The sequence below is a fragment of the Dysidea avara genome, chromosome 8 (assembly GCF_963678975.1).
Source record: "Dysidea avara chromosome 8, odDysAvar1.4, whole genome shotgun sequence".
NCBI lineage: Eukaryota > Metazoa > Porifera > Demospongiae > Dictyoceratida > Dysideidae > Dysidea > Dysidea avara.
Window position 1 is genome coordinate 10,581,208 of NC_089279.1, and position 288,358 is coordinate 10,869,565.

The 288,358-nt window shown below is 36.9% G+C and overlaps 13 protein-coding genes and 5 long non-coding RNA genes across 29 annotated transcripts; 10 read left to right on the forward strand and 8 right to left on the reverse strand.

Annotated features, from left to right (window-relative positions):
- Nucleotides 1-7,368: 7,368 nt before the first annotated feature.
- LOC136264640 (collagen alpha-1(X) chain-like) lies at nucleotides 7,369-10,185 on the forward strand. The gene is made up of 11 exons (XM_066059416.1): nucleotides 7,369-7,442; nucleotides 7,505-7,582; nucleotides 7,653-7,844; nucleotides 7,907-7,960; nucleotides 8,018-8,053; nucleotides 8,174-8,227; nucleotides 8,282-8,332; nucleotides 8,487-8,553; nucleotides 8,617-8,705; nucleotides 8,768-8,812; nucleotides 8,924-10,185. The coding sequence occupies exons 1-11, from the start codon at nucleotides 7,383-7,385 to the stop codon at nucleotides 10,046-10,048; spliced, it is 1,851 nt and encodes a 616-aa protein (XP_065915488.1). The 5' UTR covers nucleotides 7,369-7,382; the 3' UTR covers nucleotides 10,049-10,185.
- A 13,451-nt stretch (nucleotides 10,186-23,636) lies between these two features.
- Nucleotides 23,637-37,905, forward strand: LOC136264761 (collagen alpha-1(I) chain-like). Its single transcript, XM_066059532.1, has 22 exons — nucleotides 23,637-23,728; nucleotides 23,791-23,868; nucleotides 23,928-24,119; nucleotides 24,182-24,235; nucleotides 24,293-24,328; nucleotides 24,432-24,485; nucleotides 24,538-24,588; nucleotides 24,742-24,808; nucleotides 24,872-24,960; nucleotides 25,023-25,067; nucleotides 25,192-26,313; nucleotides 35,083-35,175; nucleotides 35,238-35,315; nucleotides 35,386-35,577; nucleotides 35,640-35,693; nucleotides 35,751-35,786; nucleotides 35,898-35,951; nucleotides 36,010-36,060; nucleotides 36,215-36,281; nucleotides 36,345-36,439; nucleotides 36,502-36,546; nucleotides 36,673-37,905. The coding sequence occupies exons 1-22, from the start codon at nucleotides 23,669-23,671 to the stop codon at nucleotides 37,795-37,797; spliced, it is 3,738 nt and encodes a 1,245-aa protein (XP_065915604.1). The 5' UTR covers nucleotides 23,637-23,668; the 3' UTR covers nucleotides 37,798-37,905.
- Nucleotides 37,906-47,941: 10,036 nt separating this feature from the next.
- On the forward strand, nucleotides 47,942-50,613 carry LOC136264763 (collagen alpha-1(III) chain-like). The gene is made up of 11 exons (XM_066059533.1): nucleotides 47,942-48,001; nucleotides 48,067-48,144; nucleotides 48,222-48,443; nucleotides 48,475-48,528; nucleotides 48,729-48,782; nucleotides 48,832-48,882; nucleotides 49,014-49,080; nucleotides 49,143-49,228; nucleotides 49,481-49,850; nucleotides 50,109-50,198; nucleotides 50,252-50,613. Exons 1-11 carry the CDS (start codon nucleotides 47,942-47,944, stop codon nucleotides 50,611-50,613), a joined length of 1,494 nt encoding a protein of 497 aa, XP_065915605.1.
- Nucleotides 50,614-53,191: 2,578 nt separating this feature from the next.
- Nucleotides 53,192-59,368, reverse strand: LOC136264642 (targeting protein for Xklp2-A-like). Its single transcript, XM_066059418.1, has 7 exons — nucleotides 59,088-59,368; nucleotides 57,925-58,056; nucleotides 57,183-57,396; nucleotides 56,930-57,021; nucleotides 56,229-56,432; nucleotides 55,852-55,993; nucleotides 53,192-53,775 (listed from the first exon to the last, which is right to left on the reverse strand). The coding sequence occupies exons 1-3, from the start codon at nucleotides 59,114-59,116 to the stop codon at nucleotides 57,234-57,236; spliced, it is 324 nt and encodes a 107-aa protein (XP_065915490.1). The 5' UTR covers nucleotides 59,117-59,368; the 3' UTR covers nucleotides 53,192-53,775; nucleotides 55,852-55,993; nucleotides 56,229-56,432; nucleotides 56,930-57,021; nucleotides 57,183-57,233.
- On the reverse strand, nucleotides 53,374-57,092 carry LOC136264764 (targeting protein for Xklp2 homolog). The gene is made up of 6 exons (XM_066059534.1): nucleotides 57,078-57,092; nucleotides 56,930-57,021; nucleotides 56,761-56,791; nucleotides 56,229-56,432; nucleotides 55,852-56,034; nucleotides 53,374-53,775 (listed from the first exon to the last, which is right to left on the reverse strand). The coding sequence occupies exons 1-6, from the start codon at nucleotides 57,090-57,092 to the stop codon at nucleotides 53,374-53,376; spliced, it is 927 nt and encodes a 308-aa protein (XP_065915606.1).
- A 7,208-nt stretch (nucleotides 59,369-66,576) lies between the features above and the next one.
- LOC136264641 (collagen alpha-1(XXIII) chain-like) lies at nucleotides 66,577-68,209 on the forward strand. Its single transcript, XM_066059417.1, has 10 exons — nucleotides 66,577-66,669; nucleotides 66,732-66,809; nucleotides 66,880-67,071; nucleotides 67,134-67,187; nucleotides 67,236-67,271; nucleotides 67,369-67,422; nucleotides 67,473-67,711; nucleotides 67,775-67,863; nucleotides 67,931-67,975; nucleotides 68,073-68,209. Exons 1-7 carry the CDS (start codon nucleotides 66,610-66,612, stop codon nucleotides 67,530-67,532), a joined length of 534 nt encoding a protein of 177 aa, XP_065915489.1. The 5' UTR covers nucleotides 66,577-66,609; the 3' UTR covers nucleotides 67,533-67,711; nucleotides 67,775-67,863; nucleotides 67,931-67,975; nucleotides 68,073-68,209.
- LOC136264765 (collagen alpha-1(I) chain-like) lies at nucleotides 67,732-79,371 on the forward strand. The gene is made up of 17 exons (XM_066059535.1): nucleotides 67,732-67,863; nucleotides 67,931-67,975; nucleotides 68,073-68,655; nucleotides 68,697-69,201; nucleotides 69,723-69,803; nucleotides 70,113-70,215; nucleotides 76,656-76,748; nucleotides 76,811-76,888; nucleotides 76,959-77,150; nucleotides 77,211-77,264; nucleotides 77,321-77,356; nucleotides 77,427-77,480; nucleotides 77,536-77,586; nucleotides 77,713-77,779; nucleotides 77,843-77,931; nucleotides 77,994-78,038; nucleotides 78,172-79,371. The coding sequence occupies exons 1-17, from the start codon at nucleotides 67,732-67,734 to the stop codon at nucleotides 79,294-79,296; spliced, it is 3,333 nt and encodes a 1,110-aa protein (XP_065915607.1). The 3' UTR covers nucleotides 79,297-79,371.
- A 1,585-nt stretch (nucleotides 79,372-80,956) lies between these two features.
- Nucleotides 80,957-83,853, reverse strand: LOC136264643 (uncharacterized). 2 transcript variants are annotated; one of them, XR_010705257.1, is made up of 4 exons: nucleotides 83,282-83,853; nucleotides 82,384-82,437; nucleotides 81,399-81,531; nucleotides 80,957-81,229 (listed from the first exon to the last, which is right to left on the reverse strand). It is a non-coding gene; the product is annotated as an uncharacterized lncRNA (long non-coding RNA). The 2 variants fall into 2 exon arrangements; XR_010705256.1 differs by having other exon boundaries at nucleotides 82,384-83,623.
- A 507-nt stretch (nucleotides 83,854-84,360) lies between these two features.
- Nucleotides 84,361-92,049, reverse strand: LOC136264639 (targeting protein for Xklp2 homolog). The gene is made up of 9 exons (XM_066059415.1): nucleotides 91,856-92,049; nucleotides 91,592-91,808; nucleotides 91,344-91,542; nucleotides 89,079-89,383; nucleotides 88,325-88,538; nucleotides 88,057-88,149; nucleotides 87,391-87,585; nucleotides 86,116-86,256; nucleotides 84,361-84,893 (listed from the first exon to the last, which is right to left on the reverse strand). Exons 1-9 carry the CDS (start codon nucleotides 91,971-91,973, stop codon nucleotides 84,492-84,494), a joined length of 1,884 nt encoding a protein of 627 aa, XP_065915487.1. The 5' UTR covers nucleotides 91,974-92,049; the 3' UTR covers nucleotides 84,361-84,491.
- A 26-nt stretch (nucleotides 92,050-92,075) lies between these two features.
- LOC136264645 (centrosomal protein of 72 kDa-like) lies at nucleotides 92,076-103,541 on the forward strand. The gene is made up of 16 exons (XM_066059419.1): nucleotides 92,076-92,204; nucleotides 92,293-92,420; nucleotides 92,477-92,514; nucleotides 92,573-92,636; nucleotides 92,735-92,825; nucleotides 92,877-92,938; nucleotides 93,159-93,232; nucleotides 93,348-93,403; nucleotides 93,459-93,545; nucleotides 94,107-94,416; nucleotides 97,295-97,335; nucleotides 98,022-98,163; nucleotides 98,288-98,426; nucleotides 98,745-98,853; nucleotides 102,944-103,070; nucleotides 103,280-103,541. Exons 1-16 carry the CDS (start codon nucleotides 92,135-92,137, stop codon nucleotides 103,413-103,415), a joined length of 1,674 nt encoding a protein of 557 aa, XP_065915491.1. The 5' UTR covers nucleotides 92,076-92,134; the 3' UTR covers nucleotides 103,416-103,541.
- Nucleotides 103,542-105,050: 1,509 nt separating this feature from the next.
- On the reverse strand, nucleotides 105,051-127,127 carry LOC136264606 (guanine nucleotide-binding protein G(olf) subunit alpha-like). The gene is made up of 13 exons (XM_066059378.1): nucleotides 126,829-127,127; nucleotides 125,321-125,390; nucleotides 124,294-124,348; nucleotides 121,848-121,967; nucleotides 121,524-121,621; nucleotides 121,281-121,341; nucleotides 120,511-120,584; nucleotides 113,883-113,944; nucleotides 112,046-112,116; nucleotides 111,931-111,980; nucleotides 110,496-110,626; nucleotides 109,258-109,325; nucleotides 105,051-105,373 (listed from the first exon to the last, which is right to left on the reverse strand). The coding sequence occupies exons 1-13, from the start codon at nucleotides 126,965-126,967 to the stop codon at nucleotides 105,227-105,229; spliced, it is 1,146 nt and encodes a 381-aa protein (XP_065915450.1). The 5' UTR covers nucleotides 126,968-127,127; the 3' UTR covers nucleotides 105,051-105,226.
- A 1,667-nt stretch (nucleotides 127,128-128,794) lies between these two features.
- LOC136264005 (uncharacterized) lies at nucleotides 128,795-138,515 on the reverse strand. The gene is made up of 3 exons (XR_010704919.1): nucleotides 138,029-138,515; nucleotides 129,536-129,735; nucleotides 128,795-129,026 (listed from the first exon to the last, which is right to left on the reverse strand). It is a non-coding gene; the product is annotated as an uncharacterized lncRNA (long non-coding RNA).
- A 1,601-nt stretch (nucleotides 138,516-140,116) lies between these two features.
- Nucleotides 140,117-141,026, forward strand: LOC136264415 (uncharacterized). 2 transcript variants are annotated; one of them, XR_010705104.1, is made up of 6 exons: nucleotides 140,117-140,314; nucleotides 140,367-140,426; nucleotides 140,483-140,545; nucleotides 140,603-140,687; nucleotides 140,745-140,800; nucleotides 140,855-141,026. It is a non-coding gene; the product is annotated as an uncharacterized lncRNA (long non-coding RNA). The 2 variants fall into 2 exon arrangements; XR_010705103.1 differs by having other exon boundaries at nucleotides 140,120-140,314; nucleotides 140,749-140,800.
- Nucleotides 141,027-148,919: 7,893 nt separating this feature from the next.
- LOC136263580 (uncharacterized) lies at nucleotides 148,920-180,382 on the forward strand. Its single transcript, XM_066058201.1, has 16 exons — nucleotides 148,920-149,014; nucleotides 149,080-149,169; nucleotides 154,821-154,910; nucleotides 158,306-158,404; nucleotides 159,730-159,828; nucleotides 160,701-160,799; nucleotides 163,491-163,589; nucleotides 165,858-165,956; nucleotides 167,733-167,831; nucleotides 170,575-170,676; nucleotides 171,604-171,681; nucleotides 173,908-176,055; nucleotides 176,116-176,185; nucleotides 176,865-177,206; nucleotides 179,096-179,443; nucleotides 180,089-180,382. Exons 3-16 carry the CDS (start codon nucleotides 154,860-154,862, stop codon nucleotides 180,130-180,132), a joined length of 3,777 nt encoding a protein of 1,258 aa, XP_065914273.1. The 5' UTR covers nucleotides 148,920-149,014; nucleotides 149,080-149,169; nucleotides 154,821-154,859; the 3' UTR covers nucleotides 180,133-180,382.
- Nucleotides 180,383-196,063: 15,681 nt separating this feature from the next.
- Nucleotides 196,064-277,572, reverse strand: LOC136262740 (guanine nucleotide-binding protein G(s) subunit alpha-like). The gene is made up of 13 exons (XM_066057125.1): nucleotides 277,347-277,572; nucleotides 273,089-273,161; nucleotides 270,875-270,929; nucleotides 269,985-270,104; nucleotides 268,729-268,826; nucleotides 255,065-255,125; nucleotides 253,695-253,768; nucleotides 243,821-243,879; nucleotides 238,937-239,007; nucleotides 212,160-212,209; nucleotides 210,482-210,612; nucleotides 209,834-209,901; nucleotides 196,064-196,350 (listed from the first exon to the last, which is right to left on the reverse strand). The coding sequence occupies exons 1-13, from the start codon at nucleotides 277,570-277,572 to the stop codon at nucleotides 196,204-196,206; spliced, it is 1,233 nt and encodes a 410-aa protein (XP_065913197.1). The 3' UTR covers nucleotides 196,064-196,203.
- On the forward strand, nucleotides 199,624-200,655 carry LOC136262743 (uncharacterized). Its single transcript, XR_010704300.1, has 2 exons — nucleotides 199,624-200,152; nucleotides 200,447-200,655. It is a non-coding gene; the product is annotated as an uncharacterized lncRNA (long non-coding RNA).
- On the forward strand, nucleotides 230,974-232,333 carry LOC136262741 (uncharacterized). 8 transcript variants are annotated; one of them, XM_066057131.1, is made up of 7 exons: nucleotides 230,997-231,029; nucleotides 231,080-231,163; nucleotides 231,283-231,338; nucleotides 231,399-231,427; nucleotides 231,478-231,610; nucleotides 232,057-232,121; nucleotides 232,181-232,333. In XM_066057131.1, exons 2-7 carry the CDS (start codon nucleotides 231,136-231,138, stop codon nucleotides 232,254-232,256), a joined length of 387 nt encoding a protein of 128 aa, XP_065913203.1. In that variant the 5' UTR covers nucleotides 230,997-231,029; nucleotides 231,080-231,135; the 3' UTR covers nucleotides 232,257-232,333. The 8 variants fall into 8 exon arrangements, with proteins under 8 accessions (XP_065913205.1, XP_065913206.1, XP_065913200.1 ...); XM_066057129.1 differs by having other exon boundaries at nucleotides 231,004-231,029; nucleotides 231,080-231,161; nucleotides 231,280-231,338; XM_066057133.1 differs by lacking the exon at nucleotides 231,080-231,163 and having other exon boundaries at nucleotides 230,974-231,029.
- Nucleotides 277,573-279,077: 1,505 nt separating the features above from the next.
- On the reverse strand, nucleotides 279,078-283,755 carry LOC136263710 (uncharacterized). Of its 3 annotated transcripts, none has more exons than XR_010704758.1 (7): nucleotides 283,576-283,755; nucleotides 283,270-283,526; nucleotides 281,649-281,933; nucleotides 281,533-281,602; nucleotides 280,769-281,414; nucleotides 280,412-280,718; nucleotides 279,078-279,258 (listed from the first exon to the last, which is right to left on the reverse strand). It is a non-coding gene; the product is annotated as an uncharacterized lncRNA (long non-coding RNA). The 3 variants fall into 3 exon arrangements; XR_010704757.1 differs by adding an exon at nucleotides 280,049-280,201 and having other exon boundaries at nucleotides 283,270-283,755; XR_010704756.1 differs by having other exon boundaries at nucleotides 283,270-283,755.
- Between the last annotated feature and the right edge of the window lie 4,603 nt (nucleotides 283,756-288,358).

Here is a 288,358-nt window from a genome sequence, read left to right on the forward strand (position 1 = left end):
ATACCTTCAATTACTAGGACTCGTAAGAATGTAGAAGTTATGGACTGACCTGCCACCTTATACTGTTTGTTCCTGATCATAAAGGTGTCTTGTACGTGTGACCTTATTCCAAACAGTCTTTTGGGACAATAGCAGGCATTAATTTCAAGTGTTCACGTGAACAGCAGTATAGCTATAAGTTACACTATAACAAATGTAAACATATGAGACTATTGGTGGCTACTCAAATAGACAATACTTTATATCTATGGATGATGTTTCTATAATTGAACAATGTACTGAGATTCCGATTTGGGTGTTAGTTTACAAATGATCTAAAATTTTCCTGTTATATCAATAATGCAATACGTAATGCATCAAAAATGATTGGAATTATCCATCGTACATTTTGTGTGCTCACTCCACACACTTTACGTTTGCTGTATACCTCTCTTGTAAGACCATATTTAGATTATGCACGTGTTGTTTAGCAACCATATGATATCAGAGCACTGGAAGCAGTTCAAAGAAGAGCTACTAGACTGTTACCTAGTCTTGCACACCTGACTTATTCTGATAGACTGTATTATAGAAAGATGATGATTATGACACGCAAAATGCTGCATGGCCTTGTGGATATACCAGTAGAAGAGTTTTTTAATACAACACCACCTGTACAAGATCAAATGGATTAAAGTTACTGGAACCCCATGTTAAAACCAATGTGAAGAAGTATAGCTTTGCAGCTAGAGTGATAAATGACTGGAATTGTTTACCTTCAGATATTTTTATGGCTGCTAACACTAATTCGTTTAAAACTTTGCTGGATTTTTATTGGTCTAATCATAGATTTACTATATTGTAATGTGTGGTATTACAAGCTTGTTTTTTCAGAACTAATAAATAATTGCATATACATTGCTATTATTTTATGGTGACATAATATTATATATTTGTGATCAAATTGTGATAGTTGAACTTGTTTTATTATGAAGTATATATTTGAACACTTAGAAACCTCTTTTTAGGTCTTGTGTATATCTACATTAATTTTATACGTATCCCAGTAAAGTCATACTTCAAACAGTTTATTAGAAACTTGGCTGTATGGTTGTTATTGCTCTGGAAGTAACTGCCATACAGTCCGGTAAGGTGAATAATTATCACCTTTGAAAAACAAAGTGTGTACAAATTACAGCAAATGTAGCAAAGAATTGCATAGGTAATGTGTACATACATCAGCAGTTTAAGCTTGTTATTAGTCCTATGTAGTTAAAGCCATATTTAAAGTGCCTGCAAGTCTTTCACAAGTATATAGAAGCCAATCATTTCACAGCAGTTGTAGATTGTTGCACATAGTTACTGACACTAATCCTTGGCTTTGCCTTGGATCGTGTTGATGTTTTACCCCCTCCCTGTGATACGTAGTGATTTTTTTTAGCATTAAAAATATCTTTCATTTAGCCAATCTTTGAAAACATTTTTCTTTCATTTACTTCCTCTCTCCCACTTATGGCACAATAGCAGTTGCAAAAATGAAACACAAATTGTACAGTGGCATATATATCAATTTTTGACCACTATAAGTCCCATATAGAATCTGGTGATGAGGAGGATGCACCTTACATAGGAAGTATATATATATATATAATATGTGAAACCATACATTAGATGGTGAAACAATTATTATAGTAACTTTCCTAACACTCTCATTAACTAAACACTTATAAGTAAGTACGTATGTACGTATAGCTATGTATGTTCCAGATGAGCTGTCCATGGTGTCCTATACTGGTGATACGACCAGTAATTAGTACAAAACTGGTGTCATAATATAATATTTTAGTAGGGATCCACACAGATTCAATGCACCTAGATCTTCATTGTCATTTTTGAAGAAGTTAACATAGCCATATGCAGTATATAAAGACACTACCATAATGCCAAGCATAATTTAGCTCTACCATATCACACTTAGTGTGCAGTACTGAATGAAGGTATTTCATCTATCTGTCAAAGCAGACAACTGAAGCACAAGCAGAATTGAAGAACTAGATATAATGAGGAAGATCCTGTTCATTGTTGTGGGGGGTGATGATGATTAAGTTAGACAAGTTTACACAATAAAAACCATGAAGTTCTTTAGATCATCAACTAATTATGTGCCAGTCCTGAATCATGATGATCATGTGGATAGAAGTATGTACGGAAAGCTGAAGCATTAGGTGAGCAGGTGTTAATTCCAAGTGTTAATGTGAACCAGGTGTATAGGTTACACTACACAAATACTATTTCTTTGTGATCAAATTGTGGGAATTGAACTTGTTTTCCACCTATGACACAGTAGCAGTACAGTGCATATCAACATGCATTTTGACCACTATGTCCTGTGGTGATGAGGAGGATGCTTGAAGTATCTTCTTGCAGCCTTATATGGAAGTATATAAAATATGCGAAAACATACATTAAATGGTGAAACAATATATCAACTTACCAAACATTTTCAAACATTTATAAACATTTATAGAATAGTTCTGGTATGTATGTACGTATATGTATGTGCCAGATGATGTGTCCATGGTGTCCTCTGGTGATAGCTATGACCAGTATTTAGTACAAAACTGGTGTCACATTGTAATATTTTTAGAGGGGATCCACACAATAAGACAATGTAGCTGATTTTCTTCACAACATACACAATATTTAATGCACAAATACATACCAAACTAACAGATACATTACATCATAATATACATGGTACCCTTGTCCACTGTTCACTGAAGCAGCTGCCTTGCTGAAATATATATAACTATTTGTGTAGCGGACTATGCATTGTGGTGTGCAAATGAGAACAAATAATTATGTCACTAATTTACACATTAAAAACAACCTGAATATAATATTGTGCTATGTACACTTGCAGAATTTATGACTGATATAAGTTGGCTCAACTAGACTGGAAACATATGAACTACGTAGCTATACACGTATATAAAAATGATTCAATGCACCTTGATCTTCATTGTCATTTTTGAGGAAGTAAATGTAGCTATGTGAAGTATATCTAGAGACACTACCATAATGCTAAGCATATAGTGTAGTACATATATTAGCTCTACCATATCACACTTAGTGTGTAGTACTGAATGAAGGTATTTCATCTATCCGTCAAAGCAGACAACTGAAGCACAAGCAGAGCTGGAGAACTAGCTATAATGTGGAAGGTTCTGTTTATTGTTGTCATGATGATGATGACAAGTTTACACAATAAAAACCATGAAGTTGTTTAAAGGAATAATTAAATCATTAACTATATTACGTGCCAGTCGTGCCTCATGATAGAAATGTATGGGAAGTTGATCCTAATAAAGAATTGTAGCTAAGCAACATACATTACAATACTTATTGGTGTAGCTAATAGTGATCATACTGCCTGCAGCTTAGGCCAATTGTCAGTAATGTTGCTAGTTTATACTAAGTATGTATTTTTACAATAATGCATATGTATGGGTTTATATGGATGCATTTAGAATGCTATTGACCATTGGTCCCAGTAAAAGCTTTATGATATCGCAAAAGTGATTGTACAATTTTAAGTATGCATGATACATTCAATCTGAGTAATGCAGGGCTTGATTGGCGACGAATAGTCATCATTAGGCACAACAAACATGGCTACATGTCATGGTGCTGCCTTGGAATGTGTTTTTTTTAGCTGTGAAAAACCCCAAAGGAATGATGTATGCAATAATCACACAGGTGATTGTTGCATGCACTAAAGAATTTGGAAATGCATGTCTTATTTAGACATTTCACTAGAATTTTGTTTGAATCCTCAAAGTAGCAATATGATTCATTGTTGAAGCTTGCAGCTTGGTGTTTCACAAGTAAAGAAAAACCTGCATAGTTCAAAAGATTTTAAAGTATCTTGTTTATTAGCTATATATTATCTTTACCATTGACAATTTAAGCCATGTGTCAGGTAGTATGTATAACTATATTCTCCAGATGCTTACAAAACATTTTATATGACAACATTATACCATGTCTTACGCTATGTGTCTGTAGCTGTACACAATAATTCCACTTCTCAAAATAGTTGATTGTCAAACATGAATGTTCACCTCAGACCTATATATAATCCATTTGTACATATGTGACCAGATTTGTGAAAAGGGGTCTTCCACACTCACATCCAATTCGCCAACTTTGATGACTCATAACTGATTGGAAATGGATTTATTGACTTGAAATTTGGTCAGTAGTGAGCACCAACATTGCTTAGGGGATGGAGAAGATTCCAGGATTATGTTTCTTTACCATACGTTATGGTCTTCCAAATCATAGAATTGGATGTGTGTGGAAGACCCCTTTTGCAAATTTGGTTACATAATAATATTATGGAATTCTGTTCTTGATAGCTAGCACACACATATATATACACATACTGTACATGGTTTGAGACAGATGCATGTGCACTTTTATCTGCTTAGATATAAAAGTTGTCTGGGGGATAAACATGATTACTTAATGGTAGTACTCCTGCCTGCCTTTATACAGTATATTAATAATTATCACTTATTGAGCACAGCTAAAACACCATCCAATTGGTGGCTTTTGTTATAAGAACACATCCTTAGTAGCTGGCAGCACTGGAGTTCATATCCTTTCTATTTTCATTCACAGACCACTGATATACAGGTATATAAAAATTGCAGGGATTCATAAATGGGAAAGGAAGGATGACTTATATACAGAGCTGCAGTATTATAGAATAAAGGACACGACTTGAACAAATGAAATCTACATAGATAACAAGCAGACATGATTCTTTTAATACCAGATATGTAACTTACATGAAGTGAACCATACACTAACTACTAGAATTATCTAGTGTTGCACAGATTTCAACAAACGTTACACACACCAACCTGCTGGAATAGTACCAGCTTTGAAGTTATAACATTAAGTCATTGATCAAAGAAGTTATACCATAGTGTTGAGAAGCAGTGGTTGATCTAAATTTATTCAACAACACGCATAGCTACAAACATAGCTATACATACAACTAGTAGTAGCTGACAGTATTATAGCTGATTTTCTTAAATGTTGTCTTATAGAAAGTTGGAATGGTAATGGTATACAATGGTGGTAATAGTTTCTTCACTTCTACTTATATTAATCTGATTTGCAATATTAGCCAGGGCATACTCTTGAGTGCATCTCAATGGATGATTCGTACATAGTATCCTCCCTAAGCCAAAAGGTAATGTTGTACAAATATTGCATTTCATGTTTTAGTACAAAATCTTTTATTTTAGTCATTAAACTTTAATCTAAGACTTTTATGACTGTGTATGCTGGTATGTAGACTTTGTGTATCAATGACAATAGAGGTGTTTCACCTTTTGTTGAAGCATGAAACTGAAACATTGACAACTTTCTCATGTTTGGAAAGATTGTGTTCATTGTTGTGGTGGTGATGATGATTAAACTAGACAAGATTACTATGGTAACCAGGAAGTTGTCTAGAAGAATAATAGGAATATGGACGGGAGTTGATCCTAAATGAATACTATTGATGTAATGGCAGCTACCACACTAGATCTTTTACTGAGTATTGCATGCTACCTTAAGTATATGTTGTAGCGTATTACACTAGAACTCTCAGTTCACACCAAATGGAGCCTCATAATGCTTAGCAAGAGGTCATGATATACATTATCAACTCTTGTTAGTATACAGTGATTTCATTAAAGAAGACCTGCAGTTGTTGATTGTACATGTGGAGTGTGTACACACATGTAGTAACCGCTAAAACTATATACTACACATGTTGTAACTAACTTAATTTAACTGAGAAGACATGCTAGAACATAGCAATCATGATTTTGTGCATGTGATCTCTTTGATTTTTGTGAACCGACACTGACTCAAAAAGGTTAACAGAATACAGAAAAGTTCCAGCATCTTTATATACAACTGATGGAAAATATCTAAGAGCAAAGTTAAAAAGTAGTACATGAATATAATATGCTGTATGCATGTGAATGAGAGGTGTTAAATGTATAAAATAACAGATGAATGGTTATATCACAGCAGATAAATATAGGCAGAATACATGTCATGCTATAAGAATAGGAGTGACTTTTTCTTCTAACAACATTCCAAAATTGGTCAAAACATATTTCTGCTCTATCAGTCTATCTTATTCTATTATATACATTTACCAGGTCTAGACTACCAGGTTTACATTTGACTTATGCAGTACCTTGTCATGTAAATCATGTACAACACTTTTTGGCAGTATCCCTTATCTACCATTACCAAGCTAATAGGTATATGCTGGCTGCACTTTCAGTACACACTTCAGTGATTTTATACATAATCTAATTATTGGATACCACTACAACACACACCAGTTGGTGGCTTTTGTTATTAAAACACATCCTTGTAATAATTATTAGGATTCCCATAAAAGTACAGGTTCAATGTTCATATACAGTTCTATGATTAGTGCACATTATACATATCATACAAGTACATATACATTTGAAGGATTCTTAAACTGAAAGGAAATCTTTATGATATCTCTACACAGCTGCAAGTAAATGGGACACAATTTGACTAACATGTACTAATAAACATTGTACAGCAAACACAGTCAAACACAGTAGAATAAAACTTAGCTTGTAATTGTAGTCTGCTTGACCATTTGTATACTCATGTGAAGGGTTTGGACCCACCAGACTAACTCAATGCAGGATATTATATAATTGGTGACCTGCTAATAAGTTTAATTATATGTAAATAAATGTATAATTTTCAGGTTTGGTAATGAAGTTTATGTGATCTTTACAATATCATGTAACTACATAGCAAATAAGTGAATATGGTACATACTAATGTTGTTATTGTCACACATTAATAGGCTGTTAATAATCATCTGTTCTAGATTAATGGAAATAACCCTAGTAACCTGTAAATTGTATTATACGTAGTAGCTATAGAATCTTTTTCTATCCCTTCTTAGTTACTTATAGGCTATAGATCATGTAGTCATAAGTATGCGGTTAGAAACTTACACTGTAGCACAGAATGTGAAATGATGTGATTCAACCAGACATTAGAACCTGCTGACATGAACTTCAGATACGGATTTATGTTAGCCACAAAACAGCAACTCCAGACCAAACAATTAACATGTATAAAATTATTGAAAGCCAATAAGAAGAAGATAGGAAATAGTAACACACTAGTAGAGCTTTCATTGGTCAACAGTGTTGTCTGGTGTAATTAAAATAGTGTGGGATGTTACCTTATATGGAACATGCTAAATGTGTATATAAGGAGCAGTGCTATGGACAAAGTTCATCATTAATCAGAGAATAAGCTACTCAACAATGAAACTGCTTCTTCTACTAACAAGTTTGGCTACTGCTCTACTGCTAGCTACAGCAATAGTAAGTCAATTGTTCTTACACTAGTCACCATAATGATCACATTGTTATGTTATTCTCTATAGGATAATTCTACTCACCCATCATGTGGTAATTGTACATACAGTACATTCAGAGGAACCCCTGGACTACCAGGACCACAGGTACACACTACACTAGCTATTACATGTTATGTGTAGTCATGTGTCTCCTTTGTCACCACCACCACTGTAGGGTCCTAAAGGTTATCCGGGTGATGATGGACCTCGTGGTAGGTCAGGTCAACCAGGCACTCCTGGAGCTTATGGACCAAAGGGAGATGAAGGTCCCCAAGGTTATCCTGGACCCCGTGGTCCTAAAGGAGAATGTAATCTTACTGATGGACAACCTGGCCCTCAAGGGAAAATGGGAGAACCAGGACATAAGGTATTGTACTGCAAACATCACTTTAGCAAAGTTTAATTAACATCTTATCATTGTAATCTTAGGGTGTTACTGGATACAAAGGAGTTCGTGGTCCTAAAGGTTATCAAGGAGAAAAGGTAACTACCACCCTAATATTGTTAGAGCTATTTAATGAGTGAGTTGATCTCTTGTAGGGACAATGTTGTCTGCATGCACCACCTGGATATCCTGTAAGTAATGCCTGTTACATGTGTGGTGTTTAACAATCATTATAGCTATAGCAACGAGTGACATTACATGGTCTACTATTATTTAGCTATTTGTTATACTATTTAATTTGTTGTCTACAGGGCGTCCCTGGTGATGAAGGTCTTTACGGTGAACCTGGAATGACAGGAGATCCGGTGAGTGAATTTAAATATAATACAAATTTATATTACTATATGATGATATTACAGGGTCCACGTGGTCCCAAGGGACAGAAAGGAAGCACCAGGGGACTCTGGAAGGTATGACAGTTTGTTAACAATGATCACTATCAGTTTTCACCATAATATTATTTTTCTTGTTTACATGTAATGTACAATACTTAGCTGTATGCAGTGTATAGATAATAGCCAAATGACTGTGTCAGTTGTGATGATGTTTGGTATCAATTTACAGGTCATAAAACAATTTGATAATATGGTCAAGTATCTTGGACTTCAGCTACAGTCATGTTGTAAGGCAGGTATGGATGATACAAAATGGTTGACAGAGAATCAGTTTTGATTACCTCTATCCTGTATAATAGCTGGACATCAAGTCACATCAACAAAGAGAGCAACACGTGATGTAAACACCCGTGCAACATCACAATACAGTTGTCCTAAACAAGGCACAGTGAGTTCTCCACTACTACAACAACCAAACAATTGTTCATCACATACTTTCAACATATTTAGTTTGTACAAGGAGAACATGGGTCTGAAGGACCACAAGGACCAAAGGTATGTGGTCAATAAACAATAAGCAGTGACTATGTATCCAACTATAATACCTAGGCCTCTTATTACTACACTAATATTCTAATAGTTGAAATCATACTATTACTACAATAGGGAGAGATGGGTGATAATGGTAGTAAGGGACCTAAAGGATACAATGGATTACCTGGAACACATGGATTTGCTGGTAAACCCGGAGATCAGGGACCACCTGGACCTTATGGACCTAAGGGATATCCTGGAGAGCTCCAACAATGTCAGAAATGTACAGAAATTCCTGCAGTGAAAGGAGAGAAAGGAGAACAAGGTGAACCTGGGGACCAGGGACATCCAGGTTACAGGGGACCTCAGGGACCTCTTGGAGATGATGCGCAATGCCTCATCGGTAGACCAGGTATCAAGGGAGTACGTGGTCCAGCTGGAAAAGATGGATTAAAGGGAGATATTGGTCCTGTTGGATATCCCGGCCTTCCAGGAGTTCAGGGTAACCTTGACAATGCCACACGTGTAGAAGAACTACTTGAATACATTGCCACGTTCCGCTCTTCTTTCTACCAATGTTGTTTTGGACAAGACTATGACTCAAATCTTAAAAGAGCAATTGATGCTATAAACTTTGAAGTGAGAGAACGACGTGATGTTGGAGCTACCAATGATGACAACACAACATGCAAATACTATGTAGATTATGAAGGTGGCAGTCCTTGTAACCATTTCTTCACATATTGTCCATTTACAAAAGGACCAATGGGATATGCTGGTCCACCAGGACCCAGAGGAGACCCCGGTAACCAAGGTTACCCCGGACCAGATGGACATGATGGACAAGATGGACTACCTGGTCCTAAAGGTCAGCAGGGTAAGAGGGGACCACCCGGACCACAAGGACCTCCTGGAGATGACACTTATCGAATATGTCCTACACAAGGACCTAAAGGACAGAAGGGAGTTCCTGGTGAAAAGGGAGACAAAGGTCCTCGTGGTGATGTTGGTTATCCTGGTGCTAAAGGAGAAGCTTGTCCACCTTCTGTTGGTCCCGATGGAGCACCAGGTATACCCGGTTATCCTGGAGTGAATGGAGAGAAGGGAATGAGAGGAGCACATGGACCACAAGGAGAAAGAGGAGAACCAGGTGATAACGACATCACTCAAGGACAATTGGATGAGTACAAGTTACGACTAGACCAACTGGCAAGTATTGTTGCCACAAGAAGTTGCTGCTACAATCCTACCCACTAAGACATGATTACTGAACTAACTACGTATGCATATTTATTTATGTCTTTGTATATAGATGTTATATTTTTACATACAGCATGTTCTTTTAACAATGAACATTTTATCTAAATATATGTTACTTTTGGGTACAATTGTAACTTCATTAACTTCTGAAAGCTTTTCATGCCCCTAAGGGCTTTAATTAATAATACAGCAAGTGTTTTAGGATATACTATTGGCTTTAAGTTGCATACACACTTGACTACTTCTCACTCCTACTCACATTGTCATTTTCCTTGCCAAATCAATGATGTTAGTTCCAGCAGTGGCTGAATACAGCCACACTAGCTAAGTTACTGTAGAAAGTTGTTCTGAAATGACTTACTTGAACCAAATGACCAAATGAAAGTTCAATATAGAATAGACGACTAACTATACAGAATATTCCAAACTGAGACTCTGCCACATTCAAGAAAGTTCTTGTATTTTTTTACACCAATGCATTAAATTTCAAACATGCAAACATCCTGTATAAAGTAATGAACATGTTTCTGATATTTCATATTTTAATGTATTTCAAAGTGCCCAATGCAAATAATGTTATAGATTATATAAGTGTACACTAAAACCAGCTAAATAACAAGAACACTAACATTATAGGATTTCCATATAGCCAAACTCTTTGTAGTACCTGTGGTACTGTGAACTCTTCATTTAGGAAATTTCCCCTTTTAAGCATGCACTCACATTTGTATGTATTATGACATGACATCATTTACACCAGCAACAGTGAAGTCTCCTACAACTGGTTAGTTCACAGGTGGACAAAGTATGAGAGCAGTTGTGATGTAATATGTCCCATGACCAAATAGTGTAAAAATGCTAAATTAATAGAATCACTATTAGTACGTGATTAATATACTGCACATACAAGGTCCTCTTGCAAGCCTATACAGGAAGTGAAAATGTGTAAGGTTTCAGTGAAATCATGTATATGTTATAAATTTTTCATAAAGTTTACATACATTCTCATTAAAGTTTTATTAAATATTTTCCAGTGCCTACGTACCAGTTGACCTCATAGTAGGGTCCTCTATACTGGTGATATAATGATTTATTGGAGCTGCTGTCTTGCTGAACTACAAACCACTGCTTGAAAGGAAACAAGCAGTTATCAACATAATTATTTAAAATAGTATACTGGATGTATAGGCTGTATTTTACATATTTATATACAGGTAATTGGCTATCAGTAATAATTACAAATTGATATTATGTAGATAGTATATATTAGCACAGTCTTTTATATTAGTGGGGGATATTATTACACAAATCAAAACTATACAAGTGATTCAATGTACCTCTTAATTCTATTGTTATAGCAATGAAGACGTATCGAGTACATGTATAGCTATTTATGTATATATAATGTCAAGCTGTGTATCAGCTCTGCCATACGATGGCTTAGTATACAACACATAATTGAGGTATTTCTTCTTTCTGTTAAAACAGAAATATGAAGCACAAGCAGAGCCGACAACATCCGCAGGACCTATAATAAGGAAGAATGTATGTTCATTGTTGTAGTGGCAATGATGATTAAGTTAGACAATTAGTTTATGTAACAAAATGGTAACCGAGAAGTTATTTAGAAAAATTGTGAGGTCATGCACTAATTATCCTCATGATGGTCATGTGATTAAGCTAAAGTGATTGGTTTATCCTACAAGCAATACTTATTATCTATTGGTGTAATGGTGATTGAATTGCAGCTTATATAGCCAAATCATTTAATATAGTTTTGCACATTAGCTCAAGTATGAAATGTATTGCTCACAATAGTGTGCATGAGTTAATATAGCTGACTAGTGTAAAACTAATTAAAAAATTAAAACGTAGGAATGGAGATTACTGAAAAAGTAAAGAAGCAAGAGTCAAACAAGCCAGCATGTAGAGATCTCTATTTGGATCCAAGCAAACATTGATACAGAAGTATTCTCAGTACTTACCTGCCCCTTATTTATGGAAACTACTATTTTTCCTTAGTCTCTATTCTATGCCATATTCCTTGAGTCCAAATAGAGACCTCTCTGTGTTTAACATGCTGGCCTGTTTGACTTTTGTTTTTTACTTTTTGTGAAAAGGAGTCTTTCACACACACATCCAATTTACCAACTTTGATGACTCATAACTGATTGGAAATGGATTTATTGACTAGCACTTTGGTCAGTAGTGAGTATCAACATGGCTTAGTGGATGGAGAAAATTTCATGATTATGTTTCTTTACCATAAATTATGGTTTTACAAATTATGGAATTGGTCCCTTTTTGCAAATCTGGTTACATAATATGGAATTCTGTCCTTGATAGCTAGTACATATACGTACTGTACATGGTTTGAGACAGACTCATATGCACTTTTATCTGATTCCTGTCAATTAAATAGATATAAAAGTTGTCTGTGATAAACAAGATTACTAATGGTAGTACCACTGCCTGCCTTTATATGTATATTAATAGTTGACACAGCTGCAACACAATCCATTTGGTGGCTTTTACACATCCTTAGTAGTTGACAGTAGTGGAGTTCATGTCCTTTCTATTTTTTCATTCACAGACCACTTACATACAGGTATATGAAGATTGCAGGGGTTCATGCACAAATTGGAAAGGAAGGATGTCTTATATACAGAGTTATAGTATTGTAGAATAAAGGACACAACTTGGACAAATTAAATATAGAAGAATACAAGCAAACACGAGACTTTCCTTATGCAGAAGTGCAACGTTAAGACAAATTCTACACCCAAACACAGCAGAGGTGTTAACGTGTTAGCCAAGTATGAAATTGGAGCAGATATGCTTACATGAAGTGAACCACTACTATGTAAACTTGTCTAGTTAGATATGTTGTTGTTTATTAACACATTGCAACAAACAAATGATGCACCCACAAACCTGCCAGAAAGCACCAGCTTTGAAGTTATGGACATTAAGTTGTTGATCTAAGAAGTTATAACATAAAGTTGAGAAGCAGTTGTTGATCTAAATTTATTCAACAACATGTATAGCTACTACAGAGCAACTTGTTTGTATAGCTGAACTCTTTACAGGGTGGTTTTTTGGTTGCTGAACTCTCTACACGGTGACTTGTTTGTAGAAGAATTCTCTACAGAGTGACTTGTTTGTAGCTGAACTCTCTACAGTGTGACTTGTAATGTTCTGAATCTTTACAGCGATATATAGATACATACCACTACGTAGCAGTAACTAACAGTTTTATCAATAGTAGTATTATAGAAAGCTGCAATAACAATGGTATACAATGGTGGTGATAGTTTGAACAGCAGTAGGTTATATATAAGTACATTGCTATTATGGTGACATAACGTTATTTCTTTTTGATCAAATTGTGGGAATTGAATTTGTTTTATTTTGCAATAAATAATTGAGCACTTAGAAACATCTTTTTAGGCCATGTGTGTATATATATTTACATTAATTTTATATCCCAGTGAAGTCAAACTTCAAGTGTTTATTAGAAACCCAATTGTATGATAGTTATTGCCCTGGCAGTAACTGCTATTATAATACAGTCTGGTAAGGTGTGTAATTATCACTTTTGTGTGTATAAATTACTGTACAGCAAATGTAGCATAGGTAACACAGCAACAGCAGTTTAAGCTTGCTATTAAAGCCATATTTAAAGTGCCTGCAAGTGTTTCATAGGGAAAGAAGTCATCAGTTATTCCACAGCAGGTGTAGATTATTGTAGCTTTTGACACTCATGTTTGGCTTTGCCTTGGACTTGTGTTGATATTCTATACCCCCTCCCTGTGATGCATCTTGTTTTTGCGGCAATGAAAACATATTTCATTTAATGAATTATTTCATAATTACCACCTCTCACCCACCCACAACACATTAGCAGTTGTTCTGATACAGTGCATATCAACACGCATTTTAACCACTAAGTCCTGTATACAATATGGTGATGAGGAGGATGCTTGAAGTATCTTCTTGCAGCCTTACATATGTACATAAAATATATGAAGCCATACATTAAATAGTGAAACAATATAGTAACTTTCCTAACATTCTCACAAACTAAAAATTTATAGAATAGTTCTAGTATGTATGTATATAGCTATGTATTCATGTGCTAGATGAGCTGTCCATGGTGTCCTATACTGGTGGTATATGACCAGTACTTAGTAAAAAACTGGTGTCACATTGTAATAGTTTAGCAGGGAATTTGCACAGTGAGACACTGATTTTCTGGTATACACACAACATACACAATATTTATAAATACACACACCAGAATAACAGATACATTACACATGGTGAATACCCTTGGTCACTATAGCAGCTGCCTTGCTGGAATATACATAGCCAGTAGTGGTCTATGTACTGTAGTGTACAGTAAATGAGAACAAACACGTCAGTACTCTACACATTTTAAAAACGTATAATTATTATGTGTTACTAGATGTGCTTCATTATGTACAAATATACTTGCAGAATTTGTGACTCATATAAGTGGCTCAACTAGACTGGAACATATGTTATATCTATAGCTACACAAATATAAAGATGATTCAATGCACCTAGATTTTCATTCTGTCATTTTTGAAGAAGTAAATGCTGTATATCAAGACACTATCATAATGCTAAGCATATAGTGTAGTATAATTAGCACTACCATATCACACTTAGTGTGCAGTACTGAATGAAGGTATTTCATCTATCCGTCAAAACAGACAACTGAAGCACAAGCAAAACTAAAGGACAAGCTATAACGTGGAAGATCCTGTTTATTGTTGTGGATGATTAGTTAGAAAAGTTTACACAATAAAAACCATGAAGTTGCTTAGAGTAATGAAATCATTAACTGATTATGTGCCAGTTGTGCCTCATGATTAACATGTGATAGAAATATGTGTGGGAAGTTGATCCTAATAAAAAATTATAGCTAAGCAACATACATTACAATACTTATTGGTGTAGCTAATAGTGATCATAGCCAATTGTCAGTAATGTTGCTAGTTTATACTATGTACGTATTTTTACAATAATGCATATGTATGGGTTTATATGGATGCATTTAGAATGCTATTGACCATTGGTCCCAGTAATAGCTTTATGATATCACAAAAGTGATTGTACAATTTTAAGTCTGCATGATACATTCAATCTGAGCAAAGTGGGACTTGATTGGCTACAAATAGTTGTCATTAGAAACTAACTTAAAACTATAAACATGTTTTAGTTTCAGCATTACATCATGTCTTATATAATACTATGTCTATAGCTGCACACACAATAATTATAACACTTCTCAAAATAGTTGATTGTCAAACACCAATACATAATGTATTTTTAGATATGTGACCAGATTTGTGAAAAGGGGTCTTTTACACACATCCAATTTACTAACTTAACTTCAGATTAGAAATATTAAGTGCTATCCCACTAGGGACCTGTGAGAAGGCTAGACCTGTAAATATAGGGAGTCAGAAACATGTATCTAAAACTGTGAAGAATGCTGAAAAAAATTCCAGACCCAGTGTTGACTTCATCCCCCACAACATTCAATAGCTATATTGGCTAGAATGGTCAGTAGTGAGTGCCAACATGGCTTAGGGGGATGAAGAAAATTTCAGGATTATGTTCTTTACCATAAGTTATGGTCTTCCAAATCATAGATAGATTATGTGAAAGACCCCTTTTGCAAATTTGGCTACATATAATAATTATGGAATTCTGTCCTTGATAGCTAGTACACATATGTACTGTACATGGTTTGAGACAGACTCATATGCACTTTTATATGATGCACTTTTATATGCTTCCTGTCAAGTAGATATAAAAGTTGTCTGGGATTAAACAAGATTACTTAATGGTAGTACCCCTGCCTGCCTTTATATGTATATTGATAATCATCACTTTTTTTGCACGCAGCTACAACACACTCCAATTGGTGGCTTTTGTTAGACGAACATATCCTTAGTAGTTAGCAGTACTGGAGTTCATATCCTTTTTATGTTCATTCACAGACCATTGATATACAGGTATATATATAGGTTGCAGGGATTCATATATTGGAAAGGAAGGATGTCTTACGCATATACAGAACTGCAGTAATATAGAATATATAGGACACAACTTGGACAAATGAAATATAGATAACAAGCAAACATGATTTCAACTAGACTTTCCTTATACAGAAGTACAACATTAAGATAAATTCTACACCCAAACACAGCAGAGGTGTTAAAGTGTTAAGTATGAAATTGGTTTAATACCAGATATGTGTTACATGAAGTAAACCTCTGACTACGTAAATACTAGAATTGTCTAGTTAGATGTGCTGTTGTTTATTAACACATTTCAATGAACAAACATTGCACCCACCAACCTGCTGGAATAGCGCTACTGAGCTTTGAAGTTATAACATCAAGATGTCGATCAAAGAGATTATAACATAAAGTTGAGAAACAGCTGTTGATCTAAATTTAATTCAACAACATGTATATGTAGCTACAAACATACATACAACTAGCAGTAACTGACAGTATTTTATTGTTAAATGTTGTCTTATAGAAAGTTGCAATAACAATGGTATACAATGGTGGTGATAGTTCTTCACTTCTCCATAAATTTATTTGCAATATCAGCTAAGGCATACTCTTGAGTGCATCTCAATGGGCTACACACATTACGTACATAATATCCTCCTAAGCCAAAAGGCAATGTTGCACAAATAATGCACTTCATGTTTTAGTACAAAATCTTTTATTTTAGTAATAAGACTTTAATCCCAGACTGTGGGTATGCTGGTATGCAGACTTTGTGTATCAATGACAATAGAAGTATTTCACCTTTTACTGAAACATGAAACTAAACATTGACAACTTTCTCATGTTGGAAAAGAAAGATTGTGATCATCATTGTGGTGGTGATGATGGTTAAGCTAGACAAGATTACTATGGTAACCAAGAAGTTGTTTAGAAGAATAATGAGATTGTCTATTATGGATAGGAACTGATCCTGAATGAACACTATTGGTATAATGCCAGCCACCACACTAGATCTTTTACTGTAGTATTGCATACTACCTTAAGTGTATAATTTATTGTAGCATATTTTATGCTAGAGCTCTCAGTTTACATCAAATGGAGGGAAAGAGGTCATGATATACATTATCAACTCTTGTTAGTATACAGTGATTTCATTAAAGAAGATCTGCAGTTGTTGACTGTACATGTGGCATGTATACATATTGTACATGCATGTAGTGGCTGCTAAAACTATATATGCTACACATGTTGTAACTAAGAGAAGACATGATTTTGTGTGTACTTGTTAGTCAAATTGTGTCCCATTTACTGTATAATATTGCAGCTGTGTAGAGATATCATAAAGATTTCCTTTCAGTTTAAGAATCCTTTAAATGTATATGTACTTGTATGATATGTATAATGTGCACTAATCATAGAACTGTATAATTATGAACATTGAACCTGCACTTTTATGGGAATCCTAATACAGTATACATATGTACGTACTGTACGTGGTTTGTGAAAGACTCATGAACTTTTATCTGCTTCCTGTCAAGTAGATGTAAAAGTTGTCTGGGATAAACATGATGACTTAATTGTAGTACCACTGTCTGCATTTATACTCGTATATTAATAATTATCACTTATTGGGAACAGCTACACACAATCCAACTGGTGGCTTTTACACATAATAGGAGTAGCTGGCAGTACTGGAGTTCATGTCTTTTCTATTTTAATTCACAGACCACTGATATGCAGGCATGTATATGAAGATTGCAGGATTCAGAAATTGGAAAGGAAGGATGTCTTATATACAGAGCTGTAGTATTATAGAATAAAGTACACAACTTTGGACAAATGAAAATAGATAACAGGAAAACATGATTTTGACTAGACTTTCCTTATGCAGAAGTGCAACATTAAGATAAATTCTACACCCAAACACAGCAGAGGTGTTGACGTGTTAAGTATGAAATTGGTTTAATGCTAGATTATATGTTACATGAAGTGAACCACTGACTACGTAAATACTAGAATTGTCTAGTTAGATGTGCTGCTGTTTATTCACAGATTTCAACAAACGTTACACACACCAACCTGCTGGAATAGTACCAGCTTTGAAGATATAACATCAAAGAAGTTATAACATAATATTGAGAAGTAGTTGTTGATCTAAATTTAATTCAACAGCATGCATATATAGCTACAAACATATTGACAGTATTATAGCTGATTTATTAATTGCTGTATTATAGAAAGTTGCAATAACAATGGTATATACAATGGTGGTGATAGTTTTATCAGTTGTAGGTTACACTATAATAGCATATACATTGCTATTATGGTGACATAACATTATTTCTTTCTGATCAAATTGTGGAAATTGAAGTTGTTTTATTATGCAATAAATATTTGAACACTTAGAAACATCTTTTTAGGCCATGCGTATTATTAACACATTAATATTATATCCAGTGAAATCATAAGTGTTTATTAGAACTTGAATGTATGATTGTTATTTCCCTGGCAGTAACTGCTATACAGTCTGGTAAGGTGTGTAATTATCACTTTTGTGTGTGCAAATGTAGCAAAGAATTGCATAGGTACTGCAGCATCAGCAATTTAAGCTTGTTATTAAAACCCTATACTAGCTAAAGCCATATTTAAAGTTCCTATAAGTCTTTCACAAGGATAGAAGCCAGTTATTCCACAGCAGTTGTAGATTATTGCAGCTATATTGACACTCATCCTTGGCTTTTTCTTGGACTCATGTTGATATTCTACCCTACTGTGATATGTACATCTTATTTTTGTGGCAATGAAAACATGTTTCATTTAGATATTATTCGTTAATTATCTTAGCTAACTTGTGGATTCTAAGCAATTTGGAAAATTCCAGTGACATGAGACATTGTGCTAAATTCTTCAGTGCATAGAAATAATGTAACAATCACCTTGTCTCCACCTCTATACATACATTGTACCTTTGGGATTGTTCACAACTAAAGAAAAAAAATCCTTTTATCCTCAATACAGCACCAAGATGTGTATAGTCATGTTTGTTGTGCCTAATGACAACTAATCAAATCTCATGTTACTCAGATTCAATGTGTCATAATTGTACAATCACTTGTGAAGCTATTACTGGGTGGGACCAATGGTTAATAGCATTCTAAAAACATCCATATAAATCCATAAACATTATCGTAAATATACATAATATAACTTGGTAATGTGTAACATTACTGACAATTGGCCTAAGCTGCAGTATGATCACTATTAGCTACACCAATAAATTGATGTACGTATATTACTTATAATTCTTTATTAGGATCAACCTCCCATACATATTTCTATCACATGAAGCATGACTCACATGTAATTAGCAGATGATCTTATATCAACCTCATGTATGGTTTTTGTTGTGTGTAAACTTGTCTAGCTTAATCATCATCACCACGACAACTGTTACAATAACAGGATTTTCCACATTATAGCTAGTTCTTCAGCTCTGCTTGTGCTTACAGATAAATGAAATATCTTCATGCAGTACTGCACACTAAGTATGATGTAGTAGAGCTAATATACTACACTATATGCTTGGCATTATGGTAGTGTTTTGATATACTCCATATAGCTGCATCTTCAAAAATGACAATGAAGATCGAGGTACATTGAATCATCTATATATATGTGTATAGCTACGTAGGTAGCTCATACATTCCCAGTCTAGTTATATGGGTCATAAATTCTGCAAATATTTGTAGATAATAAAGCACATCTATGTAACATAACAATTATTCTTTCATTCACGACAGGATTTTATTAAATAAATGTGTAGATTAGTGATGTGCTTGCTCTTGTTTACTGCCACAGTGCATAATCCACTACACAACTAGCTATGTACATTTCAGCAAGGCAGCTGCTTCAGTGAACAAGGGTATTTACCATGTATAAGTATGTAATGTATCTGTTAATTTGTGTGTGTATTTATAAATATTGTGTATGTTGTGTGCATACCAGAAAATCAGTGTCTCACTGTGTGGATCCCCTGCTAAAATACTACAATGTGAGACCAGTTTTGTACTAATTGCTGGTCACATCACCACCATGGACAGGTCTTTTGGTACATGCAAAACTACATACATACTAGAACTATTCTATATATGCTTAGTTAGTGAGGATGTTTGGAAAGTTATCATATCATTTCACCATTTAATGTATGGTTTCACATATTTTATATACTTCCCATGTAGGATACTTCAAACATCCTCCTCAACATACAGGACTTATATTAGTGGTCAAACTGCATGTTGATATGAACTGCACCAGTACAACTGCTGATGTGCCATAGGTGGGTGAGAGGAACAATTTATTTGTTGAAGTTTGCAGCTATATAGGTGTTTCACGGTAAAGAAAAAAACTGCATAATTCAAAGGATTTTAAAAGTGCGCCATTGTTCATTATGTATACTTATTATCTTTACTGTTGAAATTTTGAGCCATATGTATATAATATATATATATAATTTATTATTGTTATATATATATATATATATATAGGCTTGAGGTGAATATTCATGTTTGACAATCAACTATTTTGAGAAGTGTAATTATTTTGTGCAACTGCTGACATAGTGTAATGTCGTGATATAATGTTTTATGTATATGTTGTAAGCATTTGGAGAAATATAGTTATACATACATATGTGCATTTCTTTTCTGCAGTCAGCTTGTAAAGTACTGATACGTAGGGAATTCTGTTCTTGATAGCTAGTACTGAGACAAACTCATAGTTATGCACTTTTATCTGCTTCCTGTCAAGTAGATATAAAAGTTGTCTGGGATTACTTAATGGTAGTACCCCTGCCTGCCTTTATATGTATATTAATAATTGGGCACAGCTACAACACAATCCAATTGATGGCTTTTACACATCCTTAGTAGTTGGCAGTACTGGAGTTCATGTCCTTTCTACTTTCATTCACAGACCACTGATATACAGGTGTATTAAGATTGCAGGGATTCACAAATTGGAAAGGAAGGATATTTCATAGTTTCTGTATATAGAGCTACAGTATTATAGAATAAAGGACACAACTTGGACAAATTAAATATAGATAGCAAGCAAATGTCATTTCAATTATAGATTTTCCTTATGCAGAAACACGATGTTAAGATAAATTCTATACCCAAACACAGCAGAGGTGTTGAAGAGCTAAGTATGGTTTAATACCAGATGTGTTTACATGAAGTGAACCACTATATGTAGCTAAATACTAGAATTGTCTAGTTAGATGTGTTGCTGTTTATTCACACATTTCCACAGACAAATGTTGTACCCATCAATCTGCTGATATAACTACGTAGCAGTAACTGACAGTATTATAGCTGATTTATTAATTACTGTTTAATAGAGAGTTGCAATAACAATGGCATACGATGGTGGTGATAGTTTCTTCATTTTTACTTATATTGTCAATAAATCTATTTGCAATATTAGCAATGGGCTGCACACATTATGTACATTATCCCTCCTTAAACCAAAAGATAATGTAATGTTGTACGAATAATGCATTTCATGTTTTAGTACAAATTCTTTTATAGTCATGACACTTTAATTCCAGACTTTTATGACTGTGTATGCTGGTATGCAGACTTTGTGTATCAATGACAATAGAGGTAGTTCACCTTTTGCTGATTCAGAAATATGAAACTGAAGCACAAGCTAAGTTGACAACTTTCCATGTTGGGAAAAATTGCGTTCATTGTTGTGGTGGTGATGATGATGATTAAGTTAGACAAGAATGCATGATAGTCAGGAAGTTGTTTAGAAGAATAATGAGATCATCTAAGAATATGGGCAGGAGTTGATCCTGAATGAATACTATGGCAGCTACCACAATAGACCTTTTTTACTGTAGTATTGTACCCTAAAGTTTGTATTGTAGTATATAATACACTAGAGTTCTCAATTCACACATCAAATGGAGTTTCATATTGCTTAGCAAGAGGTCATGATATACATTATTAACTTTTGTTACATCCAGTGGTTTCATTTAATAAGATATGCAGTTGTTGATTGTAAATGTGGAGTGTGTACACATGCACTACGTAGTTGCTACTACACACGTTGTAACTACATAACTTACTGAGAAGACATGCTAGAACCTAAAAATGATGATTTTGTGTATGGTCCCTATAGTTATGATTCTTCTGACCAAGAGAAGGACATAACTGACAAAAAGGTGTAGAAAAGCTCTAGCATCTTTATACACAACTGATAGAAAATATCTAAGAGAAAAGTTAACAAGTAGTACATGAATATACCTGTATGTCATGCTATGAGATTTTGTCTCTTAACAACATTCCAAAATTGATCAAAACATATTTCTGCTCTATCTCATCCTGGCATAGTATATACAATTACCAGGCCTACACTACCAGGTTTACATTGTCATGTAAATTATGCACAACACTTTTTGGCAGTATCCCTTATCTACCTACACCTAGCCAATAGGTGTATGTTGGCTGTACCTTCATTACACACTACAGCTATTTTATACATAATCTAATTATTGGATACCACTACAACACACACCAGTTGGTGGCTTTTGTTATTAAAACACATCCTTGTAATGTTAGGATTCCCATAAAACTGCAGGTTCAGTGTCCATTTACAGTTCTATGATTACTATGACAGTTGAGAACATTTTATGTATTATACAAGTACATATATATTTAAAGGATTCTTAAACTGAAAGAAAAGATTTATGGTATCACTACACAGCTGCAATATTAGCTACAGTAAATAGGACACACTTTGACTAACAAATCAGTGAACATTTTGTACTGCAAACTCAGTCATAATCCGTGATCTAGGATAAAAGCTTAGCTTACAATTGTAGTCTGTTTGACCTTTTGTGTGCCGATGTGAAGGATCGAACCTACCAGACTAGCTCAATGCAGGATATTATATAATTGATGACCTACTAATAAATGTAATTTTACACAAATAAAGGTATAATTTTCAGGTTTGATAATGAAGTTTATGCAATCTTTACAATATCATGTCACTACATAGCAAATAAGTGAATATGGTACATAATAATGTTGTTATTGTCACACATTAATAGATTACTTAACAGAAGCTGTTATGGATGGATGGGAGTAACCCTAAATGGTATACAGTATAGAATCATTTTCTTTCCCTTGTAAGCTATTATAGGATATAGATCTTAGTCATGAGTATACAGCTAGAAACTTACATTGTAGCACAGAATGTGAAATGATGTGACATCAGAACATGCAAACATGAACTTCAGATACTCCATTTATGTTAGCCACAAACGGCAACTCCAGACCAAACAATTATCTTATTGAAAGTACGGTGGCAGCCAATAAGAAGAAGATAGGAAATAGTAACACACTAGTAGAGCTTTCATTGGTCAACAATGTTGTCTGGTGTAACTAAAATAGTGTGGGATGTTACCTTATATGGAACATACTAAATGTGTATATAAGGAACAGTGTTATACACACAGTTCATCATTAATGAGGGAATAAGCTACTCAACAATGAAACTGCTTCTTCTACTGACAAGTTTGGCTACTGCTCTACTGCTAGCTACAGCAATAGTAAGTCAATTGTTCTTACACTAGTCACCATAATGACCACATTGTTATGTTATTCTCTATAGGATAATTCTACTCATCCGTCATGTGGTAATTGTACATACAGTACATTCAGAGGAAACCCTGGACTACCAGGACCACAGGTACATACTACACTAGCTATTACATGTTATGTGTAGTCATGTGTCTCCTCTGTCTGTAGGGTCCCAAAGGTTATCCAGGTGATGATGGACCTCGTGGTAGGTCAGGTCAACCAGGTACTAATGGAGCTTATGGACCAAAGGGAGATGAAGGTCCCCAAGGTTATCCTGGACCCCGTGGTCCTAAAGGAGAATGTAATCTCACTGATGGACAGCCCGGCCCTAGAGGAGAAATGGGAGAACCAGGACATAAGGTGTTGTACTGCAAACATCACTTTAGCAAAGTTTAGTTAACATCTTATCATTGTCATCTTAGGGTGTTACTGGATACAAAGGAGTTCGTGGCCCTAAAGGTTACCAAGGAGAAAAGGTAACTACCATCCCAATATTTTTAGAGCTATTTAATGAATTAGTTGATCTCTTGTAGGGAAAATGTTGCCTTCATGCACCACCTGGATATCCTGTGAGTAGTACCAATTGCATAACAATCATTAACTATAGCTGCAAGTGACATTACATGGTCTGCTATTAGCTTTTGCTTATACAATTTAATTTGTTTTATACAGGGTATCCCTGGTGATGAGGGTCTTTGTGGTGAACCTGGAATGACAGGAGATCCAGTGAGTAAATTTAAACATAATACAGATTTATATTACTATATGGTGATTATAGGGCCCACGTGGTACCAAGGGACAGAAAGGAAGTACCAAAGGACTTTGGAAGGTATGATAGTTTGTTAGCAAACGTCACTATAAGTTTTCATCACAGTATTTTTTTCTTGTTTACATGTAATGTACAACACTTAGCTGTATGCAGTGTATAGATAATAGTCAAATGACTGTGTCAATTGTGATGATGTTTGGTATTAATTTACAGGTCATAAAACAATTTGATAATATGGTCAACTATCTTGGACTTCAGCTACAGTCATGTTGTAAGGCAGGTATGGATGATACAAAATGGTTGACAGAGAATCAGTTTTGACTACCTCTATCCTATATAATAGCTGGCCATCATGTCACATCAACAAAGAGAGCAACACGTGATGTAAACACTGGTACATCATCACAATACAGTTGTCCTAAACAAGGCACAGTGAGTTCTTCACTACTACAACAACCAAACAATTGTTCATCACATACTTTCAATATATTTAGTTTGTACAAGGAGAACATGGGTCTGAAGGACCACAAGGACCAAAGGTATGTTGACAACTAGGTCGATAAATAATTAATAAGCAGTGACTATATATCAAACTATAAGACCTAGGCCTCTTATTACTACACTAATATTCCAATAGTTGAAATCATACTATTAATACAATAGGGAGAGATGGGTGATGATGGTAGTAAGGGACCTAAAGGATACAATGGATTACCTGGAACACATGGATTTGCTGGTAAACCCGGAGATCAGGGACCACCTGGACCTTATGGACCTAAGGGATATCCTGGAGAGCTTCAACAATGTCAAAAATGTACAGAAATTCTCGCAATTAAAGGAGAGAAAGGAGACCAAGGTGAACCTGGAGACCAGGGACATCCAGGTTACAGGGGACCTCAGGGACCTCTTGGAGATGATGCGCAATGCCTCATTGGTAGACCAGGAACCAAGGGAGTACGTGGTCCAGCTGGAAAAGATGGATTAAAGGGAGATATTGGTCCTGTTGGATATCCTGGCCTTCCAGGAGTTCAGGGTAACCTTGACAATGCCACACGTGTAGAAGAACTACTTGAATACATTGCCACGTTCCGCTCTTCTTTCTACCAATGTTGTTTTGGACAAGACTATGACTCAAATCTTAAAAGAGCAATTGATGCTATAAACTTTGAAGTGAGAGAACGACGTGATGTTGGAGCTACCAATGATGACAACACTACATGTAAATACTATGTGGATTATGAAGGTGGCAGTCCTTGTAATCATTTCTTCACATATTGCCCATTCACGAAAGGACCAATGGGATATGCTGGTCCACCAGGACCCAGAGGATACCCTGGTAACCAAGGTTACCCCGGACTAGATGGACATGATGGACAAGATGGACTACCTGGTCCTAAAGGTCAGCAGGGTAAGAGGGGACCACCCGGACCACAAGGACCTCCTGGAGATGACACTTATCGAACATGTCCTACAGAAGGACCTAAAGGACAGAAGGGAGTTCCTGGTGAAAAGGGAGACAAAGGTCCTCGTGGTGATGTTGGTTATCCTGGTGCTAAAGGAGAAGCTTGTCCACCTTCTGTTGGTCCCGATGGAGCACCAGGTATACCCGGTTATCCTGGAGTGAATGGAGAGAAGGGAATGAGAGGAGCACCTGGACCACAAGGAGAAAGAGGAGAACCAGGTGATAACGACATCACTCAAGAACAATTGGATGAGTACAAGTTACGACTAGACCAACTTGCAAGTATTGTTGCCACAAGAAGTTGCTGCTACAATCCTACCCACTAAGACATGATTACTGAACTAACTACGTATGCATATTTATTTATGTCTTTGTATATAGATGTTATATTTTTACATACAGCATGTTCTTTTAACAATGAACATTTATCTAAATATATGTTACTGTTGGTTACAATTGTAGCTTCATTAACTACTGAAAGCTTTCCAGGCCCCTAAGGGCTTTAATTAATAATACAGCGAGTGTTTTAGAATACACTATTGGCTTTAAATCAATCACATACACACTTGACTACTTCTCACTCCTACTCACATTGTCATTTTCTTTACCAAATCAATAATGTTAGTGCCAGCAGTGGCTGAATACAGCCACATTACTGTAGCTAATTTACAATAGAAAGTTGTTCTGAAATGACTTAATTACTTGAACCAAATGACCAAATGAAAGTTCAATACAGAATAGATGACTAACTACACTACATCACTGAATATTTTAAACTGAGACTCTGCCACATTCAAGAAAGTTCTTGTATTTTTTTACACCAATGCATTAAATTTCAAACATGCAAACATCCTGTATAAAGTAATGAACATGTTTTGATATTTCATATCTTAATGTATTTCAAAATGATTAGTTAATGTAAATGATTTTATAGATTATATAAGTGTACACTAAAACCAGCTAAAATAACAAGAACACTAACAATATAGGATTTCCATATAGGCCAACTCTTTGTAGTACCTGTGGTACTGTGAACATTTCATTTAGGAAGTTTAACTTTTTAAGCATGTACTCACATGGGATTTTTTCCTTACTTTGGCCCCTTTTCTGTTACACCTTTTCAGTTAGTCAGTAAGTCAAGTCATTAGGTCTAAGTCCCTGAAATTAGGTTAGGTAATCCTAAGGCTGCAGCACATGTTGCTGTCAGACCTTCAGTGCTGGTCACTGTAAAGTGCTAATAATAATAATAATGTGTATGTATTATGACATGACAACATTTACACCAGCAACAGTGAAGTCTCCTACAACTAGTTAGTTCACAGGTGGACAAAGTATGAGAGCAGTTGTGATGTAATATGTCCCATGACCAAATAGTATAAAAATGCTAAATTAATAGAATCACTATTAGTACGTGATTAATATACTGCACACACAAGGTCCTCTTGCAATCCTATACAGGAAGTGAAAATGTGTAAGGTTTCAGTGAAACCATGTATATGTTATATGATGAAATATTTCATTGAGTTTACATACATTCTCATTAAAGTTTTATTAAATAGTTTCCAGTACCTATGTACCAGTTGACCTCTTAGTAGGGTCCTCCATATTGGTGATAAAATCATTTATTGGAGCTGCTGTCTTGCTGAACTACAAACCACTGCTTGAAAGGAAACAAGCAGTTATCAACATAATTATTTAAAATAGTATACTGGATGTATAGGCTGTATTTTACATATTTATATACAGGTAATTGGCTATCAGTAATAATCACAAATTGATATTATGTAGATAGTATATATTAGCACAGTCTTTTATATTAGTGAGGAATATTATTACACAAATCAAAACTATACAAGTGATTCAAAGTACCTCTTAATTCTATTGCTATAGCAATGAAGATGTATTGAGTACGTGTATAGCTATTTATGTATATATAATGTCAAGCTGTGTATCAGCTCTGCCATATGATGGCTTAGTATACAACACATAATTGTGGTATTTCTTCTTTCTGTTAAAACAGAAATATGAAGCACAAGCAGAGCCGACAACATCCTCAGGACCTATAATAAGGAAGAATGTATGTTCATTGTTGTAGTGGCAATGATGATTAAGTTAGACAATTAGTTTATGTAACAAAATGGTAACCGAGAAGTTATTTAGAAAAATTGTGAGGTCATGCACTAATTATCCTCATGATGGTCATGTGATTAAGCTAAAGTGATGAGTGTGGTTTATCCTACAAGCAATACTTATTATCTATTGGTGTAATGGTGATTGAATTGCAACTTATATAGCCAAATCATTTAATATAGTTTTGCACATTATGTAGCTCATTGACAAGTATGAAATGTATTGCTCATAATAATGTGCATGAGTTGATATAGCTGACTTGTGTAAAACTAATTTAAAAAAAATTAAAACGTAGGAATGGAGATTACTGAAAAAGTAAAGAAGCAAGAGTAAAAAAAGCCAGCATGTAGAGATCTCTATTTGGATCCAAGCAAACATTGATACAGAAGCATTTTCAGTACTTACCTGCCCCTTATTTATGGAAACTACTATTTTCCTTAGTTTCTATTCTATGCCATATTCTTTGAGTCCAAATAGAGATCTCTGTCTGTTTAACATACTGGCTTGTTTGACTTTTGTTTTTTTACCTTTTGTGAAAGGGGGTCTTTCACACACACATCCAATTTACCAACTTTGATAACTCATAACTGATTGGAAATGGATTTATTGACTAGTACTTTGGTCAGTAGTGAGTATCAACATGGCTTAGTGGATGGAGAAAATTTCATGATTATGTTTCTTTACCATAAATTATGGTTTTCCAAATTATGGAATTGGTCCCTTTTTGCAAATCTGGTTACATAATATGGAATTCTGTCCTTGATAGCTAGTACACATGTGTACTGTACATGGTTTGAGACAGACTCATATGCACTTTTATCTGATTCCTGTCAATTAAATAGATATAAAAGTTGTCTGTGATAAACAAGATTACTAATGGTAGTACCACTGCCTGCCTTTATACGTATATTAATAATTATCACTTATTGGACACAGCTGCAACACAATCCATTTGGTGGCTTTTACACATCCTTAGTAGTTGGCAGTACTGGAGTTCTTGTCCTTTCTATTTTTCATTCACAGACCACTTACATACAGGTATATGAAGATTGCAGGGGTTCATGCACAAATTGGAAAGGAAGGATGTCTTATATACAGAGTTATAGTATTATAGAATAAAGGACACAACTTGGACAAATGAAATATAGATAACAAGCAAACATGAGACTTTCCTTATGCAGAAGTGCAATGTTAAGACAAATTCTACACCCAAACACAGCAGAGGTGTTAAAGTGTTAGCCAAGTATGAGATTGGAGCAGATATGTTTACATGAAGTGAACCAATACTGTGTAGAATTGTCTAGTTAGGTATGTTGTTGTTTATTAGCACATTGCAACAAACAAACGATGCACCCACCAACCTGCCAGAATAGAACCAACTTTGAAGTTATGGACATTAAGTTGTTGATCTAAGAAGTTATAACATAAAGTTGAGAAGCAGTTGTTGATCTAAATTTATTCAACAACATGTATAGCTACAAACATACATACAACTATGTAGCAGTAACTAACAGTTTTATCAATAGTTGTATTATAGAAAGTTGCAATAACAATGGTATACAATGGTGGTGATAGTTTGAACAGCAGTAGGTTGCATATATGTACATTGATATTATGGAGACATAACATTATTTCTTTCTGATCAAATTGTGGGAATTGAACTTGCAATAAATATTTGAGCACTTGGAAACATCTTTTTAAGCCACATGTATATATATATATATATATATCTACATTACTTTTATGTCCCAGTGAAGTCAAACTTCAAGTGTTTATTAGAAACCCAATTGTATGATAGTTATTGCCCTGGCAGTAACTGCTATACAGTCTGGTAAGGTGTGTAATCATCACGTTTCTGTGCACAAATTACAGCAAATGTAGCATAGGTAACACGACAACAGCAGTTTAAGCTTGTTATTAAAGCCGTATATACATGGCTAAAGCCATATTTAAAGCGCCTACAAGTGCAAGGCAAAGCCAAACATGAGTGTCAAAAGCTGCAATAATCTACACCTGCTGTGGAATAACTGATGACTTCTATCCCTATGAAACACATGGACTTGTGTTGATATTCTCTACCCCCTATCTATGATGCATCAAATTTTTGTGGCAATGAAAAGAAGTTTCATTTAGTGAATTATTTGATAATTACCTCCTCTCACCCACCTATGACACATTAGCAGTTGTTCTGATACAGTGCATATCAACACGCATTTTAACCACCAAGTCCTGTATACAATATGGTGGTGAGGAGGATGCTTGAAGTATTCTCTTGCAGCCTTACATATGTATATAAAATATGTGAAACCATACATTAAATAGTGAAACAATATAGTAACTTTCCTCATTAACTAAAAATTTATAGAATAGTTCTAGTATGTATGTATGTAGCTATGTATTCATGTTCCAGATGAGCTGTCCATGGTGTCCTATACTGGTGGTATGACCAGTAATTAGTACAAAACTGGTGTCATATTGTAATATTTTAGCAGGGAATCCACACAGTGAGACACTGATTTTCTGGTATACACACAACATACACAATATTTATAAATACACACACCAAAATATCAGATACATTACACATGGTGAATACCCTTGTTCATTTCACCAGCTACCTTGCTGGAATATACATAGATAGTTGTGTAGTGGTCTATGTACTATGGTGTAGAGTAAATGAGAACAAACACGTCAGTACTCTACACATTTTAAAAACGTATAATTATTATGTGTTACTAGATGTGCTTCATTATGAACAAATATACTTGCAGAGTTTATGACTCATATAAGTGGCTCAACTAGACTGGAATGTATTATACCTATAGCTACACAAACATAAAGATGATTCAATGCACCTAGATCTTCATTCTGTCATTTTTGAAGAAGTAAATGTAGTATATCAAGACACTATCATAATGCTGAGCATATAGTGTAGTATACCATATCACACTTAGTGTGCACTACTGAATGAAGGTATTTCATCTATCTGTCAAAACAGACAACTGAAGCACAAGCAAAACTGAAGAACTAGCTATAATGAGGAAGATCCTGTTCATTGTTGTGGTGGTGAAGATGATTAAGTTAGACAAGTTTACACAATAAAAACCATGAAGTTGTTTAGAATAATTAAATCATTAACTATATTACGTGCCAGTCGTGCCTCATGATAGAAATATGTATGGGAAGTTGATCCTAATAAAGAATTGTAGCTAGGAACATACATTACTAGATTTATTGGTGTAGCTAATAGCCAATTGTCAGTAATGTTGCACATTATCAAGTCTAAACTATATGCAATTCATTGTTGAAGTTTGCAGCTTGGTGTTTCACAAGTAAAGAAAACACCTGCATAGTTCAAAGTATTATAAAAAGGTGCCATTGTTTATTAGCTATATATTATCTTTACCATTGACAATTTAATCAGTGTGTCAGTATTTTACAAGCTAAAAGAAATACACATATTTATGTATAACTACATTTCTCCAAATGTTTACTACAATATATATATATATACATAAAACATTATATCACAACATGATACCCTGTCTTATATTATATGTCTGTAGCTGTACACAATAATTACACTTCTCAAAATAGTTGATTTGTCAAACATGAATGTTCACCTCAAACCTATATATAATTTTTACATATGTGACCAGTTTTGCGAAAAGGGGTCTTCCACACACACACATCCAATTCACCAACTTTGATGACTCATAACTTCAGATTTGAACTTTGGTCAGCAGCGAGCACCAACATGGCTTAGCAGATGGAGAAAATTTCATAATTATGTTTCTTTACCATAAGTTATGGTCTTCCAAATCATAGAATTGGATGTGCGTGGAAGACCCCTTTTACAAATTTGGCTACTTATCAATTATGGAATTCTGTTCTTGATAGCTAGCACATATGTATATACATGTACGTATATATACACATATTGTACTATACATGGCTTGAGACAGACTCATATACACTTTTATCTGCTTCCAATCAAGGAGTTAAGTTGTCTGGGATTAAACAAGATTACTTAATGGTAGTCCTCCTGCCTGCCTTTTAATAATTATCACTTATTGCACACAGCTGCAACACAACCCGATTAGTCGCTTTTGTTGTAAGAATACATCCTTAGTAGTTAGCAGTACTGGAGTTCATATCCTTTCTATTTTCATTCACAGACAACTAACATACAGGTATATGAAGATTGCAAGGATTCATAAATTGGAAAGGAAGGGTGTCTTATATACAGAGCTGTAGTTTTATAGAATAAAGGACACAACTTGAACAAATGAAATATACGTAGATAACAAGCAAACATGAGATCTTCCTTATGCAGAAGTGCAATGTTAAGATAAATTCTACACCCAAACACAGCAGAGGTGTTGAAGTATTAAGCATGAAATTGGTTTAATATCAGATAATATTATGTTACGTGAATTGAACCACTAACTACTTAAAAAACTAGAATTGTCTAATTAGATGTATTGCTGTTTATTCACACATTTCAACAAACAAACATTACACCCACCAACCTACTGGAGTAGTACCAGCTTTGAAGTTTATAATATTAAGTCATTAATCTAACAAGTTATAACATATAGTTGAGAAGCAGCTGTTGGTCTAAATTTATTCAACAACATGCATAGCTACAACTAGCAGTAACTGACAGTATTATAGCTGATTTATTAATAATTGTTATATTATAGAAAGTTGCAATAACAATGGTATACAATAGTGGTGGTAGTTTCTTCACTTTTACTTATATTGTCCATTAATCTATATTAGCCAGGGCATACTCTTGAGTACATCTCAATGGATGATTCGTACATAGTATCCTCCCTAAGCCAAAAGGTAATGTTGTACAAATAATACATTTCGTGTTTTAGTACAAAATCTTTTATTTTAGTCATAAAACTTTAATCCTGGACTTTTATGACTGTGTATGCTGGTATAGACTTTGTGTATCAATGACAATAGAGGTGTTTCACCTTTTGCTGAAACATGAAACTGAACAAAGCTGACAACTTTCTCATGTTGGTAAAGATTGTGTTCATTGTTGTGATGGTGATGATAATTAAGCTAGACAAGATTACTATGGTAACCAGGAAGTTGTCTAGAAGAATAATAAGAATGTGGACACAAGTTGATCCTGAATGAAGTGAAATGGCAGCTACCACACTAGATCTTTTACTGTAGTATTGTATGCTACCTTAAGTGTATATTGTAGCATATACGTATTACACTAGAGCTCTCAGTTCACACCAAATGGAGCGTCATAATGTTTAGCAAGAGGTCATGATATACATTATCAACTCTTGTTAGTATACAGTGATTTCATTAAAGAAGACCTGCAGTTGTTGATTGTACATGTGGAGTGTGTACACACATGTAGTAGCTGCTAAAACTATATACTACACATGTTGTAACTAACTTAATTTAACTGAGAAGACATGCTAGAACATAGCAATCATGATTTTGTGTATGTGATGCCTTTGATTTTTGTGAACCAAGAGAAGGGCAAAACTGACACTTACTCAAAAAGGTGGATTAAATGCAGAAAAGTTCCAGTATCTTTATATACAACTGATAGAAAATATCTAAGAGCATAGCTAGCAAGTAGTACATGAATATAATATGCTGTATGCATGTGAATGAGAGATGTTAAATGCATAAAATAACAGATGAATGGTTATATCATAGCAGATAAAAATACATGTCATGCTATAAGAATAGGAGTGATATTTTTCTTCTAACAACACTCCAAAATTGGTCAAAACATATTTCTGCTCTATCTCATTCTGGTATGGTACATACATTACCAGGTCTAGACTACCAGGTTTACAATTGACTTATACCTTGTCATGTAAATTATGCACAACACTTTTTGGCAGTATCCCTTATCCACCTATATACTTACCTAGTTAACAGGTATTTGCTGGCTGTGCTTTCATTACACACTACAGCTATTTTATACATAATCTAATTATTGGATACCACTACGACACACGCCAGTTGGTGGCTTTTGTTACATCCTTGCAATATTAGGATTCCCAATAAAAGTGCAGGTTCAATGTCTATTTACAGTTCTATGATTAGTGCACATTATACGTATCATACAAGTACATATACATTTAAAGGATTCTTAAACTGAAAGGAAATCTTCATGATATCACTACACAGCTGCAATATTATACAGTAAATGGGACACAGTTTGACTAAAAAGTACTAGCAAACATTGTACAGCAAACACAACATTGGCATAATCTGTGATCTACATTCTAAATATGGTAGGATAAAACTTAGCTTGTAATTGTAGTCTGTTTGACCATTTGTGTGCTCACATGAAGGGTTTGGACCCACCAGACTAGGATATTATATAATTGGTGACCTGCTAATAAGTTTAATTATACGCAGATAAATATAATTTTCAGGTTTGATAATGAAGTTTATGCAATCTTTACAATATCATGTAACTACATAGCAAATAAGTGAATATGATACATAATGTTAATATTGTCACACATCAATAGACTGTTAATAATCATCTGTTATGGATAAATGGAAGTACAGTAACCCTACTAACCTGTAAATCATATTATACGTAGTAGCTATAGAATCTTTTTCTTTCTCTTTTTAAGTTACTTATAGGCTATAGATCATACAGTTAGAAGCTTACATTGCAGCATAGAATGTGAAATGATGTGATTCAACCAGACGTTAGAACATGCAAACATGAACTTCAGGTATGGAAAATTTAGCCACAAAACAGCAACTCCAGACCAAACAATTAACATGTATAAAATTATTGAAAGTACAGTGGCAGCCAATAAGAAGAAGATAAGATACTATAGTAGAGCTTCCATTGGTCAACAGTGTTGTCTGATGTAACTAAAATAGTGTGGGATGTTACCTTATATGGAATATGCTAAATGTGTATATAAGGAGCAGTGCTATGCACAAAGTTCATCATTAATCAGAGAATAAGCTACTCAACAATGAAACTGCTTCTTCTACTAACAAGTTTGGCTACTGCTCTACTGCTAGCTTCAGCAATAGTAAGTCGATTGTTCTTACACTAGTCACCATAATGATCACATTGTTATGTTATTCTCTATAGGATAATTCTACTCACCCATCATGTGGTAATTGTACATACAGTACATTCAGAGGAAACCCTGGACTACCAGGACCACAGGTACAGACTACACTAGCTATTACATGTTATGTGTAGTCATGTGTCTCCTCTGTCACCACCACTACTGTAGGGTCCTAAAGGTTATCCGGGTGATGATGGACCTCGTGGTAGGTCAGGTCAACCAGGTACTCCTGGAGCTTATGGACCAAAGGGAGATGAAGGTCCCCAAGGTTATCCTGGACCCCGTGGTCCTAAAGGAGAATGTAATCTCACTGATGGACAACCTGGCCCTCAAGGGGAAATGGGAGAACCAGGACAAAAGGTGTTGTACTACAAACATCACTTTAACAAAGTTTAGTTAACATCTTATCATTGTCATCTTAGGGTGTTACTGGATACAAAGGAGTTCGTGGCCCTAAAGGCTATCAAGGAGAAAAGGTAACTACTACCCTAATAATGTCAAAGCTATTTAATGAATTAGTTAATCTCTTGTAGGGAAAATGTTGCCTGCATGCACCACCTGGATATCCCGTAAGTAGTACTTAGTACATGTGAGGTCTTTAACAAATAGCAGCAAGTGACATTACATGGTTTGCTATTATCTAGATCTTTTTGCTATGCTAATTAATTTGTTGTCTACAGGGTATCCCTGGTGATGAGGGTCTTTGTGGTGATCCTGGAATGACAGGAGATCCCGTGAGTGAATATAGCGTAAAGTTATATCCACATTTATTACTATATGGTGATATTACAGGGTCCACGTGGTCCCAAGGGACAGAAAGGAAGCACCAAGGGACTCTGGAAGGTATGACAATTTGTTAATAATGATCACTATCAGTTTTCACCACAACATTATTTTTCTTGTTTACATGTAATGTACAACACTTAGCTGTATGCAGTGTATAGATAATAGTCAAATGACTGTGTCAGTTGTGATGATGTTTGGTATCAATTTACAGGTCATAAAACAATTTGATAATATGGTCAACTATCTTGGACTTCAGCTACAGTCATGTTGTAAGGCAGGTATGGATGATACAAAATGGTTGACAGAGAATCAGTTTTGACTACCTCTATCCTATATAATAGCTGGACATCATGTCACATCAACAAAGAGAGCAACACGTGATGTAAACACTGGTACATCATCACAGTACAAGCACAATTGTCCTAAACAAGGCACAGTGAGTTTTCCACTACTACAACAACCAAACAATTGTTCATTACATACTTTCAACATATATAGTTTGTACAAGGAGAACATGGGCCTGAAGGACCACAAGGACTAAAGGTATGTGGACAACTATAGGCCAATAAACAATAAGCAGTGACTACTTATATCCAACTATATAAGACCTAGGCCTCTTATTACTACACTAATATTCTAATAGTTGAAATCATACTATTACTACAATAGGGAGAGATGGGTGATAATGGTAGTAAGGGACCTAAAGGATACAATGGATTACCTGGAACACATGGATTTGCTGGTAAACCCGGAGATCAGGGACCACCTGGACCTTATGGACCTAAGGGATATCCTGGAGAGCTCCAACAATGTCAGAAATGTACAGAAATTCCTGCAGTTAAAGGAGAGAAAGGAGAACAAGGTGAAACTGGTGACAAGGGACATCCCGGTTACAGGGGACCTCAGGGACCTCTTGGAGATGATGCTCAATGTCTCATCGGTAGACCAGGGATCAAAGGAGTACGTGGTCCAGCTGGAAAAGATGGATTAAAGGGAGATATTGGTCCTGTTGGATATCCTGGTCTTCCAGGAGTTCAGGGTAACATCGACAATGCCACACGTGTAGAAGAACTACTTGAATACATTGCCACATTTCGCTCTTCTTTCTACCAATGTTGCTTTGGACAAGACTATGATTCAAATCTTAAAAGAGCAATTGATGCTATAAACTTTGAAGTGAGAGAACGACGTGATGTTGGAACTACCAATGATGACAACACAACATGCAAATACTATGTAGATTATGAAGGTGGTAGTCCTTGTAATCATTTCTTCACATATTGTCCATTCACAAAAGGACCAATGGGATATGCTGGTCCACCAGGACCCAGAGGATACCCTGGTAACCAAGGTTACCCTGGACTGGATGGACATGATGGACAAGATGGACTACCTGGTCCTAAAGGTCAGCAGGGTAAGAGGGGACCACCCGGACCACAAGGACCTCCTGGAGATGACACTTATCGAACATGTCCTACAGAAGGACCTAAAGGACAGAAGGGAGTTCCTGGTGAAAAGGGAGACAAAGGTCCTCGTGGTGATGTTGGTTATCCTGGTGCTAAAGGAGAAGCTTGTCCACCTTCTGTTGGTCCCGATGGAGCACCAGGTATACCTGGTTATCCTGGAGTGAACGGAGAAAAAGGAATGAGAGGAGCACCTGGATCACAAGGAGAAAGAGGAGAACCAGGTGATAACGACATCACTCAAGAACAGTTAGATGAGTACAAGTTACGACTAGACCAACTGGCAAGTATTGTTGCCACAAGAAGTTGCTGCTACAATCCTACCCACTAAGACATGATTACTGAACTAACTACGTATACATATTTATTTATGTCTTTGTATATAGATGTTATATTTTTACATACAGCATGTTCTTTTAATAATAAACATTTATCTAAATATATGTTACTTTTGGGTACAATTGTAGCTTCATTAACTACTGAAAGCTTTCCAGGCCCCTAAGGGCTTTAATTAATAATACAGCGAGTGTTTTAGAATATACTATTGGCTTTAAATCAATCACATACACACTTGACTACTTCTCACTCCTACTCACATTGTCATTTTCTTTACCAAATCAATAATGTTAGTGCCAGCAGTGGCTAAATACAGCCACATTACTGTAGCTAATTTACAATAGAAAGTTGTTCTGAAATGACTTAATTACTTGAACCAAATGACCAAATGAAAGTTCAATACAGAATAGATGACTAACTACACTACATTACTGAATATTTCAAACTGAGACTGCCACATTCAAGAAAGTTCTTCTATTTTTTTTACACCAATGCATTAAATTTCAAACATGCAAACATCCTGTATAAAGTAATGAATATGTTTTTGATATTTCATATTTTAATGTATTTCAAAATGATTAGTTAATGCAAATGATGTTATAGATTATATAAGTGCACACTAAAACCAGCTAAACCAACCAGTTGTATTTTTAAATACAGAGTGTTCTTTTAACAATGAACATTTATCTAACCATATGTTATTGTTGGGCATAATTGTAGCTCCATTAAGCTTTCAGGCCCTTAAGGGATAATTATTAATTAAATTTTAATTAATAATAAAGCAAGTTTTTTAGATTAATTGGAGGGGCCAGCGACAAAAGGGGACAATTGCCATTTTAAAGATTAGTTGACCATGTAATGGGCGCTGGAAAAAAAACATATTTGTGTCTGCAGTGCATATTACGCAAATATCACATTCACTTATGTGCTCATCATATTTGATCTAGAGTAAATGTGCTGTTTGCTTCACATTTGCTGTTGAGTGTAGGAGAAGATAAACAAAATTTGCAGCACATGTGGACTGTATTTGTGCAACTTCACACACATGGACAGATGTAGGATAGATGCTATGAATCTGAAGTGCATGTATAAGACACATGTAGCATACACATGACTAATTTCACTTATAAGCTACGTAGTTTGATTTGACAATTAATTTGATTTGAAAATAAAACATGAAAATAATTATACAACTCCATTAACAGTTTATTTACTTTTAGTTCAAATGAGTTTGATACTGAAAAGTTCACAAGGCTTTGGTCTTCTGATTCTCCAACATAGCTCTACTTCTTGTGCTATGGCATCTATTTTGTTGTTAAGAGACTTTCCACATCCTGTAATTTTCTACAATGCCACTACAGTGCGGTGTGTATTTAATCAATTTCTTTTTTCTGGTGAACGATTAGATGTCTCATCACTAACTGCCACCAGAATCTTGCCCGATTAATTCATCGGTTGCTCTTAGTACTCCTTCATACTTTCATTTTGATTCTGTGCCAATGGTTGAAGAATAGTGTAGTGCTTGACGCACTTTCTTTCTACAAAAAGAATATCTGTAACATATTGTAATACAAGCCACAGTAATTCTTACAATGTGCCTTCTCTGTTTTCTCCTAGAATGGCAGCACAAGCTGACTGTTGTCATGTTTCTCTCCTAGCATTGGGTGACCTCTCTGAAGTCACTGCTCCTATCAGAAAATGGGTAACTCTACACACAGAACACACATTTTTGGAGTATACGTTTAATAGTGATAGCTTCAGTACTACTTCATTTGTCATTTTATCAATAACTGCTTGCACGTTTTCTTGATTACCATCCAATGAAGTCCTTTCACCAAATCTGGAAATATTATGGGAGTAAATTAAGTTTTTCAAGTAACATGTACTCATACTTGAGACTGAAATGCTTGTGTAGTTCTTCTACAATCTTATCATCATCATCATTCAATACGATATGTCACGGACAAACTTCCTATAATCACTGAATGATCACTTTTTAGCAGAAAATGCAACTTACACTATTAAGGTATGTGAGCAGTCCTTTACCAGAGTTAGAACAAGCCTTTGGTCTATAGTCTGGATAATTTTTTTTTTTTTTTGGATCGAGTAAGTCACCAATGTTTGGACGCGATTTTTCTTTAAACCCGCAAGAAAATTTCTGCCTTTGCTATGCTTTTGGAGAGGTCTAGGCTATAAACTCTTGCATGCAAAATTTCAGACCTACAGCGTTCTTAGTCTGGCTGCAGGAGCTGCAAAAGTGACTTGTCCGAATGTTCTCAATTCTCGGACAAAAATATGTATTATCATTTGAGTGGCACTGCTCGTAATGCTTGAAGCTGATCAAGTCTTTCTATGCTTGATATGAAAGAACATCTCTTATACTCTCAAAATATATGCAGATATTTGGCTTAGTCCTTATTGGCTGTGAATTACAAAGTTCCAAAGTCACCTCTGTCGTGCAATCTTAAATTCGGCCACACGTGAAGCTCGTGCAAATCAAATAGTTACCTATATCGACCATTTTTAAGAACATTGAGAGCATCAGCTAACGTTCAGTTGTAAATAGATACATGCATCATGACCGTACCTTGATTTTTGCCCGAATAGCTACATTGCATTAAGGCTTCTCTGACAGTAGCAGCCTAGCTACTGCACCCAGCACACATATACACAATCTTAATCCACTTAAATGGGGTTTTGACTATCTCCTATCTTAAAAATGTCAAAAGTTTCTCTTCAAAATGTCCAGGACATTAGCCAGATCGAAATAATCTAATAGAGCAGTCAATTACTCTAATATAACGATCAGCCAACATGTAATCAGGTTTTAAGCATTGTAATCAACGAAATTCACATATAATAGTCTTATTGAAGTGAATATTCCTGGACGTGGTCCTCAGATTTTCTGACTGCTTTAATTGCAAAATAGGTGACTGTTCTATTAGAGTGTTTTGATCTGGCCAATTCCCTGGACATTTTGAAGAAAAACTTTTGATATTTTTAAGACAGGGGTTAGTAAAAATCCCATTTAAGTGGATTTGGATTGTGTATAAGTTACAACTAGACCAACTGGCAAATATTGTAGCCACAAGAAGTTGCTGTTACAACCCTAATCATTAGGACATCATTACTTGACTAACTATATTATTTATGACTATGTATGTATTTTCACATATAAAAATGTTGATTAACAACATTGGTACAATAACATACACATGTATCCTTGTTTATAATACTAATATTAGATATTAAGATTATAGCTTCATTAACCACTAAAGGCTTTCAGGCTCATGTTTTAACTAAAGGTTTATGCAGCAAATTTTTAAAATTAATTGTGGATATACATACTTAATGGCTATAAGTACAAATTGCAACTTACATATAAAGTGCAGAAAGACCAGCAAGTAAGTGTATTTGTAATCCTGGTGAATTACTGTATTTCACAGGTCATAGTATGTGTTTCCTGAATAAACCATTAATGAAAATGTAGGGATAAGGGGAGCTCCACCCCCACGAAAGTGTCGGAAATTAAAATGAAGGCCACCACACACCCTGAATTTACACCTCTTGTAGCACCTTTATATTCTGGTGTTATATTTCTTGTAGTACCATAGCACTCTTCTTTCACACCCTCCAAGTGTCGCTACAGTACCTTTTCTAACACCTGAAGAGAATTGTTTTTAAACATGCAACTGGACACCCCTAAAGGTGCTTTGGTCGCACTTGAATTTTAACAATGCACCTGACTATTTCTCGCTCCTATATACTCACATTGCCATTTACCTTATTCCGAAATGACTGACTTAAACCACATATAAGCAGAAGAAGGTTTTTCAGTTGAACCCGCCTGTAATATGATCTATAGTTTATTTCATAGAAAGTTTCTCCATATAGCAGGCTATAGACCACCATAGTTTAATGCAGTGCTGGGTGTGCCATGTACATAATATCCAGACAAATACTTTTATGTTAACTTTTTGCTTATAGTTATAGGGTTACAAGTACAGTTAAGAATCAAATTAAAGTTGATAAAGGAACAGATAATGCATTACTGAATACTTAAAATGTACAAGCACTCTGCTGAAATTAATGAACACATTGCTGATGTTTTAATGCACTGATTAATACAAAATTAATGATGTTAAATAGTTCTTAGTTTATTGCCTCTTTGTAAGAAGATTTTAAGCGCACATCACACTACAACTACGTAGCTAGAATGACAATTCCAACAAGAACACTAAGTTCCATCATACCCATTGGCAAGTACCTGTGATCTACGTATCATGAATATTTCATTTAGAAGTTATGCTTTTTAAGCGCTCACTTGTGTATTATGATATGACATCATTTATGTAAATAGTGAAGTCTCTTACAACTGGTCTGTTTATAGGTGGACAAGGTACACTGGTAGTTGTGATGTCAATTCCATCATGATTATTGCTCTATATGTGTTTCCAGCCAACAACTGACGTGCAATCCTTCAAAGAGACTGGATAAAGTGGCTATGTAAATAATTAATGTCTGAGTACTAAGGGCCATTACACCATTGATTTGAGCCAAAGAAAAGCAGTTAATGTCACATGGAAAAAAGTGGAAAGTTTGTATTTATATAACTACTTCAAGAGATGAAAAGGTTTAGTACCTATGTATACATTTTCTCACACACAGTGAAAAAAAAAATGTTGATAAAAGGTGCTTGGAACCAGATTATTAGGCCCACATTTGCTACATAGATTTTTGATTTTACTATTTACATACTATACAGTTAGAACTGTTGGGACCAAGGTTGGAACTAATATTTTGCTAAGTGATGAACTGAAGCCCTTTCATGTTCTGTAATAATTTTTCATAAATTAATCCATATGTGGAAATTTATTGATCATCATTTCATAATGATACGTATGTCTTGACCATGATACGTATGTCTTGACCTTGATCCATGGCCTTGTTTCAGCATGTCTTGATCCATACCTCGTATTTCAAAGACATTACAATGGCAGATGAAGTATCTGTATTGCAAGTTCTCAACCAACTTTGGTCCCTCCATCCACTCTTAGACTAGCTACACCGTGTATAGAAATTATACAATCGGTTGTTCATATTGAAATGGTGAAGTTGTAACATCACATTACATCAAATGTTAGACAAATAATATATATTTTGCAAATTCAAAAGTGATGCATTAATAATAGTTACACTGCCTAGTATAAAGTGGTAAATTAATGGAATCACTATTAGCATGTGATTAATGTACTGTATATATAAGGTCCTCTTGTAGGAAGTAAAAATCTGTAAGTTTTAGTATATATGATGACATATTTCTGAATTAATTTTGCATACGTTTTCACAAAATTTTTATAAAATAGTTTCCAGCACTGCCACCACCGCTAGTTGACCTCTCAATCTGATCATAATGGTGATATGATCAGTATTTAGTACAATTATGTAATAGTAAATTTTCTTGTTCATTAAAGCTGTTGTCTCACCAAAATGTGTAGTTGTAGACGACCACTGCCTGAAATGATAACAAACATTATGGGTCACTTATCAACATTTAAAGTAGCATACTACGGTATAGCTATGTATATGCTGGGTCACTAAAATTTTAATAAGAATACCTCCTTATTTTGGCTATATATGTATGTAATAGTTATACCATGGGCAAGAGTGCTTTGCCTGATACATACACACAAGCCCGAGGGTGAGTGCATATATACAGGCAAAGCATGAGTGCCCGTAGTATAACTAATATGTTCTACTTTAGTACGTAGACCCACCTAATTGGCAAATTCTTTAGTTGCTATACCCTTCTCTTATATAGGGAACCAAGTAAGCTGTGATTGTGGGATTGAATTTTGCCAAACAAACTGTGATTGTGGGATTCAATTTTAATACATCAAACAGTAGTTTGATTTTATTTTTGCTAATATAGCAATTTTAAGAGACTATTGTTAATTATGTTACTTTAATGGCTACATTTATATAAGTGATACCCATTAGCTGGTATAGTCACAATGAAGAAGGTATTAGCAAGATCCTTTATACTAGTGGGGGATATTATAATGTAAATCACTTAATTCTACTGTTAAAATGTATCGAGTACATATAACATGGTATAGCTATGCCAAACAGATTTATATACGTATAGTACAACTTTATGCAGGCTGAAGGACCAGGTGTCCTACAGATCTTCAGCACTTGTGCTGTAAAGCCTTAATAAATAAAATAAAATAGTGCAGTATATCGGCTCTACCTTATTACACTTGGTGTAACACATAATTAAGGTATTTCATTTTCCATTAAAACACATAACTGAAGCACAAGCAGAGCTGACAACATTCTCAAGAACTATTATGTGGAAGAAGACATATATGTTCAGTGTTGTGGGAAGCTAGACTAGTTTACACAATGAAATGGCAACATAGATAACTATGATGGCAACCAGAAGTAATTTCGAAGAATATGAAGTCATCAATTTTGTTAATTAACCTCATGATAACCAAGCACATGATTAGATATTTATAGTTATAGAAATTAAATAATTGATCTTCTAGCTTAAAATAAATTGAAAGCAAAAATTACAATCAATATTTAGTTACATATTGGTGAAATGGCAATTAAATTGCAGTTTAACTCAATCAATTACACATTAGCTACAATATGGAACTATTGTTCATAATACATGTATTGTGCATGAATTAATATGCAATGTTGATACACACAGACAGACACAGTATTGCATAAGCGATTGTACATCTATAAATTTGATCTAGTCAGCGAACCTGCAACATCATGGTACCATCCCTATTTGCATGGTAGTTTATATGTGCCATTATACTATTTTCTGACCTTGTCCACTATTGTCCTGATATCAGGTGCCCACATTAACATGTTCCACTGTATTACTGCATACAATGAGTCCTATTCTGGAATATTACAAAGTGGTGCTAGGATGTCCCTGACTAACAGGATTGCATATATAATTAGCAAATTATTGCATGCACTTAGTTACATAAAATCAAAATCATATAACTTGTTATCAAGTACAACAAATATAGGTAGCTACATGTCATGGCACAATTGTGAGGATAAATGGACTAAAATTATTTTCTTCTCATGTGTTAATACAATACATATTAGCTACCTTTGCAGTTGAAAATTCAAGCCATGTATATGTCTGGCTGAAATTAAGGAAAAGAAATCTGTAATTAAAACATTACATTTTATATTACAACTTTCACACTATAGAATGTATGAACACAATAATTACACTTCTCAATTAAATAGCCAAACATTACAATGATGAACTCAACCCTATAGCATATGTAAGTATAAAATTCTATTCTTGATAGTAAAAGACGGTTTATATGTATAGTTAACCTGCAGTGCTTCCTGTCAAGTGTATATATATAAAGGTCAATAGGGACAATATTATTGCTTTATGGCAGTACCCCTGATCTTATCTGTACCTGTTTACCTGTTTACTGTCAGTTGTACACATTAATAATTATCACTTATTGGACACAGCTACAACATGCACATACCAGTTTGTGGCTTTTGTTATAAGAACTCATCCTTATGATGTAAGTATATATGTGACAACAGTGTAGTGCATGGTCACTCACTAAGACCTCTACTCTGAATATGGGATATGTTTACAGGAAAGTAAACATTCACTCATTACTAAGAACTATACGGTTGGATGTGTTGCTGTTTACTAACAGCGAACCATGTACCCACATGCACTGCAAGACCTCAGTTTAAAAGTTAAATACATACTGAGGATCTGCCTGTTATTGATCTAAATAATTCATGGCCATATTGTCTGTCTGACATACAATTTGGACATGCAGTATAGTTACATCAGTATCTGACAATATTACAGCTGGCACTTGCAAAGTTATTTTTTACTGCATGCCAAAAACATTTTAGACTGTTGCATTAAGGGTAGTATACAATTGTTGGGTAGTGATAGTCTGATAGATATTCTTACCTTCCACCACTATATTTTTCCGTAATTAATGATTTATTGCAACAGGCTAGGTAAACCCTTCAGTTATGATAAACCCTTGGGTAGTACAGGTTGTACAGGTTGTACAGGTTGTACAGGTTGTACAGATAATTCCCATAACAATGTGGCAACAATTGTGCAAGCAATGCTGCAACTATGAGAACACTTTTAGTACAAAGCCTTTTTATGTTAATTAGTCATAAGATTATAATCTCAGACCAACCAATCACCGTGTATAATTGTGCAGGATAAACATACAGTTACATATCAATGGAGGTATCTCACCTTTCTGTTAAAGTGCACAAGCAAATTTGACAACTTTCTCATGTTGGGAGAAGATCATATTCACTGTTGTGGTGGTGATGGTAGACAAGAATGATAACCAGGAAGTTGTTTAGAAGAATAATGAGCTCATCTACTAATTAACCTCATCATCATGATGCATGTGATAAAAGATACATACGGGTGTTTTGTGTTTATTGTGGACATGTTTACAATGCTATGCAATACCCACTACAGGTACCAGTGCATGTGCATGGATGGGATCATCCAAATTAAATGTGTTTTAATTTTCCACTGCATAATCAGTTATATGTCCCAATGATGCTGCTTTGTGGTTCTAATTTGTCCACTATACTGTCCTGCATATTAAGTGTCCACATCAATAAACACCACTGTACAAATACTGTGAGTCCCAGTCTGGAATATTATGAACTAATGATACTGCAGATTGTCCCTGACTAACAGTAATGCAAATTATATGAGCGTGTGAAGTTATGCAGGTACAGTAATAAATATTAGCAACTCATTGACTGCAAATTGTCCAAGTGTAGCAAATACAGGTGGTGCAAGTTTAAGGATAAATGTTTTACTTCTTCCTACACTGTTAAAGTACACAAATACAGTTGATAATTCAAGCCATATGTTTGTTATTGTACGAGCTGGTTGAGGAAAGAAATAAAGCTTTCCAAATGCTTATATGATCAAAACATATAACATTTTTATCACTATATACAATGCTTGTATACTGTGACAATTTTAGTTTTTTAGTTGCCAAACACTAAAGTTCACCTTGAGCCTAGCATTGGTAGAATTTTATTCTGCTTCCAGTCAAGTAAATAAGTAGGTGCTGTAGTAGATTCATAGGTCATTTATGTTAAAGAAAATTACTTAATGATATAACACTAAGATCTGCAGCTGATCACCGCACCTTCCCACGTTTCCTGTATCTAATAGTACTGTTGTACACATCAATAATTATCATTTATTGGACACAACTACAACACGCACCAGTTGGTGGCTTTTGTTATATGAACACATCGTTATGATGTCAGCTGTAAGAGTTTTCTTCTCTATTTCCACTTACAATTTAAAATACAAAATATACATGCATTAAAATGATTTATAAAAAAATAGATATGTATGCATGCAGCTGTAGCATCAGCATTACAGTAAGTGGGAGACAGTTTACTAATGATATTAATAATATTACCAAACATCATGGTTTTCCCTGGTAGCAACATAAACACACGCAACATTAGAATAATCCTTAAATCTCACCTGGCTCATACACATAGCTCAGTAACCATCAAAATAATTATTGCTGTTATATTATTTTTATCAACAATGTACAAAACCTTTACAATGTCATGTAATTAGCTACATACTAAAAAAAATTTAAAACTATTAACAGAATAGCTAGCTACTATAGTAGTTAGTGTATAGTAAACCTGACTGCTCAATACTGTGAAATATACTACATGAGATGTGTAATAATGTAGTTAATGTCACAATTTTATATATTGTGTAAAGAGCACAACAAATACAATGCACTTCAGGTATGGAATACTATTATAATAATACATATGTCCATTTAGTCAAATGTATAACTTTATAAAAATAATTGAAAGTAAAGTGGCATACGACATACATATAAAATGTTTCACAGTAAAGTGGCAGCCAATAAGAGGAAAATAGTAACACACTAGTAGAGTTTCCATTGGTCAACAGTGTTGGTGAAACTAGAATAGTGTGGGATGTTACCTTATATGGAACATGCTAAATGTGTATATAAGGAGCAGTGCTATGGACAAAGTTCATCATTAATCAGAGAATAAGCTACTCAACAATGAAACTGCTTCTTCTACTAACAAGTTTGGCTACTGCTCTACTGCTAGCTATAGCAATAGTAAGTCAATAATTGTTCTCACACTAGTCACCATATTGATCACATTGTTATGTTATTCTCTATAGGATACTCCTACTCACCCATCATGTGGTAATTGTACATACAGTACATTTAGAGGAAACCCTGGACTACCAGGATCACAGGTACACACTACACTAGCTACTAAATGTTATGTGTAGTCATGTGTCTCCTCTGTCACCACCATGCACCACCACTGTAGGGTCCTAAAGGATATCCGGGTGATGATGGTCCTCGTGGTAGGTCAGGTCAACCAGGTACTAATGGAGCTTATGGACCAAAGGGAGATGATGGTGACCAAGGTTATCCTGGACCCCGTGGTCCTAAAGGAGAATGTCTTCTCACTGGTGGGCAGCCTGGCCCTCAAGGGGAAATGGGAGAACCAGGACATAAGATGTTGTACTGCAAACATCGCTTTAGCAAAGTTTAATAGCATCATATCATTGTCATTTTAGGGTGTTACTGGATACAAGGGAGTTCATGGTCCTAAAGGATACCAAGGAGAAAAGGTAACTACCACCCTAATAATGTTAAATCGGTTTAATGAACTAGTGATCTCTTGTAGGGAAAATTTTGCCTGCATGCACCACCTGGATATCCTGTAAGTAATAACAATTGCATAACAATCATTAACTATAGCTGCAACTGATATTACATGGTCTGCTATTGTCTAGCTTTTTGCTTATACAATTTAATTTGTTTTGTACAGGGTATCCCTGGTGATGAGGGTCCTTGTGGTGAACCTGGAATGACAGGAGATCCAGTGAGTGAATCTAAATATAAAAAAATATCCATATGTGGTCATAATGTAGGGTCCACGTGGTCCCAAAGGACAGAAAGGAAGTACCAAGGGACTTTGGAAGGTATGCTAGTGTAATGATCACTGACAATGTTCCCATCTTAATTCATGAAGTTGTAAGCAATGCATAGCTACAATGGCAACTGTCAATTTGAAGTCTTTGTATGTTGTGATATCTTTATTGATCATATGCAGATCAGAAAACAATTTGATAATATGGTCAACTATCTTGGACTTCAGCTACAGTCATGTTGTAAGGCAGGTATGGATGATGCAAAATGGTTGACAGTGAATCAGTTTTGACTACCTCTACCTGTATAATAGCTGGACATCATGTCACAACAAAGAGAGCAACACGTGATGTAGACACTGGTACATCATCACAATACAATTGTCCTAAACAAGGCACGGTGAGTTCTTCACTACAACAACAACCACACAATTTTTCATTATCTTCATCATAACATTTTAGTTTGTACAAGGAGAACATGGGCCCGAAGGACCACAAGGACCAAAAGGTATGTGAACAAGTAGCATGTATATCAGACATAATACAATCAATACACAATAACTAGTGACTATATGCAACCTCTTATTAGCATGGCACACCACTAACACCAATAGTACGTAGACATCATACCATCATACTATTACTACAATAGGGAGAGATGGGTGATGATGGTAGTCAGGGACCTAAAGGATACAATGGAGTACCTGGAAAACATGGAGCTGCTGGTAAACCTAGAGATCAGGGACCACCTGGACCTTATGGACCTAAGGGATATCCTGGAGAACTCCAACAATGTCAACAATGTACAGAAATTCCTGCAGTTAAAGGAGAGAAAGGAGACCAAGGTGAAACTGGTGACAAGGGACCTCCAGGTTACAGGGGACCTCAAGGACCTCCTGGAGATGACGCTCAATGCCTTGTTGGGAGACCAGGAACTAAGGGAATACGTGGTCCATCTGGAAAAGATGGATTAAAGGGAGATATTGGTCCTGTTGGATATCCTGGTCTTCCAGGAGTTCAGGGTAACCTTGACAATGCCAAACGTGTAGAAGAACTACTTGAATACATTGCCACCTTTCGCTCATCATTCTACCAGTGTTGTTTTGGGCAAGACTATGACTCACATCTCAAAAGAGCAATTGATGCTATAAACTTTGAAGTGAGGGAACGACGTGATGTTGGAACTACCAATGATGACAACACAACATGCAAATACTATGTGGATTATGAAAGTGGTAGTCCTTGTAATCATTACTTCACATATTGTCCATTCAAGAAAGGACCAATGGGATATGCCGGTCCACCAGGACCCAGAGGAGACCCCGGTAACCAAGGTTATCCTGGACCAGATGGACACGATGGACAAGATGGTAAACCTGGTTCTAAAGGTCAAAAGGTCAAAAGGGTAATAGGGGACCACCAGGACCAGAAGGACCACCTGGAGTTGACACCTATAAAAAATGTCCTACACAAGGACCTAAAGGACAGAAGGGAGTACCTGGTGAAAAGGGAGACAAGGGTCCTCGTGGTGATGTTGGTTATCCTGGTGCTAAAGGAGAAGCTTGTCCACCTTCTGTTGGTCCTGATGGAGTACCAGGTGTACCTGGTTATCCTGGAGTGAATGGAGAGAAGGGAATAAGAGGAGCACATGGACCACAAGGACAAAGAGGAGAACCAGGTGATGATGACATCACTCAAGAACAGTTGGATGAGTACAAGTTACGACTAGACCAACTGGCAAATATTGTAGCCACAAGAAGTTGCTGCTACAATCCTACCCACTAGAACTTTATCACTGACTTGTATATTTTACTCATTTAAAGTTGTGTATATAACAATAAAAATTAACAATATACTAAACACAAATGTATTTAATAGTGCATTGGTAGCTATTATGAAGTACCCTATAAGCTGTAAATAAACAAAACTGCAGCAATAAACATATTTGAAATGTTCATACTCCAACAACTAATCTATCTTACTAGTTGTTTAGCATGATTGTGTAAATTTTGTTGAGTTAGTGAAGTGGTCATGAGTGATGCAATCTCAGAAGTGTCAGAACTATACAACATGATAGGTTTTTGCAAGTTGATGGGAGCCTTGTAAATGTTTAGTTTGGGAAAATATGTCACAACAGTCAGTAATTCTAATAGAGCAGTCAAACTGCTAATGGACACAGTTAGTTTATTAGAACAGACGATTATACTGGCAACAGTATTTACAAAGCTGTATTCCTTGATCCTCCCTAATAGAACAATCAATGAACGACACAAAGACAATCTCTCTAACACAGTGAATATCAAATAAATTTGAAGAACTAAAATTAATGTTGAATGGAAATTCTGATGATACTTGGGTATTGTTTATGTTCAGAGTGTGGTCATACAACTCTACTATTGCTTGAAACATGAGTCAGTGTTCTGGTTGGCATCATCATGTTAGTTCTAGGACATAATTTAGAGAATGTGCATTTTCAATTTTCATCCTTTTGTTGGTCATTATAATTATGCATCCTGGTTTGGTTCTATCTAGGCCTCAGTTAAACATGCTCAAAATGTTGCCCAAAATGCTTTCAGGGTGGATAGAAAAATAAGTGATAGAAAAATATAAGTGATAGGCACAGGGCCTTTGTCTGTATCCATATCCAGTGACAAGCCACAAGTCGTCTAACTTCTTTTTGAAAACTGATATGGTGGGTGCTGAAACCACTTCAGCTGGTAAACAGTTCCATTGATTTATAACCCTCTGGGTGAAAAGGTTGGCTCTCAGTTACAGTCTACTTTGCTGTTTATAGAGTTTCAGATGGTGCTCTTCAGTGTTCCCATTAGGTTAGCAACATTTCTTATGATTATCATGGAACATTTAAATGTAATCAGTGAATGCTCTATTAGAATATTTCGCTACAACTTGACTGTTCTATAAGAGAGTATCAGTTGCAGTTTCCACTGACTGCTCTATTAGGGTGCATCAATGGGTTTTTATGGAATTAAGCTCCAAAAAGTTTGAAATATTCACTTAATATGTTAGCTAGTATAATGCTGGTATAGCACTCCAGCCTATTATCATGCTAGCATATTTGACACAGGCCTAGTTCTATCTGAAATGTCCACTGTGATCAAGGGTGTGGAACCATTGATCATTCAACATTAAAATTAATGAACATTCAACATTAATTTTAGTTCTTCAAAAGAAATGGAACCAGTATATATGACAAAGGTCCTTAAGAGCACCAACAATTTTTATAATACATGTCATGGGAAATAGACCAAGAATGGGTCCTAGCAACTACCACCAGCCCACTGTGCAGCACATCTTTAACAGCCTTCGACAAGTTCACATCTTTCAAAGTTACATGCCAATGTTGTTACCATATTATGTACATGTATTGTATAAAGCAGAAAATTGCTGTTATTGTACTTTATTGTGTTGTACACTCTTACATGGAAGAACGACTCTGTCAAATGTGTTGAGCTTAAATTAAAATCAACCAATTAAGTTTGTGGAGCCCAAACCACACAAACATATTCCCATCAGTGGCCTAACAATAGCTTTGTATGCTCTATCTACATGTTGACTTCTGAAACATATCCCAATATATTCAAAACCCTGGTGCTTTTGAAGCAAAAATCTGATACTGGGAAGACCACAGTAACTTTCCATTTGTATGGATTCCCAGGTGTTTCACAAGATTGGTCCACTGGACTGGCTAATAGTCAATTAGAGTAATTAGGCACCTATTGTTGGTAATCAATAAGGCATTGTTCTAAATGGTGGTCCAGTCATGCTCTACACTTTGGCACGCTTGGACACTTGTGTGTGCCATGGTTTGAGCATTAGACCATTGTTATTATATTGCTTGTGTCCTGTCACCTAAAACCTGATGTAGGCGGGAGGTGATTGTTAACACATTTACCTTTGTTATTTGAGTATGCGACTGCTCTATTAGAGTATCTTGAAAGGTGCAGACTGTGCTCTCATACTTCCTGTTGAACAACAGTGGAAGGACGTGCAACTGCTGTGTTTATATCTGCAGCCAATACATTTATCTTAACACTTGGTCATTCTGTGCCTCTCTGTCATGAAATACATGATCTATAATCAAATAATAAAATTTGGCAAGGTTACCTTAAAATTGATACAGGCAGTGGCAGGAAACAGGAGCACATCAAATCTTGCCCATAGGATTTGATGAGCTCCTGCAGGAAACAAGGAGTGTGATAGCCTTATATGCTATTCACTATAATACTTTCATTTTCAACTTGTACATTTTACAGGGTCCAATTAATTACAAACTAAGCAAACACAAGAAATATACAACAGCACAGAATTATTGCACTGAACAAACACAGACATAGCGTTTACTGTTAGTATGTACAGTCAAAAAGCTACCAACATTTGTTAAAGGTCAATATAATTATACATAAATACATTTCATTGCATTTTGCATTACAGGATAACAAATACAACACAAAGACACTTATGTAGTAAATAAATACGTATGTACATACCAAAAAACAACTAGTAACTTTACAATAAAAACATGTTCTATATTTGATTTCTGCAGCATTGGCTGGTGATTAGTGGTGGTGTATGAGGAGTAGTTGATTGCTTATCAGCTGGTAGTATATCCACTGACTTGTAGTGTCGAATTGGTCCTGCACAGTGTTGTAATGACTGTCGGTATTCAACCAACCATTTTCTTTCTTCTTCCTCCTTTTCGGCTTTCTTTAAAGCTAGCTCCCTAGCCTGCTGCTCTTCACGCTCTCTCTTGTCCATCTCGTACAGTTTTCGCTGCTGGCTACGCTGCTCCGTGTTTAATACAAAATTCTGAACTTGCAGAAGAGGTCTGTTTGATTTCTCCGGGACAAATGGTTTACTGTAGATAGTTTCATTTTTAGAAGCCTTAAATTCAGCAACCACTTTTGCTTGTTCTTGCATTTCCTTGACCTATATGCATTAGGAACAAACTAACTCATTCACACACACACAACACACACACGACATGTTGATAGCTATCAACTTTTCTTTATTATACACTATAACTTTAGTATTCATTACTGTCCATTGTGTTACTTAGTATATCATAGGGTCTCATCTTTTCACAAATAAATATTTATACAAGTCCTCAAAGGTATTCTGTAGCAGAGTTATCTGGCACCATCCAATGAAGTAAAATTAAACCCCCCTGGGAACCACCTAGTGTTTAGACAACTGAAGGGAGAAAAGGAGAGAGAATAGACGTCTTAATGATTAAGACAAAATATACATTACAAGCATACAGGGGCCTAGACACAGGGGTACCATGTGCTGATGGATCAGTACAGGAGCCCTGGCAAGACTTACATTAACTAAAGGTAAATTAAATTACAATACACAAAAAAAAGAAACATACTTAAAGTTTACCTAAGGTGGTCTAAAAGATCCCAGCCCGGGGAGGCTCTAGAATTAAAAATTCTGTAAGAACAGGACACAGCAATGCGAGCTGCCTGCTCAAACAAGGATCTTATGGTTTTCTTTGGCACTTCACAAGCAGTAGCCATTTGAACAATTGTTTCTGGCAAAAAGTGGCCTAAACAACCAATTTCAATTGGAACAAGATTGACAGTTAACCCAGAAAGCTGGAGGTCATATAGCAAGGAAGACCAATAAATCTGAATCAGTACAGTAAAAGAAACAACCAAGTGATGGTACTCCAATAGAACAACCAACTACTTTAATAGAACAATCTTTATATTGTTGGTAAAGGAATTCCAGATATACCCGTATGTATGTACGGAAAGAAACATATGTGACCGGAACCCGACACAATAGCGCATTTTTCGAATTCCTGTTTATTAAATATTTATGATCTACTTAGCCAAGTACATTCTCTAGCAAAGTTTCAGCCTCATATCTATATGCCAATAACTTTTAGAGTCACAGACCTACAAAGTAGCAACAACAGAAAAATCGATTTGTACACCAAGTATACTCTATTGGGAAAATAAATTACAAACACTTACTAAAATGGTTTAACTTATGAAAGAATGGACGTACTGGGCTGAAAGTTTCACCATCGTGTTTGCCATGAATAGGGGAATCATTTACTGGGTAAGTTTGTCCTTTTATTGCCTTTCTCCACTGGATACAAAGGCGAAATTCGTGAAGAAAGATCGATCACATACAATCGCTTTGACGTCACATAAACAAACACTCATAACTTGCATATCCTTGGGTATAGCTACTGCAACGGAACAAAGATTTTCTAACTACTTTTGAGTAGGCGAATAAGATGATATCCAGGATTTTATTGGTAGTCCCTGCCTTCACTAAGAAAGAGGCTTTCAAAAAATTTACAATTTTTTCAACAATATGCAAAAACTTCACCAATTGTTTTCAATGCATTATACTGGAAATTTAGGCTTGTGCTATTGTGTTGGGTTTTCGCAGATCCGGTCACATAAGTAGGGAAAATTGGCAAATCAAGTAAAATATCACAGTTGGCAAAATAAAATTGCTATTAAAAATTAGCTTAGATCCAAGACTTGTGCTAAAATCCATGCTTGATTCTTAACAAAATAGTTGTATATTTAGTAAAATTATGATCGGTTATTTTGTAATTGTAAAAGTATCAGTTACGGTATAAACTTCACAAACGAAGCTTGTCTTTTAACCTACTGCAAATTTCTTGTTTGATTTTTGTGATGAAGATCAGAGTACAGGACATATTGGAGTGCCACTTCCTTGTTCAAGGTTCAAGGATAGCACATGTACTAGCCCAACTAGCTTGATGACTTGGTAGCCCTTGGCCAGTCACATAGAGTTACTCGAGGGACTGCTTGGTTCCATCAGCAACAGGTTTACATGCTTAAAACTACATAACTACAAGAGTGGCTGTTTTCCTCACGAGCAAAATATTTGGATGGAGAAAATTTGATGAATTTATGGTCACTAACCAAATTTTACCAGTGGCAAAGTTCCCTCCATACAGTATGTGACTGAGGTTCCATTGTACTTACCAATAATTCACACACAGTAGCTTACCTTTTCTTGGAATTGCTTCTGGTGTTTCTCCCCTCTTAAGTCAGATCGGAATTGGAAAAGTTCTGGTTCTATCTTCTGCCCTGGTCGTACCACCTTCTGTTTCTGAAAGGTTTGGTATTGGATTTGCCTTGAACTGTGACCCCTGACAATTTTTAGAACAGCAAATACAATAACAACACCACCCTATAGAATACCTCACTAAACTAGGACAAGAAACTGGGTACGAAATAAAGGTTAGGGGGGAACTTTTGAAAATACAGCAGAATAACTGTACTATATACATAGAACTAATGTAACTGGTGGCTTGTCAGCACATACGACAAGAAAAAAAGAACTTGGCACTAAATTAAGCACATAGGAGTAAACTTTCTAATCACCTTTATTAGTTCCTCTTCTTGTCGCTTCAGTTCACCATCAACTATGTCTCGTCTAGTGGGCTTGCCTTCATATCGGCTCTCAAACTGGAATGGATGCACATCCATCTTCTTGTGGCTCAGTTCTGGATGAAACACAGGCTTATCAGCTGGTGGAGCAGGTTGTGGTTGAAATACTGGCTCTGGACTGGCCTCCTTCTGCTCAAACTTTTACAGATGATATTACTAATGTACATACACATGACCCCTGAAATACTACTGTGAAGCACCCCTATACCCTCCTGTCTAATCAAAAATCAAATCTCCTGTCATTCATATGGAGATATTCAGGCACATGCATACTACCCAATTCACCTAATGTATGGTACAGTGTAGATACAGTACAATATCATGGGGCACAATTGATGCAACAAGCCTTAAAATAATTGCCTATGCATGCATGCGCGCGCACTACACTCACATATGCACATATGAATTCACATTTCATATACCCATAAAGCCACCTGATGCTACCCCATAAAAATTACCTAGCCACCTTCTCAATAGTAGCCACACTGTTTTCAATGCTGAAAGTTATAGTAGCAACAGCTATAAACTGGTAAAATATGGTGAAAGTAGTGAAGTGCATGCAAAGCTAGGGAATTCCCTCCTATGACCAATGTAAGGGACACTACAAATTACATACAGTACCGTATTACACATACCTTTTAGAGTCCCACTCCAACTTCCTTTTTTTCAAACAAAACGCCAGTGACTCAGGGTCTGTACATTCAACAGGCCTTTTTCCTGGCACCCCCTGTAACAACAGAACAATAATTAAGGTACATGTATACAGGGAATTTTCTGCCAAACTGTCAGTACAACCATGAGCTTATAAAGCAAGAAATTACAATGCGCATGAAAATATGAAAAGGGTTACATCTGTATAGAAACAGCTATACGCGTACCCCAACTAACCTTTACTCCTTCTAAGATGCCCTTGGGGACAGGACGAGCTCGAAATTCTTCCTATAACATTGAGTGGTCTTCTTCTGTCTTCTTAGGTTTAGTATCTGCAGCCAGTGCAGGGGACATCGCTCTTGTTAGGGACCTCATCTCAACCTTTGGCACACCAAGAAGACCTCCCATCACTATGATATTACGGTTGAAAGGCTTTGCCTTAAACTGATAGCTAGATTAAAAAATTATGCATGTTTTAATTAACAATTCATCTCAATTATGGAACCAAACTCTTACACAATATTGCCTGTTACAAACTTGTTAAGAGTTAAAATATTGCAATCAGGATGTGAAAACATGGGGAGGGGGCATAAATCACTGCAGTTGTCTGCTTAGTACAATAACTTTGCTCTACATCATAATAACCACCTCTTTACATTCTATTGGTGTAATCTCAGTACGATGATCAAGACACACTAATAGAACAGTCAGTTTATTTTTTCCCCCATAGGGCCTAGACATCTCACAAAGGGCTTGTTGCATGCTATGTAAATACTAATAAGTGTGGCTTAATTAGTTCCATCTGACAAAGCGTACCTATGAACTAAATTATCTATCTTTGAATATTAAAGACCTCCAAATAAAAAACATGTACAAGTGGGAAAAAAAAACAGTTTCTGAGGTCCACACAGACAACTACCAATACACCAACCTTGTATGTGCTAAATTATGGATACACCTACATACATGTTTTGATTACCTTTCAACTTCTTCTGCTTCTTTTTCTTCCTTCTCCATAACACTTTCAACATGAACTGGACGGCTTCTAGTCTTGGCCACGAGTTTCGGTGTCTTCGGTTTAGTCAATTCCTGAGGCATAACAGTCTCCTTGCTTGCAGTTATTGTGTTCAGCAAAAATTATAAACAATATTTAGTTATGTATTAGTGTAATGGTAGCTAAATTGCAGCTTAGCCTAAAATCATTAGTAATTTTACACAATTTAGCTACAGTATGGAAGTATTGTTCACAATACTGTACATGAGTTGTGATATCGGCTACTTTTCCCATTGATATAATACAAACAGGTCAACACAGTATTGCATAAATGATTGTAGCTACATCTGTAAATTTGATCTAGTCAGCAATCCTGCAACATCATGGTACCATTCCTATTTCCAAGGTGGTTTATATGTGCTATTATACTATTTTGTGACCTTGTACACTATTGTCCTGATATCAAGTGCCCACATTAAAATGTCCCACTGTATTACTGCATACAATGAGTCCCATTTTGGAATATTACAAAGTAATGCTAGGATGTCCCTGACTAACAGGATTGCATATATAATTAGCAAATTATTGCATGCACTTAGTTTCATATATAAATCAAAATTGTATAATTTATTATCAAGTACAACAAATATAGGTAGCTACATGTCATGGTGCAACTGCGAGGATAAAAGGACTGAAATTATTTCTCACTATATATACCTTTACAGTTGAAAATTCAAGCCATTATGTCTGGCTAAAATTAAGGAAAAGAAATATATGTTTACCCTACCACCTACGTATAATATGCATGTGCTTAAAACATGACATTTTATATTACAAATTTCCACACTATAGAATGCCTGAACACAATAACTACACTTCTCAATGAAATAGCTAAACATTACAATATTGAACTCAACCCTAGAGTAGTATTAAGGGAACATACAATTGTCAGGTAGTAGATTTTATTTTATTTATTTTTTACTTCCATCACTTTATTTTTTCATAATTAATTGGGGCGAGCCTGAGCGAGCCCCACACTATCGAGTCAACGGTGTAATGGACCCGTTTACAAAAAATTACGATAAGAAACGGAGTCAATGTGTAATGGACCCGTAATACGACAATAAATTACGATATAAAGCGGATACCTTACACTTGCTCCAGCGTAATGATTCATATCACGATAAATCAACGGCGTAGATTACTGCCTTCCCATATTTGGCGATGTGTAATGGACCACATCACGAGAATTACCGGCCTAGATTACTGCTTTCCCATATTTGGCGATGTGTAATGGACCATATAACGGGATTTACCGGCGTAGATTACTGCTTTCCCATATTTGGCAATGTGTAATGGACCATATCACGGGATTTACCGGCCTAGATTACTGCTTTCCCATATTTGGCGATGTGTAATGGACCATATCAAGGGATTTACCGGCCTAGATTACTGCTTTCCCATATTTGGCGATGTGTAATGGACCATATCACGGCATTTACCGGCGTAGATTACTGCCCAGCCACGTGCAATGGATGCAGATGAACGCCTTCGACGCAGGAGAGAGCAGTACAGGCGTAGAAGAGATAGAGAAACCCCTGAAGATGCGGAAAGAAGAAGGTGTAGAGACAGGGAGTATATGAGACGGCGAAGAGCAGGGATGACAGCGGAGCAGAGGAGAATTGAAAGAACTAGAAATGCACTGCCTTCCCCACAAATCCCTACGCAATTTAATGTTATAATTGTAATTATCATATTTATTTCACCTTTATAGCTAATTAACACATTGATTTCTAGCAAGTTATTTCATTCTTATTTGTACCGAGTACCAAAAAATCTACATGCAACTAGCTATACTATAACAAACTAAGTGTAATAGCTAAAGAATGTCCAACTTCCTGAATTCCCAAATAGCTTATTATGGTTTCTTTTAGATCTCCTTAGATCCTACAGTTGACTTATCAATAAAAGCATCAAGCTTGTACTGATACAGGTAAAATCCATCAGCAATATGAACTATTCATACAACTCGTAAGGTCTATAGTAGTTTGCACTGCCATCAATACTTCAAAGTCATCAGGCTCGCCCCACGATGCTGTTTGCATCTGTGTAGTAATTTATTTGCAATAGGCCACAAAACCTTTGGGTTATAAGCCCCTGGGTAGGACAAGTTGTATACAGTTTACATAATTCCCATAACAATGTGGTAACAATTGCACAAGCAATGCACTTCAACTGTAGAATACTTTTAGTACAAAGCCTTTTATGTTAATTCTATAATCTCAATCAGCATGTATGAATGTGCGGACTAAATGTACAGTTTCACATCAATGGAAGTACTTCACCTTTCTGTTAAATTGAACAAGCAAAGTCGACAACTTTCTCATGTTGGGAGATCATATTTACTGTTGTGGTGGTGGTGATGATTAAGCTAGACAAGAATGGTAACCAAGGAATTGTTTAGAAGAATAATGAGGTCATCTACTAATTAACCTCATGATCACCATGTGATAAAAACATGTATGGAATCTTGCTGTTTATTGTGAACATGTTTACAATGCTACCTAATACCCACTTCAGGTCCCAGTAAAATAGTGATTTGTAACATGGGATTATGTCTTAATGTTCACATCAATAGACACCATTGTAGTGACTGTACAAATATGGTGAGTCCCAGTTATGAACTATTGATAGATTGTCCCTGACTAACCAACAGCATTGCAAATTATATGAGTGAGTGAAGCTATGCATGCAGGTACAGTTATAATATTAGCAAATCTGGCATTGGCTACAAATTGTCCAAGTCACCATTGGGTGCAGCAAATAGACATCATGGTGCAATTTTAAGGATACAAAGGGAAAGAAATATAGCACTCCAAATACTTATGTGATTAAAACATAACATTTTAACACGTTTGTACACTGTAACAATTTTGCTTTCCAAATATTTAGATACTAAACATTACAGTTCATCTCAACCCTACCATTGGTGTATAACTGTATGAGTTGAGACAGGTATTATACTGCTTCCTCTCAGGTAAGCTAGTAGGTAGGTTCATAGGTCAATTGTGGTAAAGAAAATTACTTAATGGTACAGCACTACGATCTACCTGTATATCCAGTATCTACTAGTACCATTGTACACATTAATAATTATCACTTATTGGGAATAGCTACAACACATACTAATTGGTGGCTTCTGTTATAAGAACAAATCCTTATGATGGCAGCACTAAAAGTGTGTCTGTGTTCTTTCTATTTCCATTAAGGATTAAAATACAAAATGTACATGATTTATCAACTAAAATTAAGGAAGAAAAAATTATTACGTAGTTGCAGCAGTATTACAATAAGTGGGACACAATTTACTGATGATATTAATATTAAAAAAACATCATGGTTTCCCTTGTGCTACAACAGCAACATAAATACGTAGTCACACACAACATTAGAATCTAACCTTGCTCATACATACACTTAGCTCAGTAATCCTCAAAACAATTACCAGGGGCGGATCCAGGGGGGGGGGGGGCTTTGGGGGCTGAAGCCCCCCCCTTCATATTTAGGCTTTACTTGATCAATATGCTGAGTATTATAATGGAATTTTGTCTTAGCATAATTATATGATCACTAATAATACAAATACTCATAAAACCACCTTATAAACATCTTTCCAAGGTATTATCAGTGGATTTATGCTAAAGTTTATTCAACAAGGACCCGGATCAGCATTGGAGGTGTACAAGATCGAGATGCTCTAATAGAGCAGTCAGCTAACTACTCTAATAGAACATTCACTGGAAACATGTAGTTGGTTCTGTTATGGAATTTTTCCAAATCTGCCTGCACCTATACATACAATGAAGTGCACTGGTCTGTTTAAAGGGCTTCATTCATCAACTTGTGTAGTTAATATGTATGGCAATACTTAATTCAGGTACACAATTTCCATTGAAAGTGCTCTCAGATTCAATCTTGTATTGTTCAAATTTCAAAATTTTCCACTTTCAACATTATTATTCTAACATGCACCTATTCAGTGTTGTGCAATTGTGAGAGGGGTGCATCATGTATTTGGTTGTCTGTATCTACCCAAACTTTTCCATTAGCAAAATGCTTCAGAGCTAGTGTAGTGTTGTTTTAGTATGGAGTTTTAGTTATAGTTGTAGCTAGTTTCATCAATAATTTTAGTTTTAGTTATAGTAATCTTTCTTAATTCTTTTTAGTTATTGATTTAGTTATGGTTACTCACCCTTTGATGTTTTAGTTTTAGTTATAGTTACAGTTAAAAACATGAAAACCTTTTAGTTTTAGTTACAGTTTTAGTTATGTACGTCGAAATCTTTTAGTTCTAGTTATAGTTAGAAACATGAAAACCTTTTAGTTTTAGTTATAGTTAAAAACATGAAAACCTTTTAGTTTTAGTTACAGTTTTAGTTATGTACATGAAAATGTTTTAGTTCTAGTTCTAGTTAAAAACTTGAAAACCTTTTAGTTTTAGACACAGTTTTAGTTATGTATCTGAAAACCTTTTAGTTATAGTTTTAGTTGTGCATAAGAAAACCTTGTTTAGCTTTAATAGTAAGCTATATTTTATGTGAATGAAACTCTTGTTATAATTTCAGTACCATTTTTCCAGCTTAGTAATACAAAATCTTTGTATTACAAGACCTGTCAATTTTTTTATAATATAGATTAGTACAACACTTAATACAGTGCATTTGACGCAATCTCTGTCACAGGTATTCCTTATTCTTTCTTAGCAGAACTTCCCTTTCCAAGTTACTATTAGTAAGTCTGTTGCGTTTGCCAGATGTCGATTCCCCACTTGTAGACAAATACTCTTTCAATAGGGGCTGTTGAAGCATGCAGGTATGCATAAATGTAGCCATTAGCTAAAAGCATTAAATTACAGTGACCATTAACAAAAATGGTTAGCATACTATAGGCCATCACTACTACCTAGTACCTACATTACTGAGTTCGTGAATTTTGGTCAAACAGTTTTTATTAGTTATAGATTTAATATAGTAGTATGTACGTAACTATATGATATAGATATTTTAGTTGCATATAGTTTTAGAAGTAGTATCAAATACATTTAACAAGCAGTTACAGTTTCAGTAATAAGATCAACTTGCTATATTGTAAGCAGTTTTAGTTTTAGTAGATTTGATTTTAGTTATAGTTTCAGTGATTATATACGTTTGTTTTAGTTATAGTAATAATATAGATTTGATTTTAGTTGTAGTTATAGTTTCAGTGATTATATACGTTTGTTTTAGTTTTAGTGATTACATACATTTATTTTTAGTTATAGTTTTAGTGATAATATACATTTGTTTTTAGTTATAATTTTAGTTTTAGTTAACTTAAACATATTCACCATACTAAAAGTACTTTTAGTTTTAGTTAGTTAACTGAAACAACACTATTCAGAGCCATACCTATAATCTAAAGGCAGTATATAAAATATCTACGGGCAGAAAATATTATGAATTTTATGTAGAAATGTCTCCAAATTGCAGTATTTTAGCATCTATTTTTCAAAATTTTCCTGGGGGGGGCATGCCCCCAGACCCCCCTAGTTCTAGCATGCTTTGCATGCTGGGAAGTGTACTTCACACACCTCTACCCAAGAAATTAGTACCTTGAGTTAGCCCCCCCCTTTTATAAATCCTAGATCCGCCCGTTAAATTAACTTTGTCAACAATGTACCAACCTTTACAATAAAATGCAGCTACTGTAACACATAGCCAAAAAAAAACTATCAACAGAATAGCTAGCTGCATACTTGCTACTGTATATTAAACCAGACTTGATGCTGTGAAATATCATACACAAGATGTGATTGATATGATAATCATATGGTACGATAGTACTGTATCAGGGGCGTAGCCAGGATTATTTTGAAGGGGGTTCGGATTTGAAGTGGCCGAAATGTCTTAAGGGAAGGCCTGGGTGCTTCCCCTAGACCATGTCTGAACGAAAATGATGCTTACACAAAATGTGCCCTTAGGCAGTAACATTAAAAGGTGTTTGTGCATCTAACTAGCTAAAACCTACACACTGCTGTTTATGCATCTTATAGAAACCATGAACTTATTGTAAAACTAACTAATCTTCACTCCCAGACAGCATACTGACAGCCAACTTCAATTTCCTAGCACACGGAAGCCCTTCACACTCGAGTCCCTTAGTTGGCAATACTTCTTTCCAGCTATATACATTATTCTCGGCCGGTCCTCCTGTTGATGGTCTTTAGACTTGGCTTGTACTCCAATATGTTCGAGACATCACGTGACCACAACATGTAATAAATAAATCAGGTAAATATACATCAACAATTCACAGTTCGTGCTAACCTGACACATGTATAACACGACCACTCAAGTTTAGCAGCTGCTGCCTTAAGCTTGTAATATGTCTCAACCAACCATTGAACAGTCCTTCGCCATTTCACCCGCGCCATTCATCACGTGCCGATTGATCACGTGATGCAATAGATATGATTTGCAGGGTTCAGCATTAATGTGATGTGACCCTCAAGAGTAGTACAGAGGAGCGCCAGTTGGAAAGTAGCTACCGGAGAGCGCCAGTTGGAAAGTAGCTACCGGAGAGCTCCAGGGCTGTAAGATTTGGTATGATTTTTAATTAAAAAAAAATTCTGCTTCTGAAAGGGGGGTTCGTCCGAACCATCCGAACCCCCCCCCTGCCTACGCCCTTGCTGTATAGTGGGGACCACAAAGGAGTAGGTGTGGCCCACGAAATAACATCACCCAAACACCAGCCTCCATTTTCCCTGATGACGATGAAACAGTATTGGCAGTGTTGGGCAAGTTACTTTGTAAAAGTAATTAGTTACATATTACTTGCAACTGAACTATTTAGTTACAGTTACATATTACCCATAAAATAAAGTAACTATAATAATATTACATATTATATTACTTTGTGTCCACAGCCTTAAACTTCCACGTGTGAAACTACCACTTTATCATGTGACATGATTGCGTTGTTGGACAATGCGCAAATCTTGGTTATAAGTAAGAAGCTGGTGAATAAGCTTCATTCAGTAGGCTTCATTACTTCGTTGTGGCTAGGCATTACTCAGAGGCTAACTAACGAGATTAGTAACTTCGTTACTTGTAGTAGTAATATTAGACTCATTACAGTAACTATATTACTTAGGTAACGCGTTACATTTGTAAGTGAAGTAACTTGAGTTATATTACCTGTTTTTATAGCGTATTTCGTTATATTACTTTATTACCACAAAAGTAATAATATTACGTAGCGCGTTACTTATGTAACGCGTTACTCCCAACACTGAGTATTGGTTAGGTACGTAAAACTACGCCCAAACCAGCCTTCAGTTCAACACGAAATGCTTTCAACAAGTTGCTACAAAATTTAAAAATATATATTTAATGGAATTTTCTACCAACTAAGTAACTGACTGATGCCTTCAGACAAGCGTAACTCGATAACGGCTGAGGCTACAGGCTTTATTTTTTCACTGTTCGATTTTGCTTCAGCCTGAGATGTGCCTTTTGGCATACTGCAGTACGTACAATGCATTCTTCAAGGACTTACCAGTGTCCTCCTTTGTGTCCCATTCATCTTGCTGACAACAAAAAGTGTCGGTAGAACATGATGGCTTCCCTTTGTAACAGAAATTGTCCATATTTTTCATAGTGGCTATTTTGATTGCAGAGGTGCTTTTAAAACAGTTCTTGATTTGTACTGCTGTGTAATGGGTTGAACATGGCTGACAATGAAGGATATTTTTTTTTTAAACTTCACAACCAATAAAATACCAAGAACAACAAATTAAAATGGATACTTCACTTTTCAGATAATAATTGATATAACCGGGATGCACAGCACCATTTCTTTCGGTGTGCATGAATTGCAGAGGTGCTTTTTGAACAGTTCTTGATCCGAAATGCTATGAAACAGGTTGAACATAGCTGACAATGAAGCATAATGGATACTTCACTTTTCAGATGATAATTGATATACGGGGCACACGGTGTCATTTCCAGATGCAGTACGTATGCGTGGGTTCACCAGTCATAATAATTATTTACAAAAAGAGTTAACAAACAAGTACACAGAAAAATTTGGAATTTTCAACTAGAGTAGGAACCATACGTAGCACATCGATTCGAGTACAGTTGGGATATAACACTTCTTATTGCTTTATTGTGATTTAATATTGTGCACTACCCAGCTTGTTTCGGTACTTTTTATCGATGTGCTATGGTCCCTACTCTAGTTGAAAATTCCAATTTTTTCTGTGTACATGTGTTGTTATTGTCACACTTTCATATGCATGTTGTCTAAAGAGAACAACTAATACAATGCACATCAGATATGGAATACTTATCCATTATTTTGTGCAGCGTTCATCACAAGAAATCAACACCATGCAGATAACCCAATCAAATGTATAACTTTTGTAGCATTATTGAAAGTTAAGTGAAAGCCAGTAAGTTGAAATAGGAAACAGTAAGACACTAGTAGAGCTTTCATTGGTCAACAGTATTGCCTGGTGTAGCTACAATAGTGTAGGATGTTACCTTATATGGAACATACTAAATGTGTATATAAGGAGGAGTGCTATGCACACAGTTCATCATTAATCAGAGAATAAGCTACTCGACAATGAAACTGCTTCTTCTACTAACAAGTTTGGCTACTGCTCTACTGCTAGCTACAGCAATAGTAAGTCAATTGTTCTTATACTAGTCACCATAATAATCACATTGTTATGTTATTCTCTATAGGATAATCCTACTCATCTATCATGTGGTAATTGTACATACAGTACATTCAGAGGAAACCCTGGACTACCAGGACCACAGGTACACACTACACTAGCTATTACATGTTATGTGTAGTGATGTGCCTCCTCTGTCACCACCACTACTGTAGGGTCCTAAAGGTTATCCGGGTGATGATGGTCCTCGTGGTAGGTCAGGTCAACCAGGTACTAATGGAGCTTATGGACCAAAGGGAGATGATGGTGACCAAGGTTATCCTGGACCCTGCGGTCCTAAAGGAGAATGTCTTCTCACTGGTGGACAGCCTGGCCCTCGAGGGGAAATGGGAGAACCAGGACATAAGGTGTTGTAATGGAAACATCACTTTAGCAAAATTTAGTCAACATCTTATCATTGTCATCTTAGGGTGTTACTGGATACAAAGGAGTTCATGGTCCCAAAGGTTACCAAGGAGAAAAGGTAACTACCACCTTAATATTATTTAATGAATTGGTTGATCTCTTGTAGGGAAAATGTTGCCTGCATGCACCACCTGGATATCCCGTAAGTAGTACCAATTGCATAACAATCATTAACTATAGCTGCAAGTGACATTACATAGGCTGCTATTATCTAGCTTTTTCTATACTATTTAATACAGGGTATCCCTGGTGATGAGGGTCCTTGTGGTGAACCTGGAATGACAGGAGATCCAGTGAGTGAATTTAAATATAGAAAAAATATCCATAAGTGGTCATAATACAGGGTCCACGTGGTCCCAAAGGACAGAAAGGAAGTACCAAGGGACTTTGGAAGGTATTCTAGTGTAATGATCATTGTCGGTGTTCCCATCTTAAAGTTGTAAGCAACGCATAGCTACAATGGCAACTGTCAATTTGAAGTCTTTGTTTGCTGTGATGATCTTTATTTATCATATGCATATCAGAAAACAATTTGATAATCTGGTAAACTATCTTGGACTTCAGCTACAGTCATGTTGTAAGGTAGGTATGGATGATACAAAATGGTTGACAGAGACATAGTGATGAATACATTTACTCTAATAGCTGGACATCATGTCACATCAACAAAGAGAGCAACACGTGATGTAGATAGTGGTACATCATCACAATACAATTGTCCTAAACAAGGCACAGTGAGTTCTTCAATATTACAACAATCACACAATTGTTCATTATCTTAATCATGCATAATATATTTAGTTTGTTCATGGAGAACATGGACCTGAAGGACCACATGGACTAAAGGTATGTAGCACATATATGGTCATCGGGACTATACATGAAACCATAAGACCTCTTATTAATAGATTAATAATGATTTTATACTATTACTATACAATAGGGAGAGATGGGTGATGATGGTAGTCAGGGACCTAAAGGATACAATGGAGTACATGGAAAACATGGAGCTGCTGGTAAACCTGGAGATCAGGGACCACCTGGACCTTATGGGCCTAAGGGATATCCTGGAGAGCTCCAACAATGTCAACAATGTACAGATATTCCTGCAGTTAAAGGAGAGAAAGGATACCAAGGTGAAACTGGTGACAAGGGACATCCAGGTTACAGGGGACCTCAGGGACCTCCTGGAGATGATGCTCAATGTCTCGTTGGTAGACCAGGGATAAAGGGAATACATGGTCCAGCTGGAAAAAATGGATTAAAGGGAGATATTGGTCCTGTTGGATATCCTGGCCTTCCAGGAGTTCAGGGTAACCTTGACAATGCCAAACGTGTAGAAGAACTACTTGAATACATTGCCATCTTTCGCTCATCATTCTATCAGTGTTGTTTTGGACAAGACTATGACTCACATCTTAAAAGAGCAATTGATACTGTAAATTTTGAAGTGAGAGAACAACGTGATGTTGGAACTGCCAATGATGACAACACAACATGCAAATACTATGTGGATTATGAAAGTGGTAGTCCTTGTAATCATTACTTCTCCTCACATATTGTCCATTCAAGAAAGGACCAACGAGATATGCAGGTCCACCAGGACCCAGAGGAGACCCCGGTAACCAAGGTTATCCTGGACCTGATGGACATGATGGACAAGATGGCAAACCTGGTCTTAAAGGTCAAAAGGGTAAGAGGGGACCACCAGGACCACCAGGACCTCCTGGAGTTGACACCTATAAAAAATGTCCTACACAAGGACCTAAAGGACAGAAGGGAGTACCTGGTGAAAAGGGAGACAAGGGTCCTCGTGGTGATGTTGGTTATCCTGGTGCTAAAGGAAAAGCTTGTCCACCTTCTGTTGGCCCTGATGGAGTACCAGGTGTACCCGGTTATCCTGGAGTGAATGGAGAGAAGGGAGTGAGAGGAGCACATGGACCACAAGGAGGAAGAGGAGAACCAGGTGATGATGACATCACTCAAGAGGAGTTGGATGAGTACAAGTTACGACTAGACCAACTGGCAAATATTGTAGCCACGAGGAGCTGCTGCTACAATCCTAACCACTAGCTAGGGCATCATTACTGAACTAACTATATTATTTATGACTATGTATGTATTTTCACATATAAAAATGTTGATTAACAACATTGGTACAATGACATACACACTTATTACGTGTATGACGTATGCTTGCATCCTTGTTTATATTACTAATATTACTATTAAGATTATAGCTTCATTAACCGCCAAAGGCTTTCAGGCTCATGTTTTAACTAAAGGTTTATGCAGCAAGTTTTTAAAATTAATTGTGGATATACTAATGGCTTCAAGTCACATACACTTGACTGCTTCTCACTCCTATATACTCACATTGCCATTTACCTTATTCTGAAATGACTGACTTAAACCACATATAAGCAGAAGAGGGTTTTTCAGTTGAACCTTGTAATATGATCTATAGTTTATTTCATAGAAAGTTTCTCCATATAGCAGGCTATAGATCACCATAGTTTAATGCAGTGCTGGGTGTGCCATGTACATAATAGCTATCCAGACAAACACTTTTATGTTAACTTTTTGCTTATAGTTATAGGGTTACAAGTACAGTTAAGAATCAAATTAAAGTTGATAAAGGAACAGATAATGCATTACTGAATACTTATAAAATGTACAAGCACTCTGCTGAAATTAATGAACACATTTCTAATATTTTAATGCACTGATTAATACAAATGATGTTACGTAGTTCTTAGTTTATTGTTTCTTTGTAAGAAGATTTTAAGCGCACATCACACTACAATTACGTAGCTAGAATGATAATTCCAACAAGAACACTAAGTTTCATCATACCCAAGTACCAGTGATCTATCATGAATATTTCATTTAGAAGCTATGCTTTTTAAGTGCTCACTTGCGTATTATGATATTACATCATTTATGTAAATAGTGAAGTCTCTTACAACTGGTCTGTTCACAGGTGGACAATGTATGCTGGTAGTTGTGATGTCAATTCCATCGTGATTGTTCAATATTCCTATATGTATGTCCAGCTAACAAATAAACGTGCAATCCTTCAAAGAGTAGGCCGGGACCCGCCGATTATGCTGGCATAATTATGAGCATAATAGGTGCCTGAAAGCATTGAGCATAATGCTAGCATAATAGGTAGAATATTTGTGTAATAGTATGAATTTTTACTTACAAAATAGGTGTCACAGAGAGATCGATATACTCTAATAGAACAGTCAGTAACTCTAATAGAACAATCATATAGCTGACTGTTCTATTAGAAAATATCGATCTTTTCTGTGATATGCATTTTGACTTATTATTTATCCATAAACTGGCAGAGCATGAGAACTGAGGCATAAATAATTGAGCATAATTTGAGCATAATGGGTAAGTATTGAGCATAAATTTAAGCATAATAGGTAAATTTTTGAGCAGTGCAGCATAGCATAATAGGTAAAATTATGAGCATAATCGGCGGGTCCCTATCAAAGAGACCAGATAAAGTGACTATGTAAATACTTAATGTCTGAGTACTGAGGGCCATACACCATTGATTTGAGCCAAAGAAAAGCAGTTAATGTCATGTGGAAAAAAGTGGAAAGTTTGTATGTATATAACTACTTCTTATGAAGAGATGAAAAGGTTTAGTACCTGTACGTTTTCTCACACACAGTGAAAAAAAAATCTTGATAAAAGGTACTTGAAACCAGATTATTAGGCCCATATTTTCTACATAGGTTTTAAATTTCACTAATTACGTGCTATAGAGTTAGAACTGTTGGGACCAAGGTTGGGACTAATATTTTACTAAGTGATGATGAATTGAAGCTCTTTCATGTTCTGTAAATTTTTCATAAATTAATCCATCTGTGGAAAATTAGTAATTATCATTTCATAATGATACGTATGTCTTGATCTTGGCCATGACCTTGTTTCAGTATGTCTTGCTCCATACCTCGTATTTCAAAAACATTGCAATGGCAGATGGAGTATCTGTGTTGCAATTTCTTAACCAACTTCAGTCCCTCTATCCACTCTTAGACTAGCTACACTATGTATAGAATTTACAATTTACATAATGAGTTGTTCATATTGAAATGGTGAAGTTAAAGCTTGTAACATCACATTACATAAAATATTAGTGATGTAGCTATTACTAATAGTTACTCTGCCTATTATAAAAGTGCTGAATTAATGGAATCACTATTAGCATGTGATTAATGTATTGTATATATAAGGTCCTCTTGCAGGAAGTAAAAATCTGCAGGTTTTGGTGTATATGATGACATATTTCAGAATTAATTTTGCACTAAATTTTTATAAAACAGTTTCCAGCACTGCCACTGCTGCCAGTTTACCTCTCAATCCAATCATAATGGTGATATGATCAGTATTTAGTACAAAAATAATGTCATATATAGTAAATTTTCTTGTTCATTGAAGCTGTTGTCTTAACAAAATGTGTAGTTGTAGACCACTAGCTGCCTGAAATGATAACAAACATTATGGGTCACTTATCAGCATATTTAAAGTAGCATACTACAGTAGCTACGTATATGTTTGGTCACTAAAATTTTAATAAGAATACCTCCTTAATTTGGCTATATATATATAAGTGATACCCATTAGCTAGTATAGCCACAATGCATGCAGAAAGTATTAGCAAGATCCTTTATATTAGTGGGGGATATTATAACATAAATCACTTAATTCTATTGTTAAGATGCACCGAGTACATATAACAAGGTATAGTTATATACATATATATACTAACATATTATAATGCCAAGCTGGTTTATAGTACAACTTTATGCAGGCTGAAGGGCCAGGTGTCCTACAGACCTTCAGCACTTGTGCTGTAAAGCCTTAATAAATAAAAATAAAATAGTGCAGTATATCGGCTCTACCTTATTACACTTGGTGTAACACATAATTAAGGTATTTCATTTTCTGTTAAAGTACATAACTGAAGCACAAGCAGAGCTGACAACATTCTCAAGAACTATATAATGTGGAATAAGCCATATATGTCCAATGTTGTGGTGGTGAGACAAGTTTACACAATAAAATGACAACCAGAAGTTGTTTTGAAGAATTTGAAGTCATTTGTTAATTAATCGAACCTCGTGATAATCATGCACGAGATTATAGATGCATGTGTGTATAGCTACAGAGATTAAATTGATCTACTAAGTATTAACTTAAAATAAATTGAAAGCAAAAATTACAATCAATATTTAGTTACGTATTAGTGAAATGGCAGTTATGCACATTAGCTACAATATGGAACTAGCTATTGTTCGTAATACATGTATTGTGCATGAGTTAATATGCAATGTTGATACACACAGACAGACACAGTATTGCATAAGCGATTGTACATCTATAAATTTGATCTATAGTCAGCGAACCTGCAACATCATGGTACCATCCCTATTTCCATGGTAGTTTATATGTGCCATTATACTATTTTCTGACCTTGTCAACTATTGTCCTGATATCAGGTGCCCACATTAACACACTCCACTGTATTATGAGTCCTATTCTGGAATATTACAAAGTGGTGCTAGGATGTCCCTGACTAACAGGATTGCATATATAATTAGCAAATTATTGCATGCACTTAGTTACATAAAATCAAAATCATATAACTTGTTATCAGGTGCAACAAATATAGGTAGCTACATGTCATGGCACAATTGTGAGGATAAATGGACTGAAATTACTTTCTTCTCATGTGTTAATACAATACATATTAGCTACCTTTGTAGTTGAAAATTCAAGCCATGTATATGTCTGGCTGAAATTAAGGAAAAGAAATATGTAATTAAAACATTACATTTTATATTACAACTTTCACACTATAGAATGCATGAACACAATAATTACACTTCTCAATTAAATAGCCAAACATTATGATGTTGAACTCAACCCTATAGCATATGTAAGTATAAAATTCTATTCTTGATAGTAAAGACGGTTTATATGTATAGTTAACCTGCAGTGCTTCCTGTCAAGTGTATATAAAGGTCAATAGGGACAACATGATTGCTTTATGGCAGTACCCCTGATCTTATCTGTACCTGTTTACTGTCAGTTGTAAACATTAATAATTATCACTTATTGGACACAGCTACAACACATCAGTTGTGGCTTTTGTTATAAGAAAACATCCTTATGATTTAAGTATGTGACAACACTAGTAGTGCATGGTCACTCACTAAGACCTCAACTCTGAATACGGGATATATTTACAGGAAAGTAAACATTACGAAGAACTATACAGTTAGATGTGTTGCTGTTTACTAACAACAAACCATGTACCCACATGCACAAAACCATATAACATCAGTTTAAAAGTTAAATACTAAGGATCTGCTTGTTATTGATCTAAATAATTCATGGGCACACCGACATACAATTTGGACACGCAGTATAATTACATCAATATCTGACAATATTACAGCTGGCACAAAGTTATCTTTGACTGCATGCCAAAAAAGAATTTAGATTAAAGGTAGTACACAATTGTTGGGTAGTGATACATATTCTTACCTTCTACCGCTATAATTTTCAGTAATTAATGATTTATTTGCAATAGGCCAGGTAAACCCTTCAGTTATGATAAACCCCTGGGTAAACCCCTGGGTACTGAGTACAGGTTGTACAGATTACATACTTAATGTGGCAACAATTGCACAAGCAATCCTGCAACTATGGAGAATACTTTTAGTACAAAGCCTTTTTATGTTAATTAGTCATAAGACTATAATCTCAGACCAACCAATCAGCATGTATGAATGTGCAGACTAAATGAACAGTTTCATATCAATGGAGGTGTTTCACCTTTCTGTTAAAGTGGACAGGCAAATTTGACAAGTTTCTCATGTTGTAAGAAGATCATATTCATTGTTGTGGCAGTGATGATAGACAAGAATGGTAACCAGGAAGTTGTTTAGAAAAATAACGAGCTCATCTGCTAATTAATTTCATCATCACCATGTGATAAAAGATATGTACTATGGGTGTTTGGTGTGTTATTGTGGACATGTTTACGATGCTATGTAATACCCACTACAGGTCCCAATAATATAGTGATGTGCATGGGATCACCCAAATTAAATGTGTCTTAATTTTCCATTGCATAATCAGTTATATGTCCCAATGATGCTGCTTTGTGGTTCAAATTTGTCCACTATGTTGTCTTGCATTTTAAGTGTCCACATCAATAAACACCACTGTACAAATACAGTGAGTCCCAGTCTGGACAGGGGCGGATCTAGGATTTATGAAAAGGGGGCTAACTCAAGGTACTAATCTCTTGGGTGGAGGTGTGCAAAGCACACTTCCCTTTGCATGCTGCAACTAGGGGGGTCTGGGGGCATGCCCCCCAGGAAAATATTGAAAAATAGATGCTAAAATACTGCGATTTGGAGACATTTCCACATAAAATTCATAATATTTGCCTGTAGATATTTTATATACTGCATGCCTTTAGATTATAGGTATGGCTCTCTGAAGCATTTTGCTAATGGAAAAGTTTGGGTAGGTACAGACAACCAAGTACATGATGCACCCTCTCACAAATGCACAACACTGAATAGGTGCATGTTAGAATAATAATGTTGAAAGTGGAAAATTTTGAAATTTGAACAATACAAGATTGAATCTGAGAGCATTTTCAATGGATATTGTGTACCTGAATTAAGTATTGCTATACATATTAACTACACAAGTAGATGAATGAAGCCTTTAAACAGACCAATGCACTTCATTGTATGTATAGGTGCAGGCAGATTTTGAAAAATTCCATAACAGAACCAACTACATGTTTCCAGTGAATGTTCTATTAGAGTAGTTAGCTGACTGCTCTATTAGAGTATCTCGATCTTGTACACCTCCAATGCTGATCCGGGTCCTTGTTGCATAAAGTTTAGCATAAATCCACTGATAATACCTTGGAAAGATGTTTATAAGGTGGTTTTATGAGTATTTGTAGTATTAGTGATCATATAATTATGCTAAGACAAAATTTCATTATAATCCCCAGCATATACCAAGTAAAGCCTAAATATGAAGAGCGGGGGGCCTCCAGCCCCCAAAGCCTCCCCCCTGGATCCGCCCCTGCTGGAATATTATGAACTAATGATAGATTGTCCCTGACTAACAGCAATGCAAATTATATGAGTGTGTGTAATTATGCAGGTACAGAAATATATATTTGCAACTCATTGGCTGCAAATTGTCCAAGTCACCATAGAGTATAGCAACAGTTGGTGCGAGTTGAAGAATAAAAATCTATATTGTTTAAGTACACTAATTCAAGCCATACGTTTGTTATTGTACAAGCTGATTGAGGAAAAAAATAAGGCTTTCCAAGTGCTTATGTGATCAAAACATAACATTATTTAACACTATATACAATGTTTATACACTGTGATAATTTTGTTTTTTAGTTGCCAAACATTAAAGTTCACCTTTGAATGCTATCCCACTAGAGATCTGTGAGAAGGCTTAAAGCCTGTGAATACAGGGAGTCAGAAACATGTAACTGAAATGTGAAGAATGCAGAACTTGAGCCTCGCATTGGTAGAATTCTGTTATAAGTACATAGGCCAAGTAAGTAAGTAAATAGGTACTGTAGTAGGTTCATAGGTCATTTGTGTTAAAGAAGATTACTTAATGATATTTTATGATCTGCAGCTAGATTACAGCACCTGCATGAATATCCAGTATCTAATAGTACTGTTGTACACATTAATAATTATCACTTACTGATTGGACACAACTACAACACACCAGTTGGTGGCTTTTGTTATAAGAACACATCCTTATGATGTCAGCTGTAAGAGTGTTCTTCTCTATTTTCATTTACAATTTAAAATACAAAATATACTTTAATTAAAATGATTTATAAAAATAGATATGTATGCATGGCAGTAACAACATAAACACACAAACAGCATTGGAATAATTCTTAAATCTAACCTGGCTCATACACGTAGCTCAGTAACCATCAAAATAATTATTGATGTTAAATTATTTTTATCAACAATGTATATACACAACCTTTACAAATTTCATGAAACTTGAACAGAATAGCTAGCTACTATACAGTAGCTAGTGTATAGTAAACCAGATTACTTGTTGATTTGAAATATACTACATAAGATGTGTAATAATGTTGTTATCATCACAATTTCATATGTTGTGTAAAGAGAACAACAAATACAATGTACTTCAGATATGGAATACTATATGTACGTATATCAATTAGTCAAATGTATAACTTTTATAAAAATAATTGAAAGTAAAGTAGCATACGACATATGTATAAAAATTTCACAGTATAAAGTGGTAACCAATAAGAGGAAAATAGGAACTAGTAACACACTAGTAGAGTTTCCATTGGTCAACAGAGTTATCTGGTGTAACTAAAATAGTGTGGGATGTTACCTTATATGGAACATGCTAAATGTGTATATAAGGAGTAGTGCTATGCACAAAGTTCATCATTAATCAGAGAATAAGCTACTCAACAATGAAACTGCTTCTTCTACTGACAAGTTTGGCTACTACTCTACTACTAGCTACAGCAATAGTAAGTCAATTGTTCTTACACTAGTCACCATAATGATCACATTGTTATGTTATTCTCTATAGGATAATCCTACTCACCCATCATGTGGTAATTGTACATACAGTACATTCAGAGGAAACCCTGGACTACCAGGACCACAGGTACACACTACACTAGCTATTACATGTTATGTGTAGTCATGTGTCTCCTCTGTCACCACCACTACTGTAGGGTCCTAAAGGTTATTCGGGTGATGATGGACCTCGTGGTAGGTCAGGTCAACCAGGTACTAATGGAGCTTATGGACCAAAGGGAGATGATGGTCCACAAGGTTATCTTGGGCCCCGTGGTCCTAAAGGAGAATGTTTTCTCAATGATGTACAACCTGGCCCTCGAGGGGAAATGGGAGAACCAGGGAATAAGGTATTGCACTGCAAACAGCACTTTAGCGAAATTAATGGCATCCTATCATTGTTATCTTAGGGTGTTACTGGATACAAGGGAGTTCATGGTCCTAAAGGATACCAAGGAGAGAAGGTAACTACCACCCTAATAATGTTAAACCTGCTTAATGAACTAGTGATCTCTTGTAGGGAAAATGTTGCCTACATGCACCACCTGGATATCCTGTAAGTAGTACCAATTGCATAACAATCATTAACTATAACAGCAAGTGACATTACATGGTCTGCTATACAGGGTATCCCTGGTGATGAGGGTCCTTGTGGTGAGCCTGGAATGACAGGAGATCCAGTGAGTGAATCTACCATAAGTATACTAAAAATATCCATATGTGGTCATAATACAGGGTCCACATGGTCCCAAGGGACAGAAAGGAAGTACTAAGGGACTTTGGAAGGTATGCTAGTGTAGTGATCATTGTCACTGTTAAATTCCTGAAGTTGTAAGCAATGCATTTATTGGCAACTGCCAATTTGAAGTCTTTGTCTGTTGTGATGATCTTTATTGATTATAAATTATGCAGATCAGAAAACAATTTGATAATCTGGTAAACTATCTTGGACTTCAGCTACAGTCATGTTGTAAGGCAGGTATGGATGATACAAAATGGTTGACAGAGAATCAGTTTTGACTACCTCTATCCTGTATAATAGCTGGACATCATGTTGCATCAACAAAGAGAGCAACACGTGATACAGACACTGGTACATCATCACAATACAATTGTCCTAAACAAGGCACAGTGAGTTCTTCGCTATAACAACAACCGCACAATTGTTCATCATCTTCATCATAACATTTTAGTTTGTACAAGGAGAACATGGGCCCGAAGGACCACAAGGACCAAAGGTATGTGAACAGGTAGCACGTGTATATATATATATACAGACATAATACAATCAATACACAATAACCAGTGACTATATGCAACCTCTTATTAGTACACCAATAGTATGTAGACATCATACTATTACTACAATAGGGAGAGATGGGTGATGATGGTAGTCAGGGACCTAAAGGATACAATGGAGTACCTGGAAAACATGGAGCTGCTGGTAAACCTAGAGATCAGGGACCACCAGGACCTTATGGACCTAAGGGATATCCTGGAGAGCTCCAACAATGTCAAAAATGTACAGAAATTCCTGCAGTTAAAGGAGAGAAAGGATACCAAGGTGAAACTGGTGACAAGGGACATCCAGGTTACAGGGGACCTCAGGGACCTCCTGGAGATGATGCTCAATGCCTTGTTGGTAGACCAGGAACCAAAGGAATACGTGGTCCAGCCGGAAAAGATGGATTAAAGGGAGATATTGGTCCTGTTGGATATCCCGGCCTTCCAGGAGTTCAGGGTAACCTCGACAATGCCAAACGTGTAGAAGAACTACTTGAATACATTGCCACCTTTCGCTCATCATTCTATCAGTGTTGTTTTGGACAAGACTACGACTCACATCTTAAAAGAGCAATTGATGCCATTAACTTTGAAGTGAGGGAACAACGTGATGTTGGAACTACCAATGATGACAACACAACATGCAAATACTATGTGGATTATGAAGGTGGCAGTCCTTGCAGTCATTACTTTACATATTGTCCATTCAAGAAAGGAAAAATGGGATATGCTGGTCCACCAGGACCCAGAGGAGACCCTGGTAACCAAGGTTATCCTGGACCAGATGGGCACAATGGACAAGATGGTGAACCTGGTCCTAAGGGTCAAAAGGGTAAGAGGGGACCACCAGGACCACAAGGACCTCCTGGAGATGACACCTATAAAAAATGTCCTACACAAGGACCTAAAGGACAGAAGGGAGTGCCTGGTGAAAAGGGAGACAAGGGTCCTCGTGGTGATGTTGGTTATCCTGGTGCTAAAGGAGAAGCTTGTCCACTTTCTGTTGGTCCTGATGGAGTACCAGGCATACCTGGTTATCCAGGAGTGAATGGAGAGAAGGGAATGAGAGGAGCACATGGACCACAAGGAGAAAGAGGAGAACCAGGTGATGATGACATCACTCAAGAACAGTTGGATGAGTACAAGTTACGACTAGACCAACTGGCAAGTATTGTAGCCACAAGGAGCTGCTGCTACAATCCTACCCACTAGAACTTTATCACTGACTTGTATATTTTACTCATTTAAAGTTGTGTAACAATGTACAAAAATGAACAATATACTAAACACAAGTGTATTTAATAGTGCATTGGTAGGCTAATGGTAGCTATTATGAAGTAGCCTATAACCAGTACGTAAATAAACAATACTGCAGCAATAAAATTATTTGAAGTGTTCATACTCCAACTACTAATCTTTAACATGATTGTGTAAATTTTGTTGAGTTAGTGAAGTGGTCATGAGTGATGCAATCTCAGAAGTATCAAAACTATGCAACATGATGGGTTTTTACAAATTGATGGAGTCCTGTGAATGTTTAGTTTTGGGAAAATATGTCACAACAGTCAGTAGTATTGCAACATATTATTACACTGGCAACAGCATTTACAAAGCTGTATTCCTCAAACCTCCCTAATAGAGCAATCAATGAACAACACAAAGATAATCTCTCTAGTATCAAAATTATAAATTTGAAGAACTAAAATTAATGTTGAATGGAAATTCTGACAATAGTTGGGTATTGTTTATGTGTCAGAGTCTGGTCATACAACTCTACTATTGCTTGAGACATGAGTCAGTGTTCTGGTTGGCATCACCATGCTATATAGTTCTACTTCTAGCACATAATTTAGTGAATGTGCATTTTTAATTTTCGTCCTTTTATTGGTCATTATAATCATGCATCCTGGTCAGTTGGTTCTATCTAGGCCTCAGTTAAATATGCTCAAAATGCTTTCAGGAATTTTACATAATTATGCTCTTCAGTGTTCCCATTATGCTCCTAGGTTAGCAACATTTCTTATGATTATCTTGGAACATTTTAATCAGTGAATGCTCTATTAGAATATTTCATTACAAAGTGACTGTTCTATAAGAGAGTATTAGTTGCAGTTTCCACTGACTGCTCTTTTAGGGCGTATCAATGTGTTTTTATGGAATTAAGCTCCAAAAAGTTTGCACTTAATATGTTAGCTAGCATCATGCTGGCATAGCACTCTAGCCTATCATTATGCTAGTATATTTGACACAGGCCAAGTTCTATCTGAAATGTCACATTGTGATCAAGGGTGTGCATAAAGGAGCTTAGTATATATAGTGCATAAATATTAAAAATGTTGTGTATGACCATGCATGATTATAGTCTCGCGTTGCCAGACCTTATTTCTCCGCATGGCGCTTATCGATTGGAAATTATAAGCGCCGTGCGAAGAAGTAGGCTCTGGCAACGCGAGACTAGCATGATTACAGTCGAAACGCAACCGTCAAAAAATACGCTTTATTACGCGTATTTAGTTGCACAGCTTGTTTTCCCGCGAAGAAACAAGCGCTTCTTCCGGTAGAACACCGTCTGACTACAAGCGCTTGTAGCTGCCAGATGCAATGCTCTTTCCTGTTTGCACTGGGGGTCACGCAACAACAGGTCCTAGTCTCTCCCACAGCAACCAAATTCGACAGGTGCAGAAAGTTAGCAACGAGCTACAAAGCACTGAACTAAGTTGGTGAGTAATGGCAAGGTGGTTTTGAGGTGTGGGTACAATTTGTTTCAAGCCATATTAGTGTTGCTAATTAATTTGCACAACTAGACAAAAGCCCAAACTTGATAATTATGTTGTAAAAAGTTGTGCACTTTGGCTGCTGTTTACACATACAGTAAGATGACAAATAGCATTTTTGCACACTTTAAATCAACAATTTCTAAAACAATTATCTGGTGGAGACTTCCTGTGCCAGAATACTGCTGCCACTACTCCGAGTTGACCAGAGATGAAAGTTTGTACCATCAAATTCAGCAATAACTTGAAACTGCTTGGGGTACAGCCATCTTCAAGGACTCCATTCTTACTGTGTCCAGGGTAAATCCCGCATAATACTGCTCCTGTCGTGGAAATACACAGAGGCCTGGTCATCCATTACAGTCCTAATCCTGTAATAGTTTCAAAGTACATCAAAGATACAACTGGATGTACTAGCCGTTAGAATGTAGTATTATTAAATGTGAGGTAAATTGATCAAAAGAAAAAAAAATCACACTAAAATCTATTGAGGAATGGATAGCTAGCCACAAAGAGAGCTCACAATACCGACCAACTTACCAAGGCCACTTTCATCTATCCAAGTCATTGTTATTTCAGAAGGGCCTTCTAATTCCAAAACGGAGTTATCATGGTACGACACTGCATCTGGTACAATCAGTTTGTTCTGGCAGCTTTTACAAACCAAGGTTAGCTGTACAGTACAAACGCCACAAGTACACATGGGTACAATACAGTTTCTTACAGCAGTAATGAAAAAAACTTTCGTGACATTTCCCACATACATACATACATGCTACAAAAGTACATTTCACACCATCAAAATCCAGCAAATATAATTCTCAGCGAATTCAGAGTTTAGAAGACAACAACGCCCATCATACTAAATCAGGGGGTGCTAACAGGAACAAAAGTTTGTAAAGCAGAGACTCATAAAAGAGATACCACACGACAAGAAAAATTGATGAATCTACATTTCAGTAGCTTTGGTAAATTAAATGTCCTCAAAAATCAAGAAATTGTAGATCTAAACATACTTTTAAAGGTATTTATAATTTAAAATTTCCTGCCTTATGGTAATCATCCATTTCGAGTAACTATCAGTGATTACAAATTCAAAACTTCAAGGAGTTATTTGTATTATTATATTATATATATACAGTGGAACCTCTCTTAACAAACGCCCCGAATTAAGGACACATAATAGAAAAACCTCCCTAATAAGGACAAAAACTTGGTCCCAACAGGTCTGTTTAATACATTTTTTTACCTCTGAAGAGGAAAACCTCTATATTACAGCAAAAAAGTGGCCAAAAATCCTAGGTCCCAAAATGTCCGTAATAGGGAGGTTACACTGTAGTAGCTCCGTGCAATTATGTACAGTGGTAAAGCACCATTGTAAAACACATTAAAAATGCAACTACAGCTGGTCTAAATAAAGACTGTAAAACAATTCAGGTTACCGTGGGACAATATTTAAGTCCACATAACATACAGCAATGTTCTAACTTGCCAATATTTGCTGTAAGCAATGGGAAGCCCTTACCATTGGATGTGAAATCACAAGTTGCTGAATCCAGTTGCACTGCAAGAGTCTGACCTAGTAGAAGAGGTTGTAACTGATGATTTATTTTTAATATGTACACCACTGTGTGAAACTAAGATAGCAGTAATGGTTATTATTTTGAAACTACTGTAACACGAAATTTTGTGGGATAAAGAGATTGTATGGATTTTGCAGGCATCTTATCTACAAAATTTTATCATAGATAATGTAGGGAGATGTCTTTCCCATAGTTTTATGTACAGGCAATCCTTGTTACGAGTCCAGACTATCTCACAAACTCAACTTTGTTTCTTCATGAATTATCTTGTTAGTTTCCTTATCACTTTTACATTGGGTGAGTGTTATCACATCATGGTGGTATACAGCCAGTTTGTTTCAAACTTCATCGTTATGCATGGTTCCGCAGGTATAGCACCAATATTTTTTTTGTGGCACTATTTCTAAGCACCAAGACAAGATATGAGAATTTTTTCAGTATCAACTACATGATTAAAGATTTATATGAAGATTATATTTGTGTAAACTGAGGCTGATACCGTTGACTACTGAACCCGTAACGGAGATTGTCCATAATGATGTCACTGTTGCGAATCTTTACTTGTACTTGATTTTAGTCCACGTACAAAAGGTGTGGAACAACTGAGACATTTTCACAATTGAGAGATCTATATCTGAACTACAAAAATTTCTTTCAAAAAAGTTACTTTTACATTTTGGCAATCCACAAAAGTTGTTTAACACCTTATGGCACTGTGGTGTATGGTTTATTGTGTATAACAAGATACTGAATAACAACCTCTTCTATATTAACGGAGTACAAATTCGTTTCACAAATGTATACAGTTTCATACAGCTACTACACGTGCTCCATACAAACTTTATCACTTTCGTTGACTCAGATTTTGTGCACTCTTTTTCGTTTATCCACAGCAAAGTGAAATCGGGAGTAGTAAAATTCTTGTTCAGTTCTAACACTGAAATACTCCCAGCCCACACGTTTCAAGATTAAATAATCGGCATAATTATCTTCATAAATCATCTCTTCAACTGCTTTTATTCGAAAATCTGCCAGAAATTTACTGGTTGAACGCCATTTCTCTCGTCCGCGTGGCCTGTCGAAAACGCCATTTTGAACTTCTTGTAAATTGCGCGTGCAACTAAAATCGCCCGTTTTTTGACGGTTGCGTTTCGACTGAGTAGGTCCAGAATTGTTTTTTTGATTAACAAAACACACAATACAAAAGACAAGCTTGCACAAGATACTGTCCAAATACAAAAAACATAACTACATGACAAAATATAACACACAATACTAAACAAGTTAACCACAAAAACATCAGTACTGATACAATTAAAAATTACAAGAATGTTTTAAGCAGCAGGGTGAAATGAAGGATGGCTTGCAATTCCCAAGATATTTGTTCCAAACAAAACAAACATGCACAAAATAATATTGTGTAATGTTGATTGTAAAAGGTGACAGGATGAGAGTAAAGATATTGGCTACATGTAGATTGAACTGGTATGACATAAGGTCACAAACAATTCTTATAATACACATCATGGGAAATAGACCAAGAATGGATGATTGGGTCCTAGCAACTACCACCAGCCCACTGACAAGTTCACATCTTTCAAAGTCATATACCAGATATTGTTACTATATAACATGAACTGTACAAAGTAGGAATTGTTGTTATTGTAGTTTATTGAGTTGTACACTCTCACATGGAAGAACGGCTCTGCCAAATGTGTTGAGCCTAAATTAAAAACCAACCAATCAACTATTCACTATATTCTCATTTTTCTGTACATTTTACAGGGTCCAATTAATTACAAACTAAGCCAATACAGGAAATATACAACAAGATAGAAGTATTGTGCCGAGCAAACACAGACATAGTGTTAGCATGTACATAGCCAAAAAGTTACCAACATTTGTTATAGGCCAATATGATTGTACATAAATACATTTCATTGCAATACAGGATAACAAATACAACACAAAGACACTTATGTACTTATTATGTACTATTATGTATGTACATACCTAAAAACAACTAGTAACTTTACAATAAAAACATGTTCTATATTTGATTTCTGCAGCGCTGACTGGTGATTAGTGGTGGTGTATGAGGGGTAGTTAATTGCTTATCAGCTGGTAGTATATCCACTGACTTGTAGTGTCGAATTGGCCCTGCATGGTGCTGTAATGACTGTCGATATTCCACCAACCGTTTTCTTTCTTCCTCCTCCTCTTCGGCCTTCTTTAAAGCTAGCCCCCTAGCCTGTTGCTCTTCACGCTCTCTCTTGTCCATCTCATACAGTTTTCGCTGCTGGCTACGCTGCTCTGTGTTTAATACAAAATTCTGAACTTGCAGAAGAGGTTTGTTTGATTTCTCCGGGACAAATGGTTTACTGTAGATAGTTTCATTTCTAGAAGCCTTAAATGCAGCAGCCACTTTTGCTTGTTCTTGCATTTCCTTGACCTATATGCATTAGGAACAAACTGACTCATTCACACACACACACACGCACGACATATTGGTAGCTATTAACTTTCTTTGCAGCTATTTATTATACACTATAACTCCAGTATTCAGTACTGTAACCTGGGTCCATTGTGCTACTTAGTATATCATAGGGTCTCATCTTTTCACAAATAAATTTTTATACAAGTCCTCAAAGGTATTCTGTAGCAGACCCATCTGGCACCATCCAATGAAGTAAAATTAAACCCCCTGGGAACCACCTAGAGTTTAGACAACTGAAAAGACCGACCAATAAATCTGAATCAGTACATGGATATAGTAACAAGTGATGGTACTCCAATAGAACGACCAACTGCTCTAATAGAACTATCTTTATATTATTGGTAAAGGAATTCCAGATATACCCGTATGTATGTATGGAAAGAAACATATAGGGAAAATTGGCAAATCAAGCAAAATATCACAGTTGGTAAAAGTGGCTAATTGTTAGCTAAGCTCACGTTCTTGTTTAATTAATTACCAATTGCTACATTTGGCACCTAACTAATTCAAGACCATGCAGCAATCAACTACAAGGTCAGACTATAGTCCACCCTTTGGAATAGTGGATATGCACGGTAGCATTTGTGGCGTGTTTGGATTCCAACAAGGGGGGGTGGCACTCCGATACAGTATATCCTGTACTCCGATCTTTATTCTCGACCAAAGTGGTTAAAGTTGCAAAAATTAGCTTAGATCCAAGACTTGTGCTAAAATCCATGCCTGACTCTTAATAAAATTGCTGTATATTTAGGAAAATTATGATCGGTAATTGTAAAAGTATCAGTTGTGGTATACAGTTTAGTGACTTCACAAACGAAGCTTGTCTTTTAACCTACTGTAAATTTCTCGCTTGACTTTTGTGATGAAGATCAGATTACAGGATATATTGGAGTGCTACTTCCTTGTTCAAGGATAGCACATGTACTAGCCCAATGACTTGGTAGCCCTTGGCCAGTAACACAGAGTTACTCGAGGGACTGCTTGATTCCATCAACAGCAGGTTTACATGCTTAAAATTACATAACTACAAGAGTGGCTGTTTTTCTCACGAGCAAAATATTTGGATACGAAAAATTTGATGAATTTATGGTCATTAACCAAATTTTGCCGGTGCCAAAGTTCCCTCCATATAGTATGTGACTGTGCACTCACCAATAATTCACACACAGTAGCTTACCTTTTCTTGGAATTGCTTTTGGTGTTTCTCCCCTCTTAAGTCAGATTGGAGCTTGAATGGTTCTGGTTCTATCTTCCGACCTGGTCGTACCACCTTTTGTTCTGATAGGTTTGGTATTGGATTTGCCTTGAACTGCGACCCCTGACAATTTTTAGAACAGCAAATACAATAACAACACCACCCTATAGAATACCTCACCAACTAAACCAGGACAAGAACTGGGTCCAAAATAAAGGTTAGGGGGTACTCTTAAAAACACAGCAGAATAACTGTACTATACAAGTACACATTTTTTTTTGGAATTTTCAACTAGAGTAGGGACCATAGCACATCGATAAAAAGTACTGAAACAAGTTGGAGTAGTCCATGATGTAAAACAATAAGGAGTGTTATATCCCTACTATGCTCAAGATACCATAACGGAAATGCACAGTAGGGATATAACACTTCTTATTGTTTTACAGTGATTTAATATCATGGACTACTCCAACTTGTTTCAGTACTTTTTATCGATGTGCTATGGTCCCTACTCTAGTTGAAAATTCCAAATTTTTTCGTGTACTTGTTTGTTAACTTTTTTTGTAAATAATTTTATTATGACTGGTGAACCCATGCATACCGCACTTGAAAAGGCACCACGCGCCCCAGCTATATCAATTATCATCTGAAAAGTGAAGTATCCATTACGCTTCGTTGTCAGCTATGTTCAACCCGTTACACAGCATTTCGAATCAAGAACTGTTCGAAAAGCACCTCTACAATCTACGCATACTAAAAGAAATCGTGCCGCGCGCTCCAATCATATTAATTATCGGAAGTATCCTTTACGCTTCGCTGTAGGCTATGTTCAACCAGTTACACAGCAGTACGAATCAAGAACTGTTTGCCCGTAGCCTTAGCCGTTATCGAGTTACGCCTGTCTGAAGGCATCAGTCAGTCAGTCACTTACTCAGTTAGTAGAAAATTCTGTTGAATAAATTTTTTTTGAAATTCCGCAGCAACTTGTTGAAAGCATTTGGGGTCGATTTGAAAGCTTGTTTGGGCTTAGTTTTACCTCACCAATACTGCTTCATCGTCGTAAGGGAAAATCGAGGCTGGTTTTTGCGTGATATTATTCCGTGGGCCATGCCTACTCCTTTGTGGCCTCTACTATACAGTTACTATCGTACTGTATGATACATAGAATTAATGTAATTGGTGGCTTGTCAATACATACAAAAACAAGAAAAGAACTTAGCACTAAATTAAGCACATAGGAGTAAACTTTCTAATCACCTTTATTAGGTCCTCTTCTTGTCGCTTCAGTTCACCATCAACTATGTCTCGTCTGGTGGGCTTACCTTCATATCGGCTCTCAAACCGGAATGGCTGCACATCTGTCTTCTTGTGGGGCAGCTCAGGATGAAACACAGGCTTATCAACTGGTGGAGCAGGTTGTGGTTGAAATACTGGCTCTGGACTGGCCTCCTTCTGCTCAAAAATGTAACAAATAATGTACAGATGATACTGCTAATGTACATACACATGACCCCTGAAATACTACTGCAAAGCACCTGTCTAATCAAAAATCAAATCTCCTGTCATTCAATGGAGATATTCAGGCACATGCATATTACCATGGTATAGTGTAGATACAGTACAATATTATGGGACACAATTGATGCAACAAGCCTTATGCATGCATGCGCACTACACGCAACATGTGCATTCACACTTCACACACCCATAAAGCCACCTGATGCTACCCCATAAAAATTACCTAGCCACCTTCGCAATAGTAGCCACACAGTTTTCATTGCTGAAAGTTATAGTAGCAGCAGTTATAAACTGGCAAAATATGGTGAAAGTAGTGAAGTGCATGAAAAGCTAGGGCATTCCCTCCCATGACCAATGTAAGGGACACTACAAATTACATACTGTACAGTACCGTATTACACATACCTTTTTAGAGTCCCACTCCAACTTCCTCTTTTTCAAACAAAATGCCGGTGACTCAGGGTCTGTACATTCAACAGGCCTTTTTCCTGGCACCCCCTGTGACAACAGAACAATAATTAAGGTACATGTATACAGGGAATTTTCTGGTTAGTTGTACTGATGGTTGTACCGTCAGTACAACCATGAGCTTATAAAGCAAGAAATTACAATGCGCACGAAAATATGAAAAGGGTTACATCTGTATAGAAACAATACACGTACTCCAACTAACCTTTACTCCTTCCAAGATGCCCTTGGGGACAGGACGAGCTCGAAATTCTTCCTTTAACATTGAGTGGTCTTCTTCTGTCTTCTTAGGTTTAGTATCTGCAGCCAGTGTAGGGGACATCGCTCTTGTTAGGGGCCTCTTCTCAACTTTTGGCACACCAAGAAGACCTCCCATCACTATGATATTACGGTTGAAAGGCTTTGCCTTGAACTGATAGCTAGATAAAAGAAGTAATCTTTATTTAAGCCAGTTATGTATGTTTTAATTCACAATTCGCCTCAATTATGGAACCAAACTCTTATGGCAATATTACCTGTTACAAACTTACTAATAGATAAAAATATTGCAGTCAGGGACTGAAAACATGGGGAGGGGACATAAATCACTGCAGCTGGCTGTTTAGTACAATAACTTTTTCTGCATCATAATAACCACCTCTTTACATTCTATTGCAGTACAATGATCCAGGCACTCTAATAGAACAGTCAGTTTATTTTTTTCCCGTGGGGACTAGACTTCTCACAAAGGGCTTGTTGCATGCTATGCAAATACTAATAAGTGTGGCTTAATTAGTTCCATCTGACAAAGCGTACCTATGAACTAAATTATCTATCTTTAAATATTAAAGGCCTCCAAATAAAGAATATGTACAAGTGGAAAAACAACAACAGTTTCTAAGGTCCACACAGACAACTACCAATACACCAACCTTGTATGTGCTAAATTATGGATACACCTACATACATGTTTTGATTACCTTTCAACTTCTTCCACTTCTTTTTCTTCCTTCTCCATAGCACTTTCAACATGAACTGGACGGCTTCTAGTCTTGGCCACGAGTTTCGGTGTCTTTGGTTTAGTCAATTCCTGAGGCATAACAGGCTCCTTGATCATAGTTGGGACGGCATTACGTCTCATTGTTCGAAAACGAGGCGGTGTTTCTTTGTGAAAGTTGACGAGTTGTTCAGCCATTGGTACATAGCTTCTCCTAGGTCTTTTTGGCTTGCTGAGCTTATTAATCCTGGCATTGTCTGCTTGAAATTTGAAAGGCTTTGACGACCTCTACATGAAGAGAGAAACAATTGCCTTTAACAAAGGGCAAACACTTGAAAAATGCTTGAACCATAATAATTTTGGGGAGCCTGTATTCCGTGGAATACAGAATAGCGGAATAGCAGAATTACGGAATAAGCGAAAATAACATTCTAAATATTTTGTTATTGTTTATAGCCTCTATAACGTTTTAATATACATTCCCCACCTCGTAGAGAACACAATCGCAATGGCACCGATCCTTGGGGCGGTCTTTAAATAGGATATGTACAAAGATATTCACTCTAGAACAATCTAACTAAGCTAAACTACCATCAAATACACTTCACTACACAATCGCTAGAAAACTAGAAGTTCTTTGTGCTATACTTACTCATACCAGCTGTCACACACGAGTAACCGCCCGGATTTATTAGAGTTATATACGAAGTGTTAGAGCCGAGGTTGGAGCTCTGATGTTGGGAGCTGAAAGCAGTATTATTCTCCAAATTTATTTGAAACACTTTAGGAAATGGTAACAGAGCTATAAGAAAGGTCAGATTATTCCATGCATGCAGGGTAGCTACCTAGGGGGTGGATTGTTTGGTCCTAAACTATTCGGCCAGTTAGCTAGCTAGCTAGCTGCTCGTGTGTGACAGCTGGTATGAGCAAGTATAGCACAAAGAACTTCTAGCTTTCTAGCGATTATGTAGTGAAGTGTATTTAACAGTAGTTTAGCTTAGTTAGATTGTTCTAGAGTGAATATCTTTGTACATATCCTATTTAAAGATCGCCCCAAGGATCGGTGCCATCGTGATTGTGTTCTCTACAAGGTGAGGAACGTATATTAAAATGTTATAGAGGCTATAAACAATAACAAAATATTTAGAATGTGATTTTTGCTTATTCCGTAATTCTGCTATTCCGTATTCCGCAGAATACAGGCTCCCATAATTTTGTACGTTTATAAGTTTTACAAACAATCCATAAAACATTATAACCATTTGCCTATTCACTCATGTACTGACAAATTGTAACGTATTCACAAGTACTAGCTTGATCAAAAGGCTGCAGTACCAGCACAAGTACAAGTGCTTCAAAAATGCAGACAGGCACCACAAAAATTGCACCACTAGTGCACTTGAGTAGTCAGGTTTGTCAGCAGCAACCCCAAAGTATGTTAATTTTACATGGACGATACAGATGTGCAGCAGGAGGGGAAGGGGATAGGACAAGACCACACGCATGCACTACAAAGTGTCAACAAAAGTATTTATTAAACCTAGTCATACTACCTGTTGAAAGTAACGGATTGTACAAAATTGCAATAAGATTATTGTTGATCACTGTTACTGTTGACATGAAAATTGTGACTGCTAGGCATTGTCAGTCTAACCACTCCATAATGGCAGTATTTTTTTCTTCCTGATAGTGAATCACACCATTACAACACTTCATCAATGCATTAAAAACAATAATACAAGAACACTACACAGAGGTCAAGCTATCTTTACCAGTTAAGACTATTTATTTCAGCACTGCATTGTGCTCTTGTATATTCATAACTTGAATGTATTCATGAAGCTTTTAAAACAGGCCTTAGAACTATAGGAGGGCTTCGTCAATCAGCAGCAATCAACAACCACCCTGACTATGTGGTGTGTTGAACAGAATTCTTAATCAGACCCTACCTCTTCGCACCCACACACACACACACACACACACAAAAGAATAGCGGTCTGTCTACAGGAGACTACACTTTAATTTGGAGAGGTTAATTACAATGACAACACTGAGATGAATTTGAAGGAATGTCAAATGAAATATGCAGAAATTGGGAAACATCACATCAGTAATTTTCCAGGCACTCATGAGCTCCTGGTAGGCAAATATCTGTTTACTACACCACACTGTACACATGTACAACACACACACTGTTTACTACACCACACTGTACACATGTACAACACACACACACACACACACTGACTCTACGTTTGGGCTGTTTTTGCTTGGCTGTGTCGGTTTCTTCTTGCGAATGCTCTGACTCCTGGTGGGCCATCAATTTCTTATAAGACTTCTTTGATTCTTTAAGGTGCTCTTCTTTTTCCTTCTGTAGCTCCTTAATTTTCTCCAATTCTAGATCTTCTGAAGTCTTTGCAGAAACTAATCTTTGTTGTTTATGCCGCCTTCATTTGAAATTTAATACACGAAAGCTTCATATTGAATTAAACTCACTTTAAAACGTCTGGGGTTGTAGGTTGGGTTAACTTGAACATTTGAGGTTTCTTGGCCAGTATTGCATGAATTGAAGAATCAGCTTTGATTGCTGCTTCCCGTTTGGCTCTTGTTTGAGGTGTTTTGCACTCTGGGTTTGGTGGCGCATTATCGACGGTCCTTACATTAACATCCATTAATTCGTTCTTAACAACTCCAGGCTCATCGTTGTGACGTTCTACGCGTTAAAATATGAGTACATAAACATGTTTACAACAAACTTACCAAACCAACTGTCAGCGCCATCATCTTCAAGGCCACCATTCTGTTTTAGCTGCTCAAAGTCGACATATAACGGTGCGTCACACTCATACTTGGGATCAATGTCAGATTCTGTTGCCATAAAGACGCTCCTGAAATCAATCAAAAGTCAAAAAATCGTACGGTTCTTCAAAATTCAAACATACGCATGCGTAGAAGTTAAGTAATTCGGATTTTGAAATATTTATAATTACATTTTTCAAATGTGCGCGGTTGCTGCATTAGTCTCTTACGAAAATAGGAATGGCTGGGAATCTGGTTATTACGGAAAAATGGATCAGAGACCGACTTAACCTTACAATAGATACTTTAGGTGAGTTAGTGCGTTCACAATGATGAGGCGTCGTGTTAAATGTGGTGTATTCTTATATATTAGTGCACGTATGCTTGTTTATTTAAAGAGGATGTACGTTCATTGGCTCTTCCTGGTTCCTATCATGAGAAAATTACTCATCTTGGGAGATCACTGGCAAGCTTTACGAGATTAAAGCATCTAGATCTAGCAAGAAATGCCATCTCTTCTTTGGAGGTTATGATCCATTCACATTCTGTGCCATGTAATGTTAGGGCTTATGTATTTTGCAGGGATTGGAGCATCTGCAGTTGCTTGAAACATTGAACTTGTATCCTTTTTGGATTGGAATAGTATTATTAATTTTCTTGACAATAGTTACTCAATAGGTATTACAATAATATTCCAGACTTGAAGGAACTTTATAAACTACGCCACAATTTAAACTTAAAGGTAAGACTTAGGATTTTATTTATGAGAATGTTTATAAGTGAATTTTAAATTGTGCTTTAAGGTAATTTTCTAGTTATGAAATGTTCCTACTTCTCTAGGAGCTCGATCTCAGACTTAACCCAGTTACTAAGAATGAGCCTGATTACCGACTATTCTTAATTCACATGCTGGTCAAATTGAGAGTGTTAGGTAAACAGATGCCTATGTTTTTGTCAATACATTATTATGCACTGCATGTAGATGATAGACCTGTCAGAGATGGTGAGCGGAAAGCAGCACTGATGCATTTTGACTCCAGTCAGGTGTGTTGGCTAAAAAAAGTTGATGGAGGAAATTTGTACATAGTTTTAAATTCACTACCAAAGATTTAATTTCAATCTACGTAATTGCTTTACAGTAGTATGTTGCACTATTTATTACTCCTAATGTTTTCTTACTCCACCAAGAAATTTTCCCTCCCAAGTTTGTCTTGTCAGTACTGTAGTTCCCTCCACACAATATATACTATACTTTTCTATTTAGGCAGCTGAACTGAACAAAGCTCAGGAGACTAATAGTGAAATGTTTAATGCAGAAAGAGAACATATTGCTAAACAGTAAGATTTATCTTTACTAGTTTGTTATTCAGCTGTGTACGTAACTATGTTTATGTGTAGTAAACATTATATTGCAAGGTTGCTAACTTGCTATGTATATGGATATTGTTTGTAGCATTCAGTCACGGAAAGACCTTGTCAATTCACTAGCCAGGCCACCTGTGCATATAGGTATAGTGGATCATGTGTGCATTATTTGTAGGTGGTGTGTGGTGTTCTGTTTCAGGTAGTGATGAGACTGATCAGTTATTGGACCTGATTGCTGAGAATGAAGAGAAACTAGTACCTGGTAGAGTGCATGATAGTAGTAGTGGTAAGTGTGTGTATGTGTGTTGCGTGCTCCAACTGTGTTAATGAGGACCTGGTGTAAAATGGTGCTTACTGTCCATTTCACATATTGGGTGAGGTTTAAGTGGGACTTCAGGTGCCCACACTCAAGACATGGTACGCACAGCCCTCCTGCCCTGTTTTCCAGGAAGATTTGTCTGTATTGACTCATATGACACCAGAGTAATTCACAGGTGGTGCAGACATGACTGTTTATATGGCAGCATTGCTGTTTGCTTACGTGTGTGTGTGTGTGTGTGTGTGTGTGTGTGTGTGTGTGTGTGTGTGTGTGTGTGTGTGTGTGTGTGTGTGTGTGTGTGTGTGTGTGTGTGTGTGTGTGTGTGTGTGTGTGTGTGTGTGTGTGTGTGTGTGTGTGTGTGTGTGTGTGTGTGTGTGTAGTGCCAGTATCGCCTCACTATTCAACTGAGTAGTACACAAATGTCCAGGTGTTACATCATATGTTACGTACATTTGTTTCTTCATGTCATGTACAATGTTTAAGAGCCATCAGTTGTTTATATATATACCTGTGTATTGTATTGTGTAGAGAAAAAGAGGAAGAGGGAGCTAAAGCAGCATCAACATTCCACTCCAAGGGCTGTCATTGCTGCTCCCAGCAGGTCTCCTGCCAACCGGTTCCCAACAAAATCTCCTACCATAACTGCTACCCCTCATAAGCAACAGTCATCTACACTTGAGACAGCAGTACATTTCTCTAAGAGTGCACCGACAGTAGTAGCCACTCATTCTGGTCTCCATAATCTGGCACACCATGGTGGTAGAAGTTTGTCACCACCTGTTCAATTTGGCAATGATGATGAAGTACGGCTGAAAGAGCTGTTTAATATACTTAAAAGGTAATTACAATAGCATGTATATTATGTATATACTTTACTAGATGTGTGTGTTGCATAATCAAACGGTATGGTAGTACCGTTTATGTAGGAATCGTGGTGAAAATTTTACATATTGCCCAAAATTCCGTCTTTAAAAACCATCCTAGGGACATTTTACACCACGAAAATCACCTTTACGAAATAGTACTAGTCCATATAATAATAGCATCCAATACGACAATAACACAAGTGGCCAGTTATAATCTTTTTAAAAAATCGCCAAAACTTAAATTTTAGTCTCACTGCCTCACTCACTGCATCACTGACCACAGTCACAAGGCTAGAGGCCAAACGAAGCAGTGCACAGCCACCATTTTATGCCACAATAACAAACTCACCAGTGGGATGTACCTTTGGGGTTCTGACAAGTGTAGGCCCTCTGCGCTTTGTCTTTTCTTTCATTGTCAATCAGGCTGCTTGTCTTCTTCATCCAACGAAACCATATCGAGGCATTAATTTTCCGTATCAACGCTTTCTTTAATATAGACGCCACAGAATTATTTCAGAGCTGGATTTCAGAAGTGCTTCTGTCCCGGTGCTACTATAAGAGATATACTAGCTAGATATCTACAAGTTTGCGATGGGGATCCCGTTCGCGATAGGTTCGTGACCACGTCTTTCAATTAAAGATCTAGGTGGACTAGTAGCGATAGAGTACGGAGATCATACCTCTTAACCAATCTAGCTGTTTACTTAACAGTAAACAAGTACTTAACAGTAAACAAGATGACCTCACCCCTAATTGGTCTAGCTAGCCGCACACCTCTTGGCTGACTTGAGATATAGTCTAATACAACAGTCACAAGTTACATTGTAGCTAGCTGCGCACAACAAAAAAAACTAGTATTTAAAAAAAAAAAGTTAATTTAAAAATTAAGTAGGGATCTATGCAACAAAAAGTAGTGAGACAAGAGAAGAATGATGGTATTACGGTACAGCATAGCTCAGTTGGAAAGTCCCTACTTTGGCACATTATAGCTATACCAATTATTTTGCTCAGTGCCACAGTGGGACTTTCCCACTGAGCTATGCTGTAATACCATCATTCATTTCTTGTTTCACTATTTGTTGCATAGATCCCTACTTAACTTTTAAATTAACAAATTTTTTAAAATACTATGTATACTAGCTGGACAAAAATTTTAATGATTATGCATTAAGTTTGTAATAAAGATGTGGTAGATGAACTTGTATTGTTACATTCCATGATACAAAGCCTCCATATTCACTGAAACCATGATGCCAAAATATTGTAAAGCAGTTGTTATTAGTACAACAAAAAGAATTGGGATGTTGTACGTGGCATCAAAATATACTGTGTGTTTACAGTAGTGGTAGCTGGCTGGCTGGCTGGCAAAGTTTTTGTTTTTTGTCTTGCTACTTTCTAAAACCAGCCTCAATATCCCTTCATGACTGCTTGGTTAGGCACAGCCAAGCCCAAAAATATCTTAGACTATAATAAATAAAATGAATATCTTAAATATCTTCCAAAAAGTTTATATGGAATTTTAAAATTTTTCTATTTAACAGAATTTTATACTGACTGACTGACGACTTAACAAACTGATACCTCCAGCCAAGCACAACTTGACAATGTAGATAGGGCTTCACTGTTCGACGTTGCTTCGTCCCAAGATGTACCTTTTCACCTACCGCAGTTCATAAAATACATGAATCATGGACTTGCCTTTGTCCTCCTGTGTTCTAGTTCTTTTAGCTGATAACACAAGGTGTTGATTTGATGTGGCTTCCTTGTGGCTGTGTTGGCTAATCACCCATATTTTCCGTAGCAACTGGATTGATTGCAGAGATGCTTCTCATACTGTTCTTTGTTTGTAACCCCGAGTAATAGGTGAAGCATAGCTGAAAGCAAAGTGTCAATGCCACCTCCCTTTCCATTACGCAATTGATTGTTGGGGCACGCATTCTGACGAAAAATTACTTTTATGGTATTCCTAGTGCCATTCTTTCTTTTAATGTGGTATGTGCTGTCATAATTATGTTGTGAAAGAGTAAATAAACAAGTGGAAAGTTGGATTAGGGTTCAAAGAAAAAAAAAGTAGTGAAACAAGGGAATAGAAGGAAGGTTTGCTATACCTGCAGATATACTAGTGGACATTTAATCCCTAATTCAGTCATGGTTATAGACTGAAATTTAGGGATTTAATGTCCACTAGTATATCTGCAGTATAGGCAACCTTCCTTGTTTCACCACATTTTAGCTATTCCCTTTTGTTTTCTTTGATCTCTAAAAGTCCTGCTACTTGTAGAACAATTTGTCATATTGTAAATTCTGATGATATGTACATAAAGAGTTGGGGTAGTTACTAAAAAGTAACTCGTTACTTTTATCCCAACTTAGTTACAGTGGCAGTTACTTTTGTAAAAGTAACTTGTGGTACGTTAATAGTTACTATTTAGTTACTATTTGATTATTCTACTAAGAACACACATATACACTTCCCTAAATATTAGTTACTTATGAGCAAAGTGGCCATTTATCTAAAATTCTGTCTGTTACATGGCCTGGATCACGGAATACAATACACAGAATGTGCCTACTTAATTTGGGTCTACAGTGTAGCATGTATGGTACACATTTCAGAGCCTTTTGGGTTTTTAAAAGTATGGTTACTAGCAACCATGTAACTATTGTAACCAAATACTAACCATGTAACTATTGTACTTTTTTAGACCTGTGTGATCAGTTACAAGTGCTTAGTTACTTTAAACAGTAATATACATATTATGTAACTTAGTTACAGAAGTGACTAGTTAACCCAACTCCTGTATACTATGCATGATTACTCTGAGGTGACCAATGCCTGTACATCTATAGCAAAGACATTGAACACTGGGAATCTGATGCTGCTCTACAATGTAAGTAGTTATGCTATGTTGTGTTGTTGTAGTAACAGGATTGAGTCACTTTTCTTTTTCAGAAAGGTGTGTTTTTCTTAAGGTCCAGAAAATAGTGCAAATGGTTGCCCAGAAAATAGAACCATTGTTCTAAAAAGAGAGACAGCCTAGGGATCATTACTGGGGTTAAGTTATGGTTAGGTATTGCAAAGAACGTGGAACCCATTAAGTTATGATCAAACATCTCCACTACTAATGTTAGATGTGAATTACGTCCACTTCACATTCAGCAAAGATGTATGGACTTGAACCAAGAATTCATAATACAAGTAAAGGAGTAACTGGAATACATCCAGGAAAATTATTGAGTCAAGTAACACATTAAGCCTGTTCACAGAATAAAGCCTTGATCTTATCAACATCAATAAGCACCAATCAACAGTTCTCTATCACCAGAAGAAGTGTTAATTTAATCAAAGGTAAACTTGACTGAGCTTAACACAGTGATTTTGTACAGGCTATATTGGAAGTTGGATACTCTCTCCCTTACTTATATTATGAACTCTTGTTTGAACTATGCAATTATCCAATTAGTCCCTGTGCATTCTAAATCTTTATTAACAAAGAACTTATATATCTTATATATTGTTATTTCATGTGTGTTTGTATTTGGAAATTGCCTTTATCCCTCCATCATGTTCTTATAGCCATGTTGGTGCAGTGGATGAGACGGCATCAGTCTGGGAGGAGGGCAGTGGCAATGGAGGAGGAGCATGTTGTTGGAGAAATGGCTGCAATGAGGAGCAAACTGCAGCAGAAAGATATAGAGCTTCGTGAGGTAGCTGAAAGGTGAGATGTGTGTAAATGTTCATGTGTGAGCATGCAAGCACGCACGCACACTTACACACTACACACGCACACTATACCTACTTACCTAGCATACAAATTTACAATTTACAACATTTCTGTATAGACTGAAGGAAAGAGAAATGGAAGCCATTGTACTGGGGCAGAAATTACACCTACAAACAGAAGAGCTGACACAACTACAGCAAAAAAGTCAGATGGAGATTACTAGTGCTGAAATGCTGCAACGGGCACATGCTGATTTGGTGTGTGTGTGTGTGTGTGTGTGTGTGTGTGTGTGTGTGTGTGTGTGTGTGTGTGTGTGTGTGTGTGTGTGTGTGTGTGTGTGTGGTGTGTGCATGCGTACACGTGTATCGTGTGTTGTGTATACATATTTGTGAGGTGGTTTCATGTGTGTCTTGTACACATGTACGTATGTACGTACCATAAGCCTTTCCTATTTGCTTACTTTTTTGTAAACCAGCCATACAATACAGTATTTGTGTAGTGGATGTTTATTATGTACATACATATATTGGTGACGTAGTCTTTTGATTCAGTATGTTGTATTTATTAAATTTCAGAGCACTCTGAATGAACATGTGCGAAACCTTGAGAAAGAGAACTCGTTGCTAAGGACTCAACTGAGTCAACAACGCAAATCTGTGTCACCTGTGGACCCTCACTTGATAGGTAACACCTTGTTGCATGCTAATGAATGTGTAACGTGTGTGTGTATCATGTGATTCAGCATAGCCAAGTGGCTAGAATATCAACCTGGTAATTGAAAGGTTCCAGGTTTGATGCCAAATTGGTGTTGTTGTTTCCTTGAGCAGAAACTTTACTCACATTGTTCCAGTTTACCCAGCTGTTTAAATGGCCTGGTCTAAATTGGGGGAAGCAAATGCCAACTGTCCATGTCTTGCATGAAGGTCCAGGTGGAACTTCATGTGCCGATTTGCCTGCACTAACTCATAGCATCTGAGTAGCGTACAGGTGCCCCAGTGCTGGTTCACTGGGTAGGTGTGATCATGCTACTGTAGCATGGCAGCTGAAGGCTTTGCTGTATTTACTTTGTGCATGTACCACAAGTGTGCGTAGCGTTTGTGTATGTGTGTGCATGGGCTGCTCCAGGAATTTTTGGTGACTGGTTCCAAACTTTGTGTTGCATGCGCACTTAAATCTAAGGTGGGGAAGGGGGTCTGGGGAGTATTCTCCCCAGTGAAAATTATGTAGTGTGAAATAATCTGGTAGCAATTACTCATAGGCTGACATTTTAAACGCATGATAGGAATTTATTGCTATAGGTTGCTTGTGCTAACACAGTATCAGGAGCAGGGCAAAGAGTAAAGGGGCGAACATACAGTACAACAGAGCCATTCTAGGGACACACCCCCAGGAAAATTTTCAGATTGTAAAAACACTGAGATAAGATTTTACTGTGGTGTCCAGCATGCTAAGGGATAATTTGGGACCATCACCAAGTGTCCAGATTACACAGGTGTTCTCATTTTCAAGTGTCCCGATTAACAGGTTCCTCTGTAGGGTTTGGGTGTGGCCCATATTACCCCCCCCCCCAAAAGCCTTCATTGATTTCTCCTCACAATGACATGACAGTGTTGGTTGGGTAAAGTCGAGCTCAATAGTGCCTTCAGATCGACTCGAAGTGAAGTTGCTACAATTTAAAATAAGAAATCAAGTACTGTCTGCCTGCCTAACTGATGCATTCAGTCATACTAGCAGAAAATTGGCCACAGCTACAGCCCTGATTCTTTCACAGAAACATTTCAAATTCACTTAAGTAACCCTTCGAGGACCAAAGTCCAATATATTGGATGCAAGTACATGGGCTAGTATAAGCCGTTATAACTACTTATCAGTACACAGTAGAAAGAATCCGCTAACACCACGATACTCACCATGAAATTCCTGACAAAATCACACCAAATATTGCTTTGTTTGAAAAGAATCTCCGCTGCTAGGCCGCCAAGAAAAAGTAGCTCTTCCATTATCATCTGCCGTTACTCTACACCTGCTACTTTCATCGGCCATATCTCGATGGTACTTCATCATAGTGCATCAGCACGTGATGGCGATTCGATTTGTATACAAAAGATCATGTGACTACCTCATGAATACGCAATAAAGAAATAACGAAGCGGAGAGATGACATTGCTCGTCCTTCGCTTCATATCACAAGTACTGTTTTGTGTAGGACAAAACTGTTATGATATTATTGTTGTGTATGAAATTACCATTAAGTCAATGCCAAACAATAATCCGTCTTCGTTTTACAGAAGGCCACTGCCTTCCTTATAACACAAAGTTATGCATTTCTCCATACTTGAAAATTAATTTGGTGCTCAAAGGGTTAGGAAACCTTTGGCATAGTTGATAAACATACAATACATGCGGTATTGTCTTACCTTATATTGTTGTTGTTGTTTGCTGTAGCCATCAGTCAAGGACAGTACAGCTTCCATCTACTGGCGTACATGTCACAATATATTATCGCACTGACATAAATAAAATTTATTGGAATACACGTGTTGTCATCGTAGACAACATGTTACCTGCCACCAAGAAATGGACTTCTTACTCCTTTGTAGAATGGTACAAGTACACAGAAAATTTTGGAATTTTCAACTAGAGTAGGGACCATAGCACATTGATAAAAAGTACTGACTTGAGCACAGTAGGGATATAACACTTCTTATTAGTGATGTGCAATAATATTGGTAGTGTGATATTTGGATTGCAGTGGCTCATTATCGTGATATGATAATAGCTTGTGATTATCGTGAGCACCTATATTAGACACTCTTACCTTGCTAGAATTACTCGAACAATTAAAGCATTCATTTGTTTATTCAATTATGTATTCTAATTGTTTTCTGAGATTGAACTTTGCTGTATTTTAGCATGACATATGTGCATTTGGGTATACAGGATGTGCCTTTACCTGTATTCATAGAAAATAAGTAAAATTAGTGCTACATTATGCATCTTATCATTTGGATTTACTATCGTGATAACTATTGTATCGTGATACAATTATCATGATTAATCGATATAGTTGCAAACTTACTATCGCACATCACTACTTCTTATTGTTTTACTGTGATTTAATATCGTGCACTACTCCAGCTTGTTTCAGTACTTTTTATCGATGTGCTATGGTCCCTACTCTAGTTGAAAATTCCAAATTTTTCTGTGTACTTGTTTGCAAACTTTTTTTGTAAATATTATTACTATGACTGGTGAATCCATGTATACCACATCTGAAATGGCGCTGCGCTCCCCAGCTATATCAATTATCGTCTGAAAAGTGAAGTATCCATTACGTTTTGTTGTCAGCTATATTCAACCCGTTATACAGCATTTCAGATCAAGAACTGTTTGAAAAGCACCTCTGCAATCCATGCATACCGAAAGAAATGGTGCCGCGTGCCCCAATTATATCAATTATCGTCTGAAAAGTGAAGCATCCATTACGCTTTGTTGTCGGCTATGTTCAACCCATTCGTTACACAGCAGTACGAATCGAGAGCTGTTCAAAATGCACCTATGCAATCAAAACAGCCACTATGAATAATACGGACGATTTCCGTTATGAAGGGAAGCCATCACGTGCTATCGCCAAATTGACACTTTTCGCTGTCAGCAAAGATGAATGGGACATAAAGGAGGACCATGAAGAATGCATTATTTGTACTGCGGTATGCCAAAAGGCACCTCTCCGAAGCGACATCGAACAGTGAAAAAATCAAGCCCATAGCCTTAGCCATTATCGAGTTACACTTGTCTGAAGGCATCAGTCAGTCAGGCAGTCAGTCAGTAGAAAATCCATTAATAAAATTATTTTAAAATTCCGTAGCAACTTGTTGAAAGTGTTTCGGGTCGATCTGAAAGCTTGTTTGGGCTTAGTTTTACCTAACCAATACTGCCTCATTGTCATCAGGGGAAAGTGAGGCTGATTTTTGGGTGATGTTTTTACATGGGCCACACCTACTCCTTTGTGGTCCCTACTATACGGTACTATCGTACTGTATGATGCACAAAGTTCATATTAGGATGTGGCAGCCTCACAGTATTGGGGCAAAGACACATGTGCATGAAATATAATTTAGCTAGCTATGTGCTGTTACATGCTTAATTTTTAGCTAACCACAAACTTTTGCTGATTTCTTGCATTTTCTAGATACATTTTTCACACTGACCAACACTAAATCATTTACACAACTGTGAGTGGTCATGAATTTACAAGAAAAAGTTCACAAACAAGTATAAGAAACCACAAGGAATTTTAAACTAGAATAGGGACAATGTACGTAGTACCCCAAAAGTACTGGTTTGGAGTAGTACCATTTACTGTAAAACAGTATAAAGCAAATATCCCTACTGTACATTTAAATTATAGAATCTCCACAGCACAGTAGGGATATTCACCTCTCATTGTAGTACAGTGATTGGACATTACATACTACTCTGATCCAGCTTATTTTATTGGGGTGCTACATTGTACATACTCCAGTTTAAAATTCCTAATTTTGTCATACACTTGTAACTACTTACAGTTTTTAAGGCATACAAACTGTGACTGTTCTATTAGGGTGTTTGACTGCTCTATTGGAGTATTTCAATCCAAACCTTTTGAATATTAGTAAAATTGCAGTTTGACCAGTTTCTTGAAATCTCAGAAACCCCCCTGGAGCTGCCCTAGTGTGTGTGTATGCATGTGAGTATTTTGCGCATACATTAAGCATGGTAATGTTGTGTATAGACAGACTACAGTCTGAGAACAGTCTATTGAAGGGAGAGATTGACTCACTAACTCAGCAGAACAAACAACAACTACAAGGGCTAAATCAGGTACAAGAACTGGCTACCATGCTACAGGAAAGTCACAGGTAACTGACGTTTTCTTGTTTAACTTATAGTTTAACAGCAGTAGTTATAGTGTATGTTGTAAGGTTACTAGCCAATTTGAAAGCTGTATTTATATACATACACATGTACAAATTGCATGTCTATTATCTTCATTTGGATCGTAAATTTTGACACAAAATAACCAATTTTTTTATGCTCACCTTTCTGTGTTGGTCTCCATTTTGTGTAGGTCACTAGTAGCAACCAATGACCACTTGTTGAGAGAGTTAGATGAGACAAAGAGAAGACACAAACTAGATATACAACAAGCTCATTCAAACTACGAACAACTAAGACAGACTGTAGACTTGATACAAGACACTTAAGCTGCAGTCATCATTTTTATCCCACCATACGCACACACTACACTTACGCATTTGAGGTTGTTTGTCTTACCAAGTATACAATGAGTGTAAGTAATAATAAAATTGTCAAATTATCATGTTTGAATATACCAGCCAGAGTTCACTTTGATGTCTGGAACCTCTTTCTTGTTGAGGTCATACTAACAGCTTATGGCTAACCACTAATTATAGCGCAATCAACAATCTGAAGTTGCGAAGTATAAACTGCATCAAACTGACTTAGTGCTAAAATGACGGATAGAAACCTTGGCTCTGCATCGGTTTCTGTTAGATCAGATAACACCTTGATCAGCAGAGACATTTACTTTGAAGTTGCTAGTTTCCAGTGACTTAGTATAACGTAATCTGTGGGATATACAAGCTTCCAGTCAATGCAGTTGAGAGACCCAAAAAGGTCATGCAGAAACTCTTTAAAAGTGCTCTATGAAGAATCCCAGAACAATGCAGCCATTTAACTAGGATATATGCTGCTATTGCCACTGGCACACAAATCCAGTCACAATGAAACCAGAACAATGCCTCTCAAAGGTAATAGGAATTTATAGGATCATTAATGAATGCTACAGGTGTATTTCATTGCCTTCATGCAGTTAGCAAATATATTCACTTTTGTGCATATATAGCTTGTATATATCCTTATATGGCTTGTATATCTCCTTGATTTCATTGGCATACATGCCTTTCATTGAGTATTAACATAATACATATCTGTTCAATATAAGGAAAGTTAATGATGATAACAGATTCCACAGCTTTACTGATGAAAGGTTTATTATAGCTATGTGGATGTCTAATTGCATGGCAAGTGGTTATTATTTCCACCTACTGTGATGCATAGTATAGTGTACAAGAACAAAAAAATAAACAAGGATATGTGATCATACTAAGAAATGGGATCAAGTTGGCCTTGTTTTAACACAGCTGAACAAATCTTGATCCATTCCTATCACTCAGTAAATGAGATGAACGGAAAAGTGATCTAAGTTTAATGTGTTTAGGCCTGTGTCAAATATTCCAGATCTACACTCTCTAATAGAACAGTAACTTTGTAGTGAAATATTCATTTACCAGTATTACTTTATATTTGCTGTGTGTATATCATCATCTTATACATAACTACATGATCACTTTTGTTGTGTCTGCATGGAGGACTCTACCTAGCTAAAGATTATGGTCTTCACAAGACTAATTATGTGTTATCCAGATGAAGATGATACTCTGAAGCAGGTCCCCTAAAACTATCTTTCCATATGATGGACCCATTTTCTTGACTCCACGAAACACTAGCTACCTGTCTTGGAAAGTTGGTATAATCTTCCTTTTAAAAATTTATGCGGATATCACAATTGAAAAATATGCACATAATGCTGACAAGGTTAATCGGATAACCTGCCATACGTAGCTAATATCTAGGGCTGCAACCACTAACTCACTACCATAATGTCTCTTTTAACAAAGGATGTAATCTTATCTGTATAGCATCGAAATGTATGCATGTACTTATAAACAATTGCATTCCAGAATGCACAAAGTATAATATTATAGATAATATAATTAGCACGAGAAATAGGAATAAATGCTCAAAACTGGCCATATAGTATGTCATTTCTGTTAAAAGGGCGGTCTTTAAAAATTAGTGGTGTGGAAACATGTTATGTAAATATAACATAATACAGGCTAGTTATTCAATGGCATAATTATGCAGGTAGCTATATAACATGCAAATGTTTTTTTGTTGTGAAAATAGTTCTATAATTGTTGCATTGGATGCTTTACAATAGATAATACTTTAGTAGGTGATCCCTTTGAATTATGTCTGTAGAACTTCTCCACACTTTGTAGATATTCTCTGAATCAACAGCAATTGTGAAATAAGTGTATAATCCATGTCGTTTGTCAGGACATGCTTCAGAAATATTCTGCAGAAAAATGCAAAACATAATGAATATTAAGCATGCTTAAAACTTAAAACACACTAAACATAAAGGCTAAGTAAAGGTGTATGTTATAACTGCATAGCATGAAAAGCACACAAATATATTTAAAGCAGAAACTAATAACATGGCCTAGTAGCATCATTATATTCCTTGCTCCCAGAAACCTTAGGAATGATCGAATTGCTTGGTCAAACACTTGTATACCGGTGAATTGATTCCACAAAGTCATCACTTAAAAACTTATGGAATTCCAGAATCCAGTATGAGAGGTATCCTTGCATACTGAAAGATGGACTGTATAAAGCGATTGCCCATTTATATTGCTTGTTTCCCATCACCAAATGGAACAAAAACTGATGCGGATTATTGAATATTAATTATATACTTTACTCTTGTTATTTCAGTCTCTGACTGTTCTATTAGAGTATCTTGATCCTGAAGTTTTCCAGGATTCTCCCTGTTGAACAAGAGTAGAGGGTCTTCCACCCTTCTTCTATGCTTATATGCACAGCTAATCAGTGGCTATAATACTCAGTTACTCTGACTCCTATTAGCATGAAATACTGTATTCACGTGATATATAATCAAATAATAAAAAGTTGGTGTGGGTACCTAAAAATTGATTTGGGCAGTGATGGGAAACAAGGAATTTAACAATGATGGCCTTACTTCAAACACTGCAATTTACGTGATCAATAAATCTATCAATGGATAGATAAAAATACACAACCGGGATGATTAAAATTGAAATTTTCAAAAGGGGAATAGGGATTGTTGAAAAAACCACAAAGCAAGAAGGGATTGCTAGGGTAGTAATGTAAACCACAGAACCACATTTTGACTCACCCTAAATATGGAGCATTATGTATTTCACTTCCCTTGACAGAATGAGAATCCACCACCCCAGCAATCTCTTTACTTTTTTCCCACGATTCCTTTTTTTTTGAAATTTCAAATTTCATTAGATACTGTATATCCTTTTTATTTCACAACTTTCAAATTCTGGTTTTTCAAAGACCACACCTTTTCTCATAACTTGGATAGATGTCACTTCTTTTTTATTCCCCAAACCTGGACATAGACCAGTTTTCAGTCTTGTTGTTACCTTCTCTACTGGCACAACACAGGGACTTAATATCACTTGAATGACTTGACAAGTTTTTCTTACATTAAAATCAGCTTAATAGTTAAAGAAATATTTAAAACATTACTGCAATCCGCTACTCCCAGCCCTTCACATGTGATAATTGCCTCTAAATTATCATTTGGTGTTTTGATACTACAGCTATATACTGTAAATGATTCAGTTGCCTTCATTTTAAAGGCCTAAATGGTAAGATGTAAACATTGCTGGGAGTGAATATATGTATTTGCTTTAAAATATTACAACAGTGTAGCTAGACTGGAGCTACTATAGCCATGCTTCAGAATAAAACCCACTGTTTATAAAATTCTTGATCTGCCCCTGCTTGAACAATGATTGGAGAATAGAAAAGTAACAGCTGTAATGTACTGCATATTTCATTAAATTTTGTTAATATTTATGTCAAGTTTCTGAATCCCTACTTCAGGCTTTCTATAGCCTCCTTGCAGGTCTCTACACTGTTACAGTGGTTGAAGTAAGTAGCTAACAGACAAAATTTCAAGTTATCATACAGTGTGGTAGCACTGTTTCAGTATCATAGATGCACATGTCCAGATCTGATATTGGAGGCTTGCATTTTCTCTCAAAATATTGATACCTTCATGGTGCCTTAGCAGTATTGGTTAGGTATAACCAAGCCCAAAAGTGCCTTCAGTATGATCCCATTAGGTTACTAAGAAATTTTAATTATGTTTAGTGGAATTATCTGCTGACTGATTGACTGACTGACTGACTGACTGACTGACTGACTGACTGACTGACTGACTGACTGACTGACTGACTGACTGACTGACTGACTGACTGACTGACTGACTGACTGACTGACTGACTGACTGATGCTTTCAGACACGCATATGGCTAAGACTATTTATGAGCTTGATTATTGTTTTGCTACTTAAGAGCCTTTTGGCATACCATAGCACGTACAATGCACGCATCATGTACTTACCTTTGTCCTCCTTTGTGTCCATATCTTTTTGCTGACAGCCCAAGGTGTCGTTTGGTGATAGCACAATGGCTTCCCTATGTTTGTAACCAGGAATTGTCTCTATTTTCCGTGGTGACTGGATTGATTGCAGAGGTGCTTCTCCTACTGTTTTTCATTTGTAATGCTGTGAAATGTGCTGAACGTAGGTGAAAATGAAACATAATGGTTACTTCACGTAAATGATAGTTGGGGCACACATTCAGGTGAGAAAATAAGTCTTACGCCGAGTCCTTTCGATTGATGCGGGTTCACCAGCCATAATTACGTCACAAAAAAGTAAACAAACAAGTATATTTTAAGTTTGATTATATAGGGATCATAGGCAGATATATGTGACTGGATTTTGGAAAAATGATGCAAATCGCACATAGAAGTTTCAAGATACATAGTTTTAAAGAAATCAAGTCAGCATAACTTGCCAAGAATAGCCAGTACACATATGATATTTACACAAGAAATGCATCATTGTATTACCTGTCAGACCACTTCTAGTACTTGTAGCTGCTTGTAGAGTTTCCTGCCAAAAATCTGAACAGTTGGAGGCGGACAACGATTGAAGTCCAGACACAAGATGACAGGGCTGTGTTGGCTTCTTAGTGGCTGATATGCAAAAAAAACATTTGGCTAACCATAACAGGCCATCCAGCAGTAAACCACTGATTCTTGCTAAGTCAAGCCCTTCACAAGGCCAGAAACTGCTCTCCACACGACCCAGAAAAGACATACATTAAAACCAGCCTTGAGTAGTACTGAGGGTCAAAATGAGTAGTACGGTAGTGTAGCTATCCACTGGTGGTGTTTGTTGATTTGGATTGGTTTTGTAAATCTGGTCACAAATAAAGTAGTGAATGTGAAAAAAGGGAGGCTACACCTGCAGATATACTAGTGGCAATTTAAATCACTGATTCAGTTATGTATGGGTATAGACTGAAGTTGGGTGTCCACTAGTATATCTGCAGGTGTAGATGACCTTCTATTTAAAGACATGATTCACCTCACATTGATGCCAAATGTTACACTCGTCTGTATGAATTGTAATCAATGCTAGTGCCAATTTCTAAGCTAAATGAACCTTAACACTGAGCATTCCAGTTATCACGTGAGTCCTATGAAGTGTCAGCAAACTTTACAGCTGCATAAGAGCATAAAGCCACAAGTCACAAACCACAACCACTTACTAAATAAAGTGGCTGAGCTTTTATAAAGCCAGATGCCTAACTGAAATTTTAAAATTCACCTGGATTTCATTAGCATAATTCTTGTAAATTACATATTAAAAACAGTTTGTTTTACATACAGTGAAGCCACTTCATAACAGACAAATTGAGATCCAAGCCTATAATATTATTATAGAATTTTTATCATTCAGAAAAATAATGGACTGAGCTAGACTTGTTGGAATCACTTTACTATGATAGTTTTGCAGCTGTGTCCTAAATTCAGACAGTTTGCTGTAGAGAGAGTCTGCATGTTGTAGTTGTACAACTTATAGATGGTGATGGTGTTTCATTATTACAAAGAATCTTGTTACACATGTATATGTACGAATGTAATATTACACATATTGAAAATGTGTACTTGTAGTGCTGTGGTAAATGAGAATTTCTCATCGATAATTGTTTAATCACAATGAAACACAAAAAGAACAATGAATTTAATGCTATAAAAATCTGAAGACTACAATCTGTAGACATACACACTACTGATTCTTGGACATGGGTGCATGGTACTCACTGTAAAAAGACTTCTGAAGAATAGTTTAGCCTTTCTTATTTCTTCTACCTCTTCTGCTTCAGAGTGAACTACAAAATATATAGAATATTTATGGCACATTGTTGTAGTTTTATTTGATCTTTTTCCATTTGTGTGTGTGTGTGTACAAAACAGGGTGTGTTAATCCTTCCACAGAAATCCTGTGAGACAGGTTATACAGGTTTTGTATAGTGTTGATTTGTAAAAAGTTGCCTGAGCACAAGGATTTTAGTGTATTTTTGCAACTGGTCAATTGTCAGGTGTATATGCATATACAGTACTCCCTTGATTATCCAAGCCTCTATTATCTGAACACTCAACAGTGGATATGACTGTTCTATTAGAGTACTATGTCTCATATGTATGTTCTATTATAGAGTAGTTCAACAGGGCTCTGTATATAAACGAATGGGCTTTGATTATCCGAACTTTTTGATTATCTGAACACATCTTTGTCCTGAGTGAGTCGGATAATCAAGAGAACATTGTATATTACATTTAATTTTATGTGCATGTGGATTGTAATGAGCCTCACATATGTATAAATGTGACCAGATTTTACAAAACCGATCCAGATCGCACATCAGGAAAAATCAAACTAACACCACCAGTGGATAGCTACACTATCATACTACTAGTTTTGACCCTCAGTACTACTCAAACTACTCGAGGCTGGTTTTAACAGATGTCTTTTCTGGGTGGTGTGGAGTGCTCAAATGGCAGTTTCAGACCTTGTGAAGGACCTGATTTGGCAAGAATCAGTGGTTTACTGGTGTACAGCCTTATAATGTTGGCCATACGTTTTCTCTGTTGATTTTGCTACATATCAGCCACTAGGGAGCCAGCACAGCCCTGCAATCTCGTGTCTGGACTCCAATTGTGGTCTGCCTCCATTATGAGGTCTATCTCTTGCCCTACCTGCCACCCCCCACCCTCCACCCTTTTGTGAGCACTTGAGCTACTACTTCACTCATCCAACTGCTCAGATTTTCTATCTTATTTGGCAGGAAACTCTACAAGCAGCTACAAGTACTGGACGTGGCCTGAAAGGTAACAGATTGATGCATCTTTTGTGTAAATTTCATACACGTGCTTGCTATCCTTGGAGAGTTACACTGGCTTAAATTCTTTAAAACCGTTTATCTCGAAACTTCTAATGTGCGATTTGGATCGTTTTTCCAAAATCCAGTCACAAATTATGATGAAAGATAGCTGCTCACTTTCTGAGGTAATGTTGTAGCTGGCATATTCAGGGAAGTAGGACTCAATCTTGAAACGTCCTTCTAATATCTTCTGGCGCAATAAGTCCTGCTTGTTTAGGAACACAATTATGGAGACATTTTTCAACCACCTGTAATGGGATATCATCTAGAGTTATACTGAGATAATACATAAAAGAAAGTGATATCTAAATTAAAACAGCCAAGCTGTAAAAAGGCGCTGCCTATCAAATTTCATAATATAACTGCGGATTTTTAAATTCAAAATACTTACAGGTTAGGTAAGACACAATAAATTTTTAACTTTAATCTTCATGGAACCACTTTGGAAAAACATGCAAAAGGCTAATTTTGAAGTATTCATCGCAACAACAAAAAAATTACAGATGGCTCCTATGTTATACTTGAATATAGCAAAACCATGGTTGATGTGAGGAAACTTAAGATTTGGTAATTCTAATTACAAGTATGTAATAGCAAATAATCATTCTTCAGCAATTTTTCATTGTTAAATCTTACTGTTTATACTATTAGGAATTAACTGAAAGCTTTAATAGTATCAACACAGTAATGATAATGTGGCCAGATTTGACAAAACCAGGCTTCCACACAATCCAGATTTGCACCTTTAAAGACACATAACGCAATGCAGGAGTAAGCTATCACATTCCAATTTTGATCTGTTATTGCATAATGCAATGAAAGCATTTTGTGAAAATTGTAGGTCAATAGCGTACTAGGTTGTTAAGTTACAAGCGGTTACAAAGAATTGGATATGTGTGGAAGCCTGGTTTTGTCAAATCCAGTGATTCCAGTCACATATTTAGGGGCATTTAAGGTATATGAAGGTGTCGAAATAGCAGATTCAAGTGATTTGTATATGGAACGCATTAAGTAAAAATCAGGCCTTCACGCGCAAACCATTATAGAGAAATAAAATGTGTTATACCGAGACATATTCACTGGATGCATGCTATATAGCGGTATAATTGAAAATGAACAGTGGTACAAATTTACTTGATACATGGACATGGTACATTCAATTTGAATAAAATTTTACAGTAAATAGACCATGAATATGTAAGTTAATTACAATTAAAAAAGCATTTTTAGTTGAGCGATCTGAAGGCCTGGTTTTTACTTGATGCATTCACATATGGAGAAAATGCTATCCATCAACAAAAGAGAGAAAACAAAGAAAGTTTTATCACTTGCGAGTTACGTATGCAGCAATCATTTCTATGTGTGATACACTTATAGTTTTATTGATTTTATAAATACTTATGATCACAGCTCAGAAAGTAATTAAGACTCTTCAAAATATAAGTGCTTCATGGAACCCTTACGGATTCTCCACTGTTACAAAATTTCTAACATCACAACTTAAAGAGTATAACTGCCATATATCATCCTAGCTCTGCTTTAAAATACAAACCTGTTGTTCCATATACTCTCAAACAGTTCCACAGATTCCTCCAAAAGTGTCTGTGAGAATAAAATCATGTAACAATTTAATACTGTGGTAGCTAGAATGGCCTGAGACTTTATACCTTATTGGGGTTTTTTCGTGAGTACACATGATAACTGCTACAGTCTACAATAAACAGGATGGCTGTCATATCTAAAGAATGTGAAAGCACAAGCATTGAACATGAAATAAATCAGTGACAATGGTATTGTTTTAGTTACATTAGTTATACCTATGCGTACAGACATATTTTACAGCCAATCTAAGTATCCAGGCATGCACCCATAACCAGCTTGCAGCTGGCTGTTGAACTGAAATAGCATTACACTCTGTTTTCAGCTATATTCAGCTTGTTACAGTGTTACTAAATGAAGAATACGAAGTACATTGCAATCAATGCAGCCACAACGAAAAACTCGGACAATTCCCGCCATTACAAATGTAGGGAAGCCATCATGTGGTGCAACCACTTGTACCGTCAGCAATAAAAGAGGACACAGGTATGTCCATGAAGCGTGCATTGTACATACTGTGGTATGCCAAAAGGCACCTGTCAGGTTGAAGCGATTTTGAACAGTGAAAACATCAAGGCCATAGCCTTAGTCATTAGAGTTATGTTTGTCTGAAAGCATCAGTCAGGCAGTTAGTAGAAAATTTCAATAAAATCTTTTTTTCTTTTTTTAAATGTAGCAATCTATTCAAAGTCATACTAAAGGTACTTTTGGGCTTGGTCATACTTAACCGATACTGACAATGAAGGTATTGTGAGGCTGCATGGTTTCTGGCAATGTTTTTAGGTTAAATCTCCATGATCCCTAATATACAGTGCTACTGTACTATATAATTATTGTCAACAACATCTGGGTGGTGCCTAATAATACCAGAACTTAGTAAACAGCAGCTAAATTGACAGAAAATTTCCTTGAACATGTAGTTAGAGTTACCAGTACAACCTGTAGCTGAGTAAGGTGCCGTGTAAGTACATTTTCTGTACTAGGCTTCAATTCAGTAGGAAAGCTCCATAAACAATTATAAGTTTAATGAATTACGGGATAATTGTGACTTTATTTTGATTGATCACCCGGCTCAAGCTACCTGTTATTTAGTTTGCTTATACACCTTATCAGTCATTAAGTCAAGTCACTAAGTCAAGTCATTAAGTTTAAGTCCTTGAAATAATCCTAAGGCTGCAGCACATGTTGCTGTCAGACCTTCAGTGCTGGTCACTGTAAAGTGTTAATAATAAATACTTTAAGTTTAAGGAAGAAAATCCATCCCTCCTGGAGGAAGATGAGTGTGGCCCCAACTAGACATTGGGTGACCTGCAGTTTGAATCCTGGGGTTGGAGGGATTTTTTTCCCTTACTTTGGCCCCTTTTCTGTTACACCTTATCAGTCATTAAGTCAAGTCACCAAGTCAAGTCATTAAGTCTAAGTCCTTGAAATTAGGTTAGGTAATCCTAAGGCTGCAGCACATGTTGCTGTTAGACCTTCAGTGCTGGTCACTGTAAAGTTTTAATAATAATTATCTTTGTTTTCTTATCTATAGGAGAAGCTTCATAGTTGCTCTGCATTTAAATGTACCTACGTGGGTCATACCCATTACAGGGATTTGTGAGGCAAGCAGTGTAGTGTTTCAGTCATTATATTCCCATAGAGCCAATGGCAGGTTTTCATATACTGCATTGTGTTGTTGCACCTTTCAGCAAAACTTTAGTTCAGTGCTATGTCAACACAACTTTCATTTCTCAAACTTTAGATGATTTTCACACTATTAATGTGGTGTGAACAGGCGGCACACAGTTATAAAAACATACATGCATTTTATATTTTCAAGGCAATTCCATGAAATAAGACATGTAACATTGCAGGCTTGCATGATGACATATGTCTTGGTATATGAAAAATGCACATGCTTACCATTAAAGCATTGGATCCACTTTCTAAACTTTGTGTCCTGCTGCCCGCAAACATCAATCATACTGCATAGCAATAACAGACATAGATGTCTACATACTGTATAGTTTATAGAACACATAATGCATGTACTAGTTTAATTAGCAGACATTTAAAAAAAGTAAATTCCTGCATGAAACTGAGGCCAAGTCATTATAGTTATACCACCATGATAACTATGATACGTGCAGTACATGTAATCAAAAACTAGTGGATACTAAAATGTTGTTTACTGTAATTTTGCATGCAAGCGATCATCTTTTAAGAAATTCCTGTCTGGTGGAGATGAAAAGATCTCCATTTCCAATGAATTTCTATCCTTGCATGCTAATTGGTATACTAATTCATTGTAGAATATCAATTATGAACAAAATATTGTGTCCAGCTTTAATTGTTTGTACCATAAATGTGACTGGATCTGCGAAAACTGATCTTATCACCCAAGACGGGAAGTTTGATTTTTTCACAAAAACACAAAGCTTTATGAATGCACTATCAAATTTCACTGTCACAGTCGACCAGGGTAAATTTTTGCTAGCTGCTTTTTTAAAGCACAGTGGTGAGCTGTGTGAGTTGTCTGGGACCTTGATGGAACCCTGGCCAATGAGGAGATGGCTGTGTGTGGCTGTACAGCTCCGTGGAATTGGATAATGACCTGTGCTGTAAATTTCCTTTCATTCTAGCTAGTTTTGAGCCCTGAATGGCCCATAACTTGGCCTAATTCATCCCAAAATGTTCCTCTTTAATTTTTTAAACAGTCTCATGCCTGCCTTCCAGGCCCCCGCCTCCCACCCCTTTTAGAACTCGCCTGATAAGTCAACCTCAGTTTTAAAAGTATCTAAAATGGTGGGAAACTTAGCTGTTGACTACTTCTTCAGTGAATGATCTGGAAGGTAATAAATTGTTGTAAAACATGTGAAAATTTGGTATGCGTAGCTATTGCCTTGGTAAGCTACAGCACTCTGAATATTTAAAACCAGTATTAATTTTCTCGATACATTTAAATGGACGATAAGACCGATTTTGAGACAATCATATGTATACATCAATAAAGTAAAGATTGTGGCATCAATCCATTAGCTATCATTGTATTAGCTATCATTGTTCAGAAAAGTTTTGCACTGCTAGTTAATGTTAAAGCAGCTTCATGAAAAGTTTTGAATTCCTTTTAGTATAGTGTTAATCTTACAACTAGACGCTGTACAATAAGGGTTAGGGTGTAGGGTGTTTAGGAGTGAAGGTCACTGGTTTGTATCCAAGCCAACCTTACATATAGTTACGTGTGCTCAGTTTAGGCAATGACAGTATATAACTCTATATTTTGTCTTAAATTATCCAATCGCACTCCTGTGACCAATTCTTACTAATTATCATAAAAAACAGGACCAGATTTTACAAAACTGGTCTAAATCGCACATCAGACATAATTCAACTAACAACACCAGTGGCAATAGCTACTCACCACTACAATACTAATAATATTGTTTTAATCCTCAGCATTACTCAAACTATTTAAGGCTGAGCCATCTTTTATGGTAGCATAGCTACCTTAAATGGTAACTTCTGGCCTTGGTAGTTTGGCGAGAATAAGTCATGCAGTAGTCTGGTGGATGGTCTGTTACAGTGGGCCAAATGTTTTTTTGCATTGATTTTGCTGCATATAAGCCACTATATAGCTAGCACAGCCTTGTAATCTCATATCTGGATTTCAGTTGTGGTTTACCCTCCATTCTGAAATCTGTCCCACATACCATGACCGCTACCCTCCTCTACTATGTGAGCACTTGTGATACTACTACATCTGTTAAACAGATCAGTTTTAACCTTATTTGGCAAGAAACTGTAGCTAAAAGTAGTTACCAGTACTAGGAATGTGGGGATAAATTGATGCATTTCTGCTGCATATTTCATGCATATTCTTGGCAAGCTATAACAGCTTGAATTCTTAATCTCAAATTGAAGTTAGGTGTGTGATTTGAATTGGATTTCCAAAATCCAGTCATAAAAGCTAGGTTTTATATACTACGTACCCGGGTAGGTATAAAAGCTACTTCTAAAATCCAGGCACCCATGCCATGGCTAAATAAGGAATTAATCAACTAATTATAATAACTGTCTGCCAATTTGCTATTCAGTTATTTTAACTAAGGCCACTCCAAGTCATACCTTAGTTTCTGGTCACTCCCAAGCCTACAAATGGATGCGGGCGGGCGGATGATCAGGACTTCAGGACTATAGACTCTACTGTGACAATATACTGTATGGTATTATTATTTGCTCAATTTAGCAAATTCATGTTGATTTTATTTTTAGTCAGATTTAACCAACAACATAAGTAGTTGTGCTTCGGCAAAAAATGCACTAGGAAAGTTGTTGATGGATCATGGCTAGCTATACACTGATGTATAGCATTTAAGTATATTTATTTATTTATTTATTTAGAATATACTATAGGAAATGTTTTGCTCATGTAGCTACTTATGCTTTCCAAGTGAAATAAATGTCTCATTAGCTATGTCAGGAAAGTATTACTATGACTTATAGCTAAGTTGTTCAAATGATCATGATCCAAAATGAAATTTAACTTATATTTTCACATCAGAAATTCTTCATTCAAATGTGAAGTCTTAGCCCACTACCTATGTGTTTCCAGCCTTCTATTCAGTAACCTTGAGAAAAGTAACTGTCAAAGTTTTGAGTCATTGAGTGCTCCAGACTAGTGTTTTTTAGTGATCATCTGGGAATGTTTAAACTATAAGGGTTTCTACACTTGCCAATCTAATTTTAGTTATGGAAAAGTTTAAGTTTAAGCTCACCAAATGTTGCCAGCTTTCCATACCCCTTCAGTGTTCAGTGATAAGGAATTTGAAGTTACTAGACTAAGCTTAGCATTAGAGGACTACATTTGAATTATAAAGTTAAAGCTATGGCTCATCTGCATGGGCTAGTAGTTAATGCTACTGAAATTACTTTGGTTACAAAAGTATTAGTAACAGTTATAATCTGAACAGCTATATAATCAAGGACAAAACTAGCTATAGTTAGAAACATTTTATTAGTGTCGCATATACTAATATTAGAGTTAAGAATAGTGTGACTGCTCTATTGGAATCCCTGACTGCTCTATTAGAGTATCTCGATCTTTTGCAGTAAAAAATAAGTGTCTTGCTGGGTCACATGCACTTAAGCACCTGTAATATTAATAATAGTCCTCATAAACGAGGGTTCCAGGTTTACCATGCGGGCGGGTGACCAGAAACTAAGGTTTGACTTGGTGTGGCCTAAATAATTACATTTATAATTGCAAAAATTCGATACAACTTCATTTAGCTTTCAATTCTTACATGCTGGCTGGTTTTACCATATTTTCTTCCGTGGGTGCATAAGATAGGTAGGAGGGTACCCATACACACACACTTTTTACGAAAACAGTTTCAGTAAACCAGTGTGTATCCACAGCTGGTGGACACACGCCTGGCTGATTTTTATAATGTATCTGTTCTATACCATATGCGTATTTTGTACCGTACGCCTATGGTACATACCATACGCGTACGGTACGATTTTCCGTACCATACGCGTACGGTATAGGCATACGCGTATGGTACAGTCGATTGCAGAATTGTTGAAATTCCTCTTCCCGTGCCGTAAACATTCCGTGGGCTGGAAAACTATTTGTAGTGACGCCGGATCACCCGGATTGAGGAAAAAGATTAGTGTGGTTCAGTTGCTGCGGTTGAATCCGTGGCAAGAACAATAAAATTTACTCACAGGGAGCCTTACGGAAGCACTCACGGTACGGCATACTTTTTTCAAGAATTCTGCAATTGACTGTACGTACCATATGCGTATTATGCCTTTTATCAGTGTCTTCTAGCCTTGCCATCACCTAGCTACAATGGGCTATCTTTACAAGCATTTCTAGCTGAGTAAACTTAGAACACAACATAATAATCTGCTTAGCTGTAATTATAAAATTATTCATCAGCACACACCCATGCATGCATTTTCGGCCTTGCCGGCATGCCCATACATTTCCCACTATAGTCCTACTGATGTACCTAAATCTTATGTACATGATCTCACGTTGTGTGCAGAAATTCACATGAATGGTACTGTGTATGCTACTTTAGGCCACTCCAAATAAATTCTCTGTTTCCCGTCCACCGCCCGCATCTAGTTACTCACAGCTCTAAATATTCCATTATTCCGTATTCTTCCATTATTTTCTGGTTATTCTTGCATACTGAGAGGCTTAGTAAAAGCCATCTTGAAACAGTGTCAGCTCACGTGTCAGTAGTGCTATCGAGTTGGCACAAACTTCACGTTTGCACTATTTTTGCAACTTGAAAAGCTTAAGCATGCTTTTATGCAGCTTTTATGGTTGTGCCAGGAAAATATAATGGCTTAAAAAGCTGCCAATCTTATAATGAAATAATGGAAATGAACCGCCCGCCCGCATGCAAATATGCTTGAGTCCCGGACGGGAAACAGAGAATTCATTTGGAGTGGCCTTATAGCTATATCAGATGGTCTTATATATATACTCAAATTATATAAGTGTGGATAACTGACAATTTAGAACATAATTGGGTAAATAAGTAAGGAGAGCAATTACAATGTCACCGTGCATGGTATAGGACCTACAGCACAAATTAATGTGGATGTTGTTAACCTTAAAGAGTATATATACATTCAGATAAGAGTAGCTAAACACATTGTCCCATCCACAGTAAGTAGTGAGTGGCTACAACACACTTAACAATTAAACAACGCTATAGATAATATACATTCGTTACTGAAATATTCATTAGAACTCATAAACTCACCATAAAATCTCTACCATGTTATGTTTTCCTACTTCATCTCAGTAGGCAATGTGCATGCCTCATTCAACAGTAAAGATTCAGTTTAAAAAGAATTTATTGCACATGCAATTAATTATGCTATATAATAATAATGCTACACTACAGCCAGATTTATATTAATTTGCAAACTGTAATATTGCTTTCTCTACAGTTAAATCTCTTTGCTACCTGAAGAAGAAACAAAAATTGAAAATTTACAATACGGTTTCAGTGTATGTGGTTGCTATGCAAAAGCTAGATAATTAACTCGACTACTCTAAAGAACATACAGTACTAGCTGGTATACCAGCTTATGTACTTTCAAAGTAATGGCATTTCCACTGTGGAGAAAAAAAGCACTTGTGCATTCAGGAGTGGAAGGGTAGAATGTGACAGCTTTATTATCAAAGTCGACCACTCATCATAGTATTATTGTAAAATATTACATCATCTGCAGTTTCACAATTGATGTAACATTCCTGTAATTTCAACAATCTACAAACAGTACACAACATGCACTATTAGTCAGTCAGCAACTTACTGCTTTGAAATCTATACTTCAACATTGTTTCAAAATGTATATAAAACCTATATCACCAAGCCTGGAATTTGATTGTGGGTTTAATTTCACTTGACTGAGGCTACCTTAAGATATATATGGGCCCCCATTGATCATCTTTTTCATCTCTCTACTGTTGACTAGATTAATCTAATGGAAATTCTATGAGTTAATGTTAATCAAGAGTAAATTTACTCTTGGTTAATGCAAATTGGTTACTTTATTGATACAAACATACCGGCTTTGTTCACCGACTTGAACTGTCACTACAATAAAATGTGTTTTTGTGCATATCACACACACACACATCACATACTTTGGCGGAGTATGTGATGTGTAGGAGATGATGGTTCACATTTGCTAACTAATGGACAAATGTGAACAATCATCTCCTACATATCACATACACCATAGGAGTGCATGCTATGTACAACACATTTAGAGCATACCACATAATTATGCACAAATACACATTTTACTGTAGTGTGTCTGTGTGATGGCTTAGCACAAAATAAGTTAATTTATAGCACATAAATTCAATAAAATTGATGCTTTTCTATACATCCTACTACCTCTAAATGATATAGGATGCCATCTACACCAATATACGGTCACACTGCTTGTCTTGTGTGCTTCACACACTATATCCTGAAAGTGTGCCTGCACCCCAAGGGTGTGCTGCTGGTTAAGTGTGCTATGACCACCTCAGTTTTAATAGCTAGTGTAGGTTTGCATCTAATTACAGTAAAGCAAAATACATCTCAGCTCTAGAGAATAGAATAGCTAATCAGACCAAAATATGATTGCTCTATAGAGGTATATATACCTAGCTAGCTTGATCTTCACTGAATCAGTACAGAAACCGCTAAGCGAGACTATAGCCCCTTCCCCGAAAAGAAATGAAAGCAGAGTGCCATCCGGCATAGTCAATAGGTATACGGCAGTGCAAAAACCTTCTGCTTGATATTATATGCAAAGTAGGTTAGCTATAGCCTATACTCAGATGGTACGATTTTCCGAACCATACGCGTATGGTTGTACCGTACGCGTATACGCATATGGTATGTACCATACGCGTATGGTACAAAATACGCATATGGTATAGAACATATCCACTGTAGTTTATACCACTATGTAATTCCTTTGATCAGAAATGTACAGTTGCATCATGTGTAAATGTACTTACTGAAATTTCTTGCTTAGCACAGTAAACTTGGTCTCTTGTATTCCTCTGGTCATTATTCGACAATGAAGGATGTCCTGTGGTGGGTTCAGTAGTCAATAAACACACATGCAACCATGTAACCTCCTAACCAGGTATACCATACATGTATGACACAGAAATAGGGATGGGGTTATCGTGATGATTGTGATTATTTTGTTGACAATAATTGACATCATCTAATTTTCATCAACTAGTGATAATCAAAATTGGCAATTATCATGTAATAATTGTGATAACCAACAAAAAGAATATAATCATTTATCTCAAATTTGTATCATCTAGTTGAATACTTTGTTACAGTGCTTAAGTGGACAATAATCGTGATAATTGTGATAATGGTTTTTATGACAATAATTGTATAGCAGAAATGTCAATATCGCCCATTCTTACATACAAACACATCATTAAACTAACTATCCAAACTTTTCATAATACTGTTACTTGTACTGACTCCATGAGAAAGCTATTACACTGTTAATATACTTGGGGAGTTGACCCTTCACATAACCCTCTTCTTAATGCAAAATATCCAACATAGAATTCTGGCAGCATGCAATAGAAGCATTATTATCAAAAGAGCTACAACAACAGGGATTTGAAGTTCAACAAAGTAACTTTAACAAATCATTGAAAAGTTGTTAACAAAGTGTTTTATTATGGTTACTAATACATTGACATTGAGAGTAGGGAAAATCCCATATCAGCTGTGACTTGACCCTCATGTAACATACCTCATTGCTTGGTATAAACATTGGCATAGAAACAGATTTGAATTTCTTTGGCTCCATAAAGCTGCAAATAATCATACAATGATGATTCTATATAATGTGTGGTCTAGGAATGTGATATCTGGACATGTGGGTATAAACTATACATATACTTGATCACACAACAAGTTATATCTATGTATACACGTATATACTTGTTATGCATGTGTATATATGCATTCACAATGTGTTTAAAAATTGACTTACTAGTATGCAGAATTGATCAGTTGGTATTCATTAGAGCAATAGTAACACTGAACCATTCCTGGATCATTCCATAACTTGAAACAGTGATCAAAGAACTCCTTTAAAATAACCCAGACACATAGATACATGATTATTTTTAGCTTTAAATGTGACCAGCCAATTAAAGTGACTTATTAGTCAAAAAAAAGTTTGCTATGATCCTATGAGAGGTATATGTAGGACTTTTGTGTAATATAGAAGATCTGTTAAATTGCAGATGTCTTCTTGCTGGAGATATAGATTCAACCGTTCAACATTACAAGCAATAATATAATGTTAACTCACTGGTGGAAAATCAAAATCAGGTTCATTTGCTATATCCAGTATATATCTTGCATGCTCCTCACTTTCAGGATTTTGTAACTGAAGTGGTGGATCAAATTTTGCCATTGCATTTAAAACCATCTAGAAAACATGGCAAACATTGTATAATACACAGTAGCAATGTCTATGCTTATCTACTACAATTAACATCCTAACTACATCTGCTCAGCACTTCTACTGCACAGCATGCATGAAGCTAATCATAGTTTGGGGTTAGATGGGGCAGCCCAGGACATTGCCAGACACTAGGTGCTAAATGCACCCACATCTACTCTAGTTAGGAAGTTAACTGCTGTAAACCTATTGCTGTAGCCAGTACTTAGTCACATCAAGCAGCTGAACTGCACCCAATTTCCCCCAAACTGTTCCAGCATTGCATAGGCACAAAAGGAAATATATGATAGCAACACACAACAAGTGAAACACCAAGTGATACATCCTAGGGCAACTAATGAACAGGCAATGAGCAAGTGCATGATTAGCAACAAAATGAGTAAATGCGTAAGTAACAAACACTATAATGAACAATGCATAATAAGCTAATGAGCGAGTGATGCATGATAAGCAATTAAATTAGTAGAGAATGCTGAGTTCAGCTACATCACCCAGTATAATAGAATTCAGCTACTGTGTGTTTCAAGTCACCCATGGCCAGTAAAGAGTTCAACTACCTGTAGAGGGTTCAGGTACATAAGCTAGAGAGCTCAGTTACACGAGCAAACGATAAGCAATAGCAAAATCATGATAAGCAGCTATCAGCAGCTAGTAATGAGTGATATATGCTAAGCAGCTACTAATGTGATGACATCATTACAGGTGATGGGTGTTGGGGAGGAATCATGTGAGGTGCTAATGAGCAATGCATGAAAAAAAAGCTAATGAGCAATGTATGACAAGCTAATAAACAATGTATGACAAGCTAATGAGCAATGTATGACAAGCTAATGAACAATGTATGACAAGCTAATGAGCAATGTATGACAAGCTAATGAGCAATGTATGACAAGCTAATGAGCAATGTATGACAAGCTAATGAACAATGTATGACAAGCTAATGAGCAATGTATGACAAGCTAATGAGCAATGTATGACAAGCTAATGAGCAATGTAAGACAAGCTAATGAGCAATGTATAACAAGCTAATGAGCAATGTACGACAAGCTAACGAACAATGTATGACAAGCTAATGAGCAATGTACGACAACCTAACGAACAATGCATGATGAGCAACTACCACTAATGAGCCAAGCATGATAAACAACCAAGAAATCAACAATACAATGCACCATCCCAACAATAAGCAATGCACCATAAGCAACAACGAGCAATGCATGATAAGCCAGCGAGCAACGCACAAATAATGAGCAAGCATAAACAACAAATAGTAAGAAACACACGATAAGCTATAAACAACAAGCAATGTATGATCATGACAAGCCCAAATACTAATCATATAAAGCAACTGACTGACGCAAGATAAGCAGCTACTAATGAGCAAGGCATGATACGCAATAAACAAATTGGGTGATGAGCCACAAACAAAAAGCAAAGTATGTAACCCAAAATAATGAGCAATGCATGAAAAGTGACAAACACAATTGACAATTAATACCTGACAAGTAGTGGACACAATTAGTAATGTATAATAATCAGAAAACAACTAGCAGTGTATGACAAGCAATAAATAAGAAGGAGTCCATAGCAGCGATTTATATCGTGGCAGACAAAAGGCCAAACAGGGTGGCGAGCCAAGCAAGGCAGTATAGGCCAAGCTGGGTAGCAGGCCAAGAAAGGCAGTAAGCCAAGTAATGCAGCAAGGTAGCAGGTCAAGCAGGAAGCCAAGCTGGCAGCAGGCAAAGCAGGGCATGTTTGTGGCTGAAGCAATCTTTTTGACAGGATTCACCTTTCTACCATGAGTAGAGATCACGTGACTACTGTGAGCGTGTGCAATGGTGTCGAGTATTATCGATTGTGGGTTCCACTTTTTATAACTGGGTTTGTTCCAGGCATCCTTGTCTGTTAAGGTTATAGGTAAATTGTGTTCATAAGGCGTACATAGGAAAAAATTTTAGATCCAAGACCAATTGACAAGCTACACCTGTACCATCTTACTAATGAGAGCATTCTGTGATTAATGGGGTAGCTTTTGGTACATATATATATAATTAGTGTTTACCTTTGGGCATAACATTCCTTATTAATATACAGATAAGGTTAGCTGCTCTTGCATCAGGGATTCCTCTAAATCATTTTAATGTTGTTACTAATTCCATACAGGAATGACAAATGCTTCAAATTTGATAACATGTTTTTATGAGCACACAGATGTGTTCTTTTGAATAGGAAGCAATAAAACGTATTGGAATTACAAAAGAATAGAGAGCTAAACTCATGATTACATGCATACCGTGACAATTTCTCTGATGTTAGAGTGTATATCAATCACTCTTTGTTTCCTTGCCCTAAATGGAAGACAAAGCAACAATAAAGCAAACACATTTCTTGTTGTGCATGTTGTACAGTGATAATTCCCATGGTTGTGGGCAAATTGAATGAAGTGATATTACATAAGATAGCCTGCATGTAGATTATTAGTTACCAGTGTAACTTTGCAAACCACCAAACCTTGTAAATCACAGATTTTGCAGTTTCTGCATGGTGTTTCACTAGCAGAATAACATCCCTATAAATTTCCTCCAACATGGATAACATAATTGTCCGCCAATTTAGATAGGTTTGATTTTCATAGCCATTTTATTGTAATGGTGTTATAGCACAGTTAGTTGTACAGTGCATGGAATCTGTTAATCAGGACAGTTGAAAACTAGAATGTTAAGAAACTTTATATTCAGAAGAATTTTCTACTGCCTGACTAACCAACTAACTGACTGACTGACTGACTGACTGACTGACTGACTGACTGACTGACTGACTGACTGACTGACTGACTGACTGACTGACTGACTGACTGACTGACTGACTGACTGACTGACTGACTGACTGACTGACTGACTGACTACTGACTGACTGACTGACTGACTGACTGACTGACTGACTGACTGACTGACTGACCACTGACTGACTGACTTACTTACACTACTTATAATGCCTTCAGACAAGTGTAACTTGATAATGGCTAAGACTACATATTAATTTGAGGACATATATAATAATTATGCTTTAAACCTATCAAGTTAAAAATTACACCAAGCAATATTGTTAGGGGTATAATGTGACCAAATTTCAAGCTGATTATAGAGTCAGTGGCTTATTCACAAGTAATTTACGGGATGCCAGATATGTGCAAAAGGAAGAGCTGTATATAAGACCCCTTTTTACAGATCCATCACATATATTGTTATTTATGTGTTTAACTTAACAGATCATTACAGATGTAGCAGAAACTAGCTCTTTTTAACGGTGTGGCTACTTACTTTTCACTAGGATTATTGGCTAGTAGTGACATCTGCTTCATCACAGTGCTTTTTCCTGACTCACTAGTACCTAAATATAAACAAGAGAATTAGTATATTTAGGATGATGTTAAAAATAATATAATTGAAATATGTAACTTAGTTACTTAGCTAAATGTATACACATGTTAATGTATTCAAAAGTTACAAACTAATGCCTTGAATTCATATGCACGGCTGTTCTGGAGTTACTGAATGCAACAGAACTCTAGAATGGCATCTCAGGTGTAGCTATCTTGTGTCACAGAGAGACTCATGATAACCCACTGTGCTATCTCATGATAATATGCTGAAAGACTATAACCATTTATAGGACATTACAAACAATACTAAGGCAAGAGAGAATATTTGAAAATGATGTGAACTATATGCTGGCAGGCTACTTACTAAAGATGATCACAATTTTAGCATTGCTTGTAAATATAAACTTCAGATACATGCGAGCACATAGACGATATAGCTAATACTGCATGGCTTCAAATTTCATAGCGAGCAATTTTTGGGTTCACCAAATTTTTTTTATAAAAATCAAGTTAAATTTGAAAACTTATGAAGAAACATGGAATGCATTGGATTTATGGCTTCATCTTCTGGCCATGAGTTGCAAAACATGTGGAAGCACGACACAAGAAACCTACTTCAGCAATCAAACTATATACCAATGAAGGTTTACAGGGCACTCACAGAGGAAGGTTGAACTCCAGTTAATGTGATAAAGGATCAAAGTAGCAGAGAGTACGTAAGTGCACCTATCAATGTCAAGCCTCACCCCAACCCACATGCACAAGCAGTGTAATACTGATTATTGTCTTCCTTGGTTGAATCACTCCACCTCTTTATAAGTGGAGCTACGTACCCAAAAGTGCTCCTTGATTAGTCCTATTGGCCCAGAAAAGCTGTAAAGTGCTTCGTTTCATATTTGACATGCGATACAGCATGCAGTGATTTAGCGGCATGTACACATTCTAATTTTTATCCTTCTGCATTGATTGGCACAATTAGGTAGTGTATCATTAGTGACCACATCCAAATCCAGTCACGTGAGGCTGATTGGATTAATTATATGTACGTTTACACTCGCTTGTCGAGTTCTGTACATTACATATAATTAATTAGCAAATTTTGAAGATGTCGATTTTTTACGTTGGTAACCATAATGGCAGCTTTTCAAGCCATTAGCTATTTGCCTGGCACAACCATAAAAAGCTGCATAAAAGCGGCTTTTTAAGTTGCAATAATAACACAAACGTGAATGTGTGCCGACTTGATAGCACGGCTGACAAGTGAGTTGACACTATTACAAAATGGCTTTTACTGAGCCGGAATAACCGGAAATAATGGGAGAATGAGCTAACAAGTGCGGGAGGTGGACGGGAAACAGAGAATTTATTTGGAGTGTCGTTTAGACCATGTTTTAGACTATAATTATAGAGTTTACACAGTTATTCAGTACACACTGTAGCTATTACCTAGCAGTAACAAACGATGAGTAGTTCGAAAGACACCCTTATCTCGCCGAATTTCGTCGCGAATACGTTTGTTACATTTCTTCTGTTGTCTTTTTTCTTCTTTCTTCCTTCTATCATCGGCAGATTCAAAGCAAGACATTACTAGCTATAGATTCATTAACGGATCCTGAGACGGTATATACAAAGTAAATTCGGAAGTGTGAAATTCACACCATAAAGTATGATTATCACACTAAATGCCTTTCATACCGTAGGTATGAAAGCCATTTTCGTACCAAACCCCTAAGTATGATCTGGAGGAAGTATGAACCTCACACGAGCATCTGTATACTTCTGTATTTATCCGTGATATTTGCGCAGTTTGTTAGCACGTGATGTTTATAGTGAGTCCTATCCGAGTTACTGCCGTGTACACGTCGCCGTTCAGTGCCATGGACTTTATGGCGTTAACTCTTCGTACTAGTACGACAGTGAGTTTATAGCATGCTTATATACCGTTGAACTGCAGAAAGAAAATCGTCTTTTTGCTGTAGCCACTTATTTGTTTGCGCAAGACGTTTTCAAGGTCCTAAAATCGCAGCACCCACCATGCCCATGCGTGTATAATGCTGCTAGCTAGCTTTCTTAAGACAACATTACAGTATCTACCGTTAGAAATGCACCTATGCATGTACCCGTACTGGTAAACATGCATGTGATGATTAATGGATAATGATAAACACACAGAAATCAATTATTTTAACAGTTATAACATTCTTGTTGACATGGTTGAGAGGCACAGGCTCCATGTAGTTCATTGTTGACAAACCGATAATTCTGGCACTACAAAAAAATGAATACATAACATTCTAGTACACTTATTATTAGGGCCGCCCAGAGAAATTAAGGGGCCCAGGGTAAAGAGTTAAAGTGGGGCCCTTGACCCAAGTTGTAAGGTGAAGGCCAAAAAAAAAAAAAAAAAAAAGGTCACAACCTGCTGGCAATGACAATAACTACCCATCACCAACCATATCTCCTTATCTATAAGCTTGCTACACTGCTCCTCTGAAGAATACTGTGACTGCTCTATTAGAGTATTTAGATCTGACTGCTCTATTAGAGTATATCGATCTTTTAAACAGGTATTCAGGGGGCCATTCATGGGGCCTCCTGGGGCCCCTTTCAGGCTGGGGCCCGGGGCAAAATGCCCCAGTTGCTCCCCCCCTGTGGGCGGCCCTGCTTATTATTGGCACGCAACATGTACATAAAAATGTACCAGTGTACACAGATAGAGACTGTACGCACAAAATCACACACAAAAGTCTTTGGCTATAGCACAGTTGTGCCTACCCAGAGAGACACCTGTGCACTCCTCAGGTGCTGGCAATTCCTTTTGTGGCAAATAACCCATACTATGTCTTGCAGGTGAAGACGTGGGGACCCTAAGCTCCACTTCAACCAAAAGTGAGATGTGGGTAATTAGTATGCGCTACACACTCAACTCAATAACACATACTACAGTACATTTTCCTCATAATACTTATTAAACACCAACTAATACAAAGCTACAGTGTACAAGCTCTAAATACAAAGCTACAAGCTCTAATTGTTAGGATACTTTCACATGCCAACAGTCACACACACACAAGTGACTTGCACACACATCATTTAGTGGCCAAAATTTTGAGTGCTCGTTAAAATAAGATGTATGCACTCCACCCAAGCATTTCTCTCTCTTGAACATAGTCATTTAGCACTAAACACTGAATATAAATATATGAGCAGTCTTCCATCCCTTTGTACAACATGACTTATAATTAATTTAAGCAGTATAACATCACACTGTAAAGCATGATTTTAGTGCACACTCACACGCGCGCACACACACCTTTCCATTCCAGTCATTCTCCACATTACAAAGGACAGCCAAACCTAAAAACATGATGAAAAAATACACAATACCATTTCTATCAACTGTCTTACCTGATCAGAATCGAGACTTCTTATCTGATCAGGATCAGGATCGAGAATTCTTCACACAGTAATCTTGGCAACAGGGTAGTATGCAAGTAGAATACTCAAACACACAACAGCCTGGCCCTCTGTATAACAGTCTTCCTCTTTTAGCCACCTTGTTCAAGAAACCTCAACAACGTAGCTCCCACAACTTACACAGAATTGTCATCTTTTACATTACAGCGTAGGGTATCATCCAAGTCCTGTAGAGAACAATAGTACATGTACACCCCTGTATATTAACATACACTCATGAGCAAGGGCCAATGAGTTTGGATAATAGAGGAATCACTGTATTAGGATGTGAACAAAACCATCCACTGTAACAAGCACACATCACTATACAAAACCATAATATACTTGCACTACACTGTACTACACAGTAGTTTGGTTTTCCTCATAGGTCACAATTTAATCCTCTGATGTGGAATTTGGAAGCAATTCTGACTGTAAGATTGGTAACTGAAACCTATAACTGACTACTCTATTAGAGTTATTGTATTGACTGCTCTATTATAGTTATTGCATTGACTGCTCTATTAGAGTAACTCAATCCCCTGCAAAATTCAGAGTGGCTGAAAGGTAATCCAGCCAAAACCGGAGCAGTGGACCCCTTGCTATGGCCCTGTTAATCAGGACTTAATTAAATATACATGTAATTATGTAGATGCTTATCACACATACTGTACATACAGACAGTAAGAATCCTTACACTTTGTCCAGTAATGTTTCTCACTCACTGACTGACTGCACACTCACTCACACTGCACACTGAGAGACTTACCATCAAGTTTTACGTGGTCTAATGGTTTCCCCATAAGCAGCCGGCCCACTACCAGGTATAGACTTCTTATGGGAACCAATTAATTGTCCTTCACTCTTCAGCAAGCAACATCTTGGCTTCCAGTTCACCTGAAAGGAAATGAAGCACATTTCAAATAATTAATGAAACTGACAAATGTCGTAGTAATAATACTAAGGTTGAACAGCTTGTGAATTCATGAGCTGCTAACCAGAAGAACAAGCATGTGTCCACCCTTGAAGCTCATGACATGGATCCAAATGTGCCTTGCTTCATGAATTATTTCATGATAAGTATATCTAATCCAAAACAGCCAAGCTGTAAAAAAAGTGTGCGGCCCTCAGAAAGGCTATGGTGAAAAAAGATGTGAAATCCAAGGTGGCGGCCAAGAAATGGCTGTGATGGTAGGTTAATGGTAAAAATTTTAATAATGACAATTCAGGTAAATTTTGTGAAGCGGCACAAAAATTCACCTGAATTGTCGTTATTAAAATTTTTACCATTAACCTACCATCACAGCCATTTCTTGGCCGCCACCTTGGATTTCACATCTTTTTTCACCATAGCCTTTCTGAGGGCCGCACACTTTTTTTACAGCTTGGCTGTTTTGGATTAGATTTCATTTCTTTTTGCATTTGTATACCCCAAGGCCGGCCTATGGCCAGCTTTGGGACTTTTTTAACCTATGTTTTTTTTCTTTACTACAGGAAGAAGTAAAGATGAAGTAGATATACTTTAAATATTTTATCAGTAAATGTACAAATTATATATATAATACATATGTGACCGGATTTGCAAAAAGGGGCCTTCCACACACATCCAATTTGCCAACTTTGACAATTGATAACTTCAGATTGGAAAGAGCTATTGCCTTGAAATTTGGGCAGTGGTGATTTCTTTGCAGCTGAACTCTCCACATGATGGTTTCTTTGTAGCTGAACTCTCTACAAGGCAATTTCTTCTAGCTGATCTCTCTACAGGGAGATTTGTTTGTAGCTGAACTATCTACAAGGTAACTTCTTCTAGCTGATCTCTCTACAGGGTGATTTGTTCGTAGCTGAATTCTGTACAGGCGATGTGTTTGCAGCTGAGCTCTTTACAAAATGGTTTCTTTGTAGCTGAACTCTCTACAAAGTAACTTCTTCTAACTGATCTTTCTACAGCGTGATTTGTTTGTAGCTGAACTATCTACAAGGTAATTTCTTCTAGCTGATCTCTCTACAGGGTGATTTGTTTGTAGCTGAATTCTGTGCAGGTGATTTGTTTGCAGCTGAGCTCTTTACAAAATGGTTTCTTTGTAGCTGAACTCTCTAAAAGGTAACTTCTTCTAACTGATCTTTCTACAGGGTGATTTGTTTGTAGCTGAACTATCTACAAGGTAATATCTTCTAGCTGATCTCTCTACAGGGTGATTTGTTTGTAGCTGAATTCTGTACAGGTGATTTGTTTTGCAGCTGAGCTCTTTACAGAATGGTTTCTTTGTAGCTGAACTCTCTACAAGGTAATTTCTTCTAGCTGATCTCTCTATAGGGAGATTTGTTTGTAGCTGAACTATCTACAAGGTAATTTCTTCTAGCTGATCTCTCTACAGGGTGATTTGTTTGTAGCTGAATTCTGTACAGGTGATTTGTTTGCAGCTGAGCTCTTTACAGAATGGTTTCTTTGTAGCTGAACTCTCTACAAGGTAACTTTTCTAGCTGATGTCTCTACAAGGTGGTTAGTTTGTAGCTGAACTCTCTACATGGTGGTTTCTTTGTAACTGAACTTTCTACAAGTTGACTTCTTCTAGCTGATCTTTCAATAGGGTGATTTGTTTGTAGCTTCACTCTCTACAAGGTAACTTCTTCTAGCTGATCTCTCTACAGGGTGATTTGTTTGTAGCTGAACGATCTACAAGGTAACTTCTTCTAGCTGATCTCTCTACAGGGAGATTTGTTTGTAGCTGAACTCTCTACAGGTGATTTGTTTGAAGCTGAACTCTCTAAATGATGGTTTCTTTGTAGCTGAACTCTCTACAAAGTAACTTCTTCTAGCTGATCTCTCTACAGGGTGATTTGTTTGTAGATGAATTCTGTACAGGTGATTTGTTTGCAGCTGAGCTCTTTACAGAATGGTTTCTTTGTAGCTGAACTCTCTACAAGGTAACTTTTCTAGCTGATGTCTCTACAAGGTGGTTAGTTTGTAGCTGAACTCTCTACATGGTGGTTTCTTTGTAACTGAACTTTCTACAAGTTGACTTCTTCTAGCTGATCTTTCAATAGGGTGATTTGTTTGTAGCTTCACTCTCTACAAGGTAACTTCTTCTAGCTGATCTCTCTACAGGGTGATTTGTTTGTAGCTGAACGATCTACAAGGTAACTTCTTCTAGCTGATCTCTCTACAGGGAGATTTGTTTGTAGCTGAACTCTCTACAGGTGATTTGTTTGAAGCTGAACTCTCTAAATGATGGTTTCTTTGTAGCTGAACTCTCTACAAAGTAACTTCTTCTAGCTGATCTCTCTACAGGGTGATTTGTTTGTAGATGAATTCTGTACAGGTGATTTGTTTGCAGCTGAGCTCTTTACAGAATGGTTTCTTTGTAGCTGAACTCTCTAAAAGGTAACTTCTTCTAACTGATCTTTCTACAGGGCAATTTGTTTTTGGCAGAATTTTCTACAGGGTGATTTCTTTGCAGCTGAACTCTCTACATGGTGGTTTCTTTGTAGCTGAACTCTCTACAAGGTAACTTCTTCTAGCTGATCTCTCTACAGGGTGATTTGTTTGTAGCTGAACGATCTACAAGGTAACTTCTTCTAGCTGATCTCTCTACAGGGTGGTTTCTTTGTAGCTGAACTCTCTAAAAGGTAACTTCTTCTAACTGATCTTTCTACAGGGCAATTTGTTTGTGGCTGTATTTCTACAGGGTGATTTGTTTGCAGCTGAACTCTCTACACGGTGGTTTCTTTGTAGCTGAACTCTCTACAAAGTAATTTCTTCTAGCTGATCTCTCTACAGGGTGATTTGTTTGTAGCTGAATTCTGTACAGGTGATTTGTTTGCAGCTGAGCTCTTTACAGAATGGTTTCTTTATAGCTGAACTCTCTACAAGGTAACTTCTTCTAACTGATCTTTCTACAGGGCAATTTGTTCGTGGCAGAATTTTATTCAGGGTGATTTCTTCTAGCTGATCTTTCAATAGGGTGATTTGTTTGTAGCTTCACTCTCTACAAGGTAACTTCTTCTAGCTGATCTCTCTACAGGGTGATTTGTTTGTAGCTGAACGATCTACAAAGTAACTTCTTCTAGCTGATCTCTCTACAGGGAGATTTGTTTGTAGCTGAACTCTCTACAGGTGATTTGTTTGAAGCTGAACTCTCTAAATGATGGTTTCTTTGTAGCTGAACTCTCTACAAGTTAATTTCTTCTAGCTGATCTCTCTACATGGTGATTTGTTTGTAGCTGAATTCTGTATAGGTGATTTGTTTGCAGCTGAGCTCTTTAAATAATGGTTTCTTTGTAGCTGAACTCTGTCAAGGTAACTTCTTCTAGCTGATGTCTTTACAGGGTCACTAGTTTGTAGCTGAATTCTCTACATGGTGGTTTCTTTGTAACTGAACTCTCTACAAGGTAACTTTTTGTAGCTCATCTTTCTACAGGGTGATTTATTTGTAGCTGAATTCTTTACAGGTGATTTGTTTGCAGCTGAGCTCTTTAAAGAATGGTTTCTTTGTAGCTGAACTCTCTACAAGGTACCTTCTTCTAGCTGATGTCTCTACAAGGTCACTAGTTTGTAGCTGAGCTCTCTACATGGTGGTTTTTTTGTAACTGAACTCTCTACAAGGTGACCTCTTCTAGCTGATCTTTCTACAGTGTGATTTGTTTGAAACCGAACTCTCTACAAGGTAACTTCTTCTAGCTGATCTCTCTACAGGGAGATTTGTTTGTAGCTGAACTCTCTACATGATGGTTTCTTTGTAGCTGAACTCTCTACAAGGTAACTTCTTCTAGCTAATCTCTCTACAGGGAGATTTGTTTGTATCTGAACTCTCTACATGATGGTTTCTTTGTAGCTGAACTCTTTGCAAGGTAACTTCTTCTATTGATCTCTCCACAGGGCGATTTGTTTGTAGCTGAACTCTCTACATGGTGGTTTCTTTGTAGCTGAACTCTACAAGGTGATTTTTTCTAGCTGAACTATCTCTTTCCATAGTTGCATGAACTCCCTACAAGGTAACTTCTTCTAGCTGATCTCTCTACAGGGTGACTTGTGTGTAGCTGATGTCTATACAGGTTTCTTATTTCTAGCTGATCTCTTGAATTCTCTTCAGGGTGACTGCTCTATTAGGATGACTGCTCTATTAGAGTATCTCGATCTCGCACTTGCCGCACCAAGTTGGATTTCGTGTTATAACTCCGTGGCTTTAAGTCTGATTCTTCTACACCATTGATGAGCCTTTCTAAGATGATTACTCCATCTGTACAACGATTTTCAAAGCATTACCCTAAGCGGTTTATCTGGTAGGCGTGGCAAGCAGTCGTTTTTTTATTAGCTGATCTCGATTGCGTAATTGTTACACACTGTTGGTTTTTTCGTTGTATCTTCCTGGTTTTTAGCTCGATTTCTTTCAAACCACAAAAGGTTTGCGGTTCAATAGTTAACCTATTCACCCACCGATTTTCAGCTTCTTCCCATACGCGGTTTACCCTGTAGGCGTGACAACATATTGGTGTTATTTTTCGTTAATAATCGCTCATAACTCTTTGCCTGTTTATCGTATTCCAGCCAAAGTTGGTACCGAGATGCGCCTTTATATTCCCCTTCTGTGTGCCAAATTTCAAGGCAATCGGATAACGCGTTCGCGTTTTATAGCAGTTTTTGTAAGTGTGCGACAAGAAAAAGAAAAATAAGAAGAAGAAGAAGAAAAAAACGAAGAAACTGAGCCAATTTTTGAAGTCGCATATCTCGGGAACGCGCTAAGCGATTTCGCTCAAATTTGGAATGTGGAGTGCTGCAGTTGGAGGGAATGTCCACAGCAAAAATCGTCTTGTTTCATCAAGGAAGCACAGAGCTACGGAGGTGCGAAAATTGCGTTTTCTTTCTTCGTGTCAATATACTCACGGGTGTTACGCGCCGGCTTCTTGGGCCGCACGACACACTACCGTGTGTCTTGATATCACAGTGAATCTCACTTAACATAAGCTTCAGCTTGATATGGAAATACCATAATATTATTTAGATAACAGATAATGTTTATAATTTTTCAATACTGTCCAGCACTAGCAACTGTGTATATAAATGAATAGGCTTCATTTATCCAATTTTTCCATTATCTATACTTACAGTAGGGTCTGATGAGTTCGGATACCTGTAATTAGAGGGACCACTGTATTTCAAATGCACTAGAAATCCTTAAGAAAAAAATATGCATACTTTAAATTTATTTTAACCTTTGAGGTGCATTAATTAGAGTTATCCAGTTTCCCCATGACACCCACTGAAGTTTTCCCACAAATGATCAGACAAGACAGATGGAATTTCTCAGTGAATAGTAAGAAGATACATTTCCAATGCAAATAAATTAAGGGCATAGACATGTGAGTGAAGCTTAAGCTTCGTTCTTGGTCAACAATAGCAACTGAGCATAAGCAGGCATCAAAGCTGGAACCATTTAATACCAGACCGATGCTCCAGCCAACTGACTTTTATATGCTACCTCACACAGACATACACGCACCTGCTACTGTACATAAACAAAGCAAAGCCTCTGATAATATCTGACTTGTACTGTAAACAACGAAAGTTTGGCGTGACCTTTAAGTTGGCGAATCAACTTGCAAAGGAGGTTGGCAGATGAAACTTTGGCAAATTTACTACACAGCCAATAGTGAGCAATATACGTAGCTAATTGATGGGTAAAAGTTATGGCAAATTTTTTCAACTCACCAAATTCGCCAAACTTAAGACACGCCAAACTTTTATCGTTTATGCCATAATGGTCTGCCATGATGTCACTATCCACCTTTAGATGGTCAGAATGGGTATTACTGCAACTGAGATAACATTCCGTACAGGTAAAAAACAACACTCCTTAATTGCTTAATGTGCAACTTTTGCAGGGATGAAACATTCCATAAGACACTATGAAGATGAGTTCCCTGTTTTCAGAAAAATCAAAGACATTTTTAAGCTAAATAAAGATAACTCTTTACTCATTTTAATGTCACATTATATGTACGGGGTTCATTAGGTTCTTATGAAGTACTGTACGTAGCTGCAATTGATGAAATATTTGCTTATTGTCAGGAAGAACTGTTAGATTACCAGCCATTGTATCTGTCAAGGTCATTTACAGATTTACTGTATCATCACCTTTGTTTATAAGAATTCATTATATGGATACAAATTAACAAGTTAGCATGTGGTTTCAACAGAATTGTATAAATTATGTAATCATATTAGCGGTTGATTGCCCATCCCACACACGCACGCACGCACGCACGCACGCACGCACGCACGCACGCACGCACGCACGCACGCACGCACGCACGCACGCACGCACGCACGCACGCACGCACGCACGCACAGTTGGGAATTCTTTGGTGGAGAGCAAGTCTACTGACCTTTTGCCTAGAAGCTGATCATTAGAGATCCAGGAAATGTTTATCTTATTACAGAATACTAATGGAACACTATCCAATTCTCTCTGAGTGATAGGGTTTTGCAGATGATTAAGTTCATCTGTGACATACAGTAGTCACATCTATTTTGGACCAAGATATCTGCCCCATTGTCACATTTAGTTACCAGGGTTTAGTCCTGGAAAAGTCTCTGAGCAAGGCATGCTCGCATCTTGTGAGATTAGATTGAAAGTATTCCCTCCAATGTTGCAGTATAGTTGCAAGCTTACTTACAGTAGTGCTTATCACTGCATTATTATTTACTCTCAGTGTCAGTTCTATTAGATGGTGCTTTTTGAAGATTTCTTATTGTATGACAGAAAATATAATGTAAGAGCCTCGCTGTTGGCACGAAGCTTAATATGCCTTGATATGATATGCCTTCAGCTTGATATGATCATACTGCGATATATTTTAGATACCTGTACTAGTATCGTTTATAACTTTTCAATCACTACTTTGTACAAAAATAAATGGGCTTTAGTTTTTCCATTATCCAAACTTCAGTATTTAGGGCCCAATGAGTTTGGATAATAGAGTGACCACTGTACTTCAAATGTAGTAGCTATAGAACTACTGTATCTTAAGGAAGAAAATATGTATATACACTTAGCATTTAGTCCATTCATTTTGGTGTGCATTAATTAGAATTACCCAGTTTCCCCCATGGCACTGTGCTTAAATACACTAAAGTTCTCACGTAAATGATCAAACAAGACAAACAGATGAATAATAAGGAGACACATTTTCAACAATAAAATAAATTACAGACATAGATGTGTGAGTGAAGCTTAAGCTTCTTGGTCAACAATAGCAACTGAGCATAAAGCAGGTTGAACCATTACCGATACTCAAGCCAATTAACTTATATATGCTGCCTCACATAGATATATACACAACTGCTACATAAGCAAAACAAAGCCTCTGATAATAATAGATGACTTAACAGTAAATGACGAAGTTTGGCGCGACTTAAGTTTGGCAAATCAGCTTGTGAAGCAGGTTGGCAGATGAAAGTATGATGAATTCACCACACAGCCAATAGCGAGCAATATATAATAGTTAATTGCCAAATAAAAGTTTAACGAACTTTGCCAAACTTAAGTCATGTCAAACTTTCATCGTTTATGGTATAATGTTCTGCCATGATGTCACTATAACCAATGAATTATTTCCCCTTTAGATGGTCCATAGCAACTAAATATTAGAGAATGGCCATTACTGCAACTGAGATAGCATTCTGTACAGGTAAAAACAAACTATTTAGTTATGCAACTTTTGCAGGGTTAGAAAGGGATAAAACATGCCATAGGACACTATGAAGTGTTTTCAGAAAAATCAAAAGCATTTTTAAAGCCAAATGAAGATAATTTTTTTACTCATTTTAACACCACATACATGTATAAGTTTCAATAGGTTCTTATGAAGTACTGTATGTACATATAGCTGCAATTGATGAAACATTTGTTTATCGTCAGGAAAACTGTTAAAATAACCGCCCATTTTATCTGTCAAGGTCATTAATTTTACTGTAGCATCACCTTTGTTTATAAGAACAAGGTAGTATATTTCATTACATGTATGTGGTGCTGCATATAGCACAGCTCTAGTAAATTTAAGCAGTCTCCAGTCACACGAGATAGGTGTTGTTGATGGTGTAGATAAGTGCATTGCATGCACGCACGCACACATACATGCACACCAGCACAGACTATGCACACATATACCCTACACAAACTTATCTCACATTTATCAGCCCATTCTGTTTCTTGTGAACAACTCTCGTAAGTAAAACACACATCAATTTAGTATCTAGCAATCACCTAAAATGTATTGGTATAATGACTGGTAATAAGTGATATCAATACATCACTAGCACAACACAATACACACATACGCACAATGCAAAAGCAAAGCCTTTGACTATGGTAACGCGGTCACACCTATCCAGTGTAAACACCTGGAATGGGTCATGTTATAACAAATGAAGGTGTACATGTATTTGCAGTAAACTTTTTATCTAGTGCTACCGCTGTCGCAGGTTATTGAGGCCAGATACTCGGACTCAAGCAACAATGCAGGCAGCTTGGGGCATCAGTGGAATGGAATGGTGGACTGAAATGATATGTTAGAAAATTTCACCTAGTGGTCATCATTTTATTAACAGCACCTCCAAACAAAGACCACCTCTTTATAATGACCGCTGTAATATTAATGTTAAATTGCATGTAAGGACAACACACCCCACCTCGAAATGTGTGCATAGACAATTCAGTTACTTGTCATTATTCTAGGCTCAGCACTGAAAGGTCTGACAACAACTTGTGCTGCATCCCCAGCCTAATAATACTAGCTATTTAAAAATTTAAAAGGAAGTAGGGGTTGGTATACACGCTACAATAAGTAAAGAAACAAGCTCAAAAATGTTACAGCTGAAATGAGAAATGGTCCAGCAGTAAAAAGTAAGGAACACGCGTGGCACTAAATGGACTTTAAAAGATTTCTTCTTAAAACTACTTCCGTAGGGAACTTACGGTTCTACACGGTTTTACAACTTGTTTATCAGACATTAGGGCTTGTGTACACTTCGTGTCTTTAAAAGTTATTGTAAGGATTAGAGGTTTGATCGAAGAAAATACGCGTATGAACAAACCAGGATTAGATAATGTCAGTGTTAGATGGACTGTACAAACAAGGGTAAGTTGACTGGTATAAGGTAACGCTAGATGTAACACAAGGTTGAGAAATATGTCTAAATACACGTTAATAACGGTCGCAAGAAAACTACTACTATTACTACGAAAAAAGATTTTTTTATTATGTAACGCAATACAAATCTATTGAGAGATGTTGCATAATCCAGGGCTAATATTGCAAAACCATCCCTACACGTAAATAACTCACAGTAGTGGCCACGCATCTTTTAATTGGGCGAGTGCTTTGTAGTTTCTTGGCCACGTGCCTCACTACCGTGAGTCTTGATTAATGCGCACTTCCTGGACCAAGAAGTTGGACTAATGACCTTTGCATGATCAAGTGCATGGGCAGCTGGGGACGAGACTATAGGTTTCTAGAAATAGAGTGCACTAATAAATTCATGCAGTTACTCATGTGTGACAGCTGATATAAGCAAGGATAGTAAAAGAACTTATAGTGTTATAGCGAATGTGTAGTGAAGTGTAGTGTATTTGAAGGTAGTTCAGAGTAGTTAGATTGTTACACAGTGATTACTTTGCATGCATCTTATTTAAAGACTACTGTGAGGATTGGTCTATTGTTGCTCTCCACTGTTTTGCAACTGCATTCTCAGTGGAGTTACTACAAGGTGAGGAGTGTATTAGCGCTGTAGAGGGTACAAATACTACTATAAGCTATAGAATTTAATTCCATTATTCCACTGATCTGTTATTCCATATTTGTTTCCCCAAAGGATGAAACATATACAAATGTACATTATAACATCAAACAAGGTTGTAAACATTAAAACATATGTTGCTCATGAGCTCATCTGCTGGCATGGCTCACTGTGCTAGCCAGCCGTTATTTCTCAGTTTCCGCGACCTAATTGCAAAGAATGCGGTGTGGCTGTACGAGACTAGCAGTGAGCTTAATGGCTACAGTGTATGCAAATTTTATTTACAGTGGAACCTCAGTTATTAGGATTTTCGGTTAACCGAACTATGGAAATGACTGTTCTATTAGAGTAGTGACTGTTCTATTAGGGTACTTGAAAGTACTGATATTTAAAAATGCTATTTTAAGGTTATTTATACACATGCAGTTTCAGAGTTATGGACTTTTTAGAGTTATGGACTACCCCTGGCCCCAAGGGGTTCGGATAACTGAGGTTCCACTGTGTGTTTATGACATTTTCTTTAGGTATGTCACCAAACCTGTATGACAAATGGTCAGTGGAATTGGATCCAATGTTGGCTATAATGTACGTTCAATTTTATTTATACTCTGTTATCACTATAGAGATGTCACTGAACCTGACAACCAATACTGACCATCTAGAGTGTTGGTGATGGCTGTACGTTTATAAATTTCGTTAGTTTGTGTTCATTATACTATTGTTTTCCTAGAGGCATCACCAAAGCAAACAACCAATGCAGCCTGTCTAGAGTCCCAATGATGACTACAATGTACGTTTAAAAATTTCATCAGTTTGTGTTTATTATACTCTGCTTTTCCTATATAGAGATGTCACCAAACCAGACAACCAATGATGATGACTGCGTAGAGTCCCACTGACGGCTACAATGTACATTAATAAATTTCATTAGTTTGTGTGTTCATTGCTATGTTTTTCCTATTATAGAGATGTATAATCAATGCTGACCATCTAAAGTCCCACTGCATCCCAGTGCTTACCATCTAGAGTTCCATGCACTGATGGCTACAATGTGCGTTTATAAGTTTCATTACTGAGTTTGTGTATTCATTATGTTTTTCCTATGTAGAAAGATGTCGCCACAGCGGACCACAACCGATGCAAGTCCTGCACTGATGGTTGAATGTACGTTTTATAAATTTCATTAGTTTTTGTGTTCATTGTATTTTTTTCTTATAGAAATGTCACCATCCTGATAGGGATGTCATGCCAGAACTTGACAACCAAAACTGCATGGGCATCTGCTGTCAAATGGCACTGATATCCTATAAGAAGAAACAATGATTTTAACTGTGTTAACAATGTTGCATTAAATGCATTTGAAATGTATTTGAAATACAATTAAAATACAAACGATATTATAAATATGTTGGAGTGTGAAGGTCATACCATGGAAGTGTGAAGGTCACACCTTCAGTGTGAGTATCACACTTGGATTTGGTATGTCCCCTGTGGCAGAGATTTCACACCGGTTTCAGTGTGATATTCACACTTCCAAATTTACTGTGTAGAAAAAAAGGTTTCAGCGCCCCGCCCTCATAGCATCATAACGCGTATGAGCTAATTGGCGCTATAGCTATACAGCTACACCGAGCGGACTACGCCTGACGAATTAGTGACAGCTGTACATTGCACAAATTGATCGTTTTATACAGACTGTAGTAGTAGTATAGCTATAAAAGCGTTATAGTGCAATGTTAAAAATACATAATGATACAAACAGTTTAGTTATAGCTGCATGAGCAAGTTGCACTAAAGGAATCTGGTAACAAGTACCAGACCCTGAAGTTATGTACTTAATTACTTAGACTGAAGCATCGGTGGTACCATTAGCTAACTACGTTGATCGCCGCGGCGTTGCTAGCTAGCTATATAGTGTGTCAAAAAAATAATAATAATAAATATAGTGTGTCTCAGTTCGACGCGCACCATGCAGTTCATTTTTTCCGACGTACGAGTGACTTTCGTTCGTAAAAATGAGATTGTAACTCTATATAGCCACGGATTTAGGTGTCTTTTGCGTCGTCGTACGGAATGGCATCTGGATACAAGAGTGTAAGCAGTACTTTACGGTATTTTGTAGTCAATATACCATATAATGTATGCCCGAGTGTAGTTATCCGGCGACACTCTTCAGCGCCCTGTAGCTAATCATTCACTTAATAGCTATAATGGATCTCATAGCTATACGGGCGAATTTAGATTATAAATAGCTCAGCGTTTTCAACTATCAAGCACGTGGCATCCTTTGTACTAGCTCCGGGTGCAGCTCACTGATGTAGCTATCCCGGCAGTGAAGGAACTACAATAATAACTACTAACTAAAAGGTGTTGGCCTACCACAGCCCCAAGTTCAAATGGAGACTATAGCTATACACCACAATGTTAGCGATCAGTAACTGTATAGCCACGAAGGTTGCACAAACAATCAATAGTCCAATGTCTTTCATTATACCCATGCTCTAACTAGCTAAGTTTTACTGCTGTACTATGTTCAGTGCCAGCTAGTGCACAAACTATGATAACTACAATAGATTCATAATATTGTATAGGTAACATGTGGTAGTTAGATTCATGCAGATAGCTGTAGTCTACACATGTGTATACGTGGTAGCTGTTTTAGTGTAATCCAAGGTATAATCTGTGAATACTTACAGTATATCTGCCACTCAATGATAAATTTAATTGGCCAGCACATAATTTTATATGTGCTATGTACGTACATGGTTTTATATACTGTATCATGGGTAATTCCCATATAGAGGCTTGTCTGACGGACATGTTTGTTTGCTCATCCTTTTTATAAGAGTCCCGTAATAGTTTGATGGTTTTCTGAACTAGCTACATTCACATGAAACAGATTCAAGGATTCAGGTAATTGAATTGTACATGAAGGAGTTCAGCAAACCATATTAGTGGTCTCTTTTGTTGATAGAGCTGCTTTTGTATTGCTTTAGTGCACTTCTTTGTATTACACATTTTGATTTCAAGAGAAATTACAAAGAGAGGGTATATATATGTAAAAATAGCTGATAGTTTACTGTAGCCAATTATTATATAGCCACTATAGATTACTATATCTGAATGGCTTGTCGTTTTTGCATTCTTATAAGGGCATGCATGCATGTGTGATAGTGTGCCCATTCATGGTTACAAGTATTAAAAGAGTTTATTATAATTGCATTATTATATGTCATCAACCATTATATAGATTTAGTTGATGACTTCTAAGGCTTTTTTAGTCTAAACAAATCTATTTCTAGTGGGTTTCTAGATTTCCATAAGTCATCTCTGTTTGTTCTCTGATATAGATGAAAAGTTTGATGGGCATTTGTAGTAAAGAAGCTTGAGGTACAAATAATATGAGCCAGTTGCCAAAATACACTTTATAGTAATCCCCACCCCCAAGGAGCAAAGAGTTGTGGTCTGAATGTTCTATTAGAATACATAGATCATAGATTATACTTCATTATGCAGCACAGAAATGATCATCTGTTGCTGCTCAACAAAGACAGTTAAATGTGGCTTTACATCTAGGCTGTATATTGTAACAGAGTCCAGTGGTAAATATCACAATATAGTAAGTATTGCTCCATTTGTCAGACAATTCAATCTTTAAAGTATGTGAATACATTATACGGGTAGCTGACTGGTATATTAGAATGATTGACTTGCTATCACTTCATCTCAACCTTTTCAATTTTCAATACATAGTCTGCAACTTCACTGTGCTGTGATGGCATCACATAATGTGATCATTATTAGACTAGAACAATACCACTAATGCTCTAGGGCCAGAAAAGCAGCCATTGTGTTAATCAGGACTAGCTTGTACAATGACATGTCAATGTCATTCACCAAACTTGGAATTGTTTATTAATGTGCACGTGGTAATAACAATATACATGCAGTTACTGCCTAGCCCTAATTAACAGGCATCCTGCTGTTGCCACGATATGTAGTATTTTTATCAATATTGAATGCTAAAAATAAATCCGCCTCCTGCCTACATTAAAATCCTGGATGAGAAAGTTTACCTGAGTCATAGCTAATTATATGATTAAATGTCTTGTGATGTCAGTAACTATGTTTAGCAGTGATTTCTTGTTACAATATAATAGCAAAATAATGGCTGCTTGTACATGTATATAGCATATTAGACACTTGTCCATATGTAACACAGCCTTTTAAAGTGCCACTTTTCTGGAAACTTGGTATTGTACTAAATTATACATTCATACTTTTCATGAACTGGATAAAATTATGAAAGCTTTATTCGTTGTGCTTGTGGAGATAAAGTGGGCAATAAACAAACATTTGTGAGTATTTAACTGTTTCAAACTATATGCTAAAGTTTGTTCACATAAATATGAGATTACAACATTGCTACAATAATGTAGTCATACTCAACACAAGTGATGATGCTTACCAGTGCTGGACTCACGCTTTGTTTGTTTTGTATTTTCATGTATAATTGCAATGACAAAATATGTCCTGTATTAATATAGCATCACATGTGTAGTGTCACTATTGCTTCAGTAGTTCTTTGTCTTTTCATTTTAGGCAGCAGATAATCCATTACATATAGCAGCAAGGGAGGGTCATACTCAAATAGTAGAACAGTTGATATCAATAGGAGCTGATGTAAATAGTATAGGAGAGGTAAGTGTTTACAATAATAGTAATGTTATTTATGTGAGGTTCATGCAGTATGGTAGTAACTATATATAATTGTGACTGGATTTTGGAAAAACCAGCGATCCAAATTGCACATTAGAAGTTTCAAGATAAACCTTGAAAATGGTTTTAAAGAATTCAGGTCAGTATAACTTGCCAAGGATAGCAATCACGCATATGAAATTCACACCAAGATGCATCAATCTATTACTTTTTAGACCACTTCCAGTACTTGTAGCTGCTTGTAGAGTTTCCCGCTAAATAAGATAGAAAATCTGAGCAGTTGGATGAGCAAAATAGTATCACGAGTGCTCACAAACGGTGGGGGGGTAAGGGGTGGGCAAGAGATTATTGACTTCAAAATGGAGGCGGATCACGATTGGAGTTCCAGACATGAGATTACAGGGATGTGCTGGCTTCTGATATGTAGCAAAATCAACAGAAAAAATGTCTGGCCAACATTATGAGGCCATCCACCTGTAACACACTGTTTCTTGTCAAGCCAGCTCCTTCACAAGGCCATAAACCACTATTTGAGCTCTCCACACCACCCAGAAAAGATGTCTGTTAAGACCAGCCTCATAGTAATTATGGGCAAAATGATAGTGTAACTATCCACTGGTGATGATACTTTGATTTTGCCTCATGTGTGATTTGAATCAGTTATGTAAATAATTATGTTTCTCTTTCTAAAAAATATATTGGCCAGAAGCCAGCCTCACAGGCGTCACAGCACCTTCATGGTGCCTTGGCAGTATACCTAAGCTCAAAAGTGCCTTCAGTACAACCCGAAATACTTCTAATGGGTGACTTCAAAGTTTTAAAAGAATGAATTTTGTAGTGACTTACTTATGTACTTACTTATTAATGCCTTGGACAAGTGTAACCCAATAACAGCTGGGGCTATAGGTTTGAACTTTTCACTGTTTAACATCCATTCAGTCTGAGAGGTGCCTTTTGGCATACTACAGTACGTACAATGCACACATCACAGACATTCTTTTGTCCCTTTTGTGTCCCATTTGTCTATGCTGAGGTGTCAAGTTGTGGTAGCGTGTGAAGAATTCCCATGTTTGTAATGGGAATCGTCCATATTTCCCATGGTGGCTAGATTAATTGCAGAGGTGTAACACTATTTAACAGGCTGAACATAGCTGAAAACAAAGTGCAATGGCCACTTCACGTAATTGATAGTTGGAGATCGCATTCAGATGAAAACATCAAGTCTTTCTTTTGATGCATAATTATGTAATAGAAAAAGTAGTGAAACAAGGGTCGCCTACACCTGAAGATTGTTCTATTAGAGTATTTTGGTCTGACTAACAGGACCGCCCAGAGAAATTAGGGGGCCCAGGGCAAAGAGTTAAAGAGGGGCCCAGGGGCAAGGAAGGGTTCTATTATGAATCACAACTTCAGCCTAACTGTAAGTCAAAGACCAAAAAAAAAAAGGTCATTACATGCTAACAATGCAGATCCTGACTATTAATCTTTTAAACAGGTATTCAAGGGGCCCTTGATAGTGCTCCTGGGGCCCCTTTCAGGCTAGAGCCTGGGGCAAAATTCCCCAGTTCCCCCCTGTGGGCGGCCCTGCTTACTAATCCACTGGACAGGGATCCATAAAAAGAGAGGATAGTCAAAATAGCATTTAAATGGATTTGATGTTGATGCATGCTAGGTGCAGTAGCCGGTCTGCTATGGTCAGGCAAGCATAAATACAGTAATAGCTATTTACGCATGAAATAAAGGCACAGTTATCATGTATATCAGTAGTAGTTAATGCTCTCAATACTCATATGGAACTCAGGGTCACAATAGCAAAAGAATGTGATGTGTATGAGATTCACTTGCATCCAAATTTAAAATTGCACAACAGAGGTGACTTTAGAGATTCGCATATTCACAACCAATTAGGACAAGGCTAAATGTCTGCAAATAATTTCAGAGTTGCTGTTTTCATATTGAACACAGAAAGGCATTAGCTTGAGGCATTATGAGCAGCGCCACTTGATTGACAATAAATATGTTTGTCTGATAATCGATAACATCTGGACAAGTCACTGTGTAGTTTATGCACCCAAATAAAGAAAGCTGTATATCTGAAATTTTCCATTCAAGCGTCTATGACCAAGACCTCCCTAAATCTATTGCATCAAATCTAATGGTAGTTGTAAATCAGTGGCTTGCTCTGTCAGACAGAGTGTTTGTGCCCATAATATTATACAGCACTGTATATTAGGAGTTATGAAGGTTTGCACCTTTTCACAAAGAAACAGTGACCAGATACCAGTCTCACTATACCTTTATGGTGCCATGGCAGTATTGGTTAGGTATAATCAAGCCCAAAAGTGTCTTCAGTACAACCCAAAATACGTCCAATAGGTTGTTACAAAATTTATTATTTTAAGTGATTTTCTGCTAACTTACCGACTGACTTACTTCTTACCATTTCCTTCAGACAGCAATGGTTAAGGCTGTAGGCTTGATTTTTTTACTGTTAGAAGTTACTTCAGCCCAACAAGTGTCTTTTGGCATATCGTACGTAGTATGTATACATTGTACGCAATGAACTTACCTTTGTTCCCCATTTCTTCTTGCTGACAGTGCAAGGTATTGATTCACGGTAGCACCATAGCTTTCTTGTATATGCTGACCATCATGTTTACAGCGGATTTGACTGTATTTGAATTTTCTTCATTCCGCATTGTGCATGTTCCTTCACTTTCAAAGCTTTCATAGTCACGTAATCAGCTCATTAACAATCTTCCTACGTAGGTCTACCTTACTACAAAGCTGATTGCATGATTACATTAGCATTGGAATTTAAAGTGAAGGAAAGTGCACAATATGGAACATGGAAAATTTAAACACTATCAAAATCCGTTGTATTATTGATTGTAATATCACTTTTTTGTGCAGTTCTTTGTTTGTAGCATTGTATAATGGTGCTGAAAATAGCTGAAAATGAAGCATGATGGCCACTTCACTTTTGAGTAATCGATTGTTTGAGCATGCATTCAGATGTAAAATTAATTTTATTATTATGTATGGTGCCATTCATTATTTTAATGTGGTATTGTGGGTTTGACACTCCCTTGTTTCACTACAATTTCTATGATTCCTAATCAAACTTGAAATTTCTACTTTTCCTTGTACTTGTTTGTTTACTTTCATAATTGTGATTGAGGTCACCTATACATGCAGATGTACCAGTGATTAATTATTAATCCCTAATTTAGTCATGGCTATATATAGACTGAAGTAGAAATTTATTAATTGTACACTAGTACGTGTATCTGCAGGTATAGGCTACCTTCCATACTTTCAATTTCTACAAGTGTAAGGAATTTTAAATTTGATCAAAGAAAAAAAAGTAGTGACACAAAGGAACCCTCAGGCTTGGACATATCAGACAGATCATGGTATAACTGTTGTATACTTTACTCGTACTGTACATACACAGATGTAGAAACACCATAAATTTTGCCAAAGCAAATTTTTTGAGATGGTCTAATAATAGTTAGAGATTGAAACACATGGTTCTACGGATTTTAGTAACCCGAAAGGCCGGTGCACAAACAAAGCGTGCTACTACGGGGCCTAAGGGTTTCTAAATTCCGTGGAACCCTGTGTTTTGATGTCTAAGTAATTAAGGAGGACCACAGCTCATTGTTGTATCTTCACTGCTGCTTGTTGTACTTCACTGCTGCTTGTGACACAAGAAATATAATGTTCATTTGTAGAAACAAGCCCAATACACCTCTCTGTAACTTGTAACAGCACTTGCTATTCAGTTAAATGCCCATGCATTGCCAATGTTACAGGCATGGTTGCCGTGTTTTGTATTGCCCCAGATACAGGGATCTATTGAGACATAAACAAGGGATCTACAGGATTTAGATTCCTGTAAGTAGCCAATGAAATTTGAGTATTTCATCATGCTGTGGTCTAACTGCAGATAACATAAACTTTATTTTGTATCCTTTTGATGAGATAATACTTGAAAATAATCCTATAAACAAATTTTAGTAAACTTTGAGGCAAATGGCTACAGCTGCTGCAGCTCCTAGCAGGGCTGCCCACAGGGGGAGCAACTGGGGCATTTTTTCCCGGGTCCCAGCCTGAAAGGGGCCCCAGGAGGCCCCACAAAGGGCCTCTTGAATACTTGTTTTTAAGATCGATATACTCTAATAGAGCAGACACAGTATTCTTCAGAGGAACAGTGTAGCAAGCTTATAAATAAGGAGATATGGTTAGTGAGGGGTATAGCTATTGTCATTGTCAGCATGTAATGACCTTTTTTTGGGTCTTCAACTTGGGTGAAGTTGTGATTCAGAATGGAAACCTTCTTGCCCCTGGGGCCCACTTTAACTCTTTGCCCTGGGCCCCTTAATTTCTCTGGGCGGCCCTGGCTCCTAGACCCTTACTCTCAAAGAGATTCCATACCTTTCTTATAACCCCCACATCAACAGTTTCCTTCACCACTGTACAGGCATGCATATGCAAATATGTAGGCATTTGTTTGTTTAATTAATAAGTATGTAATCTTAAATTGATTTGTGGCAGATAAATGACACTCCATTACATCTAGCAGCTAGGCAAGGTCACTTGCAAGTAGCAAAACTGTTAATATCAAATGAAGCTAATGTGAATAGTGAAAATGCTGTGAGTTCTTATATGACATTTTTTTGATTCACTAGTTAACCTTATTGTTGTGTTTTATTGTACAGCATCATGCCACACCCTTGCTTCTAGCACTACGCAAGGGTCGTATAAAAGTAGCTGAACTATTGCTGTCAAATGGAGCTGATTTTAGTAAAGTGAGTATTTGCAGCATTAAACTTGTTATTGTGAGCTGAAAGCTATCATAATTGTAATAGTATGCTGGATCACCATGTAAAGCACTTTATTTGTTGTACAGTATGTAATACAAACCCATTAAGTTTCATTTAATTTGAACCTAGGACAAACTGTTTACAAATCAGATGAATAAAAACCAAATGGGCAGGTTGTAGTTGACATGTGGTGTAGTATTTTTGCTGGTCAAAGGTGCCATTTGTAGCATAGAAGGAGCTTAAGTATATGCTAGTAGTTTTCAAGCCTATCAACCTATTGATGTTGACGTGTTAGTGTGATTAATACAGTAACTGTATTCCATTAGAATAGCTGACAGAGTAATTCAATCTGTTTATGATATTCAAACATTTGTTTGGCCATAGTTGGGCTTCAAGTGCATGTGCGCTTTCTGCAGAAAGGTATATGGATGTTCTTGAGTAGGGATAATCTTTGTGTTAACTGAATTTATTAAAGAAAATGTTGTCTAATTCTAACTTAGTGGTCAAACTGTGCTACAAAAAGCAGTGAAACTTTGTGTTGCAATTAATGGATCAAAGGTTACTTCCAGTACATTTTACAATGTTGTTTCAGAAAATTTTGTACTTTATATGCATCCAGCATCTCATGCACATACTGTCCTGGGTTAAAACTTTCAACTTTGGTCCACTCAGGTTATTAAACTTGAGTCAGTTTTGTTCACAGTACTGCTCAACATGTGAGCTGTGGATTGTGTGTAAATAACTAGCACACGATCCATATCAAGCTTTCTTTTGGCTTAGGCTCTTAGTAAAAGTCTAGTAATGAAGTAAAGAGTAAACTGTATGATGTATTGGGTGCTTCTTTCACCAAGAATATCTATCTAATCCAAAACAGCCAAGCTGTAAAAAAGGAGTGCGGCCCTCAAAAAGGCTATGGTGAAAAAAGATGTGAAATCCAAGGTGGCGGCCAAGAAATGGCTGTGATGGTAGGTTAATGGTAAAAATTTTAATAACAACAATTCAGGTGAATTTTGTGCCAAGACCAAGCGGCACAAAAATTCACCTGAATTGTCGTTATTAAAATTTTTACCATTAACCTACCATCACAGCCATTTCTTGGCCGCCACCTTGGATTTCACATCTTTTTTCACCATAGCCTTTTTGAGGGCCACACTTCTTTTTTACAGCTTGACTGTTTTGGATTAGATTTCATTTCTTTTTGTATTTGTATACCCCAAAGCCGGCCTATGGCCGGCTTTGGGACTTTTTAAACCTATCTTTTTTTCTTTGCCACAGGAAGAAGAAAAGATGAAGCAGATGTACTTTAAATATTTCTGATTTTATCAGTAAATGTACAAATTTCATAATTATATAATACATATATTTATTGCAGAACTCTCCATGGTGGTTTCTTTGTAACTGAATACTCTACAAGGTGATTTCTTCTAGCTGCTCTCTCTACAGGGTGAATTGTTTGTAGCTGAATGATCTACAAGGTAACTTCTTCTAGCTGATCTTTCTACAGGGTGATTTGTTTGTAGCTGAACTCTCTGCAAGGTAACATCTTCTAGCTGATCTTTCTACAGGGTGATTTGTTTGTAGCTGAATTCTGTACAGGTGATTTGTTTGCAGTTGAACTCTTTACTGAATGGTTTCTTTGTAGCTGAACTCTCTACAAGGTAACTTCTTCTAGCTGAACTCTCTACATGGTGGTTTGTTTTTAGCTGAACTCTCTACAAGGAAACTTCTTCTAGCTGATCTCTCTACAGGGCGATTTGTTTTTAGCTGAACTCTCTACATGATGGTTTCTTTGCAGCTGAACTCTACAAGGTGATTTCTTCTATCTCTTTCCGTAGTTGAACTCCCTACAAGGTAACTTCTTCTAGCTGATCTTTCTACAGGGTGGATTGTTTGTAGCTGATCTCTCTACAGGGTGACTTGTTTGTAGCTGATCTCTATACAGGTTACTTGTTTCTAGCTGATCTCTTGAATTCTCTTCAGGGTGACTGCTCTATTAGGATGACTGCTCTATTAGAGTATCTCGATCTTGCACTTGCTACACCAAGTTGGATTTCGTGTTATAACTCCGTGGCTTTAAGTCTGATTCTTCTACACCATTGAAGAGCCTTTCTAAGATGATTACTCCATCTGTACAGCGATTTTCAAAGCATTACCCCTAGCGGTTTATCTGGTAGGCGTGACAAGTAGTCATTTTTTATTAGCTAATCTCGATTGCGTAATTGTTTCATACTGTTGGTTTTTTCGTTGTATCTTCCTGGTTTTTAGCTCAATTTCTTTCAAACCACAAAAGGTTTGAGGTTCAATAGTTAATCTATTCACCCACCGATTTTCAGCTTCTTCCCATACGCGGTTTACCCTGTAGGCGTGACAACATATTGGTGTTATTTGTCGTGAATAATCGCTCATAACTCTTTGCCTGTTTATGGTATCCACGCAAAAACAGCCAAGCTGTGAAAAAATGGTGTGGCCTTAAACAGCCTGGGTGAAAAAAGTTGTGAAATCAAAGGTGGCGGCCAAGAAATGGCTGCAATGATGTTAATGCTAATAAATTTTAACAATGCACACAGCCATTATTAAAATTTTTAGCATTAACGTCATTGCAGCCATTTCTTGGCCGCCACCTTTGATTTCACAACTTTTTTCACCCAGGCGTTTTAAGGCCACACCATTTTTTCACAGCTTGGCTGTTTTTGTGTGGATTTCACTCCTTTTTGTACTTTACAAGGCCCCAAAACCAGCCTATGGCTGACTTTGAGGTTTGTCTTTACTCACATTTCTTCTTTTCTATGTAGATACAATGATGATTATTGAAGACAGACTTATAAATGTATTTCATTGCATGATTTAATTCAATATTTGATAATATTATTGTAATACTCTAATAGAGTGCACATTTTTTTTGAGGACTTCTAATAGAACATACATAGAATGTTCTAGAACAGTCTAGAACTTCTATTGGTAGATCTATGAAATTACAAACGTTTGACTATAAGCAGATTTCAACTAGAAATTTCATTTATAAAGCAGAAATTAAGTAAGGTGATCAGTCAAGGTAGCAGTGGTTCAGTGGTTAAGGATGGAGGTGTTAGGTATGGAAGTCCCTGGTTTGAACTCTGGTAAGTTGTTTTTTTCGACATTTTTTGCACACCTTTTTACCCCGTGGTGACTGCTCTATTAGAGTATCTCGATCCAGCGATTTTACACTTGCTTAGTTTTTGCTTTATAACTTTGTCGCTGTAACTCTATTGCTATTCAAACTATCAAAAGGCACTGCTACGATGATCAGCCTATCTACACACCAATTTTCAAGTTATTTCTATGCTTGGTTTACCCTGTAGCCGTGACAGAAGTTTGATCTGTTTTTACGTGAATAAACGTCCATAACTCCTTGAATACTACTCAGACTTACAACAAACTTGGTACGTGAATCCACCATTACACATTCTTAATTTGTGCCAAAGATTGAGGCAATCGAGTTACACGTTTGCATTTTATAGCAATTTTTGCAAAGTGTGCGAAAAGAAATCGAAGCCCCCGTAGCCCCCCGTACGGCATAAGAAGAAAAAAACGAAGAAATTAAAACGAAATTTTGGACGCCCATATCTCGCAAATGGCTGTTGCGAATTTAATTTAATTTGCTGTGTGGCGTACCCTACCTGGGGGACAGCTATAATGCAAAAATAGTGTGCTTTGGAGAAGAGGCCATGGAGCTATGCATGCGTGAAAAAGCTGTTTTTTTTCTTCCTGTAAATATACTCATGGTGAGGTCGCCGGCTTTCTTGGCCGCACGACACACTACCGTGTGTCTTGATTCCAGCCAAAGTTGGTACCGAGATGCGCCTTTATACCCCCCTTCTGTGTGCCAAATTTCAAGGCAATCGGATATTGCGTTTGCGTTTTATAGCAGTTTTTGTAAGTGTGCGAAAAGAGGAAGAAAAATAAGAAAAAACCCGAAGAAATTAAGCCAATTTTTGAAGTTGCATATCTCGGGAACGCCTGAAGCGATTTCGCTCAAATTTGGAATGTGGAGTGCTGATGTTGGAGGGCGTGTCCACAGCAAAAATTGTCTTGTTTCATCAAGGCAGAACAGAGCTACGGAGGTGTGAAAATTGCGTTTTCTTTCTTCCTGTCAATATACTCACGGGTGTTGCGTGCCAGCTTCTTGGGCCGCACGACACACTACCGTGTGTCTTGATATCAATAGGAAAAATTGTTAGGAGTCTACTGGAAGTATGACAAATCTTATTGTACATCATAGCCATGCTGTAATATTATAGTTTTAGTTTACAGAGAATGCTTTCTGTATGACTAACAAAAACCAAATGAATATTGTTAACCAGTCTGGAATGCTTTACATTGTATCCTAGCCCAGGACAATCCTTTTTAACCCTCCTCAATTTATCATGCTGAGTTAAGCCCAATTTGGCATAGCTGGATCATCAAGTCACATAACAGTTTTTTTTAGCTGTACCCAAGTTAGATGAGTAGTGCATGTGAATGGGATATATGTAGTGTGTAAAAAGCTACTTGCATAATATTTGCTCTATTTTATTTTCAGTTCTGCTGAAGCACAGGCACCCCTTTGTTTGATGGTTGGCATTATACAATGTGCTAAATGGGAGGGAAACTGGGCAATGTGCTGTTAGGTGCAACCAGCTCCTCCTTAGAAGTTCCTGACTATATATGCTTTACATACAGCACATCCAAATCTAACTATGTCACAAATGGCATTTACTCAGCCATGCCATTTTGAATACTTAAAACCTTATTGAGTTTTAAAATGGTGCATATAATGGCAGACTAAAGCACTATAAGTTGATAGGTAAGGGTTTGCTAAAACTTCACTGAAAATATATATTAATGCATATAGTACTAGATGTATACAGTACTACTCAAATGTAATGTTGTCTTGCGATAGTGTGAGTGATTAAAAGACTTGCTAATTAAAGGGTGTGGCACCCATTTCGCTTGAAAGTATCTATCCCATTTGTTTGGGATGAATACTCGCAAGAAAATGGATGCTACACCCTTCAATTAGTGAGTTTTTAATTGCTCTCACTTTCACGAGACAACTTTACATTTGAGCTTACCATAAATGAAAGCTAGAATTGAGAATTTGAATAAGAACTGCAAATAATCTGATGTTTCTATTAATTAAAACCCACAATTAAAGTTTTATCTGAAAGAATAAGAATGAGAATTCTTCATACGTACTTACTTGTAGAAATACAATAGTAATGTGAGTGTAAACAATAGTGAAGTACAATGTTCAGTGTTTTTGCTGTAAACCTGGTTTGTGATACACTTCTGACTTCATGTGACCTGCGAGTGTAAACAAAAGTGAATTACAGGTTTCATCCCTGCAAACAAGTTGATACATGGTGTGTCATGTCAGAGATAATAAAAATACGTGGTAGTTTTGCCTCTCTGTTATCCCTGGTTGTGTCCTGTAGTACTTCCAGCAGCATGTGTACCTAATTATGGACATTGGACACCTACCGAGTAGATTCAACCATCTTTTTTTACAAATGAACCTTCGAATTTCAGTACATTTGTTTGTGCACTAGTATTTATACATATGCACTCCCAGTGTTTACGTGATGATTTGTATACATCAATGCTTTGTCTTTTTATAGTCTCTATTAGTTGCTGCAGTGGAGGATAATCTCATACAGATGGCAGAAATATTGTTATCAAGAGGAGCTGATGTGAATATTGCAGATAATGTAAGCCCAATATTATTATTATGTCATATCAAGACACACAGTTAAATGTTGTGTATCCCAAGAAGCTGTAGCATGCCACACTTAACAGGAAGAACAATACAATGGTTTCTGCATATACATAGCTCTGTGTTACCTCTATGATATGAGATAATCTATGTTGTGAAAATGCATGCTACTTTCATCAGTCCACATGCCAATTTGAGCATAATGGCTCAAGGAATTCCCAACATATGAGCCTTCACAATTTGGCTTAATTTCTTCAGTTTTTTCCTTCAGATGTTTCATTTTCATCTTTTTTATTGCACATGCACTTACAAAAAACAATTAAAAATTACAATGTGAATAGTCTATTCATCAAATTAAAAGCAAGTGCTATGCAGTTATAATGCAAAAGCCTAATAGTTGTAATAATGTTGTGATCTATGTACTCTAATAGAACAGTCACTCTGAATAGAACAGCCATCCTAATAGAACGTTCATTCAACTAATACACATATAGTACATAATAAGAGTAGAGATGGGTGATATACCAGTTTTGTTTTATTAATCCATACCCAGTGTTCTAAAGGGTGACTTGTAAATCATAGCAGGGAGAAGTGTTTGTAGCTGAGTTCTCTATAGAGTGACTTTCCATATAGCTGAAGTGTCTATACAGGGTAACTTGTTTGTAACTGAGTTACTATGCTAACCTCTTAGGATGGATTGTTTGTGGCTGAACTCTCTACTAGTTGTTACATACGTAACTTCATTCTTTACAGGGTGACCTTTTACATAGCTGAATGCTCTTTTCTACCCAGTGGGCAACTCCACCATAAAATTTATTCTATTTGGTTATGAGCTGCATTTGCATGAAAATTGCATTTTTTCCCTCTATCAACATACCCACTGTGTGGCATACCAGCTTTCTTGGGCCGCATGACACACTATTGTGTGGCTTGATATCAACTAGTCAGATAATCAGCGAAGTCTCTTATTGGTGCATTATTACCAAGAGTTTATAATGGTGTAGGGAGAGTGTCAAACTATACTATACCCTGTGAAAATTGAACCTGTAAAGTCCTATGGCATTGTTCAAATGATTTAGTGATTTGTGTTGATTGGTGACTAATTATGAGTACAGTGGGTGCATGCATATATGTCGAGAGACTGAAGCTACAGAGTGAAAGAACAGTGTATTTGAGAAAAGTATGGCACAACGCATTGAGGAACTCAGTACAAAGAGAAAGACACAGCCAACTAACCTGGAAAGCCATAGATGTAAACTTCGCATGTGACATCTTAATTCAAGATTTCGTCATGGTCATCATTCCATACCTTGACAGTTCTGATAGTGAAAGTGACATGTCTAGATGGAGTTTTAATCATAGAGATTCAATGCGGACCACTCAACCAAACTAAGAAGGTGTTAAATCTGGGCAATCAACACGGTCAGATTTACGAGAGGACACAAAGATATGCGGGCTACTTTATGGACTCATTTTTCATTGGGTATAGCAAAGTTTGATACTCTCCCTAACACATTTTACCTGTAGCTTTTGAAAACAGATTAAGCACATTTGCTTCCACCTTACACATCTATAAAGCATTATAAGCACATATTAAACCAATTATTGTGTTCCTGTGGCCTGTCAAATCCTTGGGGAAGAGGATCACTGGAATAATTTTAGTGCTATAAATATACAGCTGCAGGTGTTTACTTACAGTTACCACAGTGTTTGATGTAGATATCATTACAGTTAACACAGTGTTTGATGTAGCTATCATTACAGTTAACACAGTGTTTGATGTAGCTATCATAGCAAGAAACCGTATTGCTTTACTGAGACTAGTGATGCCATGATAATTACAATACATGATATACAATGACATAAATTGTGGTAATACGATACAATAGCACAATGCTTATAATCATGATGCTATGGAATTTAATTAACAATTATCATTGGTACATGTAGTCAAAAACTGTACAAAAAATGTTTATTGCTATTTAGCATGCTGTAAAAGAAATCAAGTTTGTTTTTGGTTTTGTTATATGCTAATTAATCACATATGGACAAAATACATAATTTAATATTGTCTCTAGCTTTTGTTTTGTAGCTATTTGAAAATATTTATTAATAATGCAATGATAAGCATAAAAGTATTTTGTGATTATTGTGATATTTCAAAAATTCTATATTGTGGCATCACTATCGTACACTACAATAGTTACTGTATAGTAGGGACCACAAAGGAGTAGGCATGGCCCATGGAATAATATCACCAAAAAATCAACCTCAATTTTCCCTGACGACGATGAGGCAGTATTGGTTAGGTAAAACTAAGCCCAAACAAGCTTTCAGATCAACCCAAAACACTTTCAACAAGTTGCTATGGAATTTTAAAAATAATTTATTTAATGGAATTTTCTACCGATTGACTGACTGACTGGCTGACTGCTTGATGTCTTCAGACAAGCATAACTCAATAACGGCTAAGGCTACGGGCTTGATTTTTTCACTGTTCGATGTTGCTTTGGCCCGACAGGTACCTTTGACATACTGCAGTATGTACAATGCATTCTTCATGGACTTACCAGTGTCATCCTTTGTGACCCATTCATCTTTGCTGACAGCGAGAAGTGTTGATTTGGTGGTAGCATGTGATGGCTTTCCTTCAAAACAAAAATCGTCTGTATTTTTTGCAGTGGTTATTTTGATTGCAGAGGTGCGTTTTGAACAGTTCTTGATTCGTACTGCTCTGTAATGGGTTGAATATAGCTGACAAAGAAGCATAATGGATACTTCACTTTTCAGACAATAATTGATATAGCTGGGGTGCAGCGCCATTTCAGATGCGATATGCATGAGTTCATCAGTCTTTTTATGTACAAAAAAAAGTTAACAAACAAGTACACAGAAAAATTTGGAATTTTCGACTAGAGTAGGGACCATAGCACATCGGTAAAAAGTGCTGAAACAAGTTGGAGTATTGCATGATATTAAATTGCAGTAAAACAATAAGAAGTGTTATATCCCTACTGTGCATTTCCATTATGGCATCTTGAGCACAGTAGGAATATAACACTTCTTATTGTTTTGCTGCGATTTAACATCATGCACTACTACAACTTGTTTCAGTACTTTTTATCGATGTGCTATGGTCCCTACTCTAGTTGAAAATTCGAATTTTTTCTGTGTACTTGTATAACTGAGATAAAGTCTTAATTACATGGCATGTTCCTGTAATTACATGGCATGCCCCTGATTTGGGAGATGTGAAGTTCAAATTTATCAATCTTCACAGTACAATACATGTCAACAGTTTTCTGATGCCTTAGTGCATACACCCTGTGTTACATGTAAGGTTGTGTAGTGTTGAATTGCTGTAAATCTCTTACGTTATTATCACTACAGGTAGGCGAAACTCCTTTAATGAAAGCAAGTGAAAAAGGCTATACACAATTAGTGGAAAAACTGTTGTCAAGAGGTGCCAATGTGAACTATAAAGACATTGTGAGTTATTGCAAAAACACTGTGTATCATAGTATTACATATGTGACCTTAATTGGAAAAGCCAACAGTTGGCACATAATTAATTAGGATAATACTGGCAAAAGACAACTACACTATCTGCCTATTGATTCCCCATAGCTTCCAACTCTATAGGCCTTCTTTCTGGAGCTGTAGTTCATAAGAGTGTAAAGGCCCACACAGTGCTATGCAAAAGTGAAATCTGTAACTTTTGTGCTATTACAGTGCATTTGATGCTACCAGATGCATGGATTAAGCCTACAGCTTTTTGATTTTTGCCCTAGTCAAGTTTGACTATCTGGTGCCCAACTCACCAATCCAACCCCTATCCATGATATAACAACATGTGTGAAAAAAATCATGGAAATTGTAGAAGTTGCTCCTTATACTCTAGGAGCTCTGGAGAGGAGTACAGGGCTTTGTCTTCAGTAATGATTTCATTTGTGTAGTTGTCATGGTTGATACATGATTACATTTTAAAATGTGAAATATTGTTTATTATAATTTTATGAATGTACATTGGTGCATATGTTTTAAGTCATACACACTCACACACACACACACACACACACACACACACACACACACACACACACACACACACACACACACACACACACACACACACACACACACACACACACACTTGTGTATACATGCACATATGCATGCATGAATGCATGCACACACACAAGCTGGTACTTAAGCATGTATTAATATGATTATTACTACATCTACATTAATACAGTAAGCTACAATGAACAGTTTACATACTCATAGGCGGCAGAAGAGGGGGTGCTGGGGGTGCTCCAGCGCCCCCAACTATTTTACTGGGGGTGCTGAGCACCCCCAACTTAAAGCTGTATTGCACAATAGTCATAACGTGAACTTCCAGAAACTTGTCAATCACGATCGAAATACTCTAATAGAGCAGTCATCCCAATAGAGCAGTCACCCTAATACAACAGTCAAGCATGTATTTAAAAGTACTAGTATTTGATTAACAGCTAAAACCACCAAAAATGCCTCCAAATTCAATCTCCTGACACCTAATTTTTAAACATTTCCTGGGGGGCATGCCCCAGACCCCCTACAATTAGCATGGGATACTATATGCATATAGACAGTGTAGTACTATCTAGCCACGTGTGTTTCAGACCTATCTGTATGAGTGTTGCTACTAATACAATCCACAAGGATATCCATAGTAAATATTGTATTCATTTAATTAAATAGTCTTTCTCACATACATATGCAATGTTAATGATCAAAAATTATAGCTATGTCTATTGATATCATTTCTGTAGAAACGTGAAACCCCTTTACTAAAAGCTGCAAAGGAAGGTTATACACAGATAATAGAACTGTTAGTGTCAAATGGAGCCAATTTAAATAGTTCAAATAAGGTACTAAGTATTTGTGCACAATCTACATTCTTTGCTATGTTACAACCAGGCACTCACCATAGCTTGTCATGTGTAAGTAGTTAATGTATTTAACAAGTATATCTTAAATCTAATTCAGTGGTGTTAATGTTTAGGCAGCCACAAAATATTCTTTGTTGTTGCTTAGCCATATAGTGTTGTGCCATGCCCACCAGCTCAATGTTGAATAGTACCCATCCGCAGGCTTTAAAATGTGGCTAATCCATGTAGAGATAGCCTTGTACCAGCCTACAAAGCTATAACTCAACTAATGTTATATAATGTTTTAATAGTTTACGGCATGCGTGACCTATGAGGAAAAGAAGTACCAGCAGTTGTTGCTCCACAATGGTGTCTTCAGCATTACAAGCATTACAACTAAAATTAATAATGTCTGATTTATTGTTAAGAGGCTGTTTCCAGCTCAGTCGATGGGTCCAGTCTGTGAGTCCACTGAGTCCATTAAGTACATTATTATGTTGTAAAATTCACCCCATTTTGAGAAGGGAATATGGAGATACGTATTATATATTTAAGTTTTTGTTCTTCATGTTAATAGATGTAGCTATTAGTATAGCAAGCCAGCTATTTTGTTCACACAACACACTACTGTGCATCTTGATTTTTGCCTACTGAAGGTCTATTCCAAATGCTTAACAAATCTTCCCATGGCTTTCTTTGTTGATAAATTCATGAATATATGAAACCAAATATATCTCACGAATTGCTGCGAGGAGTGCCTACATTTAAATACCTTGCTTTAGTAATAATTGTGCTTGTTTGAGTCGTGTGCTTTTTACTTACTTGTCCATACAACTCAGTGTCATGAGTCTGATGCTATCATCTCTGTATAGACTAGTGAAACTCCATTACTGAAAGCTTTGAAATTTAGTCAGACAGAGACAGCTGAACTGTTAATATCAAGAGGAGCTAATATAAAAATTACAGACAAGGTGAGCTACTGTGCACATGTAGTGTATTGTATGCTTACACTGTTGCATTGTACATGATAACTGAAAATAATATGAAAGTACAGAAATCTACACAATGCTATTGTAGTTATTGTATGGTATATGGTACTCTACCTCAAGTTGTTACTCAAGTTATTGTATCCAAGTTATTATATCAATTGCAAGTAGCTAGTGGATGCATATAGGAGTTCCATTCTAAGATCACTTATGAGTCACAATATAACATTACCAAGCAGTACAGTAGGGTTTCCCCAAAAGTGATGGTTGCTGCGAAAATACCATGTCTAAAAACCATCATAGAAATATCTTGCACAATGAAAATCACCTTCATAGAAGTACATAGTGTTACTCCATAAACAAGAAAACACTTAGCACAAGGCTAGAGGCCAAATCAAGTGGTGCATGACCACTACATATTTTATGCCTCAACAACAGACTCTTGGGTGGGATGTGCCTTTTTTGATTCGGACAAATATTTGCCTGCCATTCCTTTTATCTGGTTGTATTGTTATCAAGAATTCATAATATTTGTATGGTGTGTGGCCCCCATACAAATATTATGAACTCTTGTTGTTATTCATGCCAAGAACCATACCAAGGAATTAATTTTCTGTATTGACACTTTCCTTGAAGGAGCATAAAATAGACATCTCAAAAGGTAAAATTATCTGTAGGTGTAGATCCCTTAAAACCAGTATCCCTCCACCTCTGGCTAAGAAAATCTGTGATATACCAAAACTTCAGTGCCATTTATAGCTCATTGAACTATGTATAAGTACGTAGCTATACATTTACCATTTACAGTAGTCACATGGCTTTTAGCTAGAAGGTATTTGACATGACTGCATGCAGTGCAGTAGTAAACAAACCAAAAAAGCACAAAATTTGTCATTTTCGATTGGAGTTAGGTGGAGCTCCTGGCGAGCTGCTGGAGTACTACATCATAATGAAATCACAGAAACACCATCTGCTACTACTACCAAATGTTCTAGATCATCATTTATCATCATTCTAAACAAAATTAGGTAACCAGTGTGGCATCAGAAGTATGGGAAAGGAGTTTGGTACTACTGAGAGAATACCGTATGAAACTTTTGATGCTCTTCACCCTGATGGTGGGAAGTCTCAAATCCTTTCCAGACTAACAGCATAGATAGACTATGCATCTAACCTTATCATATTTTTGTGAAGAAGACTTAAGCTTTCCTTGTCTTGGCTGGTAGGGCAGCTTGAATTCAAAATTTTGTGTTTCATTTTCTGATTTTTAAAAGAAAGCAACCCTGTGCTGGGAACCAAGTGAATAATTTGCTTATTACTGTGCGTACTTTTTAATTACAATAGCTCTAGATAATATCTAGCTAAGTAGCAAGTTTTATTCGCTCCTTTGTGTGGAGCACAAAATTTAAAAAATAAATTTTGCATCTCGTGAGATATTAAAATCAATATTTCTGTGAAAACAACAACCAAAAAATCAACTTTACAAATTGATCCCCCCTACCATTGTTGGATGATCATGGTAGTATCCCATTGCTAGATCCACCATGAAACCAGAGGCACAATGGATTGTGGGCCACCCTAACAGTAAGGTAGCATAGCCTAAGCTAAGCTTAGAAATGATTGCAATGGGCCACACCCCTTGAAACGATCAGAATATGCCACCATACCTCTTATCATTAGTACTGAGACCACCACATTCCCCAATAATCTAACTCTGTAGAAAACAAGGTATTGGGTGCCCCTACTGTGTAGTACTGTAGTGAGAATGAGATGCTTTAACACAGCAGTCACAACCACATGTGCATTTTATACTGTAGCTTAAAATGTTAATAAACTAGTGTAATAAAAATTATTAATCTAGTATATAGGGTTCCAGCAATAAAAAAAGTACTGTAATTTGCTTTTTTTTTCATTGTAAAATGATTTTCATATGCAAAACTTGTACGAAAATTTCTTGCATGAAATTTTTACTAAAGATCGAACTACTCTAATAGTGCAGTCATTCATGTAAATCATACGAAAATTTTTTACATGAAAACTTTTATCACGAACATTTTTGCACAAAAATAAAATGAATTGCAATAGTGAAACAAGAGGTGATGTCAGAAAATCCCTACTTGGAATTGTTGCAATATGGGGGAAATCTCTATTTTGGCATTGAATAATGGTGAAAACATGTCCACATTGCTACAATTATTTTTTCCATTGTTTGCAAATGCAAAAGATTTGAATACACCGCATTAAAATGTGCCACTTGCAACTTTAGCGTGTCTGTATAAGGCTAATTGTTACAGTAATAAAACTGTTATTTTATTAAAATGAAGTGGGGTTTCATGATAAAAAAGTAGTGAAGCAAGAGATGATGATGGTACAATGAAATATCAAATGCATATAGTTGTAAAAGAATCAAACAACAGTTGGAAGAATGCAAAATATTTGAAACGGAATTTCTACTGGGCTGGATAAAATTAATACTTTTACAACTGGGAAGTTCTATTAGAGTAGTCTATAATACAACTAATACCTTTGATTTAACAGCTTTGTAAGTACTACATGTATATATAATGGCAGGAGCTTATAAGCTCCTGAGCTCCTGATAATGGTCATGTCACACGCATGCATTTGCAATTGGATTGTTTAGATCTAGATATCAATTATAATATGTTATTACTGTAGCTAGGCAGAACTCCATTACTAAAAGCAGCACAGAAGGGGTACACATGGATAGTTGAACTTTTATTATCCAGAGGAGCCAATTTACATGGTGCTGACAGCGTGAGTTATTTCATAATGTTATATATCATGTGCTTACACTTACATATATGATGTACACTGCTACCCCAATTGATGTACTCACTATGAAAGATATACTTATGATGACAAAAATTAAATTATGGTGGAAAATTTGGCAAAATGAAGGAAGTTTGCCAAATTTTATTTCCCAATTAGCTACTTATACTGTTTGTATGGTAAATTTACTAAACTTTTATCCACCAACCTGCTTTGCATGCTGAGCTTAAGTCATGCCAAACTTTTGTTCTTTATGGTATGTACATTTTAATAGTGTCGCAGTTCTAAATGAAATAAAGATCTGGGTGTTAGGTCACTTAGGTCATGTGTTTTGCTTATTTTGCAGTGACTGTTCTTTTTTTAAGAGTATCTCAGCCTAGCAATTTTACACTTGTTTTTGCTTTGTAACTCCATAGCTGTTACGCTGATTTCTTTTACACCATTACCACTACTACAATGGATTACCCTATGTACACACCAATTGTCATGTTATTACCATGTGCAATTTAATATGCTTTTATCTGTGTCAAATTTCAAGAGATTATTTACTTAAATTTTGACAAAGCATACAAGAAAGAGGAAATATCTTGGTGTAAGCACATCAAATAATATTGACATTTACGCATATAGGAAAGTATCGATATGGTTCCTTAATATGATTTCCTTGCATTAAGAAGATTGCAATTATTAAGACTTAAGATGAAAGGTAGGGGCAAGGTGCAGATGGTAGATGCTTATTGGAACTCCTAAAGGTACACAAGGTTGTTATATTGCAGTGTAAAATGATGGTTGTATGATGTGCATTTACCTTTAAACTGTGGTCAGGAGGGCAGGTAGGCAGGTGGGTGGGTGAACGGGTGGGTGGGCAGGCAAGCACAGGAAGGCAGGCAGGCAGATCATAAATCAGTTTGGAAATTAAAAGCAACAACTCAATATTGTGACTTCTGTGCAATTTTTCAAAGTCTTAACACCAGACTTGATGTCAGATACATGAAGTTTCTTCCATGAAGGTATATTAAGTCACATAGAATATTTCTATGATTTTAAATGGCACATAGGCGGTGGAGACGGGGGGGCCAGGGGGACCATGCCCCCCCCCCCCCCCCCCCCCCACTTTTATGGGACACTGTTTGCAAGAAAAGATCGAGATACTCTAATAGAACAGTCAGGATCTGGATACTCTAATAAAGCAGTCACAGTATTAAGAGAAACAGTGTAGCAAGCTACTTAGTACATATGTGTAGTTATAAATAAGGAGATATAATTGGTGGAGAGCAGCTATTGTCAGCAGGCTATGACTTTTTTTTGGTCTTCAGCTTACAGCTGGCCTGGCCCCCTCACTCTTTGGCCTGCTCCACCGCCCCTGAAATGGCAGCATTTTGGAAATCTTATTTTCTTTGAGGATCCCTACTCTACAGTACTGAATGATTAAGTTGGTTGTACATGTAAGGAGACCAAATCAAAATATTGATGTTTGCTAAAACAGGTCTCAAGACATGTTCAGTTACCGTATAGTAAAAAACTTTGGCGGTAAAAAAGTGTGACGAAACCCGGCCCTCTGTTGAAAAAATTGGCTGAAAAAACTTTAGCGATTGAAATAATATTCACCAAAGTTTTTACTGTACGGTACTGTACATAAAGATAACAAGAAGGTGCATGTCAACTCATCAGTTAAGTAGTGTATTAAGTGTATAGATAGCTATCGTTGTTGTAGCAGTACTTTTGTAGCTACTGATCTAACGACGTGGTAGCAAAGGCGTGCTTCGTTATCTCTTGCGATGCAGGAAGCAACCGTATTTACTTTTCCCGCAGTGACCTCCAGTAGCAGAGGTTATCACGTATATCAAAGTATTTGGCCAAATCCATCGCGAGACGATGAACTAGCTGACGTGCCGGAAGCCGGTCAGAAATTCTATCCCAAGGAGTGCTTACAACAGTGGGACAAATTCCTAGGAAGATCTTCAAAGTCAGCTCAATCTTTATTGTGTGGTGGTACGAGCTGACCTTCATCTCAAGTTCTAGTTACTCAATGTGCTCATGTGATAATCTAAAATAATTGGTGAAAAAAACTTTGGCGAATTGAACGCTATTCGCCAAATTCGTCAAAGTTTTTTACTGCTAAAGTTTTTTACTATACGGTATATTTAAACAGCCAGAGAAACCCACTTCTATTTTTGTGATAGTTCATATGAAAATATTATAGATGATTATATCTTGGGATTTAACAAATAATGTAACTTGTTATCACTACAGTTTGGCGACACTCCCTTAATAAAAGCAGCACAGAGTGGTTGTACACAAGTAGCAGAACTGTTACTATCAAAAGGAGCTGAATTAAATAGTGTTAACAAAGTAAGCCTTACAAAAATATGCTGTATTGTGTTTGCATTTATGTGGTAATTTTACAAGCATTGCTATAGTGAAGAGAACATAGTTTGATGGGTACACTGTATATCAAATACAATGTACTAGACTTATTTTAAATACCTATGTGTGAATGTATGTACTTGTGATGTAACAATAAACTTAGCTTGGATTAATGATATTATCATACAGTATGATAGTACTGTATTAGGGATCATGAAGGTTTTGGCTTTTTTGGCCAAACATATCACCCTAAAACCAGCCTCACAATACCTTCATGGAATCTTGGTAGTATTGGTTAGGTATAACCAAACCCAAAAGTGCCTTCAGTACAACCTGAAACACTTCCCAAAAAGTTGCTACGAACTTTTAAATTTTTTATATTTAGTGGAATTTTCTACTGGCTGACTTCCTGGCTGACTGATTGACTGATACCTTCAGACAAACATAACTCGATAAAGGCTAAGGCTATAGACTTGATTTTTTCACTGTTTGATGTCACTTCAGCTCGACTGGTGCCTTTTGGCATACTGCACAGTGTGTACAATGCATGCTTCATGGACTTACCCGTGTCCTCAATTGTGCCTCATTTATCTTTGCTGACAGAGCAAGGTGTTGATTCTTGGTAGTGCCACATGATGGTAGTCCTGGACGATACTGAAAATAATGCTATTCGATATATTGCCAAGCTTATATTCACGATATGATTAAATGTTGAGTATAATTAGATTTGTCAAGCAGTGAGACTAGTGACACATTGTTGCATCATATTGTATCATAGAATGTAAAATGATGGCAGACAACAGCTGGAATTTGTCCATAATCGAATTGCCTTTCCTTGTAGGTATATAGCAAGTGCAAAAAACACAACCACTAGTCAGATTTAATTAGGTGATATAGGCAATATTGGTGATTATATATATATTATTGTCTAGAAGATATTCTTGTGGCTCTATAAGTTACCTCAATACGATATATTGTGTAGTTCAATATCGCGATATTGCCAATGTATTGAATTATTGCCTAGCTCTACATGATGGCTTCCCTACGTTTCACAGGAATTGTCCAAATTTTTCGTTGTGGCTGATTGACTGCAGAGGTACTTCTCTTAGTGTTTCTTTGTTTGTAATGCTGCATGACAGGCTAAACATAGCTGAAAATGAAGCATAATGGCCACTTCGCTATTTCAGTAATTTATATTTGGGATGCACGTTCAGGTGAAAGCAATAAGCTTGGCACCATTGTTTCCATTCTATTGTATATTCATGGGTACACCAGTCATCAAAAAAGTAAACAAACAAGTATAAAAAAATTTAAAAAATTTAAGTCCGATTGTGATCATGGAAATAAAAAGTAGTGAAACAAGTAGAGGTTGCCTACACCTGAAGATATACTAGTGGATATTTTAAGTATATCTTCAAGTGTAGGTGAACTCCCTTGCTTCACTACTTTTTTATTTCCATGAGCCATAAACAAACTTAAAATTCCTTATGCTGGTACATATATATGCACTAAATATTATCAGTTTAAAAGATGAATTAGCTACGGATCCAGGAGTGAAACAAGAAATATGCATGATAGTATTACAACATTTCCCTGTGGAAAAATCCCTACATTGGTATGTCATAACAATTATTTTGCTCAATGCCAAAGTGGGATTTTCCCACAGGGCTATGTTGTAATACCATCATTCAGATATCTAGTTATTATCACTTTGGTGGTTGACACTTGTATGTATAAAATGATGACTATTATACTCTTTAGGTAGGTAAAAATCCATTACTAAATGCAGTGGAAAGTGGGAACACAGAGATGGTAGAACTATTGCTGTCAAGAGGAGCTGATTTAAACACTGTGAATGATGTAAGCTCATACACCCATATACAGTGGATAATAATTTGCATATCCCTCAAAAATGCATACACATGATCATGAAGGTAGAGTTAATGAATGTTAAACCCACACCTAGTGCAGGCCAGCTGTGAATATACGACTGTTTTTGCAAGATTGTTTTTGTGTAGCTATATATGTGCTATGTTTTTCTGTACACATCCACATAACTGAAACCATTTAATGGTAAGTAGCCATTATGTGCAATAAAGGATAAATGGACTATTAAATTTGCACACAGGTATGCTTTGCTCTGAGGTGCATGGCCTTACAGACTTACTGAACAACCTTCCCAATGGACTCTATTATAGTAATTTAATCACTGAAAGCACTTTGTTAGCCTCCTAGGTTGATCAAGTGTACTCATGACTCAAGAAAATAGTGCAAGCAAGTGCGACATTGAATTTGAGCATTACTGTAGGTATTGTTTTATGTCACAAGACCACCTCTTTAAAGACCATTATTTTCATGTCTAAATTGCAATCTTGTTTACAATGTATATTTTACTGCTTATTGATGAGGTTCATTTGTGTACCTGACATGCCTGGAGTGATATGTGACTGTATTTTGGAAAAATGTTCCAAAGCGCACATTAGAAGTTTCGAGATAAACGGTTTTAAAGAATTCAAGCCAGCATAACTCGCCAAGGATAGCAAGCACGTATATGAAATTTACACAAGAGTTATAATATCAGTCTATTACCTTTCAAACCACTTCCAGTACTTGTAGCTGCTTGTAGAGTTTCCCACCAAGTAAGATGGAAAATCTGAGCAGTTGAACGCGTGAAGTAGTATTACGAATGTTCAGGAGGGTGGGGGGCAAGAGATAAACTTCAAAATGGAGGCAGACCACGATTGAAGTGCAGACACGAGATCACAGGACTGTGTTGGCTTCTTAGTGGCTGATATGCAGCAAAATCAACAGAAAAATCGTTTGACCAACATTATCAGGCCATCCACGAGTAAACCACTGATTCTTGCCAAGCCAGGCCCTTCACAAGGCACAAAACCACCATTCGAGCTCTCCACACCACCCAGAAAAGATGTCTGTTAGAACCAGCCTCGAGTAGTTTGAGTGGTCAAAACCAGTAGTACAATAGTGTAGCTATCCACTGGTTGTGTTAGTTTGATTTTTCCTGATGTGCAATTTGGAATGGATTTGTACATAACATTATCTATACGGCTGCCAGAACAATAGCAACTATGTTATCCATAATTAACACATACAGCATGCATTAATATAGTTAGATAATTGTAATTGCAAAAGTTTAAAGTTGGCAGTTTGCAGTACAGTTACTCTTAAGTGTTGAGGTACAGTATTTGACATTCTCCATACCAATAAGACCTTCCTACAGGGTCAACCACACAATTTAGGCATTAAATTAGCATGGCTTAATGGTGATCTTTGTTCGGAGGCAGTCTTTACAAAGAGATAAACACTAGTTGAAATCATAGTTCATCATTCCATTCCACAATTCCATTCCAGTTCACCAGTCCAATCCATTCCACCACCATTCCATTCCATTGAAACCAAATGTCCCCAGGAACCAGGGTACAGTATATGCCATATGCATGTTTACTATGCCCACAGAAGGTTGCGAATATGACCTTTAATTATTGAAAATGTGAGTATGTGTATATGTGTGTATACCTCTGAGTTGACAGTATCTTTCAGCACTTATGCAAAGCTTTTATGCTTAGAGCATCCAACATGTGAGAAATGAAGGCTGTGCAAGCCTGTGTAACTTCTCCTTATTCTGATGTGGTTTTTTCATAGATTTGAAATAAGAGTCCCAAAAGTCTCTGAAGGCATTGAGACCACCTTTTCCAATGCATTAAATGACTGAATGGCTAATAACTACATAACGAGCCTCATTGGTTACCAGGAACTACCAATCTCTTCAAGTTGAACTACCAATCTCTTCCTTTCATATGTGTATTATATAAAAAACTCTCTTGCAATCAACACTTAAGAATTTATGAATAAAAACAGTCTAGAAGATACTTCTGTGTATTATTTCAGTGGCGGATCCAAGACTGGGGGAACGTGCCCAAAAAACCCCTAAATATCAAGATACTCTAATAGAGCAGTCAGTCAAATACTCTAATATAACAGTCAGCACACAACATTATTGAGAATCCTCCATAGTTGCCGAGTATGAAACAAACTAACATCTGCAGCACTATCCCATGCATGGGCAAACTTAGCCAGCTAAGGATATTTTGAAAATGAAATGCAAATGGTCTTGTGTACGCTATTCTTTAGGTCCATATATATAGTTATAGCTAGCTATGACTGCACACAACTCTTGATCACAGAAAGCACTATAATTTGGATATTTGTGCATAAAACTACTCTAAATCAAAAGTTTCAGTCCTGAAACATATCGCATAGCTAAAGCTGCGCCCCCAGACCCCCTGCTCCATATTCCTACTACCTTTGTATACCCCCTTGCCAAACTCTGGATTCGCCCCTGCATTTTGTAAATTAAAGCAATTTGTTTGGTTGTGGATTCTTAGCGGTGCTTAACCATGAAAAGCAACTAATTACAAAAGTAATAATGAATCATGCAATCAAAAACTATAATCAATAATGGATAGTATAAACTGGGTATGCAGTTTTTTGGACATCAATGTACAGTAATTGTTATTACAACACTCGTATATTAGCTAGTTTGATAAAAGAATTAATATGTTACTGTATGTAACATTTTCAGTTGACAGGTGACACACCACTACACATAGCACTAACGTTTGGTCACACAAAAGTAGCAGAATTGTTATTAACAAGAGGAGCTGTTTTGAACACTTTTAACAAAGTAAGTGCTAACAATGTTACCTTTGTGTATCTTAGATCAAAGGACAGAATATGTACATTAAGATTTATCATACCATATAAACTAGTCATAAATAGTCAGTTATTGTCATGAATAAGATATGCTTGTTACCAACCCAAGGCAAGAACAAAATTGATATCAAAGTATTGGTATTAGAGTTATACAGTGGAACCTGTCTATAATGGTCACCTTGGGACCAGATATATCTGGCCTTTATATACAGGTGGCTGTTATAGAGAAAACCTGTATAAGGTGGTCAGCAGCATTTTAGTGGCTATGGCCGTTATAAATGAGTGATTATTATTAAGAGGCTCGCGCCAACTGCAATGCAGTAATATTTTAGTACAGAAAGGACAAGGTGAGCTTGTTATGAATGTTAGTTATAGCTATTGAATACGTTTAAGCAATGAAGTCTGATAGATTATATAGTATTCATTGAAAGGCAGGAAGTGTGATAATTGTGTATTAATTGAAATGGTGCCGTAGTGCCAGACAGTTGGCTTAACAAGCCACCATAAAAGGTAGCGACCGCTATATGAAGGAGAAAGTTATGTATACAGTGATTCATAGGCGAATTCTTGGTTGGCCGTTATACGCGTTAGACAGGTGACCGCTTAATGCAGACAACAATGCATACATTTGTATGGGAAAATATTTGGGACCTCGTGTCCATGGCCGTTATGCAGAGGTGACCGCTTAATCCAGGTGACCGTAACACAGGTTCCACTGTACCTGCAAATTTACAATTAACTGACTTCTCTCCTAATTATTGCTGTAGAGATTTGGTATTGATAGTTTTCTAAGTGTTTCTTCATACTGTCCAATACTTCATTCAATGCAGTAGCAGTCAACTTCATGATTATCAATTTTCTTTTACATTATAAGTATGTTATATTTCTGTTCATGTAGGATGGAAAGACACCTATTGATTTAGCAAGATCTAATGCAACATCTAGAGTTCAAGTGGCTAGACACCAAAATAAACAAGTTGGTACAGTATACTAAAAATAGATCTATTAATGCAATAACAACTCAACTGTAGAAAGAGGGTGTAATTGTGAATAGCGACTAAAAAGTATCAAAGTACATATTAGTTAGTCACTGGACTATAGTATGTACAAGTTGAGCTGCATGGATCCAGAAAAAAAGCCGCTAAAAATTAATAGGGAGTTTTTTACAAGAGAGTTAAAAATTTAGCCAACCAGATGATAAGTGGTGACAGCAAAGGTATCTCAACAACAGATGTGCCCATTTTGGTTCCATTTCAAGTTCGGGTAAGGGCTGTAATGGACACTGCAGTTTTGTGGCTTCCCCATAGGAAATGTATGGTGAAAATTTTGATTGGCTGTAAATACTGTGTCAGACATTTGAGTGAAAAATGTTGAAATATTTTTAGCAAGTCAAGCAGTGCTACAAATGAGCCAAATTTCAAAATCATGTGTAATTGCATCCGTATGTTATTAAACATTTCTGAGGATCCAGCTCAACGCATACAAACTATATCTTTGTGCAAAACAAATGACAATAATGCATATAACACTTTCACACCTTACTTCAAAGGTGTATAAATGCTATATAGTGCTGTTTTCAGTTCCTAGAAAAGCAAGAAACGGAAGTAATACAGTTGATTCTAAGTTATCCAACCCTCTTTTATCTGAAATTGGAAATGGCTGATCTATTAGAGTATTTTGAGTACATGCATAATATGTTCTATTAGAGTAGTTCTGCATATAAATGTATGGACTTTAGTTATCTGAACCATCCACTTATCTGAACACTTTTACCATTGCTTGAGTCACAATGGGGTTTGGATAACTAAGGGTAAACCGTATATCAAATATATATCCCTCCTAGGAGAAAGTATTTTTTAGACCATTGCTACTGTAATTGTGCAGATTATGCAGGCGTCCTCTTTTCAAGTGTCGTGATTAACAGGTTTCAGTGTACATGATTGTTTTGTAGTATTAAGTTGAAAGCTTGCTGTATGTTCATGAGCTGAGGTGTCAAAACTGGTAAAGATCACGTGAATTCCAGTGGAGATTGCAAAATTGGTGCTACATGTAAAATAGCTGTCACGTTTGTTTATTTGTGGTACGCATTTTTTTCATTTTCTTGGCCATGTGACTCACTACCACGAGTCTTGACATTGGTGTGGTAAATACACCATGGGTTTTACACTGTTTTCCTCAGGTCTTTAAGTGAAATTAATGTAGATACCATCTAAGTTCATAGAGGAAATGTGTGCTATACGTATATTCCATACTGTGCTAAAGTGTACTACCTTTTCCACCAAAGTCTGCTTTATTTTCCTTTGTATGGCAATAAAGCACACTTTGTGTGAATATGACACAACCATAAACATGATCCACAGAGACACTGGAATGACCACAATTACCCCCACTAACAAAGCTGTCAACAACATTACCGTAGCAATTAACAACAAATTAATGGTTATGCACACAAATATTTGTAATCCCACCACAATAATTGTACCGTTCTGTCTTAACTTATTCATTAAACTGTCCATCATTGTAAGTCCAGCAACTTCTTGGTTAGATTCAGTGGCTGCTTGATATTGACACCTTCAACTTGCTGCATTGATCGCCACACTCGCAAACAATGATTAAATAGCTATGCAAACTGTTTATTACTCATGTAAACCATAGCTATCCTTCCTTATTCGTTCTTCTCTTCCTCCTGTCCTATTACTAAGTGAATTCTGGATCTGACGGATCTCAAATCGTGTGATAACTCGGTGTTATTGGTTACTTATGCTAATCACGAGTATAGAGACTAGTTTTCTTATTGCCATCATGGCATTATAGGTCGTGATAAACTGTATTAAATGGTTAACTTCTTCTTGATTGCAACTCTGGATTCATGTATTAAACCAGTTATAGCACTGCTTACGCTCATGCACTACGAAAAATATAGCACTCAGGTGTGGTCTCGAGTCAAATATAGTTTTCAGCTTTACCTCATGCTATATTTGTATGTCAACCATACTATATTTACTGTATTGCACTTCCCGCCATGCATTAACTAGTATTTGTATTATATTGTGTACTCCCAAGCATATATTTTACAAATGATGATTCTGACCACTGTAATTAGTGTTAGCTATGTATATTGAATTCTTATTAAATTTTTTAATGAGGTGTGATATTTAATTGTTGCATGCATGTGTGTTGATATTTTGTTTAATTTATGCAGAAAAAGGTTGTTAGTGATCTCCAAAAAAGTATTGATAAAGCTAAAGCGAAAGGTGGAAAAGTACAAGTACGATTCATTAAAGTTCTGTTTACTGGATCTGGTGCTAGTGGCAAAACAAGTTTTAACAATCTCTTAATGAAAAAGAACATTGACAAGGTACATCATAGCACCAGGGTGGTTCAAACTAAGCATGCCATATCTGTTAAAAAAGCTCTTGTGGTGGGGTCACAGCAAGCAGGAAACAGCAGTGTGATCTGGCTTGAAATGGACAATAATTCTGAGGTAACCCACATAAGACAGTTACTACTTTCATCCAAAAAGTCAATATCAGAAGACACCAGCAATCAGTCATGTGATGAACCTGTCCAGGTACCTAAACATCCTAAGCCTACATCACATGGTGTCACCCATCCTAGCCCTTCTCGCTCAGTAACTCAATTAGTCAGTAAAAGAGTTACTAGTTTGTTTTCACATGCACCTAAAGTCAAAAGCAAAAATTTGGAAACATTTGACACCTTGGTAAAAAGTGCTCTTCAGGGTAGTTCTTCACATTCAATGGCAAGTGAAGTTACTGTCAATCGTGGAAAAGTGCTAAACATCATTACTCTACTGGACACAGGAGGTCAACCTGAATACATACACCTTCTACCCACTGTTAATATACACCCCATGATAACATTTGTGGTTCATGATTTGTCCAAGAACCTTGAAGACCAAGTGTTAGTGGAGTACAGTGAACATGGCAAACATGTGTTTGAACCTTATCACTTGAAGTACTCTAATTTTGACATGATCAAGTTTCTCATGTGTACAATTAATGACTCTCTAGAAAAGCCATCACACCAGGTTCCACAGCTAGTCACAATTCCTGGTAAAAGTACCAATTGTTATCTTTGCTGTGTAGGAACTCATGCAGACAGAGTAACTCCAGAAATTATGCATAACACTGACAACAAACTAACTGCAATGGTCGAAAGACTTGATTGCAAAGCCTCAGTGTGGTCCAACAAAGATGATGGTGTGCTGTTCTCTGTAGATAACACAACCGCTGGAGATGACAACAATGAAGATCCTCTTGCAGAAGTTATCCGCAATAAGATTGAAGTATTAGCCTCAGACAAAGATGTATATGAATTGCCAATAACTTGGATGTTGTTTGAGCTTGAAATACGCCAGGTGTGCTCCAACCACAACAAATCCTACATCTCCATTCAAGATTGTATTTCCATAGCAACTAAAAGTAATCTCATCAGCCATGCAGAGGAGATCAAAAGTGCTTTGTTATACCACCATCTGCTAGGAGTTTTGTTGTACTACCCTGAAATTGCTGGTTTGTGTGATTATGTTATTGTTGATCACCAGTGGCTTTTTGACAGACTCACTAGTATCGTGCGCTTTACTTTTAAACAGTCTTCTAATATAAAAGCTGCAAACCAGTTGAAATACAATGGCATTCTTTGTAAGGAGCTAATAGAGGATTTGAAATGGGAAGAAGAATTAAAAGAAGAATACTTTATGTCTCTTCTAGTTGAGATGAAAATAATAGCTCCAATACGAAGACAGGTTGGTAGTGGAGTGGACTACTTTATTCCCTATGTACTACCAAATTATGCTAGCTGGTCACAAGGTGATGGCATACTGTTGCAGTATGGCCACCTTCAAGGTGAACCACTCTTGATTCAGTTTATGTCTAACCTTCTACCAAGAGGAGTATTCTGTTGTTTAGTAGTTCAACTTTTGCAGCAGTTACCAAACGGATGGGTCCACCTTCACAGTGAAAAAGATACTTATCATTCATTCAGTAACTTGATCACATTTCGTTTGCAAAATGCGTACTCTTTGTCATTAATGGACAAACTGTCATTCCTAGAGATACAAATCAGACATCCAGAACTAGATTATTACCAGCATTGCCCCGTACACACCACAGTGCAAGGTGCTGTTGCAAATGCTTTAGAAATCGTTTGTGAGCAATTGAGTTACAATGAAGGAAGACTTCAATATGGCTTTTACTGTCAGTGTGGTAAGATTGGGGAAGAGCACATTGCAATAACTAAATTGACTCCTCCTTTTGATTATGCACTGTGTAGATATGGAAGTGTGAAAGCTACCAAGTTGCATTATACTCATACATTGTGGCTTGCAGAAGTGAGAATGCATGTTGTCGAACTGTACATAGCTGTGCACTTACTCTGTCTCTTACTGTAGAATTACAAACACTTTGAGGAAGAAAAGAAAATGTACCATCACACTGAAGTTACTAGTGCTCCCCAAACTGGTACAAAACTTGTATTTGTTGTGTTTGTGCATTTATATAATTATCAAGAAGTACTGAAATTCTCCTGTATGTACTTCTTATTACAGTAACAAGTATACTGTTAGCCAGAATTCCAAACACATAGTGAAATGCCTCTTAAAAGTTATTATGTGACCGGATCTGCGAAAAGGGGTCTTATAGCCCTTCAAATTGCTTGTACTTGGCAATCCATAACTTGACTTGTGAGTAAGGTACCAGCCTACAATTTGGTCACTTTACACCCTTAACATAGCACTATTCCTGGATGACATTGTAAGACAGTAGGTTACACACATTATGAGTTATGACTCGTCAAACTTGGAAAGGCTATAAGTATAAGACCCCTTCTCGCAATGTTTAAAACACTGACCCCCCACAAACACATTAGCTACTGAACAAAACCCACAGTTTGCAGAATCCAGCAATGCTGTTTTGGTATGCATTGTAGTATATGCATGTCCACTTGCAATGGTTGGACTGATGTTTACAATGTCACATTGCTTGTGCTATTAAATTTCAGATCTATATATGCTTCCCAGATTAAATTTCACACAAATGCCATGATCATTAATTTTGTGAAAAATTTTATACACCTCTTTGCAATACTACTTAAGTACTGTGTTGCTATGAAAAGTCATGTATATACACTGTCTATGTGCAGATCACCAATCACCAGAGTACAAGATATTCCTAGATTACTATGAAAAGCTGTCAAACATTTTACCAATAAGTGATTTATGTCCATACTTTGTATCAGAGAAGGTTATCTCACCTTCTGATATTGAACACATTATCAAATCTCCAACTTCAGTAGCTGCTGCCAAACTGGCACTAGATAGAGTAACAGATAAAGTTAAAATTGGTGAAGTCGAACCATTAGAAAAGATGCTGTTGATTATGAGACAACGTGGAAATGATGTTACCAAAATAGTATCAACTGAACTAAAACACAAACTGGAAATGATAACACACAAAGATTCTGCAGTTCAACCTGACAAAGAAGGTACAGTACTATGTGCATTGTCTTGTAGGTGAAAGAAAGTGTTTATCAAGCATAAAATGTTTGGTTGTGGGTGCAAACACAATTGTGATTGGATATAGACAAGTTTCCAGTTCATTTACATGTCACAGTAACAAAGTCCTCCATGATTCTGGATCACAGCCTGTGTCACTGTCACAGAATGGCATAAAAAGCACCAATGCATGGAAATACTAAATTTGTGTAAGAATTACAAAATCTGTGCTATGGACTCAGCAACAGGTGCACTTCCCGTGCTAGTTTCTGCTATTGTTACCACAAATATTTGAGCAAACTCTTCCTATTGTTATTTGAAGCATAGAACTACACAGCCATTGTTTTACAATAGAATTTTTTTCTAACTGCTATTATTTTGATGTCATGTGAAACTGTGTACATTGCACAATCCAGCTTCCATGCATAGTAGAAGGTACGGCAATTTTGATTATCAACATATTGTAACTTCCCACTGCCTAAACCTATGCTAAAAAACTGAAAAACCATTCTTTGAACAATGATTGTGCCAGCACTCCCACCCATTCACAATATATGATATACAAAGTTTAGAATAGCTTGATTTGTCAGTCATGCAGTCAGTTAAAAAATAGATTCAGTCTTAATGTTTCTATTGATGTCATTGATGTACAAGTATAGTACAGTAACAACCAAACAAGTGTAGCATTTTAAAAGCTTTCAGGAATCCATGTTGTAAAGCACTAAAACAAGTGATATGATAGAATAATAAATTTTAAACTCAAATTATGTACTTATTAAGCATATTCTGTTGCTGTCATATTATACAGTACATGCACTAGTTATATCACAGCTGTGAGGGATTTGATGACAACACTGTACATCCAATGCCTAATAGCTCTGAGCAGGCCTAAGAGTTGAGAAATTGAGAATGTATGTATCAGCAAATCCACAGCATTCATGATATCAGGCATGCTCACCTTGAAGAACTAAAGAGAGCTAATTATTACCCATGAGCTAAAATATCCAGGCTTGGATCAAACCATTATTTATATGTTGCACATAATGCTTTAGTACAGTAGAACCTCGAATATCCAAACCTTAACAGTAGCGGTGACTGTTCTATTAGAGTATTCTGTCAACAGGTGAATGTTCTATTAGAGTAGTTGAAAAGGGCTCTGTACATGTTTGAATGGACTTCATTTATCTAAACTACTTCACTTATCTGAACACTTTTATGATTAAACTGGCACACAAGTGTTCGGGTAATGGAGGTTCCGCTGTATAGAAGCAATTGTGTATATAGTTTAGTTGTAATTATTTTTGTAAATTTCTAAGCTTCCAAACTCTGTTATGGGCTCTCTAAGTTAGTTAATTCCTATTTTTTTAAGTAGCTATCAATATCTGATTCAGTAACAAACCCTGTATCATAGTAATAATTTTGTACCTGGTCTTCTCATTGGCTAACTCATGCTGACACTTGGCATGTAGAAAGACATATCCAGGATCGCACAAACTATTATTTAGAGATGCTTAATTAATCATAGGATATGCTGTTACAGTTTGTTTTCAGCAACTAAACTCAGCCTAACTCTTCAAAATTAAAATACACTTAATGTTACAAAAATGTAACCAATCAAAGTGTGCTGTATCTTCCAACTGGTTGGGTTTCAAAACCGTGAGCAAACCACTTTCACAGTATATTATCTATGTGAATAAATAATATGTGAGGAGCATTGTAAAAGGGCGTATTTTTGTTCAATACCTTTTACAGTATGCAATCCTATTTCATTTTAAGAAATATGGTATTGACAGTAAATGTATAAAATGATACAGCTATGCCAAATGCAGCACTTTTTCATTATATATTTAGATTACTATTTGTCTTTTTGTACTTACAGAATTGTTGTCTCCAGAGTATGAAGTGTTCATTCAGTATTACAGTCAAATTGTAAATAGTATGTCTGCAAAAGCTTTATCTCCACACTTCGTTGCTAAACATATCATATCACCAGGAGATCAAGAAGAAATATTTTCTATTGCTTCATCAAAGAAAGCAGCCATGTTGTTGTTGTGCAGAGTGTCTTCTGCACTAGAATTTGGAATTGTTGATAACTTCTACAAACTTCTTGACATCATTGAACAATATGGTAACATTGACAGCAGAAAAGTGTCACTTGATATCAGAAAGAAATTGTCTTGCTCTACACTTGATGGTAAAAAAATTGTTTGCACTCTCGATGAAAAAGGTATGATATGTATAATTTCACCAAGTTTTATAACCCTAAACCAATCAATACAAACCATGTACACTGGTATTGGTAGCAGCAAATGTTGGGAAAAATATAAAAGGAATTTTATCTTGATAGTATGTTGATTGCTACAGTTGTAACAAGGGAGAATAGTGCCTTGTATAAAATTTTAATTCTGTTAGCCATTTTGGTTTATTGATGGCTGTAGCTACAAACATCGGAAAGTCTTCTTTGTTGAATCACTTTTTATTGCACTGATCCCTACTACTAGATTATAAAATGCCTAATGTTTCCTAACACTATATTGTGAAGTTTTGTAATGTACTTCCTTGTTGTAGTGAATTTCTTTATAATCATAAAACAAACAACATAATAAGGCTGTAAATTGTACAATCAAATGTGCACCTAATAATGTAACTAGCAAGCAGTCACCATGTTGCTATAATGTTGCAGCATATAACCATGACTATTGAGTGCTGGTTAGAAAATTGGCATAAGCAAACATGATAGGATATACTTTGTGTGAAACACCCTGAATTGGATGTATTTTGATTGTTGGTACAGTATATGAATGAATTTTATTTTTGCTTTATGACTGAGTCTTACTATTGCTATTTGATTTACATATTATTATCTTTATAGCAACAACTGATGAGCCACCAGATAAAGATGGGACTACCACATAACCATTTGTTTTGGAAGCATTATGCACAACACAGTATAAAGTAGCCTTTTTGTTAGATGTTTTGTACTTTATAAGTTTTGTTGCTGTATACAGTGGGTTTTATTCTCCATTGTTATTCAATACCATTTAGGTTTTCTCTATAGCTAGTTGAATATGGATTTACCTTCTAAACTTTGTTTGAGTTTGTAAAATTTCCTATATATATATATATATATATATCTTTTACATGATGTACACATTGTGACATGTCATATACCACAGTTGTATATATAGTTCACTGAACACTAGAACATTAAAACTATTAATAAAGTGTTAGAAAGAAAGGACATAATCATTAAGTAGGACTTTGAGAAACAATCTGATTTGTTTGCATCACAAATAAAACTGCATGAGTACATTATAGTGCATGTCTACAATATCATATCATTTTAACTATTTCCCGTCCTTACTTTGGCTGTAAATCTGCTAAAAAATATGTCAAACTAAGTATTGTACATTTATATTCCTAGCAGGCTATGGGATAGTGCTGCAGATGCATGTGGTTGTAATACTCAGTAACTGTGGAGGATTCTTATTAAATGGTGTTACGTTATATGTGGCAACTGTTCTATTAGCGTATTAATTTTGACTGACAGTTCTATTAGACTATCTCGATCTTGTAAATTTTTGGGGAAAGAATCTTCCTTGGATTCACCACTTCAGATTGAAACAATTTTTAAATAATTAGCTAATGTAGTAGGAGAATTTAAAAAAAAAATTGTTTGTTTTTGTAAATTAGCGTGATGCCCTTTTAGGGCTTTGCTAATTACTAGTAGCTTGATTGTTGAAAGTAAAAGAATTACTATACCCGGAAATAAATAGTACCATTTGTATCATTAGATAGAATTTTCTGAAGAATAACATATCCAAAATCCTCTTTGGGGAAAAAAGGCTATGGATGTTTGAAGTTTTAGGCTAATAATTGCATTCTTAGAGCAAATGAGTTTTTTTTGTGTTGGTCAAAATAACATTGATCCAGTAACTATAACAGTAATTGTAAGTTTTAAACAGTGGGTCCACTCAATAACTAAATACTGATTTTCAGTGGAGCCCTGTGAGCAAAAGAAGAAGAGTACAAAACTCAAATACAAAACACCAAAAATAAACAAAGTGGTAGCATTTTTTTGCATCAAAGAATTTTTTGCACCATTAGTGGCTAAGGGAGGCCAATCAGCACCTTTTATAGTTGCTACCTTGCTAGAGCAGTCTAAGAAAATTGCATTTTGAGACATTTTAGCTAGTTAATTCAGCTATCTAGTTAGTAAAATAATAAAATAAAAATCTGCCATCAAGTACAAGAGGATGAGAAACTAATTAAGCTTATGTTGCCTTAACATATCTTATAATGATGCTACTCCAATGTTTGAAATTGTTTTTTTTTCTTCTCAATAATCAATTTAAGCCCATTTGATAACACATGTGTTTACTCAACCTTAATTGTACTTTAAATCAAGCAAAATAATCACTGACAACACAGCAAAAACAAACTAGTGAAGTTCACTACTAATTTCTGCCACAATACTCACTATTTTTGGGTAGTGATGTTCACTATTTTTGTAGTGACCTTCACTACTCTTTTGTAGTGACCCTCACTACATAGTAGTGAACGTCACTACACAAAAATAGTCATTATTGTGGCAGACATTAGTAGTGACGTTCACTAGTTTGTTCAGTCAGTATTATCGTGAAGTGTTTCCCCTATGTATAACCTTTAATTGGCCTTACAAAGAAGAAGCAAAAGTATATAAGCCCCAAAGCTGGCCTTAGAGGCTGGCTGCCAGGTATGATGTCCAGGAAAGCTGTTTCTAGGATAGTGCATTGTGCGGATTTACTACCGTAATTTTCTTTTTATCGTTGTAAAATAATTTTCGTATGCAAAAACTTGTACGAAAATTTCTTGCACGAAATTTTTTATTAAGATCGAACTACTCTAATAGAACAGTCATTTACCAAAATATTTTTACAACGAAAATTTTATCACGAAAATTTTTGCACGAAAATAAAGCAAATCACGGTATAATCAAGAGTATATAGAAGAGGGAGGAGAGTGTCTAACTCCCAATATAATCCATACGAACACATTGTGCTCAAACCCTCCATAAATACTACAAGTACACAGAAAAATTTCGAATTTTCAACTAGAGTAGGGACCATAACAGGCCTGCCAACCTGGAAAGTAAAAAAATCTTGAGATTTCTGTACCTTTATTGTAGTATTGCAGTGTGTAGTAAAAAAAAAACTGGTAGACGCTATGCTGAGAAAAAAAAAATAAATAAAGGTCTCGACTTTTTAAACTTGAAATCCGTGACATTCGCGCTACAAACCGTGAGAGTTAGCAGGCCTCAAAAACCGTGAGATTCGATCTGCTGCCCTTGAGCAGGGTAGTGAAACCGTGAGACTCACGGTAAACCCGTGAGAGTTGGCAGGCCTGCCATAACACATCGATAAAAAGTATTGAAACAAGTTGGAGTAGTGCACGATATTAAATCACAGTAAAACAGTAAGAAGTGTTATATCCCTACTGTGCATTTCCATTATGGAATCTTGAGCATAGCAGGAATATATTTATCTTCAAGTAATACGTACATCCAGGGACAGTAATAGCTACATTCAGACTAGTGGGCAGTTTATTATCAGTAGGCTATACTGGTTAAGAATAAAATAAATTGAAGAGGATGTACAAAACATGTATCATTGGCGGATCCAGGATGGGGCATTTGGGGCAATCCTCATGGAAGACCCAGCCATACTTGTGATTAAAATACTAAACTTTGTCAGGCCAAGATAAGTTTAGCTATATAACTCATGAAAATATGTACATTTTGCTAGCACTTATTACAATTTCATCTGAAACTGAAGTAAAGCAATGTCAAACTAACTATTAGATTGTTACCCTGCAATTTCGCGCGTACTAAGCGCCTCTAAAATTAATTATCGCTTGCTGTTTAAGACGTTTGGAGCCTTTTAACAGTTTTTAAGGCTTCGCAACCATCTTCAAAGGCCAAAGTGACAAAAATCATCAGTGAGACACTACTAAGAGATGATTATTTGCTGCTTCAAAAAACGCAGCAACTAACAAGAGAATCTGGATCTCTCCAACCACCTACAACTTAGCCTGTTTGTGCCCCTCCCCTTGCTGGCTCCTGGATCCGCCCCTGTGTATGACCATCTCCTTGAATATCTTGATGAATATATTATTAGTGTGGAGGGAGAAATTTGGAAGGACAGTGAAAGAGGCTTATGAGAGCATGATTGGTCATAGCTATATCATTGAAAGAAGAACTCTTGGACTACCATAATTATATTGTAACTATTTATATATATATTTATGAATCAAAGAAATGTAAACTAAGCAAAGGTATGATACGATGGTAAACTTAATACAACTATAGAACACACAATTCAATGCAAGACTGGGGCATTTCATACAAAAATATTCAGTAGAACTATCAAAAATAATGCATTTCAAATTGTGTACAAAAGTGCATGGAACACATGCATGTCTACAACAAGGTTGTATATTCTTCAATAAAGAGTAAGGGATTGCATTCTTCAGGCAATCTTGATCTCAGGAAAAGATTGTATTCTTCAACAGCCTTTCTTTTGTGCTGAGGCTGGGTGTAGTCCATCTGGCAATCACTGACAATAAAAGGCACTGGTGTTGGCTGGCTAGCCCCTTTGGCTAGAGACATTTGCTCTGTACCCCCAAAGTATTAGCTAGTACTATTTGTAGGGGCGGATCTAGGATTTATAAAAGGGGGGGGGGGGGGGGGGGGGGGCTAACTCAAGGTACTAATCTCTTGGGTAGAGGTGTGGGAACTAGGGGGATCTGGGGGCATGCCCCCCCAGGAAAATTTTGAAAAATAGATGCTAAAATACTGCAATTTGGAGACATTTCCACATAAAATTCATATCTAGATATTTTATATACTGCCTTTAGATTATAGGTATGGCTCTCTGAAGCATTTTGCTAATGGCAAAGTTTGGGTAGGTACAGACAACCAAGTACATGATGCACCCCTCTCACAATTGCACAACACTGAATAGCTAGGTGCTTGTTAGAATAATAATGTTGAAAGTGGAAAATTTTGAAATTTGAACAATACAAGATTGAATCTGAGAGCATTTTCAATGGAAATTGTGTACCTGAAGTAAGTATTGCCATACATATTAACTACACAAGTAAATGCATGAATGAAGCCCTTTAAACAGACTAATGCACTTCATTGTATGTATAAGTGCAGGCAGATTTGGAAAAATTCCATAACAGAACCAACTACATGTTTCCAGTGAATGTTCTATTAGAGTAATTAGCTGACTGCTCTATTAGAGTATCTCGATCTTGTACACCTCCAATGTTGATCCGGGTCCTTGTTGCATAAACTTTAGCATAAATCCACTGATAATACCTTGGAAAGATGTTTATAAGGTGGTTTTATGAGTATTTGTATTATTAGTGATCATATAATTATGCTAAGACAAAATTTCATTATAAAACTCAGCATATTGATCAAGTAAAGCCTAAATATGAAGGGGGGGGGGGGGCTTCAGCCCCCAAAGCCCCCCCCCCCCCCCCCCCCCCTGGATCCGCCCTTGATGTGTACTGTATTAGCTAATGCACAAAGCCACAAACTACAGAGGAGTAAGTCACATAAGCCTAAACTTTATGTTCTAGTAATTGCAAGTTTGCATGTCATTTCACAAAAATAGTAAGTATGATTAACCTGCATAGGTACGTAATTCTAAAGAGGGGCTAGAGGGCCCATGGTCTTTTCTTCTGAAAGATAAACTTTAAAACTTTGTGGAAATGTTACAATATGGATTGGTATTGTTAACTTTAGCATTTTTCATGCATAGGCTATAAAATCTTCTTAAGTTTCAACAGCTTCTGGCTTCTGGGGGCTGCACCCAGTACCTTAAAATTATATTTTATACTGGTAAGGTTATGAATGCATGCATGTGCAATTCAAAATTACATCCACCAATGTATAGTGATGGATTCAGGTAATTGAATTGCACTTATGAGTTCAGCATACCATATTAGTGGTTTCTTTTTGGTGCTGTGGTATGTGAAAGAGCTTGAATTGTACTATAGCTTTTGTATTAACTAGTTCTCACTTAGTGTTACACATTTGATTTCACAATGACAGGCCTGACAGGGTATTTGTAAAAAGTATTTGATGGTTTTCTGCACATGGTTTGTCTTTTGTACACTCTTGTAAGGGCCACCATGGTCACTAGAGTTAAATGTGTTATTATGTCATCAACCATTATATAGATTTTGTTGATGTATTCTAAAGTTTCTTCAGTCTAAACAAAACCATATCTGTTTCAGTAGTGAGTTGAAGGGGTTATTTATACATATATTTCCATGAAGTCATCTGTATTTTAGAGTTCTGATATGGAGAAATTACAACACAATTCTTTGCTAATTTGGAATAAATTGCTTATAAAGTGTATTTGGTACTGGAAGATATGTCTAATCCAAAACAGCCAAGCTGTAAAAAAAGTGTGCAGCCCTTAAAAAGGCTATGGTGAAAAAAGATGTGAAATCCAAGGTGGCGGCCAAGAAATGGCTGTGATGGTAGGTTAATGGTAAAAATCTTAATAACGACAATTCAGGTGAATTTTTGTACCGCTTGGAGCACACTTTTTTTACAGCTTGGCTGTTTGGATTAGATTTTATTTCTTTTTGTATTTGTATACCCACTCTCTACATGGTAGTTTCTTTGTAGCTGAACTCTCTACAAGGTAATTTCTTCTAGCTGATCTCTCTACAGGGAGATTTGTTTGTAGCTGAACTACATACAAGGTAACTTTTTTTCTTTGTAGCTGAACTCTCTACAAGGTAACTTTTCTAGTTGATGTCTCTACAAGGTCACTAGTCTGTAGCTGAACTCTCTACATGATGGTTTCTTTGTAACTGAACTTTCTACAAGGTGACTTCTTCTAGCTGATCTTTCTACAGGGTGATTTGTTTGTAGCTGCACTCTCTACAAGGGTAACTTCTTCTAGCTGATCTCTCTACAGGGAGATTTGTTTGTAGCTGAACTCTCTACAGGTGATTTGTTTGCAGCTGAACTCTCTACATGATGGTTTCTTTGTAGTTGAACTCTCTACAAGGTGACTTCTTCTAGCTGATCTTTCAACAGGGTGATTTGTTTGTAGCTGAACTCTCTACAAGGAAACTTCTTCTAGCTGATCCCTCTACAGGGAGATTTGTTTGTAGCTGAACTCTCTACAGGTGATTTGTTTGCAGCTGAACTCTGTACATGATGGTTTCTTTGTAGCTGAACTCTCTACAAGGTAACTTCTTCTAGCTGATCTCTCTACAGGGAGATTTGTTTGTAGCCGAACTCTCTACAGGTGATTTGTTTGCAGCTGAACTCTGTACATGATGGTTTCTTTGTAGCTGAACTCTCTACAAGGTAACTTCTAGCTGATCTCTCTACAGGGAGATTTGTTTGTAGCTGAACTCTCTACATGATGGTTTCTTTGTAGCTGAACTCTCTGCAAGGTAACTTCTTCTATTGATCTCTCTACAGGGTGATTTGTTTGTAGCTGAACTCTCTACATGGTGGTTTCTTTGTAGCTGAACTCTACAAGGTGATTTCTTCTAGCTGAACTATCTCTTTCCATAGTTGCATGAACTCCCTACAAGGTAACTTCTTCTAGCTGATCTCTCTACAGGGTGAATTGTTTATAGCTGATCTCTCTACAGGGTGACTTGTTTGTAGCTGATCTCTATACAGGTTACTTGTTTGTAGCTGATCTCTTGAATTCTCTTCAGGGTGACTGCTCTATTAGGATGACTGCTCTATTAGAGTATCTCGATCTCGCACTTGCTGCACTAAGTCTAAGTTGGATTTCGTGTTATAACTCCGTGGCTTAAGTCTGATTCTTCTTCACCATTGAAGAGTCTTTCTAAGATGATTACTCCATCTGTAAAACGATTTGAAAGCATTACCCCAACCGGTTTATCTGGTAGGCGTGGTAAGCAGTCGTTTTTTATTAGCTAACCTCTATTGCGTAATTGTTACACACTGTTGGTGTTTTCGTTGTATCTTCCTGGTTTTTAGCTCGATTTCTTTCAAACTACAAAGGTTTGAGGTTCAATAGTTAACCTATTCACCCACCGCTTTTCAGCTTCTTTCCATACGCGGTTTACCCTGTAGGTGTGACAACATGTTGGTGTTATTTTCGTGAATAATCGCTCATAACTCTTTGCCTGTTTATCGTATTCCAGCCAAAGTTGGTACCGAGATGCGCCTTTATATCCCCCTTCTGTGTGCCAATTGCAAGGCAATCGGATATGGCGTTTGCGTTTTATAGCAGTTTTTGTAAGTGTGCGACAAGAGGAAGAAAAATAAGAAGAAAAAAACGAAGAAACTAAGCCAATTGTTGAAGTCGCATTTCTCGGGAACGCGTGAAGCGATTTCGCTCAAATTTGGAATGTGGTGTGCTGAAGTTGGAGGGCATGTCCACAGTAAAAATGGTCTTGTTTTATCAAGGAAACACAGAGCTACGGAGGTGCGAAAATTGCGTTTTCTTTCTTCCTGTCAATATACTCATGGGTGTTGCGCGCCGGCTTCTTGGGCCGCACGACACACTACCGTGTGTCTTGATATGTGTTTCATTTCACAGCAGAGAAAATGAATGAATTTGCTGCTCACAAACAGTAAGTTATGTATATATCTGCTAAGCAGTATTAAAAATTCACTGTATATATCATGAAAACTATTGTGAATTTTAATACTTTACCAACCCTTTATTAAGTGTGTGTGTGTGAGTGTGTGTGTCCATGTCTCGCAGAACAAGTGAAGGTCTAGGTGGGACTTTGGGTGCCCACACCTTCACTTGTGAGACATGGTACAGCCTCCTGCGGGTTACTAGTCATGTCCCAGGAGGATTTGCCTGTGCTGACTCCTATAGCACCTGAGTAACACACAGATGTCCCAGTGCTAGTTCACTGGGTAGGTGTGACCACGTTAAGCGGCAGCTGAAGGCTTTGCTTGTGTGTGTGTGTGTGTGTGTGTGTACGTACTTGTGTGTATGTGTTTCATTCAGTATTACAGTCAAATTGTAAATAGTATGTCCGCAAAAGCTTTATCTCCACACTTTATTGCTAAAAGTATCATATCACCAGGAGATCAAGAAGAAATATTTTCTATTGCTTCATCAAAAAAGCAGCCATGTTCTTGTTGTGCAGAGTGTCTCCTGCACTAAAATTTGGAATTGTTGATAACTTGCAAACTTCTTAAAATCATTGAAAAATATGGTAGCTAACATTGACAGCACTTGATATCAGAAACCTCTACAATGTTGGAAAAATTAGAAAAGTAGAAATTTAATCTGATAGTATACAGTTAAGGTTGTAGTAAGGGTTAAGGTTGTTTACATAGGAGAATAGTGCCTGACATCTAGTTTTAATTCTGTTAGCCATGTTTGATGGCTATACAAACATTGTAAAATCTTCTTTGCTGAATCACTTTTATCATTATACTCATGAAACAAGCAACATTATATTGTCCAATCTAATTATGTGCACCAACAATTCAACTAGCAAGCAGTCGCTATGTTGCTCAGTGTTGCAGCATATAGCCATATGTGCTGGGTAGAAAATTGGGATAGGGTATACTTTGTGTGAAAGATTCTGTATTAGATATATTTTGACTGTATAAATTTTATGCTTTTTGTCCTCACGGCTGGTTATCATGATGAGTCTTAATCTTACTATTGTTGGGTGAACTACAATAGTAAGACATATATATCATTATAGCTAGTTGTAATTTACATATCTTTATAGTATTAGACAACACACAGCAATGAGTGATGAGCCACCAGATAAAGATGGGACTACCACATTACCATTTGTTATGGAAGCATTATACACCACACAGCACAAAAGTAGTCTTAATATTTGTTGCTGCACAATGGGTTTCTACTCTCCATTGTTATTCAGGTTTTTCCCTATATGTGAATACATGTTTACCTTCTGTAGGTGTTTCAGTTAATGCTCAAATATGTAAAATTTTTTATCTTTTACATAATGTTTGCAGTGACAGTATGTATGTGTTATATACCACAGTTGTGTGTAGTTCACCGAGTAAAAACTGACATATTTGATTGTCTGATTTGTTTGCATCACAAATAAAACTACGTACATCAGTGCATGTCTACAATTATATCATCTTATCATCTTAGCCATTTCTCATCCTTACCCTGAGTAGACATCTGGGCTTAGCTCTAGTGCCTATTGGTGACTAAGCATGGCTGTTGATGGTTCCAGTTGGTTGGAAAGGATACAAAGCCGTCTGTAGTTGTGAGCATTTCAATTCACACAGTGTAAACATACCTATGACTTTATGTTGACCTCTGGCTTTCTATTGTCCTCCTTGTCCACTTTTGCTTGTGGTGGTATAGTAACCCCATTGAAAAAGCTATCTATATAAATTGTGCTTTTCCATACAGTACACGTGTAGATCATAGTATAAACTATACAGTGTACATGCTGTACCTTACTCTATATGTATAGTGTAAATATACAAACCAGTGGTGAACTGTATAATAGTCTCTCATAATCAGTATAATATTATTATACAAACTATAAAAATGCATAAACTAGTTGGGTTTTCACTTAGTACTGTAGGTCACATGGTAGAGCTAAGCAAGTATATAATGCAATTGCGACATTATGCAATCAGATCTAGGATTTTCCAAGGGGATGCTAAGCAAGCATCATCCATAGTGGGGGCTAAAATGTGGCAACTGTTTGATACAACTAGTGATACAGTGGTGAAGTATTAGCACACTCAGCATATGGAATACTAGGAGATGTGGTAGCATGCCTTCCTTACAGCGGGAAGCTTTTGCAAATTTGGCATTTTCTGAAATTGAATTTGGCAATAATTGTGACTGATCAAAGCTTATTGAATAAGCATTGTGAGCCACTTTCACTGCTTGAAGAAGGCTGTATTACCAGGCCTTTACCACTGGGAAAATCAAGCAGTTAAGTAACAGGTGGGAACATTTTGTGTACTGAAGATTTACTTAAACAGTAAACCAACTAGTGAATCAACAGTTTACTAGTTGGTTAAGTGTAAGTAAATCATCAGTAAACAAAATATTTCCATCTGTTAGTTTACTGCTTGATTTTTATTGTGATTTACTTCCAGTAAAACATAGTAAAACAGTCTTCTTCAACAATGTTTAACTAAGTGAAATCATTATTTTCTAATAAAGGGCTCAGCATAAATGCTGCAGTACGGTTTTATATAGTTCAAAACTGAAATTCAAGTGGTCTAGGAGTTGGTCTTTGTTCCTTATACTTTAATTATGGATATTCTATCAGAGTGGTTGACTGTTCTATTAGAGTATTTCGTGGCTTAGCAACTTTTTATAGTATTTTACAAATTTGATCCCCTCTTGTTGATTCCTAGAAGAGAATAGCACTTCTTACTTTTTCCACCTTTGTGTATGTTTTAGATGCAACTGCACCTGTACTGTAGCTTCTACTAGCACATAGTAAAATTTTGAATGGGGTGCATTAGCCCCCATGCACCCCCACCTGTGAGATATGCTATATATCTTAAATGACTTCTACACCCCTCAGCCATCTCCTTCTATAAACATACAGTTAGACCAATATATATGCACAAAACATTAGTTCACAGGTGTAGCAACCTAAGGGGCAAGAGGGACTGGAGCCCCCCTTGTGATTTTCTGATTGTAAAAAATTGAGATACTCTAATAGAGCAGTCACAGTGTTCAGAGAAGCAGTGTAGTGAACTATGAAGTTTTAATAAGGATTTTTATGTGCTTCATCAGTGATACAATCTATATTTGGTGGAGAGGCAGCCATTCTTAGCAGGTGTTGACCTTTTTTTTTTTTTTGCTCTTCAACACTGTGCCCTACCACACCAAGAGTCTAGAGCCCCCTATCTAAAAATATCTTGCTACACTTATGTTTAGTTGAATTAGTCAATAACTCATTCATACGTATTTGATGATATAATTTCTTAACGACACCTTTACACAGCAGCTTTAAATACGCACCTGCTAAAAGTTTACTATTTTCTGATTGGATTGGATGAAATATTCTGGTCACTGTAATATAATGTGGCTACTGTCATTGCTGTGTCTGTGTTTGTCAATTTCACAACAGTTTATATTGGACCAGGTGGATACACTGGACTATGTCATTACAACTGATGAATAGTTCATGTATTGGCTATGCCTTTCACACATAAGGTGGGTATAGAATAAGAGCCCATTGTCTGGTGATGCTTTCTATACTATGTACCATAAAAACTCAGCACATTATGCAATGTGAAACCTTTCTCACCTTATATTTATATTACAAATGAAAATAGCTTCTGTAAAACAAATTTTCACCTACCTTACAAGGTTCAATCAATTCTTCCTACTAAGTGAAGCCTTTTTAATAAATCTAAAAATCCAGACAAAATTGAAATTTTGTATTGTGTTGTTTGTAATACATAGTTTGGAGATAAAAGGATTCCCCAAAACTAAGCCTCTGCTTCTGCATTCAACAGTTTTAGATTCTTAGCCCCTGAATTTATAGGCTTTAGTCCTTCAAGGTCATTGTAGCTAGTGGGATAGCAACTCCAATGAAATAGAAACCCATGTTGTAAAGCAAAATTAATGACATGATGAGGTTAGATATGTACAGGTTTGTTCACGTAGATATCTCATTCCATCATGTCAATTGTTTCATACTGTTATGACACAGATCCCTACTTCATACTTAAATAGTTTTCAAACCCACCAGGCATATATGATTAGCAGTAATGAATAATACAATAAATTTACAAATTCTTCTTATATGTATATAATAGCTGTACAGTATACGTATTAGTGTTGTTTTAGTAATGCATTTGACTTTTAGTTTTAGTTATAGCTGCAGATAGAAAAAGTTTTAGTTAAAGTTTTAGTTTTAGTTACCATCATTAATATATTTTAGTTACAGTTTTAGTTTAAGATGTTAGATTTTTATAGTTTTAGTTAAAGTTTTAGTTTTAGTTGCCATCTTCAATACATTTTAGTTGTAGTTTTAGATCTTAGATTTCAAGAGTTTTAGTTACAATTATCCATACGGTACCATTTAAAACAAATACCATAGTACTAAATATGATCATTCGGTCTTTTCTGGCCAAAAATATCACTGCTGCACGTATACCCTCATGGCTTTTGGATTTATATGCAAATATGTAAGTCAGTTTATATGTTAGTTGCAATGATGTATTTAAATGGAGTTCAAAAAGGGTGTATCCATTCACTGGACTGGACTCACATAAAATTTGCTCAAACACATTTGTGACTAAATTTTGGAAAATCACCCATATGGGCGTGTGTGAAATAATTAGAATTTTCATGTTTAGTGGGTTACTATTATGAGCAGAGCAGAGTTATAAAAATATTACTAGAATTTTCTAGTAGTTTAAGGTATTGAGAATGGCTTACAATCATTAACAAGTAGGTTTGCACTATAAAGCTTGTTATTTGGTCATTAAATATTTTAAGTGTCAAATGCACCCATATGGGTGATTTTCCAAAATTTGGTCACATTTTTTCAACCACAAACACCTTTTTCAACCACCAAAAGTGATTTCATAGAGTAGTACACCACACTTGAAGCTAGGACTCTCCTCTCTACATCTTGTCTTGCATAAAAAAGAGGCACATACAGCTAACTGTAATCTATCTTTTTTAAATTAGGCATTACAGTGCAACTGCTGAAGGTCTGTAAGATATCTGGTCCTACAGCCTGTTTAAAGATGCTATGTTTGAAAAAGGTGCTTTATAGCTTTGGAAGTCTATAACTTTGGTTTGAACTGCTGTTACACTCCCTGTATTTTTTTGCAAATTACCTTACCTTCCTGTTTGAAAGTGTGTGCACTGGGAAGTAATTCTTTAACACTGAATACTCGTTGCTATTTACAAAAATTATAAACCAAAGAGCTGGCGAAGCTAGAGTGAATGCACAGACTACAGGCAATTTCTACATCATAATGGGGTAAAACGTATGTATGGTGGCTATTTTACAAAAGAAGGCTAAACAGATAAGATGGCAGTGTTAACAGTGCACATGCAGTGCTTGAAACATTGCTAGCAGTAGACAAATTACGATAAAGAACTGCACCAAGGTTTTAGTGTAGCTTTTGTGATCAATGTACAAGTTTTATGTCCCATGGTGAATGGTGTCAGTTTCTAAGACACTTAGTCTGGCAATAAAACAAAACAAAAAACAACAAAAAACACTTGAGTCCAGTAGTCCAGTGAATGGATACACCCTTTAAACAAGGTTACTGTTGGGAGGGGTGTATCCATTTACTGGACTGGACTACTGGACTCACATAAAATTTGATCAAACACATTTTTCAACCACTAAAAGTGATTAGCCACATGATCATTACTTTGTATACCACACACACAGGGTTCTCAGTCTTGTCTTACATTTTAGAGGCACATACAGTTAACTGTAGTCTATAGTTTTAGTGTTTACAATCAATAGATTGAATTATTCTTTAAAAATTGGTAGTTTTTTTTTTACACAGCCTTACTGCCTGTTAGATAGCGTGTGCATTGGGAAGTGTTTCGTAACTGAATACTGAACAGAAATTGCTATTCACAAGCATTTTAAACCAAGGAGCTGGCCAATCTATAGTAAATACGCAGACTGCTGAAAAGTTAGGCAATGTTTCATTATTTCAATATAATTGCAGGTGTAAAACTGACTGAATTTTGTCAATACATGCTATTCTACAAAAGAAGGCTAGAGAAGACAGACAGATGCACTTAGCAGTGTTAACAGTGCACAGTGCTTGTATCATTGCTATATAGCAGTAGGCAAACTCTTTTTGATAAGGAGCCACATTGAGGGTTTAGTGTATTTTTATGAATAATGTGCAAGTTTTATAGTGGTTCTAAGAGACCTTGCACGACAACAACAAGAAGCGAATCACATGCATAATATTTCGTCCAATTAAATCAATTCATTTTTGAAGTTCAAACTATAATTACCGCATGTGATGTCTTGTTGTGCAAGGTCTCTTAGAACCGCTATATATGTCTTGTGTACAAGTTCACTCTTGGTCAAATTCTTATACATTTTTGTAAAAATTTTATGGTTGTTTTGTAGTTGTAATTCAATTGTGGTACCAGTATACACTATATAAATGAAGCTTGCCTTTTGAGCTACTGCTTGTGATGAATGGTGTGATTTATAAGATACTTCTGTGGTTAAGTCTAGCTATAAAAGGCAAGAAAACAAAAAAGTTTGAGTCCAGTCCAGTAATCCAGTCTAGTAGTCCAGTCCAGTGAATGGATACACCCCAATAATGTTACTTGTTGACAGCTTGTAATTGATGAACAGGTAGATGCAATAGGGTAAACGGGTTCCACAACGCAAAGTAGACAGGAAACGATGAGCATTATAATCAGGATAACTCTCAAAAGCATGCGTCAGAAAGAGTGCACAGATGGCCACATGGAAAGTTGGAAAAAGTTTGTCCTTCAAAATATGTGTATATTTTGAATATATAAGCAAAATGTAAGCTAAATTAATAAATAATAAATAAATAAAAGATATATGTCAGGCTGGGGGAGGATATGCACCCACATGCGAGTCTCATGAGGTAGAGTTTGCCCCATTCCATGAGTTGCCTCCAACTCAAAGGTTAGCTTGAGGTGTGATAGTGCAGGGTTTCATTAGGATTGGTAGGATGACGTTAGAAATTCCTGTGGCGTCAAATGTAGGAGAACTGTGGAACCCTGCACAACTTACCAAAACAACCACCATCACTAGACAGTGATAGACAAGTGCCACATGGCAAACAGTGTTTGTGTTATTGTATTGACTATTGAGCGATAAAAACTACACACTTGCAAATTTAAAAGCATAATAAGTTTGCTTGTTTGTTGCGGCAAAACAGATTCTAAAAATACAAGATACACAATGTGACAATTAAGGTGCCAAGATAGACATGGTAAGCACAAGATCAACAGAATGTACTAAGATACCAAAATCAAAATGATTCGCTGTACCAAGTGCCAAAACAATAATTGTAGTAAATATGACGACCGATTTAGCAGTCAGTGCATACCACCCTTCAATAATTTGATGCAACCCAACATGTTTAGTTCATGCAATAATAAATGCAGTAGCTTACCTGCATGATTTTTTTCAAATAATACAGTGCACATGATTTCACAGAGCGCTTATAATTAAACTCTGTGATAGTTTAAGTTAGCTACATCCTGCTTGACAACGTCGCAGTAGTAACTTTTTTAACATTAAACCATCGTGATGATTATTAAATATATTTATAGCAAAACACTTTTAGTTACTTTTATATACACTGGCAGATAGTATGTGTATAGTGAATAATTAACTATATGTGTTACTACAATATACGTAGCAAGGTACTTTTAGTTTTAATTATTTGTATACTTGGCAAGTACTTTCAGTTTTAGTTTCAGTTATTTGTAAACATTAAATGATATTTTTAGTTTTAGTATAAGTTTCCATATAAGAATTGAGGCACTTTTAGTTTTAGTTTTAGTCTTTTGACAAATCAGAAAAACTTGAGTTTTAGTTTCAGATAACTAAAAGTAAAAGCCCTCACTAAAACTACTTTTAGTTTTAGTTTCGGTTAACTAAAACAACACTAATACGTATGTCAGGTATACCGTAAATCAGGGAAAAATTCATCGTCAAAAAATTTTCGTCACTGGCTGTATCGACAAAAATTAAAACAAAGAATTATTTTAACTATACGAATAATTCGTGCATACAAATAGTTATTCTGTCAAAATTTTTTTGTCGATTATGCTAGTGATGAAAATTATGTTGAATTGAAATTTTAATAGATGAAAATTCTCTACACCGAAATTTTCCTGATTTACGGTAGTGTCTTTTATGCAAGTTGTATACATTTTATTATTATTATTGTTACTGGTTTTATTTTTACATGAAAATAGTCATAAGTTTATGTAGCATTAATCGCTGGCTTCACAAGAGCTCATACTGGCGTAGATGTTGCTTTTGAGCTATGTCACGAAGACTGTTGAACACTCCGCGGATGTTCTCTATATCAGTAGCAATGGTGAAATAGGTGTATAAACTATGCCTTCTGTCAGGTTTTGCTTCAGTTATATTCTGTAACAAAACAGATAACAAAATGTACTTATTAAAAGTTAAGAGCTGGATGCAAAATTTAAGTAAAGCTAGAACAATAAAAATTGCTCTATCCACTTACAATGTGAAACCAATTGCACAGGGCACATTAATCATACAGTAAGATAGTACTGTATAGTAGGGACCACAAAGGAGTAGGCGTGGCCATGTAAAAATATCACCCAAAACCAGCCTCAATTTTCCCTGACGACGATGAGGCAGTATTGGTTAGGTAAAACTAAGCACAAACAAGCTTTCAGATCAACCCGAAATGCTTTCAACAAGTTGCTACATAAATGTTTTTTAAATTATTAAACAGAATTTTAAAATAAAATATTATTAAGGTTACGGGATACTGTAAACCCACATGTACACTATCAATTATTTTTTTATGATTTAGGAATTTGATTTTCTTAATCCATTGTTATCAAATATTTATGCATTCTTAACTTATCATTAATCGACATGGAATTCATATGTTGATATGGAAACATGAGTTGTCCCCATGCCAATTAGTGAACTGTGAACCAAAAATCAGACCAATGAAGAACCATGAGAACTTACTAACAATTCTAAAGTTTGAAGAACATCAATTGTGAGGGACTGACTAGACGATGTGTGAATAATGTGTATAGTTGCTGAAATATGGCTACAATATGGCCTAAAGCAAAACACTGTGGTCACAAAATTAATTTTTAAATTCATATCACAAGCACTAGAAACATTGTTTCTAACAAATGGCTCAGTCAGGCCCTAGCCATACTAGTAGTCTATTTATACAAAATGTTAACAACTAGTTTGACAGTCCTGATTTTTGGTTCAGGAAAATATCACCATTAGTCAGCAAAACTACCATGCGCTTACAGGTGCGCCAGTTGCTAAGTGTGTTGTATCTATGTTATCTTGTACTGTTACATGTGTTTTCTTGTACCTTGTAACTGTTCAGTCAGTACACTATTATTCTCCCAACAATTTAAGGGGACATTGGAAACAGTGGAAATTGAAAACTGAAACTGAAAAACTGAAACTGAAAAACTAAAATTGGTCAAAACTTCATATTAACAAGTACCTCTTAACAAAGACCACCTCTGTAATAAGACCATCTGTAAAATAAGACCACCTCATTATAGTAGTTATGTCAAGTAGGTCTAACAAAAAGGCCATTAGGTGTACTCATAATGTAATAAAGTATCAATCAATCAGACAGTTCTTAAAAGTTAAAATGACAGCTGCAGGGTTGTACATAAGGATATACTATCTTACCATGCCAAGACCTAAAGTCCATGGTCATGAAAATGGGGTAATTGCATGCATAATTACTCTGCTGATACTGGATTTGATAATGGATTTCTCATGAATTGTGCATGATTTAAGAGTTGCATAGTTAAATTAATGAACTTGGATTTTGTGTCTTGGTAATAGTTAGACACTTATGATAGGCGTCTTATGGAGTTTAACTAGGTTAATGTTGCAGTCGAGCATGCATGAGTGTATTATGATAGTGACTAACCCAAAGCTCCACCATGACTGGAGGGAAGATTGGGCAGGCACACACATGAGAAGGGTTGGCAATAATTGGAGAATAACATTGCACAAGAAAAAGGCGCGTGGAGAGGTGTTGGAATGCATGGTGCTGCATGGCACAATGAATCTTGTACCACCCACACCACTCCCCTCTACCAACTATCTCATATTAGTATTTTAGAAGACATTAATCACAAAGGGATTGCTGGGTGGGGTTTAATGTAATAAATTGCCAAAAAAATTGTTTTTTAAATTGATAACAGGGGAGTGGGGAGGTGAAGCATGCACCACAGACATTCCCAGCAGGGAGTTTAGTAAATCCCCCATTTTTTCCCTTGTCTTTTCCATCTTGAGGCTAGCTCAGGGTGTGACAGTGCAGGGTTTCTATGAGGAACACTGTGGCATGCGGAAATTCTTGTGGCTTCAGAGAATGTTAGAATCCTCAAACATTCCTACCTCCAAGCCTTTGTAGTAAAACAGTATACATCATGTAAAATTGTTGAAAAGGGGCCTATTTGAGAATTAATAGGAGAATCCATGGAACCCTGCACACCTACCAAAACAACAACCACCATCTGTTGACGGTGGCAACCCACTCACAACAGGGTAAGCCCTGCTGACCGGGTTAAACTGACAAGCAACATTAACGAGGATTTAAAAACCTGAGGTTATGTCAATAATTACCTGCACCTCGGTAATTACTGATGTCACCTCAGCTTTTTAAATCTTCGAAGATACTTATTACGTGTGCCTAACAATTATCAAGACACAAAGTCAAGAAACATTAATGTTGATTTTGTAACTATACAACTCCTAAATCATGCACAATTCATGAGAAATCCATTATCAAATCCAGTATCAGCGGAGTAAATTATGCATGCAATTGTTCCATTTTCATTTGTGACATGACCATGGACTTTAGGTCTTGGCATGGTAAGATAGTATTATCCTTTTGTACAACCCTGTAGCTGTCATTTTAACTTTTAAGTACTGTCTGATTGATTGATACTTTATTACATTATGAGTACACCTTAGCCATATTTTTGGCATAACTACTATAATGAGGCGGTCTTATTACAGAGGTGGTCTATTATAGAGGTGGTCTTTGTTAAGAGGTACCTGTTAATATGAAGTTTTGACCAATTTTAGTTTTTCAGTTTCAGTTTTTCAGTTTTCAATTTCCACTGTTTCCAAAGTCCCAAATTTAAGCCTGTTACCAGCTGATACACAACACAACAACATGCCTACAGACAAGCCTAACTCGATAACGGCTAAGGCTACAGGTTTGATTTTTTTACAGTTCGATATCACTTCAGCCCGAGAGGTGCCTTATGGCACACTGCAACACATACAATGCATTCTTCATGGACTTACAGTGTCCTCCTTTGTGTCCTATTCATCTTGGCTGACAGCGAAAGGTGTCGATTTGGCAGTAGCATGTGATGGCTTCCCTTCATAATGGGCTACTTTGATTGCAGAGGTGCTTTTCAAACAGTTCTTGATTTGTAATGCTGTGTAATGGGTTGAACATAGCTGACAACAAAGTGTAAAGGATACTTCACTTTTCAGATGATAATTGATAGCAGGGCACACGGCACCATTTCTTTCTTTGATGCAGTATGTATGGGTTCACCAGTCATATTTACAAAAAAAGTTAACAAATAAGTACACAAAAAAACAGTGGCATAGCCATGGGCGGGCATGGGCGGGCATTTGCCCAACCATCACAGTTTCTTGCCCAACCATCACAAACTTTTGCCCAACCATCACAAGTAGCTTAAGATTCACGCGAGGATTCACAGCAGCACACAAAACCACCCTACTTTGATACTGTAAAGCGTAAATATGTACCTCATTTCTTGAACCATGACTTCAGAAGGGATCGAGATAGATGGTATATCACGTGATCCATTACGCGGAAAATCCCTTGGGAAGTCCCTATAAAAGACGCACGTGCCACGCTCCTTGGTGCGGTTTAAATTCGAAATTTAAAATGGAGTCAAAGCATGGTACACTACAGTCGTGGCACTGTATCTCTGAGTCACAGTGAGTGATAATCGTCAGTAGGATTCAGTGTGGATGGTGTTGGCAGCAAAAGATTTCGTTTCAGTGGATTTGTCAAGCGTATGTTTTTGATAAGGAAAGTACCGTATAACCTACCTTACTGTTGATGAAAGAAAACAGGAAAACGTGACTCTTCTAGATAACAATAACCTCGATAATAATAGCATATGCAAATGGAGCTGGAAATGGAGAAAAGGTCAAGTCATTATAAAGCGTCACGTGTACAAATTGTACTGATTAACCGAGTTGTGGTTTACACCAGATTTATGCAAAATGTACATTGGCTGCTGTAAGTCTGGGACGAAGCTTTCTTGGCATGCTGATATTTGTGCTATAGTTCATAAATTAGCACCCCGGGCCTTCATTTGGGACCATGTGACGTTTAATTGAAAAAGCATTTCATATCGCTGTGGTGGTTGGTCTGTAAACTATACTGCCAGTTGATTGTGGTAAATATGTGATGAACTGTTTACATTGTTGGTTCTTGTAGGTTCAGTAGTTTGATGTCACGTGATACTCAGCTACGGCGATTGTCGGTGGATGCCTCCCCTACAAGTTTAATAGATAGCATATAGCTAGTAAATGTTTGCATGCATGCATGCAAGCAGCATTTATTTACACTATAGTATAGGTAGTTGTAGGCCTTGTGTGCATACACTTTTTAATATTTTTCTTTGATAATGTCTCGAATGAAAGTGAGCGTGCTTCTTGTGTGTGTGTAGTTAAGTTGATGTTATGCCCAACCATGAAATATTGGCTGGCTACGTCCCTGCAAAAAAATTGGAATTTTCAATGACCATAGCACATTGATAAAAAGTACTGAAACAAGCTGGTCCAGAACAGCATTGAAACCGGGTTGGGTCGTCCGGGTCATCTGGGTCTGACCCGGTTTACAGATTATCCCGGATCAGGTCACATGAGAAATGAAATCGTTAGTTTGACAACATGGAAACTTATTAACGCTAGTCGCACAGCTCTTTCCTGAGCCACACCCACTTATCGCATTGCAAACATATGCTCAGCCATGCCCATTTATTAGTAAGAGCAGTCTGTAGCACAAAACTGTGTCCATTGCTGTCTGCAAGCTTACGTGGAGCCATGCCCACTAAACGATTATTGTATGAGTTGTACATAGTCTAGTCTTGCAGCAGGATAAGTAATTTTGTGAGCCACACCTACTTTAATATATCGGGAAATTGTAATACTAGGTATGCACGAAGCCACACCCAATTGCTGTCTGTAAACTTACAGTAGCTACGTGCAGGGATGCCAAGAGAATCCAAGAAAATGTAGGGGGCCCGGGGCAAATCAAGAATGTGGGGCCCTATAACTACAGTTATATGTGGATAATGTAGCTTTGGGACCTGGGGCTCAGGGAAAATTGCCCCAGTTTCCCCCCGTAGGTGGCCCTGGCTATGTGGAACCAAACCCACTGACTGATAGCTTACCGGCTTAGTTATCACATAACTACTCGTTTACTCAACACGAATCGAATGCTCAAAGCGTAGTCTCGCTCGCTCGAGATGGCCCGAAACATAGCTCTTATCACATGCCTTGGCTGTAATTAATTTGGGTCAATCCGGGTCAAATCCAGATCAGTGAGTCATCTGGGTCAGCAGTAGTGACCTGGTTTCAACGCTGGTCCAGGAGTAGTGCACGATATTAAATCACAATAAAACAAAAAGAAGTGCTATATCCCTGCTGACAGTCCAACCAGTCATAGAGCTGACTTCAGATTAACAAACTACATGCTGTCCAACAGTCCACCTATCCAATCTATAGCTATGTAGTTTCATCCCCTGTGACTCATGTGATTGACAATGCAAAAATCACCTGGCAACATTAGTATTATCTTCCTGGTCCCACAAATAAAGTGTATACCAGCTAACCCATTGTTTACAATTCTTGAGTAGGTTTTCCATTCGTAAGCTGTGTACTCATCCACAGTGTTGCCAGCAAACGTAAGGCTTGATTAGGTTAGTTACTTTGTAAGGACAAATACAGTAACTTCACCAGACAATCTTTACTGCTTCAGATTCAGTGCAACATTACCAGCCACTACCCTCCAACTGCAAACAGATTTGGCAACTTTGTCAGGCTCTATAACAGTGTGTCATACAGTCAAGGAAAGCCAATGCATTCAAGCGTGTGACAAAAAAGTGTGCGTTTTAAGAAAATTTGATGCATTTGTACCTCAGTAACTAACGGCTACACAAAAATAGCTCTTTTTTTCTGTGAAGCATACCTCAAGATGGGACATTGTCTCACACAAAGTTTGAGCTTAATCGTCTAGTCGTATGTTGAGATACTCGATTTCAAAGTTCATCTTATTTTCTTCGTATTTTCTTTTGTCACTAAATTTTTTTCACACTACTTGCAAAAAATTGTCATAACTTTCATATTTGGAGATCATAATTTTATTTTACTCCAATTTGTATACAGATTGGTAGATAGAAGTGAAGCTAAGTTACAAGTGATTTTCCAAACTGTAAATGCAATCTGCAGAGTAAACTACTGATAGTCTGGTTCCTTATGGATTTGATCGTGACATGGCAGATTAAAGCACCAAATTTGGTTCAGTGATTCCTTAGAATGTATAAAGTGATTTTAGGAGGGGTGCCACCCTGCATCCCTTTGTAAAACAGCTAATTTTGATAACCTGCGGAATTAAAACCCACTACAGTTTCCATACTGTATAGCCTTTCTCTTAAACCTATTCTCAAGGTTAATAGTTACTATTAGTGAGAGAGTAGTCCATGACATACCATAATGACTCTGCATCAAAAATATACAGCCTAAACAAAAACTATAAGATTAGCAAAAATTAAAATTACTAAAATTCAAACACAGCTATGTAGGATTTTTTATAAACATTATCAGCTTGTTACTGATTTTCCATCAAAACCATGTCCATGTTTGAACTACACTGACTAAGTACTGTGCACAGAACACCTGGTTACTGGATACTTCACACTTAATTCCTGGTGCTGCAAATAGGCTCAACCTTATATAATAGCCAGAATGAACAAGGCTTAAAGATGACTTCAGTCACCTCTAGGAGAGTGGTGAAAAGAAAAATCTTCATCTTTAATCTTTGCCAGATTATATTACCTATTAGGCACCAGCCTATTATGCTCATTGTAAACTATAATAAGTCATGTCAAATAAATACTTAATGCCATATGAGTGGCATCGACTGTTCTGTTATTGTAAGTCAACCTATTATGCTCAAAACTATGCCTAGCCAAATTCTTAATGCACAACGAGTACATTTCAGTTGTTCATAAGCCAAAGTTTATCATTATCCATTAGAAAGTAACAAACATGCGAACAGTAGCAAAAAATTTGAGCATAATTATGAGCATAATAGGCAAAATTTTTGAACACTGCAGCATAGCATAATGGGCAAAATTAAAAGCATAATAGGCTGGTGCCTATTACCTATCTGTTAAATGCTCTATATGCATATTTCTATGTACAGTAGCTGATCATACTCAGCCATAAGAAGGGATTTTATTGGCAGGCTTTCTATTGACACTGTATCAATACATTTAGGAAATACCAATTTATACATAGGTTTAATGGTTGCTTATTATATTTTCAGATCATGCACAAATTAGTGTGCTTTGTGTAACTACTTAATAAAGAGTATTCTGTGCCAATAATAGCAATCTAATCCAAAACAGCCAAGCTGTAAAAAAAGAGTGCGGCCCTCAAAAAGGCTATGGTGAAAAAAGATGTGAAATCCAAGGTGGCGGCCAAGAAATGGCTGTGATGGTAGGTTAATGGTAAAAATTTTAATAACAACAATTCAGGTGAATTTTGTGCCAAGACCAAGCGGCACCAAAATTCACCTGAATTGTCGTTATTAAAATTTTTACCATTAACCTACCATCACAGCCATTTCTTGGCCGCCACCTTGGATTTCACATCTTTTTTCACCATAGTCTTTTTGAGGGCCGCACTCTTTTTACAGCTTGGCTGTTTTGGATTAGATTTCACTTCTTTTTGTATTTGCCTATCCCGGCCGGCTTTGGGACTTTTTAACCTATCTTTTTTTCTTTACCACAGGAAGAAGGAAAGATGAAGCAGATGTACTTTAAATATTTCTGATTTAATCAGTAAATGTACAAATTATATATATATAATACATATATTTATTACAGAACTCTCCATGGTGGTTTCTTTGTAACTGAACAGTCTACAAGGTCACTTCTTCTAGCTGCTCTCTCTACAGGGTGAATTGTTTGTAGCTGAACAATCTACAAGGTAACTTCTTCTAGCTGATGTCTCTACAAGGTCACTAGTTTGTAGTTGAACTCTCTACATGGTGGTTTCTTTGTAACTGAACTCTCTACCAGGTGACTTCTTCTAGCTGACCTTTCTACAGGGTGATTTGTTTGCAGCTGAACTCTCTACAAGGTGACTTCTTCTAGCTGATATCTCTACAGGGTGATTTGTTTGTAGCTGAACTCTACAGGTGATTCGTTTACAGCTGAACTCTCTACATGATGGTTTCTTTGTAGCTGAACTCTCTACAAGGTAACTTCTTCTAGCTGATCTCTCTACACGGCAATTTGTTTGTAGCTGAACTCTCTACATGGTGGTTTCTTTATAGCTGAACTCTCTACAAGGTGACGTCTTCTAGCTGATCTCTCTACAGGGTGATTTGTTTGTAGCTGAATTCTGTATAGGTGATTTGTTTGCTGCTGAATTCTTTGCAGAATGGTTTCTTTGTAGCTGAACTCTCTACAAGGTAACTTCTTCTAGCTGATGTCTCTACAGGGTCACTAGTTTGTAGCTGAATTCTCTACATGGTGGTTTCTTTGTAACTGAACTCTCTACAAGGTGACTTCTTCTAGCTGATCTTTCTACAGGGTGATTTGTTTGTAGCTTAACTCTCTACAAGGAAACTTCTTCTAGCTGATCTCTCTACAGGGAGATTTGTTTGTAGCTGAAATCTCTACAGGTGATTTGTTTGCAGCTGAACTCTCTACATGATGGTTTCTTTGTAGCTGAACTCTCTACAAGGTAACTTCTTCTAGCTGATCTCTCTACAGGGTGATTTGTTTGTAGCTGAACTTTCTACAGGTGATTTGTTTGCAGCTGAACTCTCTACATGATGGTTTCTTTGTAGCTGAACTCTCTACAAGATAACTTCTTCTAGCTGATCTCTCTCTACAGGGTAATTTGTTTGTAGCTGAATTCTGTATAGGTGATTTGTTTGCAGCTGAGCTCTTTACAGAATGGTTTCTTTGTAGCTGAACTCTCTACAAGGTAACTTCTTCTAGCTGATGTCTCTACAGGGTCACTAGTTTGTAGCTGAATTCTCTACATGGTGGTTTCTTTGTAACTGAACTCTCTACAAGGTAACTTCTTCTAGCTGATCTTTCTACAGGGTGATTTGTTTGTAGCTGAATTCTGTGCAGGTGATTTGTTTGCAGCTGAGCTCTTTACAGAATGGTTTCTTTGTAGCTGAACTCTCTACAAGGTAACTTCTTCTAGCTGATGTCTCTACAAGGTCACTAGTTTGTAGCTGAACTCTCTACATGGTGATTTCTTTGTAACTGAACTTTCTACAAGGTAACTTCTTCTAGCTGATCTTTCTATAGGGTGATTTGTTTGCAGCTGAATTCTGTACAGGTGATTTGTTTGCTGCTGAGCTCTTTGCAGAATGGTTTCTTTGTAGCTGAACTCTCTACAAGGTAACTTCTTCTAGCTGATGTCTCTACAGGGTCACTAGTTTGTAGCTGAATTCTCTACATAGTGGTTTCTTTGTAACTGAACTCTCTACAAGGTATCTTCTTCTAGCTGATCTTTCTACAGGGTGATTTGTTTGTAGCTGAATTCTGTACAGGTGATTTGTTAGCTCTTTACAGAATGGTTTCTTTGTAGCTGAACTCTCTACAAGGTAACTTCTTCTAGCTGATGTCTCTACAAGGTCACTAGTTCGTAGCTGAACTCTCTACATGGTGGTTTCTTTGTAACTGAACTCTCTACAAGGTGACTTCTTCTAGCTGATCTTTCTACAGGGAGATTTGTTTGTAGCTGAACTCTCTACAAGGAAACTTCTTCTAGCTGATCTTTCTACAAGGAGATTTGTTTGTAGCTGAACTCTCTACAGGTGATTTGTTTGCAGCTGAACTCTCTACATTATGGTTTCTTTGTAGCTGAACTCTCTACAGGGCGATTTGTTTGTAGCTGAACTCTCTACATGGTGGTTTCTTTGTAGCTGAACTCTACTAGGTGATTTCTTCTAGCTAAACTATCTCTTTCCATAGTTGCATGAACTCCCTACAAGGTAACTTCTTCTAACTGATCTCTCTACAGGGTGAATTGTTTGTAGCTGATCTCTCTACAGGGTGACTTGTTTGTAGCTGATCTCTATACAGGTTCTAGCTGATCTCTTCTCTTCAGGGTGACTGCTCTATTAGGATGACTGCTCTATTAGAGTATATCGATCTCGCACTTGCTACAACAAATTGGATTTCGTGTTATAACTCTGTGGTTTCAAGTTTGATTCTTCTACACCATTGAAGAGCCTTTCTAAGATGATTACTCCATCTATACAGTGATTTTCAAAGCATTACCCCAAGCGGTTTATCTGGTAGACGTGGCAAGCAGTCGTTGTTTTATTAGCTAATCTCGATTGCATAATTGTTACACACTGTTGGTTTTTTCGTTGTATCTTCCTGGTTTTTAGCTCGATTTCTTTCAAACCACAAAAGGTTTGAGGTTCAATATTAACCTATTCACCCATTGATTTTCAGCTTCTTCCAATACGCGGTTTACCCTGTAGGCGTGACAACATATTGGTATTATTTTTCGTGAATAATCGCTCATAACTCTTTGCCTGTTTATCGTATTCCAGCCAAAGTGGGTACAGAGATGTTCCTTTATACCCCCATTCTGTGTGCCAAAGTTCAAGGCAATCGGATATGGCATTCGCGTTTTATAGCCAGTTTTTGTAAGTGTGTGAAAAGAGGAAGAAAAATAATAAGAAAAAAAAAACTAAGAAACTAAGCCAATTTTTGAAGTTGCATATCTCGGAAACGCTGGAAGCGATTTCGCTCAAATTAGGAAAGTGGAGTACTGAAGTTGGAGGGCGTTTCCACAGCAAACATCGTCTTGTTTCATCAAGGCAGCACAGAGCTACATAGGTGTGAAAATTGCATTTTTGTTCTTCCTGTTAATATACTCACGGGTGTTGCGCGCCGGCTTCTTGGGCAGTCTTGATACTTTTTAGCTCAGAATATAGCAACTGCTAGAGAATGAGTAATTATTATTGTCACCAATGTAATTATACTGGCTGCAGGTTATACTCTGGAGGGATATTACAACCAGAGAATCTGTGTGGACTTAAAACCATTAGTTAAAAGTTACAATTGAACATGACAATGGTCTCTCACCTTTATCTGATTTTGTGATCTCTTTGGAATTTGAATAACAGAACAGCAATGTATGCTCATTTTGTGATCGTTAGCAAATAGAATTGTGTAAATATAGCTATGTAGTGTAATTCTGACTATATGTACGGTAGAGCCTGTTTACAACCTATATCCAGTACAGAGGTGTTCTGAGCACAGTACGTATAATAGTCAGTGTAGTGCAAACATGGACATAGTTATTGATAGAAAATATTTTAGCAATTTTAATTTTCACCAAACTTATAGTTTTGTTTAGGCTGTGTATCTTTCATGAAAAAATATCAAAAAATGTTCAGGGTTCAAGTCAGGGACTTCCATACCTACGAGTAGAAGAAAAGTTTTCTAGGAATCAAATAAGTAGTAAAGAATTAGTGAAACAAGGGAGGTCACCTATGCCTGAACTTAGATATACTAGTGGACATTTAATCCCTCCTTCAATCTACACCCATGAGGATTAACTGTCCACTACTTCAGGTAAAGGTGACCTCCTTTGTTTCACTACTTTTTATTTCTCTGATCCCTAATCAAACTGAAGATTCATATTTTCCTTCTACTCGTTTGTTTAATATTTGTAGCAATATTACGACTGGTGATTCTACACATACCACATTACAAGAAAGAATGGTGCCAGCTACAGATTTATTGTTTTCATCAGAATGCATGCCCAATTACTAAAATAGCGAAGTGGCTGCTACACTTCATTTTCAGCTATGGTCAGCTTGTTACACACCATTACAAATGAAGAATACCATGAGAAAAACCTCTGTAATCAATCCAGTCACAACGGAAAACTCAGGGAAGCCATCACACAATGATATCACAAATAGACACCTAGCACTGTCAGCAAAGATAAATGGGACACAGTAAGTTCAAGAAGCATGCATTATACATATTGCAGTGCACCTGTCAGGCTGAAGCAACATTGAATGGTGAAAAATTAAACCTGTATCCTTGCCTGCCTGCCTGCCTGCCTGCCTGCCTGCCTGCCTGCCTGCCTGCCTGCCTGCCTGCCTGCCTGCCTGCCTGCCTGCCTGCCTGCCTGCCTGCCTGCCTGCCTGCCTGCCTGCCTGCCTGCCTGCCTGCCTGCCTGCCTGCCTGCCTGCCTGACCACAGTCGTAATCCTAGAGGCCAAGTGAAACAGCCAACAGCCACCATTTTATGCTACAATTAAAAACTCAACAGTGGGATGTGTCTTTTGGGGTTCTGACGAGTGTGTACCTTTTGCACCTTCTCTTTCCTTTTATCTTCAATCAGGCTCATCGTTTTCTTGTCGCAATGAAACCATATTGAAGCATTACTTTCCCTATCAACACTTTCCTTGAGCAGAATATTTAAATAGACGCTGCAAACTTATTTAAGCGCTTACGCTTGGTAGATACCTGTAACTTCACAATAGGTTTAATGCCATGCTGACCACAGATGCATGCATAGAAAAAAAGTAGATTGAATTTTGTTGGAATAACATGTTAGATAGAGCTGGGCGATATACCAGTATTGTTAGTAATCTGCCATACCAGTTTTGATACTGCCTGTCTTTTTTAATACCGCCATACCGTCTGAGAATTATGGTCTCCCTGTGGGCTTGTTTCATCCCATATTTAGAGGGTAACCAGATGTGTGACAATGTTTGTAGGCAGGTGATGATGTAGCCAGCTAACCAAACAAATTTGTTTGTGCAACACGGTAATTTGTACCTGAGGTTTGCCAAGCTATCATGGGTATTTGGTGCTTTTGCTGAGGTAAATGGCAGTTACTTTAATATTAATGGCTTTTGCATTAATACCGTGATACTTTTTATGGAAGGTACATATACCATTTGGTATTTTTCAATACTACCCAGCAATAATGTTAAATATGAGAATAAAATAAGAATGCACTATAAGAATACAGTGTAGGACCTCAATATTCTGAATCTCAATTTTCTGAACCCTCAAAGAGTATAAGTGACTGCTCTATTAGAGTATTTCGTCTTTAGGTGAACATTCTATTAGGGTAAGTGTATGTACTATTAGAGTAGTTCAATGGAACTCATATAAAAGAATGAGTTTCATTTATCTGCATGAACACTGGCACAACCATCTGCCTAAATATCTACCAAGTTTCAAACTTGCTACAATGATACCCTTAAATATCAGTGGACATATACATACCTGTAAATTTCTGCAGCAAAGAATTATACAAATCAGCTACTTTGTCAGTAAGTCATTTGTCACCAAATTAATTGGGATGTTGACGTAACAATGTGAGACCACTATAACAATGTCTATTTAGAAATGCAAGCACTTGATTAGAAGATTGTTAGACATAACTATTAGAAAGCAAAATTAACAATTCATCTAATTTTTATTATTGTTACCATTTACGTATGTTGAGAAGTAAAATCTGCATAAAGTTTAACAACGGAAGACAAAAAAACTAATAACTCACTGCTCTCCAACATTATCTATTACCTTAAACAGATCTCTGATGAATCCTTTAGCCTTTCTCACTTCATCTGTGTCCCCAGAATCACGAGGAGCTAATATAGAGTACAAAAAATTACAGGCTGGAAAGCTACAGAACATCAAAATGATATGCATTGTTTATTTCTTATAATACAATTATAATACAACTAGATCCTTCTGGTACGTACATGCAATGTCATTTCAAAAAGCCAAATTTAAATTTTAGCAAGTATTTGATATCGGTTTTAAATTGCCAAGCTGTAAAAGAGGATACATACTTCAAGGGTTCGTACAAGAAAAAAATCATGTCATGAAACTAAAGATGGTAGCCAAGACATGACTACAATTATGTTGATGTCAATAAAGTTTTGAATGACAATGGAAGGCTTTCATCATATCAAAACTGATCAGCATTAACATTATTGCAATCATTTCTTGGCATCATCTTTGCATTTTTGCATGACTTTTAAACACTAACTGTTTTGAAGACCATACACTTATATTCCTTCTTCATACCTTGGCTGTTTTAGTTAAGGCCTTGCATCAAATCTTGACATCATTTATGTGGGTCCTTGAACTCAGCTTTTATACGGATACATGTATGGCAGTATCATTATCTTAACACACCACAGTCAGTCATACAAAACTGCTTACTATCTGGACTGGTCTGATAGTAGGCATAATGAGGGAAGCGGGATTCAATCTTGAAGCGTCCCTCTAATATCTTTTGCTTCAGCAAGTCTGTTTTATTGAGGAACATGACCACGCTAACATTAATTAACCACCTGTGGGTAAGAATAAACCACTTATAAAATCTCCTACAAATTAAATCCTTAAATATGGTCACTTTGATGCAGAAATCGTGCAAGGTTCATTTTTCATATAACTTTAATAATAGGCGGTTCCAGTATTTTTGGTGACTGGTTTCTGATAGCTAGACTCTTATAGTGTCGACCACAAAAGGTAACTGCCTACTGAGAATAGCTGCCCTCCACTAACAATAAATCACTGTTAAAGTACATAAAATGCTTATTTATAGCTACATAGCTTGCAACACTGCTTCAGACAGAATCTCTGAATACTGTGACTGCTTTATTAGAGCGATTGACTGCTCTATTAGAGTATCTCAATCTGAATGTCTTGTGCCTTTGCAAATCAATGCAAAATATATTTTAACTGCTTGAATACACTTGACCAGTTTCCGCAAACTTCAGAAACCCCAGTGGAGCCATCCATGTTAATAACTTTGAGTCATTAAATTTATGGTATCCAATACAGGTTGTTGTACAATTAGCTCCTGTAGTCATGAATAGCAATAAGAATTTGTAGCTAACATCAACAACAAACACAAGTGTGAGGGGGACCCTAAGGGCCATACACCAGAATGTATATGTAATATATTTAACAAACTGTGAACTAGGGTTGAAGGTAAGATCAAACTAATGCATACTACATTCAAGAACTTTTCATATAAGTTTCCACTAATTTGGAATTATGATTTTATGCAACTGTACTTAACAACATATGTGACTGAATCTGCAAAAATAGGACATAATCGCTTTTCTGTTTATTAAAAAAACTTATAATCTACTTAGCCAAGTGTACCCACTGGCAAAGTTTCAGCTTCATATGCCAATAACTTTGGGAGTTACAGCCCTACAAAGTAGCAACAACAGAAAAACCGATTTGTACAGCAAGCATAGGGAAAATAAATTATAGTTGCTTACAAAAATGGTTGTAACTTATCAACGGATTGAGGTACAAAGCTACATTTTCACCTCGTGTTTGTCATGAACAGGGGAATCAATTACTGGGTAAGTTTTTCCTTTACTCGCCCTTCTTCACTGCATACAAAGACAAAATCCGTGAAGAAAAATTGATTGCATACAATTGCTACGACATGATGTAAACAAACGCTCATAACTTACGTATACTTGGATCTACTGCAATGAAGCAAAGATTTTCTATCTCCTCTTAAGCAGGCAAATACAATGATACCCAGGTTTTTATTATTAGTTAAGAAAGAGGGGATAAAAACAATTTACAGAAGTTTTTCAATAATACGCAAGTATTTCACCCAATATATTCAATGCTTTATACTGTAAATTTAGGTTTGTGCGATTATGTCCCTTTTTCGCACATCCAGTCACATATGGCCTGCAATAAAGAGGGTTTATAGTCAGACGTTATTTTCAATTCTATCCCACTAGTAACATGTGAGAAGCCTAAACTCTGTAAAGGTTCTGACTCCCAGGATAAACAAGCACACATTACATGTATACGAAAATTGTGGCCAAAATTTGTTATACTGCAAGGCTACAGTAGAACATACTTGTTGCCCCAGATACTATCAAACAACTCCATAGCTTCCTCCAAACAGTTCTGTCAAGAAGCATGTAAGAATAATTTTTGTCCATAATTATATTAATGCATAGTATGCATAATCACAACAAACTATATCATACAGCCATCTAGAATTAATCTTCCCTATTGGTTTGTTAACAACTTCCTATTCCACAGGGTGTTGTTTTATCTAACTAGATGAGCTCAAACAAAATTGTTTCAAGCTTTTGACACCTGGTTGTCCAACTAACTGTCATTTATTATCTAATCAAAACAGCCAAGCTGTAAAAAAAGGTGTGCCCCCCATGGTGAAAAAAGATGTGAAATCCAAGGTGGTGGCCAAAAAATGGCTGTAATGGTAGGTTATTGGTAAAAATTTTAATAACGACAATTCAGGTGAATTTGGTGCCAAGACCAAGCGGCACCAAATTCACCTGAATTGTCGTTATTAAAATTTTATCATTAACCTACCATCACAGCCATTCCTTGGCCGCCACCTTGGATTTCACATCTTTTTTCACCTAGGCTTTTTTGGGGACCGCACCTTTGTTTACAGCTTGGCTGTTCTTAATTAGATATCACTTCTTTTTGTATTTGTATACTGCAAAGCTGACCTATGGCTGGCTCTAGGGCTTTTAAAACCCATCTGTTTTTTCTTTACCACAGGAGGAAGAAAAGAACTTTAAGAAGATTTTTAATACTTCAACAATTTTTGATTTTATTAGTAATTATACAAATTATATACATTGTATTTATTACATGCCAATTATTCCCCACAGGATAATTTGTTTGCAGCTGATCTCTCTACTGGGTGACTTGAAATGTAGCTGAGCTATCTACAGGATGGTTTCTTTGTAGCTGAACTCTCTACAAGGTGACTTGTTTCTAGCTCATCTCTCATTTGTTTGTAGCTGAACTCTCTGCAGGGTAATTTGATTGTATCTGAGCTCTCTACAGGCTTCTTTCTAGCTAATCTCTATATAGGGTAACTTGTTTGTAGCTGAATTCTCTACAAGGTGACTTCTTCTAGCTGATTTCTCTACAGGGCAACTTTTATCTAGCTGAACTCTCTACAAGGTTACTTGCTTCTAGCTGATTTCTCTACAAGGTGACTTCTTCTAGCTGATCTCTCTGCAGGGAGACTTGTATCTAGCTGAACCCTCTACAGGGTGATCTGTTCGCCGCTGAACTATCTACAGGGTGATTTGTTTGCAGCTGAAGTCTCTACTGGGTGACTTTTTTCTAACTGATCTCTCCACAGGGTGATTTGTTTGTAGCTGATCTCTCTACAGGGTAACTTGAACTCTCTACAGGGTGATTTGCTTGTAGCTGAACTCCCTACATTGTGTGTAGTTTCAAGCTGATCTCTCTGCAGGGTGTTCCGTTAGTAGCTGAACTCTCTATAGGGTGATATGTTTGTAGCTGAACTCTCTACAGGGTTATTTGTTTGCAGCTGAGCTATCTGCAGGGTGATTTTTAATAAAAGAACTCTCTACAGGATGATTTGTTTGTAACCGAACTCTCTACAATGTGACTTCTTCTAGCTGATCTCTCTACAGGGTGACTTGTTTCTAGTTCATTTCTCTACTGGGTGACTTGTTTCAAGCTGATATCTCTACAGAGTAATATCTTTGTAGCTGAACTCTCTACAAAGTGACTTTTTCTAGCTGATCTCTTAACAACATGATTTGTTTCTACTTGAATTAAACTCTGTACAGGGTGATCTGTTCGTAGCTGAACTCTCTACAGGGTGATATGTTTGTAGCTGAACTCTCTACAGGGTGATATGTTTGTAGCTGAACTCTCTACAGGGTGACTTCTTCTATCTACAGGGTTACTTGTTTCCAGCTGATCTCACTAGTTGGTGATTTGTTTGTAGCTGAACTCTCAACAAGATGGTTTCTTTATAGCTGAACTCTCTGCAAGGTGATTTCTTCTAGCTGATTGCTGTACAAGGTTCTAGCTGATCTCTCTACTGGGTGACTTGTTTCAAGCTGAACTCTTTCTAGGGTGATCTTTTCATAGCTGAACTCTCTACAGGGTGATCTTTTCGTAGCTGAACTCTATCTATTTGGAGCTGAGCTCTCTACAGGTGACTTGTTTCTAGCTGATCCCTCTATAGGGTGACTTGTTTCTAGCTGAACTATATACAGGATGGTTCCTTTGTAGCTGAACTCTCTACAGGATGGTTTATTTGTAGCCGAACTCTCTACAAGGTGACTTCTTCTAGCTGATCTCTGTAACTTGCTTCTAGCTGATCTCTCTACAGGGTGATTTGGTTGTAGCTGAACTCTCTTAGGGTTTATAGCTGAACTCTCTACAAGGTGATTTGTTTGTAGTTGAAATCCCTGCTTGGTGATTTGTTTGTAGCCGAACGCTCTACAGAGTGATTTTTTGTAGCTGAACTAGCTACAGGGTGATTTGTTTCTATCTGAACTGATTTATTTGTAGCTGAACCCTCTGCAAGGTGTGATTAGTTAGTAGCTGAACTCTTTACAGGGTAGTTTCCTTGTATCTGAACTCTCTACAAGGTGACTTCTTCTAGCTGATCTCTCTACAGGGTGACTTGTTTGTAGCTCGTTTCCTCTCCAGGGCTATCTGTTCATAGCTGAACTCTCCACAGGATAGTTTTTTGTAGTTGAACTCTCTACAAAGTGACTTCTTCTAGCTGATCTCTCAACAGCATGACTTGTTTCTACTTGAACTCTCTACATGGTGATCTGTTTATAGCTGAGCTCTCTACAGGGTGACTTGTTTCTAGCTGATCTCTCTATAGGGTGACTTGTTTCTAGCTGAACTCTGTACCGGATGGTTTCATTGTAGCTGAAATCTCTACAGGGTGGTTTATTATTTGTAGCTGAACTCTCTACAAGATGACTTCTTTTAGCTGATCTCTGTAACTTGTTTCTCTCTACAGGGTGATTTGTTTGTAGTCGAAATCTCTACAAGTGATTTGTTTGTAGCTGAACTCTCTACAGGGTGGTTTCTTGTATAGCTGAACACCCTACAAGGTAACTTCTTCTAGCCGATCTCTCTACAGGGTGATGTGTTTCTAGCTGAACTCTCTACAGTGTGATTTGTTTGTAGCTGAACTCCCTGCAGGGTGATTGGTTTATAGCTGAACTCTCTACAAGGTGACATCTTCTAGCTGTGAACTCTCTCTTGTTTCTAGCTGATCTCTCTATAGAGTAACTTGTTTGTATAGCTGAATTCTTTACAGGGTGGCTTTTGGCTGCTGAATTCTCTACACGGTGACTTGTTTGTAGCTGAATTCTGTAGAGAGTGACGTGTTTGTAGCTGCACTCTCTACAGGGTGCATCACTTGTTTATCTGATGTCTGGGACCCTCACCATGCTAGAGAAATTTTGGATCTAGAGAAAGTACAACGAAGAGTTGCTTGGTGTGTCATGAATGATTATGGCAGATTTAGTTCAGTTACTTCAATGTTAGATCAGCTATCATGGCCAACTCTCCAAACCCGTCGCAAACTATCTAGATTACAAATATTGCACAAGGTATTCTGCCACAAATTATCACTTACAATTCCACTGTACTACTTACTAATGACACGATCAACAAGGCAATACCATTCACTACATTACATCCTACCCAACTCATCTACTACATCTTACTTAAATAGTTACTTTTCAAAAACAATAAATGATTGGAATTTGCTGCCAACAGACCTCATTGAAGTTGAAGATACTGACACTTTTAAAACTAGATTAAAATCATTTTTATTGTAAATTGCACAATTGGGTACAACCTGAGCACACCAGCAGGGCTGACTGCTCAGTAATAATTATACAACCAAGTACTAAAGATAGTACTAAATGCGGTTAAAATCATGTCATTAATAATGAATGAATAAATAAATAATGTTTGAGAAAACTACAAGGCCTAAGGCTTCACACTCACCAGGAATAGAATCCATGTTGTATGAAGAGACAATCGTATAATGGGCGGGTGTTGTCGTGGAGGTGATGGAAACATACGATGATTCTATTTAACGCCGATCAAAACAGTTAGCACGTGACTCCCACTAGACAAGCGAACTACTGTTCATTTGTGTTTGAAAGTGGGCAACAGCGACTCTTTCGATTGGAAGACGAGTGATTGCTACGCCTGCTTAATAAACAGCATGACTACTAATCGCTAGAGTTTAGTTTGTGTTGGTTAAAACACTTTGATAGTCTTATTTCTTTAGTCTCGCGAAACTAGGATACCTTCACCTGTGTATGGGATGGGAGAAAGCCTCACCTGGCAGGCCATTGTGTGGAGAAGGTGCAGTTTCCAGCTGGTAAGTTTGTGTGATGATGCATAGCTCTCCACCTGAAGCCCTTTAGTGCCAGGATTACCCAGACTGATCACTGATATGGACTCTTAGAAAAATATTATTCACTGCTAAATTGCATCCCACGTACTGAACGCTGATGGAGAGAACAAACACAACATACACAAAATGTGCCCTTAGGCTGATAATTGCTGTATGCATGGTTGTGCTTGCTATTAGGCCAGGCAAACTTGATTAATTGTTTCTCATCCCCACCCGCATCCCTTTCTACCCCAACGCCTCTAATTTCATTATTGTTGATATCAATCACTTGCACACGTATTTTAATGCTAAGAAGGCTGGCTATCATTTTATAGCACAGTAAATGTCACTTGCACCTCAGAAATGGTGACAAAACATAAGTACTAGTTCTTAAAAGGCTTTAGTTAACCTTTATAGTAAAAGACAGCTTGATTAGGAGTATTTTCTTTAATAATGAATAACGAAAAATGACCTCCCACCTGCATGGAAATTGGAATTTTTGTGGATGAGAAACAAGTAATCAAGTTTGCCTGACCTTAACTGCTATTATTATATGTAGCTAAGTCTGCCGCCATCAGCAATGCTCCACATACTTGTGCACACTGACATATCCATGAAATTCTGGTATTGAATTTCAGCCACGTTTGTTCTCCAAATTTTTATCTGGTCTTGCAGCATATCCACGGCATCATGTGATCATTTTAGTACAAATTACATACATAACTTAGATATCAGTTGTAGGTGACAGACAGTTGAAATACTCTGCTTTTATCCCAATCTTACCGTGGTCTGGTCTTGGAAACCCCAGCCATGTCTTAATCCAGTGCTCTAATCCATCCTCATTTAAACATATCATATAACACAAATTGTGTACAATTGCATAAAATTAATGTAATAATTATTCGCTGGATGTTTAAGATTTACTGCTTGTAGGCGTCAGATTCATTATCATGATTCTCACAATTTAAAGTGCAATCTCACATCTCCATGGTCGGATAATCACTGATTGTAATTGCATACTAATGTATCCCTTATGTTTATGTGCCAGTCAATTCCTCTAGAATTGTATTACTGTGTATCTTTTCTACTTGCACACACTGTGTTGGCCATGCAATGTTTGTACATGCCCCATTAGTAGGTTGTCCCGTTGGTGATTGTACTTGGTTGTATTTGCCCCGGGCCTAGTAATTATATAACCAAGTACTTAGTCTAAGAATAATACGAAATGCAGTTAAAATTATGTCATAATTAATAATGAATGAATTAATAAATAAATAATAAATAAATAAATAATGTTTGGGAAAACTACAAGGCCTATGAACTTGCACTAACCGGGGTTCGACATGCCGGTGAACAAAGGCACAAACGTATAATAATTACGCCTGCTCGTGCTGATGACTTGAACAAACATGTAATTCTATATAACGCCCAGCACCACACCCATAATTCCAAAGGCTGGGAGAAGATTAGTGACCACGAGCAACCATCCACAGGTCTACTACTAACTTGTCTACTAATCGTTTGTGCCCAGATCTTCGTTTTCTAAGTATTCATACAAGTGCCAGGTGCCGCTGTAAGTCCCAAGTCGCCATGCCAGCTGCCAGTACACACGTTCAGACAGATTATTAACAAAGGTATCTATGTTTTCATGCTGTAATACTATTTGCATTGTTTGTTTGTATATTTAACTACCCAGTAACAATAAATAAAATATTATCTCCTGTAGCTGTGAAGTGACAATCACTACTGTAGCTACCATTCAGTGTCCGCACACCACTGTTGTGCCATATCCATTTGAAAGCACTGCCACCTTTCACAGCAATCTGCTACACATTTTATTTCATCTTGCAGTGCATCCAAGACACAATGTGGCCATTTTTTGACATATCGGCCCATCTCACACTTAAAAATGTAACTCAGCGGATGAGTCAGATAACCGTTGTGTGTGACACAAAGTGGAAATACTTGGCTTCTTTTGTCCTAGATATCACTGTGGTCTGCCCTTGGCAACTCCAGCCATGTCTTAATCCATCGTCCTGATCCATCCTCATTTAAACAACTGGTATCACATGAGGAGGACACAAATTGCGTAGAGATACATAAATTAATATCCTAGCTAATTAAGCATTTGTTGGTCAGTATGAATTCTGAGGGCCTGCTATATGTGTATATAATTATATCTAATCCAAAACAGTCAAGCTGTAAAAAAAGAGTTAATGGTAAAAAAGTTAATAATGATTGACAATGCAGGTGAATTTTGTGCCAAGACCAAGCGGCACCAAAATTCACCTGAATTGTCATTATTAGAATTTTTACCATTAACCTACCACCACAGCCATTTCTTGGCCGCCACCTTGGATTTCACATATTTTTTCACCATAGCCCAAAGCCGGCCTATGGCCAGCTTTGGGGCTTTTTAAACCTATTTTTTTTTCTTTACCACATGCAGGAAGAAGATGAAGCAGATGTTAAACACTTTAAATATTTCTAATTTTATCATTAAATGTATATACAAATTATATATATAATACATATATTTATTACAGAAGTCTCTACATGGTGGTTTCTTTGTAACTGAACACTATACAAGGTGACTTTTTCTAGCTGATCTCTCTACAGGGTGAATTGTTTGTAGCTGAACTATTTACAAGGTAACTTCTTTTAGCTGATCTCTCAACAGGGTGATTTGTTTGTAGCTGAACTATCTACAAGTTGACTTCTTCAAGCTGATCTCTCAACAGGGTGATTTGTTTGTAACTGAATTCTATACAGGTGATTTGTTTGCATCTGAGCTCTTTACAGAATGGTTTCTTTGTAGTTGAACTCTCTACAAGGTAACTTCTTCTAGCTGATCTCTCTACAGGGTGAATTGTTTGTAGCTGAACACTCTACAGGGTGATTTGTTTGCAGCTGATCTCTATACAGGTTACTTGTTTCTAGCTGATGTCTTGAATTCTTTTCAGGGTGACTGCTCTATTAGGATGATTGCTCTATTAGAGTATCTCAATCTCGCACTTGCTACACCAAGCTGGATTTCGTGCTATAACTCCGTGGCTTTAAGTCTGATTCTTCTACACCATTGAAGAACCTTTCTAAGATGATTACTTCATCTGCACAGCGATTTTCAAAGCATTACCCCAAGCGGTTTTTCTGGTAGGCCTGGCAAGTAGTCGTTTTTTTTTTTATTAGCTAATCTCGATTGCATAATTGTTACACACTGTTGATTTTTTCGTTGTATCTTCCTGGTTTTAGCTCGATTTCTTTCAAATCACAAAAGGTTCGAGGTTCAATAGTTAACCTATTCACCCACCGATTTTCAGCTTCTTCCCATAAGCGGTTTACCCTGTAGGTGTGACAACATATTGGCGTTATTTTTCATGAATAATCGCTAATAACTCTTTTCCTGTTTATCGTATTCCAGCCAAAGTTAGTACCGAGATGCGCCTTTATATTCCCCCTTCTGTGTACCAAATTTCAAGGTAATCGGATATGGCATTCGCGTTTTATAGCAGTTTTTGTAAGTGTGCGAAAACAGGAAGAAAAATAAGAAGAAAAAAAACAACAAACACAAAGAAACTAAGCCAATTTTTGAAGTCGCGTATCTCAAAGTAATTTTGCTCAAATTTGGTATGTGGAGTACTGAAGTTGGCGGGCGTGGCCACAGCAAAAATCATCTTGTTTCATCAAGGAAGCACAGAGCTATGGAGGTGCCAAAATTGGGTTTTCGTTCTTCCTGTCAATATACTCACGGGTGTTGCGCGCTGGCTTCTTGGGAGGCACGACACACTACCATGTGTCTTGATTAGAGTGCAAGTGGCTGTTGTCTTGATTATACCCAATAAAGCTTAAGCATCTGATTATAATTGTATTTATGTGCCAACACACACACACACACACACACACACACACACACACACACACACTGTACTGATCATGTACTGTCTTATTGGTAGATTGTTCCATTGTTGATTGTACTTGGTTGTATGTGTCCCGGGCCTAGTTATACAACCAAGTACTAAGAATAATACGAAATGCGGTTAAAATTACGTCATTAATAATGAATGAAATAAATAAATAATAAATAATGTTTGAGAAAACTACGAGGCCTAGAGACATGAACTAAGCGGGGATAGATTCGCCTGTGAATGAAGGCACAACCGTATAATAAGTATGCCTGTTCGTGCTGATGACTTTACCATACATGTAATTCTATATAATTCCCGGCACCACACCCTTGTTTAATTACAGATTGCTTGAAGGAGAAGATTAGTAAACGTCCAAGGAGTGACTACAGCAGAGCTAGAGGCCACCTTACACGTAAACAACAACATTACAAGTATGTTTAAATGTTTGTAACTGTGTATTTCGTATGCAAGATATGCACTCCAGGCATCACGCAGTGAACAACCAGCTGATGACCAGTTGGGATACCAGCTGATGCGCTTGTAAACAACCAGCTGGAACAACAAGGTAATGAGTAATGTAATACTTGTACCAGTAGTTGTATTATACATCTTCATCCTTCATCTGGCTTGCTAGTGGCTGGAATTATTTTCGACTTGGCTTAACTACTACTCTACTGTGAGTCTGTAATAGCTAAACAAGAAGCCGATGCAGTGCTGCATATATAACAATGTGTAACTATCTCCTGTATGTTGTGCATGGCTGTATGCATAATATTATAGACTGTGATCACTGTGCCAATGCCACACCGCTGATATACTGGCACATCACCAGTGGCCTCTAGTTACAACAGAGTCTGTTGTGCCATATTGGCTTAATTGGGATCAAGTGTTAATTGTGCCTTCACCATGTCCCTTGTTCTGCATAGCCTCACTTCACTGCTGAGTCATCTTCAGAGACACGTCACACCTACAATATATAGCTACTTTCAATATAACTAACTTAACTTGGTTTTTGTGTAGGTTGTGTTTTAGTATTGTGGTTTTCTGATTCCAGTTAAACTACCTTGCCTGTGTACGTATGCATATGTAACATTTCCACCGGTACACACACACTGCTCTATGGCACTGTTTATACTTGCCCAATGGGTAGGTTGCAACGTTGGTGTATGTACTTGGTTGTATGTGATGCGGTCCTAGTAATAATAATAGCTGAAATCTCTTCAGTGTGAATTGTAATGTTCTAAATCTCTACAGCGATACATTTGTAGCTGAACTCTCTACAGGGTAACTTGGCTTGTAGCTGAACTGTCTATAAAATTAACTCTTTGCAGCTGAACTCCCTACAGAATAACTTGCAATGTAATAGAAAATTCTATAATGGAGTAAGTCATAAACATAACTGAGTGCTTTATTAGGGTGACTGTTCTGTTAGAGTATCTTGATCTAGCATTTGCTACACATAGGTGGCTTTTGAATCATAACTCAATGGTTTGTAATCCGATTCTTCTGTACTACTGCAAGTACTTTCTACGATTATTATTCCAGCCACATATCGATTTTCAGCTCATTGCTCTAAGTGGTTTGCCTGGTTGGGATGAAAATTATTGGTAATTTTATTCACGAATCTCGATTGCACAATTGTTACACACCTTGGGTTTCGTGTTATATCTCCATGATCTTAATTTCGATTGTTTTCAAATTACAAAAGGCACTCCTACAATGGTTGATCTATCCACAAATCGATTTTCAACTCATTCCATGAAGTGGTTTACTCTGTAGGCGTGACAACAAATTGATCTTGTTTTACACGAATAATCGGTCATAACTCCTCAACCATTCATCAAATTTGTACCAAATTTGATACTAGAATTTGCTTTTGGACTACCTTTATGCGTGCCAAATTTCAAGGTGATCTTATTACGTGTTTGTGTTTTATTAGCGATTCCGGAATTCCATAAATTCTGCATAAAATTTTCTCCATGAATCCTCCATTGGGAAGAAGGCACAATCGATTCGCTGCCGTACGAGTGTTTGATTAAACAATTAGATCATTTCTAGGGTTTCTGGGGATGAGGACCACGATGGTGTTGTTAGTTTCCTGCTATAAATGTGTTTGTGTGGTGTTTTATGCCAATTCTAAGATTGTTTTTCAATAAATTTACCACAGTGTAATGTTGTCTTTGCAAGAAACGACCCAGCACATGATAGTTACACCAAGTGCAACATTTTTGTCTATGTAGTTTTCATTATTAGTTTGCAAAAAGTCAGCAAATTTGCAGCATAAATAACCAAGTTGTCTGGTGGTAGCTATCAAGGAGCTGTATAAGCAGCTATAAATGAACAGTACAAGTCCTTGTTTTGCATGCACATTGTATTTTGGGTGAAGGTGACTAGTACAGAGTGTTTGCATTCAGACCAAGTGCAAGTTGTTATGCCATTTGTAATATGCTAAGTTCATGCAATTGTTAGGTGGCCTTCTACAGAGGTGACCTTTACTGAGAAGGTCTTATAATGATTGTTGCACTAATAGTCCATGTACTGAGGTATTTATATCAGGAAACAGCAGTTGAAATGTTTTTGCAAACCTGAGTTATAAACATTTGTTCAATTGTGCCATTTTTGGGGACTTTTTCAATGGAAAGAAGCGGAGAAAATTTTACCATTTTTAAAGGATAAAATTGCTTATAACTCCTTAATCCATTGATGGATTTTTAAAAACTAAGTGTTTTTGATATCCTTGGGGAGCGCTGCACAAGCCTGCACTAAATAGAAATTGTTTCCATCAATTTTAAAATTCTCCCGGAATCGCTAGTTTTATAGCAATTTTTCAAAGTGTGCAAAAAGATAAAGAAAAAAAAACAAAAAAATAAAAATGAAATTTTGGCCACTCATATCTCGGAAATGGCTAAGGCAATTTTTTTTCAAATTTGGTATGTTGGGTGGCCTACCTGGCAGGCACCTCTGCAGCAAAACTGGTTTCAATCGGATGAAGGATCACGGAACTACAAAGGTGTCAAAATCACGTTTTCTTCCTGTCAATAATTTTTATACTCACGGTGTGGCGCGCTGGCTTCTTGGGCCGCACGACACACGTGTGTCTTGATATTACAGCAGATAAATTGTGCTTTTTAGAATACAAGCATGATACAATAGCATACCTCAAATATCAAATGGTATGGTAGTACCGTTAAAGTAGGGATCTCCCCAAAAATTTCACACACCACCCAATACTTTGCTTTCAAAAGTCATCCTATAGACATTTTACATGACAAAAATCACTTTTATGGAACAGTACTAGTCCTTATAATACATTAATTATAACAAAACACTTACAGGTGGTCGGATATAGAATTTTAAAAAGTCACCAAAACTTAATTTTAGTCTCACTGCCTCACCACAATCACAAGGATAGAGGCCAAATGAAGCAGTGCATGGTCACCATTTTATGCCACAATAACAAACTCACCAGTGGGATGTGGTTCCGATAAGTGTAGGCCCTCTGCGCCTTGTCTTTTCTTTTATCTTCAATCAGGATGCTTGTCTTCTTCATCCAACGAAACCATATCAAGGCATTAATTTTCCATATCAACACTTTCTTTCAGCAGCATATTTAGACGCCACAGAACTGTTTCATAGCTGGATTTCAGAGGTGCTTCAGTCCCAGTGCTACTATATGAGGTGTACTTGCTAGATATCTGCAACTTCATGATTGGGATACCGTTCACAATAGGTTTGCAACCACGCCCATCAAATAAAGATTTAGGTGGACTGATAGTGACAAGAGTATATAATGGGGAGGGAGAGTGTCGAACTGCACTATAGTCTGTGAAAAATGAGCCCGTAAAGTAACCAGCATACCTTTGTTTCTTCTCGTAAACCTGACTGCTGTTGATTGCTCTGATTTAACACCTTAAATGTTTTAACGGGTGGTCCGTATGGAATTGCAATGGCTGAAATTCCATCTAGACGTGTCACTTTAACTAGTAGAAATGTCGAGGCGAGGCATGGGATGGCGACCATGATGAAATCTCTACCATGATGAAAATAATATCGAAATCTTGACCTCGCTCAACCATGATGAAACCTCGATGTTTGTTTACCAGGTTAGCTGCTCGTGTCTTTCTCTTTGTACGACAAGTTCCTCTGCGTAATGTGCCATACTTTTCTCGAGTACACTGTTCTTCCACTCATACAAAGTGCGTCCACTGCGCTTATAATTAGTCGCCAATCAACACAAATCACCGAGTTGTTTGAACGATGCCATAGGACTTTACGGGCTCATTTTTCACAGCATATAGCGTAGTCCAATACTCTCCCTACCCATTATATACTCTTGATAGTGATAGAGTACGGAGACCTACCTCTTAACAATCTAGCTATATTTACTTAACAATAAACAAGATCACCTCATTCCTTATTGGTCTAGCTAGCTGCCCGCCTTGGCTGACTCGAGATATAATACTCTAATACAACAGTCACTCTAATACAACAGTCATGTGTGATAAAACGGTTACAAGTTACATTGCTCTGGTAGACATAGCTATTTTTATATGAAAAGAAGCAAGTATAATATAAAATCTATTACAATATTGTTCTAAAGGAGACAGGTGCCCCCTTAGCAACAGCAAGGTTGACAGCTGGAGGCACACAGGAATGCTTGGATCTAGAACGAGATCCCCCAATACACATTATTGAAGAACGCAGCAATGAGAACCCCAAACTACAGCGAAGCCTGCTCATAACCACAGAATATTGGGAACTCCACTTCCCACTGAGCAAATGGGCAAGATGTTTATAAGTGATGGAATCTACTTTCCCCATACCTACAGATGTGGAAAGTACAAGCGGACTAATACAAGTTACATTGTATATAACTAGCTGTGCCACAACAAAAAACTAAACAAATTAGTATTTTTAAAAATTGTTGATTTAAAAATGAAGTATGGATCTATGCAACAAAAAGTAGAAGAGATGAACGATGGTGTTACAGCATAGCTCAGTGGGAAAGTCCGTACTGTGACACGTTAGCTACTATTATTATGCAAAAGTGGTGAATTCCCATTGAGCTATGCTGTAACACCATCATTCATCTCTTGTTTCACTACTTTTGGTTGCATAGATCCCTATTTCATTTTTAATCAACATTTTAAAACAAAATTCTAGTTTGAATATAGGACCATCCCAGATTTGACTTTTATGGTCTTTATGACTATTGTTTCTGCTATAATTGTTAGTTTGTCTTTATCTCCCTTATGTCACTACTAATATCTGCCACAATACTCACTAACTTTACATAGTGACATTCACTACTGCGGTCACTACAGAAGAGTAGTGAATGTCACTACTTAAAAATAGTGGCAGAAACTAGTAGTGAATGTCACTACTATTTTGTACAAAATAAGCATAATTAAAACCTGACAAGGTCTTTCTCTAAGAAACAACTTGAAGCCAACAGCATGTTTGATTCAGACATTTTAACCCACCCACACACTTAATTGAATAATGGTAAGAGGCTTGCTTTCATTGCTCTTTTTTGTTAATAAATTTACAACTAAGACATGGTAATGCTAAGACAGCAATATAGCCTTAAGTCTTTTCTACTAGCTATCTAAAAAATTAAAAGTTTAAAAGGAGGTAGGGATCACATGCAACAAAAAGTGAGGAAACAAGCTCAAAATGTTACAGCTGAAATGAGAAACGATCCACGCGACAAAAAGTAAGGAAACAAGATTAGATGGCTATTCGTTAAAAATGAGACACATTTTATTCCCTACTTTTGGCTAGCAACTTGAAATGAGACTATCAAATTAGCCAAAAGAAGGGATTAACATGTGTCTCATTTTAGCAAGTAGCCATCTAATCTTTATTTCCTTACTTTTTGTTGTGTGGATTGTCTCTCATTTGAGCTGCAACATTTTTTAGTTTTTTTTTTTTTACTTTTCGTAGTATGTGATCCCTACTTCCTTTTCTTTTTTTTAAATAGCTAGTTTGTTTACTTTTTATTCCCAGCTGGCTAGCTAGCTATACTAGACTCCTGCATAGTACAAATATCACTCATTTTTGTATGCGATAAGTGCCTCTAAAAATAATTACCAGCTTTGTCTTTAGAGCTACCGTATGGGTATTTAATTTCGAGGGGTTTTAAATTTTCGTGGATTTCGTGGTTACCTGCTATCCACGAAAATAGAACCTTTTAAAAATTTGTATGGGTCGCCCATTTAAAGTACTCGTTTGACACGTGTTGGATAGTAATGGCATTACGGAAGTTTCTGCGCCCAGCAAATGACGATTCTGGCTTTCATCAAACACCTAAACCCTTGCTTAAAGTAGTCAATGCTGAATATGGCGAGCTTTGTGATACCAGTACGCAGGGTAACGGGAAGAGAAGAGGAATGTACCAAAGGTTTCCGGATGAAGAAAGAGCGACAATCAGGAAGTTTGCCAGTGAACATGGTGTGGCTAGTGCTTCAAGGAAATATGATATTGCAGAAAGTAGCTTTAGAGACTGGAGGGATTTGTACCGAAGGGAATTAACTATAAAATCCAAGGAAGTAAAGGTGGGAGAGGAGATTTGTATCGATGCACTACTGTCAAAGAAGCGGGGAAAGCCTCCCTTGTTGGGTGAGAAGTTTGATTGTCACCTGCAAGAAAAGATTCTCGCCATGAGGTCTAGAGGCACACCGATTGGAACCAGTGTAGTCATCGGCATTGGAACAGGAATATTGATGAAGCACAAGAAAGCAACAGCCAGCTCTTTTAAGCTCACCAAGGAATGGGCTAAAAGTGTTTTACGTTGGATGGGGTATACGAAGAGAAAAGCTAATAGCAAATGCAAAGTTAATCTTATTAACTTTGATAAGATTAAGCAGCAGTATTTACTTGACATCCGTGCTGCTGTTGAAATGGAGGATATACCACCAAGCCTTGTCAAAAACTGGGATCATACAGCCACTAAGATTGTCCCTTCAAGTCAGTGGACTATGGAAAGAAAGGGCATGAAGAGGGTGGAAATAGCAACTGTGGATGACAAAAGGCAAATAACAGCTATCTTTGCTTGTACGCTGTCAGGGAAATTTCTGCCCATACAATTGATATACCAAGGGACCACCCCTAAATGTTTGCCAAAAAATGTCAATTTTCCGTCTGACTGGCACCTTACCTACACAGCCAACCACTGGGCAAACGAAGAAACATCTATGGCCTACATAGATAATATCATCCTTCCCTTTGTTCTAAAAGAAAGAGCTTCACTTGACCTTCATTGTGCACTGGTTTTGTTTGATGTATTTAAGGGACAGTGTACAAGTAAAGTGCTGAAGAAGCTAGAGGATAACAATATCCTTTAAGTAACTGTGCCACACAATTGCACTGACAGACTACAGCCACTCGATCTGTCAGTTAACAAGCCTGCAAAGGACTTCCTACAGAGCAAATTTCAACAGTGGTATATGGAACCAAAATCTGCCAGCAATTGGACAAAGGAATGACGGAGGAAGTGGACATGAGGATGAGTGTGATGAAACCATTGGCTGCACAGTGGGTGGTAGATCTTCATTCATATTTGGCAGCTTGTCCAGCTTTCATTGTAAATGGCTTCCGTTCCGCTGGTATCGTGGACTGTATTGGACAATCATAGCTATTATAAGTATATACATAATTGATTTCATTATAACAATTGTCATAATAATTGTGTGATTAAACAATTTACCAAATCATCATTGCATTTACATATATCCACCCCAAAAACACCTTCGCTGTAAAAAAGGCGCGCCCAAGAAACTACAAGTACCTGGAACCCAATGTAAAAAACAAAAAGAAAAAACAGCTTAGCTGAAGTGAAAAGTAACTGGTAACTTAAAGAGCTGATATCTGAAGCGGCCAAGAATACAATTACTAAAGTTTAATCCATGCAAGAACACCTTGGCTATAAAACAGGTGTATACATGAAAGTAACTGGCAACTGAAATGGCTGATATCTGAAGCGGCCAAGAATGAATGGTCATATACAACTAATTCAAAAATTTAACACTGAACCTTTATAATTCAGCTGTGTTCTATATTCACTCTTGCTGCATCGTAAAGTAATTTCTTTTAACTCTAATTGGCTGGTAATTTGGCCGCCTTTTTTAAGAGCAAAAAAAGGCGGCCAAATTACCAGCCAATTAGAGTTAAAAGAAATTACTTTACGATGCAGCAAGAGTGAATATAGAACACAGCTGAATTATAAAGGTTCAGTGTTAAATTTTTGAATTAGTTGTATATGACCATTCATTCTTGGCCGCTTCAGATATCAGCCATTTCAGTTGCCAGTTACTTTCATGTATACACCTGTTTCATAGCCAAGGTGTTCTTGCATGGATTAAACTTTAGTAATTGTATTCTTGGCCGCTTCAGATATCAGCTCTTTAAGTTACCAGTTACTTTTCACTTCAGCTAAGCTGTTTTTTCTTTTTGTTTTTTACATTGGGTTCCAGGTACTTGTAGTTTCTTGGGCGCGCCTTTTTTACAGCGAAGGTGTTTTTGGGGTGGATATCACTCATTTTTGTCAGTGAAAGGTAATTTTTTTGGAAATGAGCAATTAACATTAATGCAGAATATTATCTTGGAGAGTCAGTAAAATCCATACATAATAATGATTGTTTCATAACACCGTAAATTTGGAAGTATGAATTTACGGTGTAGTATGACTGTTCTATTAGAGTAAATTTATCTTTACTGCCTGCACGTGATGAATATATCTCATATCTGTGCATGTTAAATGCTTCAGACACCTGATTAAACTTGCAAGTGCCTAATTAGTTCACAGTTGCTACACAGCTATAAATACATTTGTAATTGTTATCATCATAATCATTTATCATGTTATAACCATTTTTTAATATTTTGGTCACAACTTCAGGATTAGAGCAGCAGAGAAAGGAATAGAGGACTCAACCATCAAGACTTGTATATGGGAGATGGTACAGTATTGCGATGGACAATGCCGGTACTAACCCCTCAAGGGTGTTGCAGTACAGTATAGATGCAAGACCAGAGCCTCGATCGTCACCGTGGTCACAACTTCAGGATTGGAGCAGCAGAGAAAGGAATGGAGGACTCAATCATCAAGACTCTGGGAGATGAAATAGCATTGCCATGGACAATGCCAACACTAACCCCTCAAGGATGTCACAGTGCAGTATCGATACAACCACTCCAACCAGTGCATAAGACCAGAGCTCAATCATCACCTTTTGACTGAAATTTTTATACTTGATGAAGCAATTAAAACAAAATAGTTGTAGTACTTATACTTTCCTGAGGGAGCATGCCCCCACAGTCTCAGACTCCCTTGCCTGTTAGGCAGAATAATAGGATTGAGCCTTACTACCACTTTCACCTTTATTCTTGGCCTGAATGTACATATCAGCAACATACAGTAGCTGTAGATAATGCTAGTTAATGCCCCTAGGCAGAGCTATAGGGGTGAGAATTTTTCCCTACTATCATACTATCATAGTAGTTCTTCTCGCAGTTCTTTGCCTGGCCATCATCAACTGCTGTCAAAACATTAGTCTCGTCCCCCAGACCCTTCCTCAAGCGTGCTTATCACACAAAAATAACTTAGTTTAGCAGTGCACAAACGATTATTCATTGACAGCTTATACTATAATAAAGTACACTTACCGCATTGTTGAACCATGTATACCACCAGATTGACAACTAACACGTGATCTATTTAGGGGAAATCTCGTGGAAAGTCCCTAATTACCTTAAGCGGACACTCGTGATACGTGGTTTTAAATTGAATGCTTTAAGAATGTAACTGGATGGTGAGGCGTACTTTAATCGGCTCGACTTTACTGAGAAACTCGAGCCCCTCGTGAGAAACTACATCGCTTGAGCAACGCTTGAAAAAGTAAGAGTCAAGAATACTGAGGGACTCTATGACATATGCCGGTCTTGATGCTAACGAAACGAGGAGTGAAGTTTGTGCAACGTGTCACATCGCCACACACTGATTCACCGTGTTTGTGCGATAGGGTTTTTGGACCTGTCCACCAGATGTTGAAAGGAAATTCATTCCACCACATGTTGAAAGGAAATTCATTCCAACTTGTGAACTTGAGTTATTGGTATACTCATTGTTGGGGTCCATGGGGACATCGATGATCATTTACCAGTCAGCTGTAAGTAATGTCACAACAGAAGGAAAGGAACCATTTCCATATCCCTATGGCATACTGATTTTCCAGGTCAGCCGTTTATGTACACCCAACCACGGAAATGTAGAACTTTGGTTGCAGGTGGAAAATAAACACCTTTTTACTCAGTTACAAGAGATTCACCCAGCTGGGATAAAATGTTGAAGTGAATGTCATTAGTACCTACTTGCGGTTCATCAGGTATTGGACAATTCCAAGTGTCCAGATTATGCAGTTGTCCTCATGTTCAAGTTTACATGTTTAGGCAAGTTCCACAACATCCTATAATTTATTATTATATCAGTGTGGAATAGTGCTTATATAATATTTTTCATATTCCAGGCTTTAGGTGTATTGTATTTAACGCCTACTTGTTGGTTTTTGCAGGCCATCTGGTCATACATATGTAAGTTGAGACCATGCAAGAACAAAGATACAGGTGTCATGAATTTCAGGTCAGTTAACGTTCAGAGGAATTGTATTATTGCAATTGTTCTTGTTGTAGTTATCAATTATCAGTGACCAGTTTGTGATAGCGTACTTTGTTTGACTAATGACCAAATGTTCTGGTTTACTTGCTTACCCAACAGTTATGTTACTCACTTAACCTGCATATGGGATATATTTTTTTTAGTTCATTTTGATTATTCATCCTTTACTGGTACAGCCTGGCATATTGATTTTTTGCACATTCTCTTTTTAATTCAGTGCCTGCTGGATTGTTTCATCAGAAGATGTCTTTGGTGTTGCGACCGATGTTCCAGGTCAGTTTGCATGTGTGTTTAATTTAAGGTTGACTTCAGTGCCTGCTCATTCTTTTACAGGTCTCGGTATTGAGTGTCATGAATTTCAGGTCAGTTGACGTACAGAAGAATTGTATTATTGCAATTGTTGTTTTTGTAGTTATCAATTATCACTGTATACTAGTGATGTGAATTTGCAGGTCAGTCTACTCAGATGTATCAAGCATAGTGTTGATGGGTTCGAACAAGTATCCAGTGTAGACTGTAGTGGCATCAAGGGTGTTAATTTCCAGGTCAGTTTACATGTTGTGATGTTAGTGATTTTTTCCTAGTACCCAGATGTTAAGTGTATTGTATTTAATGCCCACTTGTTATGTTTTTAAAATTATGGTATATCAGTGTAGACAGTGCAACAGTAAGCCTTCTGTGTTGTAGTAACTATTTGTTTCATAATATTATGCTGTTGTCCCGGAATGGCACAATTTTTGGGCAACCAGTGTGAAGTCCAGTGGTACAAACATTGTATTATGACCAAGTTGTGATAGCGTACTTTTGTTTGACTAATGTCCTAATGTTCTGGTTTGACTAATGTCCTAATGTTCTGGTTTAACATGCTTACCCAACAGTTATGTTATTCATTCACTTAGCCTGGGATATAATTTTTGTTTATTTTGATTATCCATGCCATTATTGACACAGCCCGGCATATTGATTTTTTGTACATTCTCTTTTAATTCAGTGCCTGCTGGATTGTGTCATCAGATATCGAAACAAGTGTTTTTGGTGTTGCGACCGATGTTCCAGGTCAGTTGCACGAGTGTTTAATTTAAGGTTAACTTCAGTGCCTGCTTATTCTTTTACAGGTCTCAGTATCGTCATGCTGACATACAAGAAATCATCACTATTGTTGGAACTATTTTTAGTCAAGTCTTGATGTGATGTTAATTAACATTGTTACACATTGTTGTATGTTTACCATATGGCAAGAAATTATCATGGCCATCATGAAATTTGAATATTGTGTAAGTTGTGTGGAACAACCCCAACTCATACATGGTCACTGGCAAACCACGAAACACATTCGAGCCACAACACCACGAACCACATTCGAGCAATCCATTACAAAATTTTGTTGCACCATTTGTGTGTGCATAATACTTAATGAAAGCCATAACACAAGCTACATGGTACACACTACATAGAGGTGGTAACCCCTAAAGGCTTGTTACCTTTTGTATTCACCTTACCGGCCTTTGTGGTTAATCTATTAAAAATTACATGTAAATAGAGAATTGAAGAGTATGCTAAAGCACCTTCGCTAGTGATTTTGTTCTTCAAACCATAAGACAACTGGCGATTTATAAACGCTCGCATGGGGTGTGGTACTAAATGGAATTTAAAAGATTTCTGCTTAAAACGCCATCCCTAGGGAACTTACGGTTCAGCACGCTGTCACAACTTGTTTATCAGGCATTAGAGTTTGTGTCCACATCGTGTCTTTAAAAGTTATTGTAGGGATTAGAGGTTTGATTGGAGAAAATACGCGTATAGGCAAACCAGATGTCAGTGCTAGATGGACTATACAAACACGACTATGTTGACTGGTATAACGTGACAGTAGTTGTAACATAAGGTAGAGAAATAAAGTGAAATACGCCTATTTTTATTTTGCGATGGTTACTTTTTTATTTTAGCGAGGTCGCAAGAAAACTATGATGACGACTCCTAAAGATTTTTTATCACGTAACGCAATACAAATCTATTGAGAGATGTTGCGTAATTTAGGGCTAATATTGCAAAACCGGCCCTACACGTAAATAACTCACAGTAGTGGCCGCGCGTCTTTTAATTGGGCGTGCGCTTTGTAGTTTCTTGGCCGCGCGACTCACTACCGTGAGTCTTGATACAGTGTACAATTGATCAACCGTGTAGTCCGTGATTATGGAAACACACAAATGTGCTGTTTCTCAATGCATTCAATAAGGTGCTGACGCATACAATCTTGTTGAAACTTAAAACGAGTTTTTCCAAAAGCCAAATGTGTGGCAAAAGCTATGGAAAAGAGGCCACAATCTTTATATCCTTGCTGTTTCTGCACAATGGGCACTACAAACTTGACTTTAGAAGCAAAAATCTTCTCAATCTTTCGCTTAGTGGCATCATCAACTCTGTCATATAGAGAATCATATACCTTTACCTCCCCATGTTGGCATCCTATGCTACTTACTAAAATCCAATGAGAAGATTGGCAGTGGACCATTTGCAAATAATTATTTCTCCAACATCCTAAGCGGTATTGGATTAGTATAGATCGTAAACCTTTCAACAAAGGAAATTGGACAATTAACATCTTTTGTGCAGCATTAATAACTCTGTCATCAAGCTCATTGTCCAACAGCAACATTAACTTGTCGGAATTCTTCAATAATGAACCATGAACTTGTATCCAAACACCATCATTTATCTCACCCCCCTCGTTTACATGATCTTCATCGACTACCTTTCTCTTATTGCTGTCTGATACTACCACACTGTCACCATCTATGGCTACGACATCTTTGTTACTGTGACTTCCTGCATCACTAGTATGGGGGGCTATGACTGCAGTTGAGGTACTGGACACAGTAGTTACCACATCCTGGCTACTCCTTGGGCTGCTTACATCGATAGTGGTGGAGGCTGCAACTACAGGAGAGGTACTGGACACGGTAATATCAGTTGTTGGCTTAATCAATTTTTCGACTTTCACCACATACTTTTTCTCTCCTTTAAAGGTAAGCTTACATGGCACTTCAAGTCCTCCTTGGATAAGATCTCTTGAATATCGTCGGCTACCCGTAACAGTACACTGAATAGACCTGCGGTTCCGCAAGAACAATGAACAAGCAGCGGAAAATTTCCTTGCACGTGGCCTATAATATTACCAGCTCTCACAACTGACACGGCGAATGGGTTGAACGGATTCCCTTCTTCTCGTAGACATGGAAATGTCTGGCCACAACTAGCTTCCCAAATTTCTTGATAAATGTGGTAACCTCGAACAGCAGACCCGCAACCAAAAACCGTGGTCTCAGCCATTTCCAACGTTAAAAAACGTGAGCACGTGGATAGTCGTGCAAGTTCACGTTTGACCCTCGAAAATTTAAACCCACGAAAATAATTAACAAATGGCTATCCACGAAAATTTAAACCCTCGAAATTAAATACCCATACGGTAACACAGCAACTGTTAAAGGCTTCAACTGCATTTTTAAATGGTAAGATTTAACAGTGAAATATCGCAGGAGAGTTTATCATTAAAAGTGGAACTCCCCTTTTTAAAAAGAAGACTGTATCCACCCCAGAAAGGCATGATTACCTCACAAATGACTAAACTGGTAAGACTATAAAATGACTATACAGCATTAATAAATGCTAGAGACCACTCCTTGACTACTAACCTGATCTTACGGCACACTTTGTTAAAACCACATGTTCAGGTAGTGATGTACGCTGCAACTATCAAGTGCCGTAACTATCAATTATCCTTCGTGAAGAACAAGAAAGGCTTGAATGATGAATGATGAACAGCGTAGTGTAGTGGACAAAACATAATCGAAACAACAGATTCGTGAATCCACTGTCATTACCTTGGCTGTTTGAAATTTCTGGAGCTGTACACCTAGGTCTTATGGCAGGCAGGCGAAATGCAAGTGAATTTAGATTTTTTTTTTATAAATTCACTGTACATCGAATCATTCGACTTTTCACTTCGTTTAACCAAGGTACAGCATCATTACAGCAGTACTAATGCATTCCAGGTGGTTTTTTCAAGTAAAATTTGTTGTAAGTCTGTTTTTTAAAGTGTGAAAAAATACAAAGCCATATGATTTCTTACCGATCCCTATTTATTATGTACTACTGTACTTAATGATAGGAACTTAAATGGTCACTTGCTCCTATGGAAACCTAAAATTATTAATTTAAAAATGAATTAGGGATCCAAACAATAAAAAGTAGTGAAACAAGAGATGAATGGTGGTATTACAGCATAGCTCAGTGGGAAAATCCTTACATTGGCATGTTATACCAATCATTTTATTCAATACAAAGTAGGGATTTCCCCACTGAGCTATTCTGTAATACCATCATTCATCTCTTGTTTCACTACTTTTTATTGCTTGGATCCCTACTTTATTTTTAATCAATAATTTCTAAATACACAGCTGTTTTCAGTTATACCTGTCCAATTGTAGCCATTAGAGCAGTGTTTAGTGCTTTTCTGAGAGGTCTCACTGAAGTAAAATTAAATTATGTGAGAAGTCAATTTCCAGGAATTGCAATGCATGAGATGGAAAACCATGCATGAGACAAGAATCTGATGCGTGTGTTTCCCAAGTAAATAGTGAGAGTTGAGGTGTCTGATGTAGCTAAACCAATAATAAGCAGGTGTCATCATCGTGATTGAGTAAATAGATTATTAAGAGGTATGGTCCCCACACTCAATCGTCCCGCCTGCCTATCTGCCTGTCTGCCTAACCACAGTCACAAGGATGGAGGCCAAACGAAGCAATGCAAGGCCACCATTTTATGACATAATAACAAACTTAGCAGTGGCATGTGTCTTTTTGGGTTCCAATGAGTGTGTGCCTTTTCTTTCACTTTGAGGCTGGTAGTCTTCTTTGCAATGAAACCATATCGAGGCATTAATTTTCTGTATCAACACCTTCCTTCAGTAGCATGGTTAGATGCCACAAAAAATTAAAGCTCTTACACTTGGTAGATGTAACTTCATGATAGGTCTGACACAACACCCATTAACAATCTTCACTGATTAATACAGGCAGGCAGGCAGGCAGTTACAGTAGTGTTTTCTTCTTTTTAGTGCTGTATTTGAACAGATGTTAGACTGACAATAATACCATCACATTTACTTACTCATGGAGAGTAAGTAAATCTTTTGCTCATGTTTTTACAACAAAAGGAACATGAGTTGTGGCCACCTATTTATGATATGATAGAAATAGAAATTTACCTTTGTAGAAATGGCCTTCTCTTTTATGCACACAGCTGAGTACAGAGAAAGCACTGATGGATTTGCCAGTTCATGGTAAACAGATTGAGCCAAGTCCTATCTTTGTAGCTTTTATGATCAGCGAATTAAGTGCCTGTAATTTATTTGTCGTATTGTTGCTGTACAAATCAAATTTCTTCCATCATGAAGTAAGTATCCCCCAAAAGTGATGCACTGCCTAAATTTGTTCCTTTAAAAACCATCCTAGAGACATCTTACACAATGAAAATCACCTTTACAGAATTATATTAGATTTGAGCTTTGTTTTACTACATTTCATGGTGATTTAAATGCATGCAAAATTTTTATATGGTACACGTATTTTTACACAGCTCATTTCAATACGTTTATATAGCAAAATAGAATTTTGTGAAAACAAGCCAATCAATAGCTCCTTCCCCAAAAAGCTCCGTGCTCCCTTCTCCAAAAAGAATATCTGTGACTGGCTGAGCAAAAGCCAAGTCCATGCACTAATCCATGGAATGAATTAGAATGAACTACTAAAACACAGAAAAGAATGATATTTCAGTACCAGATATTGTATGACATGAAGCTTGTTTAGTGCTTGATTCTGTAAGAGTGCTACACAGTATCGATGGAAGGCATGGTTACACTATAGACTGAGCTGGATTATCACAACAAACTTTCAAGGCAGTGAAGTACAGTCACACGTGCTCAGAGTTACGTGGGAATGCTTTGAGAGCACAAGAAGTGTCCATGTTGCATGCTGCTTTTGAATACTAAGTTTAAATACTGAATCGTAAACTAGCAATTTATTTACACATTGCTTCCCTTAGAACTAAAGCATACGTAGCTTTGAGTGAAGCAGACACAGGAACTTTGAAAAAAAGCCTCAAACAGAGCATGCACACAAGCATTGCCTGAAAACATGTATTAGGCCAGACAAAAAGCATATTGCTAGTTTTTCATCAGCCACTTCCTCAGTTTTGATAAGGCAGGTGGTCATTTTCATTATTAATTATTGAAGGAAGCATCCAAAATCACAGCAACAGCAGGCTATGCACTACAAACATTATCAAAAGCCATCTTAAAACTTATTCCACTTTTGCTATCTTTCTGAACAGGAAGACACGCTTTCTTTAGCTGAAAGTGATTTCTAGTTTGTCTAAACATAAACGTTGAAATGTTGGTGCACTTGATCAATTATAGCAGTAATGAATTTAGAGGTGGAAGGTGATACAGTTGTAGAAACTATAAATCAAATTTTCCTGGCCTTACAGCATTAAAACCGGGTCACACGGGTCATCCAGGTCAGACCAGCTTTAAACAGTATCCGGGTCTGACCCAGATTGGATCACGTGTGAAGCAAATTGTTTAGTTGGACGGTACGGAAGTGTATAAACGCGTCATAGTCAAGTCCTGGTGCAACTAAGTTTCTTTCATGAGCCACACCCACTTATCGGATGACTGTCTGCAACCATACGTGCAGCCACACCTATTTATCAGAGCTATTAAAGTCTACAGTTATGTGCTCATAGCTGCCTGCAGGCTTATGTGGCGCTACGCCCACTAATCGACTGTTATTGTATGAGATAGGTCAAGGCCAGTTTATTTCATGAGCCATGCCCACTTTATATCAGGAATGTGTCATACTTGTTAAAATTATGGTGTGTTAGGTATGCACAAAGCCACACCTACTTGCAGGAAACTGATCTTGCTTTTTGCAAACTTAATTGGAATCATGCCCATGCACTGACTACCATCGTTAAGTATAGACACCCTCGTGCTTAATGTGCTAGTAGGCACTCAAAATGTAGCAATTGGCGCACACCTCACTTTAGATTAATCCGGGTCACATCTGGGTCAAATCCGGGTCAGCGGGTCAACAGTAGTGACCTGGTTTCAACGCTGTGGCCTTATTAAATCTAAAGCAGGGATCTTCAGTCTAGCTAGTGTAGCTACACTTCCCAACAATATTATGTAGTACTCGCATAGAATCAGCAAGGATTAAACAAGGTGTATGTTATACAACAATGATAATAACGTGGTATGAAAAAATTGTTCCATTTCTGTTTTTCAGTGGTTAATTCCATTTCATTCCATGGATTAATGGAGGCCCTATGTATTTGTGAAAATTGTCTTCTCTTTATTCTTGTCAATATTTCCCAGTGTAGCACACTGGATTTCTTGGCCACACAACACACTACCATGTATCTTAATCAACAAAGTTGAAAATTACAGTCTGGGGATATGCATATCCGCAAGTAAAAATTTGTGTGCAGTCACAGACTACAAGGAATCAAATATCACAATAGTTTTGAAACAACCTTCAAAATAAAAGGTATATTGATCAGACCATGAAATAACAAATTTAAGTGAAATGGTTTACCTTATTACAATTGCATAATATATATTTTTTTAATTTAATAATATGTAGTTACAGGAATATATTCTAGATAGTGTTTCAAAACCACATTTAAAGCAATGATAAATCAGCTAGCAAATATTAATTTATAAAAAGCATATAATCTTTTAAAGTTTTGAGCTACATATAAACTAAATGCATGGAAAGGACATCCAACTTCACAAACCACACAAATCTCACCTTTGTACAGTCTTCTCGCAAGTACAAGTTATAACTGCTACAATCAACAATGAACACGATGGCTGTGATATCTATTGGATGAGACAACAACATAAGGATATATTGCAGATGAAAAAAAATTCATAGAAAGTAGGTGACTATTGTAGGAACTCTGGAACTAGAACACTAACAATGACAATTCGACATGCACACACATTCACAAAATATTGATTCTTGTATGTATGCTCAAGTGATTTAATCAGATGCATCATGTTGTTTACATGGTGATATGAGTAGTTACTGCCTGATTAAACAAGTTCTTGGTCTAATTTTAACTTGCTGATTGACTCCCTGGTACCAGTTAGAGGCACCTGTTATGGTGAACTTGTTATACTAAACTGTATTTCGGACATATTCTCCCCATAGCACTCCAGATGCTTATAGCTACATTCAGACTCAGCAATCCCCCGAAGCTCGATCTCCAATTGCTGCTGACTTTGAGGCATGGAAGACCCGCTGGACCTCACACATTAATCTATTTGAACTAGGTGAGGAATCAGCCACAATCAAACTACAGGCATTAACACCTTGGTTTTCACGTGAGATCAAGACACACGATAGTGTGTCGTGCGGCCCAAGAAGCTGGCGCGCCACATCGTGAGTATATTAACAGGAAGAAAGAAAATGCAATTTTCACACCTATGTAGCTCTGTGATTCCTTATCCGATTGGAACCAAATTTGCCCAGTTAGGGGAGTCTACATACCAAATTTGAAGAAAATCGCTCCAGCCATTTCCGAGATACGAGCGCACAAAATTTCGTTTTAATTTCTTCGTTTTTTTCTTCTTCTTCTTCTTCATCTTCTTCATTTCGCACACTTCGCAAAATTCGCCATAAAACACGAATGCGTGCTCGGATTGGGCTGAAATTTGGCACACTTAAAGGGCTCATTAAGGCGGATCTCCGTACCAACTTTGGTAGGAATCCGATGAACATTCACGGAGTTATTACCGATTATTTGCGTAAAATAAGGTCGAAGGTCTGTCACGCCTACAGGGTAAACGCCTTGGAAGAATCAGTTGAAAATTGATATGTAGATGGAGCAACCATCGTAGGAGTGCCTTTTTGTGGTTTGAAAGGAATCGGGATAAAGACCATGGAGATATGACACAAAACCCAACCTGTGTCAAAATTACGCGATCGATTTTTATGAATAAAAAAACTATTAGTTTTCGTGTCTACCAGGCAAACCGCTTAGAGCAACGAGCTGAAAATCAGTATGTAGCTGGAATAATCATCATAGAAAGTTCTTGCAGTAGTACAGAAGAATCGGATTACAAATCACTGAGTTATGATTCGAAAGGCAACTACATGCAGCAAATGCGAGATCGAGATACTCTAATAGAACAGTCACTCTAATAAAGCATTCAGCTGCATGTATAATTTACTCAGTTATATTACATTGCAAGTTATTCTGTAGGGAATTCAGCTACAAACAAGTCACCCTGTAGTCAGATCAGCTAGAAGAAGGTACCTAATAGAGAGTTCAGCTACAAAGAAGCCATCATGTAGAGAGTTCAGCTGAAATAAATCACCCTGTAGAGAATTCAACTACAAACAAATTGCCCTGTAGAGAGATCAGCTAGAAGAAGTTACCTTGTAGAGAGTTCAGTTACAAAGAAACAATCATGCAAAGAGTTTAGCTGCAAACAAATCACCCAGTAGAAAGTTCCGCTATGAACAGATCACACTGTAGAGAGTTCAGTTAGAAACAAGTCATCCTGTAGATAGATCAGCTAGAAGAAGTCACTTTGTAGAGAGTTCAGCTACAAAGAAACCACCATGTAAGAGAGTTCAGCTGCAAACAAATCACCTGTAGAGAGTTCAGCTAGGAACAAGTCACCCTGTACAGAGATCAGCTAGAAACAAGTCATCCTGTAGAGAGTTCAGCTAGAAGAAGTTACATTGTAGAGAGTTTGGTTACAAAGAAACTACCATGTAGAGAGTTCAGCTGCAAACAAATCACCCTGTAGAGGGTTCAGCTACAAACAAGTCACCCTGTAGAGAGTTCAGCTAGAAGAAGTTACATTGTAGAGAGATCAGCTAGAAACAAGTCACCCTGTAGAGAGTTCAGCTAGAAGAAGTTACATTGTAGAGAGTTCAGCTACAAAGAAACTACCATGTACAGAGTTCAATTGCAAACAAATTGCCCTGTAGAGAATTCAGCTACAAACAAATCACCCTGTAGAAAGATCAGCTAGAAGAAGTTACCTTGTAGAGAGTTCAGCTACAAACAAATTACCCTGTAGAGAGTTCAGCTACAAACAAGTCATCCTGTAGAGAGTTCAGCTAGAAGAAGTTACATTGTAGAAAGTTCAGCTACAAAGAAACTACCATGTACAGAGTTCAGCAGCAAACAAATTTCCCTGTAGAGAATTCAGCTACAGACAAATCACCTTGTAGAAAGATCAGCTAGAAGAAGTTACCTTGTAGATAGTTCAGCTACAAACAAATCACCCTGTAGAGAGTTCAGCTAGAAACAAGTCACCCTGTAGAGAGATCAGCTAGAAGAAGTTACATTGTAGAGAGTTCAGCTACAAAGAAACTACCATGTACAGAGTTCAGCTGCAAACAAATTGCCCTGTAGAGAATTCAGCTACAAACAAATCACCCTGTAGAAAGATCAGCTAGAAGAAGTTACCTTGTAGAGAGTTCAGCTACAAACAAATCACCCTGTAGAGAGTTCAGCTAGAAACAAGTCACCCTGTAGAGAGATCAGCTAGAAACAAGTCACCCGTAGAGAGTTCAGCTAGAAGAAGTTACATTGTAGAGAGTTCAGCTACAAAGAAACTACCATGTAGAGAGTTCAGCTGCAAACAAATTGCCCTGTAGAGACAAACAAATCACCCTGTAGAAAGATCAACTAGAAGAAGTTACCTTGTAGAGAGTTCAGCTACAAACAAATCACCCTATAGAGAGTTCAGCTAGAAATAAGTCACCCTGTAGAGAGATCAGCTAGAAACAAGTCACCCTGTAGAGAGTTCAGCTAGAAGAAGTCACATTGTAGAGAGTTCAGCTACAAAGAAACTACCATGTAGAGAGTTCAGCTGCAAACAAATTGCCCTGTAGAGAATTCAGCTACAAACAAATCACCTTGTAGAAAGATCAGCTAGAAGAAGTTACCTTGTAGAGAGTTCAGCTACAAACAAATCACCCTGTAGAGAGTTCAGCTAGAAACAAGTAACCCTGTAGAGAGATCAGCTAGAAACAAGCCACCCGTAGAGAGTTCAGCTAGAAGAAGTTACATTGTAGCAGTTTAGCTGCAAACAAATCACCCTGTAGAGAATTCAGCTACAAACAAATCACCCTGTAGAAAGATCAGCTAGAAGAAGTTACCTTGTAGAGAGTTCAGCTACAAACAAATCACCCTGTAGAGAGTTCAACTACAAACAAGTCATCCGGTAGAGAGATCAGCCAGAAGGATCACCTTGCAGAGAGTTTAGCTACAAAGAAATCACCCTGCTTCATCTTTTCTTCTTCCTGTAGTAAAGAAAAAATGACAGGTTAAAAAGCCCTAAAGCCGGCCATAGGCCAGCTTTATGGCCGGCTTTGGGGTATACAAATACAAAAAGAAGTGAAATCTAATCCAAAACAGCCAAGCTGTAAAAAAAGAGTGCGGCCCTGAGAAAGGCTATGGTGAAAAAAGATGTGAAATTCAGGGTGGCGGCCAAGAAATGGCTGTGATGGTAGGTTAATGGTAAAAATTTTAATAACAACAATTCAGGTGAATTTGGTGCCGCTTGGTCTTGGCACAAAATTCACCTGAATTGTCGTTATTAAAATTTTTACCATTAACCTACCATCACAGCCATTTCTTGGCCGCTACCTTGGATTTCACATCTTTTTTCACCATAGCCTTTCTCAGGGCCGCACTCTTTTTTTACAGCTTGGCTGTTTTGGATTAGATACTAACTATCATCAACAAACCCACAGAACAGCATGCACATGTTATTACTGCCATTAAACCTTATGTAGACAGCCACATGCATAAACAAATCTGTCATGCATTTTTTGTAACAGGTCCAACAACGTGGTGAAACCTTCAATGAGTAACATTTCCAAAAACATCTTGGTATTCTAGTATGGTAGTAGTAAAGATTACTGTGTCATTTTACTTTGCAGGAGATCTGCCAGATACAATGCACACAGTACAATTGCACAAAGTGCACACAGTACAATTGCACAAAGTGCACACAGTACAATTTCAAATAAAACAAAAAGGGAATTTAAGGAATAAGATCAGTGGAAATGGGGTATATGAGCAGTAGGGTTAGTGCTGAACAACCAGTATTAAGGAGGTTAGTAGACTGATTAGTGGTTCATGTAAACTTAGTGCATTTTGGTTTAATTACTCCCCAGTGCTACAAAAGCGTCATGTGGCTTATGCAGCTAGCTCTACAGGGGACAAAGGTTCCGGGCTAGTCACATGCTGCATAAAAAAATGATTGCTTGATAAAATTAATAGTCACACAATAACACATGCAGAATTCTTATGCTTGGCTGCCACAGAGAGCTGGTGTGCCCTATATGAGTGGAGATGATGCCACTCATACCATTCTGTAATTTGGATGACAATCTGCTGTGCTCTGGTAAAATGTGCTTGTACCTAAGAACGCTGAAAGAAACTGGCATAATGAATGAACAAATATGTGAGTGACTCCATGACTTTTACGAAGAAACTTTATTGGTGACTCTAATAGAGCAGTCACCACATTTTTACTTTCACATAACAGTTACCACAAGACATTAGGAATAAAGAAAGAAAAAAACACATTGAACCCTGTTTATATTGATAGAGTACATACACATAATGTTATATGTTTACTCACAAATGTGTATACTTACCACTAAAGCACTGAGTCCATTTAGAATAGTTGCGTTGTTGACCATTAATATCAACAACACTGTACAACAAAAACAGACATATCATACAGTATGATAGTACTGTACAGTAGGGACCACAGAGGTTTGGGCGTGGCTAACCATATAACATCACCAAAAAACCAGCCTTAATTTTTCACTGACGAAGATGAGGCAGTATTAGTAAGGTAAAACTAAGCCTTCAGATTGACCCGAAACGCTTTCAACAAGTTGCTACAGAATTAAAAAATATTGAACAGAATTTGACCCGAAACGCTTTCAACAAGTTGCTACAGAATTAAAAAATATTGAACAGAATTGTGTTCTATATTTGCCATACAAGCACAAGTGTTCTATATTGGGAAGTTATAGAACATTTTAATAGACCACAGTTCTATATCAGGTAGTTATAGAACTGCCATATCTATTTTGCCGGTTAATAGCCTACTTTGAGTGAGTAGTCACTCATTCTGGCCAGTACAACCTATCAATCAAGCCAGTGTAGGCTGATAGCCTGACTGCGCTGGCTGACCAGTCAACCCAACCAGTAAGAGCAAAACCACTGGATTTAATTTATAGACACACTTGAAAGATTTCGATTATGGTTGCTTGTGGTCAGCAGCAATGAATGTTCTTACTTTTGGTTAACATAAATAGACAAATCCTAGGAAATATTCTTATTAAAGTACCACAATCAAAAACTTTCAATTGTTGAGAAGACAAATTAGACTCACAGAACGACTAATGCAGGTGCAGCACAGTGTAACACAGGTGAAACACAGGCGCAATGCCTATTCTACCGATGATAACATTACTCCGTGAGTTTCTAATTGTTTCGTGTGTCTTGTGTGTATCTCACGTTTACAGTTCTCTATACCAGATAAAGCAATGCCTTCGCTCATCTATACAAATATAGCACTCAAAAGGTGGTCTTGAGATGAAATATAGCACTCGACTCCGCCTTGTGCTATATTTGTCTCTCGCCCACTCTTTTCGTGCTATACTTCCCATATAGCACTTGCGGCACTGCTTTATCTATTACATATAGAGTGTTACTATTCAGTGGACTGGACTACTGGACTGGAACACTGGACTAGACTACTGGACTGGCATATTTTTGGCTTTTGCACATTCTATAGTTGGATTTATTGAGTCTTGCTAGTAAGCACCCTTAGGGCACCTGAAAATGTTGAAAACAAACAGTGGAATATGCAAAAACTGTCTCTTAATAATTTCACTACTGTTCATTATGCCACTATACAGCACTTATTCCTACCCTGGTGTGTACTAATGCTGCAGGCAGTCCAGGGAATGTGACAGTAATATTTAACTAGTGATCAACATGCCAGTAGACAATATCCTTCAAGATATCCTTAGAGCAAGCTTGAGGAGCAAGCTAGTCTCGTGTGGCCAGACCTCTAGTTCAGTGCAGCAGTTTGCAAATTAGAGATTTTTCAGCATGGGCACTTATAATCTGTAATTGGTAAGCTCCTGCACCGAAACAAGTCTGGTAGTGAGACTACCTTGCTCTTCTAGCTTGCTCTAATATTGTGTACTGGAAGGTTGATCGCTAGTTAACTATTGCTGTCACATTCCCTGCACTGCCTGCAGCATTACTATACACCAGGGAAGGAATAAGTGCTGTATAGTGGCATAATGAATGGTAGTGAAATACAGTTTTCACATATTTCACTGCTCATCTTCAGCATTTACAAGCAGGCTGCAGGTGCCGTAAGGGTGCTTACTAGCAAGATTCTATACATCCAACCATAGAATGTGCAAAAAACAAAAAATATGTTAGTCCAGTAGTCCAATCCAGTGTTCCAGTCCAGTAGTCTGAATAGTGATGTCCATTACATATATATATATATATATATATATATATATTAGTTAAAGCACTACCGCGAGTGCTATACGGGAAATATAGCATGAAAAGAGTGGGTGAGAGACAAGTATAGCACGAGGCAAAGCTGAGTGCTATATTTCATCTCGAGACCACTCTTTGACTGCTATATTTCCCGTATAGCATGAGCGAAGCAGTGCTTTAAATAGTAGAGAACTTCAACTTGAAATACACACAAGACACATGAAACAAATAGAAACTCACAAAGTAGTGTTATCATCGGAAGAATAGACCTTGTGCCTGTGTTTTGCCTGTGTTGCACTGTGCTACGCCTGCATTAATAGTTTTGTGAGTCTAGTCTGTCTTCCCCACAACTAAAAGTTTTCAATTGTGGTACATTAATTAGCATATTTCGGTGATATTCCTAGGACTCATCCGATTATGTGAACAAAACGTAGTAAGAATGTTCGCTGCTGCTGACCACAAGCAACCATCATCGAAATCTTCAAGTGTGTCTATAAATTAAATCCAGTGGTTTTGCTCTTACTGGTTGGGTTGACTGGTCAGCCAGCGCAGTCAGGCTATCAGCCTACACTGGCTTGGTTGATTGGTTGTACTGGCCAGAGTGAGTGATAATTACTCACTCAAAGTAGGCTATCACCCTACAAAATAGACCTGGAAGTTCTATAACTATGTGATATAGAACTGTGGTCTATTAAAGTATTCTATAACTTCCCAATATAGAACACTTGTGCTTGTATGGCAAATATAGAACACTTTTTTTTTGCTTTGATATTCCCACGCAAAGTTCTATATATATCTAATCCAAAACAGCCAAGCTGTAAAAAAAGAGTGCAGCCCTCAGAAAGGCTATGGTGAAAAAAGATGTGAAATCAAAGGTGGCGGCCAAGAAATGGCTGTGATGGTAGGTTAATGGTAAAAATTTTAATAACAACAATTCAGGTGAATTTGGTGCCGCTTGGTCTTGGCACAAAATTCACCTGAATTGTCGTTATTAAAATTTTTACCATTAACCTACGTACCATCACAGCCATTTCTTGGCCGCCACCTTGGATTTCACATCTTTTTTCACCATAGCCTTTCTGAGGGCTGCACTCTTTTTTTACAGCTTGGCTGTTTTGGATTAAATTTCACTTCTTTTTGTATTTGTATACCCAAAAGTCAGCCTATGGCCGGCTTTGGGGCTTTTTTAACCTATCTTTTTTTTTCTTTACCACAAGAAGAAGAGAAAGATGAAGTTTTTAAATACTTTAATTAATTATGATTTTATCAGTAAATGTACAAATTATATATATATATATATATAATAATACATTTATTACATGTTAATTATTCCCTACAGATAACTTGTTTGCAACCCTCTACAGGGTGATGTGTTGTAGCTGAACTCCCTACAAGGTAACTTCTTCTAGCTGATCTTTCTACAGGGCGATTTGTTTGTAGCCGAGTTCTCTACAGGGTGATTTGTTTGCAGCTGAACTCTCTACATGGTAGTTTCTTTGTAGCTAAACTCTCTACAGTGTGACTTCTTCTAGCTGAACTCTCTACGGGGTGACTTGTTTCTAACTGATCTCTCTACAGGGTGACTTGTTTCTAGCTGAACTCTCTACAGTTGATTTGTTTACAGCTGAACTCTATACATGGTGGTTTCTTTGTAGCTGAACTCTCTACAAGGTAACTTCTTCTAGCTGATCTTTCTACAGGGTGATTTGTTTGTAGCTGAATTCTCTACAGGGTGATTTATTTGCAGCTGAACTCTCTACAAGGTGACTTCTTCTAGCTGAACTCTCTACAGAGTGATTGATTTTTCGCAGCTGTACTCTCTACATGATGGTTTCTTTGTAGCTGAACTCTCTACAAGGTGATTTCTTCTAGCTGATCTCTCTACAGGGTGATTTGTTTGCAGCTGAACTCTCTACATGGTGGTTTCTTTGTAACTGAACTCTCTACAGGGTGATTTGTTTGTAGCTGAACTCTCTACAGGGTGATCTGTTCGTAGCTGAACTCCCTACAAGGTAACTTCTTCTAGCTGATCTTTCTACAGGGTGATTTGTTTGTAGCTGAGTTCTCTACAGGGTGACTTGTTTGCAGCTGAACTCTCTACATGGTAGTTTCTTTGTAGCTGAACTCTCTACAATGTGACTTCTTCTAGCCGAACTCTCTACAGGGTGATTTGTTTGTAGCTGAACTCTCTACAGGTGATTTGTTTGTACCTGAACTCTCTACAAGGTAACTTCTACTAGCTGATCTTTTTACAGGGCATATTTGTTTGTAGCTGATCTCTCTACAGGGCAATTTGTTTGCAGCTGAACTCTCTACATGGTAGTTTCTTTGTAGCTGAACTCTCTACAATGTGACTTCTTCTAGCTGAACTCTCTACAGGGTGACTTGTTTCTAGCTGAACTCTCTACAGGTGCAGGTGATTTGTTTGCAGTTGAACTCTCTACATGGTGGTTTCTTTATAGCTGAACTCTCTACAAGGTGACTTCTTCTAGCTGATCTGTGATTTGGTTGTAGCTGATCTGTGATTTGGTTGTAGCTGAACTCTCTACAGGTGATTTGTTTGTAGCTGAACTCTCTACAAGGTGATACTTCTAGCTTATCTCTCTACAGGATGACTTGTTTCTAACTGAACTCTCTACAGGGTGATCTGTTCATAGCTGAACTTTCTACTGGGTGATTTGTTTGCAGCTGAACTCTCTACATGGTAGTTTCTTTGTAGCTGAACTCTCTACAATGTGACTTCTTCTAGCTGAACTCTCTACGGGGTGACTTGTTTCTAACTGATCTCTCTACAGGGTGACTTGTTTCTAGCTGAACTCTCTACAGGTGATTTCTTTGCAGCTGAACTCTCTACATGGTGGTTTCTTTGTAGCTAAACTCTCTACAAGGTAACTTCTTATAGCTGATCTTTCTACAGGGTGATTTGTTTGTAACTGAATTCTCTACAGGGTGATTTATTTGCAGCTGAAGTCTCTACAAGGTGACTTCTTCTAGCAAAACTCTCTACAGAGTGATTGATTTTTTTGCAGCTGAACTCTCTACATGATGGTTTCTTTGTAGCTGAACTCTCTACAAGGTGATTTCTTCTAGCTGATCTCTCTACAGGGTGATTTTTGCAGCTGAACTCTCTACATGGTGGTTTCTTTGTAACTGAACTCTCTACAGGGTGATTTATTTGTAGCTGAACTCTCTACAGGGTGATCTGTTCGTAGCTGAACTCTCTACAGGGTGATTTGTTTGCAGCTGAACTCTCTACATGATGGTTTCTTTGTAGCTGAACTCTCTACAAGGTGACTTCTTCTAGCTGATCTCTCTACAGGGTGACTTGTTTCTAGATGAACTCTCTACAGGGTTACTTGCATGTAGCTAAATTGTCTATCAGATTAACTGTTTGTAACTGAATTCCATACAGAATATCTTGCAATGTAATAAAATTCTATAATGGAGTAAGTTATAACCGTAGCTGAATGCTCTATTAGAGTGACTGTTCTATTAGAGTACCTCGATCTCAGATTTGCTACATGTAGTTGCCTTTTGAATCATAACTCAGTGTTTTGTAATCTGATTCTTCTGTACTACTGCAAGGACTTTCTATGATGATTATTCCAGCTACATACTGATTTTCAGCTCATTGCTCTAAGAGGTTTTCCTGGTAGATGTGAAAACTGATAGTTTTTTATTCATAAAAAATCGATTGCGTAAATATGACACAGGTTGGGTTTTGTGTCATATCTCCATGGTCTTTATCTCAATTCCTTTCAAACCACAAAAAGGCACTCCTACGATGGTTACTCCATCTACATATCAATCTTCAACTCATTCCTCCAAGGGGTTTACCCTGTAGGCGTGACAGACCTTTGACCTTATTTTACGCACATAATCGGTCATAACTCCGTGAATGTTCATCGGATTCCTACCAAAGATAGTACTGAAATCCGCCTTAATGAGCCCTTCAAGTGTGCCAAATTTCAGCCCGATTGGAGAACACATTCGTGTTTTATGGCGGATTTTGCGAAGTATGCGAAATGAAGATGAAGAATTAAAACGAAATTCTGTTCGCTCGTATCTAGGAAATAGCTGGACTGATTTTCTTCAAATTTGGTATGTAGACTCCCATAACTGTAGCAAATTTAGTTCCAATCGGATAAGGGATCACAGAGCTACATAGGTGTGAAAATTGCATTTTCATTCTTCCTGTTAATATGTGGCACACCGGCTTCTTGGGCCGCACGACACACTATCGTGTGTCTTGATAAGATTGAGCAGAACTTTAAACCACAAAGACAAAAAAGTCAATAATAATGAGTTTATAAAAGTAACTTTCTAGCCTTTTTCCAGAGGAGGGTGGAAGTGGTTTAAGCGCCATTAAAATGAATTATGCTAAACCATCAGTTTCTGGATGAAGTAAAATGTGTGGACGATGTAACAAAGTGTGGCATCATTATTTGGTTTAGAATATAAATACCTTGCTAGCGCTAGTATTGCTATATGTGCGAAATATTATTTCATCAGTTTTGCCTAGAAAATAAACATCTTTACAAAACAAACTGCACCATTTTAATCCTTACACTAAGCAAAACCAAAATATCTAGTGATCATCAGCGATCACCATTCGCTAGTTTTGTATTGAGACTATTGAGGTTCACGTGATTAAACTATGCAATTAAGATAATATTTTCAAATAGCACCTGAAGTGCTTCCGCCCTCCTCTGGCCTTTTTCAAAAAATGCATGCAAGGACAAACAGCTGTCCAAGAAGAGCTTGCTCTTTAGACTAGTTATTTTTCCTAGATGTTGAGCACAAGTCACATCCACACTTTAAAAAAGTCACAATTTTACTGACTAAAATAGTTGATGGTTCCCCATTAAGTAACCACATGCGCATATAGTTACAGGGTTTCTTGCATCAGTTACAATACTTGTTTTCTGGTGGCAAACTACATTTGCCAAGTCTCCATGCTGCCAAAAAACAAGCTCTCCTTGCATATAGCTCTTTGTCCATGCAGTTGAAAAGAGTTAGGAAACTACTTTTATAAACTGTATTGTTGACTTTGACTTTTGTGGTTTTAAATTCTGCTAAATCTAAACTGTGGTTTTACACTTCAATGACTTCATACCTTCGAGTAACTATTTATCATGAACTACTCCATTATCATATAGTGTTGCACCGATATGAGATTTTGCTGATATTCTGATAACCGATATCAAGAGTTCATAATATATATACTAAGGAGAGTATCCTACTCTCATATACCCCTGTAGAAAGGCGTATCGTGAAGTTATGACGTAACACTTCTGAGTTTGCCCGTTTTTCTTTGTATAATTAATGATGACATTAATTGAACATGGTATCGATTGGACGCATACCTACCAACGTCGCTAGCAACCAAATTAAGTCCAGCTCTAAGCGTTTCTCACCCAACCACAATCGTTCCTTCATGGGTAAAGACCCCTTCGTAGGCATTTCTTACTAGGCCATTTGCGAATATGGCTATCCTGAGCGTCGCAAGTGTGAAACGGTGCTAATGATTATTGCACTTTTACGGCTTCATGTACGTCACAAACCGTTACATCTTGTCGTTACATCATAACTTCACGATACGCCTTTCTACAGGAGTATATGAGAGTAGGATACTCTCCTTAGTATATATATTATGAACTCTTGCCGATATTGAATAATGTTTTCAAGCCAATAAATGTAGCCGATCCGATATAGCAGATCATATCTATTTTGTAGTAATTTTTACTAGACATTTGATTCTGAAGGGCCAATTTAGCTTGTTTATAGCAGCAGTATTGCTACAACAACAGCTAACAGTACACTGAAGTAGTAATAACAACATTTGTGATGCAAGAAATGCAATTAAATGCATTTGTAAACATCATTTGGTGTACATGATCATGTATTTTTGAATACATACACATATCTGTATCTGCTGCTTTTTTCAGTCCAATACCGATATACAAAAAAACAAGCCGATATATGGTTTTTCCAATAACCAATTCGATTATCGGTGCAACACTATTATCATATAGCACGACAGTACTGTATAGTTGGGAGGGCGAAAGTGTGGGCATGGTCTGTGATATCCCAAAAACCTGCCTCGATTTTTCCTCACAGCATCATGACAGCATTGGTTGGGTAAAATTAAGCTGGGTTTCACACATGTACAAATTGTTGTCACAAACCTCTCCAGCAAATCAGCTGAAAATCAATTAATTACAATAGCCTTAGAAGAAATCATATTAAGTTTAGGGCTGAACGATATTATCAATATATCATGATATTTTTGAAAGTATCGATATTGTGTTATTTTGTTGTTAACTATCGTGATACCATCCATGCCTGTACATTATTGTCATTAAAAGTCCATTTGTTATGCTGTACTAAGCTAAGAACCCTTCTAAGTCATAACCTGGTTACCCCTGCAGAGAGGTGTGAACACCATAACATACCCTCAAAGCTTTTGTTACAATAATTGTTACTGTAAACAAGGTTATAGAACTTTGCGTGGGCGAGATCAAAGGAAAAAGTGTACTTTAAATTTCATAAAGTACACTCTCAGCCGGCCAACAGTGCTTCATGACCACAAAGAGTGCTTTATTGCATCGCAAAGAGTGCTTTATTGCATCGCAAAGAGTGCTTTATTGCATCGCAAAGAGTGCTTTATTGAACGAATAAAGCACTCTTTGCGGTGCAATAAAGCACAGTTGCCCACGTGCCTTAGTGCAGGCTAATAGTCTGCAGGGCTCGCGCCGGTACGACTAATCACCCACGCTGGTGAAGGCTGATAGCCTCGCCACGCTGAGTGATCAATCACCCCAGCCAATACAAGTTTTACCACTGGATTGCTTTTATAGACATACCTAAATGCTTCGATGATGGGTGGGAGAAGGTAACGTTGCTGTTACGTTTGTTAATGTAATTGGACAAGTCCTGGAGATATCACAGAATTATTTCACTGTGACTTACAATAGAATCGATTGTGGGTTGCGAGCAAAACCTGCCAAAATACGCGATGAACTTCTACCATGCCAAACTATGGTGAACTACGTGTGAGTTACTTTGTTAAACTAGTTCGTGTGCGATCAGGCTGCTATTAGTTCATGCAACGCGTGTTAATTACGAGTCCTAGTGTATGGTGAAGCTACCCGACTAGAAAGTTCCATAAATTATTTAAAGCATAGTCTTGCTCGTGCTATATGAAAAATAAAGTACTCGGCCACGCGCCTCGTACTTTATTTTTTATATAGCACTCACGGCTATGCTTTAACATATACATAAAGACTTCCTGCAGGAATACTGCGTAATACACTATATAACACCAGCTATGATTGACTTATTTGTAAGTATGTATCATGGACTATTCAGTATCATGAATAGTGGCTTTAGTATCGATCATGATACTAAAATGGCAGTATCACTCAGTCCTAATAAGTTATGTGAAACTAACTACGTGTAACCAGAGTGAGATTAATATATAGGTCAATCATCCTGTTAAAGCATTCAGCTATGTAACAAAGCCACATATGTGACAAGGGGTCTTCCACACACATCCAATTCTATAAGCTCGGGAGATCATAACTTAGTGTTCAGCTATCATATAAACCTGAACTTTTCTCCATCTATTCAGCTATGGTCGTTTTCACAGCTGATGAAATTTCAAGTCAATAGCTTTTTCCTATCTGAAGTTATGAGTCATCAAAGTTAGTAAATTGGATGTGTGTGGAAAGACCCCTTTTCGCAAATCCGGTCACATATTAGAGTGTTCAGCAGCAGCAGCAGTGGTAGCGGCAGACACAGCAGCAGCGGACGCAACAGCAGTAGCAACAGCACCTTTCTCAAATTAGATTGCTTTGATGGCCACAGCCTTTTTTACAGCTTGGCTACTTTCAATTAGATATATACACTTTCATTGGTCTTGGATGTAAATTATTATGTGTCAGACAATCAGTCTGGTCTATGATACAACTGTACCAAACATAAACTAACTGATATTTAATCATGTCCTTGGTGAATTTGATCTCTTGCATTCCTTTAGTCACTGAATGGCTTTGAAGGATGTCCTATGGTAATTGCATTAATTATGGACATCACAAAATATAATACATACATGTGTACCCACAATCATATGCAAAGGATATGTGACTAGATATTATGAAGTTGATTACTTAGTGCATGGGTGCTTTAAAAATGTCTATGTGCTAGTGCTGAAAAACTGTGAGCATAAAAGAAACATAGCTAATGCAATGTGTGTATGTTATGCAAGTGCCTTAGCCCTCAAAATGAGGCTGCACATTTTTGAATAAATAAACAAAATGCATAAAACAGATGAATGCACAGAAAAGAAAAGGTGCATCAAAAATGTTTCAAAAGTGGAAAAAAAGTGATAATGACTTTGAGTTAGGATGTGTAAAACACCACAGTTGGTTGTCTGTGGTTTTGATGGGAATGTAGTTCAACTTTTTAGTGAGTCTTATTATAAGCAAAAAGTTTAATTTCAAAAGGTGTGCACAAAAGGTTGCAAAAGAAAAAAATGTGCCACCCTCTGGATTCATGACCTCTTGCATGGCCTGAAATTGTGTTCTGAAAACGATCTGACATATCCTATTATTTGGTTGGACATGCTAAACAGAACTGTACAAATCTTCCTGAAAGTGTTCAGACACTAACTAGAAATGATCAGAAAATGGCAGATGTCTGACCATAATTTCAGGCTCTGCTCTTGTACACTAGTCAGGTGTTCTGCCACTTGAACAGTTTGTGCTGTGGTTTTCAAAGGAATGTAGCTCAAGTTTTCTCTACACCTTGACCTTCTATGTGCTGTAGAGAACATGCATTAAATTGCGATAATACTCTAGGTAGCCAGATGAGGAGTGCTTTATTATAAGCATGAAATGTATCAATATGTACAGGAACTGGTAAGTAAGCAGCATGACAAATGAATGAACAGACAGACAGCTTTACAAATTCATATATAATAGCTAATCTTTGTTTTGGCTGTGTAATACCCTTGATATTATTAAAATCTTGGTATTAAGACTAAATTCCTTGGCATTGCTACCTTGGCAGTGCTATTACTACAGTATCTGTCATTTTGTACAATACAAAGTTGCAGCATTGTAGTTAATATGCAAACTTTAATTGGTATTGTACAGCCCTAATGGATAAGTATCATAAACCAGCTAACTACCAGATTAGGTCAATATAGCTAAACAACAATTAATTTTATTATCACATGGATCACACCCTTTACATGTGCAGTCTTATTAAGTACTGTATACTTATAGTGTCATTCATAATAATTGTATGTCATAACATGTGCTGCTCATACTGATTGACAAAGATCACAACATACGTACTTCATTGCTTGGTATAAACGTTGGCATGGAAATAGCTTTGAACTTCTCTGACTCCATAAAACTGCATATAAGTAATAATAGCTTCATATAATATACAATGTGATATGCATGTATTCATTTTATTGTGACTGTATGGTTGAGTAGTGTAATACAAGTATGTACTGTTCTGTACAAACACAATAGCTAATACAGAGCAATGGATGGAATTCAGGGCAATGACAAACATACATGTAGTACAGACAGTAAGCTCCAAATTACTGTACTCCTGCCAGCATGACTATAGCTGTATTTGATGGCATCTACTCATTTATATGTAAAACTTTTGCAGCTTACAAAATGCACTAAGGGTATTTTTAAAGCACAAACCATGACGCTTTGTTTAAAAATTTCCTAGGTAAAATGCCCTATTAATTTTGACTCAATCATCAGAAGTACGTAGAGGTGGGCTGGCTAGACTATATGCACCCTTTTTATTTTTATGACTTGATTCAGAGACTTTCAATACTCTAATAGACAAGCCATCCAGTACTGCAGCCATGTAAAACATAAAAAATCTAAGATGCACCATGCATCTAGTGATGTGCGATACCAACCAAAGTTTGCGTATCCCGATACTGTTACTTAAGCATCACGATATACTTTAGGTATTGAGTATTAAGTGAAATATGGTGAAGCTTGCAATAATGTAGTAAGTATCCCATCCAAAAACAGCTTATAGCTGTAAAAAAGTGCGCGTCCAAGTAAAGCAGAGTTAACTGCGACAAAAAGTAATGATATCATAATGCGGCCATGTGCGAGGTGTGCAAGTTGTAAAATTAATATTAGCTAATCAGATAATACAATGTTATTGTTAAAGTGTTAATGAGAACTATGTGATGCTGCTAGTTTTTAAGTGTGTGAGCATCTTCATAAATGCTACATAAATTTAATTCTCAATAAAGCAAGGTGTATAGATTCTCTGATAGTAATAAATAGTTTGAGTTTGGCCACCTTTCCTTTGTTCGTAGCATTGCTGTATACAGGAAAGGCGGCCAAACTCAAACTATTTATTACTGTCAGAGAATCTATACACATTGCCTTATTGAGAATTAAATTTATGTGGCATTTATGAAGATGCTCACACACTTAAAAACTAGCAGCATCACATAGTTCTCATTAACACATTAACAATAACATTGTATTATCTGATTAGCTAATATTAATTTTACAACTTGCACACCTCGCACATGGCCGTATTATGATATCATTACTTTTTGTCGCAGTTAACTCTGCTTTACTTGGACGCGCACTTTTTTTACAGCTATAAGCTGTTTTTGGATGGGATTTCAATACTTTTTGTTAGAATAAGCAATGCACTGTTGATAACAGCAGGTGAGTTTCCATGGTTTTGACAGAAACCCCAGATTACAGTGACAGAATATTAAAATATAACTGTAATTTTAGTGGCCAGGGCCGTCCACATTGGGGGTAACTGGGGTATTTTGCCCCCTCAGTACCACAGCCCGAAAGGGGCCACTTGAATACCTGTTTAAAGAAAGATCGATATACTCTAATAGAGCAGTCAGGATCTAGACCCTTCCTTGCCCCTGGGCCCCTCTTTAACTCTTTTCCCTGGGCCCTCTAATTTCTCTGGACGGCCCTGTTAGTGGCATGCAACTGCAGTCAACTAACACCCATTTTAACTAGTAAACCCTTAACAACACTTTGCCTTTCATCTTGTACTGCATTGAAACGATCAAGATACTCTATTAGAGCAGTCACAAAACAGTTGTAACACAGCAATCAATATTTAGCATAGTTACAACTTCTGCTTAGCATCGGATTGTATAGTTTAAATTACTAGCTACTTACAGACTTTACAATATAAAAATATGGCACTTGTAGAAATGTGACTGTTCTATTAGAGTATCTCGATCTACTTCAAGCATTGACTAATTCAAGTGAAGAAGCTACGCCCCTGCCAAGAGATCTTGTGAAATGAAATGAGAATAGTAAAGAAAAGGCAAGTATGTACAGAGACAATAGAGGGGAGCGTAATTATGTCCTGTTGTAAATAAACGCCTTTAAAATTTATATTACTACTAAATAAACGCACCAGAATAGGCTTGTGTGGCTGTTGTCTCCAAGGTTGTCTCATTACTTGTCTTTTCGTGTTGAAGGGATTTAGTCGCAATTGGTGAGTTTAACTATACATGTATTTGTGTTGTAAAACTTAATTGTAAAAAGGCGATTAGCACATAAGCCACATATCATGATAAACATATATTTGTCCACACTAGAGTCTCTCACGAAGTCACGATTATTACGAGACATTGGACCAGGGTAAAAAATTTACTGCTATATTTAGAGGTTGTAGCGTTTGTATATCTTAGTATCTTAATAAATAATCCCCCATGATCACTAATCACTAATAGTACAGTGAAAACTCGTCATTATTCAGGCCATAGGGACAAAATTTTCTGACCTTGCCTTTTAAAGAGGTGGCTGCATTATGCGGCCTTAAAAAAAGGTAAGAAGCATGCTGTTCTAACTGGCTATAGAGATGGATTTAGTGTATGACAGCGTATGAGACAGTGAGTGCTGGCAGCAAGGGGGCAGCCAATCTGTTAGAGCACCAAAAGCACTGCTTCAGACATAGGCAGTTGACTGTCAGCCCCAAGTGTAAAAGTTTCACTATTGGTCCTTATAAGCTCCTGATGAAGAAAGTGATGAAGTCATTATCCATAGGATATATTTTTCAGAGTATCCATTTCAGTTCTATAATATAGTAGCCAAGCATAAGATGAACATAACACAGCATTCCAGTAGTTTAGTGGTGTCCACAACACTGCCTGAGTTAAACTGTGGTGAGATTTGAGACTACCAGAAGCCCTGGAATGTCTTCAACACATGAAATACCAAATATCTAATGCCTGGCTTTCATCCACAGTGGACCTGTCTTGGTGGCCACTTGTACAGAAGGAAAACAGCTGCCACACAGTCTTGCGAGCGAAACAGCTAGTTTCCACACCCCTTAATTATCAATTTGTAAAATCTTTAGCAAAATTGTGTGTGCGAGCAAGTGCGATGTGGCAGTGCCGTGTATATGGTTGCTGCCTAGCAGTGACACATCACGAGTATTAAAGTCACAATGCGTTACTGTATCATCCATCTAAATACAATCTCTGAATGTGTCATTTTGTGTAGAGAGCAATCTTCCACAAGAAGTGACCTGCAGGTTTCAGTGTATATTGTTAACCATTAATATTGTTCACAATATTGTGAACTATATGTACAGTAAAACCTCACTTAGTGGCCACCTCTTTAATAAGACCACCTCATTATATTGGCCACCTCTAGTAGGTCCCAAATATAGCTAAGCATTACTTATGACCTCATTAATAAGGCCACCTTGTTATTCAGGCCAAATTTTTTGGTCCCACAGCCTGCCATATTAATGAGGTTTCATTGTACTTATGTGAATTTTTATTTTTCGTAACTTTTCTTCAGGTTTACTGATGGGCACTATGAAGCATTGTTGACTGGTACGTGTATAATGTGGTGACTTGAAATGCTAAAACAGTACGTAGCATGTCTTGTATGTACATGTAATGTGTTGTAATGTGTCCACACATCCACACATCTTAGAAATAAATATAATTGTATTCTCTATAAATAGTCAGTTCCATTGTGCCACTGGGTCATAAGTTGGTTGAGTATGGATCATCCAGGGAACTTGAGTCATATTTTGTCCTGGCTAAGTGGATCTCATCCACTGACAGAATATACAGGATCAGATCACGTGTATAAATTACAGTAGAACTTGTTTATTGCCACCTTCACTCATTCAGCAGGTAACAGTGTATAAATTCTCAATTGGAATTGGCTTTTCAAGAGTGGTTGTCTTTCTATACTAGTGGCCATTAAGACAGGTTGTACTGATAGAGTGTACATACTAGAGATGCAACAATATCCTCCACTTAGTGTCGTTTGATAGTGATGCAATGGAGACTATGTATTATTGCATTTAAATACTATACTATTATATTGCAACTCTAGCACGTATTTATAACAGGAATGTTTGTTAACTGTTTAGACATACTGGAGCCACACCCACTCATCTGGATTCTACAAATGGAGTCATACCAAATTGTTGTCATCATATACTTACTCGTTACTCCCATTGTGTTTGGATGAATATACATGCCGTCATGTGAGACTTGCTACCATGGCGGGCCACTGGAAAACATTTGCATAGCAGTTATATTACAGTCATTATTGTTGTGAAAAGTGTTTGGTGTTCATGTGTCTCTTCTGTATGTTGTGTAATTTTGTGTGGGGGTGCTATAAAATGCAATAATGCATGGTGACAATTGTATTAAGCGATTTTGCACACTTCCTTTTAAGCTAGCTACATGTGCTAATTACTCACAGCTTGTGTCAACAACTGGTAACCGCAGTTGTACTCTTGTGTCATTCTTTAAACCGTGCCCTTAGAGGACAAATTATGTGGGGGCGACTAATTTCAAAACGAAGGATGGTATGCAGCACCATAGATTTTATCTATGGACTATAATCTATGGCAGCACACTTATTGGTGGCTATATGTACTGAATAACTACATAGAGCGCCAGTTCATCAATACCCAGTGACCGCAGTTTGCTCTGCGTCATTCTTTAAATTCCGAGTAAAATGCTTAGAGAACAAATGACGTGGGGGCGACTAAATTCAAATTTCAAACTAGCCATTCTCGAAAACAAATGTTTCAATCTGAACGAAACTTTTAGAACAGTTTAAAGATACATTGCCCTATATGCCAAGCGAGTATTGCAGAAAACAACAATCTGGGATTTGTATTTGGCCTCTAGGTCGACTGAGGACGACTGAAACTTCGTTTGGTGCTGAAATCACAACTGTAGGGTAATCATGTATGGTGAAATCGATGATGTGAATCTTGAGGTGATTGAGTGAATACTGAAGTGATAACAGCGCGATCAATGTTCGGAATGCACAAAGGAACGCAAGGCATCGGTTGCGTCTAACCGCATGCGATAAAAAAAAAAAAAAAAAAAAAGAAACTTCCCCTTTGATGTCGGCAACCTCGATCACAAAACAATCGGCATGGATTTGCTTCACTGCTTGTGTGGTAGTTACTAGTGACACGATGAGTTCAACTCCAGAATTTCAGAGGGATAGCGTAAGTGACGGGTGGATTACAGGAAGGCCGAATTTGACAACGTTCGTTCTTGTAAAATCCTCACGTAGTGGTCGCGTCATTTATTGTCTGCGGCGCGCGTTTCTGCTTTACTAGCCGCACGACTCACTACCGTGAGTCTTGATGTTATGTAAAAAATAACATGGCAACATTTTCTGGATGTATACACACAATCCACCTGTGAAAATATGGTTGTATGAAAACATAGCCAGTTCTAGCTCCACCAACTTTGTTATAGAATACTGATACACTGCCGTAGGAAGTTTACGTCTTTGAGAAAAGTTTATTTAGTACAAGACATTCTGTACAGGCCGAGCACTAACGTTCTAGGTGTAGTCACTAGTATAGTGGTTACTGAATAAGTTGAAATGAACACGAATGTCCCATAGCGAGTCTACTACAAATTCAAAAACTAACCTGTGATGGCTCCACAACCCTTCCTTCTTTCGTGTGTACTGCCAAACTTGACTGCTTGCACCAGCAAGCGGAAATAGATTCACACTTTTTAATGTTCTGACTGCTCGCATGCTATTTTGACACAAGATTATTCCGTCACGTGTGCTTAATTTAATATACGTACCCGATACAGACGATACCTAGACTTTACTTTGCAATTCCAAATCAGGTATCAATACTATCGCAGTATCAATAGTATCGTGCAGCTCTACATGCATCCCTTTATTATCAAGACACACGGTAGTGTGTCGTGCGGCCCAAGAAGCCGGCGCGCAACCCCGTGAGTATATTGACAGGAAGAAAGAAAACGCAATTTTCGCACCTCCGTAGCTCTGTGCTGCCTTGATGAAACAAGACAAATTTTGCTGTGTAGATTCCCTCCACCTTCAGCACTCCACATTCCAAATTTGAGCGAAATCGCTTCAGGCATTCCTGAGATATGCGACTTCAAAAATTGGCTTAGTTTCTTCGTTTTTTTTTTTCCTTCTTCTTCTTCTTATTTTTCTTCCTCTTTTCGCACACTTACAAAAACTGCTATAAAACGCGAACGCGTTATCCGATTGCCTTGAAATTTGGCACACAGAAGGGGGGTATAAAGGCGCATCTCTGTACCAACTTTGGCTGGAATACCATAAACAGGCAAAGAGTTATGAGCGATTATGCACGAAAAATGAGACCAATATGTTGTCACGCCTACAGGGTAAACCGCGTATGGGAAGAAGCTGAAAATTGGTGGGTGAATAGGTTAACTATTGAACCTCAAACCTTTTGTGGTTTGAAAGAAATCGAGCTAAAAACCAGGAAGATACAGCGAAAAAATCAACAGTGTGTAACAATTACGCAATCGAGATTAGCTAATTTTTATTATTATTATTATTATTATGCTTGCCACGCCTACCAGATAAACCACTTGGGGTAATGCTTTGAAAATCGCTGTACAGATGGAGTTATCATCTTAGAAAGGCTCTTCAATGGTGTAGAAGAATCAGACTTAAAGCCACGGAGTTATAACACGAAATCCAACTTGGTGTAGCAAGTGCGAGATCGAAACACTCTAATAGAGCAGTCATCCTAATAGAGCAGTCACCCTGAACAGAATTCAAGAGATCAGTTAAAAATAAGTAACCTGTATAGAGATCAGCTACAAACAAATCACCCTGTAGAGAGTTCAGCTACAAACAATTCACCCTGTTCAGACATCAGTTAGAAGAAGTTTTCTTGTAGAGAGTTCAGTTACAAACAAATCACCCTGTTGAAAGATCAGCTAGAAGATGTCACCTTATAGATAGTTCAGTTACAAAGAAACCACCATGTAGAGAATTCAGCTACAAACTAGTGACCCTGTAGATGCATCAGCTAGAAGAAGTTACCTGGTGGAGAGTTCAGCTACAAAGAAACCATTCTGTAAAGAGCTCAGCTGCAAACAAATCACCTATACAGAATTCAGCTACAAACAAATCACCCTGTAGAGAGATCAGCTAGAAGAAGTTACCTTGTAGATAATTCAGCTACAAACAAATCATCCTGTAGAGAGATTAGCTAGAAGAAGTTACCTTGTAGATAGTTCGGCTACAAACAATTCACCCTGTACAGAGCTCAGTTAAAATAGGTTTCCTTGTAGAGAGTTCAGCTATAGACAAATCACCCTGTAGAGAGATCAGTTAGAAGAAGTTACCTTGTAGATCGTTCAGCTACAAACAATTCACCCTATAAAGAGATCAGCTAGAAGAAGTTACCTTGTAGAGAGTTCAGCTACAAACAAACCATCATGTAGAGAATTCAGCCGCAAACAAATCATGTATAGAGAGTTCAGCTACAAACAAATCTCCCTGTAGAGAGATCAGCTAGAAGAAGTTTCTTTGTAGAAAGTTCTGCTACAAACAAATCACCCTGTAGAAAGATCAGCTAGAAGAAATCACCTTGTACAGAGTTCAGCTTCAAAGAAACAATCATGTGAGAGTTCAGGTACAAACAAATTGTCCTGTAGAGAGATCAGCTAGAAGAAGTTACCTTGTAGAGAGTTCAGCTACAAAGAAACCATCATGTAGATAGTTCAGGTACAAACAAATCACCCTGTAGAAAGATCAGCTATAGAAGAAATCACCTTGTAGAGAGTTCAGCTACAAAGAAACTATCATGTAGAGAGTTCAACTACAAACAAATCACCCTGTAGAAAGATCAGCTATAGAAGAAATCACCTTGTAGAGAGTTCAGCTACAAAGAAACCATCATGTAGAGAGTTCAGCTACAAACAAATCGGCCTGTAGAGAGATCAGCTAGAAGAAATTACCTTGTAGAGAGTTCAGCTACAAAGAAACCATCATGTAGAGAGTTCAGCTGCAAACAAATCACCCTGTAGAGAACTCAGCTACAAACAAATCGCCCTGTAGAAAGATTAGCTAGAAGAAGTTACCTTATAGGGAGTTCAGCTATAAACAGATCACCCTATAGAGAGTTCAGCTACAAACAAATCACCCTGTAGAGAGTTCAGCTACAAACAAATCACCCTGTAGAGAGTTCAGTTACAAAGAAACCACCATGTAGAGAGTTCAGCTGCAAAAAAAATCAATCACTCTGTTGAGAGTTCAGCTAGAAGAAGTCACCTTGTAGAGAGTTAAGCTGCAAATAAATCACCCTGTAGAGAATTCAGCTACAAACAAATCACCCTGTAGAAAGATCAGTTAGAAGAAGTTACCTTGTAGAGAGTTCAGCTACAAAGAAACCACCATGTAGAGAGTTCAGCTGCAAACAAATCACCTGTAGAGAGTTCAGCTAGAAACAAGTCACCCTGTAGAGAGATCAGCTAAAAACAAGTCACCCTGTAGAGAGTTCAGCTAGAAGAAGTCACATTGTAGAGAGTTCAGCTACAAAGAAACTACCACGTAGAGAGTTCAGCTGCAAACAAATCATCCTGTAGAGAGTTCAGCTAGAAGAAGTCACCTTTAAGAGAGTTCAGCTACAAAGCAACCACCATGTAAAGAGTTCAGCTGCAAAAAACTCAATCACCTTGTAGAAAGTTCGGCTAGAAGAAGTTACCTTGTAGAGAGTTCAGCTACAAAGAAACCACCATTTAGAGAGTTCAGCTACAAAGAAACCACCATGTAGAGAGTTCAGCTGCAAACAAATCACCTATAGAGAGTTCAGCTAGAAACAAGTCACCCTGTAGAGAGTTCAGCTAGAAGAAGTCACATTGTAGAGAGTTCAGCTACAATGAAACTCCCATGTAGAGAGTTCAGCTGCAAACAAATCACCCTGTAGAGAACTCAGCTACAAACAAATATGCAGTGTAAAAAGATCAGCTAGAAGAAGTTACCTTGTAGAGAGTTCAGCTACAACGAAACCACCATGTAGAGAGTTCAGCTACAAACAAGTCACACTGTAGAGAGTTCAGCTAGAAGAAGTCACATTGTAGAGAGTTCAGCTAGAAGAAGTCACCTTTAAGAGAGTTCAGCTACAAAGCAACCACCATGTAAAGAGTTCAGCTGCAAAAAACTTAATCACCTTGTAGAAAGTTCGGCTAGAAGAAGTTACCTTGTAGAGAGTTCAGCTACAAAGAAACCACCATTTAGAGAGTTCAGCTACAAAGAAACCACCATGTAGAGAGTTCAGCTGCAAACAAATCACCTATAGAGAGTTCAGCTAGAAACAAGTCACCCTGTAGAGAGTTCAGCTAGAAGAAGTCACATTGTAGAGAGTTCAGCTACAATGAAACTCCCATGTAGAGAGTTCAGCTGCAAACAAATCACCCTGTAGAGAACTCAGCTACAAACAAATATGCAGTGTAAAAAGATCAGCTAGAAGAAGTTACCTTGTAGAGAGTTCAGCTACAACGAAACCACCATGTAGAGAATTCAGCTACAAACAAATCACCTGTAGAGAGTTCAGCTAGAAACAAGTCACCCTGTAGAGAGATCAGCTAGAAACAAGTCACCTTGTAGAGAGTTGAGCTAGAAGAAGTCACGTTGTAGAGAGTTCAGCTACAAAGAAACCACCATTTAGAGAGTTCAGCTGCAAACAAATCACCCAGTAGAAAGTTCAGCTATGAACAGATCACCCTGTTGAGAGTTCCGTTAGAAACAAGGAATCCTGTAGAGAGATCACCTAGAAGTATCGCCTTGTAGAGAGTTCAGCTACAAACAAATCACCTGTAGAGAGTTCAGCTACAAACAAATCACCCTGTAGAGAGATCAGCTAGAAGTAGTCACCTTGTAGAGAGTTCAGCTATAAAGAAACCACCATGTAGAGAATTCAGCTGCAAACAAACACCCTGTAGAGAACTCAGCTACAAACAAATCGCCCTGTAGAAAGATCAGCTAGAAGAAGTTACCTTGTAGGGATTTCAGCTACAAACAAATCACCCTGTAGAGAGTTTAGCTACAAAGAAACCATTCTGTAAAGAGCTCAGCTGCAAACAAATCACTTGTACAGAATTCAGCTACAAACAAATCACCCTGTAGAGAGATCAGCTAGAAGAAATTACCTTGTAGATAGTTCAGCTACAAACAAATCACCCTGTAGAAAGATCAGTTAGAAGAAGTTACCTTGGAGAAAGTTCAGCTACAAAGAAACCATTTTGTAAAGAGCTCAGCTGCAAACAAATCACCTGTACAGAATTCAACTACGAACAAATCACCTTGTAGAGAGATCAGCTATAAGAAGTTACCTTGTAGATAGTTCAGCTACAAACAAATCTCCCTGTAGAGAGATCAGCTAGAAGAAATTACCTTGTAGAGAGTTCAGCTACAAAGAAACCACCATGTAGAGAGTTCAGCTGCAAAGAAATCACCCTGTAGAAAATTCTGCCAGAAACAAATTGCCCTGTAGAAAGATCAGTTAGAAGAAGTTATCTTGTAGAGAGTTCAGCTACAAAGAAACCACCATGTAGAGAGTTCAGCTAGAAGAAATTACCTTGTAGAGAGTTCAGCTACAAAGAAACCATCATCTAGATAGTTCAGCTGCAAACAAATCACCTGTAGAGAGTTCAGCTACAAACAAATCTCCCTGTAGAGAGATCAGCTAGAAGAAATTACCTTGTAGATAGTTCAGCTACAAACAAATCACCCTGTAGAAAGATCAGTTAGAAGAAGTTACCTTGGAGAAAGTTCAGCTACAAAGAAACCATTCTGTAAAGAGCTCAGCTGCAAACAAATCACCTATACAGAATTCAGCTACAAACACATCACCCTGTAGAGAGATCAGCTAGAAGAAGTTACCTTGTAGATCGTTCAGCTACAAACAATTCACCCTGTAGAGAGAGCAATTAGAAGAAGTCACCTTGTAGAGTGTTCAGTTACAAAGAAATCACCATGGAGATTTCTGTAATCAATATAATATTATGTGACCGGATTTGCGAAAAGGGGTCTTCCACACACATCCAATTCTGTAACCGTTGGAGACCATAACTCAGTGTTCAAGTAACATATTAACCTGAAAATTTCACCATGTATTCAGCTATAGTGGTGCTCACCACTGCCCAAATATCAAGGCAATAGCTCTTTCCAATCTGAAGTTATCAATTGTCAAAGTTGGCAAATTGGATGTGTGTGGAAGATCCCTTTTCGCAAATTCGGTCACATATGTATTATACAGTATATATAATTTGTACATTTACTGATAAAATATTTAAAGTACATCTACTTCATCTTTTCTTCTTCCTGTAGTAAAGAAAAAAACATAGGTTAAAAAAGTCCCAAAGCTGGCCATAGGCCGGCTTTGGGGTATACAAATACAAAAAGAAATGAAATCTAATCCAAAACAGCCAAGCTGTAAAAAAAGTGTGCGGCCCTCAGAAAGGCTATGGTGAAAAAAGATGTGAAATCCAAGGTGGCGGCCAAGAAATGGCTGTGATGGTAGGTTAATGGTAAAAATTTTAATAATGACAATTTAGGTAAATTTTGTGAAGTGGCACAAAAATTCACCTGAATTGTCGTTATTAAAATTTTTACCATTAACCTACCATCACAGCCATTTCTTGGCCGCCACCTTGGATTTCACATCTTTTTTCACCATAGCCTTTCTGAGGGCCGCACACTTTTTTTACAGCTTGGCTGTTTTGGATTAGATTTCTTTATGTTCTATAATGAACACAACATGACTGAGTGCTATCCTGGTCAAAGTAAAAATTTCAGAACAGCAGTTAAAAGAGAGTGGCAATTCTGCATGGTTGCAGCATTTTGTTGTAGTTGTACTTTTAAGCTATTTCATTAAATATGCAATACCTGGGAGTCACACCTCAAACTCCTTGAAATAGTTTAAACTGCATACTGCTATAATTATTTTGTGCCCTATTGCATGTCATGCAGATTCAGAATTTCCACATTTATATCTGATATTAAATAAGTTTTTTGAACATATTGTTTCTAGTAATGCTTGTTTGATAAAAGCCAGTGGAATACATTTTCAGGCACCCGCACAATACCAAACTGAAATAACTAGCCCTATACTTTTGGGTAGTACAGTTGTACCATACCATGCAAATAGTTGGTGGTCAAGTATCTGCAAGTACAGCTTTCACCACTAACAAGCTGTGATCAGTTGAATCAGTGGCATTGCCATGGGTGGGCATGTACCAACCCAAATTTTACTAGGACAGTAGTGCCCACTCACTATTGCTATTACGAACAAGAAACAAGTAGTGCATACCTTGGCAGCACCATATTTTCATTGTAAATCAGCAGCTGATATCGAGATAAGTTCAATGATTACATCATGTAATCTGAATAATTTCAATCATTTCTATTTAATGCACAGCATCATGTGATCCTAATTTTAGTCAGAGAAAGACATGAACACGAGGAAGGAGGGATCCAGTCTACTTTTCACATATGGAATACTGAATTGTGAGTAACAGCACAGATTCTGTTACATTGTTGGGGAGGTTTAATAACCAAAAGTTATATACAAAAAATTCATTTTCTGGTGTTTAGACAAATCGGTTGGAGATTAAAGATTCAGTGGTGACTGAATTAAGCCATACGACTATCTTAAGAGTCAGGCTGGAGTATCAAGAGTTGTGTACAAGTACAGGAGAACAAGATAAGGAGGCATAATAAGTTAGTTTTCATTTCTGTCTTTTGCATATATCATTCATGCAGTAGCATTAGACTATTGAAATAAGCTACAGAAACACCAGCATAGTGTATTATTAGCTAGCTAGATACATATTTGAACTTTTGAAACAGTTTTTAAACCAAGTGTAAGTAGAGTTCACTAAGGATGAACTCATATTTTGTGCTAGTTAGTTGCATGGGTGTGGGTGAGTGTGCCCACCCATCCCTGAAGGTCTGGCCATGCCACTGAGTTGAATGCTTCAAGCTGCTACCTCTGTATGCCAACATATTCAAAACAGGCATCTTAAAAAGCAGCAGAGCAAACCAAAAAGTGGGAGGAGTGACTTTTTAATTGAAGCAGGAAACAAACGTCGATGCCATAGTCCAGAGAGGCATGGCAACTGGAATGTTTTTAATAGATCTGTTGTTTTGGACTATTTTCTTCATGTCTACTAAGAGATACAGATATGACTGTTTGCTTAGAGTGATTGATGGATATATAAGGGTACATACTCAATCAAGCATGTATTGTAAGCAAACCCTCCACAAGTTTCTGCCATCTATGGTACCTTTAAGAAATGTACCTTATGCCATGATTAGTTGTTTCTTGGGAAAAAATCACAATAGTACAGAGTTGGTAGGTAGACATATGAACAAATTTTTAACAGAGAAAGGAGCACAAAAATAGCAAAATTCAAATACATAAGGGTATGGTCTGAACATGCGTTTGTGGGGTCTTGAGAAGATATTTGCATGTAAACAGTAATTGAATGCATTGGAAGAACACTGGGTTTGTGCTCAACGTTTTCTAGCAATATTATTTTAACTTAACTTAAGAAATTATTTTTTTATATATCAAACTTTGAAAAAAGTGGGTTGATTGGGCCCTTGAAACAACTAGTCAAGTTTACATGGCCTTATATATCACAAATTGATTCACATATACAAGCATAACATAGACTTACTAGTGTGCACAGCTCAAGAGCTGGTATCCATCAGAACGACCGTAACATTGAACCATTCCTGGATCATTCCATAGGTTAAAACAACGGTCAAAGAACTCCTATAAAAATGAAGTTACATACTGGAATTCACATCAGTGATGTCATAATGGTTGTTATACTGTATACAAGGTCAGATTGGTATTTATTTATTGTCAATTTTGTCAAAAGGACGGGTTATACAAATGGACAAGCTTGCAAACATACTACCCACAAATAGATACATAATTATACAGTAACACAAGACATTACAAAAACAATGAAACCACTAGGACTACAAGGACAAAAGAAGCAGAATTATACAAATACCTTCACAATTTTTTAATCTGCAGAATGGCATGAGGTATGATGCTGCATAAAAATGGACTGTTGACAAAGAAAGAATAATGGAAAGACTTAATAGAAGAAGCAACTGGTAAAATAGATAGAGGATGTGATCTTGTAGGAACATGAGACAACTGAAAATGTTCACAAAAATGGGAACAAGTTTCTGTGGTGAAGACTATCATGATATAACAAATGAAGAAATAGCTATGATGTTGTTGGATATAAGAAATTAGAAGACTTGCTCCAACAATACGATGAAAGAAGCCCAACAGGCAGCTCTTCACTATACAACATTAATTTCTTGGCAATATGAAGATGCCAAACAGGACAAGCATACTCTAACACAGGGCAGACAATGCATCTGTAAATTGATGTAGAAGCATTGAATACACAGTAACGAAGAAGATTAAGTTACTGCATCTTGTAGCTTTGGCTGATATGATTTACAGTGTTCATTCCAATTGAACTTTGAGTCAATGAGAACACCAAGGTATCGAACAACAGGTGTGTGTGTGTGTGGGGGGGGGGGGGGGAGGAGATGAATCTAGATGATATAAAGGTAAACTTGGGTAACATTTTTTGGAAATCGCAATCCTGTCACACCTGAGTGGATTTAGATGCACTGATACCAAAAATCGCAGCAGTTTGAGTACTAGAGAAAATCACTCCGAGCCAGACAACAAGAAAGTACAATATAACACTTAAAGCAAAGCACTGCCTATACTTGTGTGTGCGAAGCTGTATTAGCCTCTCAACATGCCCACCCCATGCTGTATTTTCCGTACACACACGTAGCAGTGAATTAGCTATAACACACATTAATACCATACGCACATGTCTTACACATTCTTGCTGATCTATTACACAGCAATTAACATTCCTATATTACTTACCGATGGAAAGTCAAAATTAGGTTTGCTTGCCACCTCCAAAACATATTTTGCATGCTCCTCACTCTCAGGGTTTTGCAACTGAAATGGTGGATTAAATATTGCCATTGCTTTTAAAACAGTCTAGGAAAACAAAATATGGTTTGTTTAAGAAAAGTACATATGTCCTTATTCACATTATTAAGTTCTTAATCACATAGCGATTTGGTTTGCCATATTTATAGTCCCAATAGTAGGAGTGCAATTAATCCCTGGTAGTTTCTATCAATCTGACAGTATGGTGTGGTTCTATTGGAACCAAATGACAAATGGTGTCGTTATAGTGATAAATGCTCATAGCATAACAACATAGTGGTTACTTAGCAACAATTACAAGGTAACTGTTGCTGAGGTAAGCGTAGTTTAGTGCTATAGCTAGGCAACAGTTGCTAAAAGTGATTATCCTTTTGCCATGATTAATTTCAATTTATGTTGCTTTGTAACAGTTGCTAGCGCAGAAGGTGGTCACTAAGTGATTTCGTCTCATGCAATTTTGACTGTTGTACAATTATTCGCTAACTGCACTCAAATGTGTGTGATTACCTATACGAACTCTACACGTGCCCGACGTTTAGTGCATACATGCATACACTACCAATTACAAAAGTCTTTTCATCTGGTTTCAAAAGCATGTATTTAGCTCATTATATTAAGTTTCTCTATTGGGAAAGAAACTATTTGTAAACATATTTGGAGCAACAGCCATTATTAAAATAGCTACACTCCATAGAAGAGTTTTAAAACTGTTTTTTGACATTTCAATTTAATTTTCCCGCTTTATTTGACTAAGAACACCAAAGTACCTCAAGACCATATATAAGTCTTTGTGCTACTGCACAACAGTATCAACATACCGTAACAATTTCCCTGATGTTCAAGTGTATATCATGCACTCTTTCTATCCACACTCTAATAGGAGACAAAATACAAAAATAAAATGAACACATGTTGCTATTGTTGATTTTAGACAGAACCACTATATTGCCTGCTACTGCAAGCGAAGTAGTTAAATAATGATTGTAATGGATGAATTTCATAATAACAAAAGTTGCCCCTAGCACCCCAGTGGCATCTAGATGGGTTAACCCCCTTTTAAATTTAGTTCAGTGGCAGTATAAATACATAAACATTGTTGCACTGACAATTTGTCATAGCAAACAACTATATACCACTGTATTTCAGTAGCATGCATGCAGTTGCACTTAACAACACCATTTATAGCTATTAAACCCTCAGCAACACTTCACTTTCATCTCCCACTACATTAAAAACGATCAATGTACTCTAATAGAGCAGTCATGTAACTACTCTAATAGAGCAATCGAAGCTACAGCTTGTAGTCACCATATTTGCTCTATATTTAGCTATAGTATTTACAATTTAAAGCATTGGTTTTATTGTTATTGGTAACTAAAAATAGCCTAAATCCGATCTCAGAGCCTCTAAAATCTCTAAATTTTCCTGAGAAATGTCATCAGATGTCTTATTCAGCTATATCAACTTTCAGAAACCCCCTTTTAAAATCCTAGATCTGTCACTGCACCCTGAATTTCACAATATTGTAGGGGGTAAATGTCTATAACAACATCTCCAAATTTTAAAAGGATAGCATATTATAGGTCATGAGATATAACATTTTAAAGTTTGTTGTTTTCCATACATTGTCTATGAAAGGGGGAAACAGTTGCCCCTTCTGGGCAATCACATAAATAATGTGTGGGAAAACAACAAATTCAATTTGTCATTACTCAATTTAACATTATTTGTAGGTATGAATCTCACAGTTAAACTCTCCAAATTTTAAAACGATAGAGTGTATAGATCATGGGATATAACCTTTTTTACATTTGTGGTTTTCCCATACATTATCCATGTGATTGTCCAGAAATGGCAACTGTTACCCACTCCCATAGATAAAGCATGGGAAAACTGCAAACTTTAAAATATCATATCTTATGACCTATATATGCCATCCTTCTAAAAATTGGAGACATTACTTTTGACATTCACACCTACAAAATAATGTAAAATTCATGTTTCTAGGGGAAACGATTTAAAATTCCTTATTATGAAATTCATCTATTGGTTAAACCACATTAGGTAATGTAAATACAAAATGAAACACAGGCTTAAAATAAATATAGTGGAGTATCATCTGTATAAAAATAATTATATGAAACACCCTAAACACAATGAACACCAAGTTGCTGATGTATCATACACAAATCATGCCATTTTATTGTTGTCAAGCAAAAATTTTCTTAAAGTGGCGCTGAACCGATTAAGGGCAGCCACACAAAGTTAATTGTACAGCATGTTTGTGGTCATGCGCAAACAAACGCGGAAATCATAGACTACAGCTCAGTGGACTAACAGAACAAGCTCTGTCAAACCGCCCAGCTACTTTTGTTGATACAACTAACACGCTTTAAAACTATTAGCTTGTCACAACTCTGGTTAATTCACTGGGGAACAGCACCAGCTGCCATTGCGTGATTACTGTTATACGGACTGCACCCTGATTAGTCACACCATCTCCTTTCTCGCCAAATAACTTCAAAATTATGCACCACAGACCATCAAAATTTGGTATAGGCATTGGGTAAGCGATACTCTACAATAGTATGCTTCGAATTTTTGCGATTCGGGTTTGATAGATTAGTTAGCGAATGTTGTAGCCCACAGGTGTGCATTTTCACTACTTTTCTTGTTGTTATCAGTGAAAAAGAAAGCGTAGAACTGTTCTACAAGGTGAAAAATGGTTGGAACCGAAGTGGCTTAGCGCTAGGTTGTTCTTTAGCCAAGTTATTTTTAAAATCGGGTTAAAACTTGAGAATTTTATAGACGAAAAATGAAGGCATGTTATTTGTATGATAAACTAAAGCATCACAGGCTATCACAACAGCTGTTTAGGCGTAGATTAAGTTGTACACTAGCAAAGTTTTGGGCCACCCTAAAATAGCTCATTAAGTGTGTGGGTTGAAACAAATTGTTTTGTGTGACTGCACTTAATTGGTTCAGCGCCACCTTAAATTTAAAGAGAACTTTACAGCAATTTGTATACATACTCTTCACTGGGGTCATCATCGGCTAATAGTGCCAAATGCTTCATCACAGTGCTTTTTCCTGAATTCTTAGTACCTAAAACATTAAAAATACAACATAATGTATTCACAGATATTATATATTTGGTTAGGGACCCACCGATTATGCTGGCATAAAAACGAGCATAATAGGTGTCAGAAAGCATTGAGCATAATGCTAGCATAATAGGCAGAGCACTTGTGCATTACCATAAATTCTTACTTATCAAAATACAAATCACAGAAAAAGATTGATGTAGTCTAATAGAACAGTCAGAAAATAATCAGACAGCTGAATGTTCTATTAGAGTATATCAATCTTTTCTGTGACATGCATTTTGACAAGCAAGGATTTAGAGTCTGTGCTTCATTCAGCAACTTACTGTTTTCCATAAACTGCAAATTTACTAGAAAATTATGAGAACTGAGGCATAAATGTTGAGTGTAATTTGAGCATACTAGGTAAATATTGAGCATCAACTTAAGCATAATAGACTAAATTTTGAGCAGTGCAGCATAGCATAGTAGGTAAAATAATGAGCATAATTGGCGGGTCCCTACATTTGGTCACTTAGTTAACAAGCATAACTACTGTACCACAACAAATGAAGTATCAATGCAGTTCCTATCAAGACTTGAAGATTTTAATTAACTTATGTTTTGTCAGACAATTATGGGTTACAAGATTGAGTTATAAAAGAAGCATTGCATCAATTATTACAAGAACAATATTAATCCCAAAATGTGATTGGATTTTGGAAAAATGATCCAAATTGCACATTAGTCTATTACCTTTCAGCAGTGTTGGGAGTAATTACTTTTGTGGTAACTAAGTAATATAACGAAATACGCTATAAAAACAGGTAATATAACTCAAGTTACTTTACCTACTAATGTAACGGATTACCTAAGTAATATAGTTACTGTAACGAGTCTAATATTATGTAATATTATTACTACAAGTAACAAAGTTATTAATCTCGTTAGTTATCCACTGTGTAATGCCTAGCCACTACGAAGTAATGAAGCCTACTGAATGAAGCTTATTCGCCAGCTTCTTACTTGTAACCAAGATTTGCACATTGCCCAACAACGCAATCATGTCACGTGATAAGGTGGTAGTTTCACACGTGACAGCTTAAGGCTGTGGACACAAAGTAATATATGTAATATTATTATAGTTACTTTATTTTTTGGGTAATATGTAACTGTAACTAAATAGTTCTGTTGCAAGTAATATGTAATATGTAACTAGTTACTTATAAAAAGTAACTGTCTCAACACTGCCTTTCAGACAACTTCCAGTACTTGTAGCTGCTCGTAGAGTTTCCTGCAAAAAATCTGAGTAGTTGGATGAGCGAAGTAGTATCACGAGTGCTCACAAAGGGGTGGTGGGGCAGGCAAGGGTTACACCTTAATGGAGGCAGACCACAATTGGAGTCCAGAGACGAGATTACAGGGCTGTGCTGGCTCCTTAGTGGCTGATATGTACCAAAATCAACAGAAAAAATGTCTGGCCAACATTATTAGGCTGTCCACCAGTAAACCACTGATTCTTGCCAAGCCAGAAGGCTGAAAACTGCCATTTGAGCTCTACACACCACCCAGAAAAGACGTCAGTTGAAACCAGCCTTGAGTAGTTTGAGTAGTACTGAGTGTCAAAACTAGTAGTACAATAGTGTAGCTATCCACTGGAGGTGTTAGTTAGATTTTGTTTGATGTGCCAGTTGGATTGGTTTTGTAAAATCTGGTCACAAATCACATTTGGGGTGGCTGATTAGGTACGTAGAATTCTAGGAAAATGGGAATGGGACAGGAACAGAAAACAGGAACGACCATGAACATTGCCTGATAAAGGTCATCATGCCTATATACAGGTTAGATTTTTACAGCACAATGCTTATTTATAACTTTGTTGGATCCTTCTGTGAAACACTCTAATAGAGCAGTCAGCTGCAGTGAAATATTATTCTAATAGAGCAGTCAATATTATTTTGTTAGCGATTTCATGCACCAGGGACTTGCATTATTGAAACCCTGTAAATTGATGGACTATAGCTGGTATAGATTAGGTATATGGACTAGCTAAGTTATCAACACTAAAAACTACTCTCTAAAAACCATAAACATATTGAAAGATTCAACCATTGGACATGAAGAGATGCACAAAGTGTAATAAACTGCATATATAGAAGCAGGAAGTTGTACCTGAAACCTTAAGATAAAAGTCACATGATGGGAACATCATGTAGTATGTAATGGCTGCAGTATGAGGTAACTTCAATAAGGAGACTAAGGATAATATGAATGCCAAGAAGCAACTGTAACGTATCACTATAACTTCTTATCTGAAAGCAGCAGAAGTAATTTACAAAGCTTAACTTGTAATAGGTACTGTCAGTTAAAACCCTTTGGCCCCTAAAGCCAATATAGTGGCTTGGTTCTTAAAAACAAAAATTATTTTATGAAAAATACATGTTTTGACATACAAACTGGGCTCCTGTTACTCCATGTAGGAACCACCTATTCCTTCGTGGTTTGCATTAAACTTCTCACGAAGGATAGATCTACGACATCATATAACCTTTACTAACCTTATTTATTCCGTCTCTCCTTTGTGACAGGTAGTATCGTCGTAACTATCATCTTAAAAATGGCTGAAAATTCTTTCAAACGCAGATTCGCCTTACATCACGCTCGATTGTGATACAATGTTCAGATAAAGCTTAGGATTATATCCGTTAGCCGCAGAGTAGCGTGGTCCAAACCGTATATTCATAGGATGTAAATGCATGCGTGTGAACACATGCATGTAACAAGAGCCACTATAGTGGCTTTCACGTTTAACGGAACACCTTTAATGTAGGGGCCAAAGGGTTTTAAACTAAAAACTAGAATAATTTTTGAACCCCTTCATGCTCGTTTTAATAATTGAATCTTTAAACTGTTTTTGGTTCTAGTGAAAAACCTTAGTTATCTCTGCATTGAAAGACTGTAAATTAATGAACTATAGCTGGGTATACAAATTAGCTAACTCATCAACACTGAAAATTAACCAAACATTTTTGACTGCTTTATTAGAGTGTTTTAAAGCAGGTGATTGCTCTATTAGAGTATTTTAAATGTTTTTAGCAGAAGGATAGGTTACTTTTAAGTAATATAACTAGTTAGCTACATCCCTGGTAACTAGTAACTAGGAATAATTGTACTAAGTTATAATAGTAACTAGTATTACATACTAACTAGTAATCATACTGTAAAAGCTTAATTTTTGTCAGCACCAAATATATTACCAGCCACATTAATGGGCATATTCTGTGTACTACTTTTCTTCTAATAGTTGAAACTGAGCTGAAATGACCACAAAATTATACCAGGAAGTACAATATTATTATCTTATCTTTCCTTGCCTATAGTTAACAAACTAGCCTACATGAAAGTAACTGTAATTAGATAAAAATAATGAGTAACTGGTAAATTTCTGAGTAACTGCCCCAGGGATATATATATTAAAGATTGGTTATTGGTTTTAACGTTTACGAGGGATCAGCAACCAGTTAATTAGCACTCAACATCGCCTACGAGACTTTAGATTTCTAATTTTCACAGATGCTTTTTGGACTAAAAGACAATAGATTACATACACAATCTCCAGAAATATCCAACGGATTCCTGGAAATCTGGAATGAAAGATTTCAATGATCAACCTACGAGATTTTGAGCTTCTTGAACCTTTGGTCTACATGATGATAGCCTTTACTGTGATCCCTTATAAGGGAGATGAACGTATGGTAAACTCAAGCAATCAAAGAAAGCAATCACAACTATTCTCATATTGCTAGTGGGGCTCGCTAAGGCCACTCCAAATAAATTCTCTATTTCCCGTCCTGGACTCAAGGATATTTGGATTCAGGCAGGCAGTCCATTTCCATTATTTCATTATATGATTGGCAGCTTATTTGCCTTGCACAACTGCATAAAAGTAAGCTTGGTCCATCCTTTTCACGTTGTAAAAATGTGAAGCTTGTGCCGACTTGATAGTACTGCTGACACGTGAGCTGACACTGTTTCAAGATGGCTTTACTGAGCCTGTCAGTATGTAAGAATAACCGGAAAATAATGGAAGAATACGGAATCTGAATGGAATATTTAGAGCTGAAAGTAACCAGATGCGGGCGGTGGACGGGAAACAGAATTTATTTGGAGTGGCCTAAGGCTCGCCCCAAATTAGTATATAGCGTACCTAGCAATAGCACCCGGTGAGTAGATCGATAGTCCCTCTTTTCTTCAAGAATTTTATCATTAATCTCTTTATTCCGTTCCTTTTGAAACCTTCTCCGCTGTCGCTCTTCTTCCTTCTTTCTTCTGCTTTCTGCAGATCCAAAGCAAGACATGCCTACAATAATCAGACCAGCCAAGAGTTCAGGAAGTCTACAGCGGATCAAAGCGGCGCCGTGACCGTTCGTCATCGTGATCCGGTCACGTAAGAAACATGGCGTCTCTAGAGATAGAAACTGTAAAAATGAGCAGCAGGGGCATATGCAAATCTAAGGTGGGGCTATGAAAAGAAAATTTTGTGGAAATGTTATAATATGGAATTGGCATTGTTAGCATTCTCATGCATAGACTATTAAGTCTTAGTAAACTGCATGGTTCAACAAAATCCGGCCTACAGCTTCTGGGGATCACACCCCAGAACCCCTAAAATTGCACCTTATTACTGGTAATGGTTTCTGAATGCATGCATGTGCAATTCAATTACATCCACCAATGCGCAGTGATGGATTCAGGTAGCTAGTTATGCTAGAGAGAGGGCCGGTATTCAAAGGCAAAGTCGGTATGAAGTTTCACCAGTAGAAAAGTCTTAATATAATATACACTATGTATGTATAACTCTTGGTAATTTTATCACCCACACGAGGAGTCGTAAATACAATTAGGGGTGCGCTATTCAGTTTCAGAGGGGGTTTCAACTGAAACCATTGCAACCGCCCTGTAGCTAACCGCCACAGATATCTGATAACATGACCTGGTTACCAGTAGCTATATTTAGAGTTAACTGCATTATTACCATTTATAGATTTTGTTGATGTATCAGTTCTAAAGCTTCTTCAGTCTAAACAAAACCATTTCTGTTTCAGTAGTGAGTTGAAGGGGTTTCTATGAAGTCATCTGTATTTTGAGCTCTGGTATGGAGTGACAATAGACTATTGATTGCACACACCTTTTCATGCCATAGGTAAACAACATATGTTCATTGTCTTTGCTTTGTATAAATGTTTTACATGTTCACATTATCATCAGTGGTTGTCCAAGTCATCATAAGAACACGCTACCTTCACCTGCAGCCGATCCTTCAAGACCTCAACACTCGTTACCTACACTACTGTATTATTCACCAACGATACTATACTATACTATACTATACTTTTTGAACAAAATCCAACATATTTTTGAGAAATTTTCTCAAAGATTACAGTTAAATCACTATATGCTTCCTCAAAAAGATAAGCAAATAAATTCTTTTATGACGTGGGTCTCACATTTTTACTCTAATTTAACAGAATGGTAGCGGCAACACTCATGAATTCAACAAATATTGTTAGGTTGATGTGAATAGTCTCAAAAATATAATGAAATTCTTCTAGATGCTGCTCAAGAAATGCTGCAAACTAACTATTCCTCAACTAAGGACTCAAAGTATCATTCAATTCACGCAAACTCAATCTCAAAATTTCAAGAATATTTAGACACACTTCTAGAACCCACTCAAATTTGAGTCCCTAGTTAAACTAAGGCACTCAAATTTGAGTCCCTAGTTAAACTGAGGAACTCAAATTTGAGTCCCAAGTTACAAACTAAGGCACGCAAATTTGACTCCCTAGCTCAACGGAGGAACTCAAATTTGAGACCCAAGGTACATATGAATTCTTTATACTATGGGTAAAGCTATCAAAATTTAATAAGCCTCAAAATTGTACAACATAGTAGGATATACGAAATGAAAATAAGGGTAACTACAAAAACATAATACTAGTAATAGTGTCAGCTTGAGATATGTGTAAGTTTAGCCATTACTGCTGCATATGAATCATCATCTTGTAGCACTGCAACCACGTTAAACTCCTTGGACAATGCAGTGGCAGCCATGATTCCTGTTAAAATATAGCTGTATATACATAACATTACATAAATATCATATTATATGAATGTGGTAAATTACTAACAGTATGTATAGTCTGCCATTGTGTCACTTAGGAATTCAAAGATGCCACTCAGTGTTTAACTCACATATCACATCATGGGAAAGAGGTTTGCTCATTGCCCTATACTTTCAGTACAGTATGCAAAGTGCTAAAATGATTCAGCCCATAAAATGGGACTACAACTACTATATAGCTGAAAGACAGCTGAATCAGATGGTGAAACCAAGATTTTGTAGGACATTTCTTCACTGGGTTATAGGAGAAACTTGGTTGATAATCGGTCATTTACACTATATCTGCATATTATTGTGTTAATCACATAAATGGCTGGAATCAAACTAAGTAAAGTTGACACAAAAGTATCCAATTGATGATCAAAACAAGTAAAAGGATTTTAGATATTTAAACTTGCTTTTAGATTTACATATAATATATTTCTGACCAATTACAGTTTTGCTGAAGTATCCACACCAAACCACTGCAATAGACATTTGGTCAGCAGGGGTAATTTTCTTGTGCCTACTAAGTGGCAAATATCCATTTTTTAAAGCATCTGATGACCTTACAGCTCTGATGGAAATTGTATCTTTATTTGGAACAGAAAAATGTATAAATGCAGCAAAAAAAACTTCACAAAGACCTGATTTGTGTTCCAGCAAGTCATCCACAAAATATTAGTACTATTTGTGAATCACTTAGAAGAAAGTGTTCTGCAGGAATGGTCTATATAGACACTCACTTGAGCACCCAGAAAACTTCACTGGAAGCAATGCATTTTGTGGACACACAATATCCCAGAGGGTCACATAAAGATCAAATGAATGAAACAGTAGTTGAATCTTGTCATCACAATGAATCTTGGAATGTTTTCCCTCCGGAAGCTTATGACTTGCTAGAAAAATTTCTAGATGTAAATCCAAACACACGAATCTCAGCTAGTCAAGCATTGCAGCATGCATTTCTAAAATTGTCATAATACTGCAAAACCCACATGGTATACTCACACATACATGTTACATTAAGTAAGCATCTGTTATGAGATTAGTAAACATCAGGCATATTATTTGCACTTAAAGGGTGGAGAGAAAGAAGTACCACTCACACAGAGAAAAGTCTAGATCATCTCCTGAGAAGTTCTTGACTATTATTGTGGATGGTATGGATCAGTCAAAGACTAATCTGCCAAACACAAAATTGATTTCCAAGTCAACCTCTGCACTTTGGCGCCTTTGCACACATGTGACGGGAGTTATTCTGCATACCAAAGCTCCATCTGGTGGGAAAATGGTATACAGTTTTGTAGATCTGATTCAGTATCCACATGACAGCAATTTGACCATAACTGTCCTCATCAATGTTCTACTTGATTTTGCAAAGACAAATTCCATGCCTGAAGTGTTATATACTATCTACAAATGGACAATACATGCAGAGAAAACAAGAACAAGTATGTGCTTACTTTTTGTTCAATTCTTGTTCATTTTGGAATCTTCCGTAAGGTATGTAATGAAATTAATACATACATACAGATTGATCAGGTACGTACAAAAAAGACATACATATACATTTGATATAAAATAAAAATGATGAAAACTTCCTATTTCTAGTCACTTGAACTATACAGTAATGACATACTTAATTAACAAAATAGTTTATCAGTGACTTCAATACACTGTATGCATTCAGTGCCATGGTAAAATAGTAAAATGCTGCGTATATACATATCTTGCTGTAATTTTATTTAATCATTTCAATATCTTGTTTATTTTTAATTGATTTCACAGAACTTTTCCTTACTTAACTCACAGTTAACAATATTGTACTATAGAAGTGTATTATATTACATGTAGGTACAATTGAACTTTTTCCAGTGGGTCACACCCATGAAGACATTGATCAACTATTTTCAATAATATCTGAAACTATCCAAGAGAAGGGGTGTGAGTCAATACCAGGTGTGCATGTTTAACATTATAAGTGTTCATAAATTGTAATGTGTTCACCATTTTTGCAGATTTATTGCAGAAAATTCACAGCAGCTACAATCCCAAGCCAGCGTCACAGTTGTTAGAAGGAGTGTGGGATTTTAAAGAGTGGATGAAACCCTATATGGGAAAAATGGAGCACCATTCAAAGTATCATGCCTTTAGGTTTACCAAGACAACATCAAAGGTATGCATGCAAACTTTTTATCCATGACAGTATTTCTATTGTTTGCTTTACCTTTCTTTTAGAAATGTATTACAAGCAATTTTCAACAGACCCGTGGCTTCCTGATAGTACAGGAAAGTACCTAATAATGGTATATACATGTAGTTCATTGCATATCTGTAACTAACTATGTATTTTAGGGAAATCCAGATATAACCATTGAACCTAATCAAGTTAGGCAAGAGTGTGATAAGTTAGATTTGGAGCGAGTTTATCAAGATCTCCCAAAATACATGCCATTCTTATATGAGCTAGCGCGTAATGACTGGGAGAACTTCAAGTCATCCAACCCTACAACACTAGCAGATAACAATTCTTTGAATTGGGAGTTGCCTTCTCTCTTTCGTGCTGCTATTCTGTCATCCCAGTCGCGAGTGAATGTTGACCATCAAATCAGCACAGAAACATCAGTACTATTGGAAAAAGAAACAGCTGTGCCTAAACGAGTAAGCACATAGGTAGTATCTTACATTGATCATTGCACTTGAATGGCCAATGAGATAGTATATGGGTTGGGTACAATACCACATGTGAGTACTTAGTATATACTTCAATTGCAAGCAATTACTTAGACCACAAATTACTTACATTACTTGAATTCTGTGTACCTGCACACAAATTAACAAACTTGTTTTGTTCTGCTGTACTTTAGTTTTAGAGTATGCCAAGGAAATGCTCAGTTGAATCTATAATAGCTATGTGACCAGGCATACAAAAACCCAGGTATGCAGGTACATAAATTTTTCTACAGGCTGTACAAAGTGAAAATTCTGTATATGGTATTACCATACTACTTGCCAATTTATACATTAGAAATATCATGCAGTTTGCAGACTAAAGATATGTACTTCACTTTTGATAGCAAGATATGCTCTAATGTGTGAACAGGTACAGTTTGTTCCTTTTACATGCAGGTAGATACCCATGCCACATTATAAGGGTCCATCCATCTGTCAATCCCTTAACTCACCAACTGCAGCATGTATCAATAGTGCTATTGGCGACTATAGTAAAACACTAAATATCTTGCAAAAGTCAGTTTGCACATGTACTACCATTCATTGAACACCATGCAATATAAAAAATTGAGCTACAGTACCTCAAAAAGCTGCTGTTGACTTAGAATGTGTAACTGTATATTTTAAATGCATGTTCTTTTACTGTAGTATAATCAACTCTTTACTAGAATATGTATTTGAATGTGCAGATTCTGCATACTCCCTATTTCTCTGGAATGCTTATTAGATTTATCGACTGTGAAGACATATGACAAAATCCACTTTATATGACACCATAATTATAGTTATCTCAGCATTTCTTTATTATTGTCAATTCGCCATAATGGACAGTAAAGTGTGAATAGTGAGCCTGCACAATGTACTGTTTACTAGAACATAACACAATACTATGATACATACATAGAAAGCAATACGAAATGCAAAAATAGTGGTTTACAATAACAATACAATCACATAGAAACTATATACAACAAAAATATCGAATCATTGAACTCTCAGTAGGCGACACTGCACTTGTAATTGTGCAGCCTAGAGCTTAAACTGAAATGGGCAAATGAATTGTACATTGTTTGCAAGTATATATTTACGCTTCTCAAGAGGATGCCATTATAACACAATGGTATACTATACTTTATATGGCTATGATTTTTGACATGCACTTATGTGATAAGAAATACATAATTGATTATACATGACAAAGTTTCAACTCATGCTACATTATACTATTTACCTTGTGTTTATACGTTGACTAGATCTCTGTCAGGCATACAGCTGAAACATCACAAAGCAAACGAGCAAAGAGAAATGATACATCCACTGTAGAAACTGTGCATGAGATTGAGACCAAATCTGGTACAATTGTAGCATGCTTCTTGAAAAATTATGAAGATGAAGAGCCTCAGCTTGGTTGTGTCACACAATTCAATAAAGGGGATTTAGATGTTGAGTTGGAGTGGATGTTGGAGCATATTCAGAACCATGGAGTCTCTGGAAAAAAAGAAAGGAAAACAGTATGAAACATGGCGGGAGAGAGTACCTTTAAGCTCCATGTTGTTTCCAGTAGAAATTAATCGTAATAATAGACTTTCAGCAAGAACCATCAGTCTACTAATAGTTCAGTAGAAATAGGATTGAGCCCGGAAAAAATTCGAAGAAAGCTGATTTTGGTATCATTAGATAGCAATTTTTTTACAGAACAACATATCCAAAATCCCCTGAAATCCCCTATGGGGAAAATATTTTATACCCAATTTAGTTTGAAGCATATGAAATCCCTAAAAATGAGCAGAATTTTTGTTTATACTTGTGTAAAAAATGTGCTAGCCAATTTTGAAATAACTCAGCAGTTTTTGGGAGCAAGTTAAAACTTGCTTGAAGTTTGTGGGCCATGTGTTCAGTTACTTAAGCAGTTTTTTGATGAAAAGTGTACCTTCGTGAGGTTTGGAAGCCATGTGTTGAGCTGCTGGAAACTGAGGTTTGTTACACATCATGTTAAAGCTACAGCTAGGTTATCTATAGTTTCTATTCATTATGATATAGATTCAAATGGCTGAAGGGCACCCTACTAGTGCCTTCAGGAAGGATCACTGTGTAATATGCAAGCTAGGGTTTGTAAATAAAGAATCAGTTTGTGTAACAAAGAAGGGAATATTAACCATCATGGAGTGTTGTGAGAAATATGGAAGAGATGACCTTTATATCTATCTGGATGAATGTAACAGTACTGACCCAGTTGAAACTGTTCTAGTACATCCTGAATGCCGTAAAAAATTTACTGACAACAGAAGGCCCGGTCCTCAAAATCCTGTTGCTGCTGATGAAATTCCAAGTGCAAAGAGATTACGATCCGCTACAACACCCTTCAACTGGAAGGAAGATTGTCTGCTCTGTGCTAAACCTGCTATCGTGGATACTCGTCACCCACACAGACAACATGTGCATAGGGTGTCTACTATTCCCATGCGTCACAATCTTCTAGAACGCTGTAGTGAAAGAGGAGATCAATGGGCATCTGAAGTTGAAAATCGTCTTCAAGGATGCACCAATTTAGTTGCAGCAGAGGCAATGTATCATGATAGCTGCTTGACCAAATTTAGTCTGAAAAGAGATCCTAAGAACTTATCTGCCGCAGGTGAGTCATATTAACTGGCTACTTAATATCACATAATTCTTATTTTACAACACACATGCAGGTAGACATCAAGATGAAGGTATGCTGAAATGGTTCAACATGCTTGTTAAATGGCTGGAATCTGAATCTGGTGCAGAACTGTACACAATTACTGAGCTGCATTCCAAAATGATTGAATTTTCTGATGGTGCTGATGTTTATACAATCAAGAGATTGAAGCAAAAGCTACAAGAGCTCTATCAAGAGCATATATTTTTTTGCCAATGTTGAAGGACGTGAGAATGTTGTTTGCTTTAAAAACATGGCTAAGTATATTATCAATGAAAAGTGGCAGTCATCTAGAGACAGCATGGAGGATAAAGCTGAGTGGATTGCATCTACAGCAGCAAAAATTATACGGGACGAAATTCAAGAAAACTCTATGATTGCAAAACTTACCCACCCAATGAAGATATTACGAACAGTCAGTGGGTTCCTCATCATCTACAAAATTTCCTTAAACTGATTGTCATTTCAGAAGTGAAACAAAATAGTATTGGGCATGCAATTGTGCAAGCATCTCGGCCAAGGTCAGTGATTGCACCCATAATGTTTGGAGTAGGCATTGAAATGGACCATGTGTTTGGTTCAAAGTGGTTAATAAATGAATTGTCACACTTGGGATTTTCCATCAGCTATGATGAAGTAATGAAGTCTAAGCAGTCAGTTATTCACAGTGAAACACTTGATAATTTGCTATCTGAGTACATTCCTGGAACATTTACACAGTGGGTAGCTGACGATGTTGACCACAATGTAGCATCATTGGATGGACAAGGATCCTTTCATGGTATGGGAATTATTGCTGTGTCCTCTCCAAAAGATTCAGTGCCATTACAAACAAGGGCACGTGTAATTCCAAGACTTCCACGAATTACTGTGAATGAAGTGGTGAAAGATAAAGGTCTAGCAATAATACAATATATGGGTCATGCCAAAAGGGCCCTCTCTTCTATTATTTACCAGCCTATTCTCCACTTGCAAGTTCCACCATGTAGAAGATACTCACATGTATTGGAGTCCTAACATTGATCAAAGTCTCAAAATTAGCTAATGGTGCAAATCTATAAGAGTAGTTGAACATGCATTAGGAACAAGGAATGAATTGTATATTAAAGTTAAAACAATAATATATATTCACTCGTAACAATTAAAAACGATGTTAATGATGAAAATGTTCATATTTTGATTTTATAGTCCAGTAGATTTAGCTCAAAAAAGGGGTGAACCCAGAAAACATTCGAAGAAAGCTAATTTTGGTATCGTTGGAAAGGAAACTTTTTGTAGAATAACATCCAAAATCCCCAAAAATTCTCCTTGGGGAAAAATTTTTATACCCAATTTACTTTAGGACATCTATAGTAGCTACATAGCTATTATTAACTCTTGCTATTAACTCTTGCTGGTGTTCTGCTTTACAAGCTAACCATCCAGCATGCCAAACTAAATCTGAGCTCACATCTAGTGGTAAAGTATATATTTTCTTGGAACTTTTACAGTATGTTTGCATACAAATTATGTCCAGATAGTCTCAATCAAAACAATCATATATTTGTTGTAGGATTTTAAATCGCCAACTTCATGAAAAATCTGCTAAAACAACTGGTAAAGACCGCTTACACTAGTGTTTTTCAATATAAATAAAATAATCATAGTAATGTATTGATAGCGACAGGAGGAGACAAGAAATAGCAAATGTAATCATATGATTTCATAATCATAACTTCAGAGAAAAGGAAAATAGCCTGGCTGTTAGACACATGCACACACACATGCATGCATGCACGCACACACTTGTCTTGTCTGTCCACAGCCTGTGGTCCTCCAAATTGAAGGAAGCAAGACTGGCGGTTGGTTCTGGACATTGTTGACAAGTTCTTGTTGGTCTCTTGCATCTGTCCACCTTTACTTCTAAACCATACACACATGCACACACACAAAACACACACACTGGCACATACTCATGCACAGATAATGGACATTTGCCCAGAAACAGTATTAGTAGTTTGTACACCCCTTAACTAAGGGCATTTCTTTATATCATAAAGGACAAAAATGAATTCCCCAATGGTGTCCATCTTTCACTGTATTCTCACTTGGCCAGACCATTTACACACCAGATGCTTAAATAACAATTAATTTATGAATTATGATTGCTTACCAGTACATACAACCTGTGCATCAATGGTGAGTAATTGATCTGGCTCCACACAACTATATGAACTACTCTAATAGAACAGTCATTCCTGGTGTATAATCTCCTACTCTCTGTTATGATATCCACCATTCCAGATGTTCTCACACAACTCCAGCTTTAAATAGTTCTGAAAAAAACACAATGTTTCTTGCATATACTATAGTATGTGCAAGATCCTGAAAAACAGCTAAAAATTAAAGTGGGTTTTTTCTCAAGAGAGTTAACATTTCAGCCAACCAGATAATTAGTGGCGACAGCAAAGGTGTCAACAACAGACACATATGATTTGGTTCCATTACAAGTTTGGGAAAGGGCTGAAATGGATGTTGTACTTTTATGACTTCCCCATAGGAAGTGTATGGTGAAAATTTTGATTGGCAGTAAATATCATGTCGGACATTTGAACAAAAAGATATTGAAATAATTTTAGTGGGTCAAGCAGTACTACAAATGAGCCAAATTTCAAGATCGTGTAATTAGATCCATGAGTTATTAAATGTTTTTGAGGATCCAGCTCAACGCGTACATACTATAGTGAAGCAGATTTAGTCACTGCATTAATTTTTGTGATAAAAAAATAGTTTATCCTTTGTTGGGCCTTTGCTTGAGTAGATGCTATAACTGCTACAGTTCACAACAAATATGATGGCATCACATCTAGTAGATATGATTAAACACAGTATCACTGTAGGCTAATGAAGTGCAATAAATCAACCATAGTCAAGTGTTCATCATAGTAAGTGGCTATTAATATAGCTGATGTATCAACTACAGATAGAAGAAAACTCAAAATGCAAAATTCAAAGTGTATAATAAAGATTTCCCATATGGAAGGAAAATTGATGTGCTTTATATCACAGAGATCTATTCATGAAAAGTCAAGAAAACCACAACAGCATGCTCATTTGCACACATTATAAATGTACATACAAACACGTACAGTTACCACTAAAACGTACATTGAATCCTCCTGTGGCGGTCATTTTTTGCCCACTAATATCACATGTACTACAGAACAAATGATAGAAACTGTATAAGTTGTAAATAAATACTTGTAACTGACTGAGTGATCAACTGCCTAACTTAAATTGATGTTGGAGAATTTATTATCTGTTAATTACTGTGGGATTAATCTACTGGCCAAGTTCTGGGAGCTGGCTATTAATCCATTTAACAATGACTTGGCCAGGTAACACAAGGTCTACAAAATGTAACATACTGTCATAAGCATGTTTTACAGTAATCCTTTTTTCTTACAGATTAAATCTGATCATGACCAACCCACTCATGGTCAACTTACTCCCCAACTGACTAAATGCTAACAACTGACCAACTGACCAACCAATGGACCAGCTGTAGCTAAAGCTATGTGCAGTCAGTCGCCTGTGGGATAGCTTTAAAAGATTATGAACACAGGAAGTCATGATCAGAATGTTGATATCATTTGAGTTC

What these genes read in the sequence shown, in the direction of transcription:
- LOC136264640 (XM_066059416.1), top strand. Translation starts at nt 7,383, where the DNA reads ATGAAACTGCTTCTTCTACTAACAAGTTTGGCTACTGCTCTACTGCTA. An exon ending in ATGCACCACCTGGATATCCT is followed by an intron (nt 8,054 to 8,173) that starts GTAAGTAATGCC and finishes TGTTGTCTACAG; the next exon opens with GGCGTCCCTGGTGATGAAGG. An exon ending in GTTGTCCTAAACAAGGCACA is followed by an intron (nt 8,706 to 8,767) that starts GTGAGTTCTCCA and finishes CAACATATTTAG; the next exon opens with TTTGTACAAGGAGAACATGG.
- LOC136264761 (XM_066059532.1), top strand. Translation starts at nt 23,669, where the DNA reads ATGAAACTGCTTCTTCTACTGACAAGTTTGGCTACTGCTCTACTGCTA. An exon ending in ACAGTCATGTTGTAAGGCAG is followed by an intron (nt 24,809 to 24,871) that starts GTATGGATGATA and finishes CCTATATAATAG; the next exon opens with CTGGCCATCATGTCACATCA. An exon ending in AAGGACCACAAGGACTAAAG is followed by an intron (nt 36,547 to 36,672) that starts GTATGTGGACAA and finishes TTACTACAATAG; the next exon opens with GGAGAGATGGGTGATAATGG.
- LOC136264763 (XM_066059533.1), top strand. Translation starts at nt 47,942, where the DNA reads ATGAAACTGCTTCTTCTACTAACAAGTTTGGCTACTGCTCTACTGCTA. An exon ending in GCAAACATCGCTTTAGCAAA is followed by an intron (nt 48,444 to 48,474) that starts GTTTAATAGCAT and finishes TTGTCATTTTAG; the next exon opens with GGTGTTACTGGATACAAGGG. An exon ending in ACAGTCATGTTGTAAGGCAG is followed by an intron (nt 49,081 to 49,142) that starts GTATGGATGATG and finishes CCTGTATAATAG; the next exon opens with CTGGACATCATGTCACAACA.
- LOC136264764 (XM_066059534.1), bottom strand. An exon ending in TTGGAGTGGGACTCTAAAAG is followed by an intron (nt 56,792 to 56,929) that starts GTATGTGTAATA and finishes TATAACTTTCAG; the next exon opens with CATTGAAAACAGTGTGGCTA. An exon ending in AGAAGCAATTCCAAGAAAAG is followed by an intron (nt 53,776 to 55,851) that starts GTAAGCTACTGT and finishes TAATGCATATAG; the next exon opens with GTCAAGGAAATGCAAGAACA.
- LOC136264642 (XM_066059418.1), bottom strand. Translation starts at nt 59,116, where the DNA reads ATGAATCATTACGCTGGAGCAAGTGTAAG. An exon ending in TACGCTGGAGCAAGTGTAAG is followed by an intron (nt 58,057 to 59,087) that starts GTATCCGCTTTA and finishes AATAACTGCAAG; the next exon opens with CAAGGAGACTGTTATGCCTC. An exon ending in GAAGCAGAAGAAGTTGAAAG is followed by an intron (nt 57,397 to 57,924) that starts GTAATCAAAACA and finishes TTTTTAATCTAG; the next exon opens with CTATCAGTTTAAGGCAAAGC.
- LOC136264641 (XM_066059417.1), top strand. Translation starts at nt 66,610, where the DNA reads ATGAAACTGCTTCTTCTACTAACAAGTTTGGCTACTGCTCTACTGCTA. An exon ending in TACTGCTAGCTACAGCAATA is followed by an intron (nt 66,670 to 66,731) that starts GTAAGTCAATTG and finishes TATTCTCTATAG; the next exon opens with GATAATCCTACTCATCTATC. An exon ending in ATGCACCACCTGGATATCCC is followed by an intron (nt 67,272 to 67,368) that starts GTAAGTAGTACC and finishes TATTTAATACAG; the next exon opens with GGTATCCCTGGTGATGAGGG.
- LOC136264765 (XM_066059535.1), top strand. Translation starts at nt 67,732, where the DNA reads ATGGTTGACAGAGACATAGTGATGAATACATTTACTCTAATAGCTGGA. An exon ending in AAGGACCACATGGACTAAAG is followed by an intron (nt 67,976 to 68,072) that starts GTATGTAGCACA and finishes ACTATACAATAG; the next exon opens with GGAGAGATGGGTGATGATGG. An exon ending in ATGCACCACCTGGATATCCT is followed by an intron (nt 77,357 to 77,426) that starts GTAAGTAGTACC and finishes TCTGCTATACAG; the next exon opens with GGTATCCCTGGTGATGAGGG.
- LOC136264639 (XM_066059415.1), bottom strand. Translation starts at nt 91,973, where the DNA reads ATGGCAACAGAATCTGACATTGATCCCAAGTATGAGTGTGACGCACCG. An exon ending in AAAAACAGCCCAAACGTAGA is followed by an intron (nt 89,384 to 91,343) that starts GTCAGTGTGTGT and finishes CTCTTCATGTAG; the next exon opens with AGGTCGTCAAAGCCTTTCAA. An exon ending in GAAGTGGAAGAAGTTGAAAG is followed by an intron (nt 88,539 to 89,078) that starts GTAATCAAAACA and finishes TCTTTTATCTAG; the next exon opens with CTATCAGTTCAAGGCAAAGC.
- LOC136264645 (XM_066059419.1), top strand. Translation starts at nt 92,135, where the DNA reads ATGGCTGGGAATCTGGTTATTACGGAAAAATGGATCAGAGACCGACTT. An exon ending in ATGCCATCTCTTCTTTGGAG is followed by an intron (nt 92,421 to 92,476) that starts GTTATGATCCAT and finishes TGTATTTTGCAG; the next exon opens with GGATTGGAGCATCTGCAGTT. An exon ending in CTTCGTGAGGTAGCTGAAAG is followed by an intron (nt 98,164 to 98,287) that starts GTGAGATGTGTG and finishes ATTTCTGTATAG; the next exon opens with ACTGAAGGAAAGAGAAATGG.
- LOC136264606 (XM_066059378.1), bottom strand. Translation starts at nt 126,967, where the DNA reads ATGTCTTGCTTTGAATCTGCCGATGATAGAAGGAAGAAAGAAGAAAAA. An exon ending in GTGCTAAGCAAGAAATTTCA is followed by an intron (nt 113,945 to 120,510) that starts GTAAGTACATTT and finishes ATTGCTATGCAG; the next exon opens with TATGATTGATGTTTGCGGGC. An exon ending in GTGGATCCAATGCTTTAATG is followed by an intron (nt 112,117 to 113,882) that starts GTAAGCATGTGC and finishes CACATTCTTTAG; the next exon opens with ATATGACAGCCATCCTGTTT.
- LOC136263580 (XM_066058201.1), top strand. Translation starts at nt 154,860, where the DNA reads ATGGCAGAAATATTGTTATCAAGAGGAGCTGATGTGAATATTGCAGAT. An exon ending in ATATAAAAATTACAGACAAG is followed by an intron (nt 160,800 to 163,490) that starts GTGAGCTACTGT and finishes TTATTACTGTAG; the next exon opens with CTAGGCAGAACTCCATTACT. An exon ending in CTAGACACCAAAATAAACAA is followed by an intron (nt 171,682 to 173,907) that starts GTTGGTACAGTA and finishes TAATTTATGCAG; the next exon opens with AAAAAGGTTGTTAGTGATCT.
- LOC136262741 (XM_066057128.1), top strand. Translation starts at nt 231,136, where the DNA reads ATGTTCTGGTTTACTTGCTTACCCAA. An exon ending in TGGTTTACTTGCTTACCCAA is followed by an intron (nt 231,162 to 231,279) that starts CAGTTATGTTAC and finishes CTCTTTTTAATT; the next exon opens with CAGTGCCTGCTGGATTGTTT. An exon ending in TGTTGCGACCGATGTTCCAG is followed by an intron (nt 232,122 to 232,180) that starts GTCAGTTGCACG and finishes ATTCTTTTACAG; the next exon opens with GTCTCAGTATCGTCATGCTG.
- LOC136262740 (XM_066057125.1), bottom strand. Translation starts at nt 277,572, where the DNA reads ATGACGAACGGTCACGGCGCCGCTTTGATCCGCTGTAGACTTCCTGAA. An exon ending in CTAATTTTGACTTTCCATCG is followed by an intron (nt 268,827 to 269,984) that starts GTAAGTAATATA and finishes TCATTTTTATAG; the next exon opens with GAGTTCTTTGACCGTTGTTT. An exon ending in TGCGAGAAGACTGTACAAAG is followed by an intron (nt 212,210 to 238,936) that starts GTGAGATTTGTG and finishes GCTTCTTGACAG; the next exon opens with AACTGTTTGGAGGAAGCTAT.